This window comes from Poeciliopsis prolifica, unplaced genomic scaffold (assembly GCF_027474105.1).
Source record: "Poeciliopsis prolifica strain line A6 unplaced genomic scaffold, Auburn_PproV2 SCAFFOLD001, whole genome shotgun sequence".
Classification (NCBI taxonomy): Eukaryota; Metazoa; Chordata; class Actinopteri; order Cyprinodontiformes; family Poeciliidae; genus Poeciliopsis; species Poeciliopsis prolifica.
Window position 1 is genome coordinate 1,737,501 of NW_026562376.1, and position 222,500 is coordinate 1,960,000.

Here is a 222,500-nt window from a genome sequence, read left to right on the forward strand (position 1 = left end):
CTCAACTCATGACGGAGTCGGTTCTGATGATCCATTCAGATTTATTTTATTCATCCTATATTTAATAAATATGACCGCAGTCGGACTGGGCTGTGATGCGTTCACTGACCGCTTTACTCCTGGTTCAGAGCTTCAGCTGTGCTTCTGTCCTAAATGAAGCTAATGCTACGGTTAGCTTGTTGTTTAACACAGAGAATGATGCAGAGCAAAAAGTATCAGCAGCTGATCCCCCTACCTGAGTCTGATCCCGATAACTCCGCTAGTATTTTGCTTTCTGAATGCCTCAGAAGCCGGATTTTAATGGACATAACTTCTTATGAATATTCCTCAGGTGAAAGCTACGCCACATTGGCTCCACAATCCCATCTGCATGTTTTAAAAGCTCATGCTGTCTATTTATAAAGGTAGCTATTGCTACTGATTTATTTTTAAATATACTGGAGTCAAAGATTCATTTATTGATTTCAGAACAGCCAACATTGCAAGACCTGCTTCACAACTTGTAGTTTCAAGGTTGTCCCAAGATTATACTGGAGACGGCAAAAAAAGTTGTCTCAGTTGTTTTCGTTCATTAGTGGCACCTATTCATCCATTCATCCATCTTTCTCTCTCTCTCTGTTTCTCTCTCTCTCTGTCTTCTCTATCCATGTGCAGCGCTCTTATTGCAGAGGTGGGAACAGATGATGCTTTGTGAGTTTCTGATTCCTCAGTGAAGGCGCTCAGACTGAGTGCTTCCTCTTCCCCTGCTACCTGCTCCAGATAATGCTCTTTGTAACGTGATTAAAGCTCAGGGAAAAGCTTTGAAGCTGCATCCTCTAATTGCTCTGCGGTCGAGTGAAGCAGATTTCACCTCACACCAGTCATGGAGTAGATGCTTGTGTCTCAGAAAGTACGTAATGAATTTTACAAATTAGAGGTCATCACTGTTTTATTACTGAGCAGCCTGGAGAATCAACTGTTAACCTTTGGAAAAATATCTGGAATCACTTCCCCACTGTGAAATATACTAAGTTACTGGTTGATTTAAAAAAATATCATTAAGAAACAATACTTATAATGATTTACAGTCAGACAAACTATTATCTGAAGTTTTCATTAAGTTCATTACAGCATCAAATCCTCAGAAAAATGATGCTGAAACATTTATTTATTCACATCTGAGCATTAAAATACAAGAAAGGTGATAGAATATGACCTTCAATTTGGCTGCCTGGAAGATGAACAAATCATAATATTCATGGTGTCTTATTAGATGTAGGTGGTGTAATAATATGTCTGCAACATGTTGAAACAGTGAAACGACTCAGAGGACCCAATGCATGCTGGTCATTATATGCTGAGTGAGTGGCTGCATAAGAGTCTGCCTGAAATTCATCATTTTACTTTGGGTGGTATTTCATATTTATTCTGTCCTGGTTGTGACTTTATTCATATGATAGTAAAATATCTGTGACATCACTGATCAGCAGCCATTATCAGTGAAGATGTTTACTGGCTGCTAACAGGAGGGAAAGAAAAGACAACAGGTTTTTATGAAACCATTTCCAGAATGTTTGGTTCCTTGTTGTTCTGAGATCAACTCTGAGCTGGAAAGTGTTTGTGTTTCATTACCACCAGGTGACCAATAGAATAAAGTTTGCTTTGTTCTTTAGTTTTGAGGGTTTCAGCAATAAACCACAAGCTTTTCTCCATCTGAACCGCGACAGGAGATCAGCATTCTGGGCTGCGCTGGAGCTTTGGGGTGTGACTGTTTGAGCAAGTCTCACTTTCTGCTTTCCACTGTGTGCAGCTGGAAACGGTGCAGCAGCATCAGACGCGCTGATGACAGAGTAATGATTCATCTGTCAGTAATTAACCTCCGCTGCTGTTGCTGCTTCAGGATTCTGAGCTTTTTAGCAAAATACTTAACCAGTAGCAGATCAAATTAGCATGTTTGGTTAAATAAAATATGCTGCTTTTTATTTATGCATATAGAATAATCTGAGGTGTTGCAGAGAAACCTCAAAACTACAAGTTTGATGCTTTGCTAGAATTTATATGCTAGACCAATAAGAAGTGATGGTGGTCTTTCACTTTTAGCACACGCTCCAGCTAATAAATTAATGTTAATTGTGTCTTCTGCTATTGTCTCTGTATTGTTTTCACCTTTTTTTTTTATCATTTCGACAGTTTGCTCATGTTTTTAAAGTAAAGTGTGCTGCTTGTGTTCTTCCTCTCTGTTAGATGAACATTGTAAATAAGAATTTGTTCTTAATCACTTACATTAACTAATGGCTTAATTAAAATAAATAAACTTGTGAGGTGAAGCAGGCTAATGGATGCCACAGCAGGAATGAAGCCACAGTAAGTATTTTCTGCAGTGGAGCTGAGATGATTTCCAGTTTGGTGTTTCCTGTTCAAACAGCAGTCAAGCTCATTTTTAGACGTTTTCAAGTCTCCATGAATGTCAAGTGATTTGCAGATGAAGCTACTGAAATATGCTATGATATTGTGCTACAATGCTTATTAATCTTCTGAGTCAGGGGTGTCAAACATGAGGCCCCAGGGCCATTTGTGCCCTCTGGATGATTTTCTTTGGTCCTTGACCACAGTTCAAAGGTCAAGATATCATCATTGGCCAATGATGATACATGTTGAAAATGTTAGGGTGCAGATTTCATGATTAGTTTTATTAACTGACTTGTTTTTATTTTCCTATTTTAGAAGAGATGAATTTAAAATATTTTCTTCCTCCATCTTGCTACCAAAGAATATTTGTTCTCTCTTTCAGAAGACAGGATGAATGTTGTGGTTCATCCCTCCTTCATTCTAACCTCGTATTCCAGCAGCTTTCCCTTGATAATTCAGAGCCTTCGCTTGACAAAGAGGCGATGTATATGCAGCCTACAGCCGTCCACTAACTTATCGTTTGTTTTCGCCCCGTCCTCCAAAGCCCAGTGGCCATAAAGTAAGAGTCATGACAGACAGCCAGAGGCCGGGTCCGCGGCCCTCGGGCTCAGAGCTTCAGCCGGTCAGCCCTGATAGCTGCACATGGGCTCCCAGCTGATAAATGAGCTGACAAGCCTTCTCGCCGTTACTCATTCCCCTCCTTGGGGAGGGAAAGAAAAGAGAAAAATTGGAACATTAGGAAGAGGAAAGGAGAAAAAGACGGAAAGAAAAAAATGAACTGACTGTAGTGCGGCTATTTTTGGTACGCCTGTTACACGCTCCATTAATTTGAGATGGTGGGAGAGAAACGTGGGTGGGAGGCTAAAGACGGGGGCAGGTGAAAAAAGCGATGGTGAGGAAAAAGAAATGACATGTAATATCAGAAACATAACAATCATACAAATAAATCTGAATGTGAGAAACATAATGAAGCACAAGATCTGGATTAAAGGTATATCCTTCACCAGTTATAACTCCCTGCTGGCTTCAGGCATCTTTAAAAACATATGATCTTTTCCTAAAATGGACTTTATTTCTTGGCGTTAGGTCAGGGGTGTTCAACAAGTGGTTCGGGGGCCAGTTAGGCTGACTTTGTGCGGCCCGCAACTGCAATTCAAAACCGATACAAATTTGATATCAGCTTGATGCACTTTTTATTTGTTCAAAGTATTTGTATTTATGTAACTAAGCTTTCTGTTGTACGTACATGAGACTTTCACTGAAAAGCCAACTTTGCTGCATTTAAATCAGTTTTTGTTAACTTATTTAGCTTGGCTAAATATAGCAAGTATTTTGAAAGAAAGTGACCCAGATCCTGTTCTGATAACTGAAAATAAATTTATTCAGTTGAGCCTAAAAGAAACCAAAACATATTTTCCATTTTTTAAAAAAGCAAACATGGAAAAATCTCTTAAGTTCTGGATCCATTTTGTGCAACAGCAGAAACTGGGCGACTTTTTTTGCTTGATTTTCTTCTTTCTCTCGGGCTGTGACGACGTTTTCCTGCACTGTAGCCTGTGGGACAAAGTTTGGAATGTGAAAATCATTTTCAGGTTTATCATCTCTGCTCTGATGCAGTGTGACTGGAATTAAACGAGCAATTCAGCACTTTGACTGAAAAAAATAAACTTTAAATTATGGATTAACGAAAGAAAATGCAGGCATCTGTTGATTTTGTGTGAATTTTAACGGTTGAGGAATCAACCTTAGCTGGATCCTGTGAAGATATTTCAGTCTGCAGCCCTCATCCTGATGAAACTGTTGCTACGTTTTGAACTCGCAGCTTCTGACTGTTTGGTGTTTTGCCTCTCTAGTTGTTGCCATTCTCACTCTGCTTTCACCCTCGTGACATCAGCATTAAAATGGATCAGTTTGGGTTTTCTGATGATCTTAAATGTTGATCACAATAACTGATGGACTCTAATGATCTGAGTCTTTGTTGAGGTTCAATTATCCAATTATCTCTTTAGAATTGATCAAACCATCACTAAAACATATGCAGGTTGTTGCTGATTTATCTATACATGTTAAAGATTGTGTCTGAGTCTGATTCACTTCACTGGGTGCTGTGAAAACATCTTGATGGTTATCAATATGAACATGTTATCATCTACGTTCACACAATAAAATAACATGAGGCTTGTGCTCAGGACTTTCACCACTCATTTTAATCTGAGAGGCGGTCCCGCTCGGTTGGCTGCAGTCGGCCCACATGGACCCACATTTCTTGGCAGCCGAATGCTGCAGACATATTAGTAATGGATAATGTAACACGCTGTTCATCTTACGACTCCACTGAGTCTTAAAGCAGAACACATCACCGTCTAACATGCTGAATAAAGGGAATTGGTCCTTTAGGAGGAATTCTGCCTGGAACACTCTGAGGTCAGAATAAATTGGTGCTGCTATCAGATGAACTTTATGCTTCCTCTGCATTTATAGCCAAGATTTTTACACCAAAATCTAGTTTCCTGTTTGTGGTGAGAGGAAAGGGCTCCAAGCTTTTGATCCAAGTTTTGTTCCTCTGGTTCTACTCTTGTTATCATGTCCAGCTTGGTTTGAAGCTGCATAACTGCTGTGTGTAGCTATGCTGACTGCAACTCTGTGGTAAAATCATTCAAACTTTTTAAAACGTTCTGAAGTGCATCCGCTATAAAAATTAAGAAAGAGTCAATGAATCAAAGGTCAACACCCACAGATGTCTCATGGCCTTTGGATCATAACAAACTTAATTTTCATACTGGTTCAGACAATTTATTTATTTATTTTATTTTTACTTTTTAAATAATAATAAAAAAACCCAATCCTAACCCAGAGGACTCATGGCTCTATCAATGACAGCAAGTCGCCCAGAAAGGCCCAGACCACCATGTTTCACTGTATTCAGTTCATTTTTGTACAGTTCACTACAAATGTAACCTGGACACAGTGGCGAAGCGGAACCTTTGTCTTGGGGTTTTGGTTTTGGCTGGACTTCCTGTTTCCGTCAGACGCAGTCTGGACGCTGAAGGCAGCATTTCAGTCTGAATCCTGTTTTGCTACCATTCAGGTCAAAACATAAAAAAACACCAAACTAAGTGTGAGATGGTTCCCTCTTGATGGCGGCGGTCCAGCCATCAACTTTATCAGCAGAGGTTTAGATTTCAGCACCGGGAAGTCCAGCTGGTTAAAGACTGTGAAATGTCCAGGAGTTTTATTTTGCTTCTGTTTGAATAATATTCAGTGCTGGTTTCTTGGAGATGTAAAGTAGCTTAGAGCCTGAGGGTAAAGTGAGTCTTTCCGACGTTAAAGGTGGAGAAACTATTCTTTGTTCATGAACTGTGGGAATTCAGAGGTTAAAGTTGGAGCAATGTTAAATTCTATTTATATTTTGTGAGTCATGTAATTCTATTTTTGAAATTTTATAAGTTAAATTCAGTATATTTTTTATGTTTAGACCATTTAATATGCAGTAAGGCTTTATGATTTATCCTGTTTAATACAATTTACCTCGGCTGTCTTCTAAGTGAAGGACGGTAATGTGAAAAGGTAAAATGCTCAAGTCAATCATTACGTGTGAAAAAGGAAACAGTTTATAAAACAAAGGTAATGTAAAATGTTAATATAAGATACTGTAAAAGGTTTGTTGGTTAACAAATGAGACGCAACCTGGATGCTAAATCAGGCTTCAGCTCATTCAGGGTTTCTTGTTGTTGTTTGTGTCAGAAGAGGAAAGAACAGAAACATGCACCAGTCATTACTCTCCATTCTTTATTGGAACATTTCCTTCCATCCCATCAGATCTACTTTCTGTGCTACTTTGGAGGAATTCTGCAGGTTTTCATCTCCTGTTTGTTGGGCTCTGTGAGGATAACCCGAAAGGTTTTGATTCATCAGTGTTGCTGTGGAAACCATATAAAACTGCAAACAGTGAAAACTGAAACCATCTGCTTGGACTTTCCAGAATGTCGTTGAACCAAAGGATTTCCGTTCTAGAATTCCAGATCTTTATGCTAAATGATGGTTGCCCAAATAAAAAAGGAGGAATGCAATAAATAATGATTGGAAGGCAAAGTCAGGCCACTGTGTTTAAAACATCTAAATATCTTTTTAAATGCTTCCATAAAACTTTATGTATTCCTCATTATGCCAGATCAGTTTCCCCTATATCAGAGTTGGTGCTTATGAAGAAGAGTTACAAAATTATACACTAATTTTCCATTTCATTGGGTTCTGATTCTGCACATTATGTGTTCAGTTTGATGAACTTACTGAATGACCGTTAAGACGTCTGTCTGTGCAGACATGCATCAAAAACATGCAGGACTGGATTTTATTCACTGCTCTGAGTTTCATGTCTGGTAAATTAAATGTTGATTATGAAGTTAATAGCTTTTTTGAATAATTCATTTGCATCTTGCCTCATTACACTGAGACTTTCTCTACTAATAAGCATACGAATATGCCAAGAATAATACATTTGCAGCTTCAAATGACCATGCATTAGATTAGATGAACTTGTTATGTGTAGTTATCAATAAATATGAGCCATTTTCCAGTGCATACCATCTGGTCCAAATTATATTTCATGCAGGTTTGTTTAAACAGGCTTTTTACATGTTGATGTTTGAAAACTGCAGAGTTTTGATAAAAAATGATCAAATGTTCACCAAAGGGATGCTGTTAATAAAATGTTTGTTTTTCTCTTTTAAAAAAGAAATTAAATAACTTGTTTATTTGCATTTTTAAATGTTTTTGATATTGTATAAAATAATCATAAGGGATTAAATGAAATATTTGCAGAATTTTTCATACAATTACTTGATTAGTAATCTGAATAATTAATAATATTGTGAACTTAAATGTTGGGTTTTAATTATCTACAGGTTGAAAATAAAACACATTTAAAAGAACTAAAGGTAATGAATTTTTTCATTACCTTTTTCATTTTCTTTTTTGTTGTGAAAATATAATTTTTCATATTTTTGGTGATGTCTGTTTTTCTGCAGATGAATCCTGCCAAGCTTATTGATCTCTTTTCCACTTTCAGGGTTGAAAGTTCAGGTTTTTAACCCTCCTTTTGTCTTCGGGTCATTTTGACCCGAAGACAACAGGAGGTTATTCTTATTTTTCGTCAAGTTCACATTTGAATTGCTCCAGCAGAAAATTCCATCTGAGTTGTGAACACTGTAGGTCTGATTCAGGACTGTTAGATTTCAAGTTTCTGTATGCAGTTGCAATTAAAAAAATGTTTTATAAGGGCTTGTCCTCGGGTCATGTCAACCCGAGGGCAACAGGGGGGGGGGAAATTTGAAAAGATATCAGTTTTACGGAGATCAGTGATGCCATTCCATACTGTTTGCCTGTCCAGCTGTAATTTCCTTAGTCTTCCGGTCAGTCTGACCTGAGGCCTGGGTTTGGTTATCTTTATTTCTTTTGTAAAGTTCACATTTGGATTGCTTGAGCCTAAACTTCCCCCTGAGTTGTGCACACCATAGTTCTGATGCAGGACTGTTAGATTAAAGTTTCTGTATGCAGCTGCAATTGAAAAACATATTTTTTAAGGGCTTGTCCTCGGTCGACATGAGCCGAGGACAACAGGAGGGTTAATGGATTTGATGAAATTTGGTTCTGGAAGATAAATTCTGATTAACTTTGTGATCCTTTAACGTGTTCAGGCTCACTGGGATAAAACTGATGAAGAGCTCTTCTACCCACAACTAGAAATAATGAGTTGAAAACTGTGATGTGTCAAAACACCTGAATGGGAACGGTGGTGCAGAAAACAGATTATTATAGTAACATGACAATAAAAACTGGAAGAATCCAAACCTTCCTCGTATCCCTGCCTAAGCTGCTTTTCCTGTGTTAAACACTTTTTAGTTTAAGGTCCTAATAACAATAAAGCCGAAGTGCATGCTGGGTTGTTTCCCCCACCAGGAGCGTCGCTGCACACAGCAGTCATCAGCATTCATGTCAGGAAATCACAAGGCTGGGGATGTCTCTCACTATCGCAGCTCAGGAAGGAAAAGATACGTTTCTTTCTGGGTTTAATACTGTCTCAAGTATAAAGACAGAGCAGGAAGGCAGTTGTGTGCTGGGGAACGACTAGGGAACAGCCGGGGAACGGCCGAGGAACAGCCGGGGAACGGCTGTGACCCTGCGACTGATTGGCTGCAGAGAATCAAAGTGTCCAAGCTGCTGAGGAGATAACAGCGACGGAAAAACGGATTAAAACAACCATGGACCGAGGAAAGAGACACAGGGGAGCTTTAGGAGAACGCATCCAGCCGGTTTTGTTACAGCAGACTGTGGTTCTGGACCGCTGGTTCTGCTGGCCCACCAGCACTCACAGCCCCCTCAGGCCTGATGGGCCACGTTTTACAGCCACATTCTCCGGCTTTAGGGTCAGACTGGGACAATAAGTTCCCCTCATAAAGGGGCAATGCCTCCCTTTATATGCCATGTGTTGCATATGGAAGCCAAAGCTTATTTCTCTGATCACTAAAGCTGTTAGAGGGATAATTACATTTCCTTAACTTTCATTTACACTCATTTAAGTTTTAAGTGTATCTTTGAAGGAAAGCTTTTCAATATAATTAATTTCTTAATTAACGTCAGAAAGTTTCCTTCATAACTTTCTAGTTTGTGTTTTTTTATCCAAGACAAAAAACTATAGATAGTACATTTGTAATATTTAGAGGTTTTCTTTTGGTCAAGTTCTTTCTAAACAACAAATGCTGCTTTGTGAAAAGAACGAAATTTTATCAAATATCTGATTTGAAATATTTACCTTTGAAAGTGCCATGTTGTACTTTAATACCAAGATTTAAAGATATTAGATTAAAAAAACTAAATGATTTACTTATTTAAAATGCTTCTTAAAAACTGGCTCTTACAAAGTTAAAAATGCAAACAGTGATTATATATAAAGATGTTTAAATTTTAAGATTGTTTAATGCATTTCTTAGTGTTATTTGTATTTTTTTGTGTTACATATCGAAGCCAAAGCATCCAAGCCACCAGGTTTTGGCATTTCTTATTTCTTCAGGATTATTTTCTTCATCCACATTGTTTGTATTTAATGTCATTTTGCCTCTCAGTCCTTCCTCAGTGTTTCAGTTGCAGCAGGCATTTAAAAGTTCAACCATATTTTTCTTTCCCTTTTTTATTTTTATTTTTTTACCTTTTATGCAACCAAGAAAAGCCTTATTTAGTTTTAAAATCCTTTAACAACAGTGTCCTGTGGCAGAAACATTTTCCTGACAGAAAAACCAACACAAACATTCAAACTGACAGATAAATAAGAATCAGGCGATGATGTGATTCTGCCTGCATCCTGTCTGTGGTTGAGTCTTTCACAGCCACAAATAATGACAATTTACATCCATTACCGTTACTGCAGCGAGGCGCTCAGCATGTTTAATACTCTGCTGCTGGAAACACTGAAGCGGCACTGACCTTTTTAAATTCCTCAAAACATCTTTATGTCTTTAATGGCTTCATCAGGCTTGTAGAGCTGCTTGACTTTGGAGCCACCAACACTTTGAAGAACAGCCTGGATCAGAATCTAAATGTTCTACGTTACACATTTAGAACCTTTAGCTTAACTTATCCATTTTTAGTAAATCTATGCATATCACAGATTCAAAAGCCCCAAGTTAATAACTGAAAATATTTAAATAAATTTTTTTAGTCTCATTGAATCAGACTTTTTGTAGGCATTACATTTAAAATACTGAACTTTTATTATTTCTATGATTTTTGTTTAAATTTACCATCAAAGATTTCTCATTTAGTCAACAAGCTTTCAGGAGTCGTGGTCTTGTTTTGTTTCTCTCCTCACTGCAGCTCCAGGTGATAAACATCCATTTTGATCCTGGCGCAGCCTGAATGCAGTTTGCTGTATGTTTGCTGTATTTTATTTTTTCTCGTGTTGCGCCCTCTGAAGGCGGGGGCGTTACCTTTTCAAAGGTGTGGTTGAATTTAGCTGTTAATCGTCACCTTTAAAGAAAACAAAAATCAAATCTACTCTTGTATAACCGCAGATGCGCATTGATAACTGACAGTACAGCTTCTGCCTCCTACAAAATAAATGAATGCTTTCAAGAAGGAGAGCTGTAATTTTTCAACTTCTTCAGAGTGACATCATCAGTCACCTAAAGTCAAACAGAAAACCACGAACACCATTAATAAAGATAAGAAGGAGAGGATCTGCAGAGAACATGGCAACATGAACGATCTGTTCATGTTGCCACTTGGAGAGAAAACATTGTGTCACAAACTGAATCCACTGGAGAGACTGAAGAGTCACAGACATGAAGTTCAGTTTTTCTATTTGAAGAAGTAAAACTCAAAAGATTAGCTCTTTATTTGATTCTTTCTGGAAATGAAAATAACATTTCGTTTGGGGAAATGAATTACTTTCAGTCTTTTAGTTTCAGTTTCTCAGCTGGATTTTCAGTTTTTGTTTCCTGTTTGAGTTCTCGGTTTGTTCTGAGGTTCTGTTTCAGTTTCACACCTGCAGTGCATCCTGCTAGTGATCATCATTAAAACGCCACAGTTTCTTCTGGCAACTGCAAAAAAGATGTTGTTTTTGTTCCTGTTAGGTCTGAGATTGTTCTTAATGAATAAAAGATTTAATCATCACATGCTGGATCCATAGATATATTCACATTCTCTCACTTTCAACCAAAACTCCAAGAGTTTTAAAAAGTTGTTTGTTTTTAATGTTCCTTTTAGGGGGAGCATAAATATGCACAGCCCTGCATTTATTTATTCACATATTTACCTCCAGAACTGTGACAGCAAGTTAGCAGCATCATCAATTCATCTTGTAGAACCAGATAATTGGACATTAAGGACTTTAATAAGAAATCTGTCAGTTTCACTTTCCTTCGTGTTGAAGCAGCTCATTTACCCGGTTCTGTACTTTCTGTCTCTTTCTCACTAAACATTTAGTTGTAAGAAAATGGGCTTCTGATGAGATCCACATTTACCACTGAAGCATGAGGGAAATGTTGCTCCTGGTGTTTAAGAAATAGCAATTTATTAGGATTTAACAGTATTTTCTGCAAGTTCTGCTCCCGCTTTCTTCTCTACATCTGATCCGAAGACAGAATTAGACATTTCTAAACTTCCCTTGGTCTCCTTGAAACCTTTGGATTTGAATCAGCAGCTCAGCAGTAAGAGGTCGATCCCGTTACCTCTTGAGCCATCGCCGCCTTCATCACACACAGAGCTGGAGTTGGACTGCTGGCCAGAACGACCAGAACCACAAGAAACCAAAGGTGTCCAACTCTCCCCAGTTCTCCAGAGGCCAGGTAATGAGCCAGTCATTTGATCCATGTGTTTTGATGCAGGGTGAGGTCTGACTTTGGAAACCACAGCCATTATAAGTGCTGGATTGGGAGTTACTACAGTGACCAGGTTCTTCACTGCACTGAAGAACAAACCGTGAAAAACCTCCCAAAAGCTTTAAACTGTCAGGATGCATTCAGTCACACGAGTTAGGGAGAACCTTTCATATTCCCCATAGTTTTTATTTTATGAGAAGAAGTTTGAGTCTAAGTCTAAATGTTGCTTCCTGTTTGCCTTTTGTATTTGAGTCCAGTTTTATTTGAACAAACTTTTGTTTCTCAGCCAAAAGTTGTCATTGAGAAAAATCAAAAACTTCACTTGTCCACTGATATATGATCCACTTAATCCCCAGTTTAGCCCCTGACATAAATACGGCGTCGCTGTTAATATGCTTGTTTTCTTAACTCCTGCTTTCATGGCGGCTTGATGAATGAGCTGTATTAACCCGACCCAGAGACTGATTGTGCTGTCACTGGACGGGACACACAGCAGACCCAAACAGACAGTGAAGAATAGCAACTGTGTTTTCTGTCTGTCGTTCTGCTGCAATAATAGCATCTATTTAGAAACCGATAGAGAAGAATCCTGACTGAGTCTAATCATCCGCAGCAGCTTTGAACTAAACATTTGATCCATTTATTTAGGTATTTGAATGTTTGACATACGTGAGCAGTTCGGTTCAGTGATGCATCTGAATGAAGGTGTTTGTACCGGAGGACTAAAATCAATCCGTTCTGCTGGGTGTGGAGGTGAAAAAGTACAGCTGAGTGAATCTGTGTCTGTCATGAACAACAGATTCCAGAAGAGAACCTCGTTTCCAGTTGCTGCTTTCATTAAAGGGGAGGTATTACAGCACAGTCAAGTAACTTTTACTTTCAATTGTAAAACTCAAACTGTAAATATGTTAGTATATAACATAAGTTAAAGTATAATGAGGCAAAATGATTCCTCAAATATAAATGCATGTTTGAGGAATCATCTTTCATCTTTAAATAATAAAAACCTATTTTTTAATTCAAATCTTCCAATATGAAGAGTTTTTGTTTCCAGAGATCTTTTAAATGGCACAAATACTGGAAACAAAATCGGGAGAAATGGAGCTGCAGAGAATAGAAAAGAGAACATGATGTTAGTTCGTCCTACTGAAGCGTTTTCTGCTTTGTGTCTGGGTTGTTCTCGCTGTCAGGATCAGGGAAATGTGCTGAACTCATTTGGCAAATAGACGGAGTTGCTAATGATGGTGTAATCCGCTGATCTCGGTGTTGACATTGCTGATGACAGTGAAACCCGGACTCTGAAAGGCAATTAGTGAGTGTGATTATTGCAGGTAATCACTTGTGTTTTCATATTTCCTCCCAGAACGGAGCCGGGGGTCAGAGGTCAGAGTCTGGCCTTCTTTCAGATTCACAGCTGGAAATTCCAGAAAGAAATGCAACGATATTTATATAAAACAGGCCACAATGCAGAGCTTTACACTTTTCCACTTGGGTCAAATGTTGAAGGTTTCCTTCTACAAGCGTATCACCAGATCTTTCTGGATTTTTGGTCCACTCCCGCTGATAGAACCGGTGGAACTGGGCCTAAAACAGAACCAGGGAGGATGAATTCAAGCTAATGGCTGGAAGCTGAGGAGTTCATTAAAATCTAATTAAAATGTGAAGATTTTTTTGCCCTCTTGAACTTCTCATGTGTCACATTAAATTTTCACTGATCTTCAGACGCTGTTTGGTTTTCAGAACGTTAGGAGCTGCGCTGTATGGTAAAACCTCAGACGTTTTAGTCTGAAAATGTGTTTTAAGAGAAAAGCAGAAACAGGAATTAGCGGTTTGGCTTCCAGGAAGTTGAAATTTTAAAATGAAATCTGTCAGAATAATCCTGTTCCCCCACAGAGGAGCGTAATGGGAACGACCCTTTGAGTTCCTGGGAACAGGAAGCTTAATCCCAGCAGCTAATCCAGACCTGATATCAGATGATTGTTCTGTCAGGAAGTCTGAGAGAACGTGTCCTGCCGTCTCCTGGTTCCAACAGAGTCATTGTAGTTACACAAGGTGATTAGTGCCCGGCGGTCTTCCCGGTGATCCAGTGACTGACTTTCACATCTTCCTTATCGTTCCCACTCAGACCGTCACAGACAGATGAGATGAGATCAGCCGTGAAGAAGCCGTGTTAATGCTGCAGAGATGTTTGTCCTGTTTGGTTCAACGATCGTTCTGATGGATGTTATCGGTGTGAGATAACATCCTACCTCCTCTAAACTCTGTTTTATATTGAGCTCAGATTGATTTAAACTCAAATCATCACTTTCAGCATCGAGCTCCAGGTTCTCAGGGTCTGGCCGGAGAGCCTGGCATAACTTAAAGACTCGTCTGTAATCAGGACGTAGCAACAGCACAGCCTGAAGACAATCCTGAGCTCTACTATTTATAATCAAATGAATTGTTTTCTAATCTAATGTTTCTGGAAGAAATGCAGAAGAAATGTCTTTAGAGAATGAGATGTTTCTGATGGGATTGAAATAATTAATCATAATTAATCAATTATTGAAATAATTGACAAATAATTTAGTAATTTAATTGTTAAATAGACTATAGAAAGTGCAACACAGTCAGAGCAGCAAACCAAAACTGAAAAAAATAAATCAATCAATCAATCAATCAAATTTTATTTGTATAGCACATTTCAGCTACAAGGCATTTCAAAGTGCTTACATCATAAACACAAAACACGAAGGCATGCAACATAGAATAAAATACCAAGGTTTTTTTTTTTTTTTTTTTTTTTTTTCTTTTTTTCCTCCCTTTTTTTCCCCCTTTTTCCACTTTCCCTCTTCTTTCCCTTTCTTCCCCCTTCCCTTTGACACGGAATTTAAGCGCCTGTTACCGCCGGACTCCGCCGTCCGTTTAACCACGGGTATTCGCCGGGCCCCGTTGAAAAACAAAAAAAAAAAAAAAAAAAAAAAAAAAAAAAAAAAAAAAAAAAATTACATACATATCCACAAAATCAAATCCATACATATTACATTTCAAATGCAACTCTAAACAGGTGCGTTTTTAATTGCGATTTAAAAGAAGTCAGGGTTTCCGCTGTTTTACAGTTTTCTGGAAGTTTGTTCCAAAGTTTTGGTGCATAGATGCTGAAAGCTGCTTCTCCTCTCTTGGTTCTGGTTCTGGGGATGCAGAGCAGACCAGAACCAGAAGACCTGAGAGGTCTGGAAGGTTGATACAACAAACAGCAGATCTTTGATGTATTGTGGTGCTAAACCGTTCAGTGATTTGTAAACCAACAAGAGTATTTTAAAATCTATTCTTTGAGCTACAGGGAGCCAGTGGAGGGACTTTAAAACTGGTGTTATGTGATCTATCTTCCTGGTTCTAGTGAGAACGCGAGCAGCAGCATTCTGGATCAGTTGCAGCTGTTTGATTGATTTGTTGGACAGGCCTGTGAAGACGCTGTTACAATAATCAATGCGACTAAAGACAAACGCATGAATGAGTTTCTCTAGATCTGGCTGAGACATTAGTCCTCTAATCCTGGAGATGTTCTTCAGGTGATAGAAGGCCGATTTTGTTACTGTCTTTATGTGGCTCTGGAGGTTCAAGTCCGAGTCCATCACTACTCCCAGGTTTCGGGCCTAATCGCTAGTTTTTAGTTGTGATAACTGAAGCTGTGCATTGACTCTAGATCGTTCCTCTTTAGGTCCAAAAATAATGACTTCAGTTTTATTTTTGTTCAGTTGGAGAAAGTTTTGGCACATCCACACATTTATCTGCTCTAAGCATTTATTCAGTGATTGGATGGGTTCAGAGTCACCTGGTGACATCGTAATGTAGAGCTGTGTGTCATAGTTGTGGTAGCTAATATTATTTCCTGTTATGACCTGAGCTAGTGGGAGAATATAAATATTAAATAAGAGGGGTCCTAGGATTGAACCTTGGGGTACCCCACATGTGACCTTTGACCTTTGATGAGAAGTTTCCAATTGAAACAAAGAAATCCCTGTTTTTATGTAGGATTCAAACCAGTCGAGCACCGAACCAGAGAGTCCAACCAACTTTCAAGTCGATTCAATAATATGTCATGGTCAACAGTGTCAAAAGCTGCACTGAGATCCAACAGAACCAGCACCGTGGTTCTCCCACAGTCCGTATTTATATGGATATCATTGAATACTTTTACGAGGGCAGTCTCCGTGCTGTGGTGAGCACGAAAACCAGACTGGAAAGTGTCAAAGCAGTTGGTCATCATGAGGAAACTATTTAATTGTTTACACACAGTTTTTTCAATAACTTTGCTGATGAATGGGAGGTTTGAGATTGGCCTGTAATTCTGCAATAGTGATTTGTCCAGGTTGTTCTTTTTTTTTTTTTTTTTTTTTTTTTTATTAAAAAGCATGTACATTTAGCAGTTAAGAATAAAAACCTTGTTTGTGAATTTGTTCAAGTGGTTCTGATACTGTGAAGAAATTCTCCTGTCAAACACATTTTACACCTATTGATCTAAATGATAGTCAGCAGATTATGTAATGTATTACACAATGAATCGATGTTAAAGCAGGCAGAAAGACTATTAATGATGAATCCCTTAATGAAAACGAATGCATGAAGGAAACACTCTTATTGCAGTTTAGGCAAGAAAATTAGGATTTTGTTTTTTTAAAAAAGAAATGTCATTATTTGTTTATTTGTATTTTACAATGTATTTCTAATACACTCCTGATCAAAATCTTAAGACCAGTCAAAAAATTGCAAGAATTTGCATTTTGCACTATTGAATTAAGAAGATTCTAAGTAGAGCTTCACAATGTTAAAAGAAAATATTAGTGCAAGAGACAAAAACATTTGAGCGGGGAATTTTCTGAAAACTGCATTTACACTCAAACATGATTTTTTCAGCTGATCAAAAGTTTAAGACCATAGTCTTTAAAAGCCAAAAGCTGTGCAAAAATCTGGATTCCATGTCATGTTCTATGAAGTCTTTACACTGTCAAGACCTCCAGATGGCAAAAGCAAAAAAGTTCACTGACTTTGAACGTGGCAGGATTGTTGAGCTGCATAAGCAAGGCCTCTCACAACGTGCCATTGCTGCTGAGGTTGGACGCAGTAAGACAGTCATTTTGCATTTTTAAATGATCCTGAGGGTTATGGAACAAAAAAGTCAAGCGGTAGACCCAAAAAAATTTCACCAGCTCTGAACCGCAGGATCCGATTGGCTGTCCGTCAAGACAAGGGACGATCCTCTACCCAAATTAAAGCCATTACTGGTGCCGACTGCAGCCCGATAACCATCAGACGGCATCTGCAAGGGAAGGGCTTCAGAAACAAAAAACGTCTTCAAAGGCCACGTCTTCTTCAACTCCACAGAATTGCCCGTTTGGACTTTGCAAGGGTGCACCAAACATGGGACATTGAAAGGTGGAAGAAAGTTGTCTTCTCTGATGAGAAAAAGTTTTGGCTTGATGATCCTGATGGCTTCCAACGTTACTGGCATGACAGAGAGATCCCACCTGAGATGTTTTCTACACGGCACAGTGGTGGGGGCGCCATCATGATTTGGGGTGCGTTTTCCTTCAATGGAACAATGGAGCTTCAGGTTGTGCAGGGGCGTCAAACAGCAGCTGGCTATGTGGAGATGTTGCAGCAGGCATCCCTCATGACTGAGGGCCCTCGTCTCTGTGGTAATGATTGGGTTTTTCAACAAGACAATGCTGCAGTTCACAATGCCCGCCTGACAAAGCAGTTCTTCCAAGAGAATAACATCACTCTTTTGGACCATCCTGCATGTTCCCCGGATCTAAACCCAATTGAGAACATTTGGGGATGGATGGCAAGGGAAGTTTACAAAAATGGACATCAGTTCCAGACAGTGGATGCTCTTCGTGAAGCCATTTCAACACTTGGAGCAATGTTCCCACTAGCCTCCTGGAAACACTGGCATCAAGCATGCCTAAACGATTGTTTGACGTCATCAACAAGAATGGTGGAGCTACTCATTACTGAGTCCTTTTTGGCACTTTGATTTCTGTTTTGGGGGGTTTTGGAGGTTTTTGAGCTATGGTCTTAAACTTTTGATCAGCTGAAAAAATCATGTTTGAGTATAAATGCAGTTTTCAATTAATTCCCGCTCAAATGTTTTTGTCTCTTATGCTGATTTCTTCTTTTAACATTGTGAAGCTACTTAGAACCTTCTTAAGATCCAATAATGCTAAATGCAAATTCTTGCAATTTTTTGACTGGTCTTAAGATTTTGATCAGGAGTGTATTGTGTTAAAAAAATATCGGCATTAAAAAATCTGCAGAATATGTTGATTTTTATTTGGCTAATCAATTAATTGTCAGTTGATTAAAAAAATTATCCTTGCTTGTTTCTGAATGTTCAGTGGTTTATTAAAACAGAGAAACAGGTGAGATGATCAGGTAACATGCACTTTGTCTCGACTCCTAATTAGTCGGTGAATGAATCAGTTCAGCCTTCAGACATGCCAGATAATCACCACGTTCATGTTCACCAGGTTTAAGGCTTTAATTACTGCTGGAAGAGCCTTCAGACTCCGAAACATGTTGCATGACTTTTTGACAAAAGACAGCTTATAATTTGTGATAAAACAGCTACTAAAATAATTGTGTTATTCTTTAGTAATCAATATTTCTAGTAATATTTCTGCATATTTTCCAAAAGATGCTTTTATTTTGACACCTTATCTGAACATGTCTTCAAATTTATTGAATATTTCTGTAAATGTCAAGTAATTCTCTCTTTTCCTCACTGTCTGCTTGTTTCAGTGTCTGCTTGTTCACATTCACACCGAAATGGATGTGAGTCATTTTCTTGCCTTTGTCCTTTTGTTGTTTCCTGATGGGGATCTGAGCAGGCGGTGAGTGGGACGGTCCGTGACCAGCGCAGCTGCAGCAGCAGCAGCAGGAGCAGCAGCAGCAGCAGCAGGAGCTGCAGCAGGAGCAGCAGCAGTAGCAGCAGGAGCTGCAGCAGCAGCAGGAGCGCAGCAGCAGCAGGAGCTGCAGCAGCAGCAGCAGTAAATCTTTTCACTTAGCTTGGAGAATCCCTCAGGTTTGCCACAGGGACCTTTGGCCTCTGCGCCGGTCCTTCCTGTATTAAGCTGTGTAAATGGCTGCATCAGGAAACTTTAAGCTACTGATCATCTGAGGTGTGCAGCATTGTTTGCTCCACAGCCAGGACTGTCCTTGACTGTCACTGAGTTCAGGTTTCACTCCCACCTGGATGAATGATGGATGTTCCTCTAATGGCTTTTAAAGTATCTTCCCGCTGTGGGAGCGTCAGCAGCCAGCATCTGGTGCCCTGTTGTTCACAAACTGCTGAATGGGAAGAACAGGGATATAAAAATATTTCATTGTAACTAAAGCAGTTTGGGTTTTATTTGGGATGCCATGGAAACGTCTCTGTTGTGATTTTTACTTTTAAACCTATGTTGCAGCTCTGCAATCAAAATTTAATATAAGGCTTTAGGTTCAGATGGAAAATATTTTGACTGTTGGACATGCTCAGTGTGGATGAGTCATGAGGACAGCTTTGCATTTGCAGAGGCAAAAGACTGAAAGAAATTAGATCTACTTTTATTTTTAGGTATCATCCATTTTTCTCTGTGATATCTGCAAAGCTTTGTGACAAGTTCATGCATCACAGACATCCCTGCGCTCGTCCATCAATGATCTAAATCCGTCCTGAGAACAGATGGGATTTTTTTACTCACCTATATCCGCTTCTCTCATAATGGAAGCCTGAAAAAACAGGCAAAAAAATCACAATAAAAATTCTCTTATTGTTTGACATTAAAACAGGAAAAATGTTTTGTGTTTTAGGCCCCCAAAAAATATTTGATTGGTTCCAAAGGGAAATTAGACGTTATTATGGTGATGTCCTGGCCTTTTATTGTTCTCACAGGTTGCTTCAGAATATTCAGTTTAAATAGAGAAATATGTGGAAGGATTTTAAGACAGAAAACAGTAAAACATCAGGATCAGAAATGTAAAACTCCATAAATCTTGGATTCACTTTTCAGATGACTAAACAAAGTAGCCAGATATTTAATGCATTCATTTCTATTAATTAATTACTTTGATTGTCATGTTTTTTAAACTTTTTTTGTTTTTTTACATACAAAAGTCTCAGGCTGGAATTTGTGTTTATTCGCTGTTTGTGGTACATCAGGATTAGAAACTAGAAACATAAAGTTATCAGAAAAAACAAATGCTAACGTTGATCAAGCTCATTAGCTTCCTGACAGACCAAAATGAGAAATGAACAATTATCTGTCTCTAACATGTGACGGATGTTTTGTTTGTTTAACGGATGGAAGAGTGATGGACCAGGAAGTGAAACCCAGAAACCCAGAAAAACTTTTTCTTGATGAAAACCAGCTGAGAACCAAAGACTGGAAGAACCCAACAGAGTCAATTAAAATGTTGTTATCCACAGTGTGAAAGTCCCACCAGGTCAAGCTGAACTCTGGTACTGGTGGAATTATTAACCCATTTTTACACAGCAACAGGCTCCAAACATGATGCATATGTGGGATTTTTACTGAGATGTGAGGAAAAGTATTTTATTTCAGAATTAGATTTCAGATGATATTTTGTTCTTGTTTAGCAAATAATAAATGGTTTATCTAGAACGTGATTAAAAAGTAGCTTGTTGAACAATAAGTAGGAATTCAGTCTGTTCCGAACAAAACATAAAATAATAATATTTTATATCTTGAGCCAAATTATGTAAAGTTAAATGTTAAAGAAAAGAACAAGAGGAAAGTTTTGATTTATTATCTTCCTGATCAGAATTGGAGGTTAGAGCTGCAGGCTGACTGGAATAAATTGATATATTATTTAACAATGTACTATAACTTACATTTATATGAATTAGCATTGATGAGCAAATACTGAAAAGATGAAGTGAAAAAGAAAAGATTTCTTGATCTTATAAAATGAACAAACCTGATTTCTCTCCACTCTGAATCAACGAGGCTCAACCAGCAGATGTTACTGGGAGTTTCTGAAATTCTTTCCACTTCATCTGGAGATGAAGCAACAGTTAATGCACTTTAATGACTCATTTCAACTTTTACTTGAATTTGCTTGCAGTTCATTTGTTCCAGCCAGAGGTTCTTCATCTGCTGTTCAGGAACCATGGAGAGAAGATGAAAATAATTTCAATCACTTCATCCTGTGACTCAAAACAAAAACCCCGTTTGTTGCATTTATCAGCTTGGACTTTCTGGACATAATGAAGAACTCAGCATGAATTGTGATTTTCCATTGGTCTGCACTGTTTGCAATAGAGCAATGATTAAGTTTTGAAGGATGACAGCAGGAAGTGATGACAGAAGCGGAAGTGTTTTTTTTTAACGGAGCAGGTTGACGGCTCTATTGTTAAAATCTAGAGTGAAATGTGCGACAATTCAAATATACTCCTGCTGTTGGAAGGGCTTTAATTTGACAGCTGATGAGTAACAGCAGCACAAGAGTGAATTAATAATTCATGACAAAGTTTCACTCTGGCTTTGATCCTTCGCCAGCCCCACAATGTCATTTCTGATAACAGTAATCTGGCAAGTGCATGACTTAAAGTTCTTCAGCTCCTTCAGAGCAAGAAGAACCTGCTGTTTGGAGGTTAAACTTCTTAGAAATAAAAACAAAAAAAGGCTGATGTGGCTGGGTTGCTGGGTGCAGTGCGGTGCTCGATGATTTCAACATAATAAACAGCTCGTTTTTTAGACACTAAAATATTACCTTATTGCCAGAAAACAGCTGAATGTTTTATTTGCTGTTTTATTTATCTGAAGGTTCCTTTTTGGCTACTCAGAACAGGAAATGAATAAAATAGCTGAATAACTACTTCAGCATGTTGGTAATCAGATTTAGTTTCAGACAAGAACGAGAAGTTTAATATGTGAAAAGTGCCTTATTACTGAAATGAACTGCAGCTCTTTGTTAGGGGTTGTTCACTGAAAGCAGATAATTTGGATTTTAATGTTTTATTCTTGAATCTGAATCACTTGATTTGACTTTTCAGAGAAATTAATCAGAGGAATCAACTCCACTGGAATTACATAACCTCCTAAAAGCAAAAGCTTCTCTTAGAAACAGAATCCTGTCATCAGGAGCAAGAGGAATTTCTGACTGTGGTTTCTGTGCAGACCCATGTTTGAGTTTGGGTTTTCAGGTCACCTGCCCTGTCTGATGGGAACATCTTCCACCTGTGCATTGGTGGAATGACTAAGCAGCTGCAACAAAACTCTCCTGACTGGACAAGATCAAATGCTGGAATAATAACGTTTATTTACTAAGTAAGAGGATTTCAGAGAGGGTCCATAAGTCAGAGTGATGAGCAAAAACATTCAACATGCATAAAGCTGATCATCCCGCCCCGAGCAGCTGGTCATCAGGTGTAGCCCTGTGGCTCACAACTCACCACAAGCCTGCACACACATGCAAATATGAACACAAACCAGTTAACCTCACACGCATTCCTATGCAGGAAGCATAGTGAATTCTGTGCAGAATGACTCACTCAGGATCGTTTTTGTTGCAAGGCAGCAGGGCTCAGAACTACACCAACATGCAGCTCCAAGCTGCAACAGGGACACAAAAAATTATTCTCATTTGATCAGAATTTCTGTCACATTATGTGTCAGATTAAAAGTATCTTTTTAAAGTAATAACCATTTATATAGCTAATAACCATACTTTTCATGAGCCCACATTTCTGTTTTCTGTTACTTTTTTGTTGGTCTGATGTAATATAATTTTAAATGTCAGATTTTCATTAAAAATCATCATAATTATCAGAAATAGAAGCATCCATTTATGTGTAAACAATTTATGTAATGTGTCTCATTTAGTGACAAAGTTGATAAAATACATGGATTTTTAATAATATCTTAATTTATTGAATGGTTTTCATCACAGGTCTTTAAAATACTGCTAGTTTATAAATGACTGAACGGTTTAGCAATGTTTAGAATCTAATGCTGATCTGAATTATAAAAACTAGATGCTCATGTTGTAAAAGGATTTTGAATTATTTTCATTCTTTTGCTACGCAGTGTTTTTCTACCACATAAGATACAGTAAAGTGTGTATTAGTAATGGGATAAAATTTCACTTTTATACTGACTTTTGGCAGACAGAGTGCAGCAGCAGCAGCAGCAGCAACAGCAGCTGCAGCAGCTGCAGCAGCAGCAGCAGCAACAGCAGCTGCAGCAGCTGCAGCAGCAGCAGCAGCAGCTGCAGCAGCTGTAGCAGCAGCAGCAGCAGCTGCAGCAGCTGTAGCAGCAGCAGGCTGGATTCACATGCTGAGTTCTGATGCAAATAAAAAACTTTCGTCATTGTGTGGTTAGTTACTAGTCTCTAATTTTCTGTTTCTCTCAGATTTAAGACATAATTTTACACAAATGGGTAAAACAAGAAAAGGCATCAGATACGAGACTATTTCTCACCTAGATTTCTACCTCATGCATTCCTGCTGCAACAAGGCGATTGAGGGAAAAATTTCACTGCAAGCAACACCTGCCTTCATGGTGATGAGCTCCTTACAGGTAATAATCTCTCACAACTGTTGTTCCTGCTGTTCAGCCATTTTCCCCAACTGTCTCTGCACACAACCAGAGCAGTGATGAGAACATAACTGATGTTTTTTAAGCTGATGTTCCATGTACTATGATTTTTGTTTTTAATTTTAGTAACAGATGATAAATGACTTGCTGTTGCCTGAAATGAAGCATGAAAAGTCAACAGCAGTGATGAGGTGAGCAGCACAGACAGCGTCTCGGCTGCAGCGTCTCTGCTGCAGCGCGCGCTGTGCTGCGTCTTCCTGTCTTTGTCCTTGGTCACAGCGAGCTGCACTGATAATTGCTTCACTGATTATCACTGTACTGTAATTAGTTGGGGCCTGGCTCTCTGCCACACGCAGCTCATTAAGTCATTCATTCAACAAGCTCCACCTGTGCTGCTCTATTATGATCTATGTATTAGTGCTGAGAGGAAAGGTTAAATCGTGCACAAGTTGTGACACATTATGTGTTGAAGAAATAGTTGTTGCAGTATTTCATACAGAAATCAACTGACATAACTGACTGATGATTCTCTGAGTTTCAACGTTGCCTCTAAAAACAAAGTGGACACTTTATATGCAGGTTTCTGATTTGACCGTGAACAATCAGCTTCTTTCTCATTATGGAAAACTTCACAGTCGATGATGGTAACTCAGGATGTAACGCATGAAAAATAATCAACAAGTGATTTAGATCATTGATATTTTAAAATCAAGTCAGAGTAAATTCCCAAATACTCTGATCAAATATGTCGACTCTGATGTCTGTTTATGTTTGATTTCTGGTTCAAAACCTGTTTGATTTACACCCTGCAGTAAACCAGAAGCCTGACAGCTTCTTTAAACACCTGTAATATGAATATTACCTGTGATATGAATATATTTGATAGATCAATATGATAGACATATATGATATGAACTCAGAAACTTTTCATAGCTTCAGTTTTTTACATACAGCATAATAGAAATCAAAACTCAGATTCTTCCCTTATATTTCATCTTAAACCTGAGTCTGAAGACAAAATGCTAAAATTAATAATCAAACCTTGTTGTGTTTGTTCACTAAATGATTTGTATGCAGTTTTTTTAATTTATCTAAATACATATGATAATCAAAGTAATTATTCTCATCTGACGTGTTTTGTTCTCCAGCCTGTAACATCCTGACTCGCCTGTAGGGGTCACTAAATCCTCCTCTCTTCCCCAAACTTCCTTCCCTTCTTGTTCCACTGGAAACCTCTGGATAACGGACACGGTGAGCCGTCAGGGGGCGGCCCGGACACTTTGTTCAAGTCAAGAAGCAGGAAAGAAACTCTGAGCTTTCCGAACCGCTGGAGGTTCTGGGCTGAAGTTCCCTGGAAGTGGTTTCCTTCCCCCGCCTCGGCTGGCCGCCTCTCCCCGCCTCAGTCTGTCAGCGGCGCCGAAGAGCAAGAAAAGACGTGAAGCAGGTAAGTTATTGATCTGAAAGCTGCTTGCATTGGCTGCTGATTTGAACCTTCAGCGCGTCGTGTTGACATGAAGATCCAGTTGAAACTCTTCAGGTTTGTTTGGAGAGTTTCAACACTTTCTATCAACTTTATTTGAATGTCATAAAATAAGACAGCGATGACTGGCATCTGTGTAAGAACCGCAAACTGTCGTAATGAGAGTTTTATAGTTTTAATGTTTGTCTGAAGTGTTGTCATCGCCAGTGGCGGTTCTTGCATGAATGGGGCCCAGGGCGAGCCTCTCCCTCTGAGACCCCCTCACAATTAAACAGCCGCTCAAAGCCGTCTGATTATACAGTCAAATAGAGAAGCTGAAGTATGGAACATAATGGCCTGACACAGAGATGTTTGACCAGAAATCCAGATTTCATTTGGTTATATGCTGATTCATTATATATTGCAGCTAGATTTAGTTTAAAACATTCCATTTGGTTCTGAGAAGATGTTTCTATGTGCCCAGGTTTTGTATGTTTCATTCACTTTCCATGGCTGTAAGGTATGGTGTGGTCTTAGAGCCACAATTAAGTCTATTGCGCACCCAACATTGGCTACTTCCGAAGCTAGCTACTGATTTATATGATCAGATAAGTCAGCACCAGTAACTGAGCAGTTGGCCTTGAGAAATGAGAATGACTCTCTTGCATTAGCTTTGGAAAGGCTAGTGACTAGCAGGCCTTGGTGGTTACTGACTGTGAACTGCCTTCTTCTTTTGCTGACATTAGTCTGGATAAGCTAGCATTAGCACTAGATATGTTGGCGTCATCCTTGCAACTATTGCATTCCTCGGCAGATCACCCGCAATGCCTACTTCCTTCTTTAAACAAAACTTTATCAAGAAAAGTGGTTGGTGGTGATGCAGTGTATGTAAGCGACATACATTATCTGCGTCTATGTGCTTGTTTGACAGACTTTACTGAAATTCAGTGTGACACCAAGAATAAACGCTGTACTTTATGGAGCTGAAGTTGCCATAAAAACCATCTGACTGAGCAGATCAGCTGCAAATGAAGTGACTTCTGTGCTCTGATTTTTGGATCAAACCAACTTGGAGAACCCAGAAAGGTCATGCTAAAATATAAATTTATTATTAATATTTAGCTTTTGTTGGGTAGTTCATAACAGAGTATATTGTTACTGACTGGACCTGCAAATAATCTGCAGAAAACTCGAGAAGTTGGGGATAACTGAAAGATGACTTATATTTGCTACTGCTAGGCGCCTCTCCCAGCCTGCCGCCCTGGGCAAAAAGCCATAGAAATCTAAAACCCAGCTGGTCAGAGCTACATTATTGTTTTGATGCTCTATTTTTGGTTTGTGTCATGAGGCTGTCATGCTGGGGAGCATTGAGACTAAAATCTGGTGAACAGTGTTCACTGAAATACTCCGTCATGTTTACAGACCTTATGCTTTTCAGCAGGAGGAATAGTTTAATCAGGTTGGTGAAAGTTAAATACTTTTCTTCTAATGTAAATTTTCAGAGGGTTTGACATGAAAGTTGTGATCGCACTGAAGGTTTACAGGAATGTGGAGAATGAAAAGTATAGATTCTGAGTCAGTGCAGATGCAACAGCTGAGTAAGATGCTGCTCAGGAAACCGTCGTCACCCCAGTCTTACCAACTCAGTCACTTTTCAGACAGAAAAAATTGGCATCGGCCTTAAAGTGAATTGGCAGCTCAGGTTATTTGAAGATCAGAAAACTGCAATCAGTGCACCCATTGCTACAGTAATGAAAAGACTGAGGGTTTTTCAGCATCATCACCTCATGGAGCGTCGCTTTAATGACACAAGTGCATCATGGGATTCCACAAACGTCCAACTTTGTCTGTTTTCAGACCGAAACCAGAACCTCTGAAGCGGTTTTCCTCCAGGACCTGCTGCCTGATTCTCTGCGGCCGTAAACAAAAGCAACAATGTAAACCCTCCAACTGTGTTGACTTCCTCAGCTTTCCTCGGCCCACACTGTCGCCTCACAGCTCTGCTCTCTGTTTTGTCCTTTCATGAAGGTTCCCATTCTGCTGGCCGGTGGGGGGCGGTTCTGTCTGTGCTGGTTAGATCGCACTCTGCCGGTCTTCACAATGGATCATCTGTGTTGCTACATCAACATTTAGTTATCTCTCCCTTTTCTCTACCACTGTAATCCCGTCCCTCCAGTATAATCAGCAGCAGGACAGGCAGAGCGTCGCTGGTTGCTGAACAGCATGGCCGCTGACTCACTCTGACTGTTCATGTTGTCATTAAAGCTTCTGCCACAGCCCGTATTTCAGGCCTGTACTCAGTTTGCTTTGCATTCCTGTGGACCTTCCTGTCAGCTGCATGCCCACTGCTAGCAGCACATGCTGGCCTATATGGCCATCTTGCAATGTGAATGGTTACCAGTAGTTTACAGTCGGGTTTATTTGTGAGTTGTGGTCTGCTCATGTTGAATACTTCAGGTTGGACTTCAGCTGATAGTTACAGCTTGAAGCATGTTAAGCATTTTCACATTACTGTGGAGGAGCTCCGACGTAAACATAAAGAGCTCCTGATTCAGCCTTACTAACAATAAAACTGTCATTATTCACATTTAGCTTCTGTTTTCCTGTCTGTTTTCTTTGCTCTGCTCTGAACCAACAGCTTCATGGCGGCTCGGTCTTATGGTTCCTGTTGAGAGCCTTCATCTGAAGTGATTGGCTGGTGTGTTGCTTGAACCAGAGGATTTCAAAAATATGTATTTTTTCATTAAAGGGAATTGAATATTTCTACAAAATCATGGTAATCTCAGGTATGTGTTAAAGTTATAGTAAGCCTGTGAAGGATTCCTGTAATTGGAGGATTTCTCATATCTTTCTTTCTTCCATAAAAATGCAAATTGGGGGTCAAAACTTATCTATTATCTGACCAAACGTTGCATAAAATTGTCCCTGGTGTTAAATCAAATGCTTTTAAAAGTGGGCGTGGCCAACTGCTCTAAATAGAAATAGACCAAATCATAGCGATTTGTGATCTATTTATTTCACTTTCATTGGTTTCACTGTCTGGTTTCGCAGAACCACTGGTTTGCTTCCTATTTATTTTGCAAACAGATCCAACTGTGGATGTAAAGAAGTAGGGAAACATAACACTACAATACCACTGGTAAAAATTGATAAAGATGTTAATCATGATTAAACCTTGCTTGATTAAACTTTCTTCCATGAATGTTCAGATCTTTACTAATTGTGAGCATTAAAGACAGTGAAATTTAACCCAAGTGACAAAATATTTTTAAAGACCCAACTATGTTACATAATTGATTATAATCTTCCAAACTGGACTGAACTTCCCTTGAAAATTCGACTGGCTTCATCTCTGGCTGTTTGCTGTCAGGTGCTGGTGTTAACTCACTTCTGCATTAATTGCTCTCAGTTCGTTTTAAAGTATTGTTTTAATATAGCATTTTATGGAATACTGTTGGATTTGTTTTATTTTGAACTTATTTTCACTATAAAACAGTGATTTATAAGTAAAGTTGGGTTGCAATGAATCACTAAATATTACAAATAAACTTGTGATATTACATTCAGTGAGGATTGTGATTCCATATTGAACATTTCCTCTTAGTGCCATTAAACTGTAAGAGCTGCCAGTGGAGCTCAGTCTGAGAGAAAGTGATTTGAAGTTAAAGCCTGTGCAGAATGCAGATCTAATTAAAATCAGTTTGATTTATGAAAAGTAGTTTAATTGTGTTTTTCTTATAAGTAAGTAAATGTATATTTCCATGTCACATTTTGCCTTTTGCCAAAGACAGTAATTGTCTGGGATTTGGGGATTTAATTTTGTCCAAATTTCCTCATTAAAAAGTAAAACTTATTTTCTTACTCGTCAAATATTTAAGACTCTGAAATATTTGAACTGATTCTTGTTTTTCCTTGGAGTTTTGCAGAGAAAAAGCTTCTCTACCCTGAAATGAGCTTTTCTTGGAGCAAGTCCACTGACTTGTTGCTTCTGTAACAAGTGAGATGTTGCAGAAGCAAACGACTAATTCCTCTGATTAAGCCTTCATGTACATCTGCATGCATGGGCTTGCTGTGCAGCAGCCGCGCTGTCTCCTCATCTGGGTGTGCAGAGCACCCAGAAAGAGCCTGCAAGAGACGTTCTGCTGCCAGATCTGATCAATAACCAATGTTCATACTAAAACATGGCCCAATGATTTCCATAGTGTGGAAAACATGGCTGGAATCAAGCAGGATTAGAGTATTGACATCAGAAAGCAGGCTGGTAAAATCACAGAACAATTATTGTCTTTAACTTTAAACAAAGAATTTCTCAGAAGAAAATCCTTTGAGCAGAGAAGAGGATTAAAACAATTTGCTGTAAAAGCTCTACAGGGATGATGAGTCACTTTGGCAACTGAACAGATACTTTTATTTTGGGGCTTTTGAAGACAAATCCAAACCAGCTTTGTTGTTTGACTGCAGAAATATTAAAATAGGATTTTTTTCTCTGCATGTAAAGACAGAGAGTGGAGGAGAAACAAACAGATGGATAAAGCTGAGAGCCAAATGCAACATGAAGACGGTTATTAGCTAAAGACAGTGAAGAAACATGTCAGTCCACATTTTAGTAAATTTAGTTTGAAAACTGATAACATGAACCTGTTCATCACATGCTGACCTGAGCATTCACAACTGAAACCATATGTGCATTTTCACTGAATATCCATTATTAAAGCCTTAAAGCCAGTAGAAAATCTTCTTTCTCATTTATTTCAGCATTGATTTCGTGCTGCTGCAGACCAATTTCATAATTATATGTGAAAATGGCTCCAGTGCCTGGAAGCAGGACTTTGATCATGCAACTTGTTGAGTGTTTGTAACATCTAAGCTTTCAGTGTCTTTATCATGTAGGTGCGGTGAAAAACTAAAAGATCTGACAAAGTTTAGTCAAAGCGTGTTAAAGACGGAGAGGGACCCCCGCCTTTAGATGTAGAAGAAACAAAACTAAATCTCATGTTGTGCTTCCTTAACAAAATAAACAGAAATAACATCAAATATGCTTTGAGTTTCATTTGCAGATCTGTTGTAAGCTTTCTGAAGCAAATGCTTTAATGGCAGAAAGCCTTGAAGACTAAATTTAGAGGCTGATAAAAACTGAGGTGACTCAAAACTGAGAATCTTAAATTATCTCCGAACTTACAGATGGCTGCAGCATCTCCTTTACTTTCAGTCAGTCTGCAGGATTTAACTATTAGGACAGAACTATTTTATACCTTTCACGGTGGTTTTCAGTAAAGTTGTTATATTTGTTTGTGTGTAATTAAGCTTTGAATACCACAATGTTTATAGGAAAACTGCTGAGTTAAATTGGAGGCTGCAGCTGAAGCAGCTGCCACACACAGTCAGTCTGCAAACACACACAGCTCCTCCTGCCCTGCTGCAGGATGAATGTATGTTCATCCTCGTATGAACGAACACAATGTTCGGTTTCCCAGAATAAGCAATATTTTTGTCCTGGTTAATGCTGAACATGCGTCTGTTTGTCCTGCTAGCGTGCTAAAGGAGATGTTTGAGAGTCATCCTGGCTAACATCTGGAGAATAAGTTTGGAAATGCTTCTTATGTCCTTGAACGTAGATCTTTTCTTTTGATATCTTCCTCCTGAATATAAAAATAAAACCTGCAAGATTTCAAATATCATTCATCCTGATAATGGAGGCGTCTGGACTGATTTTGCCAGTGAGTGTTGTTGGACAGGCTGATAGTTGTTTATCATTGGGTCTGTTAACATGGCAAAGCATTCTAGGTAGTACTTGCTTTCTTTCAAAATAAGAGTTTCCAACATAGATGAAAGTGAAAGACCTGACTTGGATATGAAACATCGTGGTGTTTTTATATGGCTCTACATGCCTGTTTCTCATCAAAATGCAAACGTTACAACTGTATCATGAATTTGTTTAAATCCAGTTGTTATATTTATGTCCAAATGAGTCTCATGAAAATAACCTTTAAGCAGAAATTGAGAAATGAATCACATCTTCTCCACTGTTTTGGTTCAACTTCTCTCCTCAGAGCTGAACTGTGTGTCTTTGGTGTTGGGTTGAATTAAAAAGGTCCTGAAGCTTTAATTTGGTGCGATCTTTGAAGTAGCCGCTGTGATTAGCTGTGCATCAAGGAGCCTCATTGGAAAAGACGGAGCCATCTCTCATGCAAGTCGTCTAATCAAAAACAAGTCAGTGAGTCTCTCAATAAATTGAGACCCCACCATGATAATTAATCTCTTTAAACCTGATCCACTCTGATTGAGAGACTTGTTGGATGAGGCAGACTGTTTTTGGACCTTCCTCTTCATTTTTATTGTTCTATAAATTGTACTTTCAGTTGGTTTCTGGCAGTAAGTGATTCATGATTAGTTGCTTAGATTTCTGAAACTTGTTACCGTTGGCCAGCTTGTGTTGCCACTGTTTTTACATCACGGGGTAGATTAGCCTCTTTTAGTAGCTATTCATCAATGTACTCTGCAGAGATTAAAGAAAATAGATTCTAAAACCTTATGCTGTTTGTTTTTTACTTTAAATCAAAGTGGAAAGTCTGAAACAAGAACATCTAAAATAACTTAGAAAGTATTCTTCATAACCTTCAAACTAAAGGAGGTTCTTAATGCTTGTAAAGTAAATGTGTTTAACTTTTTTTTTTTTTTTTTTACACGTTTGTGTTTTTGTGTTTGTTATGATGAAAAGCACTTTGAAATGCCTTGCTGCTGAAATGTACTATACAAATAAAATTTGATAGATTTTTGAATGATTTACTGGAGAAAGAAACTGAATATTTTAGAGGTGGTTCATGAACAATTCAGTGAAAAGGATAATTTGTTAGTATTGATTTGCTCGGCTTTATGTGCAAGAGGTTGAAATGACATCTGACAGATTTGGACAGATGAATTATATTCTGCATCTTTTCGATGCACAAACATTGAATCTGTCTTTTTAGATACTTGTCTCAAGTCCGATATCACCTAAAAAATTCATTCTGTTCCTTCTTTAAGTTGTTCAAATTAAAAGCCATCTGCATCCCAGACAGGTCACTATAGTGCAAAGTTCATTTTCTGGCCAGGAAAAGAAAAAGGAAGGTGGATTCTGTGAATTTCTAAGCCAAAACGTGTATGGAAATGATTTTCTGTTTGAGGCATCTGTGAGAAACATTCAGAGCACCACATTTGTTGGTATGCTTATGTATTCAGCTACTTTAAAATGACTCCTCAGTTAACAATGCAGATGGCGACTCTCACTTTCTTTCTGTTGGCCTTCATTCAAAAGAATCTTCCTAAGAGGAAAAGATGGTTTTCGATCAAGTGCGATGAACCAGTAGAGCTTTTTTGAAGAACCGGCGTTTTTCGTCCACATTGTTGTTGCAAAATGAGATTCTTCAGTCAAGCATGTAGGAGCGGGTACACAAAGCCAGATATAGCTCAACCAATCCCACTCTCAATGCTCAAGCCAGAAAAAAGCAATCAGCCTGCTGCACAGAGAGAATAAAAATGACTTTTGGGAAACTCAGAATTAAAATCATGAGTTATCTGCTTGTTTTTGCCAAAGACATTTGGGATATTAAATACTATCCAAAATCTGAACTCAGGAAATGAAAAACACTTGAAAAATAAAACATTTTTCACAAGGCACTGATAAACTCTCCATCATAACTTTTATTTTCTGTGTTCACTAACAAACACAGAGATACAATGTATTCAGAGAAATAAATCCTGAGTTATTAGATGCAGTGCAGAAAAAGGCAGTAAAGTAGTAAACATGGGAACAAATGAACAAAATGTAGTGCTGTAACTCTATAAGCTATTTATTTAGATCATTGCTTATTGATTCTCATGTGAAGAACAAGCACCAAAATCCTTAATTCTGTTTGTTGGGTAACAATCTTCACCTCAAAGCAGATCTAACGGCCAGAACCAGATGTTCTTCTGAATGTTTCGTTTTAAGTTTCAGGAGGAACTGGTTGCAGCTCTAAAAATAAAAAATCCGCATCTGGAGGGCGTGGAGTGGATGAAAGGCCTGCAGATGCAGTCCTGACCTCAAACCCACTCAACAGCAGGCAGATCATCCTGGGCATGCTGACCCGCAACATCTGATGGCTAAGTTCAAGGCCCAGTTGTATCATAAGGTGCAAACAGCAAAACACACAAAGACTAAACTCACAAACAAAAGCAAACGCAGCAAAAACTGCAGTAATCACAGGAAGTAGAAACAAAAGAGAAAAAGCTTCAAATAGAAAAAACAAGAAGTATGAAACGTTGAAGGTAGGTAAGATAACTTACTCCAGACTCCCCCTACTGGCCTGGAGGACTTATGTTTTGTTGAGCGAGTTTACTGTTTTATAGTACCTGTTCCAGTATTTTTGTTTGCAGCGTTTTTCTGTTGCTTTTGTCTTTTTGTGTTTTGGAGTTTGCATCATTCATGTGTTTTCAGCTTGGTTCACTTTTTGCTGCCAGTTTGCACCATTGCATCTGCACCAACAGATCATTTTATGCATTTCTTATTAACGGTCCACCAGCGTACCACTCACACCATCCAGCTCCAAGACGGGTGTGTATAGGTTGTGGTTGTGGAAGAGTCAGATGCAATATAAAGTATCTGGCTGCCTCCGTTGCCAACAATTGAGGCACCAAGTCACTCTGCTGTGCTTCCAAGTGTACATTTATGGAGTCAGTTTTTTAGAAAAAAAATCACTAGATGTGTTGCTGGCTACTTGTTGGAGTGAAATAAATTGCTAAAAGGTCTGGAAAGTGGCTAAACATGACAACAAAGTGGTTAGGTTGGCAGCAGTGCCCAGAGCCCCTGATTACCTCCCTCCACTGACCCCCACTTGGCCACACACCCACATGTGCCTTGGCTCCACCAACTGTGGTTTAATTTTTTCTATTTGGTCTGGGGGTGGGGTTCTGCTTTCACCAGGAGGTTGGTTATGATATTGAGCATATTGAGTATTGTTTCAAAGTATGAGCATTGTCTTGTGAAGCAAAACTGGTTCTTCTATATGTGATTATATATTGTGTGTCAAGTTTCAAGCAGATTTTATGACTATGAATAAAGCAAGTATTTCAGTTGTCACAAGTTTCACAGATCCAGAGCCGTTTTATTGAGTCAAGTTGGTCTGGTTTTGTTTCAACAGATCCAGTTTCTGTCGTAGTTCTGACCGAACTCGCTGTGGTCATTCTCTTAAAAGAGAAAATCCGTGCAATAAATGTTGAATTCCACAGTGAGTCTTGGCAACAACTGAAGAAGTTTTTCCACAGAGATTCTTGCAAGTTTTCATCCCATAATATCGGTTATAGCGTAAAGTACCCCAGGCTCTAATAATTTATCTGAACTCCCATCATAAATAAGTTTGTTGAACGTCTGACCTCCAAGCAGAGTCATGTTCAGGTTCCACACAATAGTTCCTCTGTTGACCTCAGATCTGCTGCTGCCTCAGGTTTTCTCTGATCATTCGTTTTGTGTTTACCTCCAAAGCAGACGTTGTAGCTGAGACCTCGTACTGTAAATACGATGTATCTCAGACGTATTTGGGTCTCTGGTGTTTGGACAGCAGTTCATTTGTTTCTTCAAAATTAATTCTAGATGTTTTATAATCTGCTTCCCATTTACTTCTTTTGCAAGTAACAGCTTCCTTGCAAAAGGAAGTACTCTTAACTTCAAAAGAACATTTTAATTTTGGTCTTAAAAATTGTAATTGTGTTTTAGTCATTTGCAGTCTTCTCAGAATTTTTTTCCAAGAGTTTTCTCAGCAGTAATAAAAGTTCATGAAGGATTTGCTTAGGTCCAGAACCGACTGCGCAGATGAGCTGAAGTTCTGCTTAAAGCAACCTGGGCTTCCTGAGCGCCACGGGTCGATCTCCCCAACGCCACGCTGCACTGATGCAGGAATTCATGCACAAGGAGCCCAGACCAACTACTGAGAGCAGAAACTGTTCAGTACATAGAATAACTTTTTGTTTATTTTTAGTCCTATGTTGTATCATGTTTGCCTGAGAAACAGAGTTTTTGGTTGATAAGCAGAAAACCAGAATCAGCATGAAGAGAAATGTAGATAAATTATTCTGGATAAATCTCTGTGGGGAATGATGAGGTTTTGAATCAGAGGGATGAAATGAATACATTTTTGAAGATATTGTCATTTATTGAGATTCTTCTGTTTATATTAAAGACCTGATTGAAATGCAAATAGAAAGCTTATGAACTTTGAGACTGCCCCCTGGTGGATGAGAAGGAAGATTCTGTTCCATTCAACAGTCTGTCCACGTTTCACATAAAGACAGGAAAACCTTGCAGTCAGAGAATCATAATGAAGCTGCAGTGGGTAAATGTGCCACGCATTAACAAAACAAGGATAATATTTAATGCAATTAGTAATTTTCATTTTTATGCAGACTAAGAACTCAAAATAACTTTCACTCAGTCCCACACATATCAGTGTTAATGGCTACTAATTATCTTTTTTGCTAATATTTCTTGAGATAAACACTTGCTCTCTCACCAAATTCCAATCTATTCATGTCTTGTATTAAAAAAGCTTCAACAACAACAAGAAAGATAAAATGCAGAGAGACGATCCAAACGTAAATTTGTCTGTTTATTTTATTTTATTTCCTGGTTTTGCCATAGAGCATCACATTCACTACTCTGCGTTCCTCTATAAAATTCATTGAGGCTTATTGTTTGGAACATGACAAAATGTAAAATGGTGCTGAATTACTTTATTTCAAAGCAGGAATGTTGTCCAGAAGTTTGTAATAATTATTAATAGTTATTCTTAGTTTGCCAGAGTTAAATGTTGCAGATTATGACTGGCCAGTAAAAAGAGCTATCCATGCCCTGGGATCCAGAAAAGGCAGATCTAAGAATACAGAGAGAGAGAGATTCTCACGCTCTTGGCTTTGTCAAACCTCTGGGGATCTCTCCACCGACCTGCCTACACTAACTGTTTATTATGAGACTTTTACTGAGCTGTTTGTGCTTCACATGCAGCAGTTGGCATTCCTGGCAGGGAACTGTGGCTGAATGAGGCCGAGTGTTGAAATCATAATAATCCTCAGCAGCCATCAATCTGTCGTCTGGTAGTTGTTGCTCTGCAATTTCATAACATTGTGTAATGAAGATTTGCCGTGTTTGGCCCCAGGGACAAATTTTTATCTTTTATTTTGTCATTAATCTGAAGTGGTTGCTTCAGATATTTGACTGAAGTCAGTTTAATTTTTGATTGGCTTCTTAGTCTCACTATCTTTTTAGCACAAGTGTCTCTTTGCTAATAAGCCACAGAAATGTCACATTTTGTCTGTTATGTTCTGTTAGTGGAAATCATTTAGATGTTAAAGGAGTTTTCATCCTTTCATAAACCATCTCACAGACTGCAGATTAGAGGGATTTTTTCTCACAGGTCGAACTTCCAAAACAAAAAGAGCCGATGGAGCTTTAAGTCAGCCTCCTCCTGTGAGATGAAGAAAACATTTTCATCTTACATGAAGGCTGAACACGCAGAAGGGAAATACCAGCCGTTGGCCTCATTATGGAAACCCACAAGGTCACAGGTTTGAAGTTGCAAAATAAAAATAAAACTAATGATTTGCTGTGGATTTTCTGGCAACACTATTGGAAAATGGAGCATTTAAATGCCAAACCTCCAGCTAATATTTGCTCCTCTCTTCCATTTTCCTTCTGCTGACATTTTGCTTTACAATGTTTATTCCATCCAGTTCAATAAAATTTAATGCATTACTAAATATTTCTCGAATGATGCATAAGAAAATCCAGGTTGAAAATCATAAAAATGGTAAGTTAGGAAGGTGAAAGAAATGAGTTGAAGCATCATTTCTGATTGCATGAACATAATTATTTGATTTAATTATGTTCCTCCAATGTCTGCTAACATTTTAAAGCTATTGTTCCATTTATGTTTTTATCCCAAAACAAACAAAAACAACTAAGAAAACAAATTAATTAAACAGGCATTTTATATTGCACTGTGGGCCAGTTGAAAATCTTCACCCTGCAGTTTATGGGCACATGGGGAGGAGAAGCTTCTTTTTCTAGGTTTCCTCATCCATTTTTTAGAGTAACAGCAAACTGGTAAAAACGTTAACTTGGATTCGCTTTTTCTTTCTGGAGGTATTTTTGCCTAACTAGAAGTTTAATTGGTGAGACTAAATGGCTGCAAGTTGTTGAAAAGCTCTGCAGATTGAGAGGCTGCCAGCTCTGGTTTTGGATGGAGCGACTGGCAGGTTCCTGTCTCTGAGCTGCTTTGAGTCAGAAACTGCTAAAAGGCTCGCCAAGGTTCAGTTTTTGTTTTAACCGACTGAGTATTCATCCAGTTAATCAATAGAAAAATCGATTACCAAAAAACCATCTTTATATGCAGCCATATTTAAAGTATGTAGCTATTAAGTTTGTAACTCAAAAAAATTGGACAGTTTTGTTTTTATTGGATTTTTCTTTTCTATTTTTCTGGAGTATTGAAGGTATAGAGTGGAAAATAATAAAAACCAACCTGCAGAATGAAGTCTTGTCTAGTAAACGACACAAATAATTTTTCTAGACATGATTTTGTCTAGAAAATCATATTTTAATGTGTGTCGATGTCCGATTAAGATAACACCAGACTACGGACGCACCATTCCACCTCTTCCGATTCCGACATATGAACTCCTGGAACCCGACAGAACTGAAATAAAATACAAGTGAATTCATAAACCTTTGTTGTAAAGTAGTGTGTAAATAAAGAAGAGCCGGTTGAGACCCGTTGATGGTCAAACACCTCCTGCGGTTTTTGAACGGCTTTCTGTGAAGTTCATGTTGAACTGATCTGTTTTTAAACACAGATATACGGGGACTAAACTAGAACTTGGTTTGATAACACTGTGCCAATAGTTGGAACACGTAACAATCAATGTAAAAATAAATAATAAAGAAAACAATAAATTGACTACTTTGTTCAAACAACTAAAAAAATAGACTGAAGAGTGCAATTAAAAATTCAAACTGTAATGTAAAATAAATAATAAAGCATGACAAAGCACAGAATTAGTCTGAATAGATTTTCTCCTATAGATCCGGGACCCAGTCAAGAATTTCTTTTGATATTGGTACCAATACAGATATTGATATCAGGTCGATCCTTCAGACATACAATCTTCAAATGGCTGCAACTCATCAATGATTCAACATACAGACATCAGTACAAATCTAAAACAGCTTATCAGTAAATATTGTTTCACAGAGCTGTATTTGATCTTATAATGTGGCCGTTTGCAAAGAGTCTGAAATAACCTCAGTGGGAGGCTTTTATTTTGTGTTGCAGTGCTAGTGCTGCTGCCTTGTAGGAAAGCGCGCTGCGTTTAGTCGTTTTGACTCCATGAGGGATTTTTGGGACTGTCACAGTGAGCCACCAGCTTTGAAGATATTTTAATGTGTGGAGATTTCACCAAATCTCTCCGGTTTATCTCCCAGCAGTGCTTCTGTTTCATCGTGATGTTGCTCTAATGTTTTACAAGCTGGGACTTTGTTTTCATTAGTCTAAGCATTGTTCAGCAGCCAGCCTTTTAGCAGCGGCAGCCATCAGCTTTCACTGCACTTTTTCACTTACAATAAAAGTTGATTTAAGATCAAGAGTCGCTTTCATTCCCTGTTTTTCTTCCTCTGCTTGACAGACTGTCAAAGCCTCGCCGCCGGGCCCGATCCCGCTGGTTGCTGACCACATCTGCGCCGGTAAGCATCTCTCTGCGTTGCTGTTGGTTCTAGCTTCACCGTGTCAACCCAAAGACAACACTGGGATATTGTTGGCAAAGTAAATCTCAGCTGAAAACAGATTGAAGCAAAAGAACAGATGTGTGCATGATTATTTTTAAAGTAGGAAATGAAGGGGAAAAGTTATTTATTTAAGCAAAAAAGTATTTAACGTGCCATAATGTCCTTTGAGGGATTGTTAAAACCAAGTTTGATTGTTGGTGTTGCAGCAGAAAAGACAATAGATGTTCCAGGAAAAGGCCTCTTGGGAACCGTTCCCACATTGTTCCAGGTTGAGTTGGACTCACTTCCTGCCCACCTAACTGAGCAGGAACACACTGCACACACACACGCACGCACACACACACACACACACTCACGCACGCACACGCATGCACACACACACTGCACACACACGCACGCACACACACACTCACGCACGCACGCACACACACGCACACACACACGCTCGCTCGCTCACTCACACATACAGTGGTTTCCAGTTTATTTGTATTTTTTTGTATTTCTAATTTTGTATAAAAAGGTTTAAGTTGTTAAATGAAAAATCTGTAGAATGTTAAACTTTTTCATTATTTATTTATTTTTATCAATCGTCAGAATAATTTATACTAACATAATTATTAGTGACAGCTCCACTTATAAACCTTTCAATGTAGTCCAGAAGCATCCAGGCAGTTTTCTTGCCTTTTTAAAATATCTTCCATTTTTGGTTATTTATCTTTTAGATAAATTTTAAAAAAACACAGAAACTTAATATCTGCAGATGTGAGAGATGAGAAATGAGCTTCTCCTCTATGATGAGAAGAAACGTGACTGAAAGTTTCTCTGGGTGGAGTCAGGAAGTGCTCTGGTTTTGGACGGTTTAATGTAAAACAGCGAGGTTCGGCTGGTCCTCTGGTTTTTAAGTGTGGGCCGTGCTGATCAGGACGAAGCAGCTTGTCAGCGCTGCGCAGTAATGAAGCCCCTCAGGGTTCCTCTGCTCAGAGGAGAAAGTCCAGCTCAGCATCTTCAGGGATGCTGCCGGGTTGGGAAGCATAGCAGTGACCTATGACACCAACCCTGATTTTGGTTCCAGAACTTTGCTGAATATGTTTTGGGTTCGGGTTCAACTTTCTTAAACTGGAGGGATTTGTTTGCTTTTTCTAAGGAGGAAGCAAATTAATTTCTCTTCGTTGAACATGTCTCAATAGTACAAATGAACCATTCAGTGGAAAAGTTCCACTGCTCACCTCTGAAGACGTCTTCATCCACATCAGAGGCGTCTTTCTGGCCGACTGTTGATCTTCTTCCCAATAAAACCCTGTGGGTGTTTCACTCCTGTGCTGGTGACACCATTAACTCAGAGCAATAAAGGAGGAACTCCTCAGAGACTAGTTACTCTGAACAGACCTTTTCTGAGGGGAGAGGAGGAAATTAATAGTCCAAAGTTGCTCCGATAAATCCTTCTGCGAGAGATTCAAGTCTTTGCCTCGGGGGAGAATTTTTGTCATGCTTATTGACTTTGCTTTTTTATATTCTGCTCACCATTTTTCCTTCTTATAGTCCAACAAGGATAAGAGCTAATGGCCAAGTTTTACATTCATTTCGAATAATTTTACTCTGCTCCCTTTCTCTCCTTAAATAAAAAATACAACCAAACCCACAGATAGTCTGCGTCCATTCTGAGCTTCACTTAAACTGAAAATTAAAAAATGAACCCAAACCTTGATTGGTGGACCTTTGATAAAAAATTAGTATGTGTATTTATTACGGTTGTTGTATGAACAATGCATCAGAACCAGCCGTTTAGCAGCCTCCTCCGGTGCAGCTGCAGCTACTGCAGCTTATGTGAAACCATGAGATATGATTTCACATGTGGGTGAAACCAGGATGCGATGATGCTGATTAAATATCGATTCCACCCTGATTGGCTAAAGGCTGACATTTAGGTGGTATTTAAAATCACCAGAAAACAGTGGATCAGTGACATTCTGAATATGTCTATAATTTAGAGACACTCGTTTCACTCAACATGCGACAACTGATCCAATCATTTTCCTATAATGGAAACGAGTTTGTAATAGGAAGAGACTGGTAGGACGTATCATAATCCACCCCAGTTAAATTAAAGTCCGTCTGCACAGAATGTTCTCCTAGCATGCATCTTATAAGGTATAAAGGAACTCCACCAATTTGCATTTCAGTTTTCATAGATTTTTTTTTTTTTGGGTTATAACTCATTTGCTGAAAACTTTCTGATTGATGCAGTTTTTTTTAGCAGAGTATATCTAAAACATCATAAGGAAGCTGAAACTCCTTGGTGTTATTGGCTGTGGTTGGCAAAGCAGCCACTCATTTTCTGCAATGATCCACAACTCATAGCAACTAGTTGCTGTAAGTAACTAGTTGCAACTAGTTGCTGAAAGTTGTGGCTGTTTTTTTTGCTGCAGCATCTATGTGCATCGCAATCCTCATCATGTATTGCTAGTGACACACAGTATATATCAGCATTAACAGAATCATTTTTAACATATCGGTCTGATAAAACTGGGCTGATGTAACATTGATCATTCAGTTTAGACAGAGAAAACAGGCACTGAAGTAGGACTGTTGTAACAAAAGACAAAAAAAAAAGCAAACTAACTACTTTGCATTAGGTGTCAAATGTTTGCAGTAAAATGTTGCCTTATTAACAATAATAAATGGGGGAATCCCTTTAATGATTGATGTCCAGATGGAATTATTGAGTTCATATTAATTCGCCATGCAGTTAATTGATTTATTGCTTATTGTAACAGGCTTCTTCATCAGTAAGTCTCATGTTAAAATTCTGATTCCCATTTTTCTACATGTTGGACTTTAAATAATCTGGGAGTTTGGAGTTTGCTGAAGTGGATTTGATTAGTGCCTTCAACTGTTTATTGGATCTTTTCCCTTAAAATGTTGAGTCTTTATTTACATTCAGAATTTTGATTAGAATCAGAAATATGGTGTCAAAAAATGATCTAAAATATATTCCTCACTTCAGGTTTATATCGAAAATATTTTTAACAAAATCAAAACAATCCCACAGAAAATAAAAATCAGAATTTGGTTGTGTGACTTTTAGTGAGTATAGTTTTAGGTTTTTAAACTCACACACTGTTCTGGTGTCACCAGTAGCACTAATAAAGCCACTGGTTTCTGTCTGCTGGTTCGCTGCACTAATTCATTCTTCCTAACACTAGATGGAGCCACTTGCACTGCATGTGCCACATGCTGTAGCTGCTTAAGAAGAGGCGCTCTGCCCTTTTTTCTGGCGTTCTGAATAAATTTGCATGATTGACTCATTTAAGCTGCTCTCACAAACAGAAACGCCTGAGAGTTTTCCAAGCAGCCATAATGTTGACTGTCCTTCCAGCTGAACTGCGTCACTGATTCCCTATTTTAATAAACATTCAGTTCACCGTGATTTAGTTTTTGTGAATACGTTTCTATTTAGTGAGGTTTCCACTGAGCAGTTTGTTCTCCAGAAGGGAAGCAGGATGACTAAAGGTCTAAGGCTTTATTGCTTTCAGGTGTTACTTTAAAACCTGCAGTTTCTGCATATTCTGTCATCATTTTTTATTTTTTATTTTTTTTGTATTTTTAGTTTGGCTCCAAATGTTTCAAAGAGAGCAATCAGAGTGAGAGAAGGAGGATGAGGGATGGACAGGCTGAATGTGAGGGGAAAGGACGATGTTGTTTCTGTCTGTAAAAACATTGTTTCCTTCGCTGCTCCTCACAGTGAGACTCCCGGGCCTCAGCGCTTCATGGCTGTGTTAGCAGATGGCAACACGACCCTGCCTCTTGGTGGGGTCAGACGGGTGTAAACAGGAGAGTAGCCTCCAATGAAACCTTTAAGGAGAGGTGCTGAAGGTTGACATGTTCCACAGAAAGGCCAGATTTGGTGTGTTGGTTTTTCAATTAGGATAAAATCTCCTGGGAAGTCTTCATCTCCCAGGTTTCGTAATAGACTCATACCCTTCGAATTAAATTGTCTCCATTTGCTCTCTGCTTCCTCTCCACTGCTGTTTTTATTGTGGAACAAATAACCTTCACAGGGAGATTGATGATCCAAACGTTTAATAATAAAAGGACGATTTGATGCACTGAAGATAGTTAAGCTGAGCTCACTTTCTCAGCAGTTTAATATTTCTTGGTATATGATGATAAATATGGGAATTATAATTGAAAAATGGGGATTTTGACTGAATTTATTATTTCATTGGACCTGCGGAGTGGGTCCTGATCTGAGCGCAGCTGAGAGGCCCGTAATGCAAACTCAAGCTGTGCTTTATTACAACCTGTCGACTTAATTTAATGCTACAGGCTTTGGTATAGAATGAGTCTTGTTTCATTTTAAATGTTAGACCTTAAATTAGATTTTAAACTTCTATCTGACTTGAAAATCCATTAAAAAATGAAGTGGCTTCAGATTTAAATCGCGCCTGCTCCACATTTATTCCTCCGTAAAAGCGGCTGTGGCGGTTGTGGTCTCTGGTGAGGCTCCGGAGTCGCAGCTGACGGCCATTTGAGTTTAGAATGCAGAGGTCCTAATGATGCCTGCTGGCATTTCTCTGCACTCCTCTCTGTCTCTGTCTCTCCTTTGCATGCTGTCTGACACCAGTCCACCAGGGCAACAGGCTTACAGTTAACCTACTGATATAAAATATTTATGAAAACTCACCACAGGCCTCGAATACTCATGAGACATAATGTTGATGCAAATTATTCACAGAAACTCTCAAAATGTTTTAGTATGAATTCCTAACAGAAAAGTCATTTGGTCTGCTTGTTTAATGCTTGTTTAATGTGGACCAAAAGCAGATTTTTTGGTTCGGTTTGCTTTCATATTGAGCTTCCGGTTTGGACCGGAAAAAAAACAAACATGGACTTTCTGGTGACTACATTTCTGTTGTGCACATTTGTGCTGTTATTACAGCTGCAATACCACTTTGAATGTTAAGAGCCTCTCATGCATCGCTGGTTTGATGATGCGATATTTGTGATCTGCTGCAAGCTGAGACGAGATGCTCGGATCCCCAACATGCTGTCAGCAGCATCACTGATCCGCTGCAGGTAGTGAAGGACTGAGAAAACGATGGATCAGGTGCAAGTTCAGCCCTTCACTACCTGCAGCAGTAACTTCAGCAACGCTGACAAGCTGATTCTTACCATAATGCCCAGATTTGTTTTAATTACATATTGGTCCAGTTATGGTTGATGACATAAACAATGAAGGGTTAACATGCAAAATGTGCTCTATGTGAATTTTGATTTGCACAACATGATAAGCTGGCCGAAGCTTTTCTCCATCCCTCCTCTGATTGCTACTGTCAGTTTTCAGAATGTACAGAATGTTGAATATAAATATTCTGGATTGGAGGAAAAAAAAACTTCAGAGAATATCTGGAAAAAGTGAAAATGTCATCAAAGCCCTATATTCTCTCAAGTTGTTTAAAAATAGTTTTGGATCGGACTTGGCACCAACAGTCCAAAGTCATTAAACACCAAGTATAGGTCACACTTTGATTCCTCCACAGAATAGAGCAGTTCTGTCTGGGTGTTGTGGTGGGTACAGCCCACAAAATCAATAGTGTTCAAATGGAAAATTTCTAAGAGAATCCAAGGGGAGAGATCGAGACCTGATGAAGGCGAGGGGAAGAAAGGAGCTTGGAGATTGGGAGGGAGAGAGAGAGGTTTTGTTCTCATAATTGGAAGGCTTGGAGACCACAGGGCCCCGGAGTTGAAACAAGCTGCTCCCAGCAGCCATTTATCCATATTACCTGTGAGATACTCAATGAGTGCTGCTGACTTAAAATCCATTTTCTGATGAAATTACATTGAGAACAAATTACCTCTCATTCTTGGCCTGCTGTCGTCAGGCTGCCCTATGTTCTTTGACACCACTAGAGGTCAGTGTGACCCTTACAAGCACTGATAGAGAAGTGAAGATGTCATGCACCACTTAGATGAGTAGGAGGGGAGTTTGCCGCATGCTTTATGGTCATGTCTGCACAACTCCGTGCTGCAAAGCTTCGGCTGTTTCCTGCTTCAAACAGAATCTTCTTCTAGATCTTCTCTAGTTTCTTTTTCTGTTTGCGTCCTCCTGCTTCAGCTTTGAAATTTGCATAAGCTGGCGTTGGAGATCTCCGCTTACGCCTGCGTATTGCTCAGTCAGAGTAAGCCTGCTGTTCAAAAGGAATAGCAAATGACTCCATTGCCCTCATTGACATATGTCAGTCTATTTCAGGCTCAGCAACTAACACAGTCATACATGGCCAAGTAAGAGCTAATGATGTACGTGCCGGGTCGACCCTGCAACGTCAGCCTGCTGCTTGGTTAGGCAGGAGATTGCTTTTAAACTGGAGAAGAGCACTTTATCCTCATCCTCATGAACCATCACTGGAGTATATATCCCAGCCTCTTGCCAAGCTGCTGACAGCACTCGAGTCATGGAGGAGATGTACTGGGTTATCAAACATACAATGTGACTTGATGCAGTGGCATTCCCCTCTCACCCCCAGCACCGCCCTCCTTCACCTGTCTACCCGTAACAGGAGGCATCTTTCAGCTCCATCTTCCGATTGATCTCTTCTGGCAACATTTCTCTCGGCCATCAGTCTCAGGCCCAGCTCCCAAAACCCCCCACCTGCTCTGAGGATGACAGGAGCTGAAGTAGGAGTGGAACAAGTTGCAGGAGAGTGAAGAGTCACGCCATAAAAGGGGTGAGAATGAGTGGAGAATATCGCAGATAAAGAGTAGAGAGAGTGATTGAGCAGGTGGGTGGAGACGGATGGCATTAAGCGGGCCAAACGCTGGACGGACAGGAAGGGCACCGCTAGCCGCAAAGGCCTGTGGCCGGCTTTCACATGACTCTCTGTGTGCTTGGGCGCTGGAGAGTAATAGAATCCCAACGTGATGTGGCGGGATGCTTGGGAGGAGGATAAATTTAGCCGTAGCCTTAGGCAGGCAAGCAGCTCTGCTGGGCTCAGGGGGCTTCAACCTCTACCCCTGCTTAAGTCCTCTGCACCCCTCTGCACCGGTCATGCAGAGCACAATTTGACTTACCTTCCTTCCATACTTTAGCAGGCATAATGGCCACATGGTGGGATGTATCGCATTGCCGTGTGATGGCAGTGAGGGGGTGGGGTAGGGTGGGAGGTAAGTCGGCTACGCTTTATTTCCAGGCGCTGTTAGGGGAGCATCTGTTGGTTCATGCAGATATTGGATTTCAAAAGCAATAGCGCATGTCGTGAACTGATGTTCTATGATAGAAAAGATTTCATGTGACTGATGTACAGATGTTTGATCTGATGTTTCCCATTCAGACAGTTCGGCTTCAATAAACCTAACTTTTACCCATCATACGTTCAGTGGAGAGTGGTTTCCTCAATGTCACTGCTTTTGTCCTTAAACACACACACACACACACACACACACACACACACACACACACACACACACACACACACACACACACACACACACACACACACACACACACACACTTCTCTGAGCCCCATCCTGTCTCCTCCGTAACTCCTCTTTAATCTGTGTCAGTGGAACATCAAAAGACGGCAGCAGCAGTTTGGAGTTCTTGCATTTACATTGGCATGCAAACATTAGAAGTCTGTGCATAGGTGACACTTTTTAATGTTCTGAAAGTTAAGTCGGGTCTTAAACTCCTTCTAAATTTAAATAAAAAGGCTCTAAATTAAAGTTTGGTGTTGCCTGGTGTCAGTACTATTTGACTCACAGCTTGTAAAGACTTCTTTTTTTATATCCAGCTGAGAAGTTTAAGTTCCTGCTTCTGGAACACTTGTTCAGTCCTCCGGCAAAGGAGTTTTGCCTGCTGCTTTGCAGGATTCTCAGGCTTTGTAGCAAGTACTGACTGTTAAGGGTAGTCCATAGATTTTCAATGATGTGTGAGTTTAGGGACACTGTGGGTCTTCAGGTTGGTGAGCTGCAGTGATTTTGTGCTGGATTTTTAGGGTGGATTCACACCAGCCCTGTTTAGTCTGCTGTAGTCCAACTCTTTGTATGTTTGGATAGAAATATAGCCAAACAGAGTTCGTTTTGGAGGTGTGATCATCTAATCAAACTTTAATGTGGACAAAAAAAGAAAGAGCTCTTTCTCTGGTGTGGTTCGAATGGATGCGTGAATCATAATTAAAATAGAATAGAATTCAACTTTACTGTCATTGCACTGTCACATGTACAAAGCAATGAAATGTAGTTGCTTGAGCTGGAGGGCAGGGCATTCTGGGTAAATACAGCCAAACAACCATGCTAGTCTAGAGTTAGCAGGAGAAAAGGCTTGTAGTTTTTTACCAATGACATAAGAGAAATCGTCCTACTTCTAAAATCTGACATCACTTATTTTTGGTAGCATTTTGTGAAGAAGAAAATTGCTCTCAATGTCTTCAGAGGTTTTTATGTCATTTCACTCAGAGGTTCTTGGTGCAGCGCCACCACAGGCAAGGAAGGGAATAGGTTGAGCAAAAGGGTTTGGTTGGTTTGACTCAATGCAGTCTGAATGAGGAACACGGCCAAAAATGTAACATGTTGCATTTTTGGTTCCCAGTTGAATTGAGTCTCCTGGACTATCAGGAAACTGATGAAATGCATTCTGGTCTCTAATAGTGAAATTTTCTGCTATCCAAAATGATGTCTGTGTTGAAAGAGAAATTTGAATGCAAAATTTATGAATTGGGAAGTCAGGAAAGGTTTCATCTGATTAAAATGCTGTTTACAAACATTTAAAATTTGCATTTTTCTGACTTTTTTTTAAAATTTATGACTAATTATGTTTTAACGCACCACAGGATTTCAATACAAGTTGCAATTAGTGATATTCTGAGGATAAAATGTTAACATGTAAACAACACTTTGACCTCCATGCAACCTTAGATCCATTAATTAGAGAATAATTTGCCAAATTTAAGGAGGAATATTAATAAAATGTTGAATTATGCAGCATATGTAAACAACCTTGAATAGCCTGACACTGGTTAGTTAAACCTTGTAAATGTTGGGTTTCAGATAAAAATGGTCTATAAATATTACTTTTTTATTCTTGCCCCAGATTCTGGACTAGATGTTCTGTAAATCTGGACTTTGACTGGGCCACTCTAAACTGTTTCAATCTACAGACTAAGCACTGTTCTTCCAGGTTTGGCTTGCATTGATTTACATTCAATCGCATTTTTTTTTTTGTCCCTTCTGACAAAAAGCGTTATGCTATTACTGCCATCTTTTATGGAGGAGATTGTGTGTTTGTGGTGTCATTTGAAGCATTTTCCATGTTGTCCACAAAGTTCAATTTGAGATCATTTTTACTGGAGTGCCTCATTCCACATGTTTGCTTTGTGCTCTTACATGACTTCCTGTTGCTATTGTCAACAATCTCTTTCTTTGCACTGAGTACTGCAAAAGTGTCTTCACGGGTCAGACGGCTGCAACTGATCCAGATTAGTTAACTTTTGTCATGTTACAAATACAAAGTGATGTTTTTAAGAGACGCTGTCTCCACCACTTTCAGCCCTTATGGGCTCCTGTATCGCCTGAATTAGTAAAATCCAAAAGGAGTCCAATAGAATCAGGATTCCATCCTTGTCATGTTAAACTTTGAATCTGTGGTGCAGTTCAGTCATTATAACTTCAGTCATGTTTGTGTTTACATTTTCCATCAGGAATGATGGTCTCCATTAGTTTTCCAACGTGGTGTTGTTTAAAGCCAACAGACTGAGCTGCTTGTTTGTTACTGCAGGTTTATAGCATAATCACGTTGGCTCAAATGTGGGCTGTAGTCTTGAAAAAAATCCTCCCATCTGTGACGTGTGCTCTAATGATGTGACCATGAACAGAGGCTAGCAGTTTGAAAAGAAAAACTAATTCACAGAAAGCCCAAATGTTTGCCTAAGTTTCCAGTTGAAAGAGCTGCAGATCATAAATTGACTCCAGATTTTGAGGAAGTGTTTGCCCTGCTTCCATGTCTGACAGGTGTGGGTTTCCTCGCTCGGCTGAGTCCTAATTTCAGATGTTTTCTGACAGCCCGGAATTAATACATTCAATCAAATATCAGCAAAACCTTGTTACTGTGAGACTGGTTTGGCTTTAATAACAAAATGTTATTAAAAAGCAGACGCGTGGACATCAGTTGAAGGACGCTTAAGGACACATCATTCTTCCCTCTCTGAGTTCGACACACAGAGATAAGAATAAATGATGAATTGAGTATGAAAATATAGATTGCAGTGTTTTTGTTGACAATCTTGTACTAAATGAAAATTAGGCTTTCTCTGAAGTCTGTTTTAGATGTCTCCACTTCTAACTGGTTAGCTCTCAGCGGTCAGCCAGCAGTCACCAAACTGCAGCAGAGTTTTTATTGTCTGAAGAGAAACAACCAGCACAGTTCAGTGTAATTTAGTCCATTACTAAATTAACTCAAATAAAGTGACCTTTCCTTTACGTTTCAGGCTTTGATAGTTGATGAGCTGAAGTAGATTTGGGTTAATCAACAGATTCATCAAAGACATCGTCATCCTTTCATAAACAATTTAGTCACTTGCTTAAAACCTCAATATTCATTTTTATCTCATCACTTGACTCTATTCCAGGGACGATTGATGAGCATCTCAGAGCGGCAGCAGCATCATGTCACCTAATCAGCATCTTTAACACACTCTGCGTTTAATCACTGCTCTAACACAACATGGAGCTTCCAGCTGCATCCACCAGCTTATTTGTTCCAGGTTATCCTGTAATGTCTGCATGGGTATCACCGCCAGTGGCAGTTAATTAATATGCATTAAAGCAAAGTGCTCATGTGCAGAAGAGGCGATCTGGCATTTTGTGCGGCGCACCATGGAGAAAATGGCCGTGAGTTATGAGGGACGGGAGCGACTCTGACACCTGGAGTCAGCCCTTACTCAGGGTGCACCTTTTGTCTCCGCGCTCCCACCGTGTCCTTCGTCTCTGTCATGCTCTGAATTCTAAGAGTCCATCAGTAACGCCCACAGCAAACACCCAACACGGCCCTCATGAGCCCAGGTTTACTTCCACTGCTCTCCATCCAGAGTCACATTATTCATTTACCTTTTTAGTGATGACATTTTCACATATTTATTTCTATTCTTAAAAGTCGAACCTTGTTTCAGTTGTTACATAAAAGCTTTCAACAAGACTGTTATAATTCAGGAGAAGTTAGGAGACTCTGTGTCCTAATATCTAGTTTTACCTCATTTTGCTGAAATACCTCCAGTGAGTCTCTGTGTCTCCAGCCACCATCTTTTATATCAGTTGAAGGACAATTTTCCCCAATTCTCACTTCCTGCAAATTCAGCCCGCTATACTCATGCCACAGCAAGTCATGGGATCTGTGCTTTGACTAGGCCAAAGACTTCTTTTTTTAAATTCCCCATTCATTCCTAGGCAGATCTACAGACCCATTCAATAAATTAGAATTAAAATATTATTGCAAAGTGAATTTATTTCATTCACCACATTGTAACGATGGATTAGTAAGGTCTAATCTGATATTACATCAGACCAATAAAACTAATATTTTTACTGAAAAGTATATTTAACAGCTGTTTAAAGGTTGTTATTTTCAAAGGGTTTGGACAAGCGGGACTCTTTAGGACGTATGTTGTAATTTATTGAATGTGACTTTGGGTCACTTCCATGATTCAGTTTCAGTTCTGCTTTTATTCATTTTATTGACTGTCTCATATTTTCCTCTGATGGACGACATAATTCATGATGGATTGTATGACGGCGAGCCGACCAGGCATGAATGCAGCAACGCATCCTAAACCACAACGTTTAAGGTTCTTCCTCTAATGCTGAATTCGGTTTGCAGATAATCTGTTCTGGAGTCCAAATAATTCAGTTTTAGACTCCAGAAGTTCTAGTCTTTGGAAATTTAATTTGTTTTTCTTAGAGGAAAAGTTTTCTACTTCTACATCTCTGATGAAAGTTAAACTTGTCCATCTCTTTCTGACTGGAAGGACATGCATTTTCATGACAAAAGTGGAATGGCTGAAGTCAAATTCCTTAGAGATTTCCTTAAATCCCTCGCCAGATTCATATCTGCTCTGATCGTCTCTCCTAAAGCATCACATGGATCTCTGGATCTCATCATAATGTTAGAAAAGTCTGAGGGTTAGAACAGGAAAAGCCTCCTTCAAAATGCTGAGTCATGATGTTCTCATCATGTCCACCTGCGTGGGATTTCAGTCTTTCTCGGTGGAAATAAATGTAGGGCTGTCCTAAGTTATTCCTCCCCAGAAATAACTTTTTTATTCCATTTTACAGATTTTTTTTGTGGATTTTGTTTTTGTTTGATTTTAGCGTCTTTATATCTACCAGGAGCATCGTGAAAATAGCATTTCTTCCCCAAAATGAGAATATTTCTTTAGGATTCCTTCTCAGAAAGGACAATGTAAATCCAGACTTCATTTTCTGCTATTTTGTCTAAATGATGTCCTTTCTATAGAGCCTTCTTTCCTTGCTTCCTTCCCTCTTCTGTCCTTCCTTGTGTTAAACTTACTTTCCCATCTCCCTCTGTCCTTCCCCTCTTCTGATCATTTTTTTTCCAGGAAGTCAGCAGGTGATTTTCTGAGATTATCACTACCTTCTCAGTGGGTAGGTCGCAGAATTCATGACGGATTGGGAAAAGTTACACTTGGCTGAGGAATGAATCTGTTCAAATGAGAAAAACACTTTCACACGGAAATCAGGCACATCTGGATCAAGAATATCCTCCCACGCCGCTGGAGGCATGTGGAGCGTTAGCCTGATGTGTTCCTGAATCTCCCTCAGGAGTCGCTGTGAAGCTCTGGCACATTTCGGTCCTGAAGACCCCTCCATGACAAACAGAGGGCAGGCGCCATGGAGACTAATTTGCCTCAGATGCTTCCTGAGTGACACATTGGAATGACATGGTGTTCAGCTCATGTCTGTCTCCATTCCTCTCCTCTCATTAGCGCATCTTTTAAACACTATCAGGGCAACTTCTTAATTTTTGGAGCACATTAGAGTGGGAGCCACAGTGTGCCTCATTACCAGGTGAAGCGCGTTCCTGACCCTGCATGTGATAACTGTTATTGCCTTCATCTGGGTCTGCTCTCCATCTGTTTTTGGCTCTGCGTCTCCTCTGTCTCTCCTGTCCTCCCTCTGCAGGGAGATGAATAAACTGTGGTGCAGACATGCCTCAGCAGTCACTCTCTCAATCCTTGAGGGATGATCAAACCTGTGGGACACAACCTGTCCAATTCTCCACCTGTCTCATCGACAACTAGATTTAGCCGTAAGAGGGCGAGGACTCAGACGTCTCTATTCTTCACTCCGTCTGTCACTGCGCTGATAAATACGAGCAACGGCGGCGGAGGCTGGCTTCAGCTGTGCTGTTGCTGTGGCATCTTTTCTACGGAAGCGGAATAAAAAATAAGAAGATGCCATCAAGAGAAAATGTTGAGCGGGTCATGCAGCGATTTGTTTACACAACCAAATGCTGAAGTGTCTGAATTGGGCGCTTTACTCTGGAAATCCACAAGAAGCGTGCCTTTACCAAGGCATCCTCCTCTGATGTATCGGCTTTCTGCTCCTACTAACCGGAGAACTAAATAATTCTAGTCTCATTTTAAACACTAGGTGATGGCAGCATCATTTTGTGAGGACGACAAAAGCGATTTAAGTACAAGATATTCATTGCTGAAACAGAGAAATGAAAGTCCTACTTGGCCTGAGACATATAGGGAATTAGACTTTTGGGGGTGAATAGGTTGAAGTTGAGCCGTTCTTTTAAGTGAAAAAGTCAGATTTGCGTCGCATTTTCCTGTTGCAGTCTCGATGCACAAAGCTGGTAACATGAAGAGACTCTCAGATGTTCCAGATATAACATGAAATCCTACAGCAAGTTCAAATTCATGATTTTAACATGATGCATCTAAAATGCTTCAGGCATTATGAAGCCTTCTTCAACCTTTGGTTTTCTGCCTGTAAACCTGCCGACCCTGTTTGTTCTGGAAGGATGAGGTGTTTTCAGTCCAGGCTTCATAGGAAGTGACTGTGTCTGTTACTGTTAAGGCGACACGTTTTAGTTGTCTGCCCTGGAAATTTCTTTGATAAGACCAGGGTGTGAAGTGCAGCCCATTACTTTCCAGAGGCGTGCAGTTTTTCTTTTTTGCACATCTTGCTCGCTCAACCCATTTTTTTATTTCTGTTCCAGAACCGCTGGCTTTGAAGCTGCTGCTTATGTTACATCCTCCCAGTTTATGATGTTTCAACCAAACACATTACTAAATTCTTTCTCTCATAAATCCTTCACTCTTGTCCATGTGTGCATTTATATCTTCTACCTCCTCCTGTTTCTATGGATGACTTACACCTGGTGTTGGCAGTGTTTTCTTTCCTGCCTGGTTCGGACAGTCGAACCGGAGGAGATGGACGTAAGAAGACACGGTGACCTGTCCCGGTCTCAGCTCAAGCGATTTATGAAAACTTCTGCAAAGTTTATGCAGCATGTCAAAAACATCAGGTGAAAAACTGGATATAGTTTTATACACAAGTATCCATGTGATTCTCTGGAGCAAGTAATGTTCTCATGAAGTAAAGATAAAATCTACACAAACCAGTCAACATGCCAAACTTTTGAGAAATGTAAAATGAGAAATGGATACATTTTTTTCCGTCTTCAATCCTTTAACGGGACACAGATGCTGTAAATTTTCAACCAAAAAACGAACAAATCAAACTAATTGAGCATCAACAGTTAATCAGATTTTCTTTATTTGGTGACAGGTGAAAACTCATGAAGACTGAATGCTTAAACTGAATCTAAAGATGCTTATCAAATGAATTCATTTAGTCACAGTGGCAAAGCATAAACCCGACCCCGACTAATTTAGAAAAATTCCACCAAAGTGGGTGGAGCCAAGAGATCGAGGGGCGTGGCCACGAGCGGGTCTTAGTGGAGGGGTGTGGTCAGGACGAGGAAAAGCAGAGTTGCCATCTTGGCATCTTTTTAGCTACATTTAGCAACTTATATGCCTGCAGTAATGTTTTTATTTATTTACTTATTTTCAAAAAAGTGCCTCGAATCAAATCTCACATGTGCAAAGTTGGGAAAAGCTGGATCAACTCCTGACTCACCACCAGGGGGCGTGTGTTTGAGGGAGATTGCTGTTGGCTCATGTGAAACAACAGGAAAATTTAACTTCAGTAGCCACCCTCCAACCCAAAGAGGGCAGCAGTGAGAAAGTTTAAGGCAGAACGTTTCAGAATTTAAGATATTTACACAAAAAGGTCACAAGTTGCTCAGAAATTTAAATGTAGATGGTTTATCTGCAAAGAAAAGTTGACTTGGGTTTATTTACTCCGTCAGAGATCATCTATAACCCCCACCTCACCTACAAATGCCTGCAGATTTCTGGAAAAATGACAAAAAGCTGAGTTTGACTTTTTCCAGCAGCTTAATAATAATAATAATAATAATAATAATAATTATTATTATTATTATTATTATTATTTTTATTTTTTACAAATTAAGGACCTATTTTTTTTATACATTTCAACAGAATTTACATATCTCTATAGCTGTGTGACACATTGAAGCTATAATTCGGAATAAACATTATGATTTACATTATAATGTTGGATTATGATGACTGAAGTCACTCCGATGAGATATTATAACAAAGTGGGTTTATTTCAATCTTTCCTTCCAGCGCTATTGGGGGGAAATTATTTCAACTCAAATATGATGATTAAGAGATGGAAAGTGTATTTTCGTCTACAAATGGCAAAACACTCGAACCATCCTTTCTTAGAGAGGTAAAAAGAAAAGGAAATGAAAACTAAATAAAACGTCCTCTGGGCTTTTTTTCTGAACATGCTGTTTCATGCAAAGCATCATTTCACATGTCAAGCGAATTTCAGGGCAGCTCCTGTTATCGGTTCATTTTAAACTGGGGATATAAAGAACATCCTGTTCTCAGCTCTGAAATACTCTGAAGATGTTGTGATGGTCTGGTGGTGTTCATGAACATGACCTGATTTAAAAACTTCCCTACTTCCTGTTTCGTTGTTGTAGCCTAACAAACAATATGCAGAAAAAACCCACCGAGTGCAACAGTATGACAACCAACCAAACAACACAACTGAGGCTGCAAATGTTTCTTTTCCTTCTTTACTGGTGTATTTATAATAGACACACACTTTGCTGTGATGTTTATTCACTGTTGATTTGGCCTTCATATGAACTAATTAGAATGCGATTTTATCACATACAGTAGTTCATTGGGATCATATTTACTTTATTGTGCTATAAAAAGTCACTGTGTGCCTTTTCTGAAATTATTTGTATCTATTTGTCTGTTGCTGCTGCTGTAGTGTTGAGGTGGCCCAATCAAAGTCCACAGCTGACTCCAGGAATGGGTTGAGACTTTAAGATTATGTTCACAGATGCTCTCCACCCTCAATCAGCCGGAGTTTGAGCCACTTGACAAAGAAAAAGAAAAAAAAACTGCTCTCTTGATTTGCAAAGCTATAAAAGCTTCCAGTTGTATTGACAGCTAAATGTGGTTGTTAAAAGTATTGAATCAGGGACTGAATACAAATGTATTTCACACTTTTCAGATTTTTATTTGCAAAACCTCTGTTCTGTGATGAGTAAAATGTAAAATCCCAATAAAATAAAGCTGCATCATGTAGAAAAAGGGTTCATATTCTTCTGCAAGACACTTCACTGTGGGCTCTGCTGTCTTTGAATACAAACACTGTCAGCTAATTGCAGTGATGACCTGTGCAAATTAGTGTGGGCTCACAAACGAGCAGAAGCGTAGATAACAAGGTGTGCTTGTTTTACCCACCACACCGGTTCAGTTTGTTTTATATTCACATAATGAGCCAAATTTGACAGTAAACCTGCTTCTCTGTAAATTAGCTGCCTTGTTGTTTGGCTTGGGTTCAGAACCGCTGCTTATCTGTTGTTTTCACATCTGTGTCAGGAGGTTTCAGTCTCCATTGTCTTCAATGTTTGTCCACAATTCAGATCCATGTAAAACCGCTGCAAACGAGGTGATCATTAACTCATTAAAGCCTAATGAGTTGTAATCACAAGAAAGAGGGAAACCTGATTAACCTGATACCACACAGCCAATCTGACTTCAAATTTAGCCTCATTTTCTTAAAATAGCTGCTATTTGAAAGATTAACGGAGATTTCATAACTTCCCTTCTTGACATCTTGGAGAATCCACTGGTGTTTGAAAAACACTGAATCTCAAGAGTAAAACCTCATATATGGTCATGCAGAATAAAGTTTCTTCAGCAAAGATCAGAGAATAATGGAAAGAGCAAACAAATAAAACACCAGGTGAGCTCAAAGAATGTTGGGAAACTTTCATATTAATTCAAGTTCTGACTGATTACATCTGACTTTCAAATTAATTCTATTTGCATTGAAATTAAATAAAAAAATGAATGATGGAAAAGAAGGCTGAAGTGTGGAACCATGAAGGTTTCAACCGGATCTTTAATCTCATCAAAGCGCAGAGGCGTTCATGGGAGTTTGATTTTCCACCCTGTTCTCTATGTCAACATGGCAAAATCTGCAGAGAGAATATTTATTACTGGAAAAAAAAACAAACGCATAAAGCCTAACAACGGGCTTCGTAGACTGAAACATGAGGTCAACGTACCGACTACAATATGATCACTGTATTGTGTGCTTGTAAACTGTGATGCTCAAGCCCTGTGGAGAAGGTACAGACATGCAGGTCTCACATTGGGTTTAAGGTAATAATCTGAGTTTGTTGCAGATTACATGTTGGCATGTTAAAAAAAAGCTGCATTTCTAGAGCAGCTTAGTGCAAACCGTCATTGATATTTGGCTAAAGTCAAAGGACACATTTTGCAGTTGTGGTATTTCCATTAAAAGAGAAATGCAACTAAAATCACAGATGAATAAGTTTGTTCTTACAATAAGTGGCTAAAAATCCTCCTACTATTTCCTGTTAACCTCTTTGTCATTTCAGCCAGTAGTAACATCCTGTTGTTGATCACATGGCTTCTTTCCGCTTGTGATGCGAAAGATGTGTTTCTATTGCCGTTTACGAAATACATTAATTTCAATGTGGCTGAAAAATCATCTCATTCTAGAGTCAAAACTTTATATTTTGAAAAACAAGAATTTTAGTATTAATGCACATTAATGTATATTTAGTGCATAAGCTGTTGAAACAGACAGTGACAAGCACATTTAAAGGAGATGTCAACATGCTTAGAGTTGAGAGAAACGCAAATAAAAAGCTTCCAGTGCAATGTAGCTTTGTATACAATTTTTTAAAAAAGTACATATTTTAAATATGCAATCATTTTTGATGCGTTAAAATCTAAGTAATTAACTAATTGACATGAACAAGTTACAGCCCTGGTCCTAAATTGGACTTAATTGCTGTCTGTATTTTGCCTGAATCTAGTACATTACATTGTAATTACATTAAACAGAAATTTGCACCAAATTTAATCACGTATAAGTGAGCCTGTAGCCTTTTATTATAGAAACACACACAACATTTTGGCAGCTTCTTTATTTCCTTCACATGGTAAATAAAAATGCCTCCACAGCTCTTGATATCCTGTAACAGACTAAATTCTCTCCTTTCTAAATGCGACAGCTACATGGATTCTAACACTTAACAGGGTCGTCATCTTCATTGATTTAGAAGAAATGTGCCATCATATCTCTTCCGAGAATCCAAACAGTCCTTTTCAAACAAGGTTTGCCGTGGTGGAAATGTTGCAGTGCGGCTCATTTTGAAGGAGTTGTAAAATGTAAGCAGCTCTTTCATCTCTTCAGAAACAGAACCGCTCTATGGGAAGAAGGCACACTGGGTCAACTTGTGATCACTTTGAGTTGCCCTCTCTAAACATTTACTCCATGCCCTGTAGAGTTTCTGCAGAACAGAGTTAAATGTCTTTCTATAGCCAGTCTGCAGACATACAGTAATCTCCTCTCCACGTTTGGTGCATAAGGAAGAAAAAAGAGCCGACTTGCTTTGTTCTGCTGGACGTGTGTTTGGCATTCTGTAGTAGAGAATTGTCCTCCGCACTGCAGTGGGACAGACTTTTATATGACATCCATTTTTTGCTAATTATGTTTTCCAGGCACATATTTCATCTGCTGCTCGCTGTTCCCTGTCCACACTTATCACGTCCCCATCCTCCATCCCCAAACCCCACTTTAATTCCCAGAGACTGCAACCAGCTTGTCTATTACCTCAATTCACAAGCGTGGAACAGAAGTAAAATAATAGAGATTTTTATCAACCATATATCCACTACAGCATTACTTAAAGCTGATGGGCTATTTGGGAAAAAATCCTGAGGAGGTTTAAGCCTTAATGGTACATCTTTTATTTGAGTTGGGCGTGTAGTTTTGTTATTCCCTCTTCAACTTGTTTCCACTTATTCCTTCAACATGTCAGAATGGATGAGGGAGAATCTGTGTGTTCTGTGGAGGAGGAGCAGGATACATTATCTTGTCTTGTGGCTTCACATCAAAGCATTTTATTTAATTAATAAATTGTCAGCATTTCAGCTCCTTCAAATTGAAATGAAATCAGTTGCATCTCAAAGATAGTTTTTTTTTCTGATGTCAGGCAATGTTTGAAGTTTCAAGCTGCAGAAAACTTTTTCTGTGAACATGGACTCGTCAGGTTGTGCCTTTGCCACCGCTCTGGGTCCTCCTCCACCTCCAGTCGGATTCAGCCAGTGGCTCCTTCTGTGTCTCTGGTGGATGTGTCTCCAAAAATATTTGCGTGCGGGTTGACAGGTGCACAGCTGCACACCTCCTTGGCATCGGTACTGTCCTGACAGATGCTGTAGCGGGTCTGGGTGCGTTTGCAGGAGATGGATAATTTTTGGCAGAGTGAATGCTGCAGATGCGTTTGATTGGATGCTGGATCAGGATGGAAAATCTTCCATGACGAGGGCAGCAGATCAGCAGTTAGAGGCCAACCTGGAATGCTTTGGCTGAGAACAGCAAAATGTATTCATGTTGGACAACCAAGACACAAAGACGCACACACACACACACACACACACACACACACACACACACACACACACACACACACACACACACACACACACACACACACACACACACACACACACACACACACTTATACCACGGACAACCAACCTGGATCCAATCAAACCCCTTGAGATGACTGAAAATCAGGAGTGTTACCTGCTGGCTGTGGTGACAATCTGTTCTCTTTACTCCCTGGAAACTCTAAAGCTGTTATTCTGCCTCCAAACATGCCTTGCAGTGGCCTCAAGGAGTTCTAGCAAGGAGGAGTTTGTTTTGGAAAATGAAGGACCAACTCTTTCTCTGCCCTGCTCAACTTGGGGGAAACAGCAAAGTACTTGATAAAACTTATTGAAATAAGGCCTTATTCTAGTCTTTATGGCCAACATGATGAAACTAACAGCTGAATGAACCAATATTGACTGTTCCAAACATTATTACCTAAAGCTGCGCGTGTTTTGTGAACCACCTGCTGTGAAATAAAAATAGAAAACTTGTATCTAAAGATGAAACGATTCTTCAGATCAATAAAATAACCTCCAAAGACAAACTCACTGACTGGTTTCTGAAGTGAGTTTAACTTGGCAGCTAGACTCTAATGGAGGCCAGTTATTGAAGACACATGAAATGTAGGAGGAGAAGGAAGTTGAACCCAAGGTTTCTGCATGTTCGTTGATAATGAAGCTGAAGGTTTTACCGATCATTTTAGTGATCGGTAAAACTAGGACAGAAGTTCAGTCAGTTCAAACATAACGGGACGACTATCTGCTGTGTATATAAAATAGAATGCATTGATGACAGTGGATGAACCGGTGGATGAACCGGTGGATGAACCGGTGGATGAACCGCTGGATGAACCGCTGGATGAACCGCTGGATGAACCGGTGGATGAACCGCTGGATGAACCGCTGGATGAACCGGTGGATGTGTTTTTGCTTCGTCTCTGTGGAGTTAAGCTGCAGCTCCAGACGTTTCCAAACCGTTAAACTGTGAGGAAGAGGAGCAAACCTCAAGTTCCTCAGCCAGGAGGAATTAAAATACTGTGACGTTACTGTTGGTATGGTGGGTGGATGGAAGGTTTAGAATATTACTGGATGTTGGATATTTTACTGTTGGCTGTAAATATGTGAGAATAAATACAAAGCATCTGCAGTGCCAACTGAAACTGCGTAGGCATTTGGCATTTGACACTGAAAACCTGGCAGTGGGATGGTGGTAGAAGACAGAAGGTTTTTGATCATCATCTGTTGCCACAGGCAGGCTGTCTGGGATAAATTGTTAGTTTCTTGTCATCAGCAGTCTGAAAGCTGGCGGCTCTCTTTTCTGGGATCCCAGGTTTTCAATTAGAATATGTGTACATACTTTTAAACAAGAACCCTTCAATGGCACGCAGTTGTAATGTTGCATAATTAATGAATCAGGGCATATGAGTAACGAATGTGTTTCTCTGGCATGTGGAATAAACAGCTTTGGTGAATTTAGACATTATCTTGTTTAAGGGCAAAATTTCTTGTTGAAATTTAATTTTGCATTTTCATTTATGCAATTTAAATATTGTAGTGTTTTATTTTGCATTTGCTTTGCATTTTCCATTCCTCCTCAGAGTCCATCTGTTTATTTACCTCCCACACATAAACTGCCACCAAAATGGAGATTGAAAGCAAGGAGAAATAACTGTCAGGAAACAATTTGTTGATACCGTGAAGTAATATTGTTGCAAGCATAATTAACTGTTTTAAAAGTTTTAATTACTTGACCCCAGCCTGGAGAAGTGAGGCTGCATCTTCTGCAACATGGAGAATTGAAGCTAAACTACAGAAGAGTTGGGGATCATTTCAGCTTAGAAAATAAGATACTAGGTTTAAAATGGTATGTGTGAGAAAATTATATTTACATATTATCAAATTATTTATTAAATGTAGCTATGTTAGTTGGTGTTTTGCTTATTTATTGAGCAATTTCTGTAGTTCTCCATGTAACAACTCATTTAAGGGGTAGTATTTTTTTTTACATTTTAAAACATTGTCAGTGTTGGGTCTTTGAAAGCATTTATTGCTCTTAAATTTGTCTTTCCACCTAAATCTTAAAGCACTAATTTATTTGTCAGCTTAGTAAACTTTCACTTTATCAAAGTTCAACATCTGCGAGGAAGTTTTTGTTATTGACTGCTAAGAATTTTTTAAGTTAGATATTTATTTTCATGCTCTTAATCTGAAGTTTGTTGACACAGCAATTCTCTTTTCTCCCACTTTGTAAAGAAACTTTGGGCAAGAGGGAAGTCTACGACAAATGAGCAGATGAAGTATACAACACAATGTCAACTCTTTCATGAACGAACAAATAGAGGTGTTGACCAAATTTATGCAAAAATTCACATAAATGAATTGTTTTGGGGACCTTTTTGTTGAAACTTCTTGTGTTCTACACAGATTATGATTTGCAGAAAATGATATTTGTGAACCCAGAACGACTTCCTGTAGAATGACAGTAAACAATTTAAAAGTCACTGATGTTCTACGTGTTTTCTGAACGAAGCCTTTCTGTGGTAAATGAGGCAAAATCACCAACAGAGTTGAAGAAACTCAACAACTATAAAACTGAAACCAAGAGTGAAATGAAAAGTCTGTTTTAAAGAATCACTTCCTGAAAAACAACCTTGTTGAACGGAGGTAATAAATTTGGGTCATGTATCACATGTCATTGCAGCATGCGAAGTGTGAACATGGTTGAAATTAGCGCTTTAGCATTAGCTTCCAAAAAGTACTATGTTGGTATCATTACTTTGCGTTAGCAGAACTAATGTTATATTTAGTGCTTTAGGATTAGCACAGCTAGCTTTACAGTTAACAGAGCCCTCCACTGCAACTCATAAATAGAGCTGTTAAATAGTTGTGATCACTTGTCCATCTGGGTAGATTGCATTTCAGTTAAAGAATTAATCATAAGTTTTTATATTTTTTTATGTAAAATATACAAATATGAATGAAATGCCTTCTATGCTCACACACTCCATATATGCAGAGAAAAACAACCCTCTCACCACCAATTTTATGTTCATTTTGGAGTGACTGGAGATTAATGTAGGGCAGTTTATGATCCAGTTTACGGTGGTTGCTTTGATGGTGAAGTAGCGTGGCCGTTGTGGTGATTTGCTCTCCCATGATGTTCAACGTTTAACTGCACGGCTCTCGCAGATGAGTGATGGTGTGTGAGCTGACAGTGAGTTTCATTGGGTGGAGCAGAGTGGGCATAACTCTTCCTCATCAACACACAGCTGACCTCAGGGTCATTTTCTATCACGTGTGTTTATGGGAGGCCTGCGACGCTGCAGGGTCACATGCAGAGACATTTGTTTTTGGTTATGATCCGAGTCACGTTCTGATACTTTATTGAAATCAATGAAAAGTGTATGCTGTAATGTTTCTGTCTAATTTATGAGATCTGGATCAGTGTTGTGATTATGTCCCAGTTAACTCAGTTAACTTTTGGGCACATTTAGGATCCTGACTCCATTATCGACGATTAACCATTCATTTAAGCAGAGATTCATCCAAAAGTGGGATGACACTGGAACGCCAAGGTACTCACATAAAGCAAGGATTTAATTTCCTTGCATGTTGATTACTTTACTGTAATTCTGTCGACAGCTATATTTGCTTAATTCAGAGACTTAAAATATTCCCTGAATTCTGTCCTGCTGTTTAAAATTTAACTTCTGCGCAAACCTCTTGGCATGCATCTCTGCAGTCAGCAATGGCACGCGGTTGGCTCCCTGCCACAGGCTGGTCGCCCCCCCACAGCCGCCCAGTTTAACTTCGACTCCCATAACGCTGCTATAAGAGCTCAGGCAAGACTCCTACGGTCTTGAATTACACAGCAATTCACTCCAATAACTACCTACTGCTCCTTCGTGCAGATTCTGCTTTGAAGTTTTACAGTTTGCTGGACCAAAGTTGGAACAAAAAGCTGCATGTTTTCTCATTTAAATTTTAATATCAGACAGAGTCTGAAGTGAACGGGAAAATAATTTCATTACATTTTTTCAGATATGTGTTTTCTAAAGCATCCTTGCTGCTTGAGTAGTAAAGTGAGAAAGTATTAGGCCATCGTTTTTTCGTTTGGTCGCTCTTAAAATGTTTAAAATCATTTAGCAAATTTTGATATCAGACAAAAATAGCCGCATTTTTCTTTGGCTGATAAAGGAAAAAGAATCTGTCCAAACCATTGACTCCCTCAGCCTGATAAATGGTTGGTTGTTTTTCTGACCAGAAACAGAGAAGGAGTCACAACTCTCCCATGGATCCGATTTCTGCCCAGTCTTATTCTGTTGTTGAATCATGACCTCTGACCCTCACTGAAGCAGTGAAGCCTGCAATCATTTTGATAATCACTTCCAATTATTTTTTGCTGAAATCCAAATTGTTCTGTGTGGTTGTTTATGCCACTAGTAAAATGCGATCAGTTTACGACCCCGAAATGACCCACTTGAGCAGAGGAAGAACGGAGTCGTCCCCCACCAGTGCTCTGCTTACGACACTAAAGATGGCCGCTGCAACGCTCTCTTTACGACACTAAAGATGGCCGCTGCTACGCTCTCTTTACGCCACTAAAGATGGCCGCCGCTACGCTCTCTTTATGACACTAAAGATGGCCGCCGCTACGCTCTCTTTACGCCACTAAAGATGGCCGCCGCTATGCTCTCTTTATGACACTAAAGATGGCCGCCGCTATGCTCTCTTTATGACACTAAAGATGGCCGCTGCTACGCTCTCTTTATGACACTAAAGATGGCCGCCGCTACGCTCTCTTTATGACACTAAAGATGGCCGCTGCTACGCTCTCTTTGCGACACTAAAGATGGCCGCTGCAACGCTCTCTTTACGACAGTAAAGATGGCCGCTGCAACGCTCTCTTTATGACACTAAAGATGGCCGCTGCTACGCTCTCTTTACGACACTAAAGATGGCCGCTGCAACGCTCTCTTTACGACACTAAAGATGGCCGCTGCAACGCTCTCTTTATGCCACTAAAGATGGCTGCCGCTACGCTCTCTTTACGACAGTAAAGATGGCCGCCATCTGTGGATAGTTAGTAATATTGCCGAGAGCGACAGCACGGTCAGCAGATGAAGGAAGCTGATGAAATGCTAACAACTAACAGCAACGGCTTTCAGTGGAGCTGCACCTTCTGACCCGGTTCTGTTTGGATGTGGAGGAGTGGGGTGGTTGGGTTGTGGTGCGTTCACTAACTCAGACTGCTTTCATCGTTTCATTATCATTTTCAGCCATTGTTTATGCCCAGATTTATCGTCTGGCTACTTCTGCTGATGAATTATGATGCATGTCTTTGGTCAATGATGTAAAAGATGGATAAAATGCGACGACCGTTCAGACATTCGGAGAGCTACTGGTTACTGTTTAGTTTCGCATATGGAAGTGGAACAGACCTGATCTGAATCAGGCGGTTCACACTGCTGAGAAGAACGTTCCTGCCGTCTGAACGGAGCCGCTGCTGCTCTCCTGGATGAATCAGCCATAATCTTTTGGTTGGTCAGCCGTTCTGTAATGTTTCCCCACTGCTCCATGATTACTGAATAACAGTTTTCACTGCATTCTCTGGAGTCCAAAACCCTTAAAAATAACTATGCAACCATGTCCAGACTGATAAACATTTTCCATCTCTATAGATAGAAGGATTTATTGCCTTTTCATGTATTTTGGTTGACTTGTGTGGCTAGTCAAACTGAGCTAAGCTGTTATGAAAATGTGGTTGATCATTTAATTCTTTAATAATCAAGGGAGGCAATTATTTTTTCATTTAGCTATCCAAACCACTCATGCTAATTTCCCTTAATTAGTAAATTATCATTTGAAAACTGCTTTTTGTTTTAAACCACGTTATGCCTGATTATAAAATTAGCTTCATTATGTAAAACATGGAAGTGTGACACAAAACAAAAACAGAAGAAATCTGCAGGGAGCAAAAACTTAATCACAGCACTGATGGTTAAATTAAAAACATAAATGTAGATTTCAGCTGCTTTTCTGCATTGCTTTCATAATTCCTCTTATGCCTTTTACTCATAGTGTTGAATGCAGGGAAAAAGTACAGCTGCAGCAGACTGTTGGTCTGTAGTGTATATATGCAGAAACAAGAACGAGGAAGAATTTGACCTCAGCCATCGAGCTGTCGAGAGTTTTGAATCTGAGCTTTTCTCTTTCAGCAGAATAAAATCCATGGCTAGACCGTAATTATGATGGAGAGGATATGGCCTGAGAAAAATGTGATGAAAAGACTGAGAAGTGTTTGAGATCTGAACCGACGTGCTGCTTGCTGCAGAGATTTTTTGAATGAAAAGAGCAAAGAGATGGGGAAGGAATGAGGAATGGAGAGCAGTTTCTACAGACGGCGGTGGTTTAGATTCCCCTTCAGGCTGTGGCGGCTCAGCAGCGTCAGCAGCACCGCAGCCCACAGATAGGCCGCGCAGATGGGTGAAAGTTTCCCCCCAATCTCAGGGCCTGGAGGAAGAGCGATCAATATCTTGTCAGTTCTATAAACGAAGGAGTGATGCCTCCATTTCCCCCGGACGTGCTTCGTTCCACGTCCTGTCATTTCAATTTCACTGTCCCCCTACCCAGACTGGCGTGGAACAGAGATTAAGCATGCTTATGTCTCCATTTATCAATTTGTGCAAAAGAAGATTGAGTATGGGATGGATGGCAACGCTCCCTGCAGCATGTTCTTCACATAACGTACAGGAAGTTAAACGAAGGGTGGAATTATTTATCCACAGACTGCAAGAACTCTCAAGAAGACTCTTAAATTGAGGAATTTATATCAATTTCTTTAACTTATAAAAATCCCATCAAAAAGATTGGATTTAGCCTTTTTTGCTGCAATCTGTTTTCCTGATTTAAAAAAAGTCAGATGATTTTAAAACTGCGCCACACCGTGCTCCACACGTCTCTAGCAGTGCATCATATGTTCTAACGCTCATTTGAAGGGAAGCCAGCCGTTCCCAGCTGACTCGGCGATGAGTGCCAAGCATTGCTGACACCTCCTCCCTCCGCCACAGCTGTGCAGGCTCTGAGCGCCACAGCTGCAGGGCTGCGCTCCCTCCCAATAGAAAGATGATCGCCCATTACAGCACACAGCACCGGAGCAGCTTTTCAACACCTCGTCCCTTTTTCTACCTTCATATTAAAACAAGGTTATTTATTTTGCTGGAGTCCTAATTGCAAAGCCACGTATTTTACCCAAAGTATAATGTAATAATCTTCTGAGTGTAAATGTTTGTTTTTGCATATTATTTTGTCTCTGCTCAGACAATGATGAGACTTTAGCAGGAATGCCAAGGTCAGGTCTTGAGGAATTATGTTTAAGCTTGATGTGAACTTCCTCAGTGCTGTCAGAAATTCTCTGCCTGCGTATCCCAGAATGCCATGCATGCAGCCGAAGATAACTGCCCGTCATCATGGCTGCTGCTCAGGCCAACATCAAGCCGCACGCTCACAGATCACAGAAGTGACCACACATGGTAAATATAGCTCACAGGGAGAGGGATTACGTCTCAGGCCATACTGTACTATTTGTAGCTTTCGGACGGTTACAAACCCTCTGATGATCAGAGACTTCATCTTTCTTTCTTCTGACTCGCTCACACATTCAATCGTTGTGTTAAATAAATGATGCCAGCCATCTTGCTTTCGCTGTGGCCACGGTGCAGAGCTGCCGATCCAGTTGGCTGTTCATGGTTCCCCGGGGAGAGAGAAGGAAGCGAGCGTATAATGATGAGGAGTAATGATGTAATCTAATTATGTTTGTCTTGTTACACAGTGCGTCAATGGCGTCCTGATTAATTCAATTTGCAAATGGGAGGAACAAACGGTCTTGTTTTTGCTGCCTGTGTCCCTCTTTGCTTTGTTCTGCTTTCCGTTCGCTCTGAGGTCGGCAAGTTTTCTCCTCTGCTGGTTAGAAATAACTTCTGCTCTTCATAATCTTGATTTCCTATCATCATCTGACCTCACTGTTTTTATTTCATCGCTTCTGGGTCGGCTGGGAAAAGGAGCAACAGATTGGAAGTTTGAATCATTTTTTTAAAAATAAAAAATGTAAACCTCTGAGAATCAACTTATTTTTTCCTTTGCATCCAAATTTGTCTAAATAACTGAAATTTTAATATATCTCACTCAATTCCAAAGAAAGAGCCTGATCAACAGGTGTGAAAAAATTAGAATATCCATCGATGGCAGAAATGTTTTTCTTTTACGTATTTGGAAAGATATTAATTTATTAATACAAATAAATGCTGTGCATATAAATAATAAAAATAAAAGAATCAAATATATTTTAAAAATACGGTTGAGGAGGAATAATCAGTCACAAACATGTATAAAAACAGGTAAAATAACAGAAATCACAAACAGGCAGAAATCACATGAGGTGAATCAGAAAAACATTGTTGTTAGAATTCAAAGATGTTTTGTCCTGTTTGAACCTCAGACATTTAGTTTGGCTGACATGACAGGTAAAACATGGAGAGATGATTCTGAGGCGTTACAGGAGATTCTAAAGCTTTGCAAAGGATTTCAGATCTGTGTGGCTGAAAGCTGCAAATGTGCAGCAAATGGCGAATGATGCTGCAACATGTGAGGGTTGCAAACACAAGCAATCAAATGGAGTAAACAACCTGCCAGAGGACTACAGATGAAATTTGACCCCAGTGGCTAAATTTGCCATATTTGTTTTAATGTATTCGTCTTAATTAATATGCACTGTCCTTTATGAAAGAAATTAAAATTCAGAAAAATGGTGCAAACAAAAATTTCTGCAAGAGGAAATAAAAAACCTAAGCCTTCATTCAACAAAACTAATTCAGATAATAAATGCTGCATCCAAGGATTACGGAAAGTTTGATGGAAGATAAAAGTATCATAAGAAGATACTTTTACCTTGATGTTTGCAATGGATCTTTGATCATCAAGTGTCATCATGAATCAGGGCTTATGCACTATGGAACAAAATGAGGAAAGGATGATTCCTCATTTTAGGAAGGCAGAAATCAGAAGCATGTCACCTGGATGGTTTCAGGTCATTATCGCATTAAAAAAAAAATCACTTGGACAAGATCCAGGCCACAGACATGATGTGTGAAATTCAGTTTAACTACTACAGCAACGGTTCTGCAAGAATCCAGTGTCATTAAAAATTGGCATGTTAAATCAATTTAATAATGATATATTTGCTTTGAATTGTTTTGGCTGCAGACTGAAGATTGTGAGCCAGAACTAAGACAACTATAAAATCCTAATGTGTGGAATTAATCTATATAATATCAGTCTCCCTTTTTGAATTAAATCCCCAAAATGACATGGATGCTATTTAACTGAGATGCTTTGAAAAGAACTATTTGACAAATTTGGTTATTTGAGTCACGACTGATACAGTATGAATCTAAGTCAACTGACTGATCGTGTTTTTCTTAAAGGAAAATGCCTCCCAGCTCAAAATGTCCTCCTGGATATGTATTAATATGCTAATATGTCAAAATCATAGAAAATGTCAGAAAACATATCAAAAGCACATTACTATAAGGTATTAACAAAGTGTCTGTGTCCTTGCGTGAGCTTACGCAACAGCGCTTACAGATGGGCTGGAACTTTTCCCATCATTCCTCAAACTGAAATGGAAATGAAAATAGCAGCCATGCCCTCATAAGTCAAAGTGTGCAGAGAAAAGTGACCCCTCTTGTGCGAGATTGAGGCACTAAATCAGCCTGCAGAAATCTCCAACCCGGCTGATCTGAAGACGCTCATGGAGAAGCATCACTCATGCTGGGCAGCAGCCGCTTTGATATGCTGTGTCTTCCTGTTGGCTCTGCAGCTGGGAGTGCATGTGTTCTTTATTTTCTTGAGAGTGTTTGATCTCTGACAAAAATTCATGTTTGTGCTGTTTACATTGGTGTGAAAAGGATAAGTGTGTCTGCTTTCAAGGCTGGCCCTCTCACCCTGACACGTCGGCCATGTTTGAGTTGTTACACCATGTCCTGCTGCACAACGCAAGGTCAACTCTAAAGGCTTCCACCTTTTACCGGTTGACAGATTATTCTGCAAACGTACACAGTTGAGTAACCTGGAAGAAAACAATCTCGCTCAAAATTTGAAGACAACTCAAGGCGGGTCGGATGCTTCACCTTAAAAAGAACTGATAATGTCTGGATGCTTCATCAGGGACAACCTGCTCACACCACCTCAGAATGATCTTACTGCTTTGCTGGTTCCTGAAACATTCAAAAACAAAAAAGGAGAAAAAGAAGATCATCTTTTGTTTTTGACAAATCTTCTTGTTTAATGACATAAAGTCAAACTGCTGCGATCCCTTTAAGTTTATCATATAAAAACCCTCCAAGGTTCTGCTGAGCTCCGTTCGTACACAATGCTGTTTGTAAAACCATACAAATGTGGACACAACTGTTGGTTCCCCTCTGTTAATGAATGAAAAGCCCATAATAGTAATAATACTAGAAGTAATAATCAAATATTGTTTTTTAATTGTGGTTCAACTGAATCATTTAAAATCAAAACTGAACAAACAGTCCCGGAAAAAAAATGATGCCTTTTGGTTTGTCAACATATATAATTCATAAAAGTAGGTAAGGAAAGCACAATTGTAACTTCTCCCTGAGATGTTTTCCATACTTGCATCAAGAAATGTGTAAATGTTGTGAAAAGCAAAATGTTTAATTGAGATAGCAGAATGTGAGACACTGTTTGTTTTAACAGAGTTTGGAGCAGCTGACGTCTGAGGTGCTGGCAGCCTCTCCTCCTGCCTCCTCCGTCTCCAGGGAAAGGTAAGATTTCTTCTTCCACCTGCCACATTGCGCCTCCAGATGTTGTGATGATCTGCTAACATGGCGGTAAAATGGAACTGAGAGTCTTTAATTGCCCAAGAGGATTTGGTAGCACATTTCCCCTAATATCTGCGGCGCATTGTTCTGTTTATTTAACAAGGCGCTTCAGAAGGGAAAATGCTTTAGTTCCACTATGCCTTTAATTAAATCCCCACAACACTTGGAACATGTTTGAGCACAGAGATGATTAAGATAAAGATGCAACAAGGTGGAAAACCTTGATTGACTGTGAGAATGAGTCACTGTGTAAAAGTAAAGGTGCCACACTGACAGCCACCTGAGGCCCAGATGAGCAGGCTTTAAATAGGAGCATCGCTTCAAGGAGCTAACTGGAATTAGCTGAACCACAAATAATATGTGGCTTGAGGTGAAGGCAGCGGAGACGTTTATGGTGAAACGGTTGTAAATGAAGGAATGTTGGCTGAAAAGGAGAAATCCTGCAAAGCTGTGCAGTGGAACAGTTCAGGAGTCCCTTTGTGAACGTACAGCAGGGTGCAGGTCATGGTTGCTTCAGCCGGAGGGATGAAGATGTTTACAGATGTCTTCCTCTTCAGATCTATGCGCTTATGCGACCTGGGATCTGCAGCAGAGTTATGCTGTGAGTTATGTTCATGAGATGGACAAACAAACTTTCATCTTCCTGCCTGTTTCTGGAAAACATCCTGGAGAATCTGTACATCATTCACAGGACGTAGTGTTTCTGTGAGCAACAGCAAGTCTGTCTGTTTAAATGAATGTGTCTGTAATTAATCCATATCTGCCAAAATAATCCATATCAATAATTTTCTTTTCAGAATGTTTGCACGGGTAACCTTTAATTTGATCTTAAGAAAAGAAGCTAAAGATGCTTAGCTTGTGGCATAAATAGATCCCATCATGCTGTGGGATTTTTAAAAAATGGAACTAGAAAAATGTCTTTTTTTCCAACATTATCTTTATTGGTTTTTCAACAATGTTTCCAATACGTGTGCCCTCACTTCAAAGGAAAGGTCCAAAATGAATTTTTTAGGTGGAAAGGATAAAGCAGCAGCTTAGCTGTAATACATCTTACGTTATACGGTTTTCTCCTATGTCTTTTATTGTATTTTATTTGAAAAAATCAGGAAACACTGAATGTAAAACCGTCAGATTTCAGTCTTTCACCAGTTTCTCTGCCTTTCTTGTCATTCAGGGATTAAATTATTGATTCCTGTTTGATTTAATTCTAAGTTTAACCCATGCTTTTAGACATTGGTCTTTTTCTGGTTTAAATAGAAGGAATTCTCTTTTGCTGCACTAACAGAGATAAGCCAGCTCATGCATAACCTCCTTGTTGGTCTGCAGGGAAAACATCGTGCTAGTTCTTTTTTCTGACATCTTTTTGGTGTCAGAGTTGTTTTGTCCTTGTCCGCACCTCTCTAATCAGACTGGAGCAGGGCAGGATCAATACGGTTTCCATGTCGCAGGAGAAAATGAGGGAACAAAGGAGACTGAAGGGCTCGACGGCGTTCAGCATGATTAAATGTGCAATTAAGCAGAAACAATAACAGGCATTTTAAAACGTTTCTATTCACTGGAGTATTCATCACTTGACATACATCCTGTAATTATTAAATATAGTATGCATGTGATTAAATGGTTTGCTTTGGACTCAACGGATAATTAATCCATGTTGGGAAACATCAACATGTCCCATCCTGGTGTTTAAAGCTTCTCATGGCTGCTGGTGGGTTTGATATGGAAGCCGATTTTAACCGTGCAAGAAATAATAAAAGTCCATCAAGAAGTCATGATTTTGAGTCCTAAAGTCATACGTCTGAGTTTTAAATGTATAATTATGAGGATAAAAGTGATAAATTTGAGATTAAATCTGTATTACAAATTTTAAAAGTCCTAATTCAAAGAATAAAAGTCATAGATGTGAGTTTTATTCTGGTAATTTTGACTTTAAAATGTAAAAATCATTTTTCTGTCGTGATGATAATGGGTTTATGTAGATTGCGGCTCAGCATAGGTTAAGAACAAATCGTAATGCTTTGCTCCTCTTCATGTGGCTTCAGCTTGCTGGGAAAAACTTGCTGATGTTTTTCTGTTAGTGAGGCATTTACATATTTATTTTCCCAGCTAACCACTGGCCCTTCGCTGGAGGGCACTGGAGACCTTGCATGGATCTCTTTAATTGGCCATTGATTCATTCTGTGATGGCACTGTGAGCCAGTAAATTACAACCTGCTTGAGAGAGAAGGAAGTGGCTGACAAGTTGAGTGCAGAGGTGTCAGAGTAATTCTGACTGTCAAATCTGCCATTGCATTATTTATACATCTCATTTTTATTTATGTTGCGAAGAGCAGTGACGCAACGCGCGCTGGAGAGTCGGCAATGCAGATCCTACTTGGACACGGTTTATTTGCATAGGTCAATTCGCATCGGTTGTGTTTGGAAAAGACGGTATATGTGAGAGCGACGCTATTGAACTGCTTTGCACTGCGACTCTATTTGACATGGAATTGGTTTCCCTGCAACATATTTTACTGTCAAAATAAATAATGTGACATTATTCAGTAAATTTATGTATTACTGTGTGCATCCAGTCTTTTGTGTTGAGTTTTACAAATGGTTTTATCCTGCAAGGCGATGTGATGAATTTGTCTCCTAAATGAATATTAATGCAAATGAGTATGAATACAAATAGGTTTTACTTTGTTATTTGAAAGTATTTCTGAACAATTGCCTTGCTTTGCAGTCTTTTTCATAAGCACATTTAAATGACAAAGTTTTTCTTCTGCCTGGACTGCAAATGCTATTGAATTATATCACTGAATGGATTCATCATATCATTACATTTAGGTGTTTCTGTCAGAGGCTACAGGTGTGTAAAATCCAGCATCCTGTCATCCTGACTGCTTTGGAAAACATTTGTGAAACAACAGAGACTTGCAGCCTGGTGATGGAAACCACCTGTGCACTAAGTTCTGTCCGGATATTTTACTGCTATTTACTGCTGTTCAGGGAAGCACATCTCAATGGGAAAACTCAAACCTGTGACCGTCCATGTCTGTGAAGCTAATATTTCTACAGATAGAAATATTATGTCGTCCAGGAGTTTACTGACCGTTTTGAATTATGTCTGCTTACAAAAAAGCTCTGAAAAAAGGTCTGGCTCTGGTTCGGACCGAAGTACTTTCCAGGTGTCGGTTCAGCCGAAAATGAGCAGCAGCAGTTTATTACTTTGACCAGGTAAGAAGGAAAGGAGTGTGTCTGTTTTTGTGTCACTACACTCTGGGCAAAACTGAATGAGTGAAATTATATCAGTTTTGATATAAATATTATCAGTATAGATTCTTAACAAATTTTGTTTTTGCAACTCTACCATAATAAAAAAATATAAAACATGACCTGCTGCAGTACAGGATCAGAGACGGGCCTTTAATCAATGACCAAAACAATTACTGATGAAACTGTCAATTTGATTTGTAAGATTGTTGTGAAAGATTTTGTGTCTTTACTTTGACTTAAACCATCTCATACTTTCTGATTCTGCCGTTAGCAGATTCTGCTGCTAACCGTTAGCCTCTGATAGCTACTGTTAGTGTTGCAAACAACCACCAGGTTTGGTTCTGGAAAGTCCCAACCTGCTGGTGAAGCTCTGAGGGTGTTAGGCTTTGTGTGTGAATGTTGACAGGCTGCCAGTGTGAGTATTGATCTGCAGCCATTGCAGCTGGAGCCCAAAGGGCAGACTATATCATCTGTCAGACGGTGAGAAGGGCATTACAGCTGTACTGATCTTAGATCACAAATCCCGCTCAGAGATGGTGAGCGAGACGCGGAGAAACTCAAACTACATGGAAGACTGATTATGAGAGAAGAAGGAAAAAAGAAGCTGAAACGGTGAAATATGAGAACGACGATCCGGCGAGTGTGTCAGCATATTTGCAGGCCGTTTTCTGCCTTGTGATTGTTAAACCTGAGTTTTACACCAGCACAGTCTTTGTTGATGAAGACAAACGGGTTGTCTGACCCTTTCACCACCGATGTTTACTCCGCCAGCGCTTCTCTCGTCACCTCTGAGGCGGCACAACCCCGCTGCCTGTACAGCAACGCAACGCATCAGAGAAATCCCAAACAAACAAAAAGTCATATACTCTATAAACATTTGCAGGCAGCAGATAACAAATCAATTAAGTGTGAAACATATCACAGCTCCTCTCTTATTGCTGGAAAATTATTTCAAAGGTTACAGTATTTCTCTCAAAGATAAGAATAAGATTTGAGACTTTTTGCTCTCCTCCATGTTGTTCTATTGATTTTTGTTGAAATTGTCTTTATTTTGCTGCGTTATGAAATCAATCCATTGCAATCATGGCTCAAATTTGTTCGACCTGAGATTATCTGCCAGGCTCCAAGCTCTGAGTGTTTTTCCGTTGTTTGGTAAAAACAGACACAGCTGATGATATTGATGAAATTCAAGGTCGCCACAAGTGGTGGTGCCTGACTCTGCTTGTCTGTGCTTCTTCCCAGTGATTATTCCATTACCCTAAATCTTCTAAATCTGTTCCCACCTCACATTCAACACGCTGACGGCTGTTTCTGCAGCTTCACTATAAACGTTATATGACATGTATTTAAGAGCCCATAAATTAGTTGTGTTGATAATGGATTTACAGAGGCTCGTGTGTTTTTGTTTGTTAGCTCTTTTCCTCCCTTGCTAATAGACAAATGACTTGTTTGCTCAGCGACAGTGAGCTTTCTGTGCTGGATGCAAAATGAAGTAAGTTATTTGTAAGCAAACATCACTGTGAGTTTATGACACTGTCTTTGCCTCTAATTAAGCCGGCCACATGTGGGATGTTTTGGGCAGTTTGGTCTTTAACTAGGAACAAAGTTTATCATTTAGCTAAAAAATTAAAGAACGACAAGAAACCTTTAGCACAGATGTGAAATTCAACCAGAACCTGAGTTTCTTTTTTTCTTTTCATTCTTTTCTATTTTGTTGTCCTACATTTGTAATAAGCTAAAAAAATTTACTTTTACTGGATTTGCAATAAAAAATATTTTTTTGCCCTATTAAAGGGGTAATTTTAGCAAAACATACTCATGGTTTTTGACCTCAACAAACATTTTTTGACATTGTAAATTCAGAAATTTCTAAAAAGAAAAAAAAAACAAGCTTGAATTTGTCAGAAAAATCTGCAAAGTTGACAATTTATATAAAATTATGTGTTTGTAGCAAAAAATGAAACTGCCATAATTCCTCTAAGATCAAGATGGTAAATGTATGAAATCCACATCTGGGAATTTAAGCTTAAATAAATAATGTAAGAAAATATTCTAATTTCACTTTAATAAATTTAATTAATCATGGAAGATAATTTTTTGTGCAAATTTACAACTTTTCAACATCAGAGTACGTAAAAGTTTTGGTTTAAAATTTGTGAAGTTAATCTCCAAACATATTCAGATTTTTTCATTTATTTTATCTGCATTGGCTCTGAAGCTTTTGTGCTTTTAAGGCCACAGTCCTAAAATATTGACCATCTATTGAACATCTGAAATCCCCCACAAAATGCTCTGAAGAAATGTTCCTGTTTATGGTCCCCCCAATAATGAGATGGGATTTACGCCCTTGATTTGACACGCTGGTTCTCATAATTGCTTGGGAGAAATAATGTTTGAACTTTTAAATCAGGAAACCTATTAACTTATAATTAACTTATTTAATCAAATAAGCAGGTTGAACATAATCTTGTTGATTTATATCTGTGTTTTGCAGCGTTGGAATAGGACTTTAGATCTAGATTAACAAGCTTCACATAAGAATAAGTTACTGTGAGATCTTTTATTTTAACATAACAGAGTTATAGATTATATTATAATCCAGTCTTTCTCTAAAATAAAATAATTTCACAGTTCTTGATGTTGGCTGACTTGCTTTGAGCTTCTTCGTAATGTAATTTGAATAAGTCTCTCACTGCTCAGTTAAATTGAATTATTGATGGAAAACAAATGAAGGACTTTAGAAAAGTTTAGTTTCTGAAAAAATCCAAAGGGTTTGTGAGAGCAAGTGTTTTCCATTTTATATTTAAAAAATGTATCTTGTAAAACTCGAGATGGTGTACTTTTGCTCATTTAAATTCCACTGTATAAATATGCTGTTAATAACACTCCATTTCACAACTGAATGTGCGTGGGCTTCTTGCATGTAATCATATGCAAAGCTGCCTTTTTATAGGCTTTTCACCTTCAGTTCACATTTCATCATTGAGTGTCATGGTTCTGTTCTTACAGCAAATATTCTAATTAACTGACATGAAGGAAAGTTGTTTGTTTCAGCAGGTGACTCTGCAAAGAAGAGACTGATAACAAAAGGTTACATTCATGCTTTAGTAAATAACTTTTACTCTCAAAATGAAAACAAAATGAACTCTTGAAAGAAGGTATGAAATGAAAGCGAGAAGTTCTCGAGCGTTCCAAGACACATTTAAGAAACAAATTAATGGCCACCCACCTCAGGACTTAGAGCTTTATTTCACCAGATGATGAGCCAATGAGAGTGAACGACTCATCATAATGTACAAAACTGAAAATAAAGTGCAGGAGTTGTTGTTATGGTAACGTTAGATTTTAAACGTAAGCAATAATTAAATAACATTTAAATATGTACACCCTAAACTGGTTGAATTTTGTACTTTTATGTGAAGAAATTATATTAAATGACAAACTTGAGGGCAAAGCTATGTTTAAATGCTATGTCAAATTTATATCCATGTTTCAGGTTATTATCTGGCAGGTTTTTTCTACTTGCTAGTCTTTCTACCTGTTAGCTTATTTTTCTAAAAGCTGTACCTCATAAGCTCTGTTCAGACCAGCACCGGTTCTGACCCCATAATGTGGGTCAGAACCTGTGGTGGGATCACTGCTGTTAATCTGCTAATACTGAAACAAATTTTTGTTTAGCAGTTTAGCTAAAATTGAAAATGTTTCACATTAATTAGCTTCTGCTAAGTACAATGTTGATGTAGCATTTAGCTGTGACATTAGCGGAATGATGGCTATGATTAGCGGTTTAGGGTTAGCACAGCTGAGCATCAGGATGTCTTTCTTCATCCTGATGACAGTGCAGTTGTTGTTGTGTCTCATTGTGTCAGAGCTCAGTCTGTTTGCTGCACCTTTACACAGCAGACACTGTTTTTATTTTTATTTTTTAACCAGTGCTGCCGTAATCAGAGTTTGTCCTGCATTTTTTTCAGCAGCCATGCCTGTTTGTAGAGAAGAAACAAAAGTTTTCAGGCAGAGCTGGAGGTCGCCATGGTGAGGTAATTGGGCAGCTATGTGTGTGTGTGTGTGTGTGTGTGTGTGTGTGTGTGTGTGTGTGTGTGTGTGTGTGTGTGCATGCTGGTATATACAGCAACATGATAATTCATCTTTTTAAATATGGTCTTGACTTTTCTCCATAGGTCGTAGCTTTGGGCCAATCTGCATCAAAAGCTTCTCTGTGGTGTTTTTAGCCATTGTTTCCTCTCTTTTCAATGACACTGCTCTCCATCTAATCCTTCCACAATACACAACATATTTGTATGATATTCCAATGCTGGCACAAGATTAGCTGCATCTCCATTGTGTATCTAAATGTAATATTCAGTTTAGCCAGCATAATCTCATTGGTTCCTTTCATGAAATGCTTTCCTGGAGAAAATATTGTCGGTATTTTGATTTGATATGCTGAAATTCTTTTTAAATTACAGATTTTGTGTGTGATATCTGAGCCTGCTTTAATCTCTTTTTGGTTTGGAGCTGTTTTCTGTGTGTGTGTGTGCATGTGTGTGCGTGTGTGAGTGTGTGTGTGTGTGTGTGTGTGTGGTGGGGGGAGGCTGGTAGATTTGAAGCCATCTATCCTGTTCTGAGTCTCTCAGGTCGACATAATGCCTGTGTAGACAGACAGATGGGCATTTTTAGAGAGCCTGTTGTATATTGTCACCACTAATGCTGAGATCAACAGAGATCAGAGACAACCTTTTACCACCAGACCAAAAAAATCTGTGGGAGGAGGAGGCTGACCTGGTTACTGGAAGCTGTTTTTATTTACATCAGTTTGGCAGAAATACAAACCTGTGAGGCTGAGATTGATATGTTTCTACTTTTTCAGATCTATTATTTCACATTGCTCTCTCTTTTGCAGCTTCTTGGCTGTGTTTCCAGTTGCTGTTTAATGTGAATTTCAGTGCTGCCTGATGTTTTCTTCCACATCGTCTCTCAACAGCATGAGAAGGTTTTCTGAATCACCGGCTTCAAATAAACAAGCTCACATGTAAAGGAAAGGGGAAGAAAAAGAATACATGGTTTTCAATATTTATTTCAACCTAAATTCTGAAAATCATCAGTGTGCCTGATGATTTACATGTCAAAGCATATACATGTGATAGAATGGTCCAGTCAAAGTCAGATGTAGAAACATTTCAGTCTGCGTGAGCCTAAAGACAAGAACACACCACACTTTTCAGATTTTTTAAAGGGAACATGTTGATGAAATAAGTTTTTCTCTTCAAATGTTTTCTTTGCATTCATCCATCAAATAAAGCCAATTAAAATACAATCTTTGTAATAGAGCAAAATAAAGAAAGTTAAGAGCTTGAATCTTCTTGCAGGAGACTGAATCGTAAAGTTCATTCAGAAAAAGTTTCTTTGGATTTCTACCAGGGTGTTTGAATCCTGTTTAGTTGGAAAGCATTCTGCTGCGTTGTGTAAGTGGAGTGCAGCATTGTGTGCAATCTGTTGGTGTGTCCATCTAAAATCCTGCTGTTGTCCATTATGTATGAGGCTGACCTTTAGGATGACCCTTGGATCTTGTACCGTTGTTCAAAGAGAATACTGCCTCTTCATTCCTCTGTAACACATTATGCTGCATCAGAAACACCCTGCCTTCAAACATGAAAAAAAAAGTCACAATAGGATTTGGACAGTTTTTGTGAGACAAAACTCATATAGAGGTGCCTGTGTGAGCCATTTTGGACTCTGATGACGGATTTGAGCCCACACAGCCAGTCTCCCTCCTAAGCCTCTCTTGTAGGTGTTTGTCAGGCTCTTTCAACACCAGGCTTTTACTCCCTGCCTTGTTGTAGGGAGATTATGCTTGAAGCAAAGGGACGGTGAGCGTCTGCAGTTGCTGCACATTCCTTACTACAGTAATACCACATGCTTATAGTTGTATTATTCTGCTGTTGGTTCCAATAATTTTTGCTGGCTTTGGTTCAGGAGAGAAACCAAAGTGGTTGGATTAGAAGTTCTGGGCTTTACGTCTCTGATCTGACTGGAGACCAGTGAATTTCCTGAACCTTTAAGAAGATTATAATAAGTGATGGCATTAATATGGAAGCACAATTATCATCTCCTTACAAAATACCTTTAACTGCATAAGCAGGCCATAAGGGACTGCGACTGAGAGATGAATTGTGAATCAAAATTTAATCTGTCACCAGTTTAGCTTGCTGTGATAACTTGGAGATGCAGTTACATCATTGTTAAGCTTTCCCTAATCCGAATCCAAAGTATTATTATTTTTTGCTTATAAACTGTCAGATCTGACATTTAAGGTTCTATCTTTAGGGTTTTGTGAGAATTTTATAATTTTTTTGCATGTTTGTTTAGTTCTGTGATATTTTGCATAAAACCGTCTGAGTGCTGCCCTCTCTAGGTCGAACAGTGTTTAAGCAGTTAAATTTTCCTATTGGTTCCCACAGTTCAGCACTCGGACAAACGGCGCTTGGTGGCGAGTCAGGAGGTGATAGTGAGTGTGGATGTGGTGAGCGTTGATCAGCAGCTCTCAGCTTTGCAAATATGTGATTCATTGGCAACGTAGACATGGGCAGACCTTTTTGGCCTCCTGTAATATCAATAAATGTCATAATAAGGAAAAATGTCCATCTTTCACTTCTCACATTCACATGACGTTTAGACGCTGGGTCTGCAGCCACTGTCCTGCTGCGTTTTGATGCATTCCTCCTCCACACTTGAGCAAATTATGGTTTGTGAGGAGGTCGTCTGATATTTGATATTTGTTGCAACTGAGATGAATCTGAAGGTTTGTGAGTTTGTGATCCCTGGGAAACTTGTGTTTTCCTTCATGATGATTTTTAACTTGTGGGGCAAATCAGTTTTTCCTGTTTTTTTTATCCTTACTTTATGGCAATCCCGCAGCATGCACATGCATATCAATAACTTACAATATAATGAAAAATCATCTTATTTCAACATACACACTCGAAACATGTGTCGAGTGTGCATGTTGTGAATTTTGATGGTTGTGGTTTCCAGCCGTCTGTCGTCACGATCCTGTAGTGTTTGGGTTTTCATCATTTCTTTACATCTTGAATATCATTTTCCGTTCCCAGTGTTCGTCAGTACCTGGAAGGTGTTGAGTTTGTTCATTTGTGTCTAGTTTCTTAGTTTATTCTTGTTTTGTTCTTTGTACATGTGGGCCTGTTTTCTCAGATTACTGTCAGACTTCTCCCTTTTGGTTTGAACATCCTTTGAGTTTTGCTCAGCTTCCTGTGCGCTAATTATTCTCTTTCCTCTACCTGCTTTCTGCCTCAGCTGTTACTCATCTGCCTCTGATTAGTTCCCTGGTTCTTTGTCCATCTCCACTCTGCCTCATATTTAAGCTCATTGCTACTGGATCCTTTTGTTATTCTGCTGCCGTGTCCGCTTACCGTTCCCACAGTCTCTGTGAGCTCACTGTGCAAAATGTAAAGTATTTAATCATCAACAGCTAACTCTGAGTCAGTCAAAAACAGAAAAGGTGACATGCAGACATTATGTCAAACATTAGCTTTAGAACTCCAGCAGAAACTCTCAAAAAGGCAACAGGAGTATCATCATTATTAACAATTTAGAGAAATCTTAGGAACATTAATTAAGCAGCATTAGCATCATATAAAGCACAGCATAGGTAAAAATAACTGATTATTAGCCAACATCAAACGACAGCAGCTTGAAAACATAAACAGCAGAAAGACCAGAGCTGTTTTGTAGCTAATAAAACACTGATCATCTGCAAAATTTTCTGCATTATCATTCAAGATGGAGAATTTAATCTGAGTTTCCCCCTCAACTGCTGTCATCAACTTCCTCACTCTGGTGATCCGGTAGCTAACGTCATTAGCATGGGTGAAACTTCCGGCAATCCAGAGACGTAAAGTTCAGTGACTCTGATTTGACAGATATTGTTTTATCACTTCAGGGGCAGCGAGTATTTTTTCCCCTGGATCAGGTGAGATGCTGCTGGCGCTGTCTCTGGTTCTGTTATAACCCAGGTCCGGCTCATGTTCGTCTGGTTCTTATTTACATTATACGTAACAATTTGTTTTATTACCATCTTAAGTAATAACAAAGCATGTACACCAGCTTTCCATCACACTTTTTCCTTCCACTCAATTTTCTATCATGTCAGGAGTTTTTGTAATGAGTTTTAGTTTTTGATTTAAATTACTGAGGCACTATTTATGCTGTATGACTGAATCACATCGATGCAGCATCAACCTTATAGAACTGAGGATGATGTTTCTTTATTTGCCACATAAATGAAGAAACTGCTTTCACATGAGTGTTTCAGTGAACTGGAACATTATGAGACTTTCATCACGCAGATAAACAGTTTGGTAGATGTTGATTAAACACTTCCATCTACATGGATGAAACAAACATCCACTGATATAAAATGTTGCCGTAAAATATCCATTATACATCACTAAACCATGTTTATACTTGACTGCGTTTTTGCTTTTCTCTACAGTCAGTGCTGATCATACATTGAGCAGTTCTCATAGAAAACAGTAATACATAATGCAGCAACACCTCTCCTTCTCCAGGCAACGAGACATCAAAGTTCATTCCACAGATCTTGTTTGCTGGGAGAATCATGCATAACAATGTTTCTGTTTGTGTTCATGTCCCCACAGAGTGATGGCCAAAAAAAGTCTGAGATAAAAAAAGATTTTCATGCAATATATGCTACATAGAAATGGAAATCTCCAAAAATCTAACCCCCCCCCAAAAAACAGTCAGTTGTTTTTTTCCTGTACTTTAGGTGTTTTTGTTTTATATAAACTGAGATTAAAAACTTAGCAGGACATTGTGGAAATAATAACACCAATCTGAAACAGATTTTAATCCTACCTGTTCTATAAAGTACTTGCAGCAGCTGAAAGAGAAGCTTTACTAACTATGACATGAAGCAAAATATTGTCTGAACTCATTAAAAGGTTTTCTGCCCTAATTTCATCAATCAATAAATCAGTTTATTCACTCAACAAAATACATTTAATCACAAATACACAAAAACATTGTCTTGTAGCAATTCATCTGCGTGACTGAAAGGGAGCAGGAGGAAGAAAACTGTCTCAACCTGCTCCTTCTCTATCAACATTTTTCTTTTGACTTTATTTAGTTTAATTTGATGGGGAAAATTTGTTGGAGGGAAAACAGAAAGATATATATATATTTTTGAAGCATTTATGATGTGTCAGCTTCCAACACCAGAACCAAAACAATAAAATGGAAAGAAGAGAGAGACGCCCGAACAAGGGGGGGAGATGAAACCGAAACAAAAATTGTTGCAGAATATTAGGGCTTTATAGTGATTATATAAGCAAAAACATTTCAAGCAGTTTTAGTTTTTAGTCTGCTGAAACTAAATATCCATGTCATCTGGGTTGGTGGATAATTTTAGCTTTCAAAAGCCATGTATATGTTTGACTCCTACTTCTCAGAAGCTGTGTCAGATTTTGGCCAGCAGCTTGAAATTCTTCTAACGTGACGTTGGACGACATTTCTGTAAAAAATGTCCAGCTTGTTCTTGGCATCCTTCGGGGCGGAGCACCTGGCATACAGCAGCCCCCAAAGTGTCTTCACAATTTATCTGGTCCTTCGCCACAAACATTCATCACAATGTAAAGAGCAGAGCCTCTGCCATACATCACCAACTGGCCACCGGGCCTCTGTAAATCAGAACCACAATGCCCTTGATGTTTGCAGAAGTCCCATAAATACATACTTCTCTCTTCCTGGCTGGTGGATGGTGTGAAACCCTCATGGACCAATACAACCATTTCTACTTGTGTGAATTTGTCATTGGCTGGGATGAGATTCTTACAGTAAGTTTACCTTAATTAAAAATACCAAAAATTTGCTGTAATTATTGAGCAATTTAAATTAAAATGTAAAGAGATGCTCTAACAGAAAAGCAAAATGTATTTATTTTTTCTGCTAAAGTCAGGAATTCGGTCGTGGGGATGACAGATCCAGGAGTGAAACCAAACATCCCTCTAAGCTTAGGATCTCTAAGCTCATTCTTAGAGATCCTGAGAAGATTCCAGTCTGGTTAGATACTTAATTCAGCAAGTTCTTGGGTCTCTTTCTGGGACTGGACAACGAGCCGTTTGGATCAGATGCTGCAACCATCTCAAATGGTTGATCTGTTGGTGACACAGTGATGAGAAAACCTGTGTGATTTGTGGCTCATTTACAGAAACAACGCTCATGCAACGACGCATGCAAAATCCATTATATGTGCAGCTGAAAGGGGAAAGCTCTCAGCATGGGGTCTTTGCTTTGTTAGGAGCAAAGAGGGAACATGTTTGACTTTTAGATTGACTGAGCAGCTTGACATTAGCGGAGGTGTTCAGATGTTTCCAGCTGGTTTCCATATTGACTCCGGCCTGGTCTGTGTGTGTGTGTGTGTGTGTGTGTGTGTGTGTGTGTGTGTGTGTGTGTGTGTGTGTGTGTGTGTGTGTGTGTGTGTGTGTGTGTGTGTGTGTGTGTGTGTGTGTGTGTGTGTGTGTCTGCAGCACATCCCAGGCCTCTTTGTTCTCGGCCCTTTTGTTGCTCCCTGCAGCATTGAGATACCTTCAGGGAAGCCAGTGTTTTATGATTTAATATTTTACCTCCACAAAGAGGATAAAAAGTCTCTTTATGTGTCGTTTAAAAATCAATGACCAAGAGTTTTCTAACAAGAACCAAAGCAAAACTAATTATTTTAAAGTCTCTCGTGCCATTTGTATGCCTGATGAGGGGTTGTTCTTTCTCGAGGAATGACTTCCATAACGCGGCTGTATTTTTTTTCTCAGCCTGCTGAGTAGCTCATGGAGGAGGAAAAAAGCCACAACAAGCAGAGGGTACAGCAGCTTTTCTGTGGATTAAACACAAAGCCTTGGGCGGATGAAATAAACTCTCCTAAATTGACTTGGCCGGTGCTGTTTTAATGGGGAATGCTGCTAACAGCTTTTCATTAACAGCAGTCCACAGCTTAAATACTTGGTTAATAGACTTTAAAAATGTGTTAATATTTACACACACCAACTGGGATCGTTGGTGTGTGTTTTCTATTTGCAGAGCGTTGAGTAATTCTGAGTTGATTTTTACCGTTTATGCTAATGCTGTAGACAAATCTTACTTGAGTTTAACATGGACAAAGTTTCAGTGAAAACCTTGACACTGCAGAACATTAGTGTGATGTGAAGCAGTGATTTCTCCTCTGTGAAACATAACTGGTCACTGTAGCCACACCCTGACCTGATTACTGCCACACCTGTCCTCAATCGAGACTTCACTTCAGGACCGGCCTGAAAACATCAAGTTCACCAAAAGATCTGCAAAAGCTAGACGTCCCACCAAGATCCAGAGAAATTTAGGAACAAATAAGTGATCTATATCAGAAACTATTTTGAAACTATTTCTAAAGCTTTGAGGCTCCAGCATACCACAAATGGAGGAAATATTGATCAATGGTGAAGCTTCCCAAGAGAAATCTGCCAACCAAAATGAACCCCAAAGCACAGAAACATCTCATCCGAAAGGTCACAAAACACCCCACAACACTCCAAAGAACTGCAGGCCTCACTGACTTAAGGTCAGAGGTCATGCCTTCACTATCAGAAAGATGGAAACCACTGCTGATAGAACATTGCTTCAGTTAGTTAGTTAGTTAGTTAGTTAGTTAGTTAGTTAGTTAGTTAGTTAGTTAGTTAGTTAGTTAGTTAGTTAGTTAGTTAGTTTTCCTTTTGTGCCATGCATCATAAAAGGTGCCCAGCCCACCTGGGCTTATAAGACAAAGAAATGTGTCAAAACACAGAGACACAGACAAATTAACATCCTTCACTCATAAAGTTTTCTGTTTCTAAGAAGAAAAACTTTAATACTTACATAAATACTGTAGTTTATCTTCATCACCCATAAAAATATCTGGGTATACATCACAAACTTTATCAAACAATTCATTTTCAGAATCAAATACTCAGTATTCCAAATTATTATGCAAATTGGATTTAAGTATCATAAAGATGTGCTATTAAATTTATTGATGGTATTGTGTGTCTTTGATCTATAATTAAAGATCATTATAATTAAAAGAGCTGGTTGATCAGTTTAGCTCAATTAAAGGAAATCTACTTCAGAAGGATGTTCCACATCATTCAGCAGGCCACAGGATTCCAGCAACATGGGGAAGAGAAAGAATCTCTGCTGATGAAAATCATCAGAGAGATGGTATGACAAGGTATGAAAACATGAGATATTTAATGAAAACTGAAGCGTTATCATACTGTGAAGAGATTTGAGGCTGATCTGAACAAAGATGGATTTGTGCAGATAAAGATGTAATGAGGAAGGTTTCTGTTGGACAAATTCATGGGATTAAGAGAGCAGCTGTTAAAATGCCCTTAGAAAGCAGCAAACAGTTATTAGAAGCTGCTGGAGCCTCCAGAGGCTTGCGGTGCATGAACCGACTAATCGGATGGGGAGCTTTGTTCAGTAAAATTAGATTTACTGTAATAGTTCATGACTTGAAAATTATACTGACCATCATCTGCATTGACTATTTAAGAAAATCTGAGAAAATATCACTTGCATAGTAATTTGGAACACGCTGTATAGGACAATAAAACAAAAAGTGCATTTTATTTTCAGTTTCATTTCAATCAGAACATTTCGATCCTCCTCTGTTTGAGGAAATCGTCCAGTTTCCCTCAAATCAGAGGTTTGACCTCTGGTTCTCATTTAAGTCATATGTCATAAAGTTCTGGGCCATAAACAGCCCTTATTAAAGTACAAGTTTGTAATTTTTGGTTTATGTAAAACACACTTAGGAAAATATTCCTAAAATATATGCCATAAAAGAAACACCACATTCAGAATAAGAACCTCAACCTGAAACCAACTTTAGTTCTGCAGCTGGACAATGATCAAAAACAAACCAGCAAGTTCACCTCTGAATGGCTGAAGGAAAAATAAATGAAGATGTTAGAGTGACCTAGTCAAAGTCCTGACCTGAGTCCTATTGAGATGCTGCAGCAGGACCTTGAAAAGGCAGTTCATGCTGAAAAAGTCTCCATTGTGGCTGAATTACAACATTTCTGCATAGATCTGGATTTTTTCTACCTTTATAATAAACATTATTTAAAAATGCATGTTTATTTGTATTATCTTTGACTAAAATGTAAATTGGTTTGATGTTCTGAAACACTGACCTGAGATAAACATGCAAAAAACAGGAAATCAGGAAGTAGGCAAACACTTCTTCACACCGCTGCTTATTGGAGCATTTTATTTTTGCTCCTTTTCCCTGAAGTGATTCCTCAAAACAAGAAATCAGCATAATGCCCGAGTCGCCCCTGACGGCTCGGCTCGATTGGGAGAAACTTCTGATTCTCCAAAAGTCTTTCACAAAGCAAAGGGTCTCACCAGGAGCTGGAAACGAATGATCGTTTTTAAGAGGAAACAAAAACATAAAAATGCTAATCAAATCATCCAACGGGGATGTGCTTTGACTCAAATACAGAGGGAATACTTTGAGTCAGTAATGATGGAGGAGAAAAGCGATGGGAGCCGGTCAGCTGGATATGAGCTTCAGTTTCTGAAGTGAATTTTTAGTAAATGAAGTTCCACTGCTGGAAACGGCAGAGAATTATCACCTGCGGGGTTTTATAGCAGGACTGAGTTCAGAACGTTTCACCATCGCAACAGAATATCAGGTTTGCAGGTCCAATATTAACTGATACAAAAGATAGAGAATATATTAATATCAGAACCAACACAGGAAGTCATCTACTGCTTCATATTAGTTAGATAACTAATCAATTATGTTTTCATGATATAAATCAAAGCTCTTCATCGTGGGGGTCGTGACCCCTAGTGAGATTGCTGAAGTTTCCATTTCTGCTTTAAACTCCTGCTGTTTTAGTTAAAAACACAGAAATTATTTATATTTGTTACATGCCACGATGTAACAAAGATTTATTAATTAATGCCTTAAAACTCAAACCTTCACAGTGTTTGGTTTTATTACATTTTAACTGAATGTTTCCTTTCACAGCCTCAGAATGACTGGAAAACACAAACTGCCTCTTCCACTGATGCCACAGCTGAATCACTACCACACATTAAAATAGATTGTAGAGTGTAGAATAAAAATGTTATTTTTGTAACGTAATTTTGTGTTTTGATTGAATCCGGAGCACCTAATTCTGCGTTTGTTTTTTAATTTTAGCAAAGCAGCAGAGCAGGAATGAGGAGAATCTGCTCTAATCCTTTCTAATCTAATCATGTCATGTACTCTTAAGTAAAACTAAATCCACTGCTTTAAATGATCCCTGGAATACACAGAGGCTGTAAGTCAATAAACATAACTCACCTTATGAGTGATAAGGTGAGTTAGAAAGTGAATTCATTCTAAGCCCAGACTGATAGGATTTTTGGGAATGCTCCCATCATTAGCATTTTGGGTGGAGCGTTGGTGCCGTTTCACACTCGCATCCAAGTGACCCCAATCCATAAAACATGCAGAGTCATCAGTGGGGGAGTTTTTCCTCATTAGCATTTTATTTACCAGACTATCAGAAGATTATAAATTAGTGATGCATTTGGACAGAACTTGATCTTGTTCATTTTGACAGAACAAAGGGAATAAAAGCTGGAGTGAGTGTCTGCACTGAGGGCAGCGTTCAGTTTTATGCTAGAACGCTGCTCACACCACCAGAAAGGATTCAAATATGTGCATAATGTCTGCAGTGGAGTGATGCATGTACTCGCTTCTCTGGCTATGCTTCCTATTCATGCCTCAAGCTGAGCTTAAGCTAACCCTGACGGGATCAGCTATCTTATTATATAGCTGTAGTAATAGGCCATCAGTGAGCCGAGGTTTAATTTCTGGGGTCTCTGCTGCCAGGAGAAGATAAAGCATTGAGTTGGGATCAACAATAGGATCTCTACTGGTTACTTTCTGCAGCATCGTTTCAGTTTTAGCCAGAAAGTGACGAGAACAATGACCTTCTAATGTGAAAACCAGCAGAGTGCCTCTTTAATATCTTACGTTTAGGCGTTTCTGCCATGTGCAGGGAAAAGTGTGTCTGGTTCTCTGAAGCATTTATCGATGCCCCTGAAGGAGAGACGGGTTCCCATGAGTGATTTCTGCACGACGCTCGGTCTGTGTGTGTTTGTCATAAATCTTCTGCTGTAATTGCATGTCCGCCTGCCACACGAAGGCCAAACTGTGGTGGTCTGTGGGACCCAAGCTCATTTTGGCTTGGCCGTTTCACACTGTTTGCCTGAACTCAAACAGGCAGAACACACCCTGCTGTCCCCGAAGTGGTCTCAGCAGGCCAGACTCCTCTGGTCCATAAACCCAGCCGACGCTCTGCAGTTCACATCAGACCCTGATGTTTGCACAGCCTCATTGCTGACTCAAAGCAGAACCAAGCGTATTCAGGACAGCTGTTTTATAAGTTTGATCCTTCCATAGCTAATTGTTCTCCTTCTTCCTAATCAAATCAGGAAAATCAGATCAGCCCGTTTTACTGCCATCGTTTTCACAAGAGATGATGTCTGAAAGTAGACAGACTGATTTATTTTGAGAGTTTTTCTCCTTCTTTCTTCAGGAAACAATCGTTTTCTTCCAGAAAATGAGCAGGTATTCCAGAAATGTCAAAAAGTGGCTGGTTTTTCTTCAGTCTTTGTTCATTGTACATTCGGAGCAGTTCTCCTTCTGGCTGTGTTTGTTTTCTTCTGTCTGTTTTCACATTTATTCTGACCCAACACTTGAGCCGTGCCGAGCTAGGAATCCAAAATTGGTCAAAAGCTTTTCTCAGAAAATGTTTCCGAGGGGATGGCTCTTCCTTCATCTTTCATTTCATGTGCAGGCGAAGGAGCCGGAACAGAGCTGGAGTTGGTCAGACAGTGTTTGAACGCTGCCTGATCAAACTTCTGATAGTTGCTAAAAACAGCTGCAGATGAGTTTATTGTGCCATTTCATTTCTCTAATGTGCAGCACATGAGTCGTTTTCAGCTTGTCTGCTGTTCTTAGTGTGGTGGATGTTAAGTGTCGATTGGATGCCCTGGCAGATCAAAATGAAACGTTTGTAGAACTTTAGGCCTTTGTCAGTTACCTTCATGTCATCAGCTACATGTGATCCAGATTTAAAAGTACATGCATTTCAAACTTACAACCAAAGGTTTCATGTTTTTGATTTGACGTATTCTTAGAGGTCAGGGAACAAGAGCGCACTAGCTAAGATCCACAAACTCAAAAACTGTCTATTTTTATTGTTCAACACCAAATATATCCTAGTGTCCATTAATACTCACAGTGGAAATTGTCTTAGTGCTAACTCTCTCCTCAGCTGAATTTGAAGCTGCAGACTTTGCTTTCATTGCTTTACTCTTGAGTGGACATTGTTTTCTACTGATGTCTGATTGCTGTTCAGTTTGTGACAAAATCACAGAAACTTTTGGCTGTGTTCTCTGCTGACTTTGCTTCTTTTACATTTGTTTATTTACTTTTTCACTTCAGACATAAAAATAAAAATGGTGAACTATAACAGCTACTAGCCTGACCACAAACTTTGTGCAGTTACATAAAAAATTGACAGAAGTTCATAAAACAATGTGTTCCACTTAAATAGCAGAACATTTTTAGTTCCTCTTGTGTGTCCATAAAAATGAAACTGTTTCTGCAAAAGCAGAAAACTCTAAATAAATAATGTGATCTACGACCGCTTTCTTCTGCTCTGCTGGGAGCTGGCATGGTTTGAGTTTTTCACATCCTGAGCATCTGGTCAATTTTTTAATTTTTTCTGAAGCTGTGAATACAAAATGACAACAAAGTTAATTGATAAGATGTTTCTGTAATTTTTTTTTTCTTCTCAGAGAAAATGTCAAGAGAGCCTTACGATGCATGTTCCACGTGTTCACAGGCATATCTGTCATACTGTACTTGCTAAAATGTAAAAGGTCAATCTAATCTTTGGTGCAGTTGTAGAGATTTGTCACTGTGTGAGGAGCTGACAGGCCACTGGTTCTACCTGGAAGTTATGTTACGAACATAAGCAAAACTTTAATATTTACAGAATCATCAGTCAGACTCTGTTCCAGTGTATTTTGCAAAGTCTGTGTTTTTGGGTTGCAGTATTGCTGTCCAGTGACTGAATGAGGAGGCAAAAGAAAATCAATGTGCAAACCAAGAGCAGTGCAATGATAGCAGTGACAGAAACAGCAGTAATCACAAGAACACTTTATGCATTATTTAGATTTTGACTTCAACTCTGGAAAAAAAAAATCCTAAATTCAAGCAACTCAAAGATGCATCTCTGTGCGAAGCATTCAGATTTGGTCTGGTCTTTTACCTTTATCAGTGCATAATAGTAACTGGGAAGTCAAACTTAGAGAGTCACATTCGACATTGTGGATGTTGGCTCTATAGGATGATTCATTAAGTGGTTGCAGGCTTTACAGTGAAAATGGGAGCAAATCAAAGTTTAAGTATCTCTTGTCTGGCAGAAATAAAGTCTCTGTATTGTTGACACTGATTGCCCTCATTTACATGCATTTAGAGAAAAGGCTGAACATTGTGTTCTGTAACAATGTGAGTTGCATCCAGAGCCAGAAGCACCTGTTCCTACAAGACCAGCTCTGTTTGTGATTAACATAAAGTATTTAGCTGCTTAAAGCCGTCCGTCACAGTGATGCAGGAACATACCGAGAAAAAATCTGCTGTGTTATGGGCTTTATACCAAAGAAGAAGAATAACTCTGTGCTTCTGACTCCCAGTATACATACAGTATACTGTTAGCTTGTGGTAACACAGAAGCTAACATTAACAGTCTTTCTTATCGCTGTTCCTGGGGATTGGACCGATGAGCACCAGGAAAAATAAATGGCTCTCCTGGATTGGCTGCTTTGCAAACACAAGCCAATAGCGTGTCAGGTAACATTATGCGCTGGGATTTCAGCTTCCAAAGCTGAATTTTCTTTCACATATTTGAGATATTATCATCACACAAAATTCAAAAATATGCAGATTTTAAATGAATAATTTGTATTTATGGAAAACAGAAAAATCCTTCAGTAGTGAACTGCAAGTAGACATAGGCCTTCTGAACATACTGTACTGGAAGTAACTTACTCTGGTCAAACATCAGTTTCTTTGTAAGAAGCTTTTAGTTACTGCTGGTTTTACAAATCATCATTTTTATACAAACTTTAAAAATACCTGGTATTAAAAGATGCAAATGCTGGAACTTAATACTGAGGTGTTATGTTTCTGGCTGATTTAATCCTGGCGAACACACTCTCCCCTCTAAGCGAGCGCTATGTGACTGAATGTAATGCTCGGTGCTGAGATGAGGCTGTTCCATTCCTGGAATTGCAATCATATCGAGGGTTTGACACATCCAAATAAAGTATGAATGTTTACGAGAGCCGACTGTCAAATTCTGGCACTTTGCAAATTGTTTTTCCTGCTGTACAGAAATTAATGGAGCCAAATGACTTCTAGTGAGGACGAGATCTTATTTTTGGACGTGATGACTTTGCAGGCACACTATACTCCAACAAAATACTCTGGTTTCCATCTTCTTATCTCATTAAACACGAACATACATCACCGCACAATCTTTTCTTGATTTCTCACAAAGTTGCATCTTGTAAAGATTTGCAGAATTTAGTGTTTTTGTTTTGTGAGGTTTTTTACCAGCTTTGCGTTTGTCATTTAGAGGTCATGATGATACTTTCACAGCTTTTCAAACAAATATATTCTGTCTTGTAGGTCACAGTAAAATTAATGTCAGAGACCAAAACCTTAAAAAAATGCAATAAATTAATAAAACAAAATATGAGCATGAAGCAACCAGGAATGCAGTCTGAAATGGTGAAAGAGGGTAATTCAATATTTGAATATTAAATCCAGGCATCAATGCAGAACAGAAAGTCCAGCTGGACTGTAGTTACAATCTGTATATCCGTAAAGCACTATACAGATTTAATGTACTATTATTAGTATTTTCATTAGTTATATGGTTATTAATCCACCCAGGAAGATGATTTGAACACAAATGTTGTGTAATTGTAGTAAGTTGGAGACTGAACAAACCGGCACCCTGCTAGCAGTTTAAAACCCTGTTGGGATTCGATTACAAGTTTTAATCGAGTTAATTGCAACGTCTGCGATTAATTCATTGCCTCTGAGTTTTCTACAAAATTGGGTTCAATTTAAAAGGCTCTTTTTTTTCAGAAAAGCAAGATATTTGCTTTCAAAACCAATTAAAAGGCTGAGGTTTATTCAACAAGTTTGTTTTCTTGCTCTACAAGGTGCTATTGGCCGTTAATTTCCATGATTAAATGATCCGGTGATGAGAGGACTCTTCGCTAACTCTGTTTGATTTACTCATTTTGTCCTCAGTCTGTCTGTTTTTGAACACAAAGGTCAAAGGGCCAAATTAATCTGCTTCCTGCCTAAGGAGTTTGTTGACATTTTGAAGAGTTTAATAGCTGTGGTTGTATCATATTATTTAATGTAGTCTGATCTCACTCAGAGGTTTTCAGATTGAGTCACATCCAGACGGGTCAACTGTTTTTTTCTCTGAACAGTTCTAGAGTTGTTTGGTCGTAGCTGAAGCTCGAGGACAACGCATTATGTTTGTGCCTGAACCATAGTTTTCTTAGTCGTAAAAATGTTTTGGCTGCAGTCTGGTCCCGTTGCTGGACCCGTCCCACAAATAACAAGCAGCTGCTGAACAATCAACAACCACTAACATCTGTGGCCGCTGCCAACATCTCCAGCCTGCCAGCAAGACAAAAATGGGAATATTAATAAGTATTCTTCTGATGTTGGCAAGACACCACAGGCATTTACCGAAGTCGAACAGCAGCAGCCAAAAAAGAACAAACACTTTTCATTTTCATACAGTGTTTGTTGATGCCATTTACAGTTTTATTAGAATTTTAAGAAATGCTTTAATTATTTTCTGATTTTAATGAGCCGCTCAGTCGGTGTGTCTCACAAGGAGCTGTCTCTCATGTATTTACTCATATCAAAAACAAATCTAATAATCTTTCCAGCATTCAGTTTTTCACTGAGCACTGAGTGTCAATTTTTCTTAATTGCAAAATCAGGCAGTTTTGTAATAAAGTCAAATTCATTCATTCATGTTTAGATTATTTAACTTTTTGTCTTATTTTGTCTTAAATGGCTTAGTGTTGTCCCCTCTGGGAAAATGTTTATCTGTAACCTGATAAAACCTCTTCTAAAAATATTTTAGTCACTTTGTACAAATTAAATTTAGGCAATAATCAAATCAAGCCAAGCTGCTATTTAAATCTGGGAAAACAACAACTGACCAAACATTATGCTTATGTGACAAGCATAATGTGTTTTATGTAATGTGACCATTTGAGTCACAATTTATGGGTCACGCAGTTTATGCTGCATAATGTGTTTGAAAACTGGGTTTTCTATTCATTTGGTGTTCAAATAAAAGTTTCAGTGTTGAAGTCTTTAAGGTATTATTTCAGAAATCAAGTTGTGGACGGAGGAATGTTGCTGGCATCCATTTTCACATATATTAAACTAATTAAACGATGTTTTTATTTCTTAATATTTGACTTGTTTCATTGCTTAATTACGTAAAACCAAATTTAATCTCTCAGTATTGATAAGGTCACTGAATGAGGAAGTTTTAAGTGAAACCTGGCATTCGGTGTTCTCGAGTGGTCTTGAGTTATTTTAGGTAGCACGTCTGAAGCACCATTTTATCTTCCAGAAGAATAACATAGAATCAGGTTGGTAATTGTTAAACATTGTACAGTTTGGCTGCAGTTTGGCTGCAGTTCTGCTGCGAACACTGCAGATAAAATGATGGAGGGAAAATCTTAAAGAGAAAATTTAATAAAGTCTTTGACTTTTTATGGGCCACTCCCCTTCAGTTCTCTTGATTAGCATCATAATTGATTAAAGGTCTAAAGAGAAAGTATATTTTTCATTTTGAAAAGGTTAAGTTAAAGCCCATCAATTAAAAAATGACCCTGCTGCTCATCGGACTCATTTTCATGTTTCCAAGTTTTTGCTTGATTGATTATGTCCTAAAATCTGCATTTCTTTGAAAAAAAGAGGACCAGAAACATGTTCACCATCTGAACTATCTCTTATTTCGTGTCACCTCAAGTACCCTCATTTTATCATAAAATATGATTCAATAAAAAATATATTCGCTTACACAATAGCAGAAACGGAACATGTGATTCTGTTTCAGCCCAGGTTAACCTTGCGCCCTGTGGGAGCTTACTTTGCATCGCAATTCTCATCGCAGAAATTAATGGACCTGAAGATGAGATTTGGCTCAGGAAACCAGTGAACCATCCATCCATCCTGTTCTGCCTCTGGGAGCAAAAAGAAGAACATTTTACTTTTATAAAAACTTGCTTCACTTGCTTTCTCGCCTTGTTATTGTGCCAGCTTGATGATGCGTCTCGGTGCTGAGACGTCGCTTGGTGTGTAGAGCCGTTCTTTACTCTGTCAAACGCTCACTGAAACTTTGCCTGAAATGGTCATCAGAGTGAATTCTCAACAGGTTTTTATTTGAGGGTGATTATATTTGCAGAGACGTGTTTCCTGCTTCTCTAACTTGACTTGCATTACTTGGAGCTTTCTGAAATACTTTAAGCCTTTATTTCCTCAAATTTTTAAGATTATGGCTTAAATTCAGTGTTTCTGAAATTTTTAATATTACTTAAGATTTACTAAACATTATATGTTAGCCAGAAAAATTGTACTTTTGAAAAATATATAATTTTTTGTGTGCTCAATAATTGGTTGAGGCTCCTTTTGTGTGAATTTCTGCATTAATGCAGCATGGCATGGAAGAGATCAGCCTTTGGTTCTGCTGGTCAGGAAGTCCAGGATGTTCTGAATGTGGCTTCAAAACATAAAGGAACAAAATAAATCAGATAATACAGAAAAGATGTAAACATAAGTACAATAACTAAGAGCATCACAGAACATACATTATGACAAAATTAAATTGGTGCTTGACAGTTGCAATTATGATTTGAATGTCTTTAGTATTTAAACATTATTTTAATGCGATATATACATTTGAATATACAATTGAAGATAAGAAAATCTGTAAGAAAAACTGAAACCATGACAAAGAATCACTTCCTGAAGCACAAAGTATACAGACAGATGTGTAATGACAGATTTTGTCCTGTTGAGGGCGATATTAATGTTATAGCACTATAAATTCATTGACACATACCGGGTATCAATATGGATACCCGGAGCTAATGCTAAAGCTAATGCTTTAGCGTTAGCTCCCACTAAATCATGTTGGCGTAGCTGTTCAGTGGTAGCTTCTGCTAAATACTGTTGCTGTAGTCCATTCGTATTAGCTTCTGCTAAATAGCAGCTAAACAACCACTAGCTAACCATTAACATTAACATTAGCTTCTGAAAACTGCATCAGCGTAGCGCATTAGCTTCCTCCAAATACTGTGTCATGTAGTGCTTTAGCTTAATCTGAATATCATTTTGGTCAAATGTTTTAGCGTTAGCTGAACTGTTGCTTATGATTTGTCATTTAGGGTTAGCTCAACCAACCTTTTAGTGAGCGCTGCGCCCGACTGCTGCACACATTATGCAGATCAAGCCCTAATGACAAACAGTGATGAGGAACAAAATCTCTGACATTTGTCAGTCTGGGAGGATTACGAAGCCATTTCTTTGGCTTTGGGGACTCCAGAGCGCCACAGTGAGAGCCATTAGTCACAAATGGAGAAAACAGGAAAGAGCGTAGAACCTTCCCTGGAGGGGCCAGTCTCGCGGGATTACTGCAGCCTTAGCTGCCACAGTTTAAGTTAAGACACTAAAATGGCCCCAGAAGAAGATCATTATAGTAAAACATGGCAGTTGTTGCTTGATTGTTTTGCTGTTTCAGTACCTGGACAAACACAGAAGAATTCAGTGGAACTTTTATAGAGATGTATGGTATATCTTATAAATATTCTGCTTAATGAGCCTTTAAATAATTCGTCCACCTCTTATTTATCACCATCAGGAGTATCATATAAATCCCCTTTACTCTGGTATGTTTTGATGGCAACGTGATCCATAAAATCGTGTCTTGTTACAAGAAGGAGTCACATTATTGGTCTCTACATCTCTGTGCATTTTCCCACCTGTTAAATTTATCGCTGTGTGGTGCAGCTACAGCTGGGTCTGGTGTTTGGGTTTATCTGGTGTTCACACGTTGAAACGCTGTGATTTGCCAGGAGTGTTCCCGGGCAGAAGAGTGGTGCGCTCCGAAACACATGAAACAGGCAAACCTGCATTACATACAATGAAAACACGCAGACACCACCTCTGTTATACAGCTGCGTTAATAATGAACCTACAGGTAGCTGGAAGGAGACCATGCTGAGAGGTACAAAGGGGAAACGCAGATTCATAGTACAGGCCTTAGAGTTATAGAGATCCTGGTCCCAAATATAGCTTTATTTATCATGTTCAGAGGAAATACGAGGAGGAATCGTTGCTGCAAGAGGATCTAGACGTAAACAACTGAAACCAGATATGTTATGTACGTGGCACAAGTTCTTCTATTATATAGTCGTACATTAAATCATGTTTAATTTTTCTATTCTAGTTTGATACTATTTTATTCACTCAATAATAGAGTGACATGGATGATCTGTTTGTTCACCAGGCATAAAAATTGAAACATTTTTCCATCTTTTCAGTTTGAAGAACAAGACTAGAAGGACAATGGACTCAGAGGAAAATCCCTCAATAGCCTCCAACCTTGGAAAATATTACAAAATAAGAATAATTTCTGTTCTTCTGGCAAAAAGGGAATATCCAAAGGGTTTTTATTGCAGATCTTCATCATTTTTGTGACATTTCTTATGTTTTAATTTACTCAACTTAAAATGACATTTGATTCTGTCATTCTTCGTACATTTATTTTAAGGCTAATTACACATCTTTACATCAATTTATGATGATTTGCACATTTTACTCTGATGAAAATCCAGTGTATGCCAGTTATGATTATCGAAATAATTTTTATTTCCTAATTGACTGAATGACTTTTATAATAATTTTCAAATTCAGAGGTTTTCAACACATTTCCTCCAGATTTATGAGCTTTTCATTTTAAACAGGAGGATTGTTATTAAACGTTACTACACCTGTTGATTAGAAATATTATTTCCAGCTGGTAAAGAGCACAGGAAGGCTGCCAGGTGGGCCGTCAGGGTTAAATGATGTTGCGTTTAATTATGACAAATAACAGTCTAATTTTAAATGTGCAGTGGAATTAGAATTTTGACAGTTGAAACTGTATCTGTGTTTGATATGGAGCCAACAGAAAAACCTCAGGAAAATAATTAACTAATCAAGTCCAACCCACCAAATGTCTACATTTAATACTGTGTAAGGAATACATTTTGCTATGGCTGCAACAAAGCTTAAAATATCTTGAGCTCACAAGAGGCATGAGGAGGAGGGGGATGTCTCGCTCGTCTTCCTCCCCTCTTCCCCTCAAGGCTTCATTGTTCCCAGGGAATTGTGCGGAGGTGTCTTGAGCGCCATGATGTGCCAAATGTTTCCTTCCTCTAGCTGCAGCTTCACTCTTGCATGTTATCCTCTCTGTCTGCATGCAGAGGTGGCAGAAAGCATGCGTGGCTCTCAGGTTTAGTGTCCTCACTGGAGAATGCATAGATGGTGAGTTTTCTTCCACCACTGGACCTGCTGAGGTGACGAGAATCCTGATTTCAATCCCTGAAGACATGAGGAATTTTTGACAAGCAAGAATGAATATTAACCAATGTTTTAAGCAATGGATTACACACACCCACACACATTTCTGTAAGGTCTTTAATGCATTTACCTATTCTCATAGTTACAGTTGCAGGAGAGCAGAGTAATGAATCATTAGGTTTTAGTCAAAGTGTCTTCCATCAAGCTGCGCTGCAGCAGCTCACAAGGCATCAGACGACAGACTCGCTAAATTTCACTACCAAATGAAAAGGAAAAGGACACCAGCAGAGCTTCCTGGAGGAGAGACTGACGGATGAAAAACAGACTTGAGTTGGTTGATGTATTTTGGGAATAAGAACTGATGAAAGGAATTGGTGCAGCACAATGGAAAGGACAAATTGGATATTGGGGATGTAGACACAGAGGGAATTGTTTGTGTTGCTCTGTGTGAGCCGTCAGCGATGTCAGCGTTGGCCTCAGTGAGCTTGACCGACAGCTATCCACTCTGCAGCTGCAGGCGTAGCCCTTTAATTGGCCTAACACAGTTAGCCAGTGGCAGCATGATCCACTTCCAACACACAGGAAGGACTTCACTGTCAGGGCGAGAAAAACGCTGAAATCAAGGTCTTTACCAAGCCGTGTGCCAGTTCTGGTCTTTAGATGTTTCCTCAAGTTCAGTCATTTTAAATGGAACAAGACAAATGAACAGAAACATGAAAGAAAGTGTTGAAATAACATGGAATGCAAAAGTATTTGTAGGCCTTGAACTTCTGTATATTTCATTGGTGTTTTACCTGACAGACGCAGAAAAAGAGGAAAAGGATTAGGGCCACTGGGACAAAAATAGATGTTTTTTTTTCTGGAACTTATCAGCTTGTTTAACTGCAAACTGCAGCCACTTTCTTCCATGCAGCTTCTTGTTCTGGTCCTGCTGGTTTGACTGCAGACTGAAGCATATCCTTGCTCTCTCCTTGATCAGAGCCTTAAAAATGTAATTCCTTTGTGTTACAACAGCCCAGGTCATCATGAGATTCATATTATTGGTTCTCCAATAAGGAACCACAGTGAGATCAGTTCAGACCCGATCTCATTAAGCTGCTGTCACAAGAGTGGGCAAATGAGAAAGGCAGCTCTCCAGAAGGCCTTTGGGTAGAACAGGCAGCCGTTCGAAAGCTCTGTGTCCATTTAAGATGGATATTGAGGCAGAGGTATCTATTTTAACTGTGATGGTTTATTGAGAGGGCAGCTGAGGGCGTTGGGAGGTAAGAAAGGAGATGGAGTAGTTAAGTGGCAGAGTAGAGCAGCTGGATGGCAGATATTGACTCACTGTAAAAGAGCTGCTCGCTGGGGGCCACTAAAGAGATGCCCTGCTGTTATTACGGGCTGAGTTTTGCAGTGCAGAACTGCTCTTGTGCATGAAAAGTACATGTTTGATGGAAATAAAAGTCTATTTAAGGAATTGTTTATACGAGGGGAGCACTGATTCCCGACCGATCTGATTCCAATTTTGGCCAATATCAATTGTTTTCATCTGAAACGTTGCTAAATACAGCAAGAAAGTCGCTGAGTTGGTAACAGTGGGTGACTATTGTTAACTGCAGACATGCAGACATGGCCTGGTGGACCAGACTTATCAGTCAAACATCCTACAGGAGAGCAGAAAAGGAAGGACGACTGCTGAGGTCGATAAGATCCACTTCCTGCTTTTGGAGCGGGATCTGATCCACATGATGTTCACATATGGATGTGAGTGAACCAGGTTTGTAGGCGAACTCAACAAATCAGAGTTTGATTATGCGTTCACATCTCACCAAACAAACCAAACTTTCTCAAAAAACGAGTTGGAGCTCAGATAAGACGGACTAAAGAAGGCTGCATGGAAAGCATGAAAATTTATGTGATTAATAAATTAACATAGGCACATTAAAGTCCTTATTTATTTATAATCGCATTATATACTACATATACTGCTAGGGTGTGAAAACTTTGATGTAAGTAGAAAGACGACTGCACTAAAATTCAACAATAAACTTTAAAAGGACTTTTCGTTCTTATACTGACTTCAAGGGAAGATTAGACTCCAGTGTGGCTGGGCTTCGTATTTTGAGGAGAATGCCTGCTGATTGCTGCCTTCAACCCACTGGAAACCTTTGATAGCACAGCCTCCCTGCTGGTAGGTAAGCAAGATGTGAAGAAACATCCTGTGTGAAATCCAAAGCGTGTTTTCATGGTGGGGAAACAGTGAGTGATGGAGACCTAGCTTAGCAGCAGAATGAGGCCATGTTGTGACAAACATCCTGTTGAAAACTTCTTTCTGCTTCATAGATGTTGAAACAAACAGGAGATGAAGACAGTGATGATGATCACATGAGACTGACTGGTAAAGAGGGTTTTTCTTGATGATGTGGATCACAAAGTGATGGTATATTATTCTGTAATCTTGCTGAAGTTGTGAATCTATTGATCTTTCATGAGTTCAGGTCTGTGTGTCGTTATAATGTGGACTCGTTAGGTTGGCTTTAAGTTTTGGTTCACAAACATTCAGGCAAACTAAAGTAAGATCTGAGCTATGAGCTGATTTTAACTCTTTAGCTTTAATGTGGGATGTAGAATCTCCAGGCTGGTTTTGTTACAGCGTCACCTTAATCACAAAACTACACCACTCAAGTAAAATATGGCATAAAACTCAGTGAGATTGTACAAAGGTTGAAATAAAGATGATTTATAAAATAAACATATCTCGCTGGTTAACCCATGCTACTACTAACCTGCTAACCAGTCAGGCTGTTAGCTCGGTTATTTAGCAGGTGTTGTTTCTTCTATAATTTCTAAGCTTGCTGACTGTATTTTTTAAAGAGTTTCTCTTGTGATGGAGCTTTAGCTTCTCTCCCATGACTTTGATGGAAACTTTAGAAATTATAGTGAAGTTCTCCTCAAAATCTTTTCTGGAATTTTATTAAAATAAATCCAAACCAAAGAGTTCAAATTTGGTGGAAAATGCCAGTTGTTTTGTAGCTGCAGCATTTAAGATCCTGTTTGAACTCAGAATTGAAGCTCATGTTTAGTTTCCAGAACTTGATGTTTGCTGGCTGGGTTACTTATTCAAACTTGAAATGCAGAATAGATTTTGTAGCAGACAAACTGACTCCAGACCTTGAGAGTTACTGTCCTGTACTCTGTTCATGTATCCTTAAGCTCTGCAGAGGCTGGAAATGAGCCTCCCTGTAACTCTGCAGGATTGGACTTGGCCAATCTTTTTGGTGCAAAAAACTCTTCCCAGATTTTTGATTTTGTTTTTTAAAACTCTTTTCATAAAGAAAGCAGCATAATGAGTCCCTTTGCACCTTTAACAAATCTTTTTTTTCCTTTTTAATTAACCTTCAACTTCCCAAATAGAAAAGCTCACCTGCAAGACAATTTGAAAACTTGACAACAGAAACCGCACGTTCAGAATGTTGCAGTGCATTTTATCAATTTGTGCATATTAGTTGGCACTTTTATCAAATTTTGGACTCACTTCGGGCCGTGACGGAACAGATTGCTGGGATAGTTTTATGAAAAGTGCTTGTGCTGTTTAATATAATTACATAGTGTCATATTTTTTTAACATCGCTGACTTGGGGTAGCCCTGAACTCAGTGGATTCTCACCAAAGTGGATCTCAAACCCATATGATCCATATGAACATAAACACGCTGCAGAAATTCTGATCATTCACCAATCTGCTCTCCAAAGGTTAAAAATGGAAATGCAGAGAAATGCTCCGTTATTGGTTTGTCTTGTAACAACGCATACTAATTAGCAAATGTCTTTATTTTGAATGAAGGGATTTATTCAATTATATCCAGTTTATCTGAAACACAGTTAAACTGGATATCATATCATCTCTATTTTCTAAGATAAATGACACCCAGCATGAATGGCAGAGTGGTCTGGGATAAATGAACACTAGAGGAGGGCAGGTTGATCCAAAATATCAAAATCACTGACACCAAGTTGATATAGGTGTTAGATACTAGAGTGGTATAGGATGATAAATCAAAATTAAATAGCAGAAAGTATTGGCATCAGTATATTGGCGACACTGGTCCTATATTTATTTAGTATTGGATCAATACACACACCTCTAATAAACACTTGACTGTCATCCTGCTGTTGCAGAAACGAGCTGCTGCCTCATCAAATGGCTTCAGAAGTCGAAACCGGTACTTGTGGTCTGGTTTGCAAAATGTTCCCCATGCAGCCAACCAGTCCAGAATCAGAAAACATCAGAGTAGATCATCCGTGTTTGGATTCCTTTCGAAACCGTCTCATTCAATCACGTCTTTATCAGAGTTTCAGCCCCATTAAAACTAAGCCGAGTCACTGATGATCAAATCATTTATTTGTGTCACATTAGTGCCATTAGTTTTTACTTTTCTTAGTAAAGTGGCCATGGCCAACATGACAGGCTGAGCAGACTGGAAGCATTTTAAAGAGACGGAGATGAGCGTCTGTATCTTTTCAGACGGTGTGTAATTGTCCGTGTCTCCTGCTGCAGCGGATCCCAGAGTGGTCTTGGATATTATGGTTCTCATTTCAGAAAACAAACCAACATGAGAGCATTCAGTGAGGAAATTTCATCTGCACAGATTTATTACAATTTTATTACTCTGTTTGCATCTCACCAAGCAGCATCCAGCTTATTTCTAATCTCACCACTCTATTCTTGTGTTTTGTATGATCCACTGGTTTAAATGGACTTTTAAACAAGAATTTAGAAACAATTTCTGTTTGTGTTCAAAGATTCAAACCACCAAATTATATGTACTATAGATTAATGGAATTTTCTGCAGAAGGCCAACATTAATTGCAACATTGTGAGTTTTAGTTGGGTCAGTTGTGGAATGGTTACCAGTGTTGCACATCTAAAACTAAATATTGAATATTTCTTCTTTAAGAAACTGTCAGAATGGATGGAGAGTTTTAATGTTGATTTTCAAATCCTGTCTCACATTTTTTTATCTTTTGTTTGGATAAAATATTTGATTGATTTGGACTTTGATTAGGTCATTGTGAAACAATCTGCTTTCACTCTAAACCATTCCAACTCTTTTGCAACATTTAAAGGTTTTCCACCAGGATTGTGCTGCATTGAGTTCAGTCAGTCTCTGTGTTTCAAAAAATGTTGCAAAAAAATAATAATAATATGAATCAGTCATGTTTTTATCTACTGCCTTATCATTTCCAAAAATGCAATACTTTAAAATGTGCATAAAGACATGAATGGGAACATGCCTAAGGCTTATATTCCATTAACTGGCGGGTGATTAGCATGCCACACTTTTTGTTTTTGGAAGAAAAATCTTTGCTGTACATTATGTAAGTCTAGCTCATAAAATCCTAACTAAATGCAAAAAAGTTTGAATTGTACTCTGACAGAAAGTGTGAAAAAGTTCACAAAAACTGCAAGTGCAACTATTTCCTGAAATGAAAGAGCATCATACATATATAGTGTTGTTGTTTGGGGTCACAGTGAGGGGGAGAGTCTGCAACGTTAACCACAGTGTGGGATAGAAAAGAAGAGGCAGTCATGGATCAGCTGAGGAAAACTGCCGGCTCTGATTCCTGGGATGACACATGTTGTCACAGTGTGAAGAAAACATGTCATTTCTACTTCAAAATACAAAACCTCGCTGTTATTTCTGCCCTGGAGCCGAGAATCCACCCAGATCTCGATCCACATCAGGAAGGTATTAGAAAACATAGAGAGGCGCTGATACAGTCACATTATATTGATCCCAAATCGTTTCCCTTTGGTTCTCCTGTACGTTTCATAAAAATGAACCAAGAGACCGGTAGAACAGTGTCTGGACACATCTCAGTTTTAATAGTTTCACCGAGAAAAGGCTGGAACCTTTACAGAACAGAGCTGAAAGGAAAAAACTGTGAAAGAAGAGAAAAAATAGCATCTAATGGTGAGCAAGCTAATGACAGACAAATCATAATTAGAATGCGTAGGAGGGATATATTTTCCAGGGTATCAGCAGAGCTGCTTGTTGAAATGTACAGCTTCTCGGTGTAAAGGTTAGGGATGCATTAAATATGAAGCATTGTGTTTACCACCAGGAGCTAATAGAGCAGATTAAATTTCATTTAGACCAACATTGTGGCAGAAGGTTGAAAGAATGGTCTCTGCAGACATTATTCTCAAATGTATGTTTGCACTTCCCTCTGCAGTCACCTTGAGTAACAACATGGTTGGGTGTAATGAATTGCAGTATGAAATTTGAGATGATCTAATGAATATTAATATGGATGCAGCGCAGAGGCAGAGGCTGGGGAGTGGAGTTGGTGAACCGGGGAGGCAGGTATCCACCGCACCTGATTCCAAAAGGTATTTCAGACAAAGGGCAGTGAGACCTTTAACTCCACTTCTATTTGTTCTGCTTTCTTCTATTAAATTGGTATGAGTCATAATTCACAAGCTGCTTTCTTATGTATGGAAGCCCAGATCCCTCATGCTCTGGTTCGGTCAGGAATACCAAATTATTGAGCTTGTGCTGCCTCATCATACGGAGCCTTCAGCCGCACACTGGGCTCCACTTGTTAAAATGGATGAAGACTGTGTTGAAAGAAGTGAACGTGAAGGACAGTCCCTTCCCCAGACCGCCCCTCTAATGCCTTCCTCTGCGTTAGCATTCTGTGCAGCGAGCAGCGGCTCTTTGCTTCCACCTGTGATGTGGCGGGAATACCACAGTGGAGACAGAGAGGAGCTGAGCAGGGAAATAAAACTCCTGAAGGCCGGCCGAGTTAGTGCAGGTTCCTGATGACTGCACACAGACAGACTGACAGACTGACACACACACAGAATGAATGAATGAATGAATGAATGAACTTGGCTGGTTGATTTGAAGGTCATGCATTGAGTGGGATCATCATATAATAATTGTGTCGTCTACTGTCAGTTTGACTCTCCAGGATTGTTACACCTTAACTTTAGGAGCTGCAACATATAATGATTCACAACTGCAGTTGAATTATAAAAACTGTAATATTGTAATTGCAAAAATCTGGTTGCATGAAAAATTCTGTTGGTGATGATATGGAGTAAGTGTGCATGCCAACAAATACGTTTATCCAGATAAATGGAGTCCTAATGCCTGATGTCGGCTTCAGCAACCAAGATGAAAAATCTCACTGAGAACAGTCGTGTTTTCATTTGTGCTTTCATGGCAGTTTGAAGTATTGCATTAGAAAAGATTGATAGAAACTGCAAAATTTGCTATGGTTTTCTCAATTTTGCAAAATATTGTGCTAGTTTGAGCTGCATTTAGCTTTTCTGAAAAAGAGTTAATGTGCTACAGAGGAGATGGAAACAGTTCTGATATAACTAACATTTCTATCAACTGGCGGATCTGTGCCTTACCAGAGGCATGAATCTCAGAAAAATGTCCAAGTCCAAACCTCCAGTTCCGTATTCCTGAGCTGTGTGGCCCGTTTGCAGTCTCTACATCCTGATCTTTAGTCGTTGTGTTTCCAAATGGAACTTGGAACTTTTTTAATAGCCTACAATGTCAAAAAAACACAATTTGTCAATTACTGTGTTTCCATGAAATAAGAACTCCTATCAAAATCACATGTGAATAAGCTTGTTCACATAAGTCATTACAAATCATATCTAACGCTGGCGCTTGTCATCAGCCATCAGAGGAGTCTTATTCAGCCATCGACGTTGAAAAACATCATTTAGTTTTTTAATTTTGCACATTGTGATGATGGAAATGAAACAGTAGCAGGACAATGTGTATTAATCACAGCTTTAATCCTCAGTGTTTTTCTAATATCATGCAGCCCTGAACTTCATGAGTGCCTGGGCGACTCTAATGACTTGCTATGGTTGGCAGGTGTGTCTGGTGATTAGCTCAATGTAATTGTGTGGTAAAGTCAACAGCCATTCTCATAGCTGCTGGTTTTTCTTTATCTGAATGTGAATCTGCCTGTAGTGGTGCAGCTGCTCCTTGCTGAGTGTTTGTGATGGCAGCAGGTATCTGGCTGTGCGCTGAACAAGCCGTAGCTTTAACCCGGCTCTCCAATCAGACATGCTGCGCTGGCCCAGATCCGGTTTCTTCCATGTGTTTATAGAGTTAAGTATCTCCTCCATTCCTCCTTTAATGTGTGTAACTGAAGAGTTGTGGTTTGAAAGTGATTGAGTCTTTATATGAGGTACACTCATATAAAGACTCCAGTGTGGAACAGCTGCAAAATATTGATTTTTACCAATTACTGCTGCCGCTTACATAACTTGCAAAGTGCCCAGGATGAAATTTTAAAGAGGGTGTGTCCTCATTTTACAACTTTTCTTTTTCATTTATGCTGAAGCTCTAAACTTCCTTCCATTCATGTTCAAAGTTACTGAGTGATGGCGCTAACTTTCCAACACATAACACCCATGATGATGATTTATATCACATCTAGAAAGTATTCACAGCACTCCTCTAGTTTAAACTTTTGTTAACGTTCCAGCCTTTTCCCAAATTAAATTAATATATTTCCTCAGAATTCTAGACTCAAATACTTTATTGTGACAATGTGGGAAAATGTTTTTGTTCTGATTAGTCCACCAGTTCCTGCTGCTGAAACTCATCCCCATGGCATGATACCACCACCGCCATGCTTCTCTGCCTTTCATCCAGACAGTCTCATCTCTGTCTCATCTGACCAGATGATCTTGTTTCTCATGAATCTTTCTGAGGTGCAGAGACTTTTCCTGATTCACTCCTGCTGTTTGTCCAGGTGTAAAACTCTGTCACTGCTTTAGATTTGCTAGAGTAAACGAAGGGACTAAGCGTTCCCTCACGTAACGCCATGAGCAGCTGCTCTCCAGCCTCGCTGTGTGTCACTGTTTGATGGAAGCAGGTTCTGATCGGTGCACTCTGGAGGAGAGCTGTGTGTTATAATCTACTGAAGCTGTTTTCTGGCTCACGTTCTCTGGGAGTCTCTACTCATTTGAGTGAGATTTTTTTTTAAACTGATGAGAAATTGGCAGTTTCACGTTTCCCTCCCAGCAGCCTCTGTTTTATCAGCTGATCCAGTTAGAGTTCACACTTGATTATTTCTTTAGAGAAGATACTCTCCTTTATGCTGTTTGTGTCTGTTGTCTGTTTGTATACGCATGAGACACAATGAATAATATCAGCCTTATTAATAGTCTGCATAAATTGCTTTTGACCCCATTATGTTCTGCGATATATGTTGAGACACAAAATGTATGAATTTTATCGTCTCCATTTTTCTCCAGGCCTGATCTGCAGCAGCGCTGCGTAGAGTGCCAGAATGCTGAGTTAATTTCTAATGATAGGCTCTTCAAGTGAATAGTAAATTACGAGGCCTCAGCAGGAAGCTTGTATGTAGGTGAAACAAGAGAAGGAGCTGCTGCCAAAGTCAGGCTGGACTCTGCAGAGACTTCCTGTCTGCAGACTTTAATTAAGAAGATTTGGCAGTGAAGCAAAGGTTTCTATGTGTGTAACAGATGTTTTACTTGCTACTGATTCTTAAAGTAAGGCTTTCTTTATTAGTCAGTGATAAAACTGGATTGGTATTGTTTATTGCCGTGTACATAATGCAGCTGAACTGCTGCAAATTGTATTTTCTGCAGAGGATTCTACAACTCCACATGGAATCACACAGATTTTATGACATTAATATGGAGAACTCACTAATGTGTGTTATTTACTGTTTTCCCTCTTTGTAGCCTGAATTATTCGGCTGTTGCAGTATCCAGTGATACAGCCGTTCCCCTAACAGCATACAGATGGGTGTTGGTTTGAGAAGTAACATTATGTTCATAAGACAGCAGCTTTGTGTGTGAGGCTCCGTGTGCCTCGTTCCACATCATTTCTGCCGCTCTGGGGAGGTCGTCTGCTCTGTCCGGCTCTCTGCGGAGGTTTGCAGGCGATGTTGGTTGCTTTTCGTTGTTTACATGACGGATCCCTCCAGTCGTGGATCAGATGTCTGCTGTGGCCCAGGATGAAGGTTTGATCGCCACAGGGATTTATTTTGGGTGAAAAAGATGTGACGATATTAAATGTCTCACAATCGTTGGGACTTTTATGTGCCATGTGGCTCCAGCGGTAACGTCATCCTTTTATTGTGCTTGGATCTATGGGAGCTCAGGGGAGTAAATTGTGGAAGTCATAAGTAAAGAACAAGAGAAGATGATAAAAACGTCAGGAAAGGCTTTGCTGTGTGTCTTTATCTTGTCTTCCTCTGACCTGCTCTGTTTTTATGTCGCATCCCTGTAAATTTACAGCAGGATTCAGAGAATGAAGATGATCCTGCTGCACTTTTATTGGAATTATTACCAAATGTCTCTAAAGTAGACTTGACTCTGTGTCCTTTTTATGAGTCAAAGAGCTTTGTTAAAAATATCAAACTTCTTACCAGAGAGCTACGAAGAAGGCTTTTCCCAATTGGAGAAATGAGACGCTGTATTCCCAGTAATCCTGTTCAGAACAGCAGGATTCCCAGGACAAATGGAGGGTTGGGTCTGTTACCTGCATGCAGCAGAGGCCCATTGTTTTTTAATCCCTTGCTGGTTTTTGTTATCACAGAGTGAAACCACAGAGCATTGGGTCTGGATGGCAGAAAGACTGAAAACTAAAGAAAAGCAAATGCACACAATATAACTTTGTTTTCTCAGATAGTCTTTGCTTTTCTTTTTTTATTTAAACTTTTATTACTTTAGTCCTTTGTCTTGATAATAACAGCGTTAAAATGAAAAAATCTTGAAGTTTTTATATTATTTTGACTTAATTCAACCACATAGTTCTGTGTATTTTATTGAAATCTCGTGATAAATCCAAAGAAATTGAAGTGGAAGGAGAATGAAGTATTTAACTTGGTTTTGGATTCAAAAATTTTAAAAGTGTGGCATGGATGCGTTTTATTTGCCACTGATGCTTTGAGAACCGACCTTTGCTGTTCAGGTGCTGCATAGAACATCAGTCTGATGTTCTGAACTTTGAATAGGTTGCAGACCAGTCACCTCTCCAAAAGCAGGAAGTGGACTGCAGCACCCAGTGCATTCTGGGTGAAAACAACCAAAGAGAAATAACTCATGGTTCTCTAAACTGCTATAATTGGAAGCTGTCCCATTGTTGCAAACATTTCCTGAAGAAGGAAGCTTCGCTTAGGATGTTCATCAGACACGTGTAGCCCAAAGAACTTTGACTAGGACGTTCCCTGACGCTCTCCAGCTTCATCAAGCTTCGTGACAGAACAAGGACATTGGATGTTCTTGTTGATGTGATGCATCTTTAGATGTTTCTGCTCCAACACAGCCTCCTCAGCATGTCTTAAAGTTCTGCAGAGAACTGCGATTTGATTCAGATATGATGAACAAGGCAAACATGTTGGTCCCCAAAAGACTGACTTTGCTTGCAGCTGCGCTTCTGTCAGAGGATGCAGCAGATTCTTCAGAAATGCTTTGTTTGGACCTCGGTCTGGAACCTGGCCATCACTATTAGCTCCACTTAGAAAATTAATCCCTGTTGGTTTGTTTTTGTGACAGCGTTGCTGTAGCACACAGAGAGCCTGAGGCAGCAAAAACAAACAACACACTCAGAAGTCGTTATCATAAGTGAGCGTTTCCCGACGCACAGTGACATGGCAGCTGCTTGTTTGGAGCAGAGCATTAATCCGCTGCAGGGTACTTCCTGTGGAAGTGGCATCCTGCCTCCGTCCTCTGCTGTCTTCACCTCTCTGCGTCTCTGAAACCTCCGCTCCCTCTGGGCGCCGGTGACGATGCGGATGCTCCTGAACGGACGCAGCCATGTTGACCGTGTCTGTGCCAGGGGACAGAGCCCATGTTCCTAGCTCAAACACAGAGTGCACACAGATATTTTTGGATTTACTAAAGTTGCCCCCCAGATGGGCAGGTTGGGGCTGAACCGACGCTTCCACTGATCAGGTTTGATATTTCTTACTTTATTTCCCAGGTTGTTTCCCTCAAACTCAGGTCTCTTTCACCTCCGTCTTTGTCACTCCAGGGAGAGTATATATCATTTTATGATTACATTATGTTAATGGTAGGTCTGTATATGTCATAAGCAGCTCAACCTGATGCAGTGATTAAAGTCTCTGAGGTACAAACAAGAAACTGGAAGTCTGGAGGAACGAGATGAGATTCCAGCGGAACACATCGATGAATCTCTGCAGGCATTCTGTTATTCCTTTAATCCCTCCATTCTTTGAATCCACACTCAGGAGCTGTTATGCTGAGTAAGATGAAGAGCAGGGAGCGATGCTTCTTATTCTGCTCCATGCTCCATCTTTCCACTCTCATTCTCATTGTTCATTGCAGCGTCTGTGCTTCCGTTTGTCCAGAATCCTCCTCTCTGCTCGTTCCTCTGAGCACAGCGCTGCCCTGCAGCCGCTCTGCCTTTGCATCTCACCAAATCAAATATTGATGAACCCTATCTGACCTTCATTGCTGTGTCAGCAGCTTCTTTAAAATTCCTTCAGAGATGCTTTGGGCTTGTCAACTTGTGGACTCTCATGTTGGACACATTCACATGATGCAGGCGTGTGCCTGTTATTCAGAACAAGATGAAGCTGAATTTACAGTAAGCATTTTTTGGTCAAAAAATAAGTAAATGTGAATTTGATGTTCTCCGTCTAATGGATTAGAGCGAATCAAGGCTTACTTTCACCAGATGATGACAAACAGGAAGTAGAAATTGCAAACTAGCTTGAACCACATACCCCAGAGAAACGGAGACAGTCCTCCCCTCTGTGAAGGAGGGCTTTACTTATTCGAGTTTTGTGCCTTTGGTAAGGCACAGAGTTTGAATCAGCCCAAACTGACCCAACAAACTATCTACAGATCTGAACCCGAACTGAACTGCTGCTAACTTCCACACCTCTGACTTCACACTCTGCAGCCTTATTAATGTAACTTCTCCTGTTCTGAGCTTTGATTTCACGTCTTTCTGCTCCTTTTTGCTGCTTGTTGTTGATGCAAGTTCAAATCATCTGGACTGATTGTGCATACAGTCTGATTAACATCTGCACCTCACTGTCTGTCTTTCCTCACCAGGGCAAACTTCCTCTGCCTCTATTTAGGCTAGAATAAGGAGAAGAATGTTTTTATATTGTGTATTCTTATATCAGTTTTCTTTGGACTGTCTGTATTTGTAGGCTTATCAAAATGCGCCACAGAGAGTCCGACCCGGCCTGGCTGTACATCGAAGCGCTCTGTTCCTCCACTTCCATCCCAGCCTGAATCGAATCTTATCTGTCACTCCAGGCTGATTATTCTTTCCTCCACGCTGGAGGTTTTGGACATTTTGAGGTTGAAGCCTGTAGTAAGGCATAGACCCATCAGTGGATGAGAAAGTTGGCTATATCAGAACTTACTTGGCAAATGTGTTTCCATGTGTTTCCTTTGAGCTTTAACTCTTTATTCAGAGCAAAAAACAACAACATTTTTTTGCAAAGTTGAGGATGTTATTTTGAATTTTGCCATTTCCATCAACGTTTTGAAATGTGAAACTTTGAAACGCTCATCAAAAAGCCGTTGATGGAAACAAGCCTTGTGATTTCTGACCTTCCTCAGTGAACAGGTCAACCCTTTGCTGCTAGATTTGAGCGGTTTGAGAAAGGGAAGGCGCTTCTTGCCGTCCCTGCTGCTGGAAGCCAGATGGGACCCGGAGAGGACGGATATGTTAGTGCTGCATAAAGGTAGCCGTGGGACCTCACAGGTTGAGTAAACACCATATGCTGCATGCCTGATAGTTCCTAATGTGCAATTTATTTGCCTTCCAGCGACTCTTCCTGTTTTCCGTTCAGTACTCTGTCTTCCTCTAGTTATTCTGAGGATATTTTATCTGTGAGCTCATGGTAGTGCTCTATATATGTTTCCCCTGAAGCGCAGGAGGGGATCTGAGTGCGAGCTGGCCTGCTTAGAAACACAGTGCAGGAACAGGGCTGAGAGACGAGGCCCTGGGCTGCAGCGCAGAGGAGGATCTGGCCAGCACATAAACCCTAAATAGTTTTATGTTGGCATTCACAGGTTATGGAAACTTTAGCTATGTGTGGCATCGCTTCCGCTCCATTTTTTCCATGAGCAACACTGACTCGCAGTGATAAATGCGTCCCATATAAGCTGCTATTGTTACACTTCCTGCTGGACCCAAATGACCCAGCACCTGCTTGGAGCACATTTACATTATGCACAGCTAGTTATGAAAAACAATTCAGAAATTACTCACTTATGCATACATGGAAACTTTTATATTTTCTAGTGGTAGGCCTTAATTAAAAATTTAATCAAGTTAATTGCAAGGTTTGTAAATTATTAATTGTATTTTAATCAGCAAAATAAGCAATATTTTCAATTAAAACCCACTTTTGCTGCTAGATTATTGAATAAACAACCATATGAGCTAAAAAAAAAAAGATACTTGTTGTTATCAATCTGTTATTTAGGTTCTTCAAACATCAGATTAGAGCAAAGCGTTTTGTATCCACAAATCCATGAATGATCAATACCTGCAGATCTTTCATGGATTTGCTTCTTTAGAAATGTGTGAACTGTGGATCCTGACATTAACTGTAGCTGCTACATGTTTAGCATTGAGATGCTACTTTAGGCTTGAATATCTTCACTTATAGGACAACTTGAACACAACAATATTATTTTCCAGCTTGAAGCAGAAATGAACCTCAGTGAAGCGGCGTTGTCATCCGTCGCTGTTTGCTGATGTCACCTGTGTGTCAGATTTACAAATGTACCAGAAACAACACAATTCAAAGGTTCTGGCTCAAAACTTCTGTTTTTTTATATGTAGAAAAAGCAATTAATTATAGTAAAAAAAATATTTACTCCTTTAAAATCTATGTAATTAATTAATTGAAATTTTTTGCATTAAAGTCTCCAATAATAACAGCAAAAGTTTCTAGAAATCGTAGCAGTAATGTAGAGCAGCTCTTCCACACTCTGAAAACGTTTGTGCCAGACTCTTATATTCCTGGATGTAACATATCTGACCAGCTGATGGACTCTCTCTGACCCTGATTCTCTCTGCTGATATAGATTTTAGTCAGTAAGATCCTACAGCCTGCATACTGTGATGATGATGATGGTAATGAAGGGAAAAGAAAAGATAAATCTAATATACAGCTCTGATGCGTCTGAACCTGAGGTTAATTTGAATGTCGCTGACTGAGAGCATTAAGTTATTAAAGCAAATCCGCAGTGGAAATGGTTTGATGCGTTGTGGTCACATTGTGTTTACAATGGGAAAAAAGGCTTTTGTTACAAAGACTCCATTCAATTTTAATTAAGTCTGACCCTCCAGTCAATATCCAGGTTCTGGATGCAGACGCTGCTTGCGCAACACGCATCCAGCAAACAAGAGTAAAACTATTGACTGATTTTTCTTTTTCACCCCGTTATGAGACTCGTATGAATATTTTATGAAGCGTTGCGGAACGTCGGTAGATGAAGCTTTTTTTGCCACTTTGATCGAAGTTATGTGATCGCTGTGCTGCTCTGCCGTGTCTGCGCCTCTTCGGGGATTCGGAGGTTGTAGCAGCAGACAGGCGTCTCACCCCCTGTGATGGCCTTCATTGAACTGGACTTTACTGCACTGTGATAGTTTGTTGCATTTCAATGGCAAGAAACACCTTGTGATTTAAATGCTAATGTAGTATCCTGTAACCAGAGTGGTCCGCTCTCGGTACTTGTAAAACTCTGCTTGTCTCTCATGTCCTGGCCCATATCCCTCTGCTCTGATGGATGTGTTTGCAGGACTTAAGGTTAGATTGGGGTTTGGCTGTGTGGCTGACTGGGTTTTTTGGCTTTGTGTGCATTTAATTTCTTATAGAGACGCTTAAGAGAAAATCTTCTGCCTACACTCCCATGAATATGTCCTGAATGCTCCTTTCTCTGCAGACTCTAATGGGGAAACAAATCTTCACCCGTTTTTTTGCTGTTTTGCACAAAGTGTCAGTTTCACGAAAGCAGATGCATTAAATCCTTCCTGGCAAGGCAGGCGTCCATCGGTATGCATGGTCAGCAACACCAACTTGATACTCCCAAATGCGGTCAGTGTTTAAAAGTGTTTGACCTTAAGAAGCAGTGATTGATCCTCTCAGCTTTTATGCCTTTATCAGGGATGCTAGCGCTCTGCCACGGTCGGATCTTCAGGGAGGTTTGATGTCATAAATTCCTAATTAATACCATTTCCAGACATCTTTATTGACTTCTTGGTTGCAAATCAACCAGGAATGACTGAAGAATGACGCTGCAGCTGGCCAGCCTCTTCTCCGAGGGCGATGTTCACATCGTAATGAAAGGGCAAAAGAGAACTATAAATACCAAAGCATCTGGACATCTTATTTGAATTTGATATGAGGGATGAGATGGACAGATTTAATAGCTTGTTTAGGTCGTCTTCACACCACTCCGTATTCGGTGATCAGTCGTTTCATGCCTACTTCATCCCGTTGCAGTTCCACACAGCGACCCGACGCGTCCCGCAGCGTCATGTTGTCTGAGGAATCTGCTCCAGCCACAGGAACTGCAGAGGGCCACTGGCAGTGGCACATTTCTGAGAGGAAACCCTTTGTAGTTTCTTCTTTTTCTCTTGCTGCCTTGATCGTATGCTTTTACTGCCAGGCTGATAGCGTTTTACGTCAGCTGATCAAAGCTGTGATCCCTTGTATAGAAGGAGTAAAGATGAAATGATTGCTTTGTTAGAAATTGCTCTTAATTCTTCTAAAAGGCAGCACACTTGACTTTTTTCAAGGAATTGCCTTCATATGAAACACAGCTGCAGAATATCTGAGTCTTACAAAAGTTTTCACTTCCCTTGATCTTTTTCTCCATTAGTTTCACTGAAACTACTACATTACATACATTGCAATGTATTTTATGTGGCAGCTCTGAGGAGGAAGGAAAATGCTGCACAGTTGGAATGATTTCTGACATATAACTCCAGCCTCACTGGATTATTACTGAATTATTACTGACTGATTATTTTCCTGCAGCTTCAGTTGCAAGTCTGGTGTGTCCTCTGTCATCCTATCCATCTAATTTTTAAAGTACTTTGTTCATCCCAAAAGGAAATCAAATATTGTTGTAACTCATATCATAAAAGGACCTTCAGTGGTGATGCTGTGGGCAGGTAGGATCTCCTGTAGCAGTCAATCTCACGATAAATCTAAAAAAACCCTCTGACTGAGGACTGTTGCTGTATGACAGACAGGCATTCTTACAGCTCAGCATCATTAGCATTAGCATTTCCTGATTGGCAGCGTCAGTTGTTGGCTCGCTGTACCTTTAAATTTCTGTCTGATAGACCCAGTCATACTTCCTGCTTCGTTTCAAGATGGCTTAGCTTTGTCTTTAATGAAGAGTGACTTTGACTAGGCCATTATTTGAGGGTGAATATCCACTACACATCTTCTGAAAATTACCCAGGTAAAGGGATGTATGCATGTATAACACACATTCCAGATTATTATTTCAAGAAGATTTTGACAGCAGTGCATTATGGGAATGGAGTCTCCATTCAAAGGACAAAGCAACTTGTAAAATCCTTTCATAAACCACCGTAAAGTTTCAGAATTTTAACATTTTTAAGGTACTACACACTCAAATTTGAATTTGTGTCTAATAATCTAATTTTTATACCCATAGATTTTTTATTCCATTAAGAGAGTGCATTGTTTTTTGGGTGTTTTTGTTTTTAAATAAGGTCCTAACTGAAATATTGTTATTATTGTGACTTCAGTTTTTGTGTAATTCACTTCCAGCTGATAAGTCCGGGGCAATCTGTGGTCGTAAGTGAAAAAATAAAATAATGAAAAGCATAAAGTGATCATTTCTCTCTCCTGCTTGGCCAGTCGATGGCGCATCAGTTTCTCCTGCAGCAGAACCAGCTCAGAAAAGAAACAACTCCAGCACCTTTAATATGACTGACATAAAAAATACAGTAGCCTTTTCAACTACTGTTGTTCTGACATAAAAAAACATTATGTATTTTTTAGTGTTGTCAATCACTGTCGAGTCTTAAAGAAGGAAAACAGACACCTAAACTTTGGGAAACAAGTCAGGGGGCAACGCTTAAGAAAAGCCTGTCATCTCTGCAGCTCAAACAGAGACACGACTTCAGTCATATTCCCCACTGCTCTGAGGTTTTTGTTGCTGGTAAACCTTGTTGATGCTCTCATTACCTGATGTGAACTGTTCCCAGAAAATAAGGAATGTCTGCAAAGAAGAGGAGTTGCTCTGAATCCTCCACAATAACCTTAAATAAAACCTAGATGTGCTGTAGTTCGAGTCTGACCACAGCAAAGCATTCAGTCACACCATTAATCTTTTTATCACTTTATAAATTAAATTATGCATATTTCAGTCGGAATTAGTGGCTGAAGCGCAGAAGGGAGTAGCTGTTCTCTTGCATCCTGGAGGTGGCAGCTTAACTTCCAGCTTCCTGTAGCCGTATGCAGAGGCAAGCGACCGAACCGCACTGATCTGTAAGTCAGTGTGTGAACGGGGGAATGTGACTCGAGTTGTAAAAGCACCTCTACCTCCAGAGTCCCCAGGGGCCCGGTCTCCAGGGGCTGCTATCCCACATGCTTTACTGAGTTCCCGGTCGAACAGGCCTGAATCAAACGATGGGTCATGTGCAGATTTCTGTAGACACTCATGCTCTGGAGCTGGATCTGAAACTCCAGTCCTCCAGTGCTGCAGTCATGCATCTTCAGGATGTAACGCACCTGAATCAAAAGGCTGGAGTGTAAGTTTTGCTCAGGTCTGGTCATTAGCCGATTATCTGATCCAGGTGTGTTGGAGCAGAATTTCATCCAGAAATTACAGGACAGTGGAACAGTAACTCATCCATCATCTTCTGTTATCGGGTTGCAGAGGCAGCAGCCGAAGCAGAGAGACCCAAACTTCCCTCATTTTCTTCCAATTACCATTCAAATCTTGATCAAACTTTTAAAATGTTGCAAAAAAGGAACTTGTTTGGAGTGAATAAGAGGCTAAGCAAAGTGTAATTTTATCGGCTGTAATAAACAGAAGCATGAACATAAATGGAGCCATGCTAGAGGGTTTTACTGTGAAATGTTTCAGAGTTTTACTGTGTCAAAAGTTATTTAGCAAACATGGTTAACTGTTTTGGAAAAACCTAAAATTGCCTCAAGTGAATGTAAACTCCAAGCAGATAGCAATATTTTAGTGAAATAAATCCACCTGTCTGCTCAGACTGGAACCTCTTTATTGTCTAGGAACACACACTCATGATTTAATAGCAGTGAAGTTTATGAGCGCTTCACACTGAACACTCACATCTCTGTAGTGCTCTTTCATTTGGTCAAAGTCTTCAGGGTTAAGTGTTTTCAACCCCTGCCTTCCATCAACCATTGTTGAAATTGCTTCACAGGAGACCCAGTTCCCTTCAGGTTCTAATCTCTTTAGATTCCCATGCATTTGGTTAAAAAGCTGCTAGCATTACTCAGCTCCAGGTAGAATATTTCTGTGCGATCTCGTCCCAGCCGACCCCCAATCCTCTAAGCCCTGGCTTTGTGGACTATTCTACTGCTTTTGCACAGATTTTCCATGTTTTTCTCAACTCTTCTGTCTGTCCACTGTTTCTGTCCTAGTAACATCTATTTTGTCCCTTTCTGTATTTTTCCCCTCACAGCCGTCTGCAGCAGTGTAAAGTCCTGTTATTCTAAGGGGACAGACGTGTCCATGTGGATCTGCTCTTCAGGCTTCCTGATAAAATCCAGTCCTATGTTCAGAGACGGACCGAACTCAGTGACTGGGTTTTGACCAGTTTGCTCAGAGGTTGACAACATGAAAGTCTCAGCTTTTCCTCATTTAATAAAACATCTCCATAGCATATCTTCACAATTTAAACAATCTGAAACTTCCCATCTTTAATTGCTTAATTCATCTTTTGGCTCCATAATGTCTACATAAGGTGACATTATGTAGAATAAAAGCATGAAGCAGGAAGGTGAAGTTCTGAGGTTGTGGGCCTTTTTCTCCTCTAAGGATCCTGGAAACCATCTTAGATATTATCAGTCATCATGAACTCTGGAAGAGATCTGTTTCCATGCCTGAACCCGTCAGAAAAGTTCTGAAGTGAGAAGAAGAAAACAGCTAGAACCAATTTTCTTTAAATGATGGTGTGGTGGTATATAGAGCAACAACAAGCTGCTGTCTGATCTATTGGTTATTCATGGTAAAACACTTTGAAGCAGAGTCTCATTGAATTGGCTCAATGATCTATAACAAGCTGAGTCCATTACTCAGATTAATTGGAAGAGTTCTTCTAGTGTTGGACAGATTCACAAACTAAACCGGTTTTCTTGTTTACCTGACAAATAACAGATTCATTGTTGTGTTCATGGCTTTGTCACCTCTTTTGACGACTCGGGTGTTTTCTGTATTTTCTTTTCTTTCAATCATTCCACTTTTTGTAATCTTACTTTTTTTTAATGTGTTCAAAAGTTCTGCTACACAGACAGTTCTGTGAAATCCCAGAACTAACGATGTGCCAATCAGACGTCCAGAGACCTGGGTTTTCTTTGAGCTGCTCTGATTGGTGATCAGCAGGTACAGTAATGACAATCATGTCACTTCAGCCTGAATTTCAATAGGCTATGACAGGGTTATTGTAATTTGACATGCTGCACTGTGCATGGAGGTGGAAATGGGAAAAGAGATGAGAGCAGATGAAGGTCACCTTAATCCTGTTTGGTTTGCTTTAAATGGATCAGAGTTTGTTTCCTCGGATTGTCCGCTTTGCTTGGGCGGGTTTGAAAGAATTCAAGATGGAACATAAACTGAGAGGAAACTGAAGAAAGGACACAGCAAATGACTTACTGTGGAAAATAAGAATCCTGTCCATACCTCGGCCCGGGTCGGTGCATCCGTCTCCAACGCTGGTTCAGCTCATGCTTTGGCAGATAGTTGCTGTAACCATGCATTGTGTGTGAGGGTGAACCAAACTGAACCAAATACTCCAGATTATCCCAAAGTGAAGTAAAAGCACAGGAATAACCGAACCATGTGACCTTTCAGTAAAGTCCATTTCTTCAATCAACTGCTGTTACATATGCAGCACAAATAAATACTCTTATTTTTTTAAACTTGTCTTTAATGTTTTTTAATTATAACATTTAAATGTAGTCGATATTTGGTTAAATCCTCCAGAAATCTGGACAGCAGAGCGAAGTTGGAGACTGATAGCAACACGCAGTCATTAGCTAGTTAATAGTTATACTATAGTTTTTAAAACATAACAGTTTAAAAACCAGTACTATTTTATTTTTCTTACAGGTGAAAAGTCTTTTTAATAATGGAGAGAGCTTCATCCATTTCTCCTCATCACAATTATTCCTATTTTTCTTATTTATTTGATAGAAAGTTGGTTGTTTGGGAACTAAAGGAGAAATGTTTATTACTGTTCTGAAGGTAATGAGTTTTTTAACATATAACAGATTAAACTAGAATCTTTATCTTCCGATGAACTGATACTCTGAAAATAAGGCTATAATATTCACACTTCCAAATTTTTCACGTCAGTCTGAACGCCCAATTCCAATCTCTACACCTATGAAACATCCAATTTGTTCCATTAGTGACACGACATCTGATACGCATCCGGTAGTTTTGTCTGAGTGGTCAAGTTGCATTTGATCCAACTTTTACTTCATCCAACTACAAATCCAACAGACACTCTGTCAATGCTCCATTTAGCTGTACTTTGTTTTTCATTAACTTCCTGCGTCGTTATGATCTCGTGACGCCGGCGGTGTCTGTTATTACTTCCGTTAGCAGATTGTTGCTGAGTAATCTCTACGTTCTTCCTCTGTGCATCATGGAACCGTTCACACAGAAGCCAGATTGTGGTCACGTTTCAGCAGAAGGTCATCAAGACCTGATGTGTGAGTGAGTTCAGCCTATTAGAGATAATATTCAGTGGGCATTTAGGCCATTCCTTTTATATCAGCATTGGTGGCTAAACCACCAATGCTAACCCACAGGATGTGCTGGAGAAGAGCAGATGTTGCGTCATCAACCATAATCCATGCGTCCTAAAGGGAGTTTTTCTCTCTCTAGTGGTAAAACACAAGCAGGCTTGCTGAGCTGCTCTCTGTCAGCAGGATATTCCTGGATTTACTTTTCGGACGGCTGGTTAAAGCTTTTCCTCTCTGCCTTTAGGCACCACTCAGCTGAAAGGAGACGATACTGAACACCAACAATGGCTGCTGCTTCACCAGGTTCTGCTTCTGTTCGACATCCTGCATTGAATTCAGTGAGAGTTAATATGCTGTCAGCGGATTACTGGAGGGAGGAAATGATGGCCTGTATGTGTTGCACTTTGGCCAGATTTAAAGCCAGTTTACCAGTTTATTCCTAAACCAAGTTGCTGTCAGTTTTTAACTTTTTTCCATGTCTGGACTTCATCTCAGCATGTTGCTGGGATTTTTAGTACATGCAGCTCATCAGTGCAGATTCAGCTTTCTGTGTCCATGATTCAGAAAAAGTAGTTTTCGTGAAAGTTTATTTCATGCAGTCGGTAGTTATTCAGGTTACAGTTATATATCATCCATCAGTTGATGTATTTTCATAATTCAATTCAAAAGGCGAAACATCAGTAATGTAGATGTGTTGCACTCAAATAGGGAATGCACTAATTCACTTTATTCACGTTTGATACCGATATCTGTGCTTTAATATCGTCTGATAGACTCTGATACTGGTTTAAAACTTTTGTTTCTCAAAAATGCAGACATAAATGTATTAAATTAATAATTTATTTGGCTACTCTGCACCAATACAGTTCATTTAAATACTCCAACGGCTAACAGCTGATGTAAAATATATAATAAAGAAAGTGACAAAAACAAAAGATTGACTTCTTTTTTAACTTTTTTTAACATATAAAAATAAGCTACAACTAACCTTTTTTAAAATTACTCATAAAGCGTAATTATTAGGAATCCTACAACTAATGCAAAAATAACTAATAAAGCAGGACATCGCTCAGAAGAGGGTAGAAATAGACGGAATAGATCTGCTCTCATAAATCAGATACATTATCACCAATAATGAGAATCGATGCAGATAATTATAGTGGATCATTGAATAATTATTGCAAATTATAGATAATGATCATTAGACATCCAGAATATTATAAATTATAGTGTGATAGTGTAGAAGCCTGGTGTTTGGACCACCAGGACGTTCCTGGAGGAGCTAGTTGTAATTTTACTCCTAAAAGTAATTGTTTTTTCAAAAGTTTCTGAAATGAGTAAACGTAACTTTTCACTCCCTCTTCAGCTGAGGTGTGAATACCACGACAGCAGAGCACAAATATAAAAATGTGACCATGAGGAATACACCTGTACTCAGAACGATAGGAGAATTTAATAAAAAACAGAATTAAATTAAAGCTCTGCTGAAATTAAAGACAGTCAGCTCTTTTTATTATTTTTGAAAGATCAGACAAAGAATAAGCATACTTAAAAATAGTCTTTGCTTTCTTGGACAAGGCAGTGATAAATAAACAAGGCATTGTTTTGTGAATATTTTGCTCTGACTGAATAAAATTAAACTTGTGTTGTTTGACATATTTACTTGGCCTGTGAAGCTGTTGGTGTATTTAAATGAGCTGTGTTGTGTCAGTGGTATTGACCAATATTTGAATCTGTGTTGGTAGTGAAGACAGTGGATCAGTTCATCCCTATAAATTGTTGAGGCATTTAAACTTCTGAAAAAACTATTTACAGAATTTTAGTGTAATATGAGACACCGTAGTATCATCTGCAGAATCTTCTGCTGGAATGAAATGACCCAATGGTGGTCCAAATGACCTGCATCCCTCAGACTAAACTCTGCTCATCTCCAGGACAAATACTTTAGCTTTTTCAGCCAAGTGTTTGTTTCATTTTGCTGATCTCATGTCTGACCCCTGAATCCCCTTATAGAAGGAAAATAGATGAACATGTATCGTCAAAGGAACAGAGATGTGCTTAATAAAGACACTGGCAGTGGAGAGGAGGAGCTCTGGTCTCACTGCCGCCGCTGCATTGGTTCTCCGCTCTGCAGTGGGGAGGGGCCGAGCGAGAGAGGGAGAGAGAGAGCGCGAGAGAGTGAGAGAGAGACTCCTGGGGGAGGAGGGCAGAGCTCTTGGTGGATGATAGGGAATGGCCGTGAGTTGCGTCTGCCGATAATAGCACATCAGCCAGAGCGCTGCTAGTGGGGCAGCAGAGCGCAGGCAGCGCAGAGGACTGAGCCGCTGAGCGCACAATGGTTCACCAGACAGAGAGCGTGAAGGGAGAGCGCATCCGCACATGTACAGGAGAGGAGGACTGAGCAGAAGCAGGGCAGCAGCAGGAGGAGGAGAAAAGTTACCCGGTCAGCAGCTGAGACTCACTTGGGTCTCAGTCCCAGTGGAGGAGCCAAGCACATCAATGAGCAGAGCAGGAGAAGAGTGATATTACAGCAGGGAGAGCTGCAACTTCTCAGAATCCAGTCCTGTCACAAGGCAAACAGGAGCCGCTGCACTGCTTACTCCAGGATTATCACAGGAAGGCAGAGGACTCTAACTGTGAACCTGCCCCCAAAGTGCCTCTGCTGCTCCATCCAACTCACTTCTGCAGGAGACCACCGGAAGGTGGATGTAGTTGGGTGCTGTTGTCTTTTTTTCCTTTTGTTCTAAACTGTGAAGCAGTAGAGATTTGAAGGGCAAGTACTTCTGTCTTATCTCTGGGACTATGTTAGTCTGTGCATCAGCAGCAGCAGCAGCAGCAGCAGGCGCTCTAGAGCATGGAGAAGTCCAGCAGTGAGGAGTCAGCCATTCATCGAAGTCCATCAGTAGATAGCCGGGATTCTGATTTTCCTCAAGCCTCCACGTCTGGTCGGCCGTTCGGCGGCCGCGGCTTCACAGCTGGTGCTTTCTACGGCTCCACGGGGCCGCGCAAAAACGCACAGCAGGGACCGGCTGGAGCGGCAGCCGACACCAGCGCCGCGGACAAGACCAACAAGTACAGCTCACCCAAAGGCAGCAAATACGTAGTCTTTTACCTGGACCTATCCTTTGTGTTCCTTCTAGAGTTCAAGAAGTGCAACATGGCGAGAGGCTGCTTGTGCTGCTTGAAGTATCTGATGTTCATCTTCAACCTCATCTTCTGGGTAAGTGGCTCATCATTTTCCTAATGTTTGTCTTGGCATACTGGCTCATATCGATCCACTTCATGGGGGCTGGATGATCTGAAAACTCAGCGTGTGAATGCAATATGAATCTAGGGAAACATTACTGTATGACAAAACGCTGGCTGTCGGGGCAATCACGCGTTTCTAATTACATCAGGGTGTTTATGCTTGTTCCATTCTGTGCAAGCTGCTATTCCTGGACGCAATGACAGAGTCAGTGGCAACACACCAGGTCTTCTTTTGTATTCTGTGGTGCTGATGGGGGGTGATCTGGGTCACTACTTCGGATGGGATTCAGAGCTAACTTATAGTTCCTCAGCAGTAGTTTCATGTTATTGAATCTGTTTCTTTTTTATTGTCAGCTGTAAATACACTCAGATGAAACTGAGAATTGTAATAAAACCCTGGAAGTGTAATGATTACAACGCAGTATCTGATTTTCCTTCTGACCGTTACGTTTACAGTAATGGTGGTAATAAATCTGAGCGTACCCGGTTTACTCACCCGTAGATTCCTCTCAGGATGCGGCAGGCTGAGCTGTGGGTAGCCATGCATGGGCATTTCTCATGAAAATGGTCATCCCTTCAGTGATTACTGGATGGATTATAAGGCTTATAGGTTATGAGGGTAAGTCTTTTGTGTGGATGCAGTGAAGCATGAAGCATTAAAAAACATCCCAACATGAAGGAGTCAATCAAGCCAGGCGGCCGTAACGCTGAGCTGGGAGTCCTGGTAACTGGGGCGCAAGGTGGCATGAGCCTGTGGACTGTCCAGTCTGACACACACACACACGCACGCACACACACACACACACACACACACACACACACACACACACACACACACACACACACAAAATGACTTTGTCAGTACAGATCTTCCCTTTTCATCTGGCTTTAGCTCGTTGCTCATGAAAGTTGTGTCCATTAATGAAATTTTGAAATATGCAAAATCAAAGTTTAAAAGTTTGAACTCATTACACAATAAAATCAAAGTATTCAGCTTAAATATGAGAATTTTAAGATATTTTTAAATACGAGTAGGAAAAAATCTGGACAGATATTGTCTGAGATCAGTGACTGGGAGACCTAATGAACCAGCACCCTACGGAGGGATTTAAAAGTGTAGTGGTTATTAATTCTGTTTTAAAGTTGCACTGTAAAATATCGTTAGAATTGTAAAACGTGTTCTACTCTTTGCTTTGTAAGGAGGGTCTGGACTCTCATCTATTGAAAAATGATTGCTTGCTGGAGGAGTTGACGTAATCTCAAACGTAATGCTCCAGTTCAAGTTATTGGAAATTGCCTGCAATGTCAGCAACCATCCTCCACTGCGAAGAGAAAAGTAGCGATCCGAACTTGTTTGGCTGTTGATGTTAATTGAACATTGGAGGCGTGGCCACATGGACTGCTCGGCTTTGGGCACTTCCTCTGCTGCCATTACTAAAATTAAAGGCACGCTACAACTCTAAGACATCGCAGAAAACCAACGTCATCATTCACAACTTCTCCTTCTGTTTGCTGATTGGCCTGGTTGAAGTTCTGCCCGAGAAATTGAACTCAGTGGAAGAAATCCCAGACGGAGAACTGAAGGGAGATGAGAATTGAGCTTAGGGAGGGAATGACCAGGCTGTAACAAATACAATGTGCTGCTCCAGTTCTGACCAGCATTATTATGTTGCTGCCCACAGCCAGCAGCTGTCCCATTTCTCCTAATACTTGTCACCAGTCGGTTTTGAATTAAGGAACCACATCATGACCATATAAATCATATTTATCTCCTCATAATCAGTCAGAATCACTCATTTTACAAATGATGGTTCAACTGCTCTGCAGTTTTTAAGTCTGTTTGGAGTTAGGTGCAACAACAAGTATCTACTTCATTTGGCTTAAACAAATAAAAAGAATCTTGTAAACTTGATGCAGACAAAAACATCCCAGGTGGTCTGGCTGTCGACTCCCTGCTCAACATACTGGTCAAACTGCGGCATGATTTGATCTCCCTCTCTGTTCTGTCTCCTTTTCCTTCAGTCAAAGGATCCTGTTGTTTCATAATCCTGGATATTTAGAGGACAAACTGAAAAATCTGATTTCCCTCCAGACCTCACCCACGTTCCTCACTAAAGTGATCTTTGAGGCAGAAGTGCCTCACAGAAAGAGGACATATCTTCTTTCTGTGTTGTTAAGAAGAAACCACTTAACAATCTGAAATATTTCTATTCAAATTGTGTTCTTTAAGAGCTCTTTTTGTACAATAAAAATACCAATAAATATAATCATCTTGGGCTCTTATCTTCTTTTCATATTGTGATTCTGTCCACAGAGGAAGAATCAAGAGTGATTGGCAAAGATGTAAAAATGACTCAGAGGCTCTTCGGTGTTTGTTTAAATGAAGGAGAAGGTCATAAAACCCCAGCTTGTGATAGATTCTTTATTCCAGATATTGACCTGCAATAAAAGTCTCAACAGGTTCCAGTTGAGTGCTTTGGTCTCAAGATGGCTGCTGTTTGCTGTAGAGATGAGATTTTCAGGCTGTTAGGTGATCAAGTAAGAGTTATTAGGTGTTTTTTGTTTTACTGAAAACTTAAATCAAAATTTTCTTACCTTTGGCAAATATATTACTTAAACTTATTAATTTGTAAATTACTTATAATCAGATATCTCAGCATAACTAACTTTCAGATGTTTGGTGCAGGGGGACAGCAGAGAGGAAAACTACCTTTTAACAGCAGAGCCCTGCTCAGTAGCTGCCATCTGCCTCAGCCGTCTGGAGGTTAAGAGGACAGGAAAGAGACACAGACAAACACAGATGGTGTTGGCACTGAAAACCTGCCAGGACAAAGAAGAAAGACCAAGTTAGGAAACATTAGTGTACGCTGGCATCGGGAGTAAAAGGGAATGTAAAGGCGCTCTGTGTCGGTAGCAACATTCCTGCAGGCACGACTCGATGTGGATTAGCAAAGACAATTTGATCTTTTTCCAACCATTAAACTGACATTGAGATTCACTTTTCCTTTAAGAGCCGGTCTCTTGAAATCTGTGGGGAGGCTTTTACTTAAACTTTTTCCAGACTCAGTTTGTGTTTAATGTGTCAGAACAGACATTAGATGTCATGGCCGGTGTCTCCAATTCTCATGTAGCTTGTTGGTCTTCAGAAAGATTCTTAAAGAATGTTGTTTACTTTGATCTGGGTGACCTGGCTGAGAAATGTACCACAATACAAGCATTTCTTATCAGTCGATATCAATAATTATTGATTACTTTTTTGTTGCAAATATCTGAAAAACTGCCAAATTAGTGACTTCACCTTTTCCTGTTCCTGCACTTTCCTCTTGAGCTGTTCGACTCATTATTTCCATTCTCTCCATGTCGTTGTTTTTTATTTTTAAGCAGTTATGAGGCACGAAGGCAAAACATGAAACTGCTGCTGCGCCAGCTACTCAACAAGTTGTTACTAGGTAACCAAAGAGTGAGTGAGTTGATGCCACCTGTGCCAAGCTGGCTGTGAGAGATTGAGTGACTAAAGCATTTCCTCTGCCTACATCCCCCAGAATGCTGTGCAGTTCTGATTCAGAGCTCAGTGAAATTATTGAACATTCTATTGGACGTATTATCTATTGATATTGATCACATGTCTATCGTGATACATATTGTTATTGATTTATTGACCAGCCCTACATTTACTCCAGACTGTTTGGTCGCTACACTGATGGCTTTAACCAGCACCAAATAATACGGTGTCTCGCCATCAATACGATTATCTGTAGCTGCTTACGGACTTCTAAAAATTCAAACTTTGGGGTCAGTGTGCGGGTTAGTGGAGCTTTAAGTAATGGGATCACTCCAAAGTTTGGGATCATGACAGGTCGCCTCGGACGAAGGGCAGGAGGGCAGGAGGTACGTTGTGTCTTGACACTCCTGGGATCGTGCTGTTCTACCTTTGGCACGTCAGAAATCACAAGGTTACTGAAGCTGGTAGAGAGCTGTTCCCCTTAATGTTCTGTCGTCTCGTGAAGATTGGAGACGGACGAGGGAACGATCCACAGCAGTAATCAGACACTGATGGTGCACACATGGACAAGCACGCTCGCTGGGCACACACAGCATGTTTACCACCCACACATCTACAGTTGCTTACACTAATAACCTGGAGGTAAACAGTAGCAGGCACTCGAGGCATTGCTGTACATGTGCTGATCTTCAGCCCCAGCAGCAGTTGTCCGTGACCATCTGGCTCCTCTTTCTTATGAGGGATTAGGAGAGTCTGAGCTGCAGGGGGTAGTTTGGGCCAGATTAGAGCGCTACTTGGTTGTGCGGCTGGGGATTGAGAGCACGGCTCCTTAGGACAGCTCAATGCTAAAGCCTACATCATCAAAGCAAAATGCCTTTGTGGTGTGACAAATAATGTGGTTGAGTGGGGACGAAGACCTGCTGTGCTCGCCTCTGAGTGTGTGTTAATAGTGTCTGTTGGAGCCGCCTGATAGGACCATTGATGTTCAGTCCTGCTGCTGCTAGCCTTGGGAGCATATCAGCGCTGGTGTTCTTGCTGGGAGCAAGGATTTCATTTTCCTATTGTGTAGTGCTTTCTCAGTAGTGCTTTCATTCTGAGCTCCCCAATTCAGAGTTCAGTTTACTGTGGAATAACAATGTTTTTACAGCTATTTATCTTTTGCTTTGGCTTTTTTTTAAATTAAAGAGGGCTTAAAAACTATGCTTAAAAATTTTGCTACCGAGTTGCTATCTCATAAAATCACCCACAAACTCTTTTTCTTTGTTGGAGATTAGTTGTGCAGCAGGCTAATGGCTCTGCCCCGGCTGTGCCATTATCCTGCCATATCAGAAGCTCACTTGATATTCATATTAAAAAGGAAAGTGTCGGTTCAGCAGTCTTGTCCTAGTAATACAAGAGGGATATAATCAAAGCATCTCCTTTGTTGCAGCAGGAAAAAGCAGATGTGTTTAGCATTCATGAATTCCTGTGCTTACTTAAAGGATTTCTGCAGAATTTAGTCCAAGGCACTCATAATTTATTTTTCCTATTGACTCAAATACTCAGTTTGACTCTAAACTGTCAAAAGTATGTGTGCTTTGATGTGACAGAGGGATGCTCACAGAGTTAAGGTGGTTTTAGTGAGTTTGGCGGTGAGTGTGTGAAGGTCTATGTGTGGTTTTGTGAAAGTCCATAAAAGTTTCACACAAGCTGCTCCTCTGCTTCCCTGTCAGGCTGGAACACCCCCGGGTTTCAGGCTGAAGCAATTTGGTTGTTTTTCACTCTCCACAAACATTTCAGTCAACTTTAATGGATCACTGGTGTGATCTGGGTGCAAAAGGTTTTTTCCTTGGGTTTCTTAAGAAACCACAACACCTGAGCTGAATCGCTCCCTGCCAGGTGAAACTGTAATACAGACAAATCAGTGCATTCAGAATCATGGTGAAAGTAGCTCCAGCTAAAAGACTTTTAGCAGACATGCGTTCAGTTTGAATCAATAACTGTGTACTCACTGCTTCACTTCTGCTGGATGAGTTAAATTATCACTAAGCTATAGATCTCATGCATGGCTGATTCATATTTATTATTACACATCTTTTGAATGTAAATTATAAATACAATTAATTTTATTTCTGAAAACTGCAGTATTAACAAGACTGATGATGCATTGACTCTGGTTGGCTACCAGTCTTTAAAAGGTCTGACCCGTCAATTACAATTTTGGCTGATATCCATTTTTGGATGGCCAATTTATCTACAGTAGACTGTCTGCACTCAGATGATGGTTTGGGCTCCTTCTGCATGAATTTCTCCATCAGTGCATTTCAGCATGGAGGAGATCAGCCCTCCACCTGGTACTGCTCAGGAAGTCCAGATTGTGTTATTAGTGATGCAGTAATAAACGTTCCATCCCTGAGATTTGAAACATTTTTATTGCAACTAACAATTATATTAGTAACAGATTATTCTACCATTTTTTTCTGATGATTGATCAATTAATTGGATAAAAATATTAGCAGATTTGTTTTTACCGCTGAAACCATTTTTATGCAATATTGAAAATACATAAAATGCAAAGAAAGTATTTTTTTTTCTATTTCTAAAAAATAAGAAAAACATTTTACTTCATAAAATGCAATAAGTGTTTTTTCTGTGAACGCTTCACCATTTCCAGAAAAGGATCCATCTGCAGCTAAAAATCCTTCGAACATCAAGTTCAGTCCATTCTGCTCAACTTAGCATTAGTTAATGCAAACTTCTGACTTAACAGTGTCAGGCGGATCTGATGATTATTTTTATTAGTAATTGGACGGCAAAAGGTGCTTAGTAGGAAATGTATGTTTTTCACAGAGCTTTAACCAGGTGAATGTAAAACTGGGTAGAACAGATTTATAAAGGGTTTTTGTTGTACATTTTGTTAAATGCAAAATGTATTTATTTGTTGTTCAGTTTGGCTTAACTTCTGCTTTGAATATATTGTTCTTTCAGCAAAGAGGCAGCTATCGATTAATAAATTAGTCAATGATTATTTCAATAACCGATTAATCACAATAAATTCAAGCTCTAATGTTTATTCTGGTCCTTAACATTTTCAGTAACTGTTTCCTAAAACATCATCATGATTATTTGTATTATAATACAATTTTATAATTAGTTTTCCTTCTGAATTGCTGAGCTATGATTCAGAGTGTCTGACCAGCTTGGCAAATATTTCCATATGGCTCCTTTTGTCCACTGGATCATTTGGGAGATTCTCTTAATTTACATGTCTTCTCTCCGGCTGCTTCGATTTGCAGCCCGTGTTGTGCAGCGCCTCTGAGCTCATTAGCTCTTGCTGCAGATCAGTTGGTGTTTGGAGATGCCGTGGTTCACACTTGGGGATAGAGGTAATAGAGCAGGAGAATTGACGGTGCATTTTACGCTCAGATGCCTCTGGTAGGTGGTGCTTTTTGCAGGGGAATTAGGATTTTCAACGCTGCTCTGATTACAGCGTGAACATGCTCAGCTTCAGAGCAGTTGGTTACTGTTTGACTTCAACTCACACTCAACAAAAGGTAAAGAAATATAAAGTTTTAAAGCTGTGATTTGATCATTTCCTGCTGTGGTGGAGTGATTGAGTTGTGTCATTAAAGAACATTGCAGTGATCATTCTCACTCTTTTTTTTGCAAACAAATATCATATACTGCAACTTTATGTTGTTTGAGTATTACTCCAAAATTAATCTGCTGCACGTTAAATCTGTTATCTAAGATTTCAATTTGAACTCGTCAGTATGTTAGAGGACAATTTTTAGTTATACTAAGGATTAAATGTGCCAATAAACAATTCTCATTTAAAATGATCAAACAGTGATGAAGGGAATATTAAGACGTCCTCCTCAACACCCTTTTTTACTAGCTTTTTAACTCTGACCCATTTCTATGAGTCTCAAGTGTTCAATGATTTTAGCTACTTGTGGGTGGCTATGGTTCCCTAAGCCATTAAGGTAAAACTGTAAAAACGATCAGCAAAACCTCCTTCAGCTTTACTCAGCCACCTCCACCACAAAATCCAATATGGCTGCTCGACGCTGAAGACAGAATGACAAGTGCATTTTTTTTTTTTTGCGGTTTGTTTGCACTTCTGGCAGTTTGTGTCTCATTAAGTATTTAACTGGATGAAATTGTGAGTCTTGTGTTGTAGCTGTTATCTTGTGGTGCTAGTAGGCTACTAATTAGCACATGCAAACACTCTCAAGCATGCAAGTAGAACATGGTTCAGGTTGGCCTGGTGTTATTTTCACATCCAGTTTGTGACTGCAGTTGTAAATGAATCACAGCAGTTTTTCTTGGTTCACTGTCATCACTTCTCTTAACAAATTCTCATCTTCCTTTGCTTGTTAGCTCCACAGTTGAATCTGTGGCATTTGTACCACAGTTTGAGAACCAATGCTTTTGAACATTTCATAAGTGAAAGGCTTTATTAAATGTTGATGGCTATCAAGACAAAAAATGTTAACAAAACAAACATGTTCTTCCTGCTTCTTGGGTAAAAATGTCATTATATTCCATAATAAAATTCAGTTTGGTGGAAAGAGGCTGGATTCTTGATGCAGTGTAGAATGGAGGATATTTGGCTTCGCAGCAGCAGTAGCACAGACACACTGAGCTTTATTATCAGAGCACAGCCTGCTGCTGCCATTCTGAAATAGACATATCTATTATATATGTTATCTTGTTTTGTTAACCTTTTCTGGTAATGCAGAAAAAATCTGCTTTGTGTTTTCATGTTTGGCTCACAAAACGGTTTATCCAGGATCTTGGATCAGTTTGCAATCAGGAGAGCGATGTTGGAAAAGAAAATAATTTTCAGCTTCTTTCTGCTGCAGTGACTGTAAACCTCTGTGGTGTCTGTGATTACCCTTTTCTGCTTCAGGAACACTGCAAAGTGTTAATGTGAAAGGTTCCAGCAGCTCGCTCAACAACAAGTCAGCATCTTTTCCATCAGCTGAAGGCAAATTACAATGAAGCCAGTGTTTCCCAGTTATTCCTCATCTCAAATCTCATTACGCCGGCTGGGAGAATTATTTTGTTCATTTTCTGAGGATCAAATTAAACGTCTTCAAAGGGAAAGGGGAAATGTTCTCATGTGTACACATTTTTACATATGCTGTAAGAAGAAGTGAGATCTATTTTTCCTCTTGACATTAAATCAGAAGAAACCTGTTCAGTTTTCGGTCAGATAGGACAACCAGAATTGTTTCTATTTCCAAAATGACTAAATGGATGGCATCATAAACTTCTCATTTAGGCGTAACTCCCAACATCAGTTAACATCAGCTTAAAAAAGTTCAGCTATTATTGAATTATGGTTCTGGTCCAACAAGCTTGACCCGCTTCAACCAGTTAGAAAGGTGAAATTTCAGAAAATTATTGTGAAAAGCTTCTGGAAGGAAAACCAAGTCATAAAGTTTACAATTCTAACAAATACTGAGAAAATGTGTTTAAACAGAGATAAAAAAAAAAAACTTATTTAAAACATTTGTATTTTTGAAAAAGAAAAAAATGAAAAACGTAGGCCATTATTTTAGGAAGGTGACAATATTATGAGCTAAAAACACATTTAATTTCCCTTTGGATCAATAAAGTATTTCTGAATAGAATTTAAAATGGCAGAAAAACTTTAATGAGAAAAAAATAATCTCTCTTTTTATTTATATATTTCTAAATATGCTGATTCCAGTTTGCAGTATTGGAATACGATTTAAAGCAGCAGTGAAGACATTCTTTTGTTGTCTAACTCCAATTCTTATTTAACTGCTTAAAGTCCATTAGAGACGATCTTTAGTGCTCCGGGTCTTCACCTAAATGCTCCTGAAATGATAAGCTGTAGGCTGAGGTATGTCAATAACTGACTACCGGAGCAATTTTCCCAGGGCTGCTACTTTAGTTGATTCAGTAGGGCCTACTTCTTCTCCCACCATAAAGCCACTCAAGCATCCCACGCGGCATCCGGCTGCTTCTTCTCATCACTAAACCATCTTTAAAGAGCCGGGATGATCAGGAACCGTGTACGACAGCAGAGATGCAGACAAACAGACGGACAGAGGAAAACAGAGAAACAAACTCTGAACAGATTGACTTTGAATATGTATATTTTAACATGCCATGTTGAATTTGGGTCAGGGACTCAGGCATTCACTCTCTGAATCATAATGAGCTCAGGACACGGCTGCAGCAGGAAGCTCTATACTGCACATTGTTAGCGATGACAAATGGGCGCCGTGCTTCTGCCCTAAACTTTACTGCATGCATTGATTTATCAAACCGAACCGTCACAGATTACCGTCGCATCATGAAATCAGCATATTGCAGCTTTCCAAGTGGAGGAGTGTCTTAAAAAGCTTCATTGTTATTTTTTAATGGAGCAGCCTCTTTTGCAGTATATGGTTCAGGAATTCAAAGCGTCAGCAGATGCATTGAGCTGTTTGTTGTGCTCTGAAGCAGATGGCTTTTTTTGTGTGTGTTTTCCAAGTGAAACCCAGATCTTCATTAAGTCGAGTTGTTGCAGCGCTCTCGTTACGTCTGATCCAATCTGAGCCGGAGTCGTATTTGATGTGCATGAGGTGTGCTCACCACTGGGTCCCGTTTTCTCCCTGAAGAGAGAGATGCAGTCAGTAATCGGGCTCCTTCACTGCTGCGATCATCAGATAACTGACTGACAGGCGGTGAAACAGTAATAGACATTATTTCTTCTGTACAGCAGCTGAGCCTTTTTGGCTTTGCAGCATCTTATCAAGCAGGCAAGGCAATTAGTTCCTGATATTTATTTAACATCTATTTTCAATTCAAGTTGAATTCTTTATATTAAAGAATTTCTCTTCTGTATCCGCTTGTTTTTTTGTTTAGTTTTCTTCTAGGGCGTTATGCATCCTGAAATAGAAATTAGCCCGATAGCCTGAAGTGTTTTTTTAAAAGAAAAACAAGGAAATCCAGCCTCCAGTATCTGGGACACAGAGGGATGTCTCTGATCACGGCGTTAGAAACCATCTGACAGCTGTAATCCAGATCATTCTGGTAGAGTTGTCAAAAATTGTACAAACGTATTCTCATATCTTGAAATTTTTCACATGCTGTTGCAGAAAGCCAACAAACGTTAGCGTATTTTGTTGAGACTGTGATGGATCAACACAAAGGGGTGCATAATTAGGCAGTGGATGAAAAATAACAGGTCTTCAAAATATTCTACAAACCTAAATGTGTAAGTAAATATTCAGTCAGTCCCCTGAGAAAATAGAAATCTCAATATTTTTCCTTTCTCTATTCTTAATTTCTTGTTGCGATAAGTTCTTTAGTGTCATGTCAGTTATTTGGTGCGATTCCACACATTACCGCTGGGGGCGCTGTCTATAGTGGCTTAGAGAAGGTTGGGCACACAGAAGAAGAATAAACTCACTGTGTGTCATCTTTATATCACTGGTCAGTAAAAATGTATTTTAATGCATATATATGTTGAAGAGGTTATTGAATCGAGCGTGAACTCGTGAGTGATGCTATTCAGCCTCTGATTCGTATTGCATAGAAAACCTGACATTTTGATGGAGGCTAATTAATGCTAATGCTAGCAGACATGTGTTGCGTTAGCTGAGAAAAAGCTAAAGGACTGAATTGACCTTGAATTGACTGTATTTTGTACTTTTTGAAACACACGAGAGACATTTTAATTGCAGAATGAACATTTCTGTAAAGAAGCATTTACACCGTTTTCAGTTAGACAATAGACACAATTAAAAGCTTAAATGTTAAAATATTTTATTTCTGCAGAGTAAGATTGGAAAAAGCTATTAAAGTAGTTAAAAAGCAAATTCATATATTTGGATTTTGCTAGTTAAAAACCTCAGATCTGTTGAAAAGGTCTGAGGAAAAGGGAAAAGGTATTTCAGTTAAAGCACAATTAACAAACGAAAAGGTTTAGAGAATTAAGACGTCTGTAAAAAGATTTTGTCATTTGATAAAATTCATAATGGTTAATGAAGCATGTTATCTGTAATGTCTGTGATGTACTGAAACTCCTGGCTTGTTGCAGTTACTCAGTGATACTTCTCGTATTAATCTGTGTAAATGTGTTCAGGTTGAGCAGTTTTCTGGTTGGTCATGTGATTTGCATGAATTCCCATCTCCTAAATGTGATTTATTTAAGTAATGTGGCAAGAACAAAGGCTTTGCCCTGAAAAACACATTAATTAACCTTTGCCCCTTCCAGTTCATTGTATATGCATTAGCTGCTGGCATGCAAGCTCACCACCTTAAAATTAAGTTAAAACTTCTGCTTTAATTTATTCGGAAAAAATATTTTCTGGAAATCTTAAAGTGCATGGAAATTAATATTAATGCATTCATTCAATTATATATATATTTCAATTTTTATACTTTTGCTAATGTGGAAAGTATGAATTTAGCACCAAATAAAGTGAGAAAATGGTGCAAAAGCCCCTTTACTCTCTCTGTGTCATTTGCATTACTCATCAGCAGTTATTATTTCTGCTCCAGTCTCCCGTTTTCTTCTGCTAAAGCTCAGTAATGGGGTCCATGGAACAAAAAGATGGGGTCCGGGTGGAGGCTGGAGTGGACAGACTGAGTCTGAGCTGAGAAGTTTATTATGGGGTCATCAAAGCATTCAGTGAATGGTCTAATTCATCATACTGAATTAGAGTAATTATTACCAGACCTGTGTGTGTGTGCGCGTGTTGTCATCACTGCTTTCCATCCAGTCATCATTTCAGCGAATGAATCGCCGGCCGCCATATTTGGGGTCAGCCCATTAATGCCCCTTCTGTTTCAAACCCAGCGTGGTTTAGATCTCCTCCGCGCCCGCACCGCGCTGCACCTTAAACACAGTTCATATGCAAAGCAGCACAGATGGAGTTGGCCATATTTTCCTCCGAGTCCCCTTCTGAGAGGACAGGCTGGCAGAACATGGAGCGCTGTCCTTTTCTTGGGTGGGAGAAGCGAAGCATGAAGCGGGGATGCGGCGCAGGGACCTCTTCCCCGCAGCAGGAGAGGTGAATACACTGATGCTTGGTGACAGCTCCCTGAGAGGTGACTCACCACCACTCTCAGGTCTCATTCCTGGTCTTCACAACATGACATCTTTCTTTCCCTCATGTGAATTGATCTATTTCAGAAAGTTGACGTTAATTCTCAGGTTAATGAATCAGTATTCATGAGATTTATGATGGGATTTTTCTATTAGGTTTCCACAAGAGGATTACAGCATGTCTGCACTCTCATCTTTTCTGTTTTAGAGCCATTTTTTAATAAGCGTGCAGTTTTGCACAATGTTACGGACATGATTTCTGTCATATGTTAGATTGAGATAATTCCCAGTGTTGCTATACTGGAGTGCACACAGCATTTAACCTGAGAGGATCATAGAAGCACGCACTAAAATAAAGACTCGTTCCACTCTTCAGTGAATCCTTTTTGCCGTTGGTCAGGAATTTAAAATTTGATCCTTTACGAATGCTTCATGTTGTAGCCTTTGGGTTACTCTCTTCAGAATTTCTAGATTAAGTTAATGACATAATCTTTGTCATCTGGTTTCCTGAACATTCAGTTCTCTGTGGCAGAATGTCAACTTAGATATTCTTAATATTTTGTTTAAGAAAAACAAACAGCTGAAGACAGGTTTACGGTTTCCTAAAAATATTCATACCTCTGAAACCTTTGTCATTTTATCTACTGTATAATATTGTGATTTAAGTAATCAACATAAACTGGTGTATTATTTTGATATGAAATATATCTATTTTTTTCACTCTTTCAAAGGTTTTCTTTGCATTTTATGAAACAATTCTCATTGTTCTTATGAACGAGATGCATTAACTGATTATAAAAATGTTACATATGAATTATGACTGTTACTATGTTCTACAGTGGAACCCAAGACAGATAATCTGTGATAAAATGGAGCTTTGTCACAGTTTTATGATTTCTGACTTGATGTTTATATTGTGATTATTAATTAGCAGTATTAATAACTAGTTCTGATAACTTGTCAGAGAGTAGATTATGTGGGTTGTGTTGTTTTTTTTAACTGAACCGAAACGTCAAACTGCAGCTAAATGTTAAGGTTGTCAAAGTCAGGCTAGCAGAACTCACCTACTCCTGACGTTTTTATTTAAAATCTCAACGACCTGTGAAACATGATGTTCCCTTGGACCTTATCTAGATTTTATAGTGCTAACAAAAAATAGCAAAACATTGTGTCCTTTTTCAGGTTCTTTTCTTGATTGTGTTATTTTCCCGATATGCCAGTCTCGGCTCATGGTAATGAGCCATGTGTGTCACATGATGGTCAAGCAATGTCCAATCAGGTATATATCAATGATTCCTATTGGTTTTAAATCAGTGAACAATGCTCAGCCCTTCTAGTCTACAGCTAATAATGACCTTAGAAAGTTAGCAGTAGCTTTACCTCTAGTAATTTGTGCTACTGCAGCATTTCTGCAGCATTCTGTTTTCTCCCTCCAGCCTCCATAACCCTTTATTATCTGCAGACCTGCAGGGTGTTAGCATGTGGCTCCATTTAGAAAAGAGACAAAACTCTTTCAGTTTTAACAAATCTATTTTAACATCAGACTTTCTCCTCTGCGTCTCTTTCCCTGGTGCTGTTGGATGCTCTTGGCTCTTTTATACTGTATATGTATTTTTAAGTAATTGCTGTTTTTGAAATGCCTATTATTTACTAACAAGGGAAACAGAAATAAAGTACTTTTGAAGAACTAACTCAAAGTTGAAGCAGGTGTTCCTGGAGAGAGACTAAGCGCAGTAGTAGGGTTATGCTGCCTAAATAAGCTGTGTAAGTCCTTATTTCCTTTTGACAGCTCCAAACTCTCCAGCCTCTTTAGCTGTGCTCGGCACGTAAAGCAGAGTTTAGGTTCTAGTTCTGCTTTGCTCCTCGTAATGCATGGGCCAGAACATCGTGTAATGCTGTGCTCAGTTTTACAATAAAAACCTGGTGCTGCTGTTGGGCTTCATCTATTTGTTCAGTTGTTCATTAGATGAAGATCGGACCCCTGGATCCCTTGCTTTGCTTCTCAAAGTAATTTGCGTCCACTTTTCCCATTGGAGGGAAGGTTTTCTGTGAAACAATGCAGTAGCAATAATGTCGTTCTCTTCAGGGACAGAAAAAAAACACATGTACAGTTTTTTGTTTTTGCATAACTTTGTCACCCCTACACTTTTTATCAGTGTATTAATGAAAAAAAAAAGATTACCTTTGATTTTTAATATTAGACCAGCGTTTCTCAACGGGGTGCAGTATCGCCCCCCTCAGGGCGTTCAGGACAGCAGGGGGCGCTGGCGGGGGACACTGGGAGCTTGTAGACCTGCAGGTTGTTAGCATGTGGCTCCATTTAGAAAAGAGTCAAAAGCCTGAAGTTTACCTTCGGGCTTTTCCTCGAAAGTAAACTTTACACCTTAAATGCACAACAATACCAGTTTAGACTTTGAGCAACTTGTTAAACTTGTGTAACATTAAAACATGCTTAGCTGCGACTATCGATCATCATCTCCTTCTCTTCAGTGTCGCTCCTTGGTGCAGCTCTGCGGTAGCATCACCGCATCAGTTAAGCGTCACACCTGATGATGACGTTGCTGTGATTCACTTATCTGGTGTCTCATTTTCAAATATTCTATGTTTTACTGAGGCCCCCTGCTGTCCTCTAAACGCCCCCCGGGGCCGGTAACGCCCACCCGGGGCCGGTAACGCCCACCCGGGGCCGGTAACGCCCACCCGGGGCCGGTAACGCCCCCCGAGGCCGGGACCGCCCCGTTGAGAAACGCCATCTTAAACTATTACGCTACATACTGCACTGCGTTTTATTTACGGGTATTAGCTTAGAGGGGCTGAATACATATGTATGACTTGGTTCTGTGTCTGTATTTTATTGCCGAGGTTCAGTCATCAGCTCTCTATAAGTGACTGTTCCAGAGCAGAGCTGAATAATTGGCATGTGATAGTGAAACCAAAGACTCATTGACCTGAAATGCAGGCCTTGGTGTTCTTGAAGCATTCATTTGTACAACAATGAAAGTCGCAGCTTTAACTCCCATTTGAAGAACTGTGCATCATTCCACTCTCTTCCATCTTTGTTATCAAGGGCTTAATAATTGTCCCCATAAAGGAAAATCTCATTTTGCTTCAACAATGAACATTTTTAAAATCCACTCCCACCACAGCTCATCTTTTACTGACTGACTTGCCTTTTCCTGCAGCGTTTTTGCTTTTTGAGATTTGTTGCAAAGATTAAGAGGTTGTCCTTCAAGCGACTCTATTTTATTTTTAAAACTGTCTGTAAATCTTTTCTAATGGTTCAGTTTACCTTGGAAAAGAGCGTAAACAGCTGTTGACAGGGAAGGATTTAAAAAACTGACCTTTTCACAAGCAACTTATCAAGTCGTTTTTAATTTTACAGATCAGACAAAGCTTTTCTCTGTGGATGTTTCTCCTGCAGCTCTTCATTTGTAAGACATCATCATTGTCTGAATTCCTGGAGTTTCTTTTACGTTACCTTTCTGGTGGTCAGCTTTATTGGCCATGAAAATCCTCATTGATCTCTGTATTTTCATCTGTGAAACAGGAGTAACGCCTCTCATTTGTTTGCAGAAGATGAGCTCCGGTAGGAAAGCAAAAACAAAACATCAATATACTTCTCACTCTGCATCGGCGTTGGTCACGGAGCGAGGAGGAGGCGCATCTACAGGGAGCCGCGCTTTCATTATATCAGAGTCCGTCTCAGACTCGCTGCTGCGTCCTCAGAGACTCAGTTCTGGTGTTTGCAGAAGATGAGCATGAAGGCTGCGGAGCTGCGTTTTACTGACAAGACATGTTTGTGGTTCTGCGTTTTGCATCCGGTGACGTCCAGCATACAAAGCATGGAGCCTGGTTCAGAAAAGCATAAACTTGCTCTGAATGCTGCATGTCTGCTTTCACATTCTGATACAAGATCAGATTAATGAGTTTGTTGGAGAGCCAACAGTGGCTGACAGATCTTCAGCTGCTGCTGACGTAATAATTTGATCTAAGTTTCCTTTTATGATTTTTTAGCAGCGGCTCTGTTTAGGTACGAGGCGTCCAGACGTTTCCTTTCCTCGCCGTGTTTTCCATGTTTCACTGTTTGGTTTGTTTAAATCGTCCACGACTACAGATTTTTATTTAATGTTTTGCTATTTTACAACTAAACTTAAACAGAGACTCCACTGTTAACTGGTGTGACAGTGGCTCAAAAAGTGTTATTATTTTAACATGTTCGTGCAAAAAAAGGCGTGACCTCCACTAAGACTCCTGTTGCCATGCAACAATAGATCATGGTGCCTTCACTAAGGACTACTTTATTCTTAGCTGTGACATAATAATGGTTTATTCTGACCACACAGGAGTAAATGAATAAACTGACCTCCACTTTTTATCCAACAGTGCCTGGGAAACCAAGAGACGAAGCGTTTAGATTTATCTGCTGTTTGGTTGATTCTGATGACCCCGAATCAGAATATATTAGAAATGTGACGATTGTTCACTAGCAGCAAATTTAAAAACTGAAGATTTCATAAAAGATGCAGAAGATGTGAGTCAAAGAAGATCAACATGTTTTCCCAAACTACATATAAACACACGACGGGATATCTCAATAAATACCTCATATAATCTGAGTTACTTTTGTGACAACATTTCATCAGATTTATCTCTTCACAAGACCAATAAAATTATTTTTCAAAACAAGATTATATCATTTTTTTTATGGTTTACACAGTAATTATGGGAGTGATGTATGAACAATAGGGCTGCAACTAATGATTATTTTTGTAACTTATAATAAAATACATTAAAACTACAAATAAATAATTCAATTCCTCTCTTAAATAAGAAAATAAGCATTGTATTGCCTGAAATACTTTACAGGAGGCCTGCACCTAATGTGTGATATAAGTGTGATATTATCGTCTCCGTTAAGTTTTAAAAACTTTGCACGTTGGTTGATTGCGGAGATCAGGTCACAAAGCTGCTGCTGTTATCATTTTATGAGGATTTTTGTTTGTCTTTGACTCCAGACACGACTCCCAGGCAGAGGAGTAAGACAATCACGCAATGAAAACCTGTTTTATGCCAGAGGAGGATGGGAAAACAAAATAACAATGTTTGGTTGGAACATGTTCCACTGACAGTCTGTTACTGATGCATTTGTAATGTCAATTGAGGCGTTTTGCCACTTTTCTTAAAAATGCCCTGAGAGAAGAATTTCTGATACTCGCTGTGTTCGTCTGATTTGTTGTTCCTGATCAGTGTTGTCAGTCTGGCACTGCAGAAAATAACCCGAAATGGAAATGCTCTGGCCTTTTATACAAGGACTGTGTTCCGCTGCAAACAGTTTTCTCATCTTTCCCAAGTATTCAGAAACCTCTTCTTCAAAGAAAACCTTTGATGGTGTCGGTGTGGGCCACTCCCCCCAGACTCACTGAATATCTTATTGGCAATCAAAGTATGTTTTGATGACATTTAGCAATAACTACCAACAAACATTTTATTACATTATAAAAAAGTTCGCTACAATGCAAAAATCTTAATTTCTTATAAAGCTTTTACTTTTTGTGTAATTAAAACCTTTACTTTCTGAATCTGTCTTTTTTAGCTGAGCGGACAATAAGAGCGCAAACCTCGCTACTGGAACAGAAACGGCGAGCGCTTTATGTTTTCAAATAAAACGTTAATTGAGCTTTTTTTCCCCCAAAATAAAAAAAGATGGAATTAATACAAACTCTAAGAAAATTCTCAACACCAAAACCGTCTTTCAGACGACACATTTTTACCAAGAAAAAAATAACCTTTATTTATAAAATATAACATTTCTGATCATTCCACATCTTTTGGTATTATAACAATAGTTATATATTACAACAATATTGTGACAATAACAACTGAGCACTAATATATCACCCTGTATAGTACAATGATCTTCAATCATGAACATGACAGACATAAAGCCAGGAATAGTGGAGTCCTTCCAGTTTACAGTTCAGTATTTGTTGACCTTTCTGTGAAATGTAACCAAAATTATTCTCAGGTTTGTCTAATCCATTTTTTCAAAGAGCCTGTCTAAAACACTGAAAATAAAATGCATCTTAGTAACTTGAAATATCCCAAAGCAACGCTGCCTGACAGCAGCCAATCCAGGAACACCATTCATGTTCCTTTGTGCTGATTGGCTGAACCCTGGAGAGTGGAGATAAGGAAGATATTAGCTCCTGCAGTTGTTATCACTACAGCATATTAATGCATATTTAGATATATTTGAACTTAACTATTAAAATAGGCATTTTACTCACAGGTCTGAGAGTAGCTGATTGCAGACACCAACTACCGAAGCTTCTAAATATTGGATGCAGCTTTATGCCACATATGGAAGTGACACCAATCAGATTTTCTTGTGGATGAAAAGATTGGACTGCCATGAGTAGCTGGATACAGGTCGCAATTCAGCAAATAAATGTGTATTGCAGTAGCATTTCCCTGCTGCTTTAATGTAACGGTGCTGATCCAGACTGATAGAGTTGTGAATATTAGCAACCTTTTTTCTTTTTTCATGTCATCTCACGTAAAATATGCACTTCACAAAATCCTGCAGAGACAAACTGGTGTTATTTGATTATCAGCACAAGTTTATTTTGTGGATTCTCTATCTGCCGTTGCAGGCCGGCCTGATCCATCTGTCCAGTGAAGGAAAAATGCAAATGTCTGCAAGTCAACACCTCTGATGTTGCTCGAGACTTTATCAGGTTTACACGAAGATAGAAGTCCTTTTGAAGACTTTCCCATCACTTTGACCAGGGCAACAGAAGAGCACGAGATGCATGTTAGTCAGAAGTGCTCTCTGAACGTCTTTGCTTAGATCTGGCTGATGTGACCTACTTGAGAGACACCCTGTGCAGCATTTGATTAGATGCTTGTGGGATCTAAACACTTCCTGGAAAAGAAGTCCGTTCTGAGGAGGCAAATAATGTGAGAGGAGGAGAAAAGAGAGAAAAGGAGCAAATTTATTCTGAAAGTGGCCAGTGTCCCGATGATGTGCTGTGATTTATGAAGGAACAAAGTCTGGTGCAATCTCTACCTAACGCTTCTGATTTTTTTATAATTGGCTTCTGTTTTTGTCTGGGTGCAAAATACAAATAAATAAGAAAAATACTTTCTTTCTGATGTCACACAACAAAATCCTCATTTTCTTCTCAGTCGAGTCACCATAAAACTCATCATATTAAACTAATTGTTTGCTGAGTTTTCTAAAGGCTTTTATGAAAATCAGTAGATGCTGCAGTGTATAATCCTCCTGAAGCGTGGGTCACTGATCTGGTATTAAATCCACGCGCAGCGGGTTGCTGGTTTTATTGCCACCGTGTGGAACCGTGCCGGCTGCATGCTGCTGTGGAAACGGGCCTGGCAGGACTTCCTGTATCATCTACATCTCAGTACAATCTTCCTTCTGCAGTTTGTTCCATTACACTGGAAATGGAGAGAAGGAGAGGTCAACTAAACAATTTTTGATGATAAATTTCATTTTGTCCAGACCAAGAAGAACGGTTTGTTTCATCAATTAACTGCAGCCTGCAGCTACACATGGAGTCTTTTGTTTCTCACTGCTGTGATTAAAAAGTAGCAGAACATCATTTGCTATCTGCAAACCTTCATTTTGTTCTTAGATTTTTAGATTTCCATTCCCCACTGAGCCGGCCCGCCGTTCACAGTCAAAAGATTAATCTAAGAAAAGAAAAAGTGTTTCTGTTGGCGTTCCCCGGGTTTGTCCTGCGTCTGTCTTATTTGCTCAGCAGCGTCTCCCTCGCCACCGACGCTGCTCCTCTGTGTGTTAATGCGCTGCAAGGTTTCTCTGTTGTGCTTTGTTCAACAATGTTCTGTTAGTGTTGGATCACATTTTTGCTTTAGTTTTGTTTCTGCTTGAGATGATTATGTATGAGAACTTCAGTCTCAAAAGAAAAACACATGGATGTGGAAACAGTCATACATATTACTCACCTACTTGCAATTCAACGCGACATAATTCATGTCATTCAGTGTTTATCTGCCACATTCGGCCAGTGTAAATGAATCAAATATTGTCACATTCATTTTATTAATATGATGCAAACTCATATTTTGCAATCAGCAGAGGATAACAGATTGAGGGCTTTCTTGTAGAAACTGCTAGTATGTGTGAAGCTCAGATTCATCATTTTGAGATATTTTGGGCGTCTTTCAGCCAGCAGTCATCACATCTGAAGAAGACAGCAGAGCTGGAGAGTTGTACTTGAAAATCTATTGCAGAAAATCCAGTTTGTTGTTTGTCTTTGCTGCTGAGGTTGAAGCAGAAGCTTCTGTCTTGGTTTCTGGTGACATAAAACTGGTTTCACTGTGGACAGGGACACTGGTTTCCAGTTCAAGGCAGCCTGGAGCCTTACCAGTTCATTAACCAAATTTCGGCTACGCTTACACGAGACCGCTGCAGGTGAACTGCTGGTATTTTCAGTTGTTAATTGGGAACTACTTTTTTATTTAGACGGCACTGCTTGGAAAACTTGAGTTAGGTGTAGGTGTCATGCCAGGCCACTAGATGGTGCTGTGATTTTAGCATGTCAATGAGCAACATCCACTGTTGACCGTTAGCTTCCACCTCATTGTAAGCAGTAACCTGTCTCAGGCTCAGCACACCACGACGCTATCCGCCATTGTTTTGGTTGTTATCTGCCTCTGCATGCAGAGTTTATGTATTTCAGTTTGGACCAGTGAAGTTATCAGCCATGTTTCTTGGCGGTTGGAGGAAACCCGAAGTACCCAGAGGGAAACTTACACCTGGACCCATGGCTGGGATTCAAACTCAGGACCAAACAAATCAATAAACTGAGCTAAACATTTTCAGCAGGTCAAAAATCCACAGACCTGCTTTGGAAAGCAAACCTTAAACCACTGACATTAAAGAGAAGTTATAAAGCAAAAATCATTTTGTGTCTGTTTATATGGTTCTATTTAAGTTTCTACTACTTCTAGAAAGGCTCCAAAATGTTAAAGGCCTGTAATTTACCTAGCAACTCTGTTATCTAGATAACTCTGTTATCTAGGAAACCAATCAGAGCTGATCTGCTGGGTTTACCACTGAATGTATTGTACATTCAGTACAATTGTACATTCTGGAAAGTCAAGTGTTTTGTTGTTGACTTACCATCCAGAAACCACCTGCTGCATTCTTATTGGTTGTGCTGGAGGTTCTGCTTCTTCTGGCTCGGACTCCTTGACCAATCATCAAAGCTTTGTTCATCCAAAATGTCAGATGCATTTCAACCCAGAAACTTCATTATTATTTTCTTCTGTATCTGGATGCAAAATGCAGACGGCTTCTGCAGCAAAGACACTCAGCTGTAGATAAAGAGGGACTCCAGCCAGGAGATGAGACCAGCGGTTGGGATATAAATACGGAGCGAAGCTAAACATTTACGTGAGCCGCCCATTCCTCCTTCAGATCTATTAGCTGTCAGCCCTTTGGTGAATCTCCATGTCCCTCTTTGATGTGCAGCGCATTATAGTTTAAATACAGCAGACATTACGCTGATGGAGCACCGTGAACCTGCACTGAATCTGAGTTGACAAACATCAGAAGCATATTTGTTACAGTTATTATCATCTTCACCCCTGGGTGACTCTCTCCACTTGCAGTTGTTCATCAGGTTGTGCCTGAGTGATTATACATAATGGGCAAAAATGTATAAATCAGGGATATAATTGTCTTCACTTTCACTAACAGGCAGATGTGGAGTTGGGTTCAGTTTGAAAAACATGTGCTCTCTTTGAAATATTGATTTATGATGTTTTTTTTCCAGCAGAGTTTACACTCGTGTTATTTCTGTGTGAGCATTCTTCATCTGCATGGCTGGAATAAAAGGTCTCATCCTGCATCCATCTCCCTGCTGCTATAGCTGCTGTTTCATATTTAAAGAGCTGATTTCAATATAATAAAGTAAATATTCAGCTGCTTTATGATTACATGTGCAAGTTAGCACAACTTATTTCTTTTACATAAAGCTTATCTGTAAGTCTTTCAATAATACAAACTTTTGATTCATTTTTTTCATTCAGAAGGAATTTCACTTGTTCTATTTCTTTCTATAGAGATGAAGATAAAATCAACATTTAAGATCAGTTTTGAATATCTTACAGCAAATATTTAGCTCTTTCCTAAGCAGTTTGCCTTCCACCAAGTCTTTTGTTTTAATTTTTAATTTAATAAAAGTTTTAAAATTTGATATGTATTCATTCCCCCGGAGCGAAAACTTTATCCATGTTCTTCATTCATCTTCTCATGACCTCTGACCTGCTTCATTATTACTGCTCCAAGAAAGCATCATTATTTCAACACTTTTGAAATTCATCTAAATGTGGAGAGAACCCAGACATGCACAGGGAGAACATGCTGCCAGCTGCTCCACTTCAGCCCTTCAGTGAACATACTTTGCATAACGAAGTTCATTTTTACCCATAAGCTTTAGATCATGTTTCTGTGGCCGGCAGTGATTTATGATCTCTGAGTTCTGACCTGTTTTTTTACGTTAAGTGCTACAAGCACATAAAGGATTCTGGTGCAGTTTGGTGGGACTCTGGTGACTAATTGGCCCTCGGATCAAATTCTGTTTTGTGGCCCATAAAACTTTGAACCATCTATTGTTTTTGATCTTTGTATAAGATTCAGTGTTGATGAAACTGATGATGGGTGTATGAAACATTTAAGGGGATCTGACGTCGCTGGCGTTGTTTTTTTTCTGAACTGCTTCTGCAGGCAGCCTGGAACAGAAATGCACCCTGACAGTGGGATACTTGAATTGACCACCTTCACCACCCACTGCTGCCCGCCTTTGCTTCACACCTCCTCTGTGTCGGTGGAGCGGATAGTGATTTCTTTGAGGTTTAGAGAGAAAATAGTTAGATGGTAGTGTATTGATCATTCTTCTTGAAAGCAGAGCTTCACAGATCAGTGAGTTTCCCAAGCAGGCAACATTTTGCACAAGGAAGGATGCTCTTCACATCCAGACACTAGTTATCTGTCACTGAGAGAGCAGGAGCTGTTAAGAGGCTTTACCTTATCGTTGTGCGGAATATAAATCACCCTTTATACAGCCGCAGCCGTGTGAATAAACAAATCCGTGCAATATCAGCAAACCAACCTCCTTGTTCTCGTCTTCCTGCCTTAACAGCCCAGCTGCACGAGGTAAAATTAAATATTATGAAAGGTCAAAGGGTTCAAATCACAGAGGAACTCAGCAAAGCAAGTTTTTCTAGGTTTCTGTAGCATAAAGCAATTATGTTGCTAATTAATAGTAGAAAGGTATGACCATACACAGTCAGAGCTGCAACATCAACCTTGACTTGGGTTGCATTCACACCAGCCCTGTTTAGTCCACTTTAATCCAACTCCAGTCTGTTTGTCCAGAAAGTCCAGTTTGTTTGGGGACGTAATCTTAACCTGCAAACCTCTGTCTGTTCGGTTCAAATGAACTCTGGCGCGGTTCAAATGCTCCAAAAGCAGGAAGTGGACCACAGTGCAAGGCATTCTGGGTAAATAAAACCAAAACAAACCTGTGGGTGTAATGGGAGAAATGGCTTGTGGTCTTTCATTCAGAAGGGCTGTATTATAAGGTCTGGTATTTATTTAAACTACATTCTTATATTTTTGAGATGATCTTTTCTCATAATCAGAGGGCAATCTGGCAGCCCCTTTTTGGATGCTGTTTTATTTTTACTTTTTATTTTTTGACATTGCTAAACTTAGCAACATTCAGTGGGTTTCAGTCTTAATTTTTCAGATGTGTGCAGCTTGGCATAGCGCCACTTCCTCCAGGGCAGAATGTGGAACCAAATGTGGTGATGTGTCAAGCCAAGCTCCTCACGCCGCCTGCAAACAGAGGGGGCTGCACGCGTGCGTGTGTGTATGTATGGCTTTCTTTATGTGCACATCCATCTGTATATTTTTAAATATGACTATCCTTGATAGGCAATCAAGCAGAACAGCTTCAGTGCTTTCGCTTGCAGCGGGTTTCCAGCGGCGACGCTCTAACTTTAACACTACACGACCTCCTGCGGTGCGTTCTCATCTAATTAGAACCCAGTTCTGTGCGCCGTGCAGCTGTGATTGGGATGCCATGCAAACAAATTGAGTCTCGACATGCTGACACAGATTGTCTAAATGTTTTCAGATTTACACTAATTCTGGTGGAGTGTCACTGTGTGTAAATAAACTCGTCTTGACTGGAAAATAAGCATAAACATTTTAATTCTCTATCATTAATTGTTCTACTCGCTTAATTACGAGCAATTATGACTTTGTGATTTTATCATTTTATTTGGGGTTAACAGTCGTCACACTGTTTTTGATCTGAGGCTTTGTGTTATTTTTGTGTGTCTGCGTGGGTGTGTGTGTGTGTGTGTGTGTGTGTGTGTGTGTGCGTGTGTGTGTGTGTGTGTGCATGTGTGTGTGTGTGTGTGTGGGGGTGTGTGTGTGTGTGTGTGTGTGTGTGTGCGTGTGTGTGTGTGTGTAGGTGTGTGTGTGCATGTGTGTGTGCGTGTGTGTGTGTGTGTGTGCATGTGTGTGTGCGTGTGTGTGTGTGTGTGTGTGTGTGTGTGTGTGTGTGTGTGTGTAGGTGTGTGTGTGCATGTGTGTGTGTGTGTGTGTGTTTTTATGAAGCCAGGCTGGCGCCATCAGTGAGCTGATCCAGGGTGAGATGCAGAGAGCAGCTTCACCACAATAAACAGTGTTTACTCATTTTCATGTTAATTAGGCTTAATAAATGCAAAATGCTAGCAGCCCGTTGGTCTTTCGGCTCTAATTCTCATTCACATATTCACATGTTAGTTTCTAACAATTTAATTCAAATGCATTAACAACTGTTGTTACAAGTAAAAAACCTATGATGAATTCTCACACAGTTGCGGCTCTGTAGTTGTGTTTCTATTGACCATATAATTGTGCAAAATGGACTTAAGAAAATAAACTTGAGCAACAAAAACACACCAATTGAAAAATAAAATTTAGCTGAAAAGGTTTTTCACCAGGATGAAGTGTTTCTTCGGCAGGGTCAGGATGTGAAGAGCATCGCTCCTTAGAAAACTCTGATCTATGAAATTATTGTAGATAAAAACTTAACAATGAAGCCCAAAACAGCCTTAGAACCAAATCCAAACATTCTGCAGACTCATGTTAGGCTCAATTTTTCAGTATGAACCTTTTGACAAGTCAGAGTACTTTACTTTTTGAATAAGAAATCCAAACAGATTGAAAATTTGGAATATCGCTTTATTTTTGTACAAATATGAAGTTATAAAGCAGTTAACAAACTGAAAAGTGAACAATATAATGGTGAATTTAAGTTGACGTTGCTAAAGGGAACAAACTGAATTACATTGCACTCTGCAATTACTCTCCAAAACACCAGGTGTCACTAGAGAAACTGATACAGACACGCAACAGGAATGGCAGCAGATGAAACGTTATGTTGAGTTTTCTGTTCTGACAGAAAAATGAACGGAGCTTTTAGTGGAAATGTTGCACAAGTTTTTAATTACATTGCAGCTGGAGCTATTATTTAATACCCTGGTTTACTTTGATACCATCTCATCCTCTAATCCTCATCTTATCACTTTGGAGCCCTTGTACTCTAAAGTGGTATACAAGCAATTATATTGACTTAACAATAAAGTGATTTCTGTTTAGTTATTCCTCATTCTCCCCTCTTCGATCCCTGAGTTTCGAGTTCAGTTTTCTTTCAGTTTTTCCATCAGCTCTGTTATGGGAACCTAAATAATGTTCCATCTCATGCAAGTTCAATGAAGACATTCAGGAGCCACTGGAACATTGGATGCTTTGTACCAGAAAATTGTTCAAAAGAGCATATTTAGATGTCACTTTTCCTTGTTTTGATATTCAGCTAGTCTAATAGCACCACAGAGAGCAAATGCAGTAGAAAGTGGGTTCTTTCTAACTCCTAGCAGCTGAATGTGGTCGTCGATCTGAGGCGTGGAGACGCTGCTGGGTGATGAGTCCTAATGATCGAATGCACATCCCAGTGTAGGAAGATACAAAGGCTGATTCTCAATCCCGAATTGCAATTAGGGAGCAGAATCCTCATGAAGATGCATCTGCAGCACAAAGGAAATGAATCCGACTGCTTTCTGTCTTTTTATAGCAAATATAGATTAAACTGAAAGTTTAATTTCTAATCGTAATGTGTTTTATAGTTCTGAAAACACAATAAATACTGATGAAAATTATTTAAAACATGCTGATTAATTGTGAAGCGCTGCCCCAGCCCTAACGGCATGGCGGATCCTCTCCCAGGGGTCAGAATGGAAAACACCAACATGCTAACTCAATCAGGAGGAAAATTAGGTGTGCAAAATGGTGCTAAATGAAGTATTTCAGACCTTAAATGACTTGAGTCCTGATGGATTTACAGGGCTTGTGACTAATAGTCGAGGTAGTTGGAATGCATTTCAATATTTATGTCTCAGTGACTTTGATTTATTCTGTGCTTTCAAAAATCCATACAGCTTGAGCTTGTGGAGCTTGTGTAGTGTCAGCTATCAAAGGGAAATGAATAACAATTAAATTCATAACTGCAAAAGATTGATAACTGGAAAAAGATGTGATTTTTTTTCAGGCTAAATAAATATACATAAGGGATGCTGTGTGAGAGAAAGAGGTGAATTTTGCGAGTGTGTTTTAACAAAAATGTCAGAAGAAAAGTGCATGTAAAGTGGGAGTTGATTCAAAGCGTGCATGTGTGACTGGAGTAGTTAAATAATGCCGGATGGAGATCAGGAGCTTTAGTTTGCATGCAAGCTCTTCCTCCTGAGTCAGGATTAACCAACCTCAGCTCTGCCCCTTCGCTCCACTGTCACCACTGATTACTGCAATAAAGCAATCAATACCTGCACTTTGATTAAAGATTTTTAGCTTCGTCATGCTGCTGTGTGATGTGCATGCTCCGTTTTCATTGTAGGAAAGGTAGATGCTTCTTTGCTCCTCCAGTCCATTCATCTGAGCCAGGCCAGGAAGACTCCCACAGTCAGTGACTTCTGTGATAACACCTGTGGTGCATGTCTGCAAAAACTGCTCACGCTGCACTTTAGCTTCAATAGTCAGACTGTGTGCAACTGTTTGTGCTAACTAAACTGGTTTACTTACTGGTTTACTAGCTTCAGAGTAATCTAAAGCTGCCTCTCACGTCAGAGCCTTAAGGATAGATTTCTGTTCCACCCTCTGCTGGGTAATCTGTTTCAGGCAGCCATCTGAAAGGAGAGCTAGTCCTCTGTCCAGAGGTCAGAGAGGGAAGAAAGGAACGGCAGAGCTGTGCTTTTGGACTCTGATCTGGAGTTCTAAAGATAGAGACAGAAACATAAAGAAGGACCGACCTCAGGACTGCGGGTCCACAGCCTGACTCTGCAGATTTTCAATTAGTCAGGACAAAGTTGGCCTCATTATTTACTCCACATTAACAGGAGGCAGGAATGTATGAACAGTACAGTAGGGCTGAAACAATCCTGAAATAATTTGGGAATCTCAGTAACTAAAAATGCTCAATTTTCTACAAATCTTTCTTAAATATGCCTTCATTATAATTTATTCAGTAGTCTGGAGGATCATTTGTGTTGCTGCACAACGCCGCTGGTTCTGTTAACATTTGCACCAGGGTCACCAACATGGAGCTGCTCCAAAATTAGATACTTTATTAGTCTTTAAGCAATATAACTGAAAGTAAACTTTATCAATTTGGTGGCCCTGCATATCGCTTAGCACCCATGAAATAGCACTTAGTTGAAAAAAGGTTGGTGATGCTGTTGAGGCTTGTATGCTAAGCTAAGTGCTGTGTTTAGCTATGCATGGAGGCATAAAGTAGCAAAAAGAAATGCCTAGAAAATGACAGAAAAGATCAAAAGTGTGGGATAATTTTAAACTGAATAAACAAAACAGAATATTGCAGTCACTGGAAAGCAGAGTTGGTTTTAGAGCGCGTCCTGGATGCTGTGGGTTTTAGCTAACAGCCTGAGTTAAAATAAAGCAAGTGAGTTAAATAAGGATGAAAGCCCAGCAGCAGACTGGCACAATCAGATGAAACACATTCATTTATCCCGACTTAAAAGAAATACTTTGAATATTTTAAGTTTAAAAGTATTTATAGTAGTTAATTGGATTATTAAATTTAATGAAAATGAAACTGAAATAAAGGTTCGACATGCTGTTATTGCATTTTAAGCACGAAAAGATTTGTCTTAAATGGGTCATTTACTTACCAATCACTTGATTGATTGCCAGAATAAGCAATGATTAAAATAACAATTAGCTGCAGCTCTTCAGTAAAGTAACGCTTTGGTATCTGATTTGATATCTGATTTCTTTTTGGTATCTTGATATCGCCTCAAATATCTGGTTCCTCACTTAAGATCAGTTTAATCAGGGAAAGTGTGAAAAATCTTGAAACAGACATCTTCATAAACTTATCTGCACAGATTTTTGTTCATTGTGACCTAATGAACTTTTCTTACTCTTTTCATCCTGGCCTCCTGCTGTGAAGAGGCTCTTTGCCTCTGTAGACCACTTTCTTTGAAGAGTATGGATACAAAAATAATTTCTCTAACTGAGCTGTTCTTGTCGTTACTTGCTTGTGGGCTTTAATTAAAATTACGGCATGGATCAACAGCCAAGTACTCACTAATGGAAATGAAGATGAGACGCAGAAGCAAACAGCCCTGACGTCTCATCAGACGAATAACAGCTCCCAGAAAATTACCTCCATGAATCTCAGGGTATTGTCATCTCTCCTTTCATCTTCCTTTATTTCTTCCCAAGTTTGAAAACTTTTGCAGTTAGGTGCTATCCATCAAATCAAATAGATAGAACCTTAATGTTTAACATTATTTCAATTGACAGATATAAATTGGAAAAAAGTCATATTTTAATTTCTACATCAGATTAATGATGCACAAAGAAATCTGATAATTAATTAGGTTTTTTTTTGTAAATCTCAGAATGATGATAAGGATCTATATTTTTATGGGAATACACACAGAATATGGCTTTCTGCTGATAATAATGCTAATCTCTAAACATAATTTAAATCTTAGCATTAGCTTTGTTTAACATAGTGAGGATAAGATAAAATAGTTACAGTAACTGCAAGTAAATGACAACCTGCTGGGTTTGTGTGAATAGTTATTTCTAGAACATTCAGTCCAACATGTAAAAAACTGCTAATAACTGAATCACTCTGAAAAGCAATTAATTGTTTTACTTCCACCAATAAAAATAAAAACCTTCATTTATGTCTGAAGGAGACAAGTAGAAATAGATAAGCATCAGCTGTTCTCCTCCTCGCTGCCTGTGGAAAATAGACTTGAAAGAAATAGTTTGGTCACTATTATCATTCGTAAAAACAAACTGTGTTTGACCTTTGATTACTGGATTCCGACTCTAGATGTTTGTACAGTCACCTCTAAATGAATTCAAAGGGTTTTTTCACGCGTTTCTATTACATGATTAAATCTCCGTGTCAACATGGACATGTTATGATCTGTTAACCACCATGTTGCTGTTCAGCACAGGGAACCAGAACTACAACTCTTCAGTTCAATCTTCCTGTTTGGAACGATGCTGAGCTGTAATGTAGAAGCTGCTTTGATGAAGTGGCTCAGTGTAAAATAGGTATAGATTTCCTACAGTGTGGACGGAGAGAGAGAGAGAGAGAGAAACAGAAAGAGAGAGAGAAAGAGGGGAGGAGGGATTATATAGTGAAGGAAGAGTCAGGCATTAATGTCAACTTTCAGATTTGCTGAGGGTTGTGGCGGTTCCCAGGCAGATAGGAGGGGCACGGCGGCGTCAGGCCTCCGTGAGCCGAACCTGATGGATGTGCTGGAGTGACTCATCAATCACGAAGGCTCTCGTTTCTCCTAATAGATCGGGCCCCACAGTGGGAGACCCTGCCCTCCGTCATCCTGCCATCCACCTGCAGCTCTAATGGTTTCCCTCCATCACTCCTCTCCTTTTGAAAGGGGAAGCAACTCTGACACAACATCTGTATTTACGTTTTCTCAACCTGCGCGTTTCTGTTTGCTGACTCCTATTGGTCACACATCACTCCAACTCTGGAAACGGCTCCACTTACTGAGGGATGGAAAGCCTCAGAAAATGTCAGAGCAATTAACCTGTTTCCAGAAGGTAATGAGCCTCGGCGTCTTAATGCAGATCAGCTGTCAGAAGGTCACCAGACGGGACAAGACTCCTCGACCTGAAAGTGATGCTGATTCCACTTTAAAGGCAAATATCACAAGCTCCAACATGTAGCATTAATCCATTAACACTTACGCCGTATAATTGAAGTCACGCTTCCTTTCGCCTTTGCTGATTCTCTTTCATCTGTGGAGTGCAGGAAAGCTTGCAGTCTTTTTACAGAGAGAGGTTTCTACTTCTGAGCCTCTTCAGTTCTTCAAAGTCTTTCTGCAGCTTGAGTTCGGCTTGCTGTTTGCGAGCGGCCTTGTTAATGACTGACAGCGTCAAACAAGACGAGACACTGAGGACCTGGGAACTGACAGCTGTTTTCCCGGCGCTGAGCAACATGCTGTATGACACACAGGAGGATCTACTTTCAACATCAATATTTACTTTTATGTGTCCCTGAACTCATCAGAAAATCCAGCAATGCACCGATCCGTTTCTTCCTGCTGAAACCGATTTACTTCCTGGTGTGAACTGCTGGTTCTGTTTAATTTTAATACTTATAGCAGGGTTATTCAAACGCAAATGTTAAAGAGCCAAAAAGAAATCTTTCAATTAGTCAGAAGTGAATTTGGTTAACTCCATCCAAATAAACAAAAAGAAATAAAATAAGTTGTGAAATAAAATGAAAAGTCTCTTTCAGTTTAACGAAAAGAATCAAACCCTCCACATAATTTATCAGTAAACAAAGATCTCAGGAATCAACATGCAATGAAAACTATTTTTCAATCCCATTGGTTTATGTCATTGTGTCATAGATGTGACATCATCATTTTATCACCTATATAATGCGAGTCCCACTTATTAACGCCTCTGTGTTTAATTTATTATGTTTAATAATTAAAACACCAATAAAGAAACACTGTAATGATTAATATCAATGCATTGTTTGTTAGAATTAGAGGAAAATTACAGTTAAACATGTGATTTTTCCAGCTGTGAATTATTCAGCAACATTTGTTAGATTAGACAATAATGTATGTGTTTGTGGAATACATTAACTTTAAAAAACAATTTCTTATAAAAGAAAAATGAAGATTTTTTTAGCAAACAGAAACTTCTATTTGGATTTCTTTTCTATTTAATTTTAATTCAAGGGGAATCAATTTTATTGATCTGAGTGAATGAAAGTTCCCTGATGGTGTTCGGTGGCTCAGAAACAAACTCAGATCTTGATTAACTGCCATCAACGTAATTTAGCAACATTTCTGTGAACAGATCGCTCAGACGTTCATTTTGCTTCTCCTCTCTCTCCTTGCACTCAGATCAAACAGATCATTTGAAGAGCATCATTGAAAACATTCATTTCATTTCCCCTTGAACATTTTCCCATTTTGTCTCATTGCAACAGATTTTCTTTCTGGCACAAATTGGTGAATGAAGTTGATGGAAAATGATACACAGTTTTCAATTTTTTTTTTTACAAATGAAAAACTTCGGCATCCAGGTTAATGGTTGACTGCAGGTTGTTCGTTTTTACCACCTTTAAACATTTATAAACCAAACTCAACTCAACTCAAGCTCAGTCAAAGTGGATTCAGCTGGATTTAGATCTGGTCTTTGACTAGGCCATTCTAACACACAAATACACTTTGATCTAAATTATATTTACAATGGCCTTATTCAGCCTCCAATGCCTGATTCTCAAGATGAGATTTTAAAGTTGTTGGCTGAGAGAGCTTAGCTGAAAGCTTAGCTGTTTCATGTTTGGTTGTACAGTGTGTGGTGACCACAACCTGTACTGTGAAACCACAAACAGATTTTACTGACCAACATTCAAACATTCATCATCTGGCAAAACATCTCAAGATCTAAAGTGAGTTCAGAGTAAACAAACATGGCCGACGAGGAAGAAGCTCTGGTGATAGTTTGTGAAACATATTCTCTGCAAACTTGACTTCTTCTGACTTTCTTTCAACAATGACTTTCTTCTTTCTATTGTCTCATGACGAATTTAACAAATAAAAGCTCAAGGAAAGATTTGGAGCAATTTTTAGCAACCTAAATGTTTGTTTTAATTTTGCATTAATCTTTCAATCACTGGTTTGGAGACTGTGAAGGGTTTGCTAATTGAAAGAAATCATAAGTGTGGAAATCCTTTCCCTTCTCTTCCCATGTTCTGATCTGAAGTTGAAAAATAGAGAGAAACCAGTAAAGTTAATTATTGGTTCATAATTCAGCAATTAAGTCAAATCTGTCATTCTCTTTCGCAGTCAGCGCCACTTCCTCTGTTTCTCACTGGGAGTGGGAGTTAAATGTGGCGCCACATTGTTTCCTTCTCAGTGATTTGTTGTTATTGTTCTCATTTTTGACATTTCTTTGATTCACCAACAATATAATAGCTTGTTTGGTTCATGGCTACTTATGGGTTTTTTCTTCTTTAAACATTTCATAGTGAAACAAAGGAAGATAGTTTGGAAGGAAAATCACAATACAAAACACCTTGTTGCCTTAAGAAATGCACATCTATATCAGTTTCTGATATTTGCAGAAGAATGGGGCGAAATTATTTATAGAAACACAAAGAAATGGCTCAGATGGACTGAAAACGACCCCGGACATTACCTCTGCCATATAAGTACTATTTTCACTGTGATTCATTCACATAAGTTCCCTACAGGTACGCTGAGCCACATGGAACTGTAAAACCTCAGCAGGTTTTTGTTTCTTTGCCCTTACATGACACAGATGTCTCAGTCCGCCTCTCTTGTTAATGTAAAGCACTGGCCTGATTCGACCTGCAGCCTGGCAGAAATGCTAAGGATTTAAAGAAATGTGTGGATCTGACACAAAGTCTGCGTCCAGACCGATCTGCTGTCGTATCCCTGAGAGGACAGACTGATCCCTCAACATCTCCACTACTCACTCCAGTGACTACTACACCTTGCTACTGACCTAGTTAATGTCACCCTGCATCGGTACGGTACCAGTGTTGGTACCAGTGTTTGTTCCAGTGGTTCGACTAACTTTCATTTAGATTTTCTGATGTTCTTCTGAGCGGACCAGGTCACTCTAAACTCATGGCAGGAATATTAATATCATCTTGATAATTGGGCGTCCTTTAGATTGTCAGAAGGGGGAAACTGGAGCAAAATTGCCATAAAAGTCTTGCAGTGTGAACTGGAGGTTCAGAGAATGTGGATTGTATCCCAGCTGCATGTCGGGATGCCTAAACACCTCCGATTCATTTATAATTTAGGCTCACGGTTGCAAAGCTTTTCAGATCCCGAAGGTTTGTTGTTCTCAGCAACAGGGTTTTTCACTGAGAGCAAAGCTAATTTAGCTTCGGTTCACTAATCTTTCCCCGACAGTCATAGAGATACACCTCCACAGTTACTCTGCCCATCCTCTGTGCATCTGCACCAGACACACTTTACTCAATGTGCAAGATTTCTAATTGATGTTATTTTTTTCAGATGGATGATGTTTGTGGGTGTGTTGGACCACAGGAGGTCCATGCTGAGAAACAAGGGGCCATTTAATGAACTCAATAAATAATGTTGAGGATGAATGAATGAATGCTTTTATCCTTTGCTGGTTATTGGTTCATTTGGACCCCAGTGAAAAATCAGAGTCAGTCCATCGTCTTCATTGGTTATGCATAGCTGTTCTCTTCTCTTCCCACTTTGACTTTCCTTTATGGCATGTACTTTTTTTTTTTTTTTTCATCAACAATTGCACATAAGTGATGAGAGCTTGTTCACAGTCTGGAGATTGAGCTCAGGAATTGTCTGTCCATTTTTTAAATTAGAAAACTCTTGATGCAAATGAGCAGGAAATAATGAAAAGAGGCTCTCTTCAGTTATCTTTGGGGAAAGAAAAACACTAAAAAGCACTTCATCACACCAGGACAAAAAAGTTAAGACAGCTTGAATCAAAATCTGCAGCTTCCTTTCACCTCTACCCTCCCCTCATAACAGCTTCTCTCTTCTTGAGCCCTGCTCAATAATGCATCTCTGCTATATTTCTGCTTATAGTGCATATTCTGATGGCTCAAAGCTGTAGAAATGATTTTCATTTCAAAGTGTGCAACTGAACATTGCTTAAAGCTTTGTAAACATCTCAGAAGTTTCTACATTTCTGCTAAGTTAAAAATAAATGTTTGGTAGATTGGACTCAACAAACACTAAATAAATGACTTGTTAATCTTTGGCTTTTAGTGTCACTGTGAGTCTTGTGCTTTAAACAGCTTTATTTGTGTTTTTTCCTGGGTTCACGTGTTTGCATGGACTGAGCTTAATGGTGTTTCTGATAGCAGTCTATTTCTTTCTAGAGACTGAAACTATGGGGGACTAAAACAGCAGAGATGGTGACTTGGGTCAAATAAAAACAAAGCCTAGAGATTTGACTTCAGATTGGGGTCTGAGGTCAAGTCTTGTAATTAATCTATATCTGTTGTAATCAGGGAGAAAAGCAAACTGGAATGTTAGCCACAGATCTAACATTCCAGATGTTACGTCGCCTGAGAGGTGATTCACTTAATTTCCTGAAAAACTGCGTGTTTGATTTGTTTAGCAGGATAGAAAACAAGATCATCGGATGTTAGTGGTTCATATCACAGCAAGTCATTCATATTAACTTATAATATTAATTACCTTGACATCTCCCAAAATGAACTACTTAATAAAAGTTTCTTGGGTATTTCAGAAGGAACTCCAGTGGATCCCACCTATTCATAATTTTGTTAGAAACAAAACTTTTTATGTATTTCTGGTCCATATGTTCCAGAATTTCTCTTAAAGAGGCAGTATCATGTATTTTCTAGGCACATAGTGACATTTTATGGCACATTACTGTTACCTTCAACTTTTTATAATAATGCTACAAATGTCAAATATTACCTTAAAAGGAATTTGATATCAAAATTGAATATCTTGAAATCAGGTGAAAACTTCTTTTCTGAAACTCCACCTTCAGGAAGTCAGCACTGCAGCTTTTTATTGACCTTTTATCACGGATTTTACCAGTGCTGCACTGAGAAGTAGCTCGTAAGGTGAGCTCAGCGAATGAACAGTTCCGTCAGGTGTTTGCCAATTGCTGCTGCTAGTCTGAAGGAGCTGAGTGGGGGAGTCGTAGAAGAAGGTTGGAAGCTGCAGCTCTGAAGAGGAGATGCACCTTGAAGGCGGCGCTCGGTCCAGCCAGGTGTTTTGCACAGCTGAATGGTTGGCATGGCAATTGAAGGGTCTCTCAACCATGCATGAACACTACAGGGGTTCCCTTGACAACATGATGCAAAGCTCAAATCGATTTTATGTAATACCTTAAGGTTTGACATAAATTATATATCTTCAGGTTATTCTTTAAGTATAAAGTGACATGATTTAAAGATAATATACATTAAATACTTTTTTTCTGTTACATTTTCACTTTTATTTTTCAACTCCTGACCTTTAACCTTAAAACCAAGGTAATGAGTGCAAATGGACTTAATGAAAACGACCTTGCTAAAAGGTTCTACAACATTGCTACGATGGTCACAGCTCCTCCTTTCTGCTGCGGCACAGAAGCCCCACACCCACTCTGACATTAACATCTCCCAAAGTAAGGAGCTATTTCCATCATGTGCCCTGAAACTCCCCTGCATGCCTCTATTTCAGCAGCAGAGGTAAATAGCTGACCTGCTCACTTTGTCCCCTCACACTCTGCAAATCAGATCTGCCTCTTAAACCCTCACCTTTGCACCAACGATTAATGTCTAATCATCCTTCATTTATTTTGAATTGATTCACTTCATCTGCTATAGGCCTCGGGGGAAATCTTATTCTGGTTTGTGTCATGGAACAGAGTCTGGCTCCATTATGCCATCGGCTGATTTTAGATTAAAAATTGTGCGCTAAATCACTGCATGCCTTGTGACAGAGCGTGCTCCTCCGAATGCGTTAGCCTGCCAGTGGTATCTATATATAACCACCTCAATCAGCTCAGTGGCTTGTTGGACTTCAGCTGACCTTAGTGCATTATATAGGCCAGAGGGACACATGGCTGCACTGGCCTAGCAGGCAAACCTAGTGCTCCTTTTGTTAAAGTCATTCATTTCAATGCTGAAGTCAGACATAAATCCTGAGTGCTGAAGTTCAGCATTTCTTCCTTTGGCTGCCAGAATTCAGAATTGACACCAACAACGATGGATGTTTCCGCTGTGGCTTTACGGGACTCTGTTCGTAAAGTTACTCAGTCAGAAATTAACAGCAATGATGGTGTTGAAAAATAGGGCTTCATATTTTCACCATGCTATTCATTCATTTCTTAATACCACAGTTTCAAACTAAATATTTAATTAGCAAGCTAAATGTTTTACCAACTAAATACCTATCTCCATATTTAGAGAGGAAGCTAGCTACTTTGCTCCAAAGTAAATATTTATCACTGAGTTAAATATTTAGATAATATACAAATTTATTTAGTGAGAAGTGGAAATGCACTATCAAAATAAAAGCTGTGTCCTGAGAGGTGCAATGCTTGTTGTGAGTCAGAACTATAAAGTTGAGCTGATTATTGTGAATTGATAAAACAGGAGCTCTTACAGCTACCTGGGCTCCAGCCGAGCCACAGGCTGAACTGCACCGCATCACGCCGCATTAATGCAATAATGACTTTTAAAACGAGGTACAGCCAAATATTAAATATGATTGCTGTACAGCAGAACTAAATTTGGGGGTCGTAAACCAGGATGATCAAAATGACCTTTTTGATATTTTTAAGACTATGGAAATGCAGCTGTTGCCTATAAACCAATCCTTAAAACAAAGAAGCGACAATCCTGTCTTATTATTTTTCAATGCTTTGAACATTGCGTACTGACTTCTAATTTCAGAGAAATTAAAGTCTAAAGCACAACAAATAAAAAATAATAGTTCTTTGCTTGATATTTATTTCCTTTTATGTCTATTTTTTATTTTAATTTATTTTATTTTATTCCTCAACCGTTTTTCCTTGGTTGAGGAAAATCGACTCCTTTGATATTGGAGTTGGCAGACTGAGCAGAGCAGGGGTCAACCTTCCTCTGAACACATTCCTTTACCAAATTTCTGACTACCTTTCTGCTCTCCTGGGCTCAAAACAATATAATCACTCAGCTCAGAATCTTTTGAAAACTCCAGATATCTAAGATAGTTTAACTTAATAAAAGATGGAGCCATCAGCTGCCAGCTCTCACATGAAACCCCAAACTCTGCAGTTTCTCTTTCTGCCTCTTTGCTTTGCTTTGATGTCACTGTCTATAAAGAACATGTCAGGAAATTGTAGCCAGCAGGTTCTTGCTTGCATATGTAATTTTAGAGACCTTGCCCCGCTGAGCTCCAGGGTTAGCGGCAGGCGGACCACGGGCGTGCCTGACAGCTCTCTGCGAGTCGGGGTCCTCTGGAGTCATTATGCATCCTCCGACTGTCACTAACACCGATTATTCTGGGATGCAGAAAATTCCACAAGGGAATTTTTACATGTTTCGACCCACACAATGCATGTCTCACTACTTTGCGGCTGAGAGTTAAACATAACCTGTTTTGCAATTCTGCAGTGTGGACACTGAAGGCAAACACGGCTAGCTGGTCCCTGGAGGGTGAAAGAGCATGAGAAGTGAAGTCACGCTTTTAGCATGCTTCATGCATGACCTTTTTTGACGAGGCGTGTTTGGAGAGTCAACATGATGTCACCCTCAATTTGAATATTGCCCTTAAAGTTGAAACAATCCATCTACTTATTTTACTCACACGTGAGCTGCTGAGCTGAGCTCTCATATAAATTTCCATTATACTCTGACACTGAATAAACAACATCATTTAGTACATAGTTTACCCTTGTGAAATCTTTAAAAAGTCTGTTTGAATCTGATAATTAAATAAAGATCAGAGGTGAAGGGTTTCCTATGTGGTTATACATCAGCGATTTCCTCCTTTTGCAGACAAGAGTTTTAAGAACAAATTTAGGTTATGGGCTTTTGTAATTCGCTAAAACTGTTTCATATTTAATGAGTTTGATGCTGTGTCCCTTTTCTGGTACTTTTCTGTCCTCACTTTCAGCCTCTAAAGCAGATCTGAAATATGGTAACATATTCGGAGCAAGATGGGAGATTTCCTTTCACAAACAGAATGCTGTTAAATCTTTTAGAAATTACCATATTTTATGCTACAGGGAGTTTGTCATAACATCAGTCCCTTCTGGTGTCATTCATTGTTCTGGTTTAGACTTAAAGCTAAAAGCCAGACTGACAAGATGCCAATCAGCCGCAGCGTTTGCATATAAATTATGATGAAAGGAATCCATGTTAGCTGTGTCTTTAAAACATCCCTGATGAAAACCATCTGAAAGTCTTTCTAGAAACAACAGGGAGCCGAAGAGTCGAGCTGCAAAATTGAACATTTATGCAGAAAATCAGAACAGCTTCTAAATTCAAAGGAAACTTTTCACTTTTTCCCACATAACAGCCTCCAACTTCAATGTATTTCATTTTGATTGTTTGAAATGAACCAGTGGAAAGAAAAATGATTCTCCACTCTTTTCAAAATAAATGTATGTACGTATGATGATAAAAAAAAAGAATATTATTGTATTTAGTGACTTTTTTTTTTTTTTAAATGTGAAGAAAATTCAACTGATTATCCATAATTGTACCAAAAGAGGGCAGTGTTTAGACAGTTTCAGGCAAAGTATTGCAGAAATAAACATTTACACAAATTACACAGAAAGGTATATAAGCTTAGTAACATTTTAGTAACATTCTTATCAGCAAAAAAGTTGATTTGCAAATGTGTGATTTATTTGCGATGTAGACTCAGAGCGGGATGGGTTTCCTCTGCTCTAATATACATGTTAACCACAAGTTTTGTCCCTGATGGTATTGTAAGATGATTTATTTTTACTTTTCATTTAATAGGGTTCTATAGAAGATCAGTTGTTTACTAAAGATGTTAAGGAGTTGTACTGCGCCTTTAAGAGGAGTTACTATGTTGTTTTCTGGCTGGCCCCTCCTCTGGAGGTTCTTGGGTTTTTTTTGGTTTTTGTTTTGTGTTCTGGCAAGATGGTTGAATAAACGTCTGGACCGCTAAGCTATTCCCGCTCATTGTCCTGCTTTTTCTCCACCCACGACCTCTCAGTTTCTGGTAACACAGATTTATCTAACATTACAGTGTTACAGTATTTAATAAAAAAAGATGCTAGAGGGTCTGAAAACATAGCAACAAAGTGGATAATTTGACAACAGGACGTCTTTCGCCCTGACCATGGCATCGACCCCCCCACTCATCTCCACACATGACCACGCCCCTCAGTGGCTCCGCCCACCTTGGTGGGGGCAGGGCTTTACATCCATGGTGGAGATAATTACACTTTAAATACCTGCATAGTTAAGAACAGACTTTATTACATGTGATAATGTTATTACCTGGAGTTGCATTGACTTGAGGAGTCCTTTAATCTCCATGGCAACCATTCAGCTGAGTGGATCTACTCCTACTCCAACCTTTACTGTGCAACTCCTCCTCAGAGCTGCAGTTTCCAAGTCTCCACCCCAGAGCAGCTCTCCCCCACTCAGCTCCTTCAGACTAGCCAGCAGCAATTAGCAAACACCTGGTGGAACTACGCATCTGTTGAGCTCAGCAGACGAGCTCAGCAATAGAGACACCATGTTCAGAGGTGTCTCTGAACATTTAAACATTTAAAGAGACAGAGGCCAAATTGAACCATGAAGTAAAATTTCTTTTAGGTCAAATTTGATTAATCATTTTTACAACAACTATGAAGGTAACATAGTTACTTGATTGATATGATCAACAACTAGAAGGAAAATAAAATCTCTGAAATGTGCAAAGCAACTTTTACTGGTTAAATTGTAATCTGCACTTTAAATAAAGGTTATGTAAGTGGACATTAAAATGAATGACTGGTGATTTTCAATCCTCGGATCACTCTAGTGGCTTACTTAGTTAAGCGTCATGAAATATGTACATTTATAGGAGGCAGGGAGGCGTTGGAGTCTGCTGCTTTTCTGCAGTCACACTTTCTGAAACTAGTCGTCCCACTTTACTCCAGCAGTCCAGGACTTCACACTGTTCCAGCTGGAGACAGCCTCTTTGTCATCCCCCACTCTCTGGGGATTACGCAGTGTGATCTTGAAGGAATTAGCATTTAAGTTCATGAATGATAAGTGCTAAGGAGGCATAAATCCTCTGTTAGTCAGGCAAACATGTTGCTGTGCTGTCGTGAAAGCAGGTGCTGTGTATCTAAGAAGGGTGATGTCTAATCCGAGTGAAGCCGTCAGTCATTCTGCTCGGGAGCTGATTTCTGTGGAGAGTTCCTGATGACTGTCCAGTGGAGCTCAGTCTCCCCATTGCAGCATCCCTCCTGGGACTAATGTTTATTTATTCTCTGAGCTTCTGTGATTTCCGTTCATCCCGTTCCTGCATCCTCAGGGTTGCGACTAATTCAGCTGCGATTACATCATAATCCGACACGGGGGTTTTGGCTGACAATTATTTAATGATACGTCTCTTTGTGCTTTCCAGTGCATCCAGATGTGGAGCTGATGGGAATTCAGAGGTTGGCTGACCAGAAAAGGGTGGTTTCACAGTCTATTTCTCCCTGTGCTAATTAGCATGTCAGCTGCAGACACCTCCAATGAGGCGGTTAAAAAGAGGGAATGGATGGGATGCTTTTCCATGTCGAGAACTGTCACTGAAACCTGACCTTTAAGGAGAAGGTTGCATTTATTAGCTGCGTATGCATGTTAGTGGTGGGAGGGAACATGTGCTGCTAAGAGCCAAGGGCACTGTGTGTTTTTGCAGACAATAGTGGGCAATTTGAGGAGAATTGTCAAAGTTTTGCCTTTTTCTCAAAAGAGAACTGAAGGTCATCTCTTCTGGGAATCCGTCACAGAATAAACGACTTGCAATATGACAGACGCAGCGATGCAACAGCACAGTGTCACTGTCAGCCACTTTTAGAATAAAATGAGACAATGAGGTTTACAGCCAGAGCCAGACCATGATTTTACTGGAGCCTAAGCAGAATTTGATTCAATGACTCACTTCTGGTTATAATGCAGCAGATATTAAATATTTCAGCAAAAATATTTCACATGTGCACATAAGAAACACTGATGTTAGTCAACCACTAAAAAATTCCAGATATTATCACAGATGAATATTTTTAGTATCAAATTATACATAATTGTACCCACAGAAATCATAATTACTGATTATGCTTTGATTTTTCCACCATGTTGGCAACAAATCAGACACATTTTGAACCGTTGAAACCAGATATATTTTCTTGATCTTGTGTAAACTTTTCCTGGTGGACATTTTTCAAAATGACTTGATGAGAAATCACTCATCTAAAGTTTATCAGTTTTTCTCGTTTCATCTGAGAACACAACAGCTGAGGCCCCCTGCTGGCCTGGAGGCCCAAAGCAGCAGCCCCGTTTATTCTGCCTCCACCAGCTCAGTAGCTGCAAGCCACTGGGGATTCGTCATGTTTTAACAAAGGTTACTGTTCTGCAGCCCTATCTTTAGAACTTGAGTTTTTTTTTACTTTTATGTAAAGAATTGCTCATCACAATAATAGTGCTGGGAGGTTATTTTGTTGTAGGTTTTTTGAAGTTTGACGATCATCTCTGATCTGTGATTGTCATGCTAACGATGAAATCACATCAGTTCTCCCAGTATTCCCCCTGGATACGGAGCAGATGCAGACAGAGCATCATCAGCATTCACACAGCGCTTACCAACATCCTGACCCTCCATGAATACAGATCATTCTCCTGCAGTGCTTAACGTAAGGTCTGCTTTTCCCTCGCTTTCCCGTTCCTCTCCAACTTTATTATCTCAGAAAGAAGTCGGTTGTGGCCCAGATTTACAGAATCAAATCAGTTTCCCTTGAACTGTTCACTAAAAATAAGGCTGATAAACCCACCCGCTTTATCACAGTGGGTGGGTTCTGTGGTATTAAAGTAATTCAGAATATCTGCAAAATCACAAAGCTTTTTGGATGTAATAGAATATGAAATGTAGTATGAATTTCAGCAGACAGTCCAAGTTAATAGAGGGGATTAGCAGTAGGGAAAAAAAGATATGTTCTCTGTTGCATTAAAAGTAGCAACAAGGGAAAAATAGTTTTAAGAGAACAAGAAAAAAAATAATAAAAGCTTCTATTATCCACCATCCTTAGAGCAAAGGTTTTATTAATATTAACAAAACCATTTCTTCTGATTTCTGCTTCCACGGCTGTGTTTTAAAAAGATCTGATGAATAATTTACCATATGAAAAGAAAAGGTTATTGTAATGTTGTGTAGGGGCAAGGGAAAAAGTAATTCTCTCTGTGGCAAGGCATGCAAAGTAAGTATTGATTATGTGCCTTTCAATCTAAACATCCTCTTTTCTCACTTGACTTCCGCCTGGTGCTCCGCTTTTCACTTAAGAGGATGTGCATATTTTGTGTTTTCATCTTCCTTCTGTCCCTCCAGGGATGCATAATACTTTGCATTACATAACAGGAGTGCTGCCACTCCAGGAAACACCGTATGCTGGGATGTTCACGGTTTTATGCTGATGCATTTTTTAAAGAAAGTCTTCCCAGTCAAATGTAAATCTTCTCAAGAAATATGGAACAATCTGATTTTTTTGTACATGTAGCATCTCATCGCCTCTCAGTTCTTGGTCTTTCAAATTCCCTCCTGTTCATTAGGTGTGTGGATAATCCTCTAACATTGTGGGGAATGTTGGTACCAAAGGATGCTGTGTTCAGCTGCAGCAGTTCTGATCTTTGTCTGCACAGACTCCCTGCAGCAAGGCCACTTTGTGCAAAGAATTTCATTAACTACATAATGCACAAACAGGTCCATGCACACATCTGCGGTTTGTATAACATTTGTCTTTCAAAAGCTGAACCAAGCAGCTGCTTTTGCAGAAGGTCAAGCTGACTGGCCTTGTTGATGAAACCATAACGAAGCATTTCTCATGCCTAAGAGCTTCTCTCATTTCCAGGGAGAAATCCCAGGGCTGCTTTTCACCTCATTCTGGGCAACCAATCGTCACACATTTCCAGATACATCCGCAACGACACATTCAGCTGCTCAGGCGGTCTGAAACATAGACAGCCAAGGTCACCTCGGTTTATTCCACAAAGTCCCACAGCTTATTAGGGAAAATAAACTTATGCTAATGGTTGTTTACTTTGCTCTTGAAGCTTACTGTTTACTTTGTAGTTTTGAAGAGAAGATTTTAATGCTTCAGCCTCCAAGTGAGAAACATAAAGTGAACACAGAAATACCCAAAACAACTGCGAGTTCCTCAACTGTTGACGAGTTCGGGTTCAAACGGGAGCAACGCGCCACTGACCCAAGAAACGCTCGAGCTGCTCAAACTGCAGATCTGACACAGTTTACAGATGAATGAGTGAAAGACTTGAGTCTGTAGAGCTAAACTTTAAAATATCAGATTTTTCCTTTTTTTATTGAAGTTTGCATCATTACAGGCAGAAACAGCTCACAGTGACAGGAGGACAACCACAAGGTGTGCATACATGTGTACATACATATTGTGAAATAATAAGACAGTGAGTGTTTTATGTGTAAGGAGTTTTTTTACATACAACCTCTTATTGTAACCTTGTGTTTGATTTAAAATCTGAGAGGAAGGAACTGCAGCTGCTGAACCTTTTCAGATTTTTAGCTGTATTTCATTTCACATTAATATGTGTGTTATTATATACTATAAAGTATAATAAATATTAAGAACCTTTTGCCTTGGACCTTCACATTCATCTTGCAGCTTATCTAACTACTGCTGGTGTGAAAAATAGCAGAGAAATGTGCTGATGCCAGCTTTGTTCTCTTGTTTTTTACTTGTGCACGCTATGGCTGCCATATGGTGCATTAGAGATTCCCAGTTTCTGTTAGCTCTTTGGGTCTCTGATTCAGGTACTGTGTGGAAAACAGGTTGGAGTGTCAAAATGGTCTAAAACACAAGATCCTGGCAGTCGTGTGTCTCTGCTGAGCCAGCGCGCTCATTAAGCCCTTCAACCGGTGAAAGTCAATGGGAGATTGTCCAAGCGCCTGCCCGCCTTTTAGTGTTTTCGACATGGCTACTCTGGCAGGACAGAGTGAGGTATTTATATGAGCCAAATGTTTGTGTGCCTTCACAGGAAAAGCCAGTTTATGTGGAGGAAAACAGGAGCTTGTAAAGCGCTGCAGGCTTCATATAATTTAATATTTATTTTTCTGACATATTTATTTTTTATTGTGGTCAAATGAGTCAGTAGAAATATTAATATATTATATATTAATACATATATCTGAAGTTTAGTATTGGACCATATCGATCTGATGCTCAACATTTCTTTTTTTTAAAACATGTAGTGTATTATGAATTTATTTGTTAACTTTTGCTAACTAGTTTGCTGATCAGATGTGAGTTCATGTTGGAACATCATAAGGATGCTTCCTCTTCATACCTGAAGATGAGATGAGAAACTGCAGCAGTTAAGACCAGAGCAGCTGCCTCTGCCTCTGCGGCGCAGAACAGAGCAGTGGAGAATCTTTTCTCCTCTGTGTTTTGGCGTCTGTCTGTGTTTTGGACCTGAACTCCGGCCGTTGGCTCTGTGTGTTGCAGGGCCGTTTTTCCTGCTTCAGTCTCTGTGACTGACTCTTGCAGAGCACAGGTTCTGCCGTCTCCAATCATTGCAGGACTGTCATCCCTTCCTGATGCGCTCCTACTTATTCTCAATGCATAATTGAAGTGCCTGTGGCTTCTTAGACTGATTGAAGAGTCTTGTTGGGATATTAGAGATCCAACAGCAGAATTGGTCTTTTCTCTCTCTGTCTGTGTGTCTGTCTGTCTGTCTTGGTGGGTAAAGGTTGTGAATGTGTGTAGTTGTGTCAGTGGGATGATGCTGGCAGACACAAGGCTCATCTGTCTTTAATCCTTACTGGCTCGATTGACTTGGAGTCACTTTGCAATGAATTGGCCTTTCAGTTTATCCCAGAAGAGAGAGACTGAGGGGAAGAAAACCCGGCCAGGCCCTGCATCACTGACAGGTGCATCTCTAAAGGCCTCAGACAGGACAGGCTGTGTTTTCCAGTCAAGGCATCTGCAGCAGTCAGAATGTTAAATATGTGATCAGAAGAAATGGGACAGAACTGAGCACAGATCTTATGTCAGCTGGATGAACCTTTCATAACAAATAACATTCCAGGGAAAACACTGAGGCTCCCGAAAGCCATCTAATGATGAACATTTCATAGCAGTAAAACAGGAAAAGGTGAGTTTATTTGTATAACACATTTCAGTAACAAGACAATTCAAAATGCTGCACAGGATGAAAACATTGGGGGGAAAAGAGAACATTACAATGTTTTATTGAATGATTTATTGAAGACAACTCTACATGAGTTTCTATTTTGGATTGTAAGGAATTTGGCGTTTCAGCATTTTTGCAGTTTCCTGGAGGTTTGTTCCAGATTTTAGAAGTTGAATGATGTTTCTCTGGGGATGCAGAACGAAACCAGAACCAGAGAACATGGGAGGTCTGGAAGGTTGATACGACAGCAGATCTTTCATGAATTTTGTTATTATTTAGATACAAATAGAAGAGGTATTCAAAATACCTCAGCTATTTTGAATTTGGTCAAAATTCAAAATAGCTGTTGTTCAGCTGAAGAATACGACCAGATTTCACTCAAACTTTACAGGTTTTAAGTTAGAAAAATAAACAAGAACATTTTGTAAAGTCAAAGTCGTAGGACGGCCAACAGCATCAGTCTTAAAAAACAAGTGATCATGTTCCTTCTGTGTCTTGAGTGCTTACAACAAGGAAACCCCCGTCATCAGGTCACATTGCTGAGAGGAGTTAGCTTCTCTCTCAGCTTAGACTTTAGCATAACCCAAAAGTTTTCCATTTTGTAACAGTAACAAGATTAAGGTGAATTTAATGACATTCCTAGAATTATTCCGGAACTTCTTGTTTTGGTGCCTTCTGCTTCTGTGTGAACTAAGATTTATTAAAAATATTCTGCTACGCTTCATTTTCCAGTCGTTTCTCCCAGAATCTGTGAACAATTCATCTTTTATCTCTTAATTAGCTCTATATTTAGCTTATGCAATCAAAGTACCTCCGGTGCTAATAATCTTGAACGAAGCTCAGTCTGAAGACGTTTTCTCTTCTTTCCTCTCTAAGTTGGATTTTTGGGGTAATTTTATGGTTTTAGTGAATCCTCAGGGACTCTGAATAAAACTTTAACCAGGCAGATAAAACTTTTTAACCCTGAACACTGCAGCTGTTTTAGTCCTTTGAATTTATGATATTAATTTTTTTTTTTTTTTTTGACGCTTGAGAGTGCCTCAAACACCATTACAGTCCTGTGAATAATTTACTCGTTATACAACGCACTCTGGCTGTAATAACTAGGAATCCCAAGGAGACCAAAAGTGGGATGTTACACTGTGGAAAGTTTTATGTACAGTAGCTGACAGTTTAGGTTTAGTCTTTTATGATAGGGTGAAATAGTATTTTATATTTCTTTGAATGTTTTTAAATGCAGAAAATAATGATTTCTGATGGAAACATTAGGAACTTTTTGTTACTTTGGAAAATATAGTAGGTTGTTTGTTGGAATTAAGCAGATTTTTAGTATAAAGTGACGGTACTTGCATGAGTCAAAAGTGTTTTCAAAAGTCCTTATGCAGCACTTATTTTAACAGGATTGCTTTAATGTGCCACATGTAGAGTAGTCCATCTCTGCAGTAGCTGCTCAGTGTTTAAAATAACCTGTTAGACATGACGAAAGACCTGAAAAGAGCAAAAAAGATTATCAAGGTGATATGAAAATGAATTCAAACAGATTATTGAAAAAATGACTTTTCATTGAGTGAGGCTTCTGTTTTATTTGTTCTTGCTTGACAGTCCTGGAGGAGAGAGACAGTGGAAGCATTTGTGTATCTGCAGCAAAGCTTAATAAATAAATGAGGAAAACTGACCGATTCTCACAGAGGAGGAGATGCTCTTAAAAACTCCCTTTTTCTTTGCTTCAAAATGGACCATTTTCCATTCCTGTGCAGAAAACACAAATTGCCTGTCTTCCCTTTGGGGGATTTTTGCACCTTTTTGATGTTTGCACTTGCTTTGTTTTGCTTTGTTGTTACATTATTCTGGTTGCCTTTTTGCAACCAAAATAGCACTTACATTGTTACATGAGTCTGAGTTGCAAAATCACAAAGGAAAAATTGTAAATCATGCCTGTAGCTTTATGAATATTTCTTGTCTTCCTTGCAGAGCCAAATCAATTGTGGCAAAAAACACATTTTATGCACCTCAACATTTCTTGCACTGCAGAAGAAGGGAGCAGAGACCATTCAGTGTCTCTGAGGTCAACTCTGCTGTTTTTCTTTATCCAGTTTTACAAATATCTCTGCTTATTGTGCTGTTGTGATTCAGTTTATGCGCTTAAATGGTGTGTGATAAAGGAGGAACATAGAGACCAGATACATTCAATAATTCACTTCCCTGATGTTATAGATCCCTCTTGAACTGGATTAGGGTTTTGTGCCCATATGGACATGGCTGCTGGACTTCTGTGACCAGCAGCTCTCCAGGATGTTGGCAGCAGATCTTTATGCAGAGTTTATAGACTGGAGTTACTGTGAATCAGGCTGGACCCAGAACATCCCACTGATGCTTAATCAGAGTGGGATCTTGGGAGTTTAAGGCTGGTTGGGTTCATTTTGCTGCTCCTGTAGTAAATTCAGAGCAGTTTCAGAGTCTGACTGCAGGAACTCATTGCTATCATAGAATGTTTTCACATTTGGAGGCTAAGTTTCATATATCATATATATCATATATCGTTACATATAGGTGAACCTGAGGATGTTATTGTAACACTCAGTGAATATAAATGTATAAATGTTTATGCTAGTGGAATATTGCATTACTTGAAAAAGACAGTGTTGAGCACTGCTCAATAAAAAGTTAGCTGTGCTAACTCTAAAGCGCTAAAGATAAACATTGGTTCTACTAACACTTTAGATAATGCTAAAGTGCTAAATTCAACTATGTTAATATCCATAAAGACACTGGGAGAACATGAAGAAGTTCTCAAAACAATTCATAACTACATGTGAATATTTGGATGTTTGTTTCATTGACTCTCCAGAGTTGTATTCTTTATACTTCATTCATTTCTCGTAAACAAATGAATGAAAATAGAAAAATACTGAGAGGAAAACAGACTTTATTCTCTTCAAAACAGGAGCATAAATAGAAACATCTCACTACCATATTTTCGGGACTAAAAGTCACAGTTTTTTTCTAAGTTTGGCCAGGGGTGCGACTTTATGCTCCAGAGCGACTTATGTGTAGAAATTAACACATTATTATATCATATCACATGTTATTTTCACACTAAACCACAAGAGGGCGCTCTAGGCCTGTGTTATTCCACCTTCAGAGTTAGCGGAGTTGTTTACAAGCGACACTGAAAATGAAGATTTTATTATGTTTAGTGATTTGGAGACACGGATGGTTTGGTGAACTAGTTAGCAAATTATTTATGCTACAATTATCTGAATAACTCTTAATATGTTATATTAACATCCCAGGCATGTCGTTGTTTGTCATGTAACGTTAGCATACCGTACAATTATTCAGCCTGTTGTTGCCTCTATTCTATTTTTATTGCCTTTCAAGATGACATGTCTGTTCTTGGTGTTGGATTTTATCAAATAAATTTCCGTCAAAAATGCGACTAATACTTACATTTGTATTTTTTTTTCTTAATTGTGTATTTTATGGCTGGTGCGACTTATACTCCGGAGTGACTTATAGTCCGGAAAATATGGTACTTTGATTTCTTAACGGTCAATAATCAATAAATCAAAACTTAAACATTGATCTTGAACTTCTTTCAGCTGAAAGCTCAATAAACAGCCGAGAGCCTTTATTTGGAAAAATGCTTTTAGGTGAAGTTAAGTGTATTAAATGTTTTCAAAATTAGCAGAAACGCAAAGTGAAATATTAGCTCTGCTATTAGTGCATTACTGGAAGTGTGCCCCCTACTGGAGAGATCAAACATTTCCTGCTGGGTCTGTTGACACTGAATATTTTCTGACTTCTTCACAGATGGTTGTGTTCAGTTTCAGTTCAGTTTCCTTCCCATCCTGATGCTCAGTTTGATGTTCTGCATGTCGGTTTCTGCCTTTAGATTGACTGATTTTGTTCATGAGCAATCAGATATGTGAGCCTAATAAAGTGATGGTTACAGATAGAAAAAGGCTTTAACAGCAAAATTTGAAGTAAACCGAACCTGAATCCTTGTGGGTCACTGAGCTCTCATGACGATCCCAGTTCCAGGAGTCGGACCGATGCGACAGAAGCAGTGCCAGAGGTCATGACCTCCCTGAGTGATCAGTGTGTAAAATGTCGTTCAGTGTCTCACCTGTCGTCTGGTTGATATGGAGGAGATTGAAGAGGTTTGAAAGTGGCTGGTTCCATGTCACCCGGTCAGTTACCGCAGCAACTGATAATCATCTGAGCCAACCACTTGGAAGAGGGGTCACAACCTATTTTCTTCTTCATCTTTCTCTCTGAGCTTACTCCTCTTCTTACACTCATCTCCAGTGTTTTCTGTTCGCTCTGGGTTTTAATATTCTGCTCTCATCCACATCTCACCGCTGACCTCTCCTCCATCACTTTTCTCTGTAGAAAGCTCCATCACTGTTGCTTCCTATTGTACTCTTGCAATTATTGCCCCCTGAGCTTATTAAAACGCCCCCACTCATTCACAGAGACAGTCTCATCTCTTATTCTCCTGTTTCCTCCAACTAAAACTTAACGCTGACTCCAATCTGCTCGCCGTTATCTCACTTTTCTTTTTGTGCTATTAGACAGTTGACTTCATTCTCTCTTTGCCAAGAAAGTGCTCTAAAAATGTCGCTCACCACATGCGTAGGTCAAACATTATCTCAATCTCCCATTATTTTGCAAAGAAAAGATTAAACATTACATATAATGAAACGGTCTTGTGCTGTCAGGCTTGTGTTCTCTGCTGCAAAGATTGTTCTTAATTTTTTATCACAGCGGTACAATTTGTACCTTGAGGTCTCAGATATGAAAGCAACCTTGAGAGAGATGTGTGAGGTGTTGGAAAGCATCTCATGCTGCATGCATGCATGGGAGCGCCGTAAAACCGAGCATCAAGGCAAAAGCTGCTGATGAGTTTTGACAGTGTTTGCCAGTTCCTAACCAAGACAGACGTTTGAAAAGCTAGGCTGCAGAGAGACTTTATCCATCTATAACGTGGATTAAATTTGAAAGAGTTGTGGACCTGGAGGTCTGTCATGTGTCAAACTTGGTTGCTTAATGATGACATGATAGTTAAGTGAACTACAACGAAGCTGGAATGAATGAAGATGACGATGAGATTTGAGGATAATCAATGGCAGCTGTGTGCGTCTGCTCACAGGACTTATCCAGAACCACACAGTAAATAATCTGGAGGTCATAATCTGGTGCAGTGGTAGAGCGGCACTTATTAGTGAGCGAAATGAGAATAAGTTTAAAGAGCTGCAACACATGTACAGCTCAGTGAAGGCAAATGTCTTCAGAGAATGTTGGTTATCCTCAAATCTCACCGTCAGCTTCGTTGTAGTTCACTTAACCATCATGAAAGCAGCTGAAACGAGCTTCCTCTGAAGGGTGCAGTGATTACCGGCGATTAGTGCCAATGATGGAAGCATCCCTGGATCAAAGAGCTAATTTTAATAAACAAAAAAACAAATTCATCTTAGCAGAAAATGCGAATAATGGATGAAACCAATAATAACAGATTTCGAATGGAGGAACATAATGATGGTCAGAGTATGATGGACGCTGGACGTGTCGACAGTCCAGACTTCCACCAGGAGGATTACTGAAGCTGACGAAAATATAAATGGAAAGTTCAGTGGAAGGAAAAACATAATGGAAAAAGGTTTCACAAGAAACAAGGACAAAATGAAAGAATAGCAAGGAACATTGAAGAGTAGATTCACAGGTTCACTACGACGCATATAAATGGAGTTCTATTAATTTCTCAATCAAGAATAATGTCATAAATGCAGATGAGTTGTGGCAGTGATACCCAAAGTGTGGGAAAAGCTTTGGGAGCCACAGAGTGACAGAAACAGTGAGTCTATAGAAATGTTTCACTTTTTGAATTTAATCACTGAAATAAATGAACTTACTGATGATATGATTTACTGAGATGCAGTTTAATTAGATCTGGACAGAAAAGACAATCATAACTGTTCATGTTGTAAACAAAGTGAGATTCTTTGTCCCTGTTTTTATGTTTTTATGCAGATGGGTTCTGAAGGCCACCGGTCAGAACCCATCAGAGAAGTGTCAGGTCTGTGATCAGAGGCGGTTTGTCCCGTGGCACAGAAACGTTGGCCTTTCCTAGCAGCAGAAGTGGGGATTAGGCGTGTTCATGTCGGCTCAGATCTGACAGATTGAGGAGGGCTGGGCGGTTTCACCATCGCCGCCGTGACTGACACACTCGGATAAGCTCCCTTCACTGGGCATTAAACACAATTAAGAGAATGTACTGTATTCCTCCCCAGCAGGACTCTTAAACCTCTCAGCTTCCCCCCTCACTAGCTGTAAATCCACTTTATCTATGTGGCCTCCTAAACTTTCTATTAGTCCCCTGCTTCCCTAAATCCCTTCTCACACTATATATTATCTGGCCTTCAGGACGGCGCTGGCTGTGAATCTGTGTATTTGACGCTCAGCGAAAAGGACGACCTCTCTCCACTGTTTTCAAATGACTTTTGGACTCCTCTTGTTTTTAATCAGTTTGCCATTAACAGGCTAATGTTCCTCCCAATGAATTCAGCTTCACTGGAATTATTCAGCATTTAAAGGACAGAAAGCGTCGGTCTGCTTCTCTCTGGTTTTTGCTCCCATTTGGATGTTTTACCCTGTTGGAAGGTTTTACATTTCTAGATGTTTCAGCTGCATATTTTATTGTTGGGCCTGAATGTTTTATGACAGACCAATGCAAAAACGTAAAGTAAACATGCGTTTTTTAGCCTTTAGTTTTTCAAACGGAGGCCAGAAACTGTGGTGTCTATAAATCACCTGTTCTCTGTTGACTGAACCTCTCACGTTTTCTAACAGGTTTTCCTCCCAGATTGTCCTGGTTTTATCTCCATCCCTTTTCCCATCAACTCCAAGCAGCTTCCCTGTTCCTGCTGAACACAAGCCCAGCATGATGCTGTTTTTTTAAATTGTTCTCTAGCAAACCTCTGAGGTTGTTACAGCTGTAGTTCCTTTTTACTTTTTATCTATCTGATGGTTGGAGATCCTGAATAACTGATGGAAAACAATAATAACTTTTTTGAGCTCATATGTCTGTTCATTCTATAATTTAGCTGCAAAATGGCCTTTGAATTAAAAATATTGCTTATTATGTTGATTAAAATTGGATTGTTTATAGATACAATTGTACTTTTAAGATGCTTTTAAAAACTCTGCATTGTTATGATGAGGAAACTTAATTGAGTCTCTCTTATTGTCCGTTTAGAGTCGCTCCCTCAGGTCTGAAAATCAAGGATCTTTTGCAGCCTGCGTTTCCTTCAACCTTGACAGGAGACATTCTGAACAGGCGTTTTACAGGACAACCCACTCAGCTGGTTAATTTTAGCGGACTCAAGCAGAGCTCTTATCGGTCTTGATCCATTTGTCTGCGCTGCTCTTTCCCTCTTTTCTTTTTAATTGATTCATTGCTTATTCTCTGAAAGTGCATGCGTATCATCTTCCTGGGAGCGCTGCTCTCCACGCACCAGGTCTTTGTCTTCACACCAGCCTGTGTGAAGTCAAACAGAACAGCTCAAAGGTCAAAGTTCAGCAGCAGTCAGACTGAGCTCGTCTGACATTTGAGATGGGGATGTGTGGCTCTTGCATGTATCCTGTAGGACTCATTAGACTTCAGGCATCTCTCACCATTTCCTGACTCTTGCAGTTAAAGCTCAAAGTTACTTTTACACATCATCGCCTGATGGTAAGGAGAGCCGCGCTGGAGCTAATCGGTCTTGCAATAATTCTGTTCAAACCTGTTTTAAATCAAAGTTGATACTTCCTCAGGATGTCATGGCACCAAACAGTCCAGAAATTGTTTCAAACCTCAAACTCCATGATCCCAGCCACGCATGTGTCTGAAAATCAATTAGAGCTTATTGAATACAATTCTTATATTTTCCAACTACAAAAATAATGACAATCTGTATTTGTTTGCTCTTTTTGTTGGATGTCACCCACAACTGCCCCCATTTTTCTCACTCTATGTTTTCCAAAGTCGTGTGATATTATCTCTGAAAAAATAGAACAACACATCCGCAAATCAAAGCCTTCCTTGAACGCTCCATGTTGCGATGCCACACACATCAGCAGGAATCTGCTGGAGTGAGATTAGGAAGCTGCCTCTTCTTGTTAAAGTTCAGATCCACTGCAGGTGGCTTCAGAAAGCCTGGAAGATGTCTGGGACTAATTACATATCTGTTTGTTCTGGATTTATTGTAATCTGCTCACATAATCAAAAACTCTGCGGCTCAAGTCCAATTTTTTTTTGCCCTAATCTCTCCCAGAGCTGTTATTGGCTTATCGCCGCTGTAATTAACATAATCCTAGTTGGTTTTTCTGGCTGTTTCGAAACTGTTTGGGTCCCTGGCAGCTGAAACAGTTGGGCTGTACGTTTAGTTTTTGTTTTATTTTTTTCAATAAAAGGTAACCGTAGTTGCTTGAGGAGGTCTTCAGTGATAATCAGGGCATCCAGGGAAGAGCTGGAGATGTTTTAACGTTGTGCCTGAAAAGACCCCAACTTGTCCGTTTCTCACCCTCACATCTGTTGTCTTCTGCTTTGCAGTTGTGTGGCTGTGGGCTGCTTGGCGTGGGCATCTGGCTCTCTGTGTCTCAGGGCAGCTTCGCCACCTTCTCACCTTCATTCCCGTCTCTGTCAGCTGCCAACATGGTCATTGCTGTTGGCGCAATGGTCATGGTGACGGGCTTTCTTGGTTGCCTGGGTGCCATTAAGGAGAACAAGTGCCTGCTTTTAAGCGTAAGTTCAATCTCTGCATATTCAAACTTTAAATTTTCTTGTTTTTTTTCCTTCAATATTTATATAGATTTTTTTTTTTTTTTTACAAAAATTCCTGCCATATAACCATTACAGTCAACAAGACCTCTTGGATTTAGTATAAATGTGTTTGTTTCTCTTAAGATTTCCCCTCAAAATTGTGCTGAATAAGCAAATCAGAACTGTTGAGAAGTTTGTAAACCACTGAAGAAGTTATGTTTTATTCATGTTTTAAGTAGGTATGAATAATAAATGTGTTTGAGTTAGAGATTGTGAATATTGTGTTACAATATTGGTGATTATCAGGGGAAATATAGTTATAAAATCTGGATCAATTTGAAACATTTGGGTTTTTTTTTCATGTACAAGAGAAAAATCTGGATTTATGAAATGTATCAATATAAATACACAGGATGTCTTATTTTATTTCTCCATTTGCAGAATTCAAATGTTATTTTTTTCCAAATAATGTGGAAGTTACTGTTGAAAATCACCAACAGATAAAGGCGCCTCATTAAAAAAGTACAAAAGGGTTTGGACCTTCACAGTTAAATGTTTAAACTGAACTCAATGTTTTTTTATCAGGGTCACGTTAAAACACCAAACAAACAAACATGAATCTTTTAAATGAATCCCAAACAACCCAGCTGGACATTCTGACAAGATTAGTTCTTGTGCCAATCTAATGGGAGCGATTCATTGTCAGTGCAAATGTTTTTATAGACACATAATCTGTTTCCTGCAGACAAGTTTAATTTGCTTGACAGATCTCTTTAAGTTGTCTGTTACAGAACATGGAGAAAAAACAGATCTGTACAAGTTCAATCAGTTTAATGCATTGATGCAACAGTCAGAACGTTATGAATCCTGACATGTGAAGTAAAATATATTCATTATCTCTTTAACATAACTCATGCTGGCAGCTGGGATTTGTTAGGCAGCAATGGAACATTTTGTCGTTTGAAAATGGGAAGTAATCAGGATTTGAGACTGATGAAGGATGAATTGAAATGCCTGGATCAGTGGATCTCCAGAACTGCAGGTCTGGTGATGAGTTCCCAGTCGGCAGCGATCAGTTTCAAACTGGTCCATGTGGTTTTTACTTTGCCCTCAGTAAAGACGGTGCAGACTGTAACTTTCCTGATGATTTGGGGCAATTATAGCAGGATAACGATCCCTACCACAGAACAAAACTGGCTCAGGAGATCGACAGTGAACTGAAGTGTTGATTTGACCTCCAAATCCCAGAGAACACTGAGCAAACATGAAGTACAGGGCAACTTAATTAGCTAGGTGGCCATAATTTTACACTTGGTTTGTGAACTAATGCTTTTATTTAAAAAAGTTAATGTGGATGTGTAGAATGTGATTAATTTAGAGACCTCAACAGAAGCAGAAACATTCCAGTGGAGGTTTACTCTGTTTTCATTCTCAGTTGGGTGGAAGAATGAAATCTTGAAACTGAGCTGCGGGATTCTCTCTTTCTGAAAATTAACACGCTTACATGTCGTTTGCTTCCCTTTGGTCACAGTTCATGTCATGTGCTGGTTTAAAACGGGAAACTCAAATGAAGGCGAGGTTCCTGAGGGGCGAGCGCAGAAAAGGAAATAATCTATTATAGAAACTGGAGGCTGCCAGCCGGGATCCTGCAGAAATGGGCTGACACACCGAACATGGCAGAGAGTAAAGACAAGATCACACCAGAAACATCACACATAACCACACATAGTCACATAAGTGAGCAGACTGAGGAAGGCAGTGAATGACAAACGATCCATCTGTCCTTCAGAAAACCTGGAGTCCGGCATGTCGAGCCCTTTCACCTGCGGCCTGGTCAGTGTTAGGTTTCCAAGAATGGAGCAAGAAATAACTATTAACTATTTTTTCTTCAAAAATTAATCACCATTTTTAGGTTTGCTAAATAAGATTCACAAATCAAAGTTGTTTATGAGTGTGGAATAATTCCCACCAGCATAAGAACTGTGCTTCACTTCCACATCTCATCTTAAGCCAAAGGAAAATGCTCTTTCACAACAGTAATAAAGGTTTTATAAATCTCAAATTGAGCTTTGCAGAAACTCTGTTCTGTATTAAATTATTCAGTTCAGACTTTATTTGTCTTGGCACTTCATCTTTTGAACTGCAGCTGATTCTTCTGCCTTTTTAACACAGTGCAAGATATCATCAAGCCCAAAAATATCCATACCCGCAGCAGATTTACTGCACGTTTAAAGTAATATTTTAATATAACATGTTTCTTGTGACGAGGAGGATCATTAATGATTTGTAGTGACACTTGAATTTGATAGTCTGTGGAGCAAGATGAAGATGAGGGTGATGGCAAAGAGGCTTTCAAACCTCTAAAAGTTGGAGCTCATCTCCAAAGGAAAACTTTGTGGACCTCCATCTATTCACAGTTCACTATTTGAATATTTTTCTGTCCAACATAAATACAATATTCAGCTTGGGAAGCTGAAATATGCAGATAAAGTGCTACTTGATATGCTACTGTCATAAGCAGCCAATCCATGAGCGCCATTCATTTTCCTTGGTGCTGATTGGCTGAACTCCCAGGAGTAAGAAAAACTTTAGATTATTCAGTCCAGACTTGATTTGCATGAGTAATTCTGGATTCATTTTTTTTATGGAAATAACAATAACTAATAGACATTTTTTATAGAAAAAAACTGACATGGCTTTTATTTGTCTACAAATAGGGCTTGTGTCATCCCCTGATCCTATGGCACCCTGGGCGCTGAGCCATGTTGTCCATATTAAACCTGTTTTAGGTTCAGGAAAAGCAGAAACAACTAAAGCAGAATAATGATGGCTGAAGGAGTCGGTACAGTCAGTCGACTCTCCCTCAAAAGGAAGCTTTGTGAAGTATGTCAGCAAATGATTGTACTATATGGGCAAAGCACTCTGAAAAGCACTTAATATTAATGAGTTAAATAATTAAAATGTTCTATTATTCATTATAAAACTTAGTTTGGCTTGGCTTTGCTCTGTTTGGCTATGATTTTATAAGTGTTGTAGCTGAAGCACAAGTTAATGATGGAAGTTTGTTCCGTTGAAGGATGTTTGTGTGGATTTGGAAAGAAAACTAAAACTTTCATGTCTAGAAAGTTTAAATGAGAGGTAAACATAGGCCTCCGACTACTTAACATCACAAACGACTCAATCCCTTGAAGCTCTTGCATCAGTCCAAAGCCCTTCCAAATCCTCGGTGCTAGACACGGCTTCCTTCACCTGGATGACAACTGTGAAGTGGAGGAGAGCAAAGTGCAGGCAGCGAGGAGGCAGGTTGGAGGCTGTGAATAATAAAATGGTTTAATGTAAAATATTACATTTAAAAGTCCTGATGTTTCTTATTAGGCAAAATGTCAGGTAGGGAACATCGACTGCCAGATCACTGAGGGATGGCTCTGCATATCAAGCCATGCTGAGGTTTTTTATGGAAGTGCTGTCTGAGAGTCAGGGTTGTTTCTTTTCTTCTTCTTATTATTATTATTATTATTTTTTTTTTTTTTGCACCTGGGGGTTTTGGAGGTTGTTATTGGGGCTGATGGTGTCATGTTGTTCAAAGATCAGTGCAGGTTTGGATCTCAGGGGGCAGACAAAACCGAGCGTTTACCTTGACAACATCTCCCTTTGGATTACAGCGCGTTCAAAGCTCCGACATCCTCTGCAGTATTTTTTGAGGTTCTTCCTTTTTAGAATGTCAGGAACTGCTTACTAAGAAAATAAAAGTAGACATGAAAACACAAAGATACCTGAAAGAGATGAAAATGTAGAAAGCAGTCAGCTGTAGTCGGTAGCTGACTGGAAAAGCAGCACTGGTTCTAAAACCTGCAAAGCAGATGCTAACAACAAAAGGCTGCTCAAAGTGTTTTATGTGGGCCATGAAATAAGAAATGGTTCACCCCTCCCCTTCCCAATGAGCATTGAATTAATTAGGTTTGTTAGGGATCAAGGTTTTCTTGCTTCCTCCCATGCTGTGCAGAAAAGGTTGTAAATATTGAGTTGAAGCATCAGGGAAGACACATGGTAGCAACTGAGAGGCAAGACTTCAGAAGAGTTTAATATTAAAGTGCAACAAAATCCCAAATCAACAATTTTTAATTGCTGATAATCTGTTTAAATTAGTTAGTCAGAGATATGTTTTTATATAATATGTTTGACATAATAAATTTGTGAAGTTGAATGTTGCTTAAACAGTTGAATTTTCCTCTTGGTTAAAACAACTCAGTAAAACCATCTCACGCAGACACGCCCCCTGGTGGTGAGTCAGGAGTTGAAGTAACGATCATTTATTGAATGCATTATCAGCTTTGCAAATGTGTGAATGTTTGGACAGAGGGTGTTTTGCGTCTGCTGTGACTGCAGGCGGTTTGCAGGGAGGACGACTGGCAGTGGGAGGCGCTTATGACAGCAGAGTTGCAGATCGCCATCAGATTTCAACGACAGAAAAAAACTCATTAATTGTTTGTTTGTTGTTTTTTTTTTTTTTTTTAAGTTGATAGAGGAGCTGAAATTCCACTAAATATAGCAACAAAGTTCGTCCACACTCTTGGACACGCCCTCCATTGTGTCTTGGCTCCGCCCATTTTGGTGAAATGTTTCAAGATTTGGTTTCAATCCACCTCTTTTTCTCTCCTTAAAAAAATATCTGCACTTCCTACATCCAAGAAATATTTTATTCATGACTGTTTGTTCAAACTGTTTTTTATAAACAAACTAAGATTGTTCTGCAGAATATGACGATGGATTGGGCTACAATTTCTAGACAGTTTTTCTTTATATGTTCTTCACGCTGGGAGGGATTTCTGCAGCTGATCTCTCACAGCGAGGGATGCAACATGGTGGCAAGGAGTCGGTCTCCAAATACTTCAATTCTGGTATTCTATCCATAAAGAGTATTTCTGAATGTGAACTAAATTTAATAAAGTTAGCAAAAGCAACAAACAATCTCAAATTCTGAGATTAATAAACCACCTGCCCTAGTTTATATATAAAAAAAATAACAGGACTGTAAAAACAAAATGGTCCTCTTCACAATGTGTCCCGATTGATGTCACTGTTTTTATTGTATTTAAAACTTCCTGGTATTTTAAGTTCTTGGAATTTGTTGCTAAAACTTTTGCATCGATCAGAATGTTGCCTAACAACAGATGTTGCTGGAGGCTTTTTCCACGATTGTTCTCTGAGGTCATAAACTCTTTTTCTTTTGAATATGTGCAGCTGAGGATGTTTTGAGTCATGCATACTTCATAAGTCCTGAAACTTTATTATGTTTCCTGTGACGGAAAAGCATTTCTTCTTATTCTGACTAAGTTACTCAGAGCTTCTATGGCTCATTTTTAATAATTAGTTTTGCTTTTTTTGTGCATCTTTATGTGCTTTAATGTCTTCCTACAAGCAGAAAGTTATGCAAAATGTATGAAAATGTATTGAATGTACAAATTCTATTATTACACCTTTCAGACATTATTATGGTTAGCTTCCTTTCACCTCGATTTTCTGTCTGTAATTACTGTGAGAAATTGAATTTCAGACTCTTGTGTTTTTTATTATTGGAATATATTTTTATCTCAAGCTGCAGGACGCCATCTGTTTTCATCTTCTGTTTGACAACATGTGTTTGTAAAACGTGAGAGCATGACTTTAATAATTGATTTCTACAGAGCAGCTGCTGAAAAAGACTTTCTGTTTGTCCAACAGTTCTTCATCGTACTGCTGATAATTCTTCTGGCAGAGCTGATCCTCCTCATCCTCTTCTTTGTGTACTCTGATAAGGTAAGTTAACTCTGCTTTGTTCTGCATACTTTGTTTTACCTCGACTTGTTCAATTTATTCATAAATATTTAATTCTCTCCTCTTCTGATTTTTACTGGAGCTTAATTATAATTAAAGCAGTTTTAATTCATATTCATTCCAGTTTTAGCAGAAAACAAAATTATTCTGCACAAATGAAATGTGGTTCATCACAAGCTTTTAATACGGCCACCATTAAAGCATTAAGTGTTCCTTTTCTAAAATAAAAATAAAAGTTTTGGTTTTGATGGAATAATCATCTGTCATGTAAATGACTGCTAAAATGGGTGATGTTATTTTAGCTGCTGACCTGATGTTAGAAGTTACAGGAAGCAGTAAGCAGTTTCATTCCTCAGTTTTGTCTGTGAGCCTGCAGCTGAACTCACGCCCTGCCAGCAGCAGGTCTGAGCACGGAGAGCAGAAACAAATCGGTTCTGATCAGTTCACTGGCTGGAGGATGGCCCTGCATGTTCAACTCTAAAACTAACAGAAAGGGAATACATTGTTAAACAACAAATACTTGAGCATAACAGTCTGAAACACACGTCTTCTAGAAGAAATGATGCAGCTGGTTTTTCTTTTAGTATTTTTTTGTTGTTGTTTTTCTTGCATGATGTAGCTAAAGTTTATCTTAAACAGCCTGAGAGTTGGGCTTGATTCAAGTTTGTTGTGCAAGTCTTTAAGACTTTTTCTGTTTTTCTCTATTGTCTACTGGGGCAAACAAATGTATCTAATCTAATTGTCTTTTTGTCTCCACTTCTTCACTTCAAACCTGCCATCAGCTACACTCAGTCTAAATAACTAGAAGTAAAAGTTAGTTGTCCTAGAGCAAGTTTTCTGTTATTTCCCGTTTTAATTATTTAACTGAAGTTAGCAGGAAAGTTACAAAAGTTTCAATAATTTCACTGTACATTCAGGAGTAGAGTAAAAAAGAAAATCCAGAGCATTTTTATAAACACACTTTTATATCATAAAGACAGTTTCCAAGAATTGAAAGAAGGATTGGATGACAAAATGTTCTAAAACCTGCAAAAATCTCTAAAAATGATCAGGGAGGAGCAGCAGCAATTTTCCCCAGCATTCTGTAGAGTCGGGTTAGATGGGCTTTCAGCTGACTGCAAATATATCTGCTCAGCTGAAATATTTGAGCCACATTTCCAAGCAGTTTGGCACAGTAACAATACTAAACATCACCAAATGATTGCCTTACCCACAGTGAAGCACGGTGGGGGCTGCATCATGTTTTGCTTTACATTTCCTCATCAGAAGCTTTTCACATATTTATTTAATGAGGTCAGATGATTGAGTCTCATTTAGAACCTCAACACGAGCTCAGATTCATGTCAGATAAAATTATGATGACCTTCAAAACACTGAACTTTATTTAAAAGCATTATTTTATTCACTGAAGTTTTTTTGATGAGAAAAGTTTTGGTGATCCAGTGTCAGTCAGGTTGTGGGATCCTGAGAGTTTCCTACTGAAGAAAACTGAGTGCTCTGAATCCAACAAGGTATTAAAGGCAATGCACACGTATGCAGTGAGAGATTATTGCAACATTTTCCTTCTTTTCCTGTAGACTTATTTTTCTTTTTTATAGTTGAGCTGAATAGAAGAAACCGAAGATTGAAAAAGTTTCAAGGTGATTTATTGTATTCTTTTTCATATCACAAAACCTGGACTCTTAACAGGAGTGTTGGCAATTTTAGAGCCATTGTCAGCTATATAAATAATGGAAATACTTTTCAGCCTAACATATCATATGTTACCTATTGAAAATAACTTGACTCCACTCTCAGCTGTTGATGTATGAAAATGTCAGCCTTGGCATGTCAGTGTCTTAAAGTAATTAGAGTTTCCCAGTTGTCTTCCAGGGTCAGAGCCCCCCCTCCTCCATTCCTTGTATATTTAGTATTTTCTGCAGCAGGAGCTTGAATGTCTTCATGCTAGCATTAGCCCAGCAGTCAAAGGTCAGGGTACCAAACCGAACCAGTTGGCTCTGTGTAATTAGCTCGCCACATTTCCCATGACCTCAGCAGGTGAAGTCAGGTGAACGTCTGGGGCGACAACAGATGGAGTTATTTTAAGCTGCAGATATTACCAGACTATATCATCCACAACTGTTTCTTCTCTGCGATGACAACTTGTGTTTCGCAGGACAAGCACTCACAACTTCTATTTGTTTTCAAGGACAGTTTGTTGATAGATGTTTTTTCTCTCCTACTTTCCACCCTCGGGACATCAGCTAATTCTCCGTCTTTGTTCAAAGGTTATTGCTCAAACTTAAACTCTCAAGCAGATAAAGGAATTCATTTAGTAACCCATCAGTTCTCAGATTTGGATCAGGTCTCACAGGCATGCCATGCCTGGAGTAAATATGTTTGATGCCTTATCAGCAAAATATTTCTGGCTTAACTTTTTATGGAGAAGGGAAAAAAAAGAAGAAGAAGAAGAAATCATGATCCCTCCTGGGGAATTTAAATGGAGAGCCTCTTTGCGCTCCCATCACCTGTGAAGTCAGAAAAAGATAGCGAAGCAGGGCTGAGGATTTTTTTTTCCAAATGAGAAATGAAATGAGTTTGCATTAATAAAGGATTGGATGTTGCTCTGGGAGAACTCTCTGATCCACACATGTTTCAGTAAATCCCCCATAACGATTCATGTTCGTCCCATCTCGCAAAATTACAGTGAGTTTAGACCTAATGGGATGTGAAGCTGCGATAATGTGGATCGGGAATAAATCTGTTTCCTTTATTGGTCTTCAAATGTCATCGGGAAGTGAAGCTATTAAAGCTAACTATGGGAATTTTCAGCTGGCTTCTAAACAACACGCCTGCAAAGTTAAGAGGATTGTTTAGGGCTGGATCAGGAGTTGCAGACCAACTGAAAGTCGAGATCAGATGAAGGACAAATGTTGTACATCACATCCAGCAACAAGAAATTGCTTGTTTTGTCTTTTTCGCTCCTCAATTTCCTCATCTTAAGTGAGATTACGTATGCTGTATGAGGCTCTCGGCATCCGCTGCTGCAGGCTGTGATCAGAGGAATCTCTAATTCACTTCTCCTATTTGATCCTCTAATCACAAGGCATTTATTAACAAGTCTGGAAGACATACAGTTGTTGGCAGCTTTTAAACATAAATCAGCCTGCAAGACACAAAATTTATCTTTTAAATAGGCCATGGAAAAGTCATGAGTGACGCCTCATGTGAACTTCAAACCTCCTTGTGTGACAAGCTGTCAAACACGCATGGAGAACACACCAAAAAGCTGGGAGACGTTCTTATGAAAGCCTTCGTTTAGCTGGTCGTTCTCTCACATTTCCACCTGTTTATTCCAGTGTTAGCGGCGCCTTTCTTCCCCCCTAATGGGGAAATTCTTGTTCATCTTCCTCAGCCCAGCAGTTGTGCCTGCAGGTATGTGTGGGTCAGGGTTTTTTCCCTCCACAGCCCTGAGATGTTAAGCTTGCTGATTAAATGTCGTGTAGCGGCACATAGTATAATAAAGGCCGGCCCTGCAGTTAGCAAGCAGCTGACTGCAGCAGATGGCGGGGCCACAAACCAGATTACAGCCATCCGTCTTGAACGCTGTGACCTCATTGCGCCTTCATCGCCCAACGCCCAGCCGAACCCTGCGGAAAGTTTATTAGGACGGAATAAGAGCGAGCCACGATATGCAGCCTGAGAGCAGGACAGTAGGTGAGTGTGCAGATGGAGGTGATAGAATGAGTGAAATAAGATGTCAAAACCTTTAACTTACCTTACAAGGAGCTTCAGTCATGAAGGACGAACCTGTATTGCGTGGAAGAGTTTCATACAGCAGCTAGTGGAATTACTGATGCCTTCAAAAGTCACCTAACTTGGAAATAAAGTCAAAATTAGTTTGATTTAATCTGAATCTAAATGCACCTCTTCTGTTTCTGGTCTCAGAGATTCATTAGAGAACAACAAGCATCAAGGAGACTAAGGAACCCAGCCGACATTAGCAGCATGGTTAGGTTTGGAACAACAGCCCAAGCTCTGAAGACTCATTAAAGTCTGCAACAAATGATGCTGGGGACACAGCAAACGTGGAGGAAAGTGAACTGGTCTGATGAGGCTGAAATCACAAACAAACCGTCAGGCGTGGAGGAAAAGGGACAATAATCATGGTCCTGCTTACTCTGTCCCACCCATGAAACATGGTGGTTGCAGCATGATGCTGTGGGGGCGCTGTTCTTCCACAAGGACAGGGGGGACAATCAGACCAGAAACTGAGGTGGAGGTTCACCTTCCAGAAGAAAAAGCAGAGATAAATCCGGAGATTCATTAGTTTGGTCTCTGTTCCGCTTGGCGTTCAGAGATCTGATGTGATGAATCACATCAGAGTCCACTTCAACCAAACCAAGGCCAAGGTTTGTAGGTGAACCAGAGTTTGCTTTTTTTGGGTTTTTCACCTTCCCAAATGAAGCTGACTGTCCAGGCAAACGGATGAGAGTTTAATTAAAGCAGACTAACCAGGAATGGTGCGAATGCAGCTTTCGATCATCCCTCTTCTATCACATGTGGATAAAACAAATGGCTCACTGGCAGGATCCTGAAGAACCTGATGACGTGTTGAGGAGGTAATTTAGCCGTTTATTTCAGTTACAGACTCTGGCTCTAGATGCAAAAGACGGTGATTGTAACACGGCTAAGTGTGACTATTCAGTAGGACAGAGTCCCTTCGGTAAAGGCGGGACATCGTTCAGTCATCGGTTGTGCGTTACGACAGACGATGAGGATCCTTTCCGTTTACCTGCCATGGAAAAGACGGAAAGGAGACGGGTTATGTTCCAGAGGGGTTCAAAGTAACTAATTATGGATAAAATATCATGCATAGAAGATCATTTGCTTAATTTAACCCTAAAAACGTGTCCAGCAGATGAGCTGAGTAGATAAGCCTCCAATTATGCTGTGATTTAACTGTGAGCCAAAAGCGTGTTTCACTTTCCTTCTCAAAAGCAGGAAGAGGTGGGAGTATTTTTGCCTGGATGTTCTGCTTTGACTACAACCAATTTAATTTAATCAGTTTAAATAGAGTGACTAAAACAATCTGGCCTTTATTGCAAAGAATAGATGTCAACACCATGTTTTACCCCATCGGATGATTTATGGAGCCTCTTCTGCTGGAAAACAGCAAATGGTTGTGATGAGAAGTCTTGCACTTTTAATTTATTCTATGAGGATGCAGAGTACAGGCCTCATTACAGTTTTGCTCAAGCATGACCAGATATCTTCCCCATGTAACTACATCTGTTTGAGTCAAAGCAAAACAAATAACCACTTCTCCGTTACAGAAAAAAACATAATTGTTCAGAAATGAAAGTAATATTCTTGGCTGGAGCTGGTATGAAATTTTCACAGCAGGATACCTTGAATAAAAATATTGCTTCTGTTTACACAAGGATGAAAAATGAACATACAACAATTGAATTCATTTTTATTAAAAAGCAAGAAGAGCAATTATTACCACTACAGCTGCAAAAATAATGAGCTTTTCACAAAATCTAATGCAGGTTGTGTTCGGTTAATTATTTTTTATGATAGTGATGCTTCCTGGCAATAAACCTTATAATGTTAAGCCTGTTTATCTCTCTTTAAATGGGGCCACAGCAACTAGACTGTATTTATGTGTTTAGCAGCAGAGTTCAGTCTGTGGGTTTCACCTTTTAGCCAAATTATATTTTCTGTCATTTATGTTTTTTGTCTAATTCTTTTGGACTGGATGACTGAATATTTAAACATGACAAAATCAAACCAAAATAAAGAATGGATGGTGAAAGTGACTATGAAGCATAATCAAGTCTTTGTTTCTCACCTTTCTAATAGAATTGAGAAAATATTTGCATTCCATCCTTTCATCTGTCTCAAATATAATTGTTGCAGTCTGTTCAATTTGTTCCCTAAACTAGAGACAGCTTCAGGATATTAGCATGTTTTATTTTAAGGGTCATTTTCTTGCACCTTCATTTTCATGCAAAACACCTTTAATTGTTTCACTCTGGATGTAAAAGTAAATGTGTAACTTTCAGTGTAAAGCTACTGACTGACATATTGTTTAGATCATTAACATCTTGTTGTTGAGGAACATGAGTTCATCTTTACTATTCATGGTTCTTAGTGGATCCCTTGGCACATATGTTTTCAGCTGCCAGAAGAAAATCCTGACATGAAGTTTCTGAAAATCCCAGATGATCGTGTTTGTGACTAGGGAGCAGATTGGAGCATATGACCGTGAACGATAACGCTGCTCCTTGACAGCTGAGTGTGTAAACTGTCACTTATCGCTGGTTGCCAAGTGGTTAAAGTTGAGAAACTAATCAAAGTAGGAGAATTTTTAGGTAATGTGTTTGGGAGGGAAATGTTTGCTTATCAAGGTCTCCTGTCAGCAGACCCAGAACAGGCCAGCATTCACTTATTCCAGAGTTTGTACTTGGTTGTGTTTATACACACTCCCATATACACCATCTGGAATCCAGTGTTTCACAGATGGGCTGTGCTTTTTATTTTAAGCAGCTGTGTTCAGAATGGTAATGTCTACACCAAACAACCTGCAGAGTAGATTGATTATTCTGAGTTTGTGTGACTCTGTAATGCTTTTAACTACTTCCTGTTTCCTATAAGAAGTTGGGCCTGAGGCACCATCTGGCGCAACCTTTGTTGTCTGTTCACAACATTTGTGTTTACTAAAACACAAATGTTGATTTTTGATCTAGGGTGCATTCACACCAGCCCTGTTTAGTCCGCTTCAATTCAACTCCAGTTTGTTTGCCTAGAAAGGTGTGAAGGCATAAACTGATGCAGACTGAAAAAAAACTCTGCTGTTGGTCTCAGTTTGGTTAAAATATATGTAGCAGGGACATAGAGCAGGGAATTCTGGGTAAATACAACCAAAACAACATCTTTTACCAAAGATAAATCCTACAAAACACTAAAATCTGATAACACTCCATCTTTGTTGATATTTTGTGAAGAAGGAAGTAGAGCTCTGTGTCTTCATCAGAGGATTTTATGTCATTTCCTTCAGTGGTTCTTGGTGCAGCGCCACCACAGGTGAGGAGGGGAAATGGTTTGGTTCATTTCACACAGTGAAGGCAAATCCGACTGAGTCTACCAGACGATCAGGTGTGAACACAACCTGAGTCTCTGAAGCCTTAAATATTAGATCAGTCCTGCTTTTTTCGAGCCGTGAGCTCCGTCCTGAACTCTGGTGATGAATATTGGGTGTAGCTTCACATCAGCGCTGTGACAGGTCCCGGTGGACCTGCTCTCTCAGGTGTTATCTTGTCATCAAATCTGGAGCCTGGTTAAGAAAGAACGAGGTTCTCACGCTGGGATACCTTCCCTGTCTGCAGTGGATCAGATGTGCTTAGTAAAGAGAGGTAAAGCTGAGTAAGAAGAACCCAAACACCATCTGGGAATTTAAGCGAAATGTCTTTAATTGCTGTTGTCTTTGAGGACAGGTGGTGAATGCCAAGCTGTCCTTTCTGTTTATGTGAGGCAAGACATAAAACTCACTCTTCCCTTTATGCCATATACACACACTAGTCACTTTATTAAGTATATCTTATTAAGGTGGGTTTTTAAAATGTGAAATATTCTGGTCCATGTTTGGCAGCAGCATCTCCAGTAACTGCAGATCTGTCTCCTGCCGTTCCTCCTCATCCCAGAGGGGCTACGGCTCTGAGTTCTGACCAAGGAGGACATTAAAGATCAGATTTATGTTCAAAAAACCAGCTTAAGACGATTTGAGGTTTGGGGAAATGTGCATTATCCTGCTGGAAGTAGCCATAGATGGGTCCACTGTGGAAACTAAAGGGACAGTGTGGGATTTAAATGATGCTCAGAAGGAACACAGAGAAAACATAGAAAAATATCCCACCAGCATCACATTCAAAGGACCAGGAGAAGTTTTTCCAGTCTTTTATGATCCAATTGTGGGGAACCTGTGTGAATTATAGCTTCATTTCCTGTTCCTGTCTGGTTCCAACGTACCTTGCATGCAGAGATGGTCTGAACTCTGGTATCAATGCTGCATTTGCATTCACACTTTGACTCGCAAAAAGTTTTCTTTTTGTCTCTGGAGACCTGACAGATGATAGTGAGTCAATGTGATGTTTTCATACTACAACCAGGTCAAAGGGCTTTAAATGTTGAGAACCTAAAACATCACATTTTCACAAGCACCATAATCAAAATGATCAAAAATCATTATCAGATATTGGAATGGACACTAGAATTAATCAAAGTTCTTATGAATCAGAGGTCGTTCTAAACTGGTGGATTTTCAGCCTTCATTTAAAGAAAATCAGTTATTTAGTTTTCTGAAAGTTTGTTCCAGACTAGAGAAGAATAGAAGCTGAATTCTGCTTCTGCGTGTTTGGTTCCGGTTCTTCGGATGCAGAGCAGGATCGACTCTTTAAGCAGACATTGTTGCAGTGATCAATGCAACTAAAGATAAATGTATTGATGAGTTTCTCGAGCTCTTGCTGTGACATTCATTTTTTAGAAATGTTCTTCAGGTAATAGAAGGCTGACTTTGTAACTGTCTTTATGTTTTTCTGAAGGTTCAGTCGTTTCTAGCGGTAATAACTGAAGCTGTGTGCTGACTGTGGACCGCTTTAGGTCTACAGATCATAGTCTGTGTGAGGGAAACCTCAGCAGACCCGTTGGTTCTCAGATGCTTGAACACCAATCAAGTCAATTCTGTTCCTGTCATTTAAAACATCAGCAAGTCGCCTTCACTACGACTCGATGAATAAATGCATTAACTTGTTGCCGTGGTTATTTGTGTCAACAAGCAGTTGAACAGGTGAGGCTGTAAGGTGACCAATGATTTTATTGTGCTTTCCCCTTTTTTGTCTCCGTTTTCCCGGCTGAACCCGTCAGACTTCGGTGATGAATGTGCTGCTGAGCGCAGACATGGCCAGCCTGGAGGAAAGCACAAGCTTATCTTTGTAATGAGAAGTGTGAGCTGTGTCTCAGGCCTTTGTCAACACATGCCACACATGAATCATTGCACTGATGTCCTTTGGCAACTTTCAAGTGAAATTACTGGAAAGAAACCTGGATGTTGGCTCTTTGTGTTGTCGGGAAAGAGTTTCCAGTTCCAGCAACAGAAGTTTGTTTTCCTCATGAAATATTGCGACAAAAATCTGTTTTATCTCCTCCTTTTTGTTCTGAGCTCATTTGCCTGACTCTTGTCATTAGGTTTCCTTTCAGACTTTAACAAAGATGCTCATGCAAGAAATGGAAAATGCGACAAGCCTTAGTGGAAACTTCTGTTTCTCTCTGTGTTTTTACTTTAAAGAGGAAGCCGGGAGGGGAGGAGGGTTCTCTCGTGACTATGTTAGTGTGAGGAGTCAGTAATGAGTGAGCAACATCACATATAGCCCAGCATGGGGAGCAGATGATAAAAGATGGAACCGGAGTACGAGGCAGAGATTGATGATGCAGCTCGTCATCTAATTTTCCTGCAGAGGGACAGATATGGTAAGAACAGCAGCAGCAATGCACAGATCTTCCTCTGCATCTCTGAGAAACAGAGAGAGAAACAGCAGTGAAACATGGAATGATGCAATTATTATTTCAAAGCGTTGGAGAGGGTGTGTTAAATGTCTTCTTGTAGCTAAAGACCTTCACCAAATAAAATCCCTCGAACATTTATGTCTGTTCTGCTGATGGATTTTGTTGCCTTGCAGCTTTAAAAATTATGATTTAAAGTTTTCTGGGATTTTTTCTACCTGATCTGAAGAATATTAGATCAATCTGTCAGTACTTTTAAAAAGTTTTCATACCCTTGTTTTGCCTGGCAGAGCTTTTCACCCAGACCTGCTTCATTATTGATTATCATACAAGCTCTCTATATTGTGCACAATATATGAATGAACCTGATCGAGTGATTTCACCTGACAGTGCTTGGTAAAATAGTTTTTTTTCCACATAACGTTTTCATATTTTATCATGATACAAACACAAACTTCCACAAAATAGAGATGATTGTCAAATCTGAATAGAATTTTTCCTTCTTATTTTTACAAATAAAAATCTGAAATGAATCAAGTCGAGTCAGAATGAATAAAGATCATCTATGAACTCCAGATTTTCTATTTCTGGACCTTAGGCTATTTTAACATATGAATATGTTTAGTGTGGTTCTCCTGCAGGAAGGTGAAACTCCAAGGCCCTAACACAGAGGTGTCCAAAGTGTGGCTCAGGGCCCATTTGTGGCCCTTTAAGGAGTTCTTTGTGGCCCTCAATCAAAACTACAAAAATAATACAAACTTCTTTTTCCAGGTTAATCCTGACGGTCGATGAAAAAAGATAAATATGAATATGGAAGATACAACACAAAGGAATCATTTACCATGTACTGTGTCTTCTGTAGAAACCAGGCTAAACTGGCTGCTTCATTTTATTTCAAGTATTTCTGTGTCAGCTTGTAACACGTTCCAGGCGAGTAAAATCCTTTTTCAATGAGCAGAGAAATCAGACAATGGCTGGAAGCACCTTGCTTTGTTAGAAACTGACACACAGGATGAGCCTCTTTCTTCTGCTCGCATTTTAAAAATACATACCCCTCTGCTCTCCCATCAACGAAGCATTAACTTAAAGAAAGTGTGATCCCTTTGTCTTGATGTTTTTTTAACTCGTGAAAACAACATACAGTATTACATCACCGTGTCATTTTTCTTTCCCAGCCGTAATTATCTCATATCTGCGGAGCCTCCTGGTCTCTCTTTCTTGTTAGCAAATCCTCACAGGCACAGCAAACAGCAGGAGAGCTGGGCTCTGAATCTGTATTACATTAACACATCCAATGAGATATTAATCACCAGACATGGCACGACCCCAAGCGCGTTGTCGAGGTTCAGTCAAGAGGAAAATGATACGTTTGTGCTGTGAAAAGGCAAGTTTCAGCGAAACAGTGTCAGAACCACAGACATCACATCAAAGTCTAAATTATTATTTTTGAAGTGGATTAGAGTGATATTTTGAGCAGCTGACAGTCGTGTCTACACAGACTGTTAAATGTTTAAAATGCTTTTTAAATTCGGACCTGTGGGAGTGAAAAGGAAAAGAAACACATGTAGCTTTAGATTGAAAATGATGACTGAATGATTCGCCTCTCAACAAACTGCCTGCGAACGGCGATGGCTTCAAGCAGGAGAGGGCAAGACTTGAGGCTCAAATATTATAACCAAAAATGTATTTTAAAAATCATTTTAAATAAGACTTGAAATTATTTAAAATGATTTAAAATAATTGGTTTATGTTCTTGAAGAATTTTGACTGCAGTTGAAGAGGAGTCGAAATGCGCAGAAGAGAAAAAAGACTAAGAGCCGAAAAGTGAAAATATCCCAAACTTATTGATAGGTTTGTCATAAAACTGTTAGAATTAAAGCAATTTAAAAATAGCTGGAAAAAAACAACAAATGAACACATTTTCACTAAATAATATCTGGGGAAATTTTAGCTCAAAGTGTGTAAATGCTTATTAAAGGAAATGAATACTTATTCTGACTTAAAACATGCATAATGATATTAGCCTACAGAGTTTTGTGTAATTTGTGTGCAGAACTACAGTTTTGTTCTCCAACTCTGTGTGTCAGAGACAGAGGGATAATTGTCTTTGTTCTGAAATATTGTTATGAATAAACTCAGTGTTATGTTATTGTGCCATAAAGCTACACTTTGCCTCTGTTCCAGCTGATTGTATGAAGCATTAGTACTGAAATGGCTGATTTATTTGTAACCAGAGAAATTTCTGTTTTTCATACTTTGATGAGGATTTCTTTCATTTTCCATGGACATGTGGTCTTAATATGAGCATAATTATTTGCATAAACTATATATTTCATAAAACACTGAGAAGACACCTCTAAGAGTTTACATCTATTTTTACTTCAATATGGGAATTGTAAAACAAGAAGGAAATTTCCTGGTGGAGAAAGAGCGGCTCAGTTTTAAAATGTCTGCTCTTTTTCGTAAAGTTTGCTGCAAGTTATTTTAAATTTTGAAACAACACACATACAGAAGGCATGTTATGTGCATTCACACATTTTCTGGTCTCAACCCAGCCACGTCTGCAAGCATATTAAAGTAGCTGCGTTCTTGTTCTGTTACATCCAGTCATTACCAAAAGAAACAGCTCCTCTGACGGTCTGTTCCTCCACATTACGCAACCTTTTAGGTTCTTTTGACTGTAATCTTTGTTTCATCTGAAGAACATGAGATAATTCAGAAACAAAAGGCTGTGAACTTGTAAATCACAGAATGATTCAATTTTGATAACTGTCTCTCAGCCTGGAAGAACAAGAATAGATTTCTTTCCGTTTCTTTCTTTTTTTTTTTTGTATTTTTTGCTGTAGTGAGTAGAGGTACGCTATGAAGGAGAAACAGAATCCCTCTCCATCTGTTATGCACAAAGGTGCATGGATGATCTTCTGCTGCAGCAGTTGGCAAGAGGAATATTTTACCTGAAAAGGGGAAAAAATGGATTAAGTTAAATGCCAGAAAAATTTGGAAGCAGACATCACATCTGTACATAAAAAGATGAGAAGAAAATGCCTTCAGCTTCTGAATAATGTGCCCAGAGCAGCTGTGAATGCACAAAAGACTCTGACAAAGTGACGAAAATCAAGATTTAAACTGTTGGAGTCGCTAGTTTACTGGTTCTGGTTTGGAAATCATTCAAAGCTTTTTTCTTATGGTAAATGTTGTAGATTCAAGCATTTGGAGTTTAGCATGCATTTCCTTTTCTTTTTCTTTTTTTTTAAGGTTTTGTTAGCTCTAGTGGCATTCATCCAAAAGTAGTTGGACAGGAAACAGGGCAGTCAGAGAGGGGGAAGAAGTGCTGCAAATGTCAGCAGGCCAGGAATCGAACCTGTGACCACCGACACGAGGCCCTGCCCCACCCCTGCACCGCCACAGCACCTAGCAAGCATTTGTAAATTAATGATCTTACTTCTTATTTTTGGTCAAGTGCAGGTTGACGAGCCCTTTACAAAATATAAACATAGATGTTCATTTATCGACATTTAGGTTCATCAATGGGTTTTAAATATTCGTTTAAAACCCAATTTTTATTTACCTTGACTGAAGAAGTCAACTCTGAATAAACTCAACATGATTCTCTTGGGCGGGTTCTGGTGGCAAAGGAGAGCCGACTGACAGATCCGCAGCTTTGTAACTGTTTTTAGAAACTTTTCACAAAATAAACGATACAAGCTAAAATCAATATCAGCAGGTCAGACTTTGTAAAGATTGCCAATCGGCCAACAAACTGCAATCAGTGCACTTCTAATTTCCTCATGACTAAATATTGTGTGTCACATAACTCGAGTTCAATGCTTTGGATGCAGTGGCGTGAAACACGCTGGACTCTGAAGCAGTGCAAACATGTTGTCCAGTGGGCCGAATCGCTGCCTGGCAGTCGGACAGAGGAGCCCGGGGTGAACGTTAGGACACAGAACATGTTACGTTTTACCTCCTGGGATCAAACATCTTCTGTGTCTGACAGTCACCACACAAAGTTAGCAGGAGGTTTAAATGCAGAAACATATTCATATTATGATGGACACATTTCGCAGATACTTCAGTCAATATAGGGATGCTTAACTCTTTATTCAGCCAGAAAAGTAAGAAGTTCATTGCTATTTATAATCGTCACTCAGTTCAGTCACTTTCCTTGAACCCAAAGTAACCCTGCTGAGAAAATAACACCAGAATCAAATACATGTGACATCAAATATAGCAGAATCTGATCATTGCGTCTATACTTATTAATCATAACAGAAATGTTAAGAGCTTCTCAGAATTCGGTCCATTTGCTGTTGCTGCTCTTTTTCAAATAAACACTCATGTTTGACTCAGCATTATTCATTTCATGAGGAAAAACAACAATTCATAAGCAGTTCCACTCAGTCCTCTAAAAGCACTCTGCACAGTGTGGATAATGGCCTGATTGTTTACATCTATATGAAAACCATGTTGATTTGAAAAGAGGGAAATATGTGACCGCACAGCTGCAAGCACTCCAGCTAACGCTGCCTTCTTGAATCTTAAAGACGGGGAGCAAAGCTGCAGGTCAGACGACTGCCCTCGCTGAGGCGGCTGACCGCAGGCTGATGTTTTCTCTTTATCTGCAGGTGAGCGAGAACGCTAAGCAGGACCTGAAGGATGGGCTGGCTCTGTACAACTCAGAAAACAACATAGGCCTTCGAAATGCATGGAACATCATCCAGGCGGAGGTCTGTGGGCCTCACACTACACATTACACTGGTGTTACATTAGCATCAATGTTTAATCACCTAAATGCAAAGTTATTCTGAAACATTCCAGCTAATGCATTTTCAGGCGTGTAGCTGTACCATTAATGTGACGTAAAAAAAATCCAACCTGGCTGGTGGAGAGAAGTCCTTCCATTATTTAAGACCAACAAACCAATCAAAAGACAGAGTTGTGTGTGGACTCTGTGGACTGACAGATGTGCTGTGGACTGACAGATGTGCTGTGGACTGACAGATGTGCTGTGGACTGACAGATGTGCTTGTGTTTGTGGATGGCAGTGGAAGTGCTGCGGTGTCGTAGCGTACACGGACTGGCACGAGGCCCTGAAGGAGAAGGTGGTTCCGGACCGCTGCTGCCAGGAGCATTACCAGAACTGTGGCCGCAACTCCACCAACATGTTCTGGAACCGGGTGAGTTACATGTTTCACAGGTTCCACTCACTGGTGGTGACACAGAAAACTGTTACAGTATGGTCAAAGTTCAGGAAAATTATTGCAGAACTAAACAAATTTACACAAAAAATTTAATTATTTATGCAGAAACATAAAGGTAGCACAGTTTGTCTACTCTTAATGCTCTTAAGTCTGCTAATTTCTGTTGCTTGTTCTCTTAACGTTTTTCTTCCACTAAACTTACCATCAACCGTTTTTGCCTCGTCATTAATTGTGAAGCAAAAATATTTCTTCATTAAAATCCGTTTTGTTGTTCTGCTATAATATTCAGTACATCACTGTGTGTCTGATCATTCTACGCAATTCATGAGTTTTGCATTTTCAGTTGATTTATTTTTTAAATAAATGATGTTTGAAGTTATGAGATGCACCTGAAAGAGAAGATTTCTTGTTGCATATTCCAAAGCAGAACGGCGATGCAAACGACAAATACAAACATATACAAAGGGAGGAAAAAGAACAAAATAATATTGAGATTAATACAAAACAACCACAAACTGACAGCAGAAAGATTCGGCATAAAAAGACCAACATCTAGACAGAAAATAAAAATGATAGCAGAGATTAACAGCAGCCAAAAGGGATCTGGAAAGCATTTGAGGTGTTTTTGCTGATGCACATTAAGCTTACTGAGCTCTTTATCTCATGTTAAATCATTGTCATGCAAACTGGTATACATGCAACATAAAATCCACCATCTATTGCACACTTCCTCCACTGACTGCATAGCAGCTGATTTCCATTTAAACCCGTTTAAACATTTCACTGCAGAATTTGGATCATTACGGCCCTTTTTTTGTTGTTGTTATTGCAGCACGACGTCCTCAACCCATTACAAGTCTAATTTCCTATTTAGTCTGGCGTGCGGTTTGTCAGCAGGTCCAGAGTAAAGGATTAAAAGCTGTAATGTAATTGCCAACATGAGAATAGGCAGACAATGAGGTGGTCCAGTGGGAAAGCTCATCCCTGAAAGCTTGTGTGTAATCCTGCCCAGAGGAGCAGCTGCCTGATATTTCACAATCCCCCCTCAACAAGAAGCTCCTCTGTAAGACCGAACCCGAAGTGAAGTCCCTCACCTCTGAATAAGTAGAGAAAGTCTGCTCACATTAAACCACAGTCCTGCATATAGAAGCCTGACCTTATGGGGAAATTCACTTGTTTTGACACCTCATCTGATATTTATCCATGAGGAGGAAGTGCCCTTTTTATTTAACTGCTTGGTTGACTTTTCCAGGTGACTGAGCAGCTGAAGCCCAAAACTGCAACATTTCTGACACGACTCAACTCCCACGTTGGAAAATGCTCATTTTCCCCTGTTTTTTTTTTTTTTTTTTTTTTTTTTTGCATTGCAGGGCTGTTTTGAGAAGGTGGAAGAATGGCTGGATGAAAACAAGCATCTGCTGGGAACCATAGGCATGGTCATCTTGGTGGTGCAGGTGGGTGTAACAAATATATATATTTCTTTCTCCCTCCCCATTGCTCTTTGATGTTTTTGCATGTGTCTGACAACATGTTGAAAAAAGAGAGGAGAAAGTGCATCCAGAGGCCCCCTGTGCCATCTTGTTCGATTGAGAAAGCTGTGAAGCTTTGGCTCGGTGGGCGTTCTGGGCTCCCACACATCTTGAAATATTGTGGCTCTGTTCTCTATTCCTGTCTGGAAGATTCAAAGCTGTGTGGCTTTGAGCCAAGGAGGCTGCGGTCAGGTAAGGAAGAGCTATTAGACATCGGAGAGCCAAGATACTGAATACAGAGAAGCATTGAGAGTTGCAGATTAAAGCACCACTTGTATTCTATTTATATCCATTGCATTATTTCAGTCTCTACAACAGGATCTCTCTGAACTTTAGCTTGTTTTAGAGCTTGATGTTCAACTGGGAGCTGCAGTCATTAAACTGGGAACTGAGATTGTGGAGATCAGGGGTGTTTTCACGCCTTATAGCCGGTAGAATCGGTTTGATTGGAAACCAAAATTGCAACATTTGTTACATTTTCAGCTGTGATTCTGTTTCAAACTGTGTCAAATGAACCAAACCCTTTCAGCGATCTCTTCCTCCCTTCGCCTGTAGGGGCACTAAACCAAGAACCACTGAAGGAAACAGGAGAATATCTCTGAAGAAGACACTGAGCTCAAAGGAGGCGTCAGATTTTAGTGTTTGGAGGATTTTCCTTTTGTCTTTAGTGAAAGACCATGAGCCATTTCTTCTGCTAGTGCTAGTGTAGCATGTTTGGTGGTTGTCCTGACCAGTTTTTGGAGCAGTCACGTTCTGCATCCAAACTGCCACTGAGTTTACTTCAACCCAACAGAGACCGAGGTTCTTAGGACCAGAATTCACTCTGTTGATCTTTTTTCTGCATAGAGAGCAATTTTATTCTTTTAAAAGGAAAATAATGAGGATATTTGTTCCAGCCTGAGTTTTGTGTGTCATTTCTGGCACTTTGGCCCAGTTCTGGTTTATCGCCTTTTCACAATCAGAGCTCAGTTTCCGCCATGACTTAGTCCTTCCTCATCCTGCTGCTTGCAGCTGGAGTTATTTTATGTGACCATTTTTCTGCACTTTTCTGTCTTTTTCACTGAGCACTTTTAATATGCTGATGCTTAAATAACTCACCAAACTGAATGCAGGCGCTTTGACTCTGAATAATTTACAAACTGTACTGTGATAGCAGTAGTTTAAGCTGCTCCCAGTCTGTCACAGAGCACTTCAAGTAAAGATGAATCACCTGTTACAGAGGCTAATAACCTGCAGCCTACAGAATCAGATGATTTCTCTGCTCCTGTTCTAATATGCTCACAAATCTCTACAATCATTTTTCCATTTCCTGTGATGAGAAGCTCAAACAATGCTCTTTACTTGTTTGATGATTCGTCTCAACGTTAAAAATCTGCTGAATTGCAAACTTTAGTTTTGATGCTCCATCTTATTAAGCATCATCTTCTCCTTCACATCTTCATAAAGTCTCAACACATCATTTAGTTTTTGAAAATGCAGCTTCTGCTTCACTTACTGAGGCAGAGACACAAGCCCATCAGCCTCTCCTTCTCCAGCTCCCTGTTAGGTTTTGTATTGATTCTAAAATCCTGGAGTTTAAATCTTTAAATGCCCCAAACAACATATCGGACTGACTGACCCCTGCGCACCCCCGCTCCTCTCTACCAGGAGGCTATGCACAGATTGCTCTCTTAAATCGAAGGATAGCAGGTTTTTCCTCCCTTTATTTGTTGGTTTTAAATAAGAAGAGTTGTCAACGACGTCAAGCTGGGTCGCATCCAAAATGTGCTGGTGACTCAGTAATTGCATCTCCTAAAAGCAAAGACAAACCCAATCAGGATTTAGTCAGGTGACACTCCATCGACTCGAGCAGATCAGCGCTGACGATGATCGATGTGGCCGACATGCGAGTCAGCAGATGTTCAGGAAAACTTTTCCACTCCTGGCTCCAGGCGGCGGCGAGAACATCGCTGAGAAACGGGAGCTTTGATTGGTTGTTACTGAATCCATTTCACATCTAATCACTGAGGCATAAAACTGGTTGGCTTTTAGTGTTTAAGTGTTATTGCACTATTTATGTAGGTAAACTAAATTCATTTAATTCTATTCCGTTAGTTACTTATTCGGTTTGCATTAATAAATGGAATGGATTGATTGATTGAGATAAACTTCTGTATTGCAATAAATAATCATTTTATTTATTTTAATTTTGTTACAGATTTTGTATATATTAAATGAATGTATGTATTTATTTTATTTAAATAGAGTTTATTTTATTTTTGAGTTGGTTGTTTATTCAGTTTTATACAAGTGAACTATATGAATTTATTAGATAAACAAAGTTGAGTTTATTTATTATTTCCATTTATTTGTAAAAACAGATTTTTTATTTAAATCATCTTGTCAATTTACATCAATACAGAATGAAATAATGAATTAATTTACTTATTTGTTGTTTTTTGTCACATCCGTCGTCAAACAAAACTTATTTACTGTTGACTTTTATGTCAGAAATAATAAAACAAAACAAACAAAGCATGAGAACTAAAAGTTTTTGCTCGTGATTTTATTTCTAAAGATGTTCAGAGAAGAAACAAACTTTTTCATACCACAACATAAATATTAGGATTTTTCCCCTTTAATAAAAAACACCTTCATTTAAAAACTGTATTTTGTATTTACTTGTATTCTCTTTGGTTAATATTTAAATTGGTTCTGAAACTCTTAAATGTGACAAAAAAAAGTTTTTCACTCTTTATCTTCTGCACTGCTGTAGGTGTGAATGAAAGAAGAGATGACGACTCCAGGTGACTGAGCAACTATATGAATTTATGTTAAACTCTGTTCTCAAATTATATTGAGATGACTATCCAAAAATTAGCATTTTCCAAATGACCCTTCATCGTGTATTTCTCCATTACTGATGGCCGCATGGCCAATAAATCGATAACTAAATGAGTTCAGTACTTAATATAAGTTGGTTAATTGGCCTGTTTATGGACCAATCAAACCAAAAAGTTATTGATTGCCTTAACATATTGTTTCAACTCCATGTTTGCCTGCAGTTTGACCACCATTCGTAAAGTTTTGATTTAATTTTGCTTATGTTTAATTTATATACCTTTTTATTCTTGTTGCATTTAAATCTTTCAAATCAACCATCGAATAACTAGACAAGAGCAACTGCCGTAAATATAGAAGTTAGTCTGAAAATGATATTTCTTTCGGTTTTTATGCAGACCAGAACTCAGTTTAATCGACCGGGTCAGAGTTTGATTGCACATTCACTCCTCTAACAAACCAGACAAACAAAAGTTTATTAAAGTGAACTAAATGGGGCTTAGCGCATCCCAGATTGTCTTTTTATTTTGGAGCCTACAAATTTAATTGAAGAGTGAAAAAAACATTGTAACTCCTGATATTAAAAGTTGAAGTTGTAATGAGACACATTTAAAGCAGGAATCTAAAACAAATTCATACCACAATCAGAGACAAGAGGAGCTAAGAGGAGGTCTTTAGAGACAAGCTGCTCCGTTTGTCTCTAAATGTCGGTCCACACTTTCCAGAACTCTGACAGAACCGTCAGAACCGTTGTGCACAGTCCTGAACAAAACTCTTCATCCTGGCTGGATTTTGTAGATTCACATCTCTGTCCATGCGGGCTCCGTTCTGTGCAGCATTTTTTCTACTAAACCCATTTAATCTCTGCCACCTACCCGAACATTTCTGACAGTAACTCACCTGTCTGTTCATTATTACTGCCTTCAAGGCTCACGCTGTGGCTCAGCCTCAATGGAGCCGGCTCTTCTCATCATTATTACTATTTGCACTGTCTCTCCTAGTACTGCTGCATCCTGTTGGTTGCTTTCAATGCATCTCTTCTTTTATCGCCTCTTCTCTCCTTAATACGTCTGTTACTGTGCTTAAGGCAAGGCAAGTCTCCTAATCCTTGAATCCATGGTTCATTTAGAGCAAGGTGACCTCCCCATTAAAGCTTTTTGTTGACTTCTGGAAGATTATGCACATAGTTAATGTCCTTAGGGGACATTTGTGCTTGAACTTTTAGGTTGAGGTTAAGGTATTCTATACCGTATGGTCCAATTTGTAGCAGAGCCTGCCATACACAATCACAAACAACTGGCTTGAAAACTCCACAATTATTCATTTAAAAAGAGATCATGTTAAAAGTTGTTGCAAGCAGAAGTGAAAAGATAAAGTCAGGAATGCTTAAACGTTCTTTGTTCTGGTCAAACACACACATCACATTTAGATCCATGGTCTGGACCGCTAGCTGAAAAATCAGTTACGCTAATCATAAACATTGCATCTGCTAATGCTGAAGCGCTATGGTGTATAGCAGAAACTAAATCTCTAAATTCAACTACATGTGACGGACTCAGCATGTGTCACATGAGAATATCGTCTACCACAGGAAACTGCATCTTGTGCCGTTAGCGCTTCACTAAGGCTCATTATTACTCTCCTCTCTAAGCCAACAACTGGGTTGCAATTATTGGGTTGTAGTGTTTTATCAAAACTATAAAACTTCCACTTCAGCTCAGCACTTCTTAGACTTCATTCTTCTCACTCTACTGCAGCTTCAAGGACAAAACAAGCAGTGCCTGCTTGTCCCGAAATTTCATTTGCATTCAAATTTCCTCATGATCATGCATCGGAAGCGACCTGCTGCATCTGCCTGGTAGAAATTGTAATTGTCCTGGTTGTTCACAGAAATTTTCTGCTTATGACATGTTTGTAATTCGGAGCTGTTGCTAAGAGGAGCTCTTTGGAGGGCTGTAAGCCTCTTTAACTAATTTGATTGATGCCACCCATTAGGAAAGGCACTTACTGTGTGATCCCATACAATCTGTGCTGTATTTTAGCAATTAGCATTTGTTGTTTTCAACATTAACCTTCAGGTGGTGCATCCAGTGCTCATATGCTTCAACACTTTTGACATTTCTTTCTAATACAAATATTTGCTGAATTTGCCTTCAAACATGTGTCAGTCATAGAGAAGCAGATATTAAGTTTCAATTCTGAATCACTGTGATTACAAATCAAGTCCATCAGACTTTTCTGGATTTCAAAGAAAATTACTATCAGTTTGATGACATGTTTGTGTCTCCTGTTGATAAATTTGGGAGGAAATCAATCATAAATCATCACTCTGGTGTTTATCTGAATGATGAGGGTCTATTAAGAGAAGGAGGTTGAACGAGGCTGAAATGTTGTTAATGGTGTGTGTGTGTGTGTGTGTGTGTGTGTGTGTGTGTGTGTGTGTGTGTGTGTGTGTGTGTGTGTGTGTGTGTGTGTGTGTGTGTGTGTGTGTCAGAGAGAGCACTATCACCAAAAGTGCAACTTAGGAACAAAATATTGTATTTTGTTCAGCTGTAAGACGAAGTCAAGCAGAAGTGGAAAACAAAGCGCCGGGGTTGAGAGGTTTGTCTGTAGCTTTTTTTAAATGAACTCAGTTCTCATCCAGGAACAAAGAACCTTCTACTTCAGCACCATCTCGGTCAATCCTGGATAAATTGATACAAGTGCTTAATGTCTGCTTTTAATATAAATTGAAATGGAAGGACTATGCGCTGGCAAGGCTGAATGAGTCCAGGGAATCACAACTGGCCTTGTTTTTGTGCTACTAACACGTCTTTTACCTCATTTCTCTGAAATGAAGTTAATAAAAACTTCAAGACAAAAAAAAACATGCAGTCTATCTGACCTCACAGCAACTATTCTGGCATGTTTACAGTTTTTCACATATTCAGCCTGTCAGTGCTAACAAATGAAGCACATTTTTCTGAAGCTGAAGCCTTAGGTTAACCCTGTCGTTGCACATGCAGACACCGACTCTCTGCTCTGATTCAGTGTCGGTAGGAAGAGTCAGGAAGCAGATGTCAAGTACAAATTGGCTCATCCCAAACCAATGTGGACGACATGACAAAGAAACGTAAAACTGGCCAGAGGCACTTGGATGTAGTTTTGAAATATTTATAGAAGATGCAGACTCAGCCTGACAGAAACCTGGATGTTTATCTTCCTCCAAACTGACAAAAAGATTTTACTTTCCATCTTTGCTAAAAGGTGTTTGATTCATTTCTGTTGAAACTTACAGGAGCGATGTGTCTGTTTCCTTTATTTCTAATCAACATGTCAATAAATAACTGCAGTTGATTGTTTTAATGTTTAAATAGTTGAAGTAGCTCAGAGATTATGAAAGGAGCAGGAGAGAGAGGAAAACGTCTCCAGGGATCATCAGAGCATAAATGTTTGTTGTTTGGAAGTTTCTTGTTCCCATCGATAAAATCCGGTTTTTACTCCACATCTGTTTTTTTTCTTCTGTCTTTACGCCGAACTCTGAGTGAGGAGAGTCTCATCAGCTGCCCGTCTCAATGTGGATGATAGTTGGAGGTGTGGGCGTGATCTCAGATTATGACTCACATTCAATCTAAAATTGTCCTGCACTGATAGATATTACTTACTGAGAAGACATCACCACATTAACATCATAGAAAATGACTTCAGATCATCAGTTTGCACAGTTATCAATGTGCAGATGAGATAGAAAATCACCAAATGTGCAAAAATACAAATTGGAAAAAGTAGCAGAAAGACCTCTGGGTATTTTGATTATTTGCTGCCTTATGTTTTATTTATTTGCATATAGTTTTGTACAGCGGTTTATGCTAACCAAAGAACATTCAGTTAAGCTCTGACTGCAGAGGGATTCTCCAAATTTTCTTGAAAAAAAAATCAATCCATAAACTCTGTTTTTCTTGTCATCCAAACGTTTCAGGATAACGGCTTTAGGATCGGCCTTGTGGCTGCGTTTGATGTAAAGTATCAGGGCTAATGGAAACTTCAAAGAGATGGCTGCAGACTTTGATTCAGTGGCATCTCCATTTGATTCATTGACTTGATGCTTGTGCACGCTGTACATTCTGTTTTCCATCACAAAAATCCAGAGCTCACATCTGAAGGCTGAACCAAACTCGTCCTTCGCTGCAGGACGGGGAGCAAAAACTGGCACAAAACAAATCACACACAGAGGACACTTCAGGTTCAACCAGGAACAGAAACGCTTCTGCTTCATGTTTATTAACTGCAGACTGAAATATCGAAGTCTAATACTTCAGTTCATTTAATTCATTCTGGCTGGAAAACAAACAAACTTGAGTTTCACAGTTATTTAGAATATTGCATCAGAAGAACTGATTCCAAACCTAGAAATGTTGACCTACTGAACTTTATGCATTCTGAGATTCTCTGTCTGGATGTGGTCTGGGCTCCTTTTGCATGAATTCACACACATTGATGCACATTGTTACGCATTGATGTGGTTTTGCTGAGGCATTCAGGAAGTCCAGGTTGCTTTAGTAGTGACTGGTATAATGGTGTTTCCTACCACAATTTTTCCTTCCACTCAACTTTCCATGAATGTCGTTAGACACATGACTCTGTAAACAGCCAGTTTCTTTAGCGATGAGCTTTGATTTATTTATTATTGTGAAATGTGTCAGTGACAGTCTTCGTCTTCCCCATGTAATATTTCTGTATTAAATACTTGTGTTTCATTCCTATGATGTTCTTACTTGCACTTAGTGATTTAAATTAGATCCACCGTCTGAAAAAACATCAGAGATTATGAAAAACATTTGTGTGTTTTTATCAGTGTTTATCTGTTTTGATCTGTGAAACCCACAGGAAGTGACTTGTTTCTGTTTGCCTCTTGTTTTCTGTGCAGCTGCTGGGCATGGCGTTCTCCATGACGCTCTTCCATCACATCCACAGAACAGGGAAGAAGTACGACGCCTAACCAGTGGAGGAGCCCCACTGCCTGCTGGGAAGAGACTCTGATTCCAACATTCATGCTTCCCGTCTCACTTCACCACTTGTGTAAAGCATCCTGTGCTGCTTCCTGGCCTGTGTTCCTGCACCTTTCCTGCTCTCTCCTCCTCTCATTCATTTTGCCAAAGAGTAACACAACTGGAACTGAAGGGACACCTACTTTTGGCAAGCAAGATAATAACATTGGTTCTGAATGAAATATACTTAGTTTTTTCTCATCTTCTTGATCATTTTTCTTGGACTAACAGTTTGCTGGAAGGAAAGTTGGATTTGAGACAATGAAGACTGAACTGAAGCCCATACAGCATCTCCAAGGTGACGAAAACCCATGAAATAGAAACTAAACTTTTCTCCTTTCTGGAGGTTTTTTCATGTTGATCAACAAAATGCTCCCCTTGTAAATGGATAAAGACCCAATACGGCATGCTAGTTTTTTACTTCACTGACTTACGTGTCTCTGAAACTTTAGTTTTAAACTTCTCAGATTTGTTCTTTATTCAAGCACTCCTGCAGAATGTTGAGTGGTGAGCAGCTCAGCGTGGCGACCCGGTAGATGTGCTGCGTGTCGCTCGGGTTTGACGTGAAGAGGCAGACGTGTCTGTGTGGTTTTTGTTGTAATCCATGATTTTTTTTTTTTTTTTTACTGCGCTGTGGAGATTAGGGAAAAGGGAAAGTGTTGGAAGAACATCATGTGAGCGTGAGGAATTATCAGTGGATTTATTTGCCATCAAATTCTGAAAAATCCGCTGGGTAATAAACTTTAATTCATGTCCTTGAACACGCATTGCTGTGTTCAAACTCCCCTGTGAGGCAACATTCACAGTGTTAAACTGTTTGTTCGCTCCATGAAGGGATCCGGCTGATAAAGTTGTTCTCTTTTTTTAGACGTTGTGTGTTTATCTCTGTGTCTGTTTGATCACTCAGAGGAGGTAAAACCTGGAATCAGAGAGGAAAGGCTAACGGCAGACATGTTTTCTCACTGCTGCAGCCATCATTTGTGCTGGCAGGAGGAACCAGCAGCTTCCTCCTCCAGCTCTCATCCATTCGGTCACCCTCAACTCAAACCGGCCTCCATTTTTTCTGTTTACACCCCGATTCTCTTCCCACATGTCAGAAAGCAGTGAGTTTGACATTCCTGCTCATTACTCAGTCACACCTCTGGTTTGCAATTTCACATATTTCATGTAAGCTTACTTTTTATGCAGCCTAAAGAGAAATTGATGAGGGAGGGGGGCTGGGATTAAAGCCAAGGTGGATAGATATAGCAACACAAACCCTAGCTGTAGCACACGTCTGTTTACGCACTGATGCACCGCAGGGAGCCTGGGCATCAGTCTGCCTCCTGCAGAACAAAAATACTCTTCATCTGCTGGTGGCTGGAAGAGAATGCCCCCCAGTTTATCTCAGAAGGTATAAAGAGGTGTGAAGAGCTACCTTTATTGGATGGGGATCGGTTTAGCTGCGCCTGTCAGGCTTAGGTTATTCAGTTTTTGTGACGTCTCCGGGGTAAATTGTTTTGACATCTGCAGCGGTGAAAAAGAAACAGCAAATTAAGAGACAAGTTACAGAAAGGAAAAACCTGAGAGATTTATGGCTTTATTTACAGCAAGGATGCTCCGTTTCCAGAGAACGATGCTGCGCTGCGGCGCGTCCCCACAAAGTGAAACAGGTCAGCTTTAATCACAGACGGTTGATTAGGTGCAAACTGGAGCAGATCTGACTGCAGATTAAGCACAAATGATCAGATATGAGCAGTGAGAAGTGAAAAAAGGACATATGTCCTTTTAACCCCGGTGTCCCTTTAGGTTGTTTTCTTAAAGAATGTCATTCAAAAATTATATGCTAAATATTTTTTCACACAGCAACTAAATAGTTTTATTTAAAAAATTTTATTCTAATTAATTTTTTAGCGATTTAAAGTCTGCATTTGAATCAAATTACATGATTTGAAAAATCCAGAAGGGACAAAGATTACTTTATTTCACCTAAAATGAATTACCTGGAGAGACAAAGACTCATGAAAAATTCACATTTAGCTGATGACATACATCATCTGGCCGATATACACGCAGTCACTGGGAAAGTTCTGCAAAATGAAATGAAACAGAAGAAATGTCTGTTGATTTTTCACGCTCACTCCTCCTCTACTTTTCCAGCCTCTGTTGGATTGTCTTTGTGGTTTTCTGCTGCTGCAGCCCCTTTTTTTATTTTATTTTGTGACACATCACTGTGTCTATGATTATAGTTAGTGGCTTTGTTTGTTTAGAAAGCTACCCAGTGGTATTGTTTGCAGTATTCGCTAGCGAGGCAGAATGAGGTCGAGCCAGCGCTGTCGCCTGATTGGTGGCGTTCTGTTTCCGTTTAATTCACTGCAATTACTCAGCTAAAGCCGCAGCGTACAGCGCATCACAGCACTGGAGGCCTGCAGCGCATCCTGCTCAACAAATAACATGTCTAATCTCCCTCGCATCCTGATTCCCGCCTGTCCGAAAGGACGGTTCTGGAAGCAGACTTTGCAGCTGCTGCTTTCATAACCTGAACTTCCAAAACTGCTACACAAAGTGTTAAAGTGACTGGATTTCAAATTTAGTCCAAATGTTTGCATTTTGCGTCACTTGAAGCTTGAACTCTACAGAAAAATGAATGCTAATTTTAATCTCAGCGTTATGACCTTATTCTTTCCATTATTTTCCAGAATTTTGACATTAATCTCTGATCATTCTGGATTTAAAGTCAGAATTCTGAGAAAAAATTTCAGAATTCGATTTTTTCAGTGGTCGTATTTCTCTTCCATAGAAATGAATGTGTTTAATTGACCTTCTGGCCAGAGGGCAGCCGGGTTCCCGGCTTGTTCTGCAGAACCTTCTATGCAGCCTGAGATCTTCTGCCTCTCTTCTTGTTGTGTCCATGGGGTTAACATGACAGCTGCTGTTGTACAGTGCATGCACAACTGGCTCCTCCCCCCTCAACCCCCACAGCTTGGCTGCCTCCACAAACTCCACACGACTGTTTTCCCCTTATTTACCGCCTGGCTCTGCAGACGCCCGGCTTCACATTGAGATGCTGCAGAGAAGCAGCTCAGCTCTGTGGAAAGCAGCAGCAGAGGGAAACGTTCTGCACTGAGGAGGGTTACAGGAGGAATCAGTGTTACTGTCACAGTTACATGTGAGGCTGCCCTGCACACCTCACAAAAAAATCTAGGTGAATATTTCACTCACGTTAAACAGAAAACACAAGGAAGCAGAATGCAGAGGATAAAAACTCTCCAGATGTGACGTTGTGGTTCAAAGCCTGCAGACGCTGTAACGCTTCGCCGCTGACTCATCCGAACACAGAGACTCTGAGTGTGAACTCTGCTTCAACCCTGCCACTGTCGCTTAGTTTGGGTTCATCTGTGTGGTTTTTTAGAACGTAGGGCCAAATGACATTTGAACAAAAGCTGTCCTGTGATGTTATTTTTGTATGTTGGTTATTGCTGTTGTAATGTTTGTTTTCTACTGTTTTTGTTGGCTTTTTGTTTCTGTTTGTGACAGATGCTCCACTGACTCTCATTATACGCAGATGACACCTTTAATTCATTTTTTCCACAAGGGATTAGTCTTGGCAGCGCTTGTGTTTCTCTACAAGGTGCAAAAAGGCCTTTTTTTGTCTTAATACTGGAACAAGCACATCAATTCAGAATGAAAAGAGGGAAAATTTAGCAAATGCACTATATTACCAGCAGTATTCTCTGCTCTACCTTCATCTGAGATACACAGTCCTAGATATAAGTTGGTATATGATGGCAGCCGTGGAAATTGTTGGCCATTCTCCCGACCTTTCCATAGCAGTCTGCACGGCTCACTTCTGATTGTTAAAAATTTGTTTTGTAACTAAATTGAATATGAATCTGATTGTTTTAAATCTTCTACATCTTGTGTCAAACTGAAGGTACGGGGGCCAAAAGGCCCCTGACCAAAAACGTTGTTTTTATCTCAGTTTTTTAGCACAAGCAAATTACATCAACGTGAAAAGATGTTCAATATTATTAAATTTTAATTATTGTTACAGAGACAGCTGATTAATCATATTTCAACAGTTTGTTCATAGGTTTTATTCAGCTGGCTAAGTTTTATCTTATCCAAATTGAAAATGATTTTGACATCGTTGGTCTGAATTTTCTGCCACTTTTACTTGAAACGTGTCGTAATTCTGCACCAGAAGAAGCCGAAAACAATGGCGGAAAACTCATTATAAAATTATAAAAGGTGTGTGTGTGTGTGTGTGTGTGTGTGTGTGTGTGTGTGTGTGTGTGTGTGTGTGTGTGTGTGTGTGTGTGTGTGTGTGTGTGTGTGGGTGGGTGGGTGGGTGGGTGCGTGTGTGTGTGTCAGCGAAGTGTAACAAATCCCAATCCCGTCACTCCTGGTCCGACTCTACATCCAAATAGAACCGGGTCAGAACCGGGTCAGAAGTTGCAGTCATGGGCTTTTTTCTTCTTCCGTTTCCTCCTCTCATGATTTGGTGTCAGTTTCAGTGAAATGGGTCCGTAGACGGCGGCGTCCATCATTACTGCCATAAACGGAGCGCTGCTGTGTCACGTCTGCGTTCTTCTGTGCATCTGAGTCGCTTCGGTGTTAAAAATTATTCGAACAGAAATCTGACTGTTGTCACATTTAATTAGCAGAATCAATTAAAAAAAATCAACAAAATTATAATTGAGCATTTGAATTTGCTGTGATTTTACAGTCTGCTGTAATTCTAAGTTTGCTTTGCTATCACTAAGAGTTGACAATTTTTTTCACAAATGTTTCTAGAAAGAGTCTACCTTCAGAAAATACTGGATTTGATGCTCCTGTTGCAGCTGAATCCAATGATTTGGACGGCTGAGCGAATACTTTGGGTCATTTAGTAAATGACTGGAGACGCACCGAAAACCAGATTCCACTTCTAGTTTTAAATAAATGAGGATGTGCAGTTTCACTGCTCATGTAACTCTAATATATCAGCCCCATGTGTATATACAGAAATATATTCTCACTTTACAACTGATGCAAGTCACTGTTTGCTTCAACACAAATGAGTATATTTACACCGACAGCTCAATTTTCTAACAAACTATGTGCTTTCATGCTTACTTAGACATATCTTCTTGTACTGTATGTGTCTGTTTTCCTTGTTTGCTGTTCTTCCTCCACTTGCAGTGTAAATTTTATGTAAATTTATGTTTTTATCAGTAAGCTTTTCGTGTCTTGTTTGACTGGATTTTGATCTTGTAGTAAAAACATTTCTTTTTCATCTCAGAAGAAGCATAAAATATTCTTTCTCATCCCTCAGTAAGTCACAGAGATGCTGAGGACTAAATGCATCGCAGCGATCTGGGTTTTGCGTAGCACTGAGGGACTTGGAGCAGTTTCTTTTTATTTCAATCAGTTAATTTTTTTACCTCCTTTCGGCGTATTATTTTGTGTAATCTGCTCTGAATCCGTCTCCTGAGCTGAAGCTGAATCTTTGAGCGGTGGAAATGATGCTGTACTGCAGAAACGGCGTGTTTGATGTTGTGCTCTGCTCGGCGGCATTGTCTGATGCCTGCCAACATCGTCCTGTGACTTCCTGCCACAAAGCTACTCTATCCGAGGTGGTGCACTTCCTGCTCTTTTATCTCCAAATCAACTATTTTTTAAATAAAGGAAAGTGTGTCACTAAATCCCAAGATAGTGCACAGTCATTGCCTTTCATGTTTAATGACTCATTGCTTCTGATTTATTCTCATTTATATGTTGCTGTCAATTATACAGGCCACATTTAAACACTGATTCAGGTTTTATGGAGTGGTCAGAGTGAGAGGAATTTTCCAGTCCAGATCTCATGAAGTGTTTAATGAAAGAGGCATCCCCGCCTCAAAGCTGCTTCTTCCTGATAATCCTGGAGTTCTCCTGAAGATGAGCTGATGTCAGGCGGCTGCTTGAGCTCTGAGGCTCTTTATAGAGAACAAAAAGGAGCTGATGAAAGTCCAAACTATTGGCAAATTGTCTCACTTTAACAGGACGGAATGAGCAGCAGCATGTTTTCCACAGATCCCCCTTTTAACCTAATGTCATCAGAAGTGTGTGTGCATGCATGCGTGTGTGTGTGTGCGCGCTTGGTGTGTGTGTGTGTGCATGTTAGAGAGAGTAAAAGAGAGAATGCCTGTTTTGTGCCATTCCACCCTCATTTTTGTTTTTTGTTGTTTTAAATTGCTGTTGTTTCTATGCAAAACTCTGACCTATTTTAGCCTTTGTACAGATTATTTTGTATGAGTAACATGTACTGAAATAAAGTGAAAGTAATCTAGAGTGGATTTTCCCCCACTTGTTGTTATTAGAGCTTTCTCTGTGTTTCATTGACCTGAATTCAGGACGTTTCAGTTCCATGGAACCGTTTATTATGATCCTGCGCAGCTTTGAGCTTGTTAAGCTGCAGCCGATGGGATTTTAAGGTTTGTTTCTGGGTTCTCAGTCTGCAAAACTGCATTATGGTACAAATCATGGTGCACTTTCCATCTAATACTAAACGTTTCTAAAACAAACTACTACAAGGGACCATTTGGAAATTATAAATGTGACAGAAAAGAGTAAATTAGACATAATTTACAGCTTCTAGTTACAGTACATTTGATCTTTCATTAATGTAAGCTAATTACAACTTTTGCACAGTATTGTTTAAAGGTGTTTAAAAAATGTCCGCCATTAATCTAATGGAAACAATCAGAGGTCAGGGTCATAAGGTCAGGAAAACCAGGTTTTTGTCTTGAGGCGCCAGGTGGCGCTGCAAAGCACGTGATCAATGATGAAAACAGATTTCCTGCAGATCTTCAAGCAAACTTAAGCCCCGCCCACCCAGGTGACCACAGAGCAGGCGCAGCAGGGGCAGATCGTGTGTTCAGCCTGGAACTGAAACGGTCCAAAGACATTTCAGCTCTGCAGGTTCAACCAAGAAGACGGCAGGAGGTAACTGGGTTTTACAGCTGGTTCTGATCCGGTTCTGTGCAGCAGATCCGGACCTGGAGTACCCGGAGAGAACCCAGCATGCACAGGGAGACTGGCTGTTGTTTGTAGTCTCAGTATTTTTGTTGGATTCTGATCAGAAACTCAAACCATATAAAGCAAACAGTAAATTCTGGTTTTAGATGAGTTGATATCTCTGTTAAAATGTTTTCTGTTGCTTATCGATCATGTCCTGAATATCGTCAGAGTATAAAAACTTGTGAAGTTCTAACCAGAGGTGGGAATACTCCAAACATTGTGCTACAGCAGCACTTCGTCAATATATTTGTTCTTATACGTAAACTTAGAAAGAAGCTTTGGAAGATTCACTCAGGTATGAAGTAGCAGATCATAAGATTGTTCTTAATATTATAACAATGTCGTCAGACTGTTATAATAAATTAGTAAATTTATTAAATTAGTAAATTTAAAGACTAAAACGAAAACAAGACAAATAAAATGATTTCTTAATAACTAATTAAAGCAGAAGAAACACATTTCCAAATATTTTTTATATGAAACTAGAAAAACTGAAGCTTACAGTACACAGTTTTTGTGTGAAAGTATTTCCAGTGACAACATCTAGTTTTTACTGTATCTGACCTACAGATGGAAAATAACTTGAATCCATCAAAGCTGGTGTAGAAACAAGAGGCATCACTTCAGCATAAACTGAAGGTTTGTCTTTGTTTCTGTGTATTTTTGGTTAAATGTTTGTTTCAGAGTCACTCACTTATTTTACTTAAATCAGAGTTGCAACACTTCATAATATTATTGCTCAGGTAGAGCAAAAGTTCTTCATGTAAATGTGATTTATTACTGCCCACCTCTGATTCTACCTGAACATGCCGAGCCACCAAACAGCTTCCGTTTCTGGGTTTGGACACACAGACAGAACAGCAAAATACACAAAGTTCTAATGGGTTGATTAAAGAACCATCATGTTATAATAATGAGGGTTAAATGCTTTTGAAAAATTATTAGAACTTGAACTTGCTGGTGTGAATTTCAGAACACTGTGGTGAGTCGGTCAGAACTCCAAAGAACGCAGAGTCGTACTCCAGGTGATTTAACTCGTACTTGCCGTTTATTTAGGTAATTTTGTGTGTGGTTCTAGAAAATAAACAACAATACAACATCAGTGTCTGTATAACATGACTGAAATAACATCACACATACTAAATAACTGCACTCTCAATGATTCTAAACATCACATTTCTACATACACGCGTGTATAATTCTAAAGTGTGCACGTGAACAGAGCATGCTACTAATTAAGCGAAAAAAAACTAAAATACTTCGCTAAATAAACAATATTATTAACAGCTAACATCACTTACTTGTATTTCCACGCACACACATCAAGGAAGGTAACAATAAACAACAGCCGGTTAAACGAACAAATGCGAAAGTAACTATACTCCTTTTTCACTCTTTTTCTCTCTTCTTCGTCTGCATGCTGCAGCTGCTCTAAGCCCGCCCCTTAATGACTCATCATGGCAGTTTGTTACAGCCTTTTTCACAGCCGCCCCCGTATTCACCTGTGAATACGAATATCAAAAAAAGGCTGAATAAAAGGAGGTGGTTAATCATCATTAGGCAGGGTAGGTAGGCTGACCAGCCTTGCCACGGGTCGAACATAGGTTCGTCCCTTCACAGTCACTTCAGCTGATCTGATCCGGGTGTCTGGCCCAGGAAAAACTTGAGAGACTTTACCCACAGGCCAGAGTGCTCGCGGAAGCTGGTTGTCCACGATCATGACCACATCTCCTACTTGTAGATTTGCTGATTCAGTCTGCCACTTCTGGCGGGCTTGGAGTCCTGGCAGGTAGTACTTCAGAAAGTTCTGCCAGAAATGGTCGGCTAGAATCTGGCTGTGCCTCCATCTTCTCCGCCCAAGAATCTCTGGGCTGTCGTAGATTACTTGCGGCAGCAAAGCATCCCGCCGTCCCATGAGAAGATAGTTGGGAGTCACCGGGTCAGGGTCTGCTACTTCAGAAGAGATGTAACCTAGGGGTTTTGAATTAAGTATCCCCTCAATTTCAATCAGAACGGTGTGCAGCACCTCTTCAGAGACGGTTTGGGCTCCGATGATGACTTGAAGAGCAGTCTTTAGCGAGCGAATTTCACGTTCCCAGCAACCTCCAAAGTGTGGGGAACCAGGAGGATTGAAAATGAACTTGATTTGCTGGCAAGCTAGCTGCTCTTTGAGGTCAGGTTGAAGGGCTTGAAATGCTTCCTGCAGCTCACGTTCTCCTCCTCGGAAATTTGTCCCCTGGTCACAGAGGATCTCCTTCGGTTTCCCACGCCTGGCTATAAAGCGTCTCAGAGCCATCAAGAAAGCATCTGTGTCCATACTGGGGATCAAATCAAGATGCACTGCTCTTGTAGTTAGACATTTAAACAGTAGTCCCCACCTTTTTTCATGACTGCGTCGGATCTTGATAGTGTATGGCCCAAAACAATCCACCCCCGTGGAATAAATGCCGGCTTGAATAGACGCAGTCTGGCTGGAGGGAGATCCGCCATCCGGGGTGGGTTAGGTTGACCTTTCCACCTCTTGCACTCAACGCAGGATCTCTGATGGCGGCGTACTGCTTCACGTCCCCGTAGCACCCAATATCTCCTTCTGATCTCAGCGAACACCCTTTCTGGCCCAGGATGTTGGAGCTTCCTATCATAATCTTGTATGATGAGTTGGGTCAGAGCATGTCTTGGGTCCAGAACAATGGGGTGAACTTCATCTACTGCCAGGTCAGGATTCCTGCATAGACGGCCTCCTACTCTGATGAGCCCTGTTTTCTCATCAAACTCAGGTGCAAGTAAAAGAAGACGACTAGATTTGGCAATAGGTTTACCAGCCGTTAACTGGGTGATTTCTTCCAAGAATGATTCCCTTTGGGCTCGTTGTAGAGCTTCTATTTCAGCAGCAGCGTAGGAATCAGCAGTAATAGGGTGGCTGAGGTCAGCCGCCCGTGAAGGTGATGTACAATGGCCTCCAAGTAGCTGTCCCAAGTTTGGTGCTGGCGTGGATCTGGAACACTGGAGCTGGACACAGTTAGACAAACAGCTTGTCGTTTCAGCTCACCTTCAGCATTACTCTGGAGTGGAGGAGGTAGGTCAGGCCAGTAACCTGGAGCTAGTTTCAGGAATTCCGGACCATCTGTCCACCTACTGCCTTTGCAGATGTCTTGGATGGTGAGACCACGTTATATCATCTGCTGGGTTGTCTCTTGAGGGCACATACCTCCAAGTTGAAGCTTCCGTGATTTCTTGTATTTCTGCCACACGAGTGCCCACAAAAACCTTGTATCTGCAGGAGTCTGAACCCAACCAGGTTAGGACTGTGGCTGAGTCAGACCACAAGGTACAGCTGCGTATGGGAAGAGTTAACTCAGAGCTGACGACTTTGCAGAGCTGAGCACCTGTTAGAGCAGCACACAACTCTAACCGCGGAACAGATTGTTGCTTCTTTGGAGCAACCGAGATCGAGCTGCAAGGAAGGCAACCTCAACTTCTCCTTCTGGACTCTCTGTTCTGAGATAAGCCACTGATCCATATGCCTGTTCAGAGGCATCACAGAATACATGGATATCTCTTATACAGTTGGGCTGGTCTAGTCTGTGACTGGTGTAGCACCTAGGCAGGGTGATCTTGTGCAACTGTTCCAGCTCTGCTTCCCATGCATGCCACTTCTGCAGCAGCTCCTCAGGGAGTTGTGGGTCATCCCAATCCCTCTGTTTCTCCCACAGGTGGCGTACGATAACTTTAGCTCGAGTGGTATAAGGCACTATGTAGCCAAGAGGATCATACTGACTAGCTAAAACTCTATAGATGTTCCTCATAGTAGCCACTGAGCAATCAATGTGTCTGTGTTTGTAAGTGAGGGTGTCAGACTTACAGTTCCAGTGTAGCCCAAGGGCTGGCTCTTGGATGTCGGACTGACCTTGACTGAGCCACAGCTCACAACTGGATGACCTGAGGTCTGGAGGAAGATGGCAGATGACATCTGGATTATTACTGGCCCACTGCCTCAACTCAAATCCCCCATCGGCCAGAAGGTGGCGCAGTTTATTAATGAGTGTCTTGGCAGCTATTGGACATGTGAGACTCTGTAAGCAGTTGTCCACGTAGAAGGACTTGTTAATGGCAACACGAACATCTTCTTCTGGTTGGCTGTGGTCTATGACATGTTTCTGCAATGCGAACGTTGCGCAACAAGGGCTGCAAGTAGTTCCAAATGGAAGTACTTGCCACTCGTAGACATCAGGGGGGTTGTCTCGGTTCATGTCCCGCCACAGAAACCGAAGCAACGGTCGATCTGCTGGTAGGAGCCTCACTTGGTGGAACATGCCACGAATATCGCTGCTGAAGGCCACAGCATGTTCCCTGAAACGTAGGAGCACCGCTAGCAGGGCAGGGCCGAGAGTGGGACCTGGTAAGAGGAGTTGATTTAGGTTGTAGCCTTGGTGTTGAAATGAACAGTTGTACACCACCCGGTTCTTCCCATTATGTTGGACCATGTGATGGGGTATATACCAAGCTTCACCAATTTTGTCGGATTGATGGTCCACCAACTTTACTACATAGCCAGATTCTACAAGCTTCTCAATCTCCATCTGATAAGCAGCAGCTTGTTCTGGCGACTTGGCTAGGCGCTTCTCTGTGCTTCTCAGGAGAGGTAACACTGCTTCTGGTGTGGAGTTCAGTAGAGGCATGTCCTTGATTCGAAGAAGGGGTGTGGCATAACGTTCAACACCACCGACATTGACTCTCACCGTCTGTTCTTGCAGGAGCCTGATTGCTTCGTGATCTTGCCGTGACCTAACTGCTAACTTCTCACTGCGGTAAGGGAGCACATCCATCTGCCATAAACTTCTCTACACAGGAAGCAGCTCTGTAGGTGATGATGTAGATGTGAAGAGACAGTGACTCACATTCGTGATGGATTCCATGGCTTGTGCTGGTCCCTGTAGTGTCCAACCGAGGAGAGTCTTCACTGCTGCCGGCCCACCAGGTGGTCCCAGTTTGATTGGCTCCACAGGGGTTATGAGGTGTGTGTAATCGGCACCAATCAGTAACATAGGGCGGACTCTGTTTAAAGGAGGGAGAGGCAAACCTGACAAATGTTTATACTTCTCCTGAAGTGAGACAACTGGGTGGGAATGCTCTGCTAAACTCAGTTGCTCGGCTGTAAAAGCATTCTGGATGCTGTACACTTTGTCAGGGTTGGCTGCTGGGGAAATTGTGAACGACACAGCCGCCCCGTGGAGCTTCTCCACTTCTTGTCTGACTGTGCGAAGAGCTAACACCTCTTTGCTTCCACTAAGGCCCAACCGTTTGGCCGCAGGCTGAAGCAGAATTGTCCGCTCAGAGCCATCGTCTAAGACTGCATACGTCTCAAGGGACTTGTCACCATTCCTCAGGACTACCTTACTGATCTTCAGGAGCACCTTGCAGTTGTAAACTGGTCGGTCAACATACATGACTTTATTGGCAGTGTTAATAAGGCAACTTTCTGCTGAAGGTGGAACTGATGCTTGTTCTTCCTCTGCTCTCTCATTCACCTCATGCAGCACTAGCAGATGTCTCCTACCACAGGTTTTGCAGGGAGCTTTAAGTGTACACTTTGCCGCTTGGTGGTTACGTCCACAACGCCAACACTTATTATTCGCTTTAATCCATGTCACCTTCTGTTCTTTGCTCAAGGTCTTAAAATTGGAACAGTTGTTCAGGAAGTGCTTGTCGTTGTCACAATATGGACAGTAGGCCGTAACCTTCTCTATTCCCTTGGACTTGTTAACAACATGTCCAGGTGTAGGTGGTACTGCTACACTATTTGATCCAGAGACTTTCTCAGTACCCAGGAGGATAGTAGCAGTCTTACTTGAGAGTTTGGAAGTGCGCTTGGTATCAGGCTTCTTGTTAAACGACTCCTCTCTCTTCGGGGGCTTCATGCTGTCTTCCTGAACTTCCAGCCATATTCTAGCCAATCAGCAAAGTCAATGAGGGTAGGAATGGCTACTCTCAGGGGATGGATAAATCTCTTAAAGCTGGCATTGAGGTCATAGGGAAGTTTACTTAAGAGTCTTGAAACATGAGAGCCACAAGCTAACTCGATTTGACCTCTTTGCCCCAGTTGTTCCAACATGCCTACTAGTGACCGGACGTTGAGGGCAAACAGACGAAAGCTCTTCACATCACCACAGCGTATATTTGGACCATCCATTAACTCTGCAATCCGTTGCACTGCAAGCTTGTGGGGCTGTCCATACATTTTCGTGAGAGCCAAATTGTATCAGTGTAAGGTTGCCTTGAGTTGCAGTAGGAGTCTGCTACAAGTGAAGCTTCTTCACACTGGAGATGATCAGTGAGGATCTGGTACTTGTATCTTTCCGTAGCATCGCCTGGTAATAGATTCTCTAAGGCAATCTTCATGCGTGCAAACTCTCTGGGATCTGGTGATATAAATCTGGGGATTGTGGGCTTCGGCCCCCTGTATGTGGTTTCTCTTGGTGGCTCATTAAAGCTGGGAACTTGGACAAATGAAGATTCTCTATGTGAATAGGAAGGTGCGTTCTGTTGTGGTGTGTCTGCATAATACGGGCTCTGAGGCAGACCACCAGATGTTTGGGAAACTCTAGGATTAGTGAAATCTAATCGCAGGTTTCTTTGGGAGCTGAATGTTGGATATTGTAGCTGCTGTATGCTGGAGAATTGATATGGGGTTGGTAAGGTCCATAACCACCGCTGTACACACTTTGAGGTGGAGGAGGTGGGAACAGAGGCTGATGGGCTGCTGGCTGGGACTGTAAAGCAACCATCAGGCTCTGAAACTGTTTACGAAGCTCAGCGTTTTCTTGGCATCTCTTCGAGAGCAGCACTAAACTCTGGAACGTGGCTGGTCTGCTGCTCCCCGGTGACTTGCTCCATAGATTCACAAAGCTCTCGTTCTTGCTCCATATCATCCCTCAAATCCATCATGTCGAAGCTCTGGCTAATGGGTGGTGATGGAGTTCTGGCAGTTGGACGCACTAGTCCGCTTTGCTCCTCTGACAATTCCCTGCAGCTGCTGTTCTGAATCTACTGTGAGCTCCAGGTCCACTTAGGTCATAATCTGACAGGTAGGAAGGAACTGACATCCGTCGTTTGGGTCGAGTGTCCAATGCCTTTGACTCTGGGTTCTGCATCTTAAAACAGTATTCTGCTCATCCGGCTCGAAGGACCATTGAAAAATTATTAGAACTTGAACTTGCTGGTGTGAATATTCAGAACACTGTGGTGAGTCGGTCAGAACTCCAAAGAACGCAGAGTCGTACTCCAGGTGATTTAACTCGTACTTGCCGTTTATTTAGGTAATTTTGTGTGTGGTTCTAGAAAATAAACAACAATACAACATCAGTGTCTGTATAACATGACTGAAATAACATCACACATACTAATAACTGCACTCTCAATGATTCTAAACATCACATTTCTACATACACGCGTGTATAATTCTAAAGTGTGCACGTGAACAGAGCATGCTACTAATTAAGCGAAAAAAAACTAAAATACTTCGCTAAATAAACAATATTATTAACAGCTAACATCACTTACTTGTATTTCCACGCACACACATCAAGGAAGGTAACAATAAACAACAGCCGGTTAAACGAACAAATGCGAAAGTAACTATACTCCTTTTTCACTCTTTTTCTCTCTTTCTTCGTCTGCATGCTGCAGCTGCTCTAAGCCCCGCCCCTTAATGACTCATCATGGCAGTTTGTTATACAGCCTTT

The 222,500-nt window shown here is 39.7% G+C and overlaps 1 protein-coding gene across 4 annotated transcripts; it reads left to right on the top strand.

Annotated features, from left to right (window-relative positions):
• Nucleotides 1–24,625: 24,625 nt before the first annotated feature.
• tspan9a (tetraspanin 9a) lies at nt 24,626–212,066 on the top strand. Of its 4 annotated transcripts, XM_055027638.1 has the most exons (10): nt 24,626–24,791; nt 38,496–38,553; nt 69,477–69,544; nt 122,779–122,858; nt 177,592–177,783; nt 183,523–183,597; nt 197,784–197,885; nt 198,204–198,335; nt 199,730–199,813; nt 207,615–212,066. In XM_055027638.1, exons 4-10 carry the CDS (start codon nt 122,796–122,798, stop codon nt 207,684–207,686), a joined length of 720 nt encoding a protein of 239 aa, XP_054883613.1. In that variant the 5' UTR covers nt 24,626–24,791; nt 38,496–38,553; nt 69,477–69,544; nt 122,779–122,795; the 3' UTR covers nt 207,687–212,066. The 4 variants fall into 4 exon arrangements, with proteins under 4 accessions (XP_054883613.1, XP_054883594.1, XP_054883603.1 ...); XM_055027644.1 differs by lacking the exons at nt 24,626–24,791; nt 38,496–38,553; nt 69,477–69,544 and adding an exon at nt 122,640–122,710; XM_055027619.1 differs by lacking the exons at nt 24,626–24,791; nt 38,496–38,553; nt 69,477–69,544 and having other exon boundaries at nt 121,846–122,858.
• Nucleotides 212,067–222,500: the final 10,434 nt, after the last annotated feature.

Excerpts from the sequence above, each read along its gene's own strand:
- tspan9a (XM_055027619.1), top strand. The coding sequence starts at position 122,493 with ATGGAGAAGTCCAGCAGTGAGGAGTCAGCCATTCATCGAAGTCCATCA. Across the intron at positions 183,598-197,783 it reads TCTTTGTGTACTCTGATAAG|GTGAGCGAGAACGCTAAGCA; the intron begins GTAAGTTAACTC and ends CTTTATCTGCAG. Across the intron at positions 199,814-207,614 it reads TGGTCATCTTGGTGGTGCAG|CTGCTGGGCATGGCGTTCTC; the intron begins GTGGGTGTAACA and ends TTTTCTGTGCAG.